The sequence below is a fragment of the Dasypus novemcinctus genome, chromosome 7, assembly GCF_030445035.2.
Source record: "Dasypus novemcinctus isolate mDasNov1 chromosome 7, mDasNov1.1.hap2, whole genome shotgun sequence".
Lineage (NCBI taxonomy): Eukaryota > Metazoa > Chordata > Mammalia > Cingulata > Dasypodidae > Dasypus > Dasypus novemcinctus.
The window spans coordinates 82,180,822-82,469,179 of NC_080679.1; the positions used below are offsets into that span (position 1 = coordinate 82,180,822).

Below are 288,358 nucleotides of genomic sequence, written 5' to 3' on the forward strand. Positions count from 1 at the left end.
GCTCAGTGGTTGAGCACCTGCTTCCTATGTACGAGGTCATGGGTTCAATCCCCGACATCTTCTAAAAAACAGAAAAAAGAAAAAGAAAGAAAGATTTAGCCATGCTGAGATCAGAAGACAAATCATTCTATGTGAAGGTAACATCAGTGTTAAAACTTCAGGTTGGGGGCTAGTTTGGTGGTTTCTAAGACTTGAAAGAAGGTACGTGGGGTTTGAATAATTAAGTGGATGATACAGATAGGAACGTGATCACTTAGGGCAATAAGGTTTGGCTTGGTTTTTAAAGTAAATAAAAAGAAAATTAAGCTAAAAGAAAATTAGGAAAGGGAAGGAAAGATATAGTGAAACCAGGAATAAATTTAAGGAAGCAAGTATCCATGTCATGGATACTTGTATTGTTAGAATTGTATTGTTAGAATTGTATTGTTAGAATTGGGCTAAGAAGTTTTCCCTGAGTTCTCTAACATCCTGTGCAAAGAAGGAAAATCAAGAATCAAAATGTCCATAAGATAAAAGCAAACTAGTTACCCATCAATGACAAGATTAAGACTAAGCTCCTTGGTATGTCATACAAGTTCCTCTATGATTTATTTCCTGATTATCTTTTTCACTTTATGTCCATCCACTCTCTGCCTCACACCCCAAAACCATCCAACCAGATTGTAATTCTTTTAATGCCCAGTTTTATTTTTCACGCACAGCTGTACATGCTATTTGCTGGAATATCCCACCACCAGCAGCCCACATACACTGGTCTAATTCTTCTTCTATATTTTTCCATTCATTCATTCATTTAACAATTGAGATTCCTTTCTTTGTCTTACATTCTTTAGCATTAGGGGTATAATGATAAACAAAGTAGTGTATTTCCTATTTTCATGGAGCTTTGGTTTACAGAGTTTGATGGTTAAGATCATGTATCAACTTGGCCAAGTTATGGTGTCCAGTTGTTTGGTCAAGCAAGCATTGGCTTGAATGTTACTATGAGGGTATTTCATGGATTTAAATCATCAATAAGTTGATTGCATCAATGATTGATTACATCTACGTTCAACTAAGGAGATTACCTTCAACAATGAGAGAAGTCTCATCCAATCAGTTGAAGACCTTAAAAGCAGAAGTGATTTCAGCAATTAGAAGGGAGAATTTCTACTTCAACCAGCCAGTTTCTCCTGGAGAATTCATCAAAAACCTTCATGGGAGTCCCTAGCTTGCAGAATTCCCTTGGAAGTTTCACTTGCCAACACCCACATTTATGAAGCCCATTCCTATTTTTAAAAACTTCATAAAATTTATATCATCTATATCCTGTCAGTTCTATTTCCTTAGAGAACTCTGACTAATACAGCAAGTGGACAGAAAAAATCTTACCCAATTAATTATTTACAACATGTCAAGTGTGATGAAGGAGGAGTTCAGAGTGCTATGACAGCATAAGAAAGGGAGACCTTGACCCAGTTTAGAAACTGAGAATTGCCTTCAAACAGAGATATAAAGGAGGAAAAGAGTTAGCTAACAAAGAATGGGGGTTTCCAGGCAGAGTTAAGTTCACAGGCACAGGCCTTCCAATGAAAAGAGGTATTTTGGGTACTAACAACCAAAAGGAAATTGCTTCTCTCTCTCTGTCTCTCACTTTCATTGTTGACTTTTTGTATCCACTCAAAGCAGTAGTACAGCATCATGCCCAAGTACGCAGTCTCGGAGTCATAATAAATGCCGGCTTCATTTGTTATTTGTGTAGCAAGTTGTTTATTCAATATACCACTCAGTATCTTCCTCTGTTAAATAGGAATAATAATTCATAACTCATGGATTTTAATTAGGATTAAATATGACAAGGGAACTAGGGCCTAGAACATTTAAATAACTTTCTCATGATCACACATTTAGCATGCTTCACCTGTTTCTGAAGCCTAGGCTTTGAAACACTACAACCTACTTCTTCCTTTCATAGAATTTTTTCTTCCATTTTCTTTTTAATACTGACGCTAAACATTTATTTAGTATCGTTTAGATACAAAAATGTTGAACTTAAACATAGGAAAGAAATATGATTGCAGTATCCTGCAGCTCATTACTATTGATATTACAAAGTGAAATCACTTGCAAAGAGGCTGGAAAGTAATTGAGGAAAAAATGTTGAAGAAAATAAGTAAATTAGCCAAAATAAAGCCATTATGTTTAATTACTGAGAACTACAATGTCCTTGCCAACCCACATTGATGATATAATTCATATGGGAAGACAAAGGACCCCAAATTGGAATACTTCCAAAAACCTGTAGGGTAGATCATTAAAAGCTCCAACTAGCCAGTGGCCATCATTTCAGCCTTCTGCCTCCCTCTTCTTTCTTTTCCATTTCCCATGAGGTTGATGCTTATGATAGCATTCCTTAAGATGGGCCAATGGCTGAAGAGGTCAATAAGAACAATTCTGTCAATTGGGTCTCAGATCTCAGTTCTCTGACAACTTACTTGGCTTCAGATATGTTTTGGAATGTATTTCAATGAGAAGAACATATACATGACTAATCCTTCCAACAATCTTCTCTTTCTTTCAACAAGACTTATTAAACACAGACACATTGAGCATATTTTGAACATCATTTAAGTTTTGGTTATACTCCAAATTTTCATCACAGGACAATGTCTATGGTAGAGAGCAACATAAAGGGTAATAGCATCTTTAGACATTGTCAATGCTGGCCCATGAAGAGTCCGTGAGGAATTGGCACCCGTCCTATACCTCTGGCTTCTCTGTAATAGGACACCAGTGCCTCTAGTCTACAACCCCATTATAAGCAGGGGAATCAGGGTTAGGCAGAAGGAGAAGTTGATCTACAGCACAGTTGCAACAGCAGTCACCTCATGGCAAGGTCTATGGGATAACCTGAATCCAGGCAAAAGCACTAGGCCTGTATATCATCATATCGACAGTCATTGGATGTGAGCTACCAGCCTTGGGTGAGGCTGTTTCTTTCAGCCAAGGACAATTTCCAGATAGGGTTGCAGCTGTGAGCCATGAGCAGCCCACACTCCCCAAAACGGATGTTTTGAGTGCATCATTCCTGAAGGGAGATGGGCAATACACTTCAACATCCACTATGTGCTACTAAATGGAATACAACAGATCTTGGTATACAATGGGTATTTGTGCATTTTTTATTTTCTCTATGTATTGCTATCAAATATAGATCCCTAAAGTGACAAGCCTAAGTCAAGAAAGTAATTACATACAAGGCAATATATTACAAAATAAAATTAAGTTGTAAATTTTTTATTTTGAAAACTAACATTTTTTGTCAATATTTTAATTGGCAAAAGTCATATCTTGTTAAAGACATTACTTTATTCTGGGATTTTGTTCAGTATACTCCTTTGGTGTTAAAATGCTCTTCTTAAATATATAATTTAGGTTTAAATATTAGATTTGGAAAAATTAATTTTTAAACAGTAACACTAAACTGATGTCCATGCATCCAACTTCTTCCCAAACACTTCTACTTGGATGTTACACAGCAAGTCAAATTAAATGTATTTCTTACAATACTCACTCTTTTTATTTTTTGGGTCATTAATGAAACCACAATTGCCTTCTGTTGTTACTCATGTCAAAAATTACTGATTTATCCTGGAGACATAAATCTGCTCCCCAGTCTGAATCCAAAAAGCACTTGTGTGTGTATTCTTTTTTAATAGGAATGATGCTTCTAAAATAAAACATGATAGTAATAATTCATATTTTTAAAACATTTATAAGGTCTCCCTACAGTATTTTAAGTCCAGGCAACTTAAAAGGGCATACATATTCAAGACTATTTATGACCACCACCTCATTCCCTCTAGGCTTATTTTCTCTCATTTTCCCAAGAATTTTTTAAACTTCATCCCAACAGAACCTGAAGTTACCTGCAGTACTACAAAGGCTCCTGTCTTTGCATATGATACTCTCTTGTCCTGGAATGTTCTTCCTCTTCTAGCCCTATCCACCTGACTCATTTTGAACAACCTCCCAGACCCAGCTCATTCTGGGAAGCTTTTGCTGGCACCCAATTATTATAAAGGGAACAATTATTATAAAGGGAAAGTTCAAGACATAATGGAAAAATGGAGAATGGAAATCTAACCTGTACTTACAGGATCCAGTAGAGTTTAGAGAATTTAACATCTGAGGGCCACAGGTTGAGCAGAGATCAACCAAACACAGGGGCTGGGGCAGTCTTCTACCAGTAGAGAAAAGCAGAAATGCAAAGGCCTTGAAGCTAGAGAGAACAATGAATATGTTAAAGAATTTGATGTTGGTGTGGATGCCACTAAGTAAAGAGGGGAGTATGGAGCATTGGTTAGAGTGGGTGATGCTGAAGACTGAGGAAAAGTCTGGTGACTGTGTGTAAAATTCACATAAAAGTTAATTCTACTCAAGCTAAGATAGTGGGAAGAGTGATGGAAATAACGTACATCTATTGGTATAAATTAAAAATAAACACTAAATCTCAGAGGAAAGATGTTTGCTCTAGGCTTCTTTCTTTCTCCTGTGCTTAGACAAAACAACAGCTCCCACTTCCCTAGGGACACTCAGATCTCCAGACTTTGCTACCTACCTCCTCTGCTTTTGCCAACATGTTTTGGAATTTATTTTGTGATGTATTTGTGAAAAAAAGAAATTCAGAATTGACATGGAAGCTGAGAAAGAAAGTGCTAAACCAGCACTCTGTATTTCATCAAAAATGTGATGATCATTGTCAGATGTCTGCCCCTCTCCCCCTTTACTTATCATTGCTGTTCTTAGTCTTTTCTCCTCGCCTTTGGGAACACTGAAAAAGTAAGAGGAGAATTTAAAGTTCAGGTCTGAAACCTGTTTAGAAATCAATTAGGGGTTATTAAAATCCTTGCCACATTCAAGGGCAATCTACTTTTTTAAACTTTTTACTTTGAAATAATTTCAAACATGCAAGACAGTTATAAAAATAATACAAACTCCATACAGAGAATTCCATCATACCCCTAGTTCCCCAGATACCCAAATCCACCAATTTTAACATTTTGCCACCTTTAACATATTCTATTTCTCTCTCTTTCTCCCCCATATCTTCTCAACATCTAAGAGCAGGTTGCGCACATCATACTCCTTAACACATAATACTTCATGTACATTTTCTATGAACAAGGATATTCATTTATCTAATTACCTTAAGTACAGTTATCAAGTTCAAGAAATTTAACATTGATATAAAGGTTACATTCTCTATACCATTTTCCCCCCCAGAAGTCCCAATAATGTCCCTTTGAAGCTTTTTTACTCCATTCTTAGATCCCATCCAGTATCATGTATTGGGTTTACTTGTCATCATCTCTAGTTTATCTTTCTTTTTCTAGTTATGAAAACATATGTACAGTGTAAGTCTTCACCCCCCAACTCTCCCAAGAATACATGGGATTAATCACATTCGCAGTGTTGCTGTGCCCTCATCTCAGTCCATTACAAGAGCTTTCCCTTCTTCCCAAACATAAAACCCTATTCTGTATTTGCAGTAACTCCCCATTGCTCCTGCCTCTTATTCTGGTAATGTGTACTCTACTTTCTGTCTTTATGTGTGTACATATTCTCTGGTGTTTTCTTTGTGGTTACCATGGGCTTTAAATTTAACATCCAAACTAAAACAATCTCCTTTGCTTTGATACTCTTTTAACTTCAACAGCATACATAAACTACCCCACTCCCCCCTCCTGTTTATATAGTTCTTATCACAAATTACATATTTATACACTATGAGTCCAAAGCCATTGGTCTTTCATTATATCTTATGCATTTGTCTTTTAAATCCTGTAGAAAATAAAAAGTGGAGTTACAAATCAAAAGTACAATAATACTGGTATTTATATTTTCTCATGGCATTATCTTTACTGGAGACCTTTATTTCTTCATGTGGCTTCAGTCACTTGTCTAGTGTCTTTTTCTTTCAAACTGCAGAACTCTGTTTCACATTTCTTGTAAGGTTGGTATAGTGGTGACAAAGTAAGTCCCTTAGCTTTTATTTATCTGGGAATGTCTTAAACTCTCTCAATTTTTTGAGAGACGTTTTGCCAGATATAGAATTCTTGGTTGGCATTTTGTTGTTGTTGCTCTCAGAACTTTAAATATGTCCTCTCACTGCCTTCTTGCATTTGTGGTTTCCAATTAGTAATAGGCACTCAATCTTTTTTGAGGTTCCCTTCTATGTGATATGTTGCTTCTCTTATGCAGCTTTCAGAATTCTCTGTCTTTGTAGTTTGATAGTGTGATTATAACATGGCATTGTGCGAGTCTGTTTGGATTTATTCTGTTTCCAATTCATAGAGTATCCTGGATGTATATATTCATGTCTTTTGTCAAATTTGGGAAGTTTCCAGCCATTATTTCCTTGAATATTCTCTCTGCTCCTTTCTCTCTTTCCTCTCCTTCTGGGACTCAGACAATGTATATAGTATATATATATATGGTGTGGGTTTTTTTTTTTAAGATTTATTTTATTTATCTCCCCATTCCTCCCATTGTCTGCGCTCTGTGTCAATTCGCTGTGTCCATTCACTGTGTGTTCTTCTGTGTCTGCTTGTGTTCTCGTTAGGCAGCTCCAGAAATCGATCCTGGGACCTTCTGGAGTGGGAGAGAGGGATTACTCTCTTGCACTACCTCAGCTCCCCTGTTCTGCTACGTCTTCTATTTTCTCTCCTCTGTGTCTCTTGTTCTGTCATCTTGCTGCACCAGCTCTCTGCATCAGCCAGCACTCTTGCATGGAACAGCTTTCCTGCAGCGAGGTGGCATTGCCATGCAGGGTGGCTCTCCTGCATGGTGTCACATTCCTGCATGAGCTGGTACTTTGTGTGAGCCAGCTTGCCACATGGGCCAGCTTGCCCTCACCAGGAGACCCTGGGCATCAAACCCTGGGCCTCCTATATGGCAGATGGGAGTCCAATTGGTTGAGCCACATCCATTTCCTTATTTTGTATTGGGACAACTGATAGTGTCCCACAGGTTCCTCAGGCTTGTTCACTTTTTTTCATTCTTTCTACCTTCTGCTTGTCAGACTGAATGATTTCATTTATCTTGTCTTCAAGTTTACTAATTCTTTCTTTTGCCAGCTCCAGTCTGCTCTTGAATCCCTCTAGGAAATTTTAAATTTCTATTATTGTGGTCTTCAGCTCTATTTGGTTCTTTTTCATAATTTTCATCTCTCTATTAATATTTTATTTGTGTTCATCAATTGTTTTCCTGATTTACTTAATTTTTGTCCATGTTTTCCTTTAGCACCTAGAATAGATTTAGGACCATTTTTTAATAAAAGATTTTGTCTGGAATGTCCCAAGTTTGATCCTCATTGATGGTTTCTAGAGCTTTAATCTCTCCTTGACTGAACCCTCAATTCTTGTTGCTTTGTATGTTTTGTAATCTTTTGTTGAAACCTGGACATTTTGTTATTTTAGTGTATTATCACTGAAATTTAGACTCTGAGGCATCTGTTCCTTAAGTTTGTATCCATGTAGTGTTATGACAGAACTTTTCTTGAATGCCAGGAGCTGACCAACAACAACAACAAAATGAAATGTGAAAAAAAGCAAACACCCTTCCTGATCTTTGCATTTTGAAGGTGCAAGAGCTCTCCTTCAGCACCTATACATACAAGAAGCTTGAGAATAGCTCCAGGCCAAGGTGGAGCAGCCTCCTTTGTTTTTTCTGTGTTTGCCTTTTATCTTACATGAATGCCTCCTCTTTTCCGAGGTATAGTTTCCTTATGGTCCTAGGCACTGTACTGAATATCCCACAGCCAGCAATCCCTTTCCCTATGGAGCTACTTGGCTGCTCTTTTATAGCATTCTGTAGGAGACTTCTGTGAGCTGCTTTCCATATGTAGTGCATATTCTGGGACAGTGAGTCCCTCAAACCACCACCGAACAGATTGGGCCAGACATACATGCTCTCAGGATTTGCATAAGGGCTACTCTGCTCCTTCTGGAAGTGGGACTAGGGAGACTCACTGGGAGCACAGGCCAGCTCAGTATCCAGCCAGTGAGGGGATTGGGGAGGGGCCAGTCAGGGCGCCATGAGAGTCTACCACTTTTAAGTGGACTTTCTCTTAATCCAGCACTCCCCCTTGTTACTGTAGTCATTTACCTCCTTTCTGGAACTTTGAGAAATGTGTTTCCACCAGTTCTTGCTTGTTGTTCAAAGCTTCTGGAGACGGACAGAGCTCCAAAGCTTCTCATTCCACTATTTGGATCAGGGCCCTTGAAGGGACAATCTTTTAACTGTTTCAGGCCATAGAAGACACCAAAGGCCCTGGAATTAAACAGACATTCCTAGAGAGCTGTATGTACACCTCTTATGAAGAGTATGACCTCTTAGGAGGACTATGGGTGCTCTCACCTACCTGCTTCCATTGTGTCTCTCAAACAGGGCTTTTTTCCTACAGATATCTATTCTGTCCATTCCTTGGTTCCTGTCTAGAGAGTGGTTCTATATGATATCCTTAAAAGCCCCAACTTGAATTTCCTCCTATTTTACAGTAAAAGAAGTGAAAATAACTTGACTGAACTTCACAGCAATTTTCACTTGAGATACTATATTTAAAATTTTATATTAAACTTCATAAAAGCGTAATCACATTTAAATTTCCAAATGATGTATAAAAATAATCCATGTCCTAATTTATATACCTGTAACTAATGCTTCTCTTTTTCTTTCAATTAATATTTATTTCTAATATGCCATCTTTTCCTTTATTTTCTTTTGTTTTAAATCATGAGAGGATATAACACAAGATTATGTGACTTATTGAAGGTTCTTCTATTTCAAGTGTGGCCAAAAAAAAGGAGTTAAATGAATAATTGTGGAGAATAATCACGAATAGATTTTTTTTCAAAAGCTCTGATGAATAATTAGAAACTGATTAAAATATGTATTAAAAAATACAAATCAGTCTCTCAAAGTCACTAGCTAAAAAGGCATTTTTGTAAATTACTCTTTTAAATTTGCAGAAGTGTTTCCATTCAGTTTGTTTCAAGATGAATCTTAAATTTGAACACTAGCAAACATACTGGTCCCCTTGCTTCTATTAATAATTAAATGAAAACTTACATAGGTTTTTAAATGACCACAAAATATTAGACTTCCATTGAACACTAGGTGGCAGTAGATGAAGTTTTTTATTTTATTTTATTTTATTTTATTTTACTTTATCTTATTTTATTTTTAAAGAATTTGATATCACAGAAAAGTTACATTGAAAATATAAGGGATTCCTATAAAACCCACTCCCTCCTCCTCTCACATTTTCCCGTGTTAATGACATCTTACATTAGTGTGGTATATTTGTCATAATTGATGAATAAATATTGAAGCATTGCTATTAACCATGGTCTATAGTTTACATTATAGTTCACACTTTTAATCATGCAGCAATTTTATAGGTTTTTACACAACTTATAAAGGTCTGTATCCATCACTGCAAAATCATACAGAGCAATTCCATATTTGAAAAAAATATGTTCAACCAATTCTTCCCTCCCCCTTCCCTCAGAACCTCTGGTAACCAACATCTTTATGTCAATGTTACAACTTCTTCCATTACTACAATAATAAGTCTACTTTGGTCTATAGTTGCATTCCCCCTTACGTTTGCTCATTCCTTAATCTTGAGAATTTGGGGATAGTGAATCTGTTCTGCCAGATGAAGCTTTTTAACATAAGAGCAACTATAAAGTAGTAGAAACTGATTTTTGAACTATATATATGCAAAATAATATTATATCCTGAGTGTCCCCTATGTATAGTGTGCTGAAATTTGTACTACGGTACATCTGAAAAAAACAGGCATAATCTAGTAAGTTATAATATTACTTTTTTTTCACTATTTGTAATTTTTTAATTAAAGAAGTAGTAGGTTTACAGAAAAATCATGCAGAAAGTACAGAGTTCCCATATACACCCCCTTACACGCATAGTTCACTATTTGTGCTGTACAGTTCCATTTTTAAATTTTAATTTCACATATAAAAACTAAAATTTCCCATTTTAAACTTTTTCAAATACAGAATTCAGTGGTGTTAACTACAGTCACAATGTTGTATTACCATTACCGCCACTCATTACCAAAATTTTCCATCATTTCAAATAAGAATTTTGTACCAATTAAGCATTATCTCTATTTTCCCTACCCCTACTTACAAGTAAAATAGATGGGGAGTCTACTAAATTCTCAATTAGTATAAGTAGAAGAGTTCTAGGCCAAGTGAACAAAAGTCTAACTTGAATTATGAAACAGAGTCGTGGTCCCTTAATAAATTCCCAAACTTGAGACAGTTTACAAACTCTGAGCCCCCCTAAATGAAGGGAAGACTGGGTCCTCTTGGGGAAGGGCCCTGTTACACTATCAAAAATTTTACTGTTAAACTTCCTCCCAGCTTTCATCAAAGAGACCTAGAAACTTTTACCAGGATAACTGTGTGTTGGGGAAAAGGAAAATGACCAGACATTTCTGGGATTATTAGACACTGGCTCAGGAATCATATTAATTCCAGGAGATCCAAAATGTCCCTGTGGTCCACTAGTCAGGGTAGGGGCTTACAGATATCATGGGATTGATGGAGTTTTATGCAGGTCCATCTCACAGTGAAACCAGTGGGCCCCTGAACCCATTCTGTTGTTATTTTCCCAGTTCCAGAATGTACAACTGGAAAAGATACCTAGCAACTGGCAGAATCCCTATCTTCGTTCTCAGAATTGTGGAATAAGGGCTATTATGGTAAGAAAGGCCGAGTGGAAGCCACTAGAATAGCCCCTACCTAGCAAAATGATAAATCAAAAGCGATACTGGATTCCTGAAGGGATTGCAGAGATCAGTGCCACCATCAAGGACTTGAAGGATGTATAGACGGTGATTCCCACCACACCCCCATTCAACTCTCCCATGAGACATGTGCAAAAAACACATGGATCTTGGAGGATGACAGTGGATTATCATAAAATTAACTAGGTGGTGATTCCATTGCAGCTGCTGTTCCAGAGCTTGAGGAAATCAAAACACCCCTTGATATCTGTAAGCAGCTATTGGTCTGGCAAATGCTTTTTTCTCAATTGTTCTTAGTAAGGACCACCAGAAACAGTTTGTTTTCATTTGGCAAGGGCAACAATATACCTTCACTGTCCTGTTTCAGGAGTATATCATTTCTCCAACCCTATGTCATAATCTTGTCAACAGGGACATTGATTGCCTTTCCCTCCCACTAGACATCACACTAATCCATTATATTGATGATATCATATTTATTGAACACAGTGAGCAAGAAGTAGCAACTACTCTAGTCTTATTAGTAAGGTATTTGTGTGGATGGGAGATAAATTCAACAAAAATATAGAGTTCCTTCACCTCAGTGAAATTTCTAGGTGTCCAGTGGTGTGGGGCATGACAAGATATCCCTTCTAAGGTGAAGGACAAGCTGTTGAATCTGGCCCTTCCTGTGATCAAAAAAGAAGCACAATGCTTAGGTGGCCTCTTTGGATTTTGTAGACAAGATATTCCTCATTTGAATGTCCTACTCCAGCCCATTTACTGAGTGACCAGAAAGGCCACTAGTTTTGAGTGAGAACTAGAACAAGAAGAGACTCTAAAACAGGTCTAGGCTGCAGTACAATCTGCTTTGCCACTTGGGCCATATGATCCAGCAGATCCAATGGTTCTGGAAGTGTCATTGGCAAACAGAAATTCTGTCTGGAGCCTTTGACAGTCCCCAATTAGAGAATCAAAATGCAGACCCATAGGATTTTGGAGCAAAGCTTTTCTATCCTCTGCAGATAACCAATCTTTTGAGAAAAAGCTTTTGGTCTGCAGTTGGTCCTTAATAGAAATTAAACACTTAACCATGGACCACCAAGTTACCATGAGACCTGAGTTGCCTGTCATGAACTGATTATTGTCTGATCTACCAAGCCATAAAATTGGGTATGCACAGCAGCACTTTATCATAAAATGGAAATGATATATATGAGATAGGCCTTGAACAGGTCCTGAAATCACAAGTCACATGAAGAAGTGGCCAAACGCTGATCGCCCTCACTTGTGCCACATAACCTTCTCTTTCCCAGTCCACAGCTACTGTCTCTTAGGGAGTTCCTTATAATCAGATGACTGGAAGAGAAAACTCCTGCAGTGCTGCAGCCCTTTTCTGGGATGTCCCTGAAGGACAGTGGCAAGGGGAAATCCTCCCAGTGGCCAGAACATTGAGCAGTACATTTGGTTGTTCATTTTGCTTGGAAGGAGAAATGACTGGAGGTGCATTTGTATACCAATTCATGAATTATAACCAAGGGTTGGTGGTCAGGGACTTGGAAGGAACATGATTGGAAAATTGGCGACAAAGTGGTCTGTGGAAAAGGTATGTGGATAGACCTTGCAAAGTGGGTAAAAACATGAAAATATTTGTGTCCCACTTGAATGCTCAACAGAAGGTGACTTTAGCAGAGGAAGAATTTAATAATCAAGTGGGTAAGATTATCCATTGTATGGGTACAAATCAGCCTCTTTTCCCAGTCACTCTTGTCATTACCCAATGGGCTTATGAACAAAGTGGCCATGGTGGTAGGAATGGAGGTTATGTATGGGCTCAGCAACATAGATTTCCACCCACCAAGGCCAACCTGGCTACTGCCACTGCTGAGCGCCCAATCTGCCAGCAGCAAAGACCCACACTAAGTCCACAATATGGCACTATTGCCTGAAGTGATCTGCCTGCTACCTCGTGGCAGGTTGATTACATGGGACTACTTCCACCACGGAAGGACCAGCAATGTGTCTAACTGAAATAGACACATACTCCAAATATGAATTTGCCTTCTCTGCATGCAATACTTCTGCCAAAACTATATCTGTGGGCTTACAGAATGTCTTATGCACCATAATGGTATTTCACACAGCATTGCTTTAGATCAAGGAGGCCACTTCACAGCAAATGATGTATGGGAATGGCACGTGCTCATGGAATTCACTGGTTTTACCATGTTTCCCATCATTCTGAAGCAGCTGGATTGATAGTACAGTGGAATTGCCTTTTAAAGACTCAGTTACAGTGCCAACCAGGTGGCAATACCTTGAAGGGCCTAGACAATGTTCTCCAGGATGTGGTGTTTTCTCTATGGTGCTGTTTCTCTTATGGGAAGGATTGACGGTGCCAGGAATCAAGGGTTCGAACTGGGAGTCCCACCACTTACTATTATCCCTAGTTATCCACTAGAAAAAATGTTTGCTCCTTGTCCCTGCAACCTTCAGAACCACTGGGCTACAGGTCTTATTCCCAAAAGGAGAAGTGTTTCCACTAGAAGACACAACAATGATTTCATTGAACAAGATGTTAAGCCTGCCACCTGGTCACTTGGGGCTCCTCATGCCTCTGAATCAATAGGCAAAGAAAGGAATTACTGTACTGATAGGTGATTGATTCTATCAAAGGGAAATAGGACTGCAAATACACAATGGAGGTAAAGAAGAGTTTTCCTGGAATACAGGAGATCCCCTAGGATGCCTCTTAGTTCTGCCAGGCCCTCTGATTAAAGTCAATGGAAAACTATAACAACCCAATGCAGACAGGACTACCAGTGGCTTAGAAACTTCAGGAATGGAGGTTTGGGTCACCCCTCCAGGAAAAGAACCATGGCCAACTGAGGTGTTTGCTGAGGGTAAAGGGAACATGGAATGGATTGTGGAAGAAGGTGGTGATAAATATGAACTTTGACCACATGACTGGTTAGAGAAATGAGGACTGGAAAGGTCTTGAATATTTCTTCCTTGCTTTGTTATGAATACATATGTACATAAAACAAATGTCTTTGCTTTCTTCCTTATATTATCCCCTTATAATATGACATAAGTTGCATTAGTTTCATGTCATAGTATTTTAAGTTATAGGACATCAAGTTTAAGAGTGAATATTACCCTAACTTGTACCAAATTCTGGAGAGATTTAGTGTGTTTCCAGTTGTATGCAAGACAGTTGAGTATTGTTAGGCAAAAAAAGTCTGTTATTGTTTTTTATTTAGACATTGATTATGTTTAAGGTGATGTGCATGGCTGCCAAGTTGACAGGGAGTGAACTGTGATGGTTGGGTTCATGTGTCAACTTGTCCAGGTAATGGTACCCAGTTATTTGGTCAGGCAAGCACTGGCTTTATTATTATTGTGAATACATTGTGTGGACTTAAATCATCAGAAAGCTGATTGAGTCCTTGGCTGATTACATCTACAATTACCTGAGGAGATTGCCTTCAGCAATGAGAGACATCTCATTCAATCAGGTGAAGGCTTTAAAAGGAGAAGTGATGATTTCAGCAATCAGAAAAGAGCATTTTCATTTCTACTTCAGGCAGCATCAAAAGCCTTCATTGGAGTTCTCAGTTTGCATTCGTCCCTAAGGAACTTGCATCTCCACAGTTGTGTGAGATGACAATTTTACAAAATCTGAAAATATTTACAGGTATCTCCTTTCGGCTCTTTTTCTCTAGAGAACCCTAAGTAATATACTAACCATATAGGTAATTAAAATGCTGGTACTACTGTATTGTATATTTGGTATTTACCTCCACTTTTTATTTCTTAAAGGTGCTAAAATGCAAATGCATAAAAAAGTAATGATTAATCTATGGTGGGGGTCATACAATGCATTAAAATATAATTCATAACAAGTACAACAAAAAGGTGGGGGAATGGAGCAGTCTAAGAATAATATTTGTGTTTACTATTGAAGTTAAGTTGCCATCAAAACAAACATGATTATAAATTTTAAAATGCTAAATATAAGAAAATATCTGAAAAACATTTAGAGAAGTAAGTGACAAGGGAATCAAAATAATACTATAAAAATCTAATAAATATGAAAGTAGGCATTAAGGGAAGAATTGAGTGACAAAAAATGGTATAAGATTTTAAAAACTGTATGGCAAAATGGCAGAAGAAAGTCCTGCAATATCAGTAGTTACTTTACATGTAAATAGAGTAAACTCTCCAGTCAACAGGCAGATATTAGCAGAATGGATAAAAAAGCATGACCCAACTACATGCAGTTTCCAAGAGACTCACCTTTAATTCAAAGACACAAGTAGGTTGAAAGTAAAATGATGGGAGAAATGGAATCCTGGAGCATCTTATGCCGCCATCTTGGTCAACAGTTGGTGATCATACCATCTTTAAACCAGTGTTGTAAAGATAAATTCATATTTGATTCTATGGTTTTTATTCAGTGAGGTCTCATTTGATCATTTCTCTTAATGCATTAAAAGACATTGGTCAACCATTTTGGCAAGATTTTCCAAGTAGTCTATGTAGACAAAACATGAATATATGTTGCTCACTACCATTCCTTCTCCAGTAGATTGTATGTTCCAATGAAAGTTTATTAGATGTAAATTTGATTTAGCAAATTGCATATATTCATATAAAGGAAATAAATTTAAAATGTTAGAGGAAATGACATTAAATATAATTTAGTAGGTATGGATATAGCTCAAGGGGTTGAGTGCCTGCTTCCCATGTACAAGGTCCTGGATTCAATCCTTGGTACCTCCTAAAAACAAACAAACAAACAAAAAAGAACAACTCTCATTGAGGAGCTGTTGTAGCTCAGTGGTTGAGTGCCTGCTTCCATGTATAAGGTCCTGCGTTCAATCCACAGTACTTCCTAAAATATAATAATAATAATAATAATTTAGTACAAACCTTTCTATTTACAGAGGAGAGTAATGAAATACACAGCAATTAAGAGATATTCCCAGAGTCATGATAATTTATATATCAGGATCTGGCTTCTGTACTCTTTCCACTATACTACAATACAAATTTTTTATTTTTAGCAAATTTTTTCGTTGTCTTTTTTCTAAAAGATACATAGATCACACAAAATGTTACACTAAAAAATATGAGGTTCCTATATACCCCACTCCCCCCAGCACTCCTCCCACATCAACAACCTCTTTCATCATAGTGGCCCATTCATTGCACTGGAGAATATATTTTGGAGCCCTGCTACACCGCATGGATTACAGTTTACATTGTAGTTTACACCCTCCCCCAGTTCATTCAATGGGTTATGGCAGGATATATAATGTCCTGCATCTGTCCCTGCAATATCATCCAGGACAACTCCAAATCCTGAAAATGCCTCCATATCACACCTTCTTCCCTCTTCCTGCCCTCAGCAACTCCAATGGCCACTGTCTCCACATCAATGATACAATTTCTTCCATTGCTAGAGTCATAATAGTTCTATAGTAGAAGGCCAGTAAGTCCACTCCAATTCATATTTTATTCATCCATCCTGTAGACCCTGGGATGGTGATATCCCCTCCACCTCTAAATTGAGAAGAGGCTTAGATCCCACATGGCTGATGGATGTGATTCTCCTGCTTGCAGTTGTAGACTGTCTTGGTTCCCTGGTATGGTGGTTGACCATCCTCCCTTTACTGTTAGCTGACCTGGGCAAGTCCAACAAAACGAGAGTAGGTATTGCAACTCTGCTGAGGCTCAGGGCCCAGCTGGCACATGGACAGTCCAGAAATTCAAGTCTACTGAGCATACAACAACACCCGCGCCAAACACAGATTCAGTAAAAGTTACAGAAGAGGGAAGTGTAGATAGGTCACATCTGAGTCCAACTCCATCACACTCAGGATCACAAATTCCAAAGTAGGGTCCACTGGCAAGGCACTGAACTCCAGAGCCATCTGCCATGACTGTAGAACCTGTTTGTCTCTGTAGGCCCCAGGAGCACCAGTACCTGGGGTTATACCTACTTTGGCTGTCTCTGAGATCCTGTTGAGATGTGCATAAGTGCGGCCCCTCTGATGACCTCTCAACTCATTTTGAAATCTCTTAGCCATACTAATTCATCTGTCTTTACAATTTCTCCCTTTATTCAAGGTCTGTTCCTACTAATTGAATTTGGCAATATATTAGGCTTCATTTTTGAAGAAGTTTTGGATCACAAAGGGGTTCAACTATGGCAGGGGAAGAGCACAGGTGTGTGTCATTGGTGGGGGATGCATGGGTGGGAGGGAGTTCTTCAGGGCATGTATATAGCATATATAAATATGTTCAGATATTCATTGGGTATTATCATAGTAGGTAGAATTATACATGACAACTGAGGGAGTGCTGAGTTCCTAGCTGGGGGAGCTCTGTCGCATTCACCAATGGAACAGCAACAATCCCCCAAGTGCAAGGGCAAAAACCAGTGTAAAGGATAGTTCAGTGATGGACCATTGATACTGATGACTATGCTTATGAGCCTGTGTGCTTGAAATGTGAACTAGGCCTAGAGCTGCAATGTGCCTAAGAGTTACCTCCTGAAAGGCTCCATGTTGTTCAAATGTGGTCAGTCTCTACCAAACTCATCATGTAAATGCATTACCTTCCCCACAGTGTGAGACATGACTATTCAGGGATGAGTATCGCTGGAGCGGGGGTATTACTACCAATCACCAACTGGTGATGCAACTATACTGCAATACAATTTAACATTCATGACATGTTTGATGTCAGTCAACAGATTTATTTGCAAATAAATGAGCTACTGAGAGGTTTATTTATTTTATGTTTATTTTCCTCTTTCTACATAGGACAAAATTAATATTTACATTTATAAATATAATGTAGTCTGGCTAAAATTTTTAAGTATGTATAATTGTATTTATTAAACATATGTAGATAGTCATTTCTCCCTATGGAGGTAATGTAATATGGTGTTTAAACACACTGTAGCCTAATTATGTAAACTGACATCTTGGCTCTACCACTTAATAGTTGTGTAGCCTTGCACAAGTTGTTTAACCTCTTACATTTGAATTTACTTATATGCAAAAATGGAGATGGTATTATTACCAACCTCACAGGGTTGTTCTGAAGATTAAAAGGATTAAACAAGCGAAGTTCTTAAAAGAATGCCTGATACATGTTAAACTTCCAAAAAATATTATCATTAATTTCATTGGCAATTTCATGAGGTTAAGCTAAATATTTTTCTGAAATTTTTATTTAAAAATATACCTACCATTTTAAAAAAATGGTATTAATTACCATTCAGTTTGTTTTCATCATATTTCATATAATGATACACTTAGAATATTGACATTTTTTTAAACAGCTAATTCAGACATTGCGAAAACAGGCCTTAAAAATACATTTTAATATATTTTATTCATTACTTTAAAAGCAATCCTGCTTTAAGGATTTCTTTACTTTTTTTTTAGATTCTCCCTCCCTGCCACAAATATTTGATTCTGTTTACTGAGTTGTTTATAATACAATAGGTAGAAAGAATAAAGAAAATTAGGGCAAAAAGAAAGAAACATAATAAAAGGATAAAATGATCTGATAATTTCTAAATCTAGGATTTCAAAGATGAAAATTTAACATTAGAAAAAGTTGCAGTGTGGTACTCTTTCAATAGCAAACTTAGTTCTTAGAATGTGGCATTTTAAGTAGTAAATAAGTGTTTGGGAATGCATCCAAGGCTTTTTGAACAGGAGGTCTATTGTAGACCTCCCCAGGTTCCCTTATATCTCTCTAAAATCTAAATCCTTCAGAACCCTTTCCTGTCCTCAAACTCAGAACATTTATCCATTCATGTTTTTCTTCTAAAGTATCCCATTTCCATCTTTGCTTTAACATCTACTACTTGGCAAGACTTAATTGTCACATCCTAAACTACACATTCAAATTTCTTATGATGCCACCTCTGATAACAGCCAAAGCAACCACAAAATACCTGTATCCCCCAACCATATTTCATATTGCATAATGGAATTTTGAATCTAATAAAGATAGTCGAAGTAATTCATCTAAATAGCTAGTGTTGCCTTTAGAGTTAGTAGCTTGGAAAGTTAAATTTTAATTTCAATAGTGTTAAAGTTGTTGAAATAGTTTAAAAGTTCTCTTCTGGAACAAAAATGATACAAAAATAATTGTGGTTTTGCATTGTTAAAATTTGTTGTTTGATATTGGCATACATAAATAAATGTGGTTATGTTATATATTATTTTAATGATCATTTTTTGCTTTATGTTTTTTTTGCTAATGACTTATTACTTGCTGTTTATTTTATATTTATTTTAGACTATGGAAATGATGTTAGACATAAAGGAAATTCAAGTGATTTTCTTGAGTTCAAACGGGTCATAAAGCAGCAGCAGACACAAATCACAACATCAACAATGCATTTGACCCAGGAACTGCTAATGAATGTACAGTGCAGTGGTGGTTTTGAAGTTTTGCAAAGGAGACGATGACCTTAAAGATGAGGAGCGTATTGGCCGGCCATCAGAAGTTGACAACAACTAATTAAGAGAAATCCCTGATCTTCTTAAAGTACACGAGAAGTGCTGAAGAACTCAACATCTACCGTTCTATGGTCATTCCACATTTGAAGCAAACTGGAAAGGTGAAAAAGCTCCATAAGTGGGTGCCTCATGAGCTGACCAAAAATCAAAAAAATCATCATTTTCAAGTGTTGTCTTCTCTTATTCTACACAACAATGAACCATTTCTCAATTGGATTGTGACGTGCAATGAAAAGTGGATTTTCTAGGGCAATTGGTGACGATCAGCTCAGTGGTGGACCAAGAAGCTCCAACTCACTTCCCAAAGCCTAATTCGCACCCAAAAAAAGTCATGGTCACTGCTTGATGGTCTGAGGTTGGCCTGATCCACTACAGCTTTCTGAATCCCGGCAAAACCATTACATCTGAGAAGTATGCTCAGCAAATTGATGAGATGTACAGAAAATTGCAACACCTGCAGCCAATATCGGTCAACAGAAAGGGTCCAATTCTTCCCCATGACAACGCCCAACAACATGTCGCACAACCAACGCTTCAAAAATTGAGTGAATTGGGCTCCAAAGTTTTGCCTCATCTTCCATATTCACCTGAACTCTCGACAACTGATTACCACTTCTTCAAGCATCTCGACAGCTTTTTTTGCAGGGAAAACGCTTCCACAACCAGCAGGAGGCAAAAAATGCTTTCCAAGAGTTTGTCAAATCCTGAAGCATGGTATTTTGTGCTACAGGAATAAACAAACTTATTTCTTGTTGGCAAAAAAGGAATTGATTGCAGTGGTTCCTATTCTGATTAATAAAGACGTGTTTGAAGCTAGTTATAGTGATCTAAAATTTGTGGTCGAAAACTGCGATACCTTTTGCACCAACCTAAAATAATTACAATGTTAGGTAGTTGTAGTATATTAAGAATTCTTATCACAGTGAAAAATTATCACAGTTCCCTGTGAATTATTGTAAGAAGATAAATTTTATATAAATATTTCACCATTTTAAATAATATTAATGATATATTTATTTTTACAAGTAAGCAAAAGTTTGTAAATATAGTAGTCAAGATATTAAACTAGGTTCCACTATGAAGTCTAGGATCACAGGGGTCATTAATTTTCTATTTTTCATATACATACATATTTCTTACTCTTCCAAGTGAGCTTTTTTTTATATACAGAATTTTTATTTTAGATATTGTATTTTTCATATTTAGAAATTCCATTTTGGTCTATATTTTATTTTCTATGTGTCTCCTCATCAAATTCAGATTTTTTTCTACCATCTTGAAACAACAGGAACATATTTATCAAACCAATTTTAAGATCCTAATCTGTTGATTCCATCATCTTTGTCATTTTTGGGTCTGTTCCTTTTGGTTGATGTTTCTACTCCTAATAGCAATTTTCCTTCTTCTTTGCATGCCTGGGTATTTTTTTTTTTATCAGATGCCAATCAGTGTGAATTCCATGTTGTTGGGTCCTGATGTTTGTTGTTTTTCTTTAAAAATTGTTGGATTTAATTCTAGCTGGCATTTAAGTAACTTGGAGTTTCCTGGATCCTTTTCAGACTTGCTATTAAGCTTTGGAAAGGTAAGTCCAGAGCAGTTTTAGTCTACAGCTAATTTAGCCCTCTTACTAAGGCAATAATACCCTTCTAAGGCCTCTACCCAATACTTCCTGTATTATGAGAGTGACCGTTCCCATCTTGACTCGGGGAACACAAATTATTCCTAGCCTTGTGTAAACCCCAGGAATCTTTTGGCCTAATGCTTTCCATTAGGTCTTTCCCTGGCCTCAGGAACATTTCTTTTTCATACATTTGCAGAGTAACACTCAGCCAAAAACTTGAGTATACTCTTCTGCAGATTTCTGGTGCACTCTTTCTATGCAGTTCCCCTCTCACTGGCACTCTGTCCCACAAATTCTAGCTGTCTCAGCCTCTCCAAACTCAAGTTTCTATCCTGTCAACTCAGAGAGATTTCTAGGCTTTCCTCAAGTTTCCCACTTCCTGTGCTGCAGTTGGGAAACTACCTACACGTAGTCAGCTGGGACAATCATTAGGCTCACCTTCTTTATTTCTTGTCTCTCAGGATCACTGTCTTGTGACTCATGCTGTCCAATGTCTGAAAACTAGCGTTTCTTATATTTTGTTCCCTTGTCCAGTTTTTAAGATTTCTGCAAGAAAGAGAAGCTGATAACAGCAATTTTGACACAAAAATTGGCCACAGAAAGCTATTGGCAGGAGCATTGTTCTGGTGAGAACAGTGGGTGGTCTGAGATGGTGGGAAGAATTTCCATTAACAATTAACTAATTGATATATTTACTGATCACCTACAACATACAACACAAAACACATTTATGTTTCTTTATATGAATTCACTAGCAAAAAGCCAAGACTATGCCAAATCAGACCAGTGAAGATGCTGATCCTATATATTTAGGATGCTTCTTTTCTTTGGTTATTTCATCATGCATAATTTGTCCATCTTTCTTATCATTCCAACCTTAAGTCTGATCATCTCCATTTTATATTGCACTGTTTTAATTAATTATAGTTATATTTTTAAATCCTTTTTTGAAATCCTAGTTTTGAACCCAACTTTGCAGCTATATACACACAAAAATATGTAGTTTTATCCTTCCATTTTCACAACACCATAATTGTTTGTGGTACATTAGAATATCCCATCAAGCACACAATGGAAGACTAAAAATTTTTTTCTAATCCTATTTTTGTTAGAAAATTTTTAAAGTAGAAAAATCTGATTTAATTAGAGAAAAAGCACAAACTTTGCCTGCACTCTGTTTAATTTTATGATTTTGCATATATATATTTCCTTTAGGAGGTACCAGGGTTTGAACCCCAGGACCTCACATATGGGAAGCAGATGCTCAACCAACCACTGAGTTACACCCACTCCCCCGTCTTAATGTTATTTGTTTACTTATTTCTACTTCTACAGTTTTGAAATTGGAGTGGAAAACAGATAAAATACAAGTGTGAATTTCCATGCTATCATCAAGTGAAATGAACTTCTTTATCTTGCTCTGACTTTTGATGTGTGATCTTAGTTAATTTATACACATAAACATCTCTCTACCTTTTCTATTGAAATTATGGAATATCAATTATGAATTATCTCAGGAACTCATTTTCATGACTGATGACTAGATCAACCAGGGAACCTCTCTGCCTCCTGTAATTCATGCCTAATATTTAACCCTCTTAAAGGCACTATCTACTTATTTCTATATGGGATGATGCCAGCACCTACTGTTTGGTGAACTCTGGGGGATGGTGGTGTTGGTGTAATATTCAATAAGATGTTCAGATTGTATTTTTCTGGATTTAAACAATGACAAAATCCCAGGACTAATGAAAGGGCAATAAAAACACAGAGAACACAGAATAAAGGCAACAGATTACAAAATATTTTGGAGACTAAGAATGGCATACACACACAAAATAGATAAAGGATAAATAATAGATGGAAAGAAGAAAACTGGGAATATAATGAAAGATGTACATCATCCTTTGCAATGTGTTCATAGGCAAATTCCTAGCAGGGATCTTTCCAATAGATTAAACACGTTTTATTTTTAAAGATCCCATAACAAGAATCTAGTTATAATACTGAGAATAGTATAGTATATATATATATTTCTTAGCATCAAGGAGAGAGGGACACAAAACACCAAATCTCTGTCCTCCTACACAGGTGAGGTGTACTTTTTCATCCACTATTAAAAATCATCGTACTTCATCAAACCAATGGGTCACACAGCTCATTATTCTGTCAGTGTCCTAAATGATGTTTTCTGGATAGGGCTATATGGCATTAACTACCAAAGGTGACCCTAACTTGTTATAATAATTCTATAGGTGCCATCATTTAGTAATTCATCTTGATTCTATTTTTGTCTTAATTTTTCATGCTATCTAGAAATAACAAATCTAATAACCTCACTCTATCTTCTATAATATAGTATTTTGATTTGTTCTAGATTTGCTTCTTTAAAGCTTTGAGTATTATGGAATTTATTGATCTAATCTGTGTATACCATACTCATATATTTTTTCATTTTAGAGGCATTGCTCTTTTTCTCTTTAGTTATCTTAAGGTAGAGTCTTAACATTTTAATCTATCCTCTTATGGGAAAAAATTAACAGAGATTTGAAATCCTGTGGGTTCTAATTATTCGAAATGTCATATGGATTATTTCCTGTTATAGAATGGACATGAGATGTCAGAGAGCTATAGGAAAAAGGGCTAGTGGAAATTGTTTTCCTTCTCAGTGACTGTGCATCACAAATTTAATGGCAGTGGAACCTCAGTAAGGTGGCATGAAAAGAAAAGTGGCATTGATTGCATCTAATCAAAAATGTCCTTACTCCTTGTGTTGGTTTGAGACTTTTGTGCACCCTAAAAAGTATTGTTCTTTAATTGGTTTGTTCCTGTAGGTGTGGGTCTTTTGACTGGATTTGATTGAGTTGGGAGACTTTGATCAGATTGCTTCAGTGAGGCATGACCCAGGGTGGGTCTTGGTCCTCTTGCTGGAGTCCTTTATAAACAGAGGACTGAAAGTAGATTCATACAGAGAAAAGCAGCAGAGAGAGAGAATCCCTAAGAGGCTGGAATCAGGGGAGCATGGAGGCACAGAGAGAGACTCCCCTTCCCCCAAAGGCTGAAAAAGGCTAGGCCTGGAGGAGAGAGGGGAAAAGAGCCATGTGCCTCAGCTCACCCACAGGTGAAAGTGAGCCTGGAGGGAAAGGCGGAGACCAGCAGCCATTGTGCCTTGCCATGTGGCAGGAGTCCAGAATCTCTTGAAGATGGTCTCTGGTGAGACAGCATCTATGATAATGCCTTGGTTTGGACATTTATTTTCACAACCTCCAAACTGTAAGCTTTTAATCTATTAAGTTTCCAATATAAAAGCCAACCCATTTCTGGTCATTTGCATTGGCAGTCTGTAGCCAACTAAGACATTCCTGTTACAGATGAGCTGTTCTTATGTTTGCTACTAATCAGGGAAGAGGATGCGGTTTGTCTATGATGTAGTCTTCAGTGGAGAGCCTCAGAAACTGAAAGATTCTTTCCTTCAACAGCACATGTTACATGTCAAGAATGCAAGTTCCAAGCCCCTGGACAAACCTCAGAAGCACAGTAAGTAGCAGGGAAAAGTGGACCCTGGGGCTTAAAATCCTGTGTTTATCATTGAGCACTATTGCCACATAAAACCTTTGTTAAAACCTTTCAGCTATAGTGAGTAACACTATAGCTGAAAACCCCATTATTCAGGTTTATTCTATGAAGTGATCTTCTCTCTTGTAAGACCTGAATCTGGAAATTTACTTTGCCCCACCGCCATCCTCTTGATTTCTCCCTTTGCTGGAAATTCCCTGTTTCTCTTTGGGAAAGATAATTCAGTCCTGTTTTCGTGGTTCTTTCTCCTAGGCTACTGTAGAAAACACACACACACACACACACACACACACACACACACAGCACAAAAGCATTATAGAGATTTACTTGCAGAGTCGCTCCTACCAAACTATGAAACACTGAGCCCGTAGGACCGATGGTGTACCATATGAGCTGGTCCCAGGTCTGGGAAAAACAACTTCTTCCACACGTCTTTCTCCCCATCTATGACAACCTCTTACTCATCATTCCATTTTTTAAAAGAAAATGCCTTTTTTTTTTTTTTTTTTTTTTTTGCGCACCTGGGAGGCTCTACAACTCGATCGAGGATAAAAAAGAAAAGAGACAAATCCGTAGCCTAGAGACAGGTCTTGAGAGCCACCGCCCCAGTCTCCACGGGCCAGGGTAAGTCCCAAGGAAGGACCAATTCCCAGTCTCGAATCCTCGGAGTCCTGCGCTGCCGAGACACAGGCCTAGCAGAGGTTGCCTGGCTCCCTCTCCCCTCCCCTCCCAGCCCCAGTCCTTTACCATCAGTCCCCACCACCGCCCGATTCCTCTTCTACTCTCCACCAAACCTTACTAAGTGGCTTCTCGGAAATGTCAGTAGATTCTGCTGAGCTACAAGAGAGGGAGAGGATGATAGGGACGGGGGTGAGGGAAGGGAAAGGCTCTTCTGACTACACACACGCCCCACCCGAAGGGTGGCGTGTGGGGGAGGTGGTGTGACCCGGGCCTCCGCCTTAAGCAGCGCACTGTGGCGAGGCTGCAGCACCGCCACCGCGCGCCGCTGGGCGGGGTCGCCGCCCTGCGCCTCCTGCAGGAGTGGAGGGAGGAGGGCGCGGGGAGGAGGGCGCGGAGCGAGCCGCGCGGCTGCGGGTGGAGGGGTGGGGCTCGGCTTCCCAGGGTGCGCCCTGGAAGGAGGAGCGCAGTATCCCGGCAGGCCCCTGCCTGTGCTCCAGGTGCGGGTGTCTGGTTTCCAATTCCATCGACCCGGCTGGTTGGGGCTGGGATAAGCCTGGGTGAGTGACTGCGACTGGTAGTGCTGACGGTCGCGGAGCAACAGGAGCCCAAGGAAAGACGGGGAGAAGCAGCAGGGAGAGAGCCGAGGGAAAGAGGACCCGGAGCAAGGAAGGGTTCCTGGGAGCCCGCGACCTCCCCAGGGGCCAGATTCTGCAGGTGGGCTTGATCAGCGGGCAAGCTTGCAAGTAAGTGTCGCGTTCTCCAGCTCATCCGGTGTGGTGGGTAGGCGACAGTGCTCTCCTCAACCGCCACACCCACCTGTGTCCATTTTCCTCTGTTCTGGCCATCTTTCTGTGTTACGCCACCTGGAAAGTAGAGAGGGGCGAAGCCTGGAGGCGGAGGGGAGGAGAAAGGGAGTGGGGGTGGGGCTCGCAGGGGGTGTCCCAGCAATGGGAGGTAGAGAAGCCAGAAAAGCCACTATTTTCAGTTGCAAGGCCAGTTGGTTGCCGGGTTTGTGTGGATTTGCTACCAAAGTCTGAAAAAGTGGAACGTAAAGGCAAGCGACACCTGAAGGTATACTGGCTTTTCTTTCAGTCTGCATTAGCAGAGTTGTCAGATGCATTTCGGTTTCAGGGGCAGGTCATATATTCTTTCCGAGGAAAAAGCATGTGTTATATTTCCCATCAGCAAAGCTGAGCGTGCAGAACCAACTGATACTACCTGTGGGGAGAGCGAAGCGCCGCACCCCTTAACAGCACACAAACAACTGATTTACAAAAGGCTGCTTAGCCCCAATTTCCCAAAGCAGTTAATTTTTTAAACGAATTTTATAGTGAAATGCAAATAATATCCAGAATCATTTTACCTTTTTATCGACTTATGCTAAAACTATTGTTTACTTTTAGGAGAAAACGGGTATTTTCATTATTTGTATTAGAGACAATCAAATCAAAGCGAGATTACCAAACTAAAACCTTTAGTCCCAGCTTTTGTTAGTGATAATAGCAAAAATTTTACTCATTATTTTAGTACTTTTAAAAAAAGTTGCCGCCTTCATAATAATTTATTTCCCATCTGAAGCTAAGAGCACTTTTCATATGATAGAAGCTTAGGGAATTAAAAAAAAACTCACTTCAATAAGATGAAGACCAAATCAACATAATCTTTCAAAAGAAAGATGGATTGTCAGTTGCTGAGTGTGAAGTCAGTGTTCCGAGGTTAGTTCTTTTCAGAAACAGGATTAATGTTCTTTATTTCTGTTCTCTGTGGCAGGAGAAATGTCTCTCTCTCCCTCTCTCTCTTGGTAAAATTTATTTTCATGATTTTTGTTTTAACATCTACATATAATATGCAAACCAAATCCAACAATTAAGCTGTCCATTTTATTGAACTCTTCAAATTCTATTTTCACTATTTAAAAAATTTACACTAGAATTCACTTTCTTAGAAAATACGGTGAGTAGAATTTTTAAAAGCTTTATTATTTGAAAGCTAGACTCATCTGATCCCTATGTATGGAATCATCATAGTTAAAATAACCTATTTACAACAAAATGCTAGGCAAAATATGACACCAGGTGTGCCCTCTATTTAAGCAATTGATAATAGCTTTGCTTAAGATAAATTCTTTTATTATGCACGTGTTTAAAAATACTTGTCTTTTGGTTCCCTTTTAGAAGTAATCATTTAGATCACTTAGGTCATTTAGATGATCTAGAAAATTAGAAATGGTCATTTAGATCATTTAAAAGTGCAATCATTGGGCACAGTGACCTGTTTTTCCAGAGCCTGTGTATACGATATGTCATGATTCCTATGGTGCAGAGACAGACTCCTGGGGTACCTGCTTCTACATAAAAGAGATGAGTCAGGTCTGGCTCTTTGCCAAAAGCATCCTAATGCCTGCCTCCTCTCCTCTCCTAGGACCAGAAGGTACCATGGGAGCCCTCTGTGGTACTCCTATTTTTTTTTTTTTTTTGCTACCTGTTGAAGAAGTGAGTTTTGTCAGCACAGAAAAAGTAAAAATTCAGAGCTGGATTCAGCAAGGCTCTATTCACCTTATTCTGTATGACCAATCTAATTTCTCTGAGGCAAGGAAAATACAGAACCTTGCATTTTGTATGAATTATAAAAAGAATATTTATCTAATTCCTATTATGTATGTGGAAGGTTGAAGATCTACATATTATTTTTCTAAGCCAAGAGCATGACCATGTATAAGAGCTTAAAATTATTGAATGTGAATGGATCATTGTAAATATCATGATATCTTATGATAGTGATAACTTACAATATTCCCTAAAATCCTGTCTCAGATCCTTTTCCCCAGTCTGCATAATCTGAGAAAATGGCTCGACCATTCACCAAATGTTCAAATCACCTTTGATTGCTCTCACCTTGACTCCATTTCATCTCCATGCAGACCATACTGAGCTCTGTAAATCTTATCTCCCAAACATATCTCTGTTCAGTCCTACTTCTCAGATGTACCCCTTCCATTCTTTTTTCTGTATCTTGCCACCAATTTAATTCAGGCCATCATCACAATTTACCTGGAATCCTGTTACAGCTTCCACATTGGTCTCTCCACCTTCAAACTCCCCTGTAATTCACTCTTCATATAAAGCAATACTATCAGCCTCCTTAAAAACTTTCATTTGCTCAGGATTGAACAGAGAAAATAATAACCACAGAATACAGAAACCATTGTCTCAGTTTTCCTGATCTGCTATGACAAATACCACACAATGGTTTTGCTTAAACAATGGAAATGTATTGGCTAATGGTTTCAAAGGCCAGAAATCCAAATCAAGGCATTGGCTAGAAGGCTTGCTTCCTCCCGGGACCAGTAGCTTCTAGCCAGTTGACAATCCTTGGGGTTCTTGTCTTGCCACCGAACATGGTGATGCCCCCTCCTTTTAATTCTGGTTTTCTGCTGACTTCCAGTTTCCTCCAACTCCCAGCTTTCTTGACTCTATCTGGATTTCTTTTGCTTATAAAGGATTCCAGGAACCCAGGTGGGCCACACCTTTACTAAAATCTCATCTTCAGTAGACCTTACTTACAATGGTTTCACATAGGAGTGTGGCTCAAGACCATCAACATGTCTAAATTGGAGAACGTAACTCAATCCACCACACTGATTAATAACAACAGACTCCTACCTATAACATACAGGTCTTGCTCTGTACCAGGCCAGCTGTTCAAACTCATCTGGACCCATCTTCTTTTTTATTTATGTTCCTGCTACTCTGGTCTTTCAGTACCTGGAGTACAAAGATCAATTCCCTCCTTGAGGTCTTTTCATATGCTCTTCCCAGGGTTTAGACTTTCCTTCCCATTCTTTGAATGGCTAGGTCCATATCAAACTTTCAATCTCAAAGTCTCTTCCTCAGAGAGATGGTTCTTGATCACCTTGTCAAAGTAAAACCTTCATGATCCAGTTTGGTGTATAATCCAGGCCCAAGGAGCAAATTATTTTACAAATCCAAAAGGTTCACCATGCAAGGGGGACTAATCTGTAAAGACCCAGCACTGTAATTTGGTGGTGGTGGTGACTTCAGAATTCATGCTGATTAATGCTGGCATCATATTTATACTGAAATCTATATGCATATGTACATGTATATACATATATGTATATATACACACACACACATATATATTCTTTGTATGGTAACATGTTCCCCTGTTATTTCTTGCAACTGTATTTAAAAGATACTGAACAAATAAATGTTTATGCTACTAACATTTATTTAGGAATGTAGCTTTCAGTTACCAGTTTGATTAATGGTGTTTATTTTTATCTAGCAAGTGGCCAGCCACAGTGATTTTTGGCAAAAATTTTTGAGAATCCTGTTTAGTCTTGAAGGACTAAATTGTTTCATGTATTGCCACCAGAGATTTTTGTTAAAAGTGCTATTAAGATGATGCATTGTGGTTGTTGTAATGTGTTGGAGTACATCTGTATGCTGACTGAGGATGGCCTCCTCTATTTTACTCATCACAAATTAGCTAATTTATTCTGACACAGACACACTGTGTCTTCTTCCTTCAGATCTCATGGTGTTAAATTACTACTTAAGACGGCAAGGTTATAATGAAATGATTATTAAATGACTGCATAAAAATAATTTTCAAATGATGATTTCTGGAAGATTAGTCAGAGAATATGGGTAGAATACATCTGTGGGCTAGAAGAGAACAGATTTGGTGTCTTGCCATCCTGCAAAAGAAAATTTCTTCATTGAAGGTTTTACTTACTCTCTGTATAGCTGGAAGGAAGTGGCTTTAGGCAACAGGGAAAGCCATCAGTTTTTGGCAGCTAAAGTAGAATGAAGTTTGAAGGAATGAAGCCTTTCTGGGTAGTCAGGAAAAATGCCAGATTATGACAGCGGAAGGAGGAGGGAATACCTTGAAGCATGCCAGGAAACTCAATCAATCTGCTAAGAAATATTCAAGTTGGCATTACATATAGAACTAAATTATTCTCTTTTTACCCCCTGTAAAGAAAATAGTTCTTTCCTCTACTCTTTTTTTTAAAAAAAAAGCAAAATTGAATTTTAAGTCAAAAACATGCTGTTTTTGTTTCTTTAATACAGGAAGTGTAATTAAAAAGATGTAACAGGGAGCTAACGATGCCATATATCATTGTTAAAGCTTACCATTACTAGAAGTGTAATTTCATTGCTATTCATTTTATGATTTACTTTTATTGCATGAAATATTGCATGAAATATGAAATTATTATTGATAAAAAAAATTTCTTTAAAATGTCTCCTTGGATGTTTTACCAAGCTTTTTGAATCCTTTATCAAAATACAACAAAACTCTAATTGCACCTATGATTGTTCACTTGGAAATTTAGTGGAAGTGAGTATGTTTACAATGTTATTAATTTAGCACCTCGGACTTGCAATGAATGCCATTTTCCTTTTTCTTCTCTCGTACATCTTGTCTTCTAAATGTGATATATATACACCAGTAATGCAAATTTCACTCCACCATTAGGTCAAACTATTAGAAACTAGAAAATTGGGTTCTGACCCTTTAAAGAAGGATTGGTAAGATGAAGCAGATACATTCAAATATTAACATAGGGACATTTTTATTGAGATTTATTATGCATTTTTCTTTGGGTTATATACCAGACTTGACCGACTATGTCATACGTTGTTTTTGGTTTTTTTAAATAGAGGTGATTTCACTGGATATATTTTCTGTGATTTTTTTAGTAGTTCCTCATAAACTGTATTTTAGAATCTAAGTATTTAAATATGTCATCTTCTTGAGGGTCAATAATTAGAAATTGATAAAAAAAAGAAATAAGGTGTTCAAATCCATACAGAACAATAAAACAGGGAAAAATATAGAAATGTTATAAGATAATGAAAAATCCTTTGTATATTGCTTTCAGCTCCTCTAAATGATTATTCTTTCAAATCTAAAGGACATTACTTCCTTTAGGGCTTGAGGTAAGAATAAATGTATTAACCATAAATAGATTTTGAATAAGAGAAATCAAATATTTTATTGGTAAATTATGCTTTCACTTTCTCTGGCTGATGATATATAGCTAACATTCCTTCTAGGTAAGTATTATGGGACTAATCTTTGTGAATGATCCCTACAAGGATCAAAACATTACAAAGTTGAATGATGAAATTTTTCCTTCTTAACACATTATGTATAATATAGTCTATATTGCATATTATATATTACACATATTATATCATATATTTTTTTCTTGTTTTACTATCCATACTTGGCTCAACTTAATTTAAGTAGGGAGAAGGGAAGTAGCATCCTCTGGGGTCAGTGGGAAACAAGGATTTTACAATCCCATGATATCATCCGTCAGATTCTTCAAGAATGTATGCTTGTAGAATGGCTATGCAGAGAAGCACCTTTGAAAGTTCGTATTTTATACTATATTTTGGAATATATTTAAAATATTTTTAGAAAGTATTAAAAACACAAGCAATCTGTGTTCAAATTAGTGAAAAAAATCTTTTATGCTAGATACTTCTCTTACTCAACATGTGGTCTTAAATACTTTAGCTTCTCAAAAGTAGTTTCACTGTAAAATTGCTAGTTTCTACTTCTAAGGATTGCTGTAAAAAATAGTTTAAAAAGTACATATTCAAAACAGCCACTTTATTGTCTCATACATGGTAAGTAGGTGTTGAATAATGGTAGCTGGACATTTGATAACTTAGTGCACTTTTATCAAAATGTACTTTAATTTTATTTTCAATATAAACAATACTGCATCTGAAGTTCAACTTTGTTCCTTTAACTTTTTAATCCTATTCCAATGAATACTCATGGTGCAGCTTCCCATAACTATTTTTAAAGATGCATATATAATTTAGGCCCATTCTGTTTGGAATTCTTTATATCTTAATGTATGTAAAGTTTTCTGTTATAGGCTATGTAAAAATAGTTTATATAAAGTATCTAAAAATTCAACAATAGGAAAACATGGGAAGAATATTCAAAAGTGAAGAAATTTTAAAATATCCAAGTTATATTTTCTTTGTATTTTTTAATTAGATAGATCAGAATTCCACATTAATGGAGAGCAGTTTAGTGGAAAAGTGACCTGTAAGATGTCCTAGTAGAGCATTTTACAAAATCTAGTATCTATTTTTATAGGGAACAATTAAAAATAATATATACTGAAATTCCTCACTTATGTATGAAAATCAAACTTACTCCAATAATTAAATATTCAGAAATACACTCTGAATTTGGAAATAGGCAAATGAGATATCTGAACATGGAGGGAAATATTTGCCAAAATATGCATTCACTTACTTTATTTCACTCCTGACACATTAACTTGCATAAAAATCAGAATCTTAAATCAAATAATCAAATTAGGGATACTAATTTAATAGTTTTATGTATTGTTTTCTTTAGCAATCCATAAGTCTTTCTCAATTAAAAAGACAATGTGTTGCCAGAAAGGGGCCTGGTTAAGATAGAAAATGAATATAACAGGTTTCCTACCACAAGGGAAAATTCATGACAACAAAATTTGTATTTTGTTAATATTACTGATATTACCATTAATTTAATAGCCTCATATATAGAGGTCTCATTTATGCTGAGCTGTATATTAAGTGATTTGCAAATGCTCATTTCCAATCCCCCCAGCTCTTCCAGGTGAGGACACTGAGACTCAGGAGTTACCTAACTTTTCGAAGACTCACAGTGATTACTAAAATTGAGTAGCACACATATTCCCTTTAAAGGAGAGAAAATCTTATATATCCCAAGAATATGCTTGCACATATCCCACGGAGATAAATCTGTGGTTATGTTAGCAAGTATCCCCACCCCGCCAAAAAAAAAGCCTTTAAACCCATAATGAATCTGAAATATCTACATTTACAATTAAACATAGGAAACCATGTAATTACAATACTAGAGAACCAGAAAAGAAAGATTGCATATTGTTTAAATATTCACCTTGAATACTGAATATTGGGGAGAGCATCATATTAAACAAAATGGAGATTTAGGTAGACATTTAAGGACATTATGAAATGAATCTCTACATACTTTAAGTGTTTTACAGCTTGAGCGACTTTCCCTTCCTGGTCTAATAGTGCTATTGTACTGTTCTTACTTGATTTGGCCAAGGACATTATGAAATGAATCTCTACATACTTTAAGTGTTTTACAGCTTGAGCGACTTTCCCTTCCTGGTCTAATAGTGCTATTGTACTGTTCTTACTTGATTTGGCCATGATTAGAATATTTGCTTGTTTGCTTTATTATGAAGGAATCAAAGCAGGCAAAGGACCTTTCCCAAATTAGGCAAGAGTTGAAAAAAGCATAGTGTCATTAAAAAGGGTTATGAGTATGAAATTGCCTAGGGTGAAGTTCATTCAGCAATGAGTGATGAAATAGGGAAGAAATAGTGAATGAAGTTACACACACGTGTTTTAAGTGTTAGGGGATGGAGAAGTGTAGAAAGCAGAATTATCTTGTGCAGAATAAGGAAAGAGGAAGGCAGTGTTCATCTGAAGGATTCTTATATCCAGGAAATTAAGATTTTGGGTATTCTTAATTAGGGGAGTGCAACTATTTATAGTATCACAGATTGATACACTCATTTAGTCTTGATTTCAAGATACATCTTGAAAATGTATCCTAAATTATAGTACTTATTGTCACAAAAATAAGAGTCAACGTTTTATGTCAAAGTATTTCTTAAACATTGATGTTTGAAGATATTTACTCTTATGGTTTTGAAATCATTTTTGGAAAATTAATCCATTTTACATTATACATATAGTAATTTTCTAGTGCAGATGGTTTGCTTTTAACATCTGTGCTTTGGGTGAAATATAAAAAGCTTAGAAAATTGGGCCCTTGAGTTCTTTGTTTTATCTGAATCTGCCATGGTGATTGTGGATTGATAGCTTTGCCACTAGACTGTTAGAATTTTAGGAGTAGGGACCATAGCTTGTTCACATTGGTATCTCTGTATAGTGCCGTACATGCAGTCGTTCTAATAAATATCTGCTGAATAAATGATGCATATGTATTGCACAACAATGTTCTCAACCTTCATTTTTTAAAAAAGACTCATTTTTACTGAAAGCTTACTTTCTAAAAATATAGAAGGGATAAATTAACAAGGATTTAGTACCCCACGTCTCTCAAGCCTAGCTTTTTATCAGTACTGGGTCCTGCTTAAACAGTCGGGGGTATATTTTACAACAGGAACATCTCTCTTAGTTATTTTCTGCAAAAAGTTTCAGTTCCTCTCTCTGCACAGAAGAGTCAGCGTATTTTAACGGGTAATCAAGTTGATGCATTAATAAGGCTAAAACCCAAATCTTTCATAAAAATGAGTTATCTCTTGGATTATTTGCTCAATATGTATACTTGAAGTGAGAAAGAATTAATTGAATTAAGGTTTCCACCTGATTTTTCTCTGAGCTGATGATCAAACATCAAGCCCTATCTGGCAGGCCTCCAAAATGTGTAAGCTGGCGTCCAATTTGGTCTTGTTGCCATTGAGGTTTCTGGGGAGGGAAGAGCTGGCAGAAGTGCCAAGGGCAGTGGCAAAGGGATGCTGAGGCCCTCCAGTCAGCTGCTAAACTTTTCAGCATTCTTCCTCTCAGCATTTTTAGGTTTCCTGGGAATTTAAGAGTAATGTCTTCTTTGTTTCCTTTGTCTTTTTATCTCTTTCTTCCTTTTTCAGGCTAATATTTATTGACTATTTTCTCAGCTGCTACTGTGGACTCTGTATATAGAGCAGTGATCAGAACATGGAGCTTTTGTGCTAGTTTGAGAGAGATAGATAAACTGTTATTCACTACTACCTGCCATTGTATTATAATATACACTGAAGAAATATCCTGAGCAGGAGAAGGGGACAGAGAGAATTGTAACTAATGTAAACTCTAAGATGTCAATCTAAGATGTCAATAATAGGAGAAAATATGTGTTTATGTGTTGGTCAGGGGTATTATATTGGAATTACATGTTTGGTATAATTTTTCTGTAAATATAAATCTAAACTTCTCTAAAAATAAAGTTAAAAAAAGCCCTCAGCATTGGATAAAAAAAAATTTTTTAAATAAAAAGACTCCAAAACTATGTTTGAGCAGAGATCTGAAAGAGGTGAGGAAAAATACATGTGCAACTGTAAAATCACTGCAGTCCCACGGAGCAGAAATTGCAAAAGCCCTCAACTGTGTTTTATGTGTTTATGGAACAGAATGGAAGCCGTAGGGCTGAAGTGCAGAAAGCTGAGTTGAAAGCAGAGAAGACAGGGGCCTTTTCTGCATTTGGAAAAGATTACTGACCTTGCCTAGGGGGTCTGTATGATAAGCCAATGTTACAGTGACCTGCCTGGGACAAACTTTGGGAAGAGATGATGTGTGTTCCCCTACTTTACAGGATCCCTTTCTTGATACAACACAATTAGAATAACTGTTTGGGAAATTCTAATTTCCATAAAAATTAATCTTGCTGTCTATTTTTTTTGGCTTACATATATATAAATATTGTATATTCTCTTCCCATCTGCAATTGATTAGATTCTTGGAAGCCCTTATTACCATTGGGGGAGGGAAGGTGCTAACGTGACTGAGGTTATAATTGAGAGTATCTCTAAATGTTTCAATTCTGTAAATTAAAACAGTGGTTAGAGTACATTAATATTTTATATATTTGATTCAGTTTTTATGACTATTGTACAATTATTTTTCATGAAATAGTGGTACTGCATAGATATCAATGAGTACTGCCCAGCAAAGTAGGTACTGGGAACACACACCTGCAACCTGCCAAGGCTGCCACACTGAAACTCCGTGACTTTGGTGTCCTACTGACTCTCTCTTCCTTCCATTTTTAAGGAAATGCTAATGATTTTTTTAAATTGCAAATACAGAGTCTAAGATTGCCTCCAGCTTCTTCTTACCCTCCTCACCTGTGTCTTGGTTTTAGTTCATACATTCCCTAATCTGAAAATTCACCTTTCCTTTCATTAACCCTCTATTCAGAGCTTATTTGTTTGTATACTAGAATTAAAATTCTTGAATTGCTGGAAGAGTATATTAGCAATTTAGGGGATTCCTGATTGGGAAAGACTTTGTAACTATATATATTTTTTCACTCTTTCATTTTCCCTGGGGATTCATTTATCCATTTGACAAGCCCTTCCAAAGTAAACTGTTTTCTTGATTACCTAGGTAATAGATTCAGGGACTGTATTTTCTGATCCTAGGCAGTAGACGATGTGCTTAGGTACAGCAAAAATTCTATTTTGCTACAGTTATAATCCCCACACACCCCAGGGCACAAAAATACTTGAGTGAATGAACAAATAAGCAGATAAATGAAGACAAAAGAATATCTCATTTCCATGTCTAGTAAGTCAGTGATATCTACTAGTTCAGAATCTTAGATTCATTTTAATAAGATATCTTCAGAAATCTTCTCTCATCTTTTCCTAACTTCTTAGTGAAGACAATAATTTTTTACTCAGTTTTTCAAGTGTTTTCGAAAGACTTCGAGGCAGAAAACTCAAGTTTGGAGGTTAGAGTTTATAACACAAATATTTCTTTTACCACTAGTCAGTCCTTGTGGAGGTCAAGTCCATAAGGCCGCACCTTTTCCCATTAGATATCTATCAGAAAATGAAAAATTTGAGTATTTAGGAAAATTCAAGGCCATTGAGTAAAGTTCTTACTGTCTTGAAAAAATGACGTGAACATCTTTGTGTTTATAAACAGTTCAACACATTACCTAAAACAATAGTTAAAAGAAGTGAAGCCCTGTATAAAACAAAAACAACGACAACAACAACAAAATATCTTTGCCACTGAATTATATACTCTCCTTGCTTTAACACTCACTGTATCTCAGAGTCCAAATCTCCTGATCAGACGTCTTCTGGTATAAGTTTGAGGAAGGTCAGGAATCACTTTCTTTCTTCTACTTATTACTCTGTAGCTTCTATCTAATCTTTTTTTTTAATACATTTTTATTTATTTATTTACCCACCCTCTAACCTGCACCCACCTTGTTGTTGTTTGCACTCTTCTGTGTCTGCTTGTCTTTTTTTCTTCTTGTCTTTCTCTTTAGGAGTCATCGGGAACCGATTCCAGGACCTCTGGTGTAGGAGAGAGGCACTCAACTGCCTGAGCCACCTCATCTCCCTGGCCTGCTGCATCTCTATCTCTCCTCTGTGTCTCCCTTTGTTGTGTCATCTTCCTGTACCAACTTTCCACTGTGGGCTAGCTTGCCTTCACCAGAAGGCCCCAGAAATTGAACCCCGGACCTCCCATATGGTAGACGGGAGCCCAATCGCTTAAGGCACATCCATTTCCCTGCTATCGAATCTTAATTTTTCTCCAGAGCATGTTTATATTGACTATGTGGTTTTTGAAAAATCCTTGTCTCAAATAGGCAGAAAGTAAGACATACTAACATACATTAAATTCATCCTTTGTTTTATAAAAAGAGCCATACTCTTCAGCTTTTGAATATTATATACCAAAACACTATATAAAATATATTTGAAACAATATTATGTAGGTTTCATCATATTACCATATTAAGGCCAGAGCTAGTAGATACTCTGCCACAGTGTTCCCCTAAACCAAAGCCGAATCCAAAGCAAGACCCTAACTCTCTTCAATTCTGTGAAGATGAAAGCGGTAAGGAAGCAGCAGAAGAAAAGTCTGAAGCTAGCAGAGGTTGGTTTATGCAGTTTAAGGAAAGAAGCTGACTCCATAACTTAAAAGTGCAAGATGAAGCAGCAAGTGCTGATATAGAAACTACAGCAAGCTATACGAAGATCTAGCTAAGATAATTGATGAAGATGGCTACACTAAATCACAAATTTTCATTGTAGATGAAATAGGCTTCTATTGGAAGAAGATACCTTCTAGGGCTTTAATAGGTGAAGTCAATGCCTGGTTTCAAAGCTTCAAAGGACAGGCTGATTCTCTTGTTAAGGTTAATGCAGATGGTAACTTTAAACTGAAGCAAATACTATTTCATCATTCTAAAAGAAATCCTAGGACCCTTAAGAATTATGGTAAATCTACTCTGCCTGTGCTTTATAAATAGAATGATAAAACCTGAATGGCAGCACATCTATTTACAACATGGTTTATTGAAGATTTTAAGCCCATTGTTGAGAACTACTGCTCAAGAGAAAAGATTCCTTTTAAAATATTACTCCTTAATGACAATGCACCTGGTCACACAAGAGTTCTGATGGAGATGTACAATGGGATGCATGTTGTTTTCATTCCTACTTATACAACATCCATTGGAGTAATTTTGACTTTCATGTCTTATTATTTAAGAAATACATTTTGTAAAGTTATAGCTACCATAGTGATTCCTCTGATGGCTCTGGGCAAAGTAAATTGAAAACCTTCTGGAAAGAATTCATCTTTCTAGATGCCATTAAGAACACTCATGGATTATGGGAGGAGGTAAAAATATCCATTTACAGGAATTTTGGAGAAGTTGATTCCAATTCTCATGGATAGCTGTGAGGAGTTTAAGACTTCAGCAGAGGAAGTAACTGCAGATATGATAGAAATAGCAAGAGAACAAGATTTAGAAGTGAAGCCTGAAGATGTGACTGAATTGCTGTAATCTCCTAATTAAACTTTAACAGATGAGTAGCTTCTTATGGATGAGCAAAGAAAGTAGTTTCTTGAGATGGAATTTACTGGTGAAGATGCTGTGAATACTGTTATAATGACAACAGGTCATTTAGAATATTACATCTTAGCTGATAAAGCAAAAGTAGGGTTTAAGAGGATTGACTGCTACAGAGAAAACTTTCATGAAAGAAAGAGTCAATCAATGTGGAAAACTTCATCATTGTCTTGTTTTAAGAAATTGTCACAGTTACCCCAATCTTCAGCAACCACCACCCTGATCAATCAGCAGCCATCAACATTGTGGCAAGACCCTCCACCAGCAAAAAGATTATGACTGGCTGATGGCTCAGATGATGGTTTGCATTTTTTAGCAATAAAATATTTTTAATTAAGTTATATACATTGCTTTGTTATGCATAATACTATTGTACACTGTCTGAGTTTGTCACAGAGCTGCCAATGCAAAGTACCAGAAATGGACTGACTTTTATAATGGGAATTTTATTTGAGGTAAAAGCTTATAGTTCCAAGGCCATGAAATGTACAAATCAAGGCACCATCAGAGATGCTTTCTCACCGAAGTTATTCTGGTGAGAAGATTTCTCACTGGCAATCCTGGTGGTCAGCCACATGGTAGAAGATGGCATCCAATCTCTGCTGAGGTCTGTACCTTTCCATCTAGAATTTACCATCTCCTGGAGCTCTCGGCATAGGGTATGTCTCTTTCTGGGTCTCTTCTCTCAATCTCTTGGGACTTTCCTGCCTTTCTGTAGCTGTGGGTGGACCTGAAGTCCTTTCTCTCACATGGCCAGATCAAGTATGGAAGAGCTCCCTTTTCCTGTGTGTGTATCTGCCTCTCTCTGTGTCTCTGATTATGTCAGACCCAGAAAGAAGTCAGAGGCTCAACCTGAGTCACTCCTCATGTAGTCCAATCAAAAGAGTCTCACACCCACAGGCACAGGTATGGATTAGTTTAAACATGTAATCTTTTTGTTTTTGAAATTCATAAAATAGTTTTAAACTGTCACACTCCTCCCTCTGAATTGCAAAAGATATGTTCTTTCCTTCCATATGCAAAATATATTCAATATGTCACACTATTTCAAAAAGCCTTAAATCATTGCAATAACAATGCTAAGTACAAAGTATCATAGAAATCAGTTATAGGCATGCAATTTGCCTTTGGGCAGAAAGTCCTCCCCCAGCTGTAGACCTGTGAAACTTAGAAAACAAGTTATCTGCTTCTAATATCCAAAGGAGGGTCAGACATAGAATAAACATTTACATTACCATAAGGAGAAATTGTGAGGGAAATAGGCGTTGCAGGTCCCAAACAGCTCTGAAAACATACAGGACATACTCCATTAGATTTCACAGTCTGACAGTCATCTCTAAAATGACATCTTCTCCTTGGGGCCTCATGGGGAGCAACCCTTTCCATGGGTTTGCCTGGTGGCCACCTTCTTGTTTCTACCCTCATAAAGCATCTGGGTGGCAGCTGAGTCTGGGCCTCATGCTTCAAGAACATTGGAATGATGGCCACACTTTCCCCAATCTCTGGGGGACAGTCTCAATTTCCTTAGTAGAGTGCAGTGGTAGCAACATTTTCCCTAAACTCTGGCATATAGGCCCAACGGGCTGCAATTCCCATCTTCAAATGCCTGGACAAACTCACACATTCTGCACATATGGGTGGAGTCCCTCTCCCGGTCCTAGAACATGTCCCAAGTCCAGACCTCACCTACGGTTTTCCTACTGAAGCTGTTTTTCCTTCAATCTTTTCTCCTCCATGTCACTTTTAATCCAGGCTGACAGTGGTTTCATTAATAAGGATGTTGTAAATAGCTTGTTGGTTTTGCATGCAATTCAGAGGGGTCCAGGCCATCAAACAGTAAGACCTTCCACAAGGCTTCCTGGATAACTGAATTTCCAGTCCTGCCTTACAAGTTCTAAGTTTAGTTAAGTCCTCAGATGGGGTACTGTTCTCTGGTGGCTTGTTTTCTAGAAGCTTAGAATTTTACAAATCATCAACCTCTGGTTTATTGATGCCCAGCAGTTTAATTCTCAGCTTATCCCTTTTCTCTTGCATCTTACTATAAGCTGCAAGGAGAAGTCAGGCTGCATTTTCCACATTTAATTTGGAAATCTCCTCAGCTAAGTGTCCAAGCTCATGATTTCCATATTCTGCCTTCCATCTAACATCAGGAGTCAATTTTGCTAAGTTCTCTGCTACGTTAAAGCAGGATCACTTTCTTTCCAGCCATCATTTCTCTCTAAGGCCTTACCAGAACTATCTTTAGCATCTGTATTTTTACCAACAGTCTCTTCAAAGCAATCTAGACCTTTTCTATCAAGCATCTCACAATTCCTTTAAAAATTACTCCTTACCCATTTATAAAGCTATTCTCACATTTTTGGTAATTGCAAGCAGCAATAACCCCACTCCTAGAGCCAATTTCTGTCTTAGTTTGTCACTGGTCTGCCAATGCAAAGTACCAGAAAGGTACAAATGCACTTAATAGACTACCATATAGTATAAACATAACTTTTTATATGCATTGGGAAAGTAGAAATTTCATGTGACTCGCTTTATTGATATTAACTTCATTGCAGTAGTCTGGAACCAAACCTGCACTATTTCTGAGATATGCCTATAGTAAGCAGTAGAGATGGGACATGAACCGAGTTCTTTCTCACTCTGGAATCACAAATTAAATTTTTACTGCAGATTTAAATTTTAGACCAAAGCCATAAACATGCTGGGGGGAAATGTTTTTATAAAATACAAGTTTAACAGATAACTACTACTTAAAATTTTAATGAGGTTTTACTTTTATTGACTGTGGTGGTTTGAAACTGTATGTACCCCAGAAAAACATGTTCTTGAAGTTAGTCCATTCCTTTGGGTATGAATCCATTTTAACTAGCACCTTTTGATGAGGATTCTTCAGTTAAGATGTAACCTACCTTAATCAGGATGGGTCTTAATCCTTTTATTAAAGTCTTTTATAAGAGAATGAAATTCAGGCAGACAAAAAGCCACAGGAAGCAAGATGCTGAAATGGAATCTTGAAGAGAAGGAGGAGAGCAGGGGACATTGCCCTGTGATTGGCCGTATGACAAGCTAAGGACCAAGGGTTGCCAGCAGCCAGCTGCAGAATGCCACAGTTTGGGTAGAAATCATTGTCATAATCTGGACATTTTCCTAGCCTCAAAACCATAAGCTAATAAATTCCTGTTGTTTAAGCCAACTTATTTCATGGTTTTTGCTTGAGCAACCTAGGAAACTAAAACAATGACCAACTCATAATTTATCATTTAAAAATTACATTTTGTATAGGGATAGCTGTTATGATAGGGACTTATTTTAGTTTGCTAGGCTGCCAGAATGCAATATACCAAGAAATGGGTTGTCTTTTACAATGGTGATTTATTAATTTACAAGCTCACAGTTCTGAGTCTGTGGAAAATGTCCTAATCAGGGATGCTTTTGTCCCCAAAGACTGATTGGGAGCTAGTGATCTTGGACTCAATGCTTACATGAGAAGGCACATGGTGGCATCTGCTGGGGCTCTCCCTCCTCCTCCAGGCTTCCTTGCATTCCACTTCCTGCTTTGTGGTTTTTTTCTCAGCTTCTGTGTTGCATTGATTTCTGAATTGGCTTCCAGGGTTTTCTCTCTCAGCTTCTGGACTTTTCTCTTGGTGTCTTTCTCTGTATTCATCCTGTTTATAAAGGAACAAAGTAAGAGGGTTATACCCACCCTGGATCATGCCTTACTGAAGGGATATAATCAAAAAGGCCCTTAATTGAAGTAATCTAATCAGAAGGTCCCACCCACAATAGGTTCACTCTCGTAGGAATGGATTAACTCTAAGGATGTGATTTTTCTGGGGTCCATAAAATCCTCAAACTTCCACAGCACTTTACATAAATTGTTTCAGTTCTACACAGATATTTTCTCCAGTTCATTTATTTGGTATTTGCATACTATCACACAGATAATTATGTAGACTAATCAGGGAATTCAAACTTAGTCTGCCTGGCACCAAGGTGATTATGCCCTCTTTCCTAAACTATGTTGATATTATTTGGAAGATAGACATGTATTTAATCAGAGAGTTGAAATGCCCCCTCAATCTGTGCTCTTTAAAAAAGGTGTGGAACCTCTTCTGTAGCCATACCTTAGTGACTCCAGATATCATCTAGGACTGTAATGATTTTGTGCTCTCAATACAAGGTTAACTCCAGCAAATAGAGACATAATATTTAACATGGGCAAAGGAATATTGCCCCTTTTTCCTTTGTGTATGATGAATAGATGGGACTTTATGGACTTTTTCATTAAAATTTTCAGATATTCCATCAATCATTGACAATATTTATCTTCATTTTCCCCCAAAGTATTACATGTCCTGAGATTATAAACTTTAATTTCTTGTACACTTGAGGACTACAATGGTTTGTAAACCCATACATAGAGACTAACTTCTATCTTAATGTATTATACAAATAATCATTTCAGGGTATTGAAGAAAGTATCACATAGCAATATTTAAATAATTTTTCTTATCAGCAAATGTAGAAATAAATTTCTAACTATCAATATTGTATTCTAATTATAACATTATAAAAAAGATACCTTAAATTTTCTTGTATACAAATTGTTCACATATTATAAAGTGCTGTAAAAACTCTTCAAGTACATTTAGGACACGGAAGCTTGAATACTATTTTTGAAGCTTCCAGATTAGTGTTCATCCTTCTAAATTATACATCTTTAGGAAATAATAATCACTTTAAGAAGGTATTAATATGAAAAAAGTTATAATGGTACGTTTCAGAAATCTATCAGGAAAATCTTTAATTACAATGACTAGCTATGCCCATGTTTATTATTATATTTAATTTATAGCTGTTATACTTCACAGTATGGTCTCTAAAGTGGGTAGCCGGCTGTGGTGGCTTGGAGCTATGTACCCCAGAAAACCTGTTATTAAACTTAATCCATTCCTGTGGGTATGAACCCATTATAAGTAGGACCTTTTAATGAGGTTACTTCAGTTAGGGTGATGGGAGTTAATCCTATTACTGAAGGCCTTAAAGGGAAAGAAGAGAGAAAGATAAAGGAAACAGCCAGAAGCTGAACTGTCAACAGAACCTGAAAGAGGAGAAACGAGTTGAGGCTGCCATATATATCGCCATGTGAAAGAGAAGCTGAGGACCAAATATTACCAGCAGCCAGCCCCAAAATGCCAGTCTTCTGCAGTCTTCTGGGAGAAAGCATCACCTTGATATCTTCTTGGGTTTGCACTTGTCCTAGCCCAAAACCTGGGAGCCAATAAATTCCTGTTGGTTAAGTCATCCCATTGCTTGATATTTGATTCAGCAACCAGGAAACTAAAACAGTTTTTGGTACCAGAAAATGTGGTGCTTTATTTCAAATACCTAAAATGTAGAAATGGCTTTGGAATTGGGTACTTGGTAGAGACTAGAATTGTGAGGGCTCAAAAATGAACGAGGGCTGTAGAGAAAGTTTGTATAGTCTTAGAGAACACATAATTCATCATGAACAGAATGTTGTAGAACTGTGAACATTTAGGACATTTCTGGTGAGGCCTTAGAAGGAAATGAAAATGTGGCCTTGGAAACCGGAAGAAAAGAGATCCTTTTTATACGGTGGCAGAGAGCTTGGCAAAATTGAGTTCTGATGTTGGATGTAAGGCAGAGCTTGAATGCAATGAATTTGGCTGAGGAAATTTCCAAGCTAAGTATGGAAGGTACAACCTGGTTTCTCCCTGTAGCTTATAGTAAAATGTAAGATGAAAGGGGTAAATTCGGAATTGAACTCCTACAGACAAAGAAACCAGAAATCAATGGTTTGGAAAATTCTGAACCTCTACAGAAACTGTGGGCTCTGAGACCAGGGTCAGAAGCAGCTTTATCAGCCTCCCTGAGCTGCTAGAAAGTGAGTACCTGGAGAACAGGGTTCTATGTGAAGGTTTAACTGAATATAGACCTAGGTGGCCATTTCAGTGGAAGTGAGGATTGAAAATACAGTTATGTAGGAAGTATCTGTGGAAGGTTCTGTTGTCTGATTGTCTGGGCCCCTGTGAACTGCATGCAAAGCAAAGGTTTTTGCAAGATGTGTATGAGCAGAACCTTGCCAGCCTGGATAGAAAGGGCCAGGGAAGGGATTAATTGAAAGAAGAATAACTTCAAGGACAGAACCATGGAAGGTGAGGTTGAGACCAAAGAGATCTCCTCAGGTTAAGAGAACTGGCACAACCATATGTGTGGAAAGGGTAGGTTCACCCCTGTATTTTGAGGGGGTATGCCTTCTGCCCAGACACTTGGAGGAGGTGGGCCTTGTGCCCCATAGTTCAGGGAAAGTGCTGCCGCCCCGATGCTTGAAGATGGTGGAACCTGTGTATTGGCTTAAAACCCAAGGGTTTCCAGCCAGCCAAAATGCTACTGACCTTGGTGGGGGGGGAGGGGCGGGGGGAAGAGTAAGCCTTCTAGCCACCACCATGATTTGGATTACTGGTCTCTAAAACTGGGGACCAATAAGTTCCTGTTGTTTTAGCTAATCTATTGTTCATTTGTTGTAGCAAGTAGGGAACTGAGACAATGACTAAGACAAATTTCCTATCTAAGGAGCTTAGAATCTAGTTGAAGGGTACAGGCATGGGAACTGATTACTGCACTGTGTCATTATAGGAAAAAGTCTGCAATAGGAATGCCTGGGAACCCAAAGGAACAGGATAATGGGGGAAAGGAAAGCTGATGAAGAGTTGAGTTTGTACTTGGAGGAAGGTAGAAGATGAGGTCAGACCGCCTCATACAAAAGCTGTTGAGATGAAATCAATAGATAACTACTCAGGTGATGAGAATACGAGAAATTGTTCAGACAGAGGAAATATCATGAGAAGGCAGGAATCATAAAAGCATTCTGGCTTCCATTTGTGGAACCATGATGTAGAGTGGTATAGTTGGAGCCCAGTCTGCTAATAGTGGAAGAGATAGGTTGTCAACACCAGGTATAGAAAAGCCTTCTATGCCAGATCAAAGATATGGCAGGTTACCCTGTAGTCAGCAGTTCAGAAGGTTTTTTTTTTTGGTTCTGTTTTTTTCCTATTATATTGTCAGAATCTCTTGTGTATTGAAAATATGACATAGAATGGGGAGATAGATGAAGTCCTTGAGAATTTTAAATCTTGGTTTAGAGAAAACAATTCAGGCTAAAGAATCCCTAATACACCTCATTTGAAAGCCAAAGATGTAGCCCATCTCATCTGCAAAGAAATTACCCCCAAATTTCAATTGATGGAGACAATAGAATAGAGCACTTCTGAGACCTGGAGACCTTTGTCAGGTGGAAATTATTTCAGATTCCTGTAATAGGTTCTGATTTGGAATTTCTTCACTTTATTTTTTTAGTTTGATTAATAGGAAGGTCTCAGTGTCTCTTTAGAATTATGTGGGAAGAAAATGTCATTTTTTATGATTATTACAGTTAAAAACAAAAATGATCACATTTTAAAGCAGAATAGTTTTTTAATCAATTCATTAAACTTCTAATGAAGATGCTCTTAAAAGCAGCACATACATTGCAATTTAGGGATGAATATTCTGTGATTGAGGATGGCTTTCCTAAATACTTCCTTATTTCAGTATATGATTTGAGGTCCTTACTAATGGATTATTTGATTTTGGTTTCAGTCTTTCTGCACCCTAGCTCTCATATAGGTTGGTTATTTATTTCCATCATTAATTTGTCATAGTGTTTTACCTTTTGAATTCTACTTAATATTTCGATCATATTTTATATGCTTCATTTTTTTTTTGTCTCATGGCTAATGAAAGCATACATCAACCAAGCAACTGTTTGTTGAATAACATACCCAACATTGTAAATGTAATTAATACTACTCAATTGTGCACTGAAAGATGGTTAAAATGGCAACTTTTGTTATGTATATGTTACCACTATAATTTTTTTTGAAAAAAGTACTTCAGATCAGTATCTATTTATCTATTTAAGTTTTCTATGAATCAATAAAAGAGCTGTATAGAGCCGATACCCTATTCACATATGTTAATAAAACTTACCAATATCCCAAGTTAGTACTTTTTCCCATCCGAGAAGTATAAGTTTATTTTTAAAGAAGTCAAGTATAGTTTCAGTATTCTGTATGCTTCTTAAGAATATGCCATGGAAGGAGGACAGGGCAGAATAGTGTTCATGATATGGTATAACCCTCTTGTATTTTTCTAAGGTATCTTACAACTGTAGACATTATAGCACACTAGACTGGAATGAAAAAGAACCTTTTCAAATTTCGTTGCATTATTTTGCATTTGAAGATGTTATCGTGTATGTTGATAATGTGCTTCACAGTACTTATTTAATACTCCAGAATAAGATTTGTTGCCATGCTTCTGATCAGGAAGAGTAAGGCATTTTGAAAAAAAGAAAATCTGTTGTCTGGTAATTAAAGTTAATTTTATGGGTCCCTGACTTGAAAGCTCTGGGCACCCTGAATCCATGTGGTTCTTTCTACCCAGCCCCTAAGCCTAATGATTAGGATGATCTTGATTTCGCTTGTCCATAGCAAAGGCAGATGGAACAGCCCTGGGATTCTCCAAAGGCTCTGGCTCTCTGAAACCACAAAGTCAGGAAATGTAATCAGAGTGCTCAGCTGAACCAGAGCATGAGCTTTCCTAATGGGTAACTGTGACTTGAGAAAACACATCCATTAGATAAAGTGATTAAATATACATCAGTCCTTTGGTGGGAAGCCATGAAGATATTTGCAATAGAACGTTATCACCTGACTCATGTCTCCCACTTGCTAAAGAAACATGTTTTTTTTTCCCTTGATATGTATCATTCCTAAATTCCTTAGCTTACTTTCAGGAAACCGTTCTTTCATAATAAGATTTAGCAGTTTCTGGTTTTTGTGAACTACAAAGTAATTGTGTGGTTGATAAAACATTAAAAAGGCAATATTTCCAACTTGTTTGTCCTCCTATCCTGCTATGTAGATTTTTGTTTTATATTTCCATTCTTCATATTTTAAGCATTTCATACTTCCAGATTTTTAAAAAATTTTGCACATGGAAGCCTTTTATGCCAAAATTAGATTTTTTCATGTCTTAAATATTTAATTAGGAAAAGACATATGTTGCATACAAATTACTCTTAGCTTTCCAAATATATTGTTTTGTGAAAATAATATTTTAAAATATTTAATCATAAACAAATATCATCAAAATAATATTAACCTAACTATATTTAAAGTTCTAGAAATTCCTTCCTTACTCATCATTATAACTTCTCAATTAATAATGTGCTAACTATCATATATTAATGTGCTTGTTATTAACTTGTATAGTGTATACATTTAGAATATTCTTGTTAAGCTATGAATAGACTTTCACTTTTTCCCTGGTGACCATCAGCCTAAAATGACAGTCAGATTGCTTTTAAAATCATGGAATCATAGTTGAATAAAGTTGAAAGTGCCTTCATAAAATATAATTCTACCTCTTCATTTTAAAGATGAATCTCTGAGAGTGCTGGTTGATATATCTAGGATAATCGGAAGCACAATTAAAGAAATGATAGGAAGTAATGGTCATCTAAAAAATTTCATTAGTGAATTCCTGAGGCATACCCCTATATATTTGGATTCTTTTACCCCAAATGAACATTTATCCTCATATTCTTAAATCTCTAAACTCTAAAGGCAGCAGAAATGAAAGGATAGACCAGAGAGCTCTGATTCTATTGAGTTTTGGCTACTGTGGCAAATACAGAGACTCCCAGCTCATGAGACAGAGGAGCGTATACAGCACTCAGAGAAAGGGGACAGAAATAGAAAGCCAGGACAGGAACAAAAATGAGGTGGCTTGAGCTGATGGAGGGCATGTTCCCCAATCCACTGATAATCTCTGTGGACATATAAAAGGCTCAAATTACCTGCAAATTACATAATCAGAAAAAATAGAATCTTAGAAATTTCATACTGGAAGGAATGTAAGCAAACACCACTCATTTTGTCAATGTGCTTGGCACAAAAATAGTTTAGTCAGGGCACACCAAGTTACAGACAAGTCCAAGAACTCAGAGTAGAAAGGTTTTCAACTGAAAAATAAAGCAGACTGAGCTTGTTAACTTGAAATGTTTTATATACACAGGGACTCTAGGCTCCTCTAGTATGCTGCCCTTCCTCCCCATTTTCTTCTTAATGTTCTTAGTAAAATTTTGCTCTAATACTGACAATCTTCTCTTTTGCAGAATTGACAATAATTAAATATTCTCTGACTATTGAGAATATTTACTTTAACATTCCTGAGTTTCAGGGTAAAGAGAAATTACTTTGTAGGTAAATAAAACCTCTGATTCAATGCAGAAATTGAAATAAATAAAATGAAATTGTATGGACCATCATATTAAATACAAGAGATAAATGGAGAACTTGTTATATAAGTTTGTGAGGTGTTTTCTTTTTCTTTTTTTTTCATTAGAATCTCAAGTTTTGAGCTTTTTCTCATTCTTTCTCCTTTCTCTCTTGAGTTAGAAATGGAGAAAAATATTATAGCCTTAGTATCACTATTTATTGACTATCTGTTATGTGCTAAGTATTGGTAGTAGAAGGATGAATAATAAGATAATCACAGACATTACAGTGAGAATAACCAGTTACTTTGGAGGTTTAAAGAACGTGGTCCCAGGTGAGAGAATTATCGCTTGGCTCTGGAAGGGTGACTAGGAGTGCTTCGTTTGGCTAGAGCATAGATAGGTACCTATCCAGAACCCTGGGTAGGTGGGTGGGGTTGAGCTGCAGGAAATAAGATTGGGGCCATTTCGGAATGGCAGTTGTGAGTGAACCCCTTAGGTGGTGAGGGAGTTGTCAATGTGTTTTTAAACAGAAAAATGATGATGATGTGTTTCAAAATACTGCTCTGATAGCTATACATTGCCTCTGGGTAAGAGGAAGAGAGAATAGGAACCTAGAGATTAGAAGACCACTGTGATGGCACGGATAAGAGGAAAAGTGATGGGAAACAATGCGGAGATTGTAAAAGGAAATGGGCTGAATTAGAAAGTATAGTCAAAAGGACTTGACCAGATGTCAGGAGTCTATTCTGAATTCCCAAGTAGTGAAAGACATTTGACAGGGATAGCACTGGCTTTTGAGTTATTTAAATGAGCAGGGTAGTTTTGAAAGCCCTTCTACTCTTCCTTTGTAGGAAACTATATTTGATAATCAACAAACAGCTCCATTTGTGCAAAGATTGTATATTAACTAATTTTAATTGTTTCGTGAGTGCTGCCTCATAGACTCTTGCCTCTTCCCTTCTGAGAGACATAGGTTTTCAACTGAAAAATGGACAGTATCATCTCAGTGTACTTTCACTGAATATGCACCTGATTTGGGTACCCACCGTCTTGCTATTGAGAAAGACTAGTTCTTCTGGAACATGTTTCTGAAAGGTTGCCAGTTCCTCATCTAGGTCCTGAGTTAGGGTTGCCAGATTTAGCAAGTAAAAATAAAGAACACCCAGTTAAATTTGAATTTCAAATAAACAATGAAATTTTTTAGTGTATGTCCCATGCACATTTTTGTACTTATACAAGTAAACAAGCAAACAAAACATTGTTCATCTGAAATTCCAATTTGACTGAATATTATGCATCTTATCTGGAAATTTTATCTTAGGTTTTTCTTAAATATTCATTCTTTTCTGTCTTCGCTGTCTCCTCATGGCCCCATTGTATAATCTCTAGATCAGGTTGTACTAAACCCTTAAATTCTGGGGCCATGAATTTTAATTGCATATAAAGGAGAAGGGGGATGGTCCAGCAGTCAGTTCCAAGTACTTTAGACACTGATTCCTTGATTTATTTTCAGTGTTGTCATTTATTGATTACTTCACAAAAAGCCTTAATGTGTTTATAACTCAGGAAGAATGATGGAATAGTACTAACAGTGCCACAGGTATGTTTTGAGCATTAATTAGTTAATTATAAAACATGACTTGAGAGGTCTTTCAAATAGCACAGAACTCAAAGCTTTTCACCTCAATTGGGGGTCCATTTAAAGAGCATTTGTTGACTAAGCCAGGAGAAACAAACATAGCGTGGTCCTTGAGGTACATCACCCACTAGGAAGGCTCATCTCCCAGTGTGACCGCCTGCCTGAAAAAATATCCCCTGGGTGTCAGAGGCTTTCTAAGAGCAATGACTCACCAAACCCCTGCCCTTAAGATGATCTTGTGAAATTATTTTCATTTGTGTTCTTAAACAGTTACTTGACATGATTAAAGTATTTTATGTTATAAGCCAGGAGTTGAAGGTATGCATGGAAACAACAGAGTACTTCAAAACCAAAAGATCGCAAAGGAGGAAAAGGAAGGGGGAGAAGTGAATGGGCTGAGAAGATGGAACAGAGTGAGGGGCAGCATCAGGGCCTAAAGATTTTAGACAAACTCTTAACATTAATACTACTTGCTCATCTCTCTAAAACCATTCTTATTAATTCAGTACCACCATAATATATAAATAAATCTTTTTAAGGATTTAAAAAAGTCCATGCAGATATAGGCAAATTGATGTGGAAAATATGGCAGACATCTGGGTGACTCAGTCTCAGGCCCAATTCCCCATTTTATTTTTTCATCTGAAATATCCAAATCTTCAAGGAAACTGAGTTCTGCTCATTGAAAGGCTTAAATGCTTTGAATAATTTCCTCAAAATTGTCGTATAGATGTCCCTTTTTCCCCTCTGTTTTAGTGTCTTTCTGAGTTTTTTCCACTCCTGGCTTTTTAACCGACTGTCAGATATTATGTACTTTTATACATTATATGCCTTTTCAGTGAATGGGATTCCCATCTAAATCCATGTTTTAGAGAGAACAATGATAGGTTTCCCTGCACCTGCTCCATGTTTAGTAAGTTTTCAAGTCCTTTTGGTATCGAACAATAGCAGGCACCTCTGCAGTCCCTTAGGTCACCAATGTGCTTGGTTTCGTTGTCAGGGTAGCAGCTGAATGGGTGAAAGATTTTTTTCCTCCAGCTTGAGCAGAGCACCTCACATTCATTAGGAAAAATGCCCGTAGAGGCTCATCTCTATGTCATTGGCATGCCTCAAGCATTATGTACTTTAAAATGTCAAATCAATTTTCCATTGTACAGTATTGAATTATGTTAAACATTAAAAATCTTAGTAAAGCTTTTACTTTGAGATGAATAAAAGTTGATCAGCTTTCTTGAGGTAAATCTGAAATGATCTATAAGAAACGCAAGTCACAGTAGATTCATTTTGGAAAAAGTCATTTCATTTTGGAAGCAAACAAAAAATCTTCATGGCAATTAATAAAGTTTGGAATTAAGGTTAGTCCTAATTCACTTTTTTTTTTAAAGATTTATTTTTATTTATTTCTCTCCCCTTCCCCCTCCCCCCACTCCCGCCCCAGTTGTGTCTTCTCTCAGTTCATTCGCTGCGTGTTCTTTTTGTCTGCTTCTGTTGTTGTCAGTGGCACAGGAATCTGTGTTTCTTTTTGTTGCGTCATCTTGTTGTGTCAACTCTGTGTGTGTGCGGTGCCATTCCTGGGCAGGCTGCACTTTCTTTCGCACTGGACGGCTCTCCTTACAGGGCACACTCCTTGCGCATGGGGCTCCCCTACGTGGGGGACACCTATGCGTGGCAGGGCACTCCTTGCATCAGCACTGCACATGGGCCAGCTCCACATGGGTCAAGGAGGCCCAGGATTTGAACCGCAGACCTCCCATGTGGTAGACGGGCTCCCTAACCACTGGGCCAAGTCCGTTTCCCCAGTCCTAATCAACCTTTAAATGCTTTGACCAATCCCATGTCCTTTTTTTTTTTTTAATACCCAATGATTTCTATTTTAGTCATCACAACACCATACACACACTTTTTTTTTAATTCCCCCCTTGCGGCTTCTTGCTGTCTGCTCTGTGTGTCCATTTGCTGTGCATTCTTCTATGTGTCTGTATTTATTTTTATTTATTTCCACCCCCGCCCCTTGTGGCTTGCTAGTTGTCTATTCTCTGTGCCCATTCACTGCACGCTCTTCTGTGTTTTTGTTTATTTGTCTCCCTTTTATTTGTTGCGTCACCTTGCTGAGTGGGCACTCTGTGGCACTTGCAGGCTGGCAGCTCTCTGCATCATGCTGGTGAGCCTGCCTTTACGAGGAGGCCCCGGGACGGGAACCCGGGGCCCCCCATGTGGTAGATGGGAGCCCAACTGATTGAGCCACAGCCACTTCCCCCATGTCCTTTTTATTAAAAAGAAATTAGCTGAGGCAGGAAGGGGGATTGTTAGGGCATCATTGACCCTTCTTTTTTTTCCTATTTGTTTACTTTCTTTACAAAAAGGTGAGACAAATTACCTTCCACAGTAGCACAGGTTAATCAAACGTCCCAGAGGAGCAGGGGGCTGAGAAACTCCTTATTGATATTTTAGCACAGCATTTTCCTTCATCTTGGTTGTCTCAAGGCAGATGGCAAAAATCTCTCGGCCTCTAAAAGAGGTGAGCAGGCCTAATCACGCAGAACCTCATGATGTTTTGCACAGTGGTTTGTTTTAAATGCAGAGTACTTCCAACATTCAGGAAGAGTGCCAGATCCAGTTGTTCTTTGGTAATACTCAAAAGTGTCAATTTATAATGCCGATACTTAAATGGCCTATATTTTTAAAACAGGATATAATTTCTATCATCAGAACATGTTCTCTTGAAGTGAGAGTAAAAAGTTATAGGAGAGACACAATTAGTTTTATTTTTGGAGAAGATAGTGGTGGTGAAGAAACAACTAAGGATATCTTCATTTTTCCTTACGGGAACATAGAACCAGGGGAGCTCAGAAAGAAGAAAAGCAGCACAGGCTTTCATCTTCCCAGGGCCTTCTGGGAAATAGACCTGACAGGGTTTTTATATTTTCATTCATCTCTCACTTTTGAACTACCTGTTCCTATTGTATTTTCCCGTACCTTACAGCTTTATTTCCGGCAATAATCCCCCTTTTCTTACGTTTGTTCTTTTTCAAGGGTCTACTGACCTCAACAACATGGCAAAGGATTTCAAGGAGATGGTACTGTGCTTAAAGTTTACCCTCTCCTCTCTCTAGTACTGCCACATGAACATCTCTGAGTACCAGCTAATTTAAATGAGGGTACTAGTACCTTCTTATGTTACTGAAGAATACATTTTTAACACAGAACATAACCATAATAGCTGCTTAACAAATACTAGTTTTCTTCCATAACACAACTCCTACACCCGGAAGTCATATTCTCTTACGATGACTGTTCAGTTTTACAAAAGCCCCCTTATCACTGGCTAATTTTCCAAGCACCGATTTGCTTGTTATCTCTCATAATGATGAGAGCTGACGTTTCTGTTTAGGCCAGTAGATGCCATCTTACATGGAGGCTGTGATATTTTAAATCCTGGAGTAATTGGGGGTGTATTCGCAATAAAATCAGCTCAAATCTAATTTATTAATTTTATGGGGTCTGAAACATGGTCAGAGCTCTCTTTCAGTGCCTTGAGAAAATGCTGCTTGCTAAGATAACAAAGGACATGACTCAAATGCTTTCCGATTTGCACTCCTGCTTCACATCAGCGGTAGAGAATTTTATGTCTAGTGACCTTCTCCACCCACGTATTTTGATTTTCTCATCTAAAGGTACAGCTGTGACATCAGTGACGGAAATTTCCATCTTTTAATTTATCTTCTTAATTATTTTATTTCCTGCTTACAAAAGGGATTTTAGGTGGCTTTCCATACAGCACACATAAAGGAAACATTTAAATCAGTTTAAAGTAAATCAGACATTATTTGCAGGGGAGAGAAAAATCATAGCAGCAGGTAATTTTCTTTTGTCTTTCATACAAGCTCTAACATACTAATGGATTTAGAATGGTGATTATCTCAGTTCAGATATGTCTTCTTACAGTTCATTCTATGGATCTTTTTGACCAAGCACCATACTCTTGTAAGGTTGAACCATTCTCACAAAAAGGTTTTACTTTGTGATTTCTCATATGTCACATTTGAGTTAACTCCTTCGTTATGGTTAATGGAATCTTTTTCAGCAGGGTAGTGTTGTCAGGTTTGAAAATGAAATAATAGATATGAAAAAGCTTTAAAAAATTAAAAATATACCAAAATATGTTACTAATGATGGTTTATTTATTCCAAGTAATGTGATATGGTTAATAGTTTTTCAATTAAGTACTTGTCTGTGCCAGTGAAGTTTAGTTGATTGGAATATGATGCTACTGAAGCTATCCCAGAAAATTTTCTCAGCATTTTGAGATTTTATATTTATTGTGTGGTTCTTGTGTTCAACACCACTTCATGCACATTACAATATTAAGTATCTTGATAAAGTAGATGGCTTTATATACCTTATCTGTTGTAATATACACAAAAACATTAAGAATATGGGTACAATTGTTCTCTCTACTTTTCAGATGAGGAAACTGAGGCTTAGAGAAGTAAAGACATTTGTCTATTGCACACAACTAGAAAATCATAGAGCTGGAATTCAAACCTATGCTGAATTCCTCTGACCAAAGGCTACCTCTTGCCTTGACTTTGAGAAGCAGAGAACAGTTCTTGAAAGGAAAAAAAAGCAAGATTTTATTTGTTTTTCCTTCTTCAGCAAAGGCTTCTGGCAACTATTTTATATCAATGAACTGCTATTTTGAATGCAAGCATTTCCAGTTCTATAAAATACTGATATGTATAAAATCTCCCCCAAAAGCTTAGAGTTTCCATATGTGAAGAAGGCATTACTTCTTGTTTTTCTTGTTTTCTTTACAAAAGGAAGTATTCCAGTTGAAATTCTAAATTGGTTATCCCAAAAATGTAAAACTAGCATAGCAGATGACAAATGTCCTTTATCCCCACCTACTGAAAAAAATCAGTCACATAATTACTTCATATGAATAAGACTTTTCAACTACACTAGATTATGTAGCTGATTGTGTTGGCCCTAGAAAGATATATAGAAGATATTCCAGTTAATACTTGATGTTGAAAGAATGCTAGATTTTAATCCAAGTGCACTCTCTATACTAAAAGCATTTTTTTGCAGTGTGACGGTAGATTGAATGAACAGGGGCATTATTGCCAAAGTTGTCGAGGGAAGACTTGGCTGTGAATGTGAGACCTGAACTGAGCCTGTCAAATAGGCTGTGATTTGGACACGTGAAAGGCATAGTCCAGATTCTCCAAAGTAGAATTTGTAAACCCGAAAAGGGTGCTAGAATATTATTTTTTATACCATAGAAATTTCAAAATGGTGTTTATTTTGTAACATACACAATGTTTTACATTTTTACATGTAGATACTTCATAATTCAGCAAATGTAAAAATTCATGTATTAGGAGATGTTCACTTTACCTTGAATTTGTTATTGTTTTGCTGGTAGGAATGAGTGATGAAAAAATTTTTTGAGACTCCAAGCATTAGGTTAGAGAATTTTCTCTGACTTTATTTAATGAAATATCTTAAAAAGAAAAAAGTGAAGAGCACTATGGTCCAAACTGTGATGTTTGGAACATTTCCTCAATGATAGGTATTGAAAACATGAATTTATGATTACCACCATTTTAAGGAAAGGCAGAAAAACTAAGGCCAGAAATTATGATGCCAGAACCTCTGAACATGATCCATTTCATGTGCCTGGAGTGCATAATGGAGTTGACCTTTGGCACATTGTAGGAGTCACGATCAATATCAGAAAGTCGCCAAACACTGACCTCTCTGTCATTCACCAAATAAATCTATCCTGCCATTAATTTAAAGTGCCTGTGTTTTTTTGTTCAAACTTGAAATAACCTGAAACATCTAAGTAGTTTTAAGGAAATACAATGTATTATTAGTATTATATAATCTATACCTATGAGTTCATGTCGGTTTGTGTAATTTTCTGTTCTCCATTTGTAAGAGACTAATAATTTCCCAATGTTAGGGTCAATATCATTATAAGACTTTGGAACAGCATAGTATATGTAATAATCAATCACTTATTATTTTGATCAATTGTTATGCCACATACACAAATGTAAGTCTGAAACATTTCCTATTGACCACATAATTTTGGAAGTATGTTTGTAAGGCAATATAAGAGAGAGAACAGAATCTCCTCATGTTCTCAGTATTAAAACCAAAACCTGGTTTACCACTGGTAAAAAGAGGAAAAGAATAATTGCATTTTATATGTCAGAGCATTGCTGTATGTGAAAGAACTGTGAAAATTATAAGCTGTTATAACTCAACATATCTTTTAAAAGATATGACTGTGTTATTCTTGAATGTGAAATGTGTGTTGCTTGATAAATGTCATTCCATTACAAGCATGTATGGTAAAAGTCATATTATTTTCACTGTTTCTAAACCTAGTTTTCTCCTAAAAATATACTAACAAAAAGTGTTTCCAATGAAAATTGTTTTTTTAGAAAATATGTTGGCACATTAATGCCTGTAAAATAACACAAAGTAATAATAGATATACAAATAAAATGCGGAGCAAATGCACAACTACCATATTCTTGGTGTACGTTTATGTGTCAAGAAATAAACTTCATGATGTAATTGGAGGACAAAGTCTGTAAGTCTAGAAACCTGATAAAATAAAAATTAGAAAACCAAGAATCGGTATTGTAGTTGAAAGAGAGAATGTAACAAATGGATGAAAAGTAGTGAGGGAAATGGATGTGGAAACTATTTGGTAAAAATGAACATGTATTTGGCCTTTAAATAAGATATATCAAAGTTAAAAATGTATATTTTGGAAGAAAAGCTATGTCAAATAGACTCAATAAAATGATAAATTACAGTGTTTCTAAAAGTATACTCTTTCCTGATTAGTATTATTTGAGGATCTTGTTTTCATTCTTTTCATTAGGGAGACTTGTTTCCCATTTTATTGTTTTATTTTTTACCCAGTAAAGATGTGGAATAAAACTGTCCAGGTCCTTCTAGGCCTTATGGCATACCCTCTTCTTCAACAGGCTAGTGAAATGAGTATGTATAGTTCCTGAGTATCTGGGAGGTTAAGTAACTTGCTCAAGGTCACACAACAGTGGTAAAGCCAGCGGTTGGTTTTATGATGGTTGAACTCATAATTTTCTTAACTTTCCAACTATAACATATTGCCTCCTTAAACAGTATACTTTAATTTCAAGGAGAAATATCACATAAGAAATGTTATATGTACTTATATTCTGTCCTAAAGATTCTCACTTATTTTTTTCCTACCACTTTATTATTATAGAGGTTATTTAGTAAAAAGAGCTGATTTATCTTGTTAGTTGTTTGTATGCACACATTAACTTTCTATCTTTGAAATGGTAATTTTATTATCAATTAAATACTAACTGAGCAGGCATTTGGTTAAATGCAAGGGACTCAGTTTTGCTGTTGATGTATTTGTTTATTGCAATAGAGAGGCTTAATAGCATGTGTTGGGATGAAAGGTAATAGATACAAGAAACTTCTCCCCTGCCTTCATAAATTCAGTATACTTTTAACAGGGGCAGGGGCATAAATACAACAACTTATAGATTCATCACACTCTAACAAAATACTATGAAAGTGTGTTTATTTCCCAATTTCCTAGGTATTTCTTTGTTTCTCCTCCTCCCCTCACCTATTTTTGCATGTTTAATTATTCTTTAATTATAGTGTGCTGCTACAAATTTAGAAATTCCCAAATTATGTTGCTGTTGTGCAAGATTCCTACCTGCAAAATGATTCTTTTACATGAAACTTTAGATATCAGAGGATTTGCATTAATTTTACCTTTAAGGAAGTTAGTAGACTTCCTTAAAGACCTGCCTGTCTTCTTAAATTTGATGTGCCAGAAATTTGTCTTTAACAGTCCAACAAAGTGTGGCTCCTAGGTGTTACTGATGGGTAGGCATTCTTCAATTAAGTTTCTAGGGATTGTTTGATTTAATTACAAGGGCGGTTTACTAGATAAACTACTCACTGATTGAATTTCTAAACTCCAGCCTACAGAATAAAGCCAAATGAGTCATCAATAAAAAACTTAGTGAGTCAGAAGCCAAGTCCTTTGAGATAGGTACACACTCTAAGCTATGCACTTCTAAATTTTGAACTTTTGAAAATACAGACACCTCTCTCCTTATGTTATCCTTTTCCCTACATTTGGCCTGGGGTCCACAGACCCCTTACTCCTGGCTCTGCTGCGTACAGCTCTATAATCTTCGACAAGGTATTTAACCCTCTAGATGACACTTCCGTTTCCTAACTTGCTAAATGAGAGGTTGTACTTAGATTTTCTCTAAACTGTAATCTTTTTAAAACTGTTTTTAAGTGGAATTGGTGGGTTGTGAGTTCAATTTAATCATATACATAAAAAGTTTGAATGGAATGGACGGGAACAAAGAATATCTGTGAACATTGTTTCAAGTAAGAACAAGCATTGTTTGAGGAATGTTTGTTTCAGATATATGTGAATATGTATACTCAGCTACAATGTAGACTATAGTCAAAAATTTTGAAAATGACTTCCCTGGAGTCTTAACCACCTCCCACCCCTCTTTATATAAGGGTCAGTTTTCAAATGAATGCTTAACAAATAACATCAGTTTCCAAGACAAATTTTTAATTGTCATAGCTTTGAAAATTAAATATCCCAAAACAATGAAACCCCCAAGTAAAGCCAATACAAACCAGGCTCATTCATGCCTGGAATATATATATGGTTCTTTGATCACCTACCTTAAATTTAGTTATGGAAAAGCAGGAATATGCTTAAAGCATTAAATAGCATTTTGCTGTGTTAGAATGAGGTGCATTGTGAATATTTGTTGCATCGTAAAAGTCAATTGATAGTTAAAATTTAATATTAGCTTTGTTGCATCCTGTACTTTCAGAAAGATGAGTCTGGTCATTGCCATCAGAGATTTGCATATTAAATCAATATGGTTAATAATTGTTGAACCTTAATACATAGATCATAATTAATGTAATATTCTTAAAAGTATTCAAATTTCTCTTTATGTATCTAGGTTAAAAAATAGATTTAGGGAAATTAGTCCTGGAAAACTTCTATCAGGAAGAATTATTTGTTTAATTGTATCCATTAGTATACAAACCATATGGACTAATGTTGTTATAGGGTATAACTATTGGAGTCATATTAAAATAATATCTGTGGACCTAAGGGTATGTTCTATGGCCTTCTCTTACAAATAAAACTAATATTTTTCTGTATTTGGCCCTCCCTCTTGATTAGCACCTAAGATATAGCTAATCTGATTTTTTTTTCTCTTTGGGAAAAAAATGTTAATTTTGTTACTGAAGTTGTTTGATCACAGAGTTCTTTTTATTTTTTTATTTTTTAATTTTTGGCAATGTTAGAACACTTACTTATTTTTTTCTTTTTTCTTTTCTTTTAAATGTTACATTAAAAAAATATGAGGTCCCCATATACCCCCCACCCCCCTACCCCACTCCTCCTACATCAACAACCTCTTCCATCATCGTGGCACATTCACTGCACTTGGTGAATACATTTTGGAGCACTGCTGCACCACATGGACAGTGGTCTACATTGTAGTCTACACTCTCCCCCATTCCACCCAGTGGGCCATGGCAGGACACAAAATGTCCAGCATCTGTCCTTGCTGCACCACCCAGGACAACTCCAAATCCTGAAAATGTGCTCACATCATATCTCTTCTTCCATTTCCCTACCATCACCAGCTACCATGGCCACTTTCTCCACATCAATATTACAGTTTCTTCCCTTACTAATCACAATAGCTCCCCAGCAGAATACCAGTAAGTCCACTCTAGTCTATACTCTATTTCTCCATCCTGTGGACCCTGGGATGGTTAAGCCCAGTCCCCCTCTACATCAAGAGGGGGCTTAGATTCCACATGGATGATGGATGCAATTCTCCTGCTTGCAGCTATAGGCACTCTTGGCTCCCTGGTGTGGTGGTTGATCTTCTTCACCTTCCTGTTAGCTGGCCAGTGTAAGTCCAATAAACCAGAGGATAGGAGTTGCAAGTCTGCTGAGGCTCAGGGCCTGGCTGTCACATGGACAGTCCAGAGATTCAGGTCTCCTGAGTATATACCAACCAAAACACCAACCACCGGTCTGGTAAAAGTAATAGAAGAGGCATGTGTAGAAGGGTCGTATCTGAGTCCAACTTCATCACACTCAAGAACACAAATTCCAAAGTAGAGCCTAACTGGCATGGCCTTGAACTCCAGAGCCATCTGCCATGGCCATAGAACCTGTGGGTCTCCGTAGCCCTCAGGAGAACCAGTACCTGGGTTTCTATCTAGTTAGGCTGCCTCTGGTACCCTGCTGAGGCATGCATAAGCATTACCCCTCTGATGACTGCCCAACTCTTTTTTGGAGACTCATAGCCATATAAATTCATTTGTCATTCCCATTTCCCCTTTTATCAAAGGTCAAAAGCAGTTTTTAACACCTGGTATTATATGTAGGCTGAGAGATTCTGCTGGTCTGAGTTGACCCTTTTATTCAAGGTCTTTTTCTAGTTACATCGTCAGCTGGTGCTTGGTAGTAATCCCTCGGCACCAGGGAGGCTCATACCCGGGAGTCATGTCCCATGCTGGGGGGAAGGTAATACATGTACATGCTGTATTTGGCTTAGAGAGTGGCCACATTTGAGCAACATGGAGGCTCTTAGGAGGTAGCTCTAAGGCACCCTGCACCTCTAGGGCTAGTTCATATTTCAGGCACACAGGCTCATAATCAGAGCCATCAGTATCAAGGGCTCATTGTTGGACCATCCATCTTTATTGGTCTTTGCCATTGCACTTGGAGGATTGTTGCTGTTCCATTGGGGAATGTGATAGAGCGCCTCTGGCTAGGAACTCAGCACTCTTTCAGTTGTTGTTTTTAACTGAAACCACTATGAAAATATCCAAACACTTTTATGTACCCTGTATAAATGCCCTGGAGAATTCCCTCCCAACCATGAGCCCCTATCAATAACACGCCACACCAGTGTTCCTCCCTGCCATAGTTGAACCTCTCTGTAGTCCAAAACTTCTTTAAAAAGGAAGCCAAATATAATGCCAGGTTCCATTAATAGTAAAATGGAATATAGTGATGGGTTTAAAGGTTAGATATAGAATACATAGTAATTTAGAAAAATTAAATACAGGAAAAATTAATTGGGTATCAAAAAGTGAAAACAATGAAGAAACTTTGTTTTTGACATTTTGCCTTTCATCACTGCTATAGGTGTTGCCCTGTACGTACAGTGGCAAGGCAGTTTCTTCCTTTTCTTCCTCAGTGTCTACATCCTTTCTTTTTTTTTTCCTAATTATTAAGTTTGTCTTCACATAAGTTTTAGATCACAGTAATTCACATATACAATATATGGTACTCCTTCATATTCAACATCAAGCCCTTTGTCCCTTCCCCAGCAATGATCTTTTTACATGTTCATATTATATTTGCTGCAGCTGATGTACAGATATTGAAACAATAGCTTTCAAACATGGTTCCATTTGAATTTACATTATGGTTTATAATTTCGACTATACAATTTTCTAAATTTTTAGTTATCTTATGTTTTACATTATGGTTTGCATTTTAACCTATAGACTTTTATACATTTTTGGTGTAATTTAACATGTGCTATATCCATCATGGCATCTTGAGTGTCACTTGGAATTATATCCAGCTGCTAATAATAGAGACCTGGCTATAGTAGCTTAAATCACCAGGTTTTATTCTTTCACTTAGCAGACTCCTAAAGGAGGCATCCTGGGCTGGTAGAGTGGCTCCAGAAACTCATTGAGAACCCACATCCTCTGTCTTCCTGCTCCACTGCTTCTGGCTTCCAGCATAAATGTCACCTTGTAGTCCATGGTGATTACTGGAATGTTAATATCCAAATTCATGCATTTGGTAAGAGGGAAGAATAGAAAAAGTATTCACCTCTCTTTTCAGATGTCTACCAAGAAGTTCCATACAACCCTCTCACATTTCAGCAGCCTGAGCCGTGAGGAAAACTGGTAATGTAGTTTTTCAGTTCGGCAGACTATCAGGATTCTCTAGTTTGTTGTTTGTTTATTTTTTAAAGGTTTGAATGAATATTAGAAGACTGCCTATGTTTCTTTTTTGTTGTATATAAAGGACCAATTTTAGTTTTTTTCCCCCAAAAGCACTATCATTATGAAGTGATATTAAAGGATTTATTTAAATAATCATTTACAGACACTCTGCTTTTTTGTAGAAAATAAGTTAAAGAAATTCTAGTAGTATGACAAATTCAGAAAAATTGCAATTATCTAAACAAACATTTTAGACCTGAAAAATGCTTTAAAGATCATTATCATCATTCTGCAATTTCTATGTGAGCTAGCTGGGCCTGGGGCAGGCTAGATAACCTACCTGCTGAGGGTCTGAATGATTGCCTGGACTTGAATGTAAATTGCCTAGTGTCATATCACTCTTGCTCCTGCTATATTACATTGATCTTCATTATCCAGGTGATACTTGTGTTTTACAATGTTCCTTAAACTGAATATTGGGATATAAGTAATCTAACATCCATGTAAATAAATCTGATAAGGCAGTTTACATAAGGACATTTTTTTCCTATTTTAAGCTATATTCTTAAAAGGAAAGGTATTGTTAGAAATGTGCTGTAGGATGGCATTACAGAAAATTCATTCACAAGATAGTCATTTGGAACTTAGAATATACTTTTCTTTAAAGAATAGATGGTGTTCCCATGACTGGACCACAGAAGCACATTAACCCGTGAAGTCCCTGGGGTAGCATTTAAATAATACGATGGAACATAACCATTCTGTTCCATTTATTTAATAAATATTTAATGTCTATCAACATTGTGTTCTAGGCATTGTGCTATATACTGGGGAAAAAATTTACTTGGTCACTATCTCACAGAGTTTACCATCTAGCTGAGAAGTAGACATTAAACAAATAATTCAGAATATGATGAATGCTTAAAAAAAAAAGGAACAGCGTTATAAGGAAACATTTTGGCTGGAGAGGGAAGGAGGAAAATATCATTTCTGAGGAGAGAGAAATTAAGTTTCTTGATGTCTTTTCTCCTTCTCCATGACAGTTTGATCTTCTGTCCACTTTCTATCTCTGTTTCTCTAGAACCAGATAAAGATGAAATGCTTCATTTATATTACTAGGACACGTTGCTTATGCTAAAATGACTCCTGAGATAAGGAGGATCCACAATAGACAACCACCACAGTGATACATGCTGCAGACCAGATCTACTGATGGATGCTAAGATTAGTAGGCAAATTTGAGAAGAAACCCCTGGTAGGGTTATCTTGCTTTGGACTTCCCTAGTGCAGTGACTCATTCACTTACTAACTGAACTCTATGCTGTAAATGAATCCTCTACACTTTGGGTAAAGTGAGATTTATAAAACATAGATTTGATCATTCCCTGTTTAAGTCTCTTCATAATCATGTTTCTACCTTCTTTTCCAATCTCCTCTCTCTTACTCTTTCTGAAGTAGATTTGTGTTAATGTCCACTGTCTCCATCCCTTCACAGACATACTTTATTAAGAGGACTGTACTATGTCCCACGGTGGGGGAAGCTAATGTGTTTACATGCTGAGTTTGGCTTAGAGAGTGGCCACACTTGAGCAACTTGGAGGCTCTGAGGAGGTAACTCTTAGGCACCCTGCAGCTCTAGGCCAAGTGCATATTTCAGGCACACAGGCTCATAAGCATAGTCATCAGTATCAAGGGCTCATCATTGGAGCACCCTTCTTCACTGGTCTTTGCCTTTGCACTTGGGGGATTGTTGCTGTTCCATTGGGGAATGTGACGGACCTCCCCTGGCTAGGAACTCAGCACTCCCTCAGTTGTCATTTGTAACTGGAACTACTATGAAAATACCCAACATATATCTGAACATTTTTTTTTAATTTTTTTATTTTTTATTGACTGTAATAATATTACATTAAAAATATATATGTGAGGTCCCATTCAACCCCACCCCCCCACCCCCCCTCTCCCCCCCCCAACAACACTCGTTCCCATCATCATGACATATCCATTGGATTTGGTAAGTACATCTTTGGGCACCTCTGTACCTCATATACATTTTTATGTACATGCCCTGGAGAACTCCCTCCCAACCATGTGTCTCCCATCCGTAACACTCACACCAGCATTCCTCCCCTGCCATAGTTGAACCACTCTGCGGTCCAAAAGGTCTTCAAAAATGAAGCCTAATATATTGCCAAATTCAATTATTAGGAAAATGAAATAGTAGTGATAGGTTTAAAGATTAGAAAGAGAATACATACTAATTTTTAAAAAAACTAAAATAAAATAAAAATAAATTGGGGTATTAAAAAAATGAAAAATATCATAAAACTTTGTTTTTGATGTTTTGCCTTTCATCACTGTCATAGTACCAAAGCTTCGTACTTAACTACGTAACAATAATGAAATGATTATAACTGAAAAGGGTTAGTTACTCACCAGCTTCTACAGATATATCCACAGCCTACAATACCCCTCAGGAGATAGGGAACTAAAATCTGATCAATCCCCTCAGGAAATTTGCAGTGTAAACAAAGCGGTTAGATAATGTGAACAAAGCAATTAGAGCTGAATTTGCAAGTAAGTTCTTAGGAGCCTCGGCAGTGTTAAATCCGAAAGGCTTTCAGATGAAGTGCTCTGGGCCAGGCTTTCTCCAGGTGTTTCAGTTTTTTGCTGTTCTGGGCTTCCATGAAGGGTGTTTAGCTACATGCCTGGCCTGAACCCACTAGATACCTCCATGGGGTTAGGATTATCAGGCACCTCATGTATAAGACATGTCCTGTATTTGATGATTTTGTCTCACATCCTATATTGACTAAGTCAAATTGCCCTAAATTGTCTATATTCAGCTTTTATTCCAATAAATTCTAAAAATTTATTGAAATTACCGCCACAGTAATTGACGCTTAAACACTTAAATGGCAACGAGAACTGAAAATCATAAGTCCACAAATGGAGATCCCGACAGTCATCACGGTCTCCTGCAGGTGTGGCCAAGGGAGACCAACAGAAGGGCTGCGAATTAAAAGTACTTAGCTTTTCTATTCAAGAAAGGAAGACTCTTCTTTAGCAATGCCATGTATAGTGGCTAAGTAACCACCATTAATTAGAGAGAAAATCGATCAGTACACATGCTTGGAAAATCAGCCAATCTGTGACAGCCCCACATTTCTAGTGTGAACAACTTCTGCTTCTGACTGAACCATGCTTCTGAAAGTCTTCTGGTGAGCAGTGGTCTTATTCCAGTCCACACGGAAGCAGTGGAAAGTCCATCATCTCTAAACACTCTCTCATCTGAAAGTCCACCATCTGTGAACCTCACACTTTCCAAAACCTTATATAACATCAGTTCTGACTATATTCTGGAAGATTGTGTCTCACAAGTACAGCCCTCCCTTGCAGGCAAATGGGAAGTTCACCTATTTTGCATTACATAATTAATTCAATTTATTGTTAGTTCACAATTTTGCAACTCTTTCAACATTTCAACTCCATTTTACATTTAGTTATGAATTTGACCAGTGAGTGGTGCAGCATCAATGCTGGGAGAGTATCAAATTCAGGTGTTTTTTTTTTTTCCTCAATTCTTGGCATGATTGCTCTCTCTCTGTAAATCCCCAAATGTCAACATGCAATCTAAATTTCATAATGAATTGCATGGACTATGGATATTTATTAAACAAAGAACAACTCTTTGTTTAGTATACAATTGTTCATTCAATATTAAAGTGGTGAAAAGTCAGATGGAAAGCAGTATTTACTAAAAGCTGTATGAATCTTCAACTAGTTTCAAAGAAAGTTATATAACATTTTCTATCAAGGGAAATTCAGAAGAAGAAAATAATTGCAACAGAAGTTGTAATTATCTCCCACACTGTATATCAACACCAGTGTTTAAGCTCAGATGCCTGCTTGAATGTACTGCTACCACAAGTACTTTCTGATTCCCAAACTGCAAGTAAATTTTCAAGTGCTTAGGGAAATTTATTTCAATAAAAAATGTAATAACTCCATTGACTACTACCAAAATTATGACTGATCTGAATGCCTCATAGATTTATAACATAGCCATGTGTACAAGTAATTACAATGCAGCCAAAAAATGCCCTTTATTTGTATATTATATTTTTTGTGTGAAAAAGGATACTTAAAATGTTTTTGTATGTAAAACCCCTTCCAGATGAGTCTTCAGAAATAATAGCAAAGTTTTGTAGATTCTCTTATTGACTTAGTTGTTAATTAGAAAACTTATATTCTCTTGGTGGCGATAATACAAACATAGATTTGTTGGATGTATTCCCAAAGGTGCAATATTTAGTCATTGTTGAAGCAAGCATGAATGGTTCTATGGTGTTCTGCCCATATTCTGCATGATGCTGCTCAAACATCATCTGATGTCCTTTCCTATTTATGATTAAGTAATTGTCGTGAAATTGTTCTCTTATTTCAGCATTTATACTCTTCTAATTGAACAATTAAAGGATTTTTGTGATTTTAGTTGCATTCAATATTCTTCAATATTCTTGCATTCAAAAAGTTGTTGGTTCTATTTTACAAATGTACTTGAGAATCCTCAGTTTATTCGAAGGAATGAAATCATACTTTAATTCTGAAGAAAGGGCCCCATAATTTTTTTTAAGGTAGGAGGCAGGCACCTCCCACCATTGAGCTATATTCACTCCTCAAGAATTATGATTTTTTGTTGTTATAGGAAATACCAGGGATCGAACCTGGGACCTCATACATGGGAACCAGGCACTCAAACCACTGAGTTACACCCATTCCCCTGATAAATTCTTGTTGATCTTTTAAATAACCCATTGAGGGGAGCCTACTTATTTCTTCATAGTTTTCCGTATTCCTTTACTAATAGGATTATGCAGTTTGAAAGAGAGAATGCTTTTGAAGTACTTCATTGCTTAAAAGAACTTGTTGAATGTAAGCAAAGAATGGATTGGTGATAATTTTATTGATAAAAGATGATGTCAAAATTGAATCATGTTCTCTATAAAGACATGTTCAAGTCCTAACCCCTGGTTCTATGCATGTGAACACATTTATAAATAGGACCTTTGAAAACATTGGTTTAGTTTCCTATGCTGTTCAAGCAAATACCATGCAGTGGGTTGGCTTAAACATTGGGAATTTATTTGCTTATGGTTTTGAGGCTAAAAGAAAGTCCAAATCAAGGCACAATCAAGGCAATGCTTTCTTCCATTAGATCAGCATGCTGGGCTATTGGTGATCCTTGGTTCCTCTGTTACATGGCAAGACAAATGGCGGCCTCTGCTGGCCTCTCCCTTCCCTTCCATTGGTTTTAGCTTCTGGCTGCTCCTTCTGTGGCTTTCTCTCTTTCTGAAATTCATTCCACTTATACAAAGAACTCCAGTATTTTAAGACCTATCCTGATTGACATGGGTCACACCTTAACTGAAGTAGCCTCATCAAAACATCCTACTTAATGGGTTCACACCACAGGAATGGATTAAATTTAAGAACATACTTTTCTGGGGTACATACTGCTTCAAACTGATAAAGATGTTATCATCAGTTAAGGTATAGACTCATTTGTAAATAGGAATGTTAAAGGTCCCTATTTTGATGAGGCTAAATTGAATCAGGGTGGGCCTTAATCCGTGCAACTGGAATCCTTAGAAGCAGAGGAAATTTGGACACTGTCAGGAGAAGCCAAAAACCAGGGGAAATCACAGGAGCAAACACAAGGAGAGAGAGATTGCCATGTGTAAAGGATTGCTGGAATGCTACAGACTCTGAGAGAAAGCAGGCCCTGCCAATACCTTTATGTTGGACTTCTAGCCTCGAAAACCAAGAGACAATAAATTCCCCCAGTTTAAGCCATCCAGTGTGTGGTATTTGTCATAGCAGCCCTGGAAAACTGAGACAGTTGAATATTGATGAAAGTAGATGACAAATGTTATAAAACAGCTGTTTTAAAAAAGGACAGGGGAGTGGGTGTAGCTCAGTGGTTGAGAACCTGCTTCCCATGTACGAGGTCCTGGGTTCAATCTCTGGTATCTCCTAAAAAAAAAAAAGAATAGGACAATATTACTTATGAACAGGAACAGGAAAAAAAATTCCAACTCGAAATGGGTTATTACAGCACTTGCCATGACTCTATTTTGAAATGGATTTCATCCCTTAAAGAATGTGACTATTTTACATAAAAGTTATTTAATACTCTTCCAGCATAGGAAAAAGTGGAATCATCATAGGTAGTCAGAGAAGAAGGGAATAAAAATTGACAGCAATGCTATTGTCAGTGGAAAACATTTTTAAAAGTCATAGATCAGAGATTTATCTAATCCTGAATAGAAAAGCAAGCTATATCATAAAATATTGTGCTTCCATAATTTAAATGTGAATGGCAAGTCTCAGCATTGTTAACTGTATGCCAATACATGTTATGTGTTCTGGCTTATTGCGGCGGCTTGCTCGGTCGGTAGAGGTGGGGTCTGGCTGCGGACGAGGGGTCGGTCCAGCTTTGGATGAGGGGTCGGTCCCACTTGGGACGAGGGGTCGGTCCGGCAGCAGACGATGGGTCGGTCTCACAGGGGTTGCGCGGTTCGGCTGACGGGGTCGCCCGGCGAAGCCGGCGACGAAGGGGTCGCCCGGAGAAGCAGGCAACGAACTGGGGACAAGGGAGGCCAGGCCCTTGTCGGGGCTCTCAGGACGGGAGGGCGCATGGCAGAAGAACTACCGTGGAGACAAGGTAAACAGGCAAGTCCATTTTATTGAGGGAGAGGCAACAGTTTTATAGGGGCTGGGGAAGGCTGATTGGTCGAAGCCACGCCCTGTTCGGATTGGTTGCCGGCGAAAGATCAGTGGGAGGTGCTGGACGGGGGAGGGGTGGTGGTTAGGGATTGGCTGTCACTGTTGCTGGGGGAAGGGGCAGGGTTTAGTGATTGGTGGCTGCTGTTGCTGGGGTGGAGGGCAGACTTGAGTTTCCCGCCCACGCCTGGCTGTTGCTGCTGTCGGGGGAGGGGAAAAGGGCAGACTGGAATTTTCCGCCCTGCGCCTGCGCAGGGAGAAAGAAGAAGAAGGGTGCCGCCCCACAGGCTTCGTGTGGCGCCATCCGGGAGGAGGGACGGCCGCGGAAGCATGGCTGCCGAGAAGGGGAGACCCGAGGGCACTCTGCGCCCATGCCGAGCTCCCTTCAGGGGTGGCGGTGAGTCCGACCAGCCACCCTATTATGGGGGCAGCGGCTTGGCCTGCCGCAGCTGCTCCCCCGCCAGGCCAGCAAACCACACTTCAGCCCGAGGGGTGACCGCAGCTTATGTTACTAATGTTGAACATATTTCTCATGAATTAATGTTCAGTGGACAAGTGTTGAAATATGTTGGATATGACTACTGTAGAAGATTTTTACAATGTAAGCAGAACACAGACTCTGACTACAGGGAATTTTATAAAGAAATTCTGCAAAACAGAGAGATGTTAAGGGAAGCTGAATCATCCAGGAAATATTATTTTGTCAAGAGGTATTAATTTTGATACTTATAATTTTTTTCCGATAAAGATCAAGTAGTACAACATACCTATGTAGTAATAGATTGTTATTGTAATCACTTTATTATTAATATTTAAATTTCTAATAATAATCATATTCTTATTGCTATATTTTCCTGAGAATAAAAAACTACAAATATTTTATTTGGAAATATAATAAAAATATAATTTTGTGAGAAAATTTAATTTTAAATTATTTTAGACTAGCAAAATCTTTTGTTTTATTGTAAATAATTGACATTCATCATTCCTCATGGAAGGCTTATGGTCCTGTCAGGTTAGAGGAAGAGACTGAATTTGTACATGTGCATGATTCCATGTTTAAAGGCAGAGAAAACTAACTTGGGAAGATTTAGGAGCCATATATTTAAAGTTAATTTTAAGATTGAATTTAGTCCATAATAAAAGTCTTAGGCTACTGATATTGCAGAAGTATTTAATAGGTGTTACAAGCAAAATGATCATAACTATATTATAAACTAAGAAGTAGTGAAGTAGGAGCAATACTGGAGTGGCATACACATTACGGACTATATTATTTTTCTTTTAAATCACTACTTCTGAAGTCAAATCATAATTTTTCAAAAAATTCAGAAGGAATGTTTTAATCACTTAGCAAAAAAGCAGTGTCTAAAATTAGTTTGTTCTTTTCCTCACATGGTTCTCAACCTGCGAGTTAAAAGTAATTTCCTGATATTAAACAAGATTATTGGTTGCAAGCAAGAGGAATAAATGCTGGTTGTCTCAAGCCAAATGGAGATTATTGGAAGGCTTTGGGTACTCACAGAGTCATTGGAAGGCTTTGCACAAGTTCATGAGCTGAATGTGGTACTGGGCAGGCCACAGGAAGGACTAGAGGTAGGGAAGACCCTGCTGGCTCGGACTGCTGGACATGGCTGCCACCATTGACTCAGCCATACTTGCACACCAGCTCCAGCACAAAGGAATCCCAGTTAGACCTTTCTTCATTTTGGCATGCTTCAGTCCACATTCAAAGAAAAGGGCAACAGAATCCATATGGGTGTGGCTTCACTACACTAAGGGGTGGAAAGGAGGGATATTTCACCTTAGATTTCCAGAGTATGAGACTGGGCTCTCAGTCCCATCAACAGTACTGACAATGGAAAATCTTCCCTCATCCCAGATAAGAAGGAAGACTTGATGGTGAATAGAAAAATATATATGTTCTCTGTGTGTTTATATGCATGCACACAATTTGCTTTTGGATTAAAAAAATGAAACAAAACTATCCAACTAGCCAAGATTAGTCAGGTACATACAATCAGATAGATAGCATGTGAATGGCTTAATGGATGTGTGTGTGTGTGTATGTATATATACACACACACACACGCATATTGTATACACTTGAAGTAAAGGAAGTCATTTTACTTCAACTAGTTTAATTTTCAAATAAAGTGTCACATTACATTTGAACTTAAGTGCCATCTAGTGGCAATGAATAGTCCCTGCCAAGGTAATAGATAATTTGCAGTGCTTTTCTACTTGTGAAGTTGTAATTCTGTACTTCAGAGAATTCCCAAGTGCTTTAGATTCATCACTGCCTTTTCTCTAGTTTTTTAAATAAAGTATTATAAAAAATAAGATGAAAGCAAAAGTTATAACACCAAACAGTAGACTATATTAAAAAGGAGCAGTTAAAATTGAGGGTGAGGCATTTTGTCTTATTCATCATTGGTATCCTGGATCTTACCTAGCACCTGACACAAAGTTGTTGCTTGGTCCTCTTTATTGGTGCTGCATGAAAAGGAAAAGAAGTAAAAGGGAAAAGTAAAATTGTCATTATTTTTCCAGAAGATATTATATGCTGAGAACATAGCCAACAAACAATTAGAAATAATGAATTAAACACTAGCAATTACCAAATGTATATATATATTTAAAAATACAGGCCACCATTCACAACAGCAACATAAAACTACAGGGTATCTAGAATTAATTTAACCAAGAATACATAGATTCTTTTAGAAAAAATAAACTCTATCCAAGGGCATGGAAGATTAACTAATTGAGAGTCATATCATGCTCTTGGACAGGAAAACACTACTATAAAAGTATAAATTCCTCCTCAATTAATACATAAATTCCTGATAGAAGTTTTGAAGATAACAAATGGAAGAATAAGTGATCATATACAGAGGTAGGTCATCCTTGAGGAGACGACTTGTTTTAACACTCACTAAGACATACTACCAGAAATCTTTGTAGTGGAAAGTTGAGCAAGAACTTACTTTAATAGCTTAAATAATAAGACAAATGAGAAATCTGCTCTGTGAAGGAAAGATACCATTGACAAGTTTAATAGTGCGATGACTGACAGGCGAGAATGTATTTGCAGTCCTGAATCCAGCAAGGTATTGAAATCCGATATATACAAGGAATTCCTGCTAGTCAACCAAAGAAGACAGCAATCACAACAGAAAAATGAGGAAAGGATATGTACAAGCAATTCACTTAAGAGGAAGTTCAGAAAGCTCACAGGCATACAAACAGATGCTCAAAATCATTAGTGAAGAGAGAAATACTAATTTAGCCAATAAATTGATAAATAATGTCAGTCTTAGTTTTGTACAAGTTAGAAAACTGAGTAATGCCACGTGTTGGTGGGGATGTAGAGATAATAGAACCAACATGCATTTCTGATGAGAGAATAGGAAAGTTCAGCCATTCTGGAGAACAAGCTGGCACTACTTAAACCAATTAAGTAAATATGCATCCTGGGCCCCAACAATTATGCTCTCAGGTTTAGGTGGCCAAGGAATTCTCACACCCTTCCATAAAGGGACACGTACAAGGTTGGTTTCACTACAGTGTTTTCTGTAGTGGTGGCAAAAATGCGTTTAGTGAGTAGGTACTGAAACTTAAGCTAGGAGGAGCCCTGTCTGTGTGCTCACAAGGTTATATGCTTTTAAACAAATTTAAATTAAGATGTTTTAACTGTAATCATTTGAGATTGTTATTTCTTTCCACTCCAACCTTCTCAGTACCTGAAATTGTGATTGTTTTGGTAATTTGCAATTAGTACGTTTATTTTCTTGGTTGCATTTTGTAGATAGAGCATTTAAACACATGCCAATTTGGAATTTTCTTTTAGATGGTGTACCTATTTTAAAGTTTTCCAAGCTTCACAACATGGGTGCAATTTGATTCTAACATATATATTTTTTTAATTTTGACAAGAAACCAAAATACAAATAAGGTAAAAAATATTTATCCATAAGCATGACAAAGCTTAAATATGACAGTTTAACAGCAACTCGGAAAGGTAGAGTGGAATGTTTTAAGTTAAAATTTGAAGATACTCACTTGTATGTGTAAGGCAATTTTCTGTCATTTCTAACTTTGTGTATTAAAATACTGAGAGAAAATTCAGAAAGAAGGTTGGTGGAATATAAAACAAAAGTGATAAAGATGACCATAAAATTAGTAGAAATTATGCTAACTTTGAGAAGTGAAATGTAAGAAAAATGCTTATCTTACCAGAAGCAAAAGTAAGAACCAGTATTTCACAAAGCTGAAAAAGCACATTTCTTATAGAAGTATTAAGTAGGTTCTTGGATTGTTTGATCACCTAATCAGTGAAGAGGAGTGAATCACAGGAACTTTTTAGGAAAAAAATTAAAATTTTGTTTGTTTGTGAAATATCCAAATACATCAAGATAACTTAAAACTTACATGTCACTACACGGAGGACGTTGATGACAAATTGGTTAATGAGAGTTGTCAATTCAGAGCATTTAAAATCAGCCTCTAGAAAAGGTCACTTGAAATGCCCTGATATCTTACAGCTCACATATGAAAGGAAGTTGATTGAGGTTTTCCCAGATTTGACAGTAATACCAGAAGTTTAAATGCTCTTGCCAATAACAAGTTATGAAGCTGAAATACATTTGCTCGAATATTGGTAATAAATTTAAAACACACACATTCTAATCAGTCATGGTGAAGGAAGGACTGAATTGTCTTTCTGTTCTCTACATAAAAAAAAAACATTACCAGATTGTTGCCATATGAAGAGCTTATGAAAAAAAAAGAGAAATAAAAAAACAGAGGAAAAATGTTAAAGAGGTATGTTAGGGAGTTAACAAATTTGTATTACAAATTTTGGAATTTGTGCTGTTTGTGGTATTGCTTAGCTTTTTTTAAATGGGCAAATTGAGTGATTTCTATTTGCACTCTATATTTGTATTTTTTCATCTCATTTTATATTTGTATTTTGCATTTTTAATTACATAGGTTTCTGAAATTGTGTAAGCTATAGGACCCCAAAACCTTGTCCTGCCTCTGAGTTGTAAGGGATTGGAAGTTTTCCTGGTATTCTCACTAAGAGAGCAAATAGGTAAAATATCTGGTAATATACATTGATATATTATGCAGCAGTTAGCCCAAGTTCAGAGTAGATATAACAACACAGTTGGATCTTAAGACCACAATTTCTTGGTGAGAACAAACAAACAGAATGAGGTATATAATTGAAATCATTTATGTAAATTAAAAATGTATACAACCAAAATATTATTGTTTGCAAGAAAACATACTAACAAGAAGATGCACAGTTAATATATTAGGATGGTTGACTATGGATCGCAATGGGAAGGGGGTGAGTGGCAAGGAATGGGATATGGGAGTAATGAAGAAAAAGATAATAAAGAGAAGCTTTGAATGGCCAATGATAACAATGGGCCATGAATTTGGAATTGTAACTCTCTGACCTAAGTTTAAATAAAAGCTGCTGAATGCAGGAACTTGGGCTGATACTATCAAGGGTACAGCTAAATTATTATTTAATCTTTACAAGGATATAAGATTTGAGCTAATTTTTAAAAATTAGTATAGTTGAGATTAGATAAATCCAGGAATAGAATCTAAAGTTTGCGAAGTCATTCAGTTCAAATGCCATGGATGGACCAAGACAAAGATGATTTTTCATTGTTTAGGAAAGCTGAGAGCAGTGAAAACAATCAACCTGGGGCCAAACCTGAACCTGATGAAGACAGCCTGGCGCATAGCAGACAATTAATAAGCAATTGTATGAATGGGGGTGTGTGGAGGATGAAAGTCCTAGTATAGACCAGCTAACTTCTAATCGTTTCTCTGTCTGCAGTCTTCCCTGACCAAAGTTTTCCTAAGTCCAGGTGAGGTGTCTTTCCTGTGTTTTCTCATAGCTCCCATAAGATAGGTGATAATGCAGTTGTTTACTTGCCCATATTCCCCAATGGACTTTAAGCTCCAGAGGACAAGGACCAAGACTGCCTAGTTTATATTTATGTCCTCAGCATCTGGCATTGTGCCTGGCACTTAGTAGTCATTTTAAAAATATTTATTGAAGAATAAATAAAATGAAATGAACACATTAAAGTTACATCAGCATCACATGATTTCACACTTGTAATAATCACTTTTTGTATAACCCGTTGGGGTGATCTTAAAAATCAGGATTCTCTTCCTTTTTTCTTAGCAATTTGAACAATAAGGAATTGATATTGTTTAAGACTTCTTGCTTTAGTATTTTTTGGTTTAATAAAGAAAAATCCAAAAAGTATATTTTTGTTAATTCTGCTGGCAGGCTATTGTCATGACGTTTAAATACAAATATTGATATAAATAATAACAATGGATATAAGCAGTTTAACTGATGGCTGGTCAGTAATTATTTACTTTCCAGTTACTTTTCTATATTGAAGGAACTTTCAAAGTAATTCAATATTTATAGTATATATTCTAAGGGAATTCATGGACAGTGTTTTCTATGCAACAGAGAATAATTCTATCTCTCTTTTTGAAACCTGAACATAATTACCTTATCAATAAAGCCATTCAGTAGTCTGAAATAATAGAAATGCAAGATGAACTGAAAGGAAATTTAGTTTGAATATAAAAATAAGTATTCAATAAAATACCCAAAACAAATTCTTTGTTAAGCCCTAACATTTATCTTCCATATGGACTTCATACCACAAATCCTCATCACACAATAGTCTGAATTTATTTATTTTTAAACATTTGATTGCAATTTAGCCTAGATTGCATTATGTACACAAATCATACGAGTATAGATAATGAGTTTTTATGAAGGGAACATACCCACCATCAGCAGATCAAAAAAGAAAATATTACCAGTATCTGGGAAAAACCATGTACTCTTTTTCAGTCACTAAAGGTAGCCATTATGTCTCCTGTTACCAAGATCAATTTTGCCACTTTTTAAACTTTATTAAAATGAGTTATAAAAATTATAAATATGGGTTCTTTTGTCTGGTTTCTTTTTTCAACGTCATGTTTGCATGATCCATACACATTATGATGTAACACTGATTTGCTACTTTTCATTGCCATGTGGTATTCAATCATATGAAAAAATCACAGTATGTGTACCCATTTTTCTGTTGATGGACATTTGGGTTACATCCAATTTTTGGTCAGTACAGATACTGCTGCTATCAACATTCTTTTATTGTGTCTTTTCTGTACATATTTGTATACAGTTTGGTTGGGCATACATCTAGTAGTATCTGATCAGTTTTAGTATTTACCATCAAACAGATTTCCAAAATACTGGATATGCTGTGTAACTGTTTTGGGGGGAACATATGATGTGGGGCTCAAAATTTATGATTTCTTATGTGGATATCTAAAAAAATCATTATTCATTTATTGAAAAAATATCCTTGAAATATTGTACTTTTTTATAAATAAAGTGACTGTATATGCATGGTTCTGATTCTGGACTCTTAATTCTGTCCAATGGTTTACTGTTCAGCCTTCTGCCTACATACTGTAAATCCTTCTTCTACTCCTTTCCCCCCCAAATGCTGGTGTTTCTAACTGAATTTTTGTTTCAATATTTTTTAATTTTTAAAGATTTAGATTACATGAATGTTATGTCAAAAATATTGGGGATTCCCGTATACCCCACCCCTGCTCAGGAAGGAGAGGGGAGAGTAGGTGCAACATGGGGCATTTTTGGGACATGGAAATTGTCCTGCATAACATTGCAATGATGGATATAAGCCATTATACATTTTTCCAATATCTATGTAATTGTGTGGGGCAAAGTGTTAAATTTTAATGTAAACTATAGTCCATGGTTAGTAGCAATGCTTCAATATGTGTTCATCAATTCTAATTCATTTTTAATTGTTTGTTGCCAGTATATAGAAATATCATTGATTTTCTATATTGATTTTGTTCCAGAAACTTTGAGAAATTCTAGTACATATATTTCTGCACACTTCAGTTGGGTATATTAATTCTAATAGATTTTTACATGATCTTTGTTTTCTATATATACCCTTATGCTATCTGCAAATAGTTTTTTTTCCCAGTCCTCATTGGTGATTTTTTCTTTGTTTTTGCTTTATTGTACTTCCTAGAGCCTCTGGTATATTGTTGAAGAGAAATGGTTTTAGCAGGTATTTTTGTCTATCAATCTTAGAAACTAAGTTTTAATTATTTCACCATTAAGTAAGCATTAGCTGTAGATTTTTTTTGTTGTTGTTACATGTTCTTTATCAAATCAATGGAATTCATGTCTCTTCCTGGTTTGCTAAGATTTAATTTTTGGCCAGGAATAGATGTTGAAATTTATCACATGATTTCCCATCTTTATTTTGTTAATGATATGAAAATACTTTAATTTTTGAATGTTAAAACAATCTTGCTTCTCTGGGGAAAAATACAACTTGGACTTGGTGTATTACACTGTTAAGTATCTCTGCATTTGATTAGTTAATGTTTTACTTCTGATTTCATCTTTGTTTAGCAGAAAGCTTTGTTTATAATTTTTCTTTTGTTGTAATGCTTTTTATTTTTGTTCCGATGTTATAGTGGCCTCAGAAAATAAATTGAGAAGTCCCTCTTTTCCTAATCTTTGGAGTATTTTGTTAGGATTGGACTTATTTCTTTCTTAAACATTTAGTGATTCAGGGAAGAAAATTCAGTGAAGTATTCAGTGGTAAAGTTATTGCAGCCCACGTGTGAAGGTTTTTAAAAATGGATTTAATTTACTTTAATAGTGATAGTACTACTCAAATTTTCTTTACTTTCTTGTGCTGCTTTGTAAGTTGTGTTCTTATAGGAATGGGCCCATGTCTACATGTTCAAAATTGTTGTCAAAAAATTGTTCATAAAATTTTTATCTTTTGAATATTTGTAGAATTTGTAGTGATGCACTTTCTTTTTCTTAATCCAGAAATATATAACTCCACTCTGTTTATTTCCCTTGATCAGCTTGTTTGCAGTTATTAATTTTATTGGTCATTTCAAAGAAAGAACTCTAAACTTTATAAATTATCTCTGTTGTACATTTATTTTATATTTTATTAATTTCTGCTGTTTGATATTTTTTTCTTTCTATTTTTGGTTTTATCTTGTATTCTGCTATCATCTTGAGAGAAATAATTAAAACATAGACTTGCCATGCTCTTTTCAAATATAGGGATTTGACCATAAACATTTGTCCCAGCATAGCTTTAGCTGCATCTTCTACATTTTAATATATTGCATTTTTACCATTTAAAGTGCTTTTAAACTTTGTATTATAATTTCTTCTATGGCACCTGGATTATTCAGAAATGTGTCAATTAATTGCAAATATTTGGAATTTTTCTATTTATCTTTTTGTAACTGGTTTCTAGTTTAATTTTACTGGAGTTAGAGAGCATACATTATGTGATTTTATTTCTTGTTTTATGGACAGACATATGGTTAATTCAGACATAAGTAATTTAATGTACTTGAAAATAATGTGTATTCTGCAGTTGTTGGGTACAATGCATACGTGTACTCTCTCTCCTCCATCTCCATTTCTACTCCTTCATTTACTTCTTTCTTCTCTCATCTACCCATCCATGTACCAACCATTTATATTTACATACATACACACATATTTGTAATCATTGTGTTCAAATATTCTATATCCATACTGATTTTTCTTCTTAGAGTAAAAGCAATATCAGTAAGAGAGGTGATAAAAATTTCCACAATCATTGGGTCAACTTCTCCTTTGAATCTATCAGCTTTTTCTTTATCTGTTTTGAGACTATGTTGTAGACCTGTACATTTACAATTGTTAAATTTTCCAGGTGGATTGCCAGTTATTGTTATAACATATTCTTATTTACTTCTAGTTGTACCTCTTACCTTTGTCTGATATGTGTGTAGTTTCACTAGTCTTCTTTAATTTAGTCTTGGTTTAGCATTTTTATTTTTTTACAATTAAGCCTTTCTTTGTCCACCTCAAGTCTCTTTTAAGCAGTCTATTGTTTGTCCCTTGGGGTTTTTTATTTTTCAATCTAGTTTGACAATATTTCTCTCTCAAATGACATATTTTTCCAATCAAATTTAACATATTGCTCATGTATCTGTTAAATCTAAACATGGGTTCTTCTGTTTATTTTAGTACCATTGTGGAGCCATGAAACATACCTTTCAGAAAGATACTGAGTGACTGTGGCGTACCTTGTTAAAGAATAATGATGAAGACAATTAGTCCCATATACTCTCATAAAAAGGTAAAAGTTTTATATGGCAGTGTCAGGATCGTAGGTCCTTTTGGGCAGTTTTTCCAAGGGCCTCTCAAAAGTGAGATGAGCATACATCTCATCTTGCCCAGAACAATCCCAGTTCGTGACTGTTGACCTGGCATCCTGTTTGTTGTAGCATTTATCCTTGGTAAGAGTCCTGGTTTGAAACTTAAATGCTTTGATTTTCCTTCCAAGGATGGAACCAAATTTATAAGTGTATCTCTTACATCTAGAATGCAGCTGATTGTTGCCTTCCTCCAACGATATTATCAGGTGTTTAGTATCAGTAAAATCAGAAATTATTGATAGGCCCTTTCATTATTACATTTAGGAGGCAGACTGAAATCAAACTTGCTTTAATTATTAAATTCTGCCCTGTGTTCTTCAGATTCAATCCTCTAGTACCTTGTACTTTCTTATCTAAATAATAGAGCTATCCAGTGATTAAATAACACTTCATTTTACCTTTGAATGTTTTACCTTTATCTTCCTTGTTGTTGGTGTATAGGATTTATATAACTTTGGTATTCTTCTTATCTACTGAGGCTGGGTATAGGATGGACCTGAATTATTCCTTAGGTGCCAAGATATAGAGCCGAGCTTTCAAGACCATCTAGAAGTTTTCAGTTCTTGTCGAAGACAAACAGCTTTAATATGTCATTAGATGACAAGTGTTCGTATTGGAAGTAAACGTCTCTACCATCTCTCAGGATGATCACTTTCCCTTTTTTCATGGGATTTGAGAGGTTTTGAAAGGAAAAGTTGTGGGTTACATTAACCCAACATTAAAGGGATGTTAATGAACATAGGAGAAAATTTTAAAATGCTTCATGGCAAAAGGAGCCGTTGTGACTTACATAAACTGTGGTTAAATAGATCCCCAGGATGGGGCTGTCCTGTTGCCTTGCTCCAATGATGTTATCAGGTATTCAGATGGCAGTAAAGTGAGAATTCCTGAACCAAATAGGTTTCTGGCATCTTTGTGTTACCTGCAGTTCCCAAAGTACCACAGAAATGTGAAGAGAGCTCCGTCTACTCTTAACGTGTCATTAAGTTGATATGTAATAAAACTTTAACGACTTGAAGTTATTTAGTATGCTTAACGCAGTCAATTAAGTTAAACTGTCCTTATTCTAAAAGAAAACCTACGAAGAATCCCTTATAGATGTATGTATTTTTTAGCCTACTGAGTCATAACGACTCTGAAGTCTAATTAGGACTCGGACATTGAGACTCCTGTCTGGTTCTGTGTTTAAAAGTTGTAAGCTCCTTCCTGACCAAGAGGGCACATTTATAGAGAGTGATCCTCTTGAACATAATGACTCAAAAAATTGATTAGCATATCTAACAGATCCCTTAATGATCAAAGCAATTTTCTTTCATACTGTGTTAAATATTTTTTATGTATTCATTATAATCTGTTCTAATTTACTGTGGTTTAAATACTTAAATCTGTTATCACTTAGGAAAATTATAGATAGTATAGACAATGGCAATGTATTCAGAAACAAATTATTGAGCCAGTCTTAAATTTAAATAATATTAGTATAATTCTGTGTCTGTGATTTCTCTTTTTAGTCAAATTATTTCAGAGTATTTTTAAATTTACAGAAACATTGTGATGATAGTACAGAGAGTTCCCATATACCCGGCCCCAGTTTCCCCTTTTATTATCGTCTTTCACTAATATGGCACATTTGTCATAATGAATGAAATCATATTGATACATTATTATTTATTAAAGTCCATACTTCATTACAGTTTCCTTAGTTTTTATATAATGTCCTATGCCTGGACCTGAGTCCTGTCATGTCTCCTTGGGCTCCTCTTGACTGCAGCAGGTTCTTATGACCTTGGCCATTTGAGAAGTACTGGTCAGGTACTTTATAGAATGTGCCTGAATTGGGACTTGTCTGATGTTTTTCTCATGATTACCTTAGACTGAGGTTATGGGTTTTGGGGAGGAAGAGTACACAAATAAACTACCATCATCACATCATATAAAGCTATATATTGTCCACATGGCATCGCTGTTGGTATTACCTGTGGTTTCTCTTCCTTTTTAAAATATGTACAGGTAAGGCTTCTCTGTTGCCTTGAGAATATGTTAAAAAAAGAAAGGCATCCCAGCCAAAATCTTTCCTGGGGGAAAAATATCACTGTCTGTTTTCAGAAAAATGACATTTACAAAGTGGGTTTTCCATTGACAACAATAAAACATTCTACTTTACTTATTTTTAAATTTGTACAGTGTCTTATTGATCTGACCTAATTACATTCAAATTTCGGCTGATCTTCAAAATGTTTTACTCGCTAATTTAAATTTCATATAAATAGAATTTAAGTTATCTATAGTTAAGAAACCCAGATTGAGATTATTGTATAGGTATGGGCAAATAACTTATTTTCCTGTTCCTTCAAATAGGGAAATACCATTTCTTGGGCCCTTTGATGACTATTAAAGAAAGTCAAGCATTACTTGATTTCTGAAAGAATGATGAAAGTTGTCAAATGGAACTTGCTCTTTAAAGGATTTCTTTGGGAGGTGCTTTTAAGAGAATAACAAATTTTATTTTTTAAATATAGATTTCCTATGTAAAACAATGTATGCTGAAATAATTGCTATGAAAATGTAATGTATATTAGGAAGTTATATGGACATAGTAAACACACGTGAACCACAATAGAGTTGGCACTCTGACAACAATACGTTGGAAACTACTATTGAGAATCCTAATATTAGACACCTGCAATGGGGCCAAGAAGGTAACAGAGGCCATTGAGACACTTTGCAGCTTAAGGTGATGGGCACAGCCCACAGCCCACTTTTTTCTCTTTCAGCCATTTAGGTAAGAATTGATGCTGGGCTTCACGTCCTTGATTTCTGGGAAATTCACAATTTGCACTGTAAACATCTTGAGGAACCCTCCCCACCTCTCATTTCAGGCATTTTCCCTAGGTAAGGGGCTTCACAGTTCCTTGGGACTAAAGGAAGTGCCCCAAACCACCTTCCTCATGGCTGCTCTTTCTCTCAAAAGCAATTTTATTGAGATATATTTCACCTACAACCCATCCAAAATGTACGTTTACTGACTTTTGGTATAATCACAGAGTTGTGCATTTATCACCACAATCAATATTACAGCATTTACATTACACCAAAAAGATAAATTCCCCCTCCCCTTAGTGCAGTCACCTTTCAGTCCTTCTATTCTTCCCTTGCTCATGGCTGCTGTTGTTTTTGACTCCAAGAATATAGTTTTCAAAACGGCATGTTCAGAGCCATAGCAGGTACCCAGCATCTATAAAACTCTGGAGAGACTATGATACTTCTTTCCTGGAAGGAGGGGATACTCAGAGACTCCATTAACAATCCTTAAATGCTTCTGAGAAAGTGAACCAAATGTTGGAATTGATTTTCTTTTGAATGGGTTTCAGAAATTCTGATTCAATAAAAAATGAAAAAATCTGAATAATAGTTCTCAAGTCACATAACCTTGTCTACATAAAAATATTTTGGCAAGTCTTCATATAAAATTAAAGAGACAAAGGTAAAATCATGGGAATTTAAGAAAGGAAACTCAGCAATCTAAGCACATAAGAAAACAACATTCATCCTAGGAATAATTGTAGCATCTAATATCCAGTTTAAGTTTTATAATAAAAATAGTACTGTTCTGAATGCTTCAACTCTTTTAAGCTCTGGGGGGTGCATAACTTATCAAAGCCACATAGCTAGTAAGTAGTGAATCCAGGGCTCAAACCCAGGCGTTCTAGCTCCATAGCTTGCTCTTTTTTTAAAAAAAATATTTACTTTATTTATTTCTCTCCCCTTACCTCCCCACCCCCCACTATCTGCTCTCTGTGTCCATTCACTGTGTGTTCTTCTGTGTCCTCTTGCATTCTCGGTGGCACTGGGAATCTGTGTCTCTTTTCATTGGGTCGTCTTGCTGCATCAGCTCTTTGTGTATGTGGCGCCACTCTGGGTGGCCTGTACTTTTTTGCAGGGGGCAGCTCAATGTGGGGCACTCTTCTTGCACATGGGGCTCCCCTATTGGGGGACACCCCTGCATGGCAGGGCACTCCTTGTGCGTGAAAGTGCTGTGTGTGGGCCAGCTTACCACACCAGCCAGGAGTCCCTGGGTTCGAACTCTGGACCTCCCAGGTGGTAGACAGATACTCTATCGGTTGAGCCATGTCTGCTTCTCTGTAACTTGCTCTTGAATCACCACTTCAAATTGAATCTCTGTTTATATTATATGAAATATATATATATATAATAATATATGTAAAATATGTTTCATATTTAAAAGGTTAATAACTTCCTGTAAACTGAAATTCCTTTAAGTTTAATGTAGGTAATAGAGTTTAATTATGGAGGTATGATGAAATTGACCTCACGAATTCAGTGAAAGGATGAGGGAAGCTGGGACTGTTAAGTGCACCATTTATATGTGTGCTTGCTGTGTGCAAAACCTTCCGCTAAGTACTTTACACACTTAATCATCCCCAAACTGACCATGTTTTGAGGCAGTGGTTATTAACACCATTTTTTAAATTAGAAAATTGAAACTCAGAGAATTAAATTTTACCTATGCATGTTACAGCTCTGAAAGGTGGAACAAGGATCGTAATGGGGAAAGTAAAGGTGATTACTAATCTGTGGATTTTTCTTAATTGAATACAACAAGTTCACTCCATGGTATATAAGTATTTTGTCTACTTTATGTTTTTGGAAATTGAGTTATATTTTAGATAACTTGTGGGAACTCTAAAAGAAACTGTAGAAACATAAAGTGAGAAGTTCTTACTTTAAAAAGCATATTCATTTCTGGTAGTATTTCACTAAGTGAACAGGCCTTTAGGTCTTTGACAGTTAAAATAAACGTTTCTTTTAATGTATTTTTCTTTGGTGGGGAATGTTGTCATTTATTCGTAGAAGTTGGAAGGGCAACATTTTAAAAATAAATGTTTGGAAAGACTAAGTGTAACTCTTGGTTATTTTACTGCAGCAATAGATCTTGTTTCTGCTGCTTTATTGCTTAGCAACAGATTATCTGAGGTTGCATTAGAGCTGACAGGTTTGAAGGATGAGGGTATGTCAGGGAGCCTCCCAGGAGGAACACTGCATGCCTCAATGCACATGGAGGGAATAGCATGCACAAAGGTGGGGTCTCTTGGCCCAATAGGGATGGAATAATGTGAGTAATATGAGTGATTCTTAAAATGCTGAGAATCAAAAATAAAAATTAATGTGGTGAAGAACTTGCTTTGCTTTTTTGTTGTCTTGGAATTTAGAGGTAGAAGTAAGCTAAGAGATCAAGGGTGCTGTTAATCTCTCATCCCTTTATGCCCTATCACTCTCTTCTTTCCTTTTTGTTTTTTATCATCTTCTTTTTCTCTCTTTTTAAAAATTATCTCATTCTTTCCCCTCATTCCAACCTTTCTCTCTTTGAGTTTTAGGCAGAGTTCAAAATATGTCTTATTTTTATTGAATGGAATTTTAGACTTTCTTTTTTCAATTTTATGTGGAGAACTTTAAACTTCTATAATTTATACTCCTAGTTCTTAAATAAAACAAAATCTAAAAAGTATTCTACTTCTTAAATTGAATTTACTTTCTCTGATTAAATAATAAAAACTGGCCATTGATTTATGGGTTATTCACCTGATGTTTTCAATTTAATTCTCTTGTTGCTTTAAAAAATGGTTTGATTTAATTTGTGTTGTTTTAAAAATGGTTTCCAACAGAAGGTTCAAATCAATAATTCATGCTTTTTTAAAGTAGACAAGCTTAGGTCTCCTCCAGAAGTTTTATTTCAGCATTACTTGGGTAAGCCCTGGCATCTGTATTATTTCCCATTGCACAGGTGATTCTTTGTTAGACCCGTATTGAAAATCACAACTGAACACCCTTCCTTTCTGACTTAGAAATTACTTGGCAGCTGTAGGGGCAAATGAGACTGAGCTGCTTTTTTCACTATTATGTAAATGAAAATTAGACCCTTTAATTCCCTAGAGTTTTATCCTGGTATTAGATATAGTGCAGTGCCCATATCTGATACCTAGTTATGGAAGAACTGATGTTGAACTCTATATAGTTTGACAACATTAAAAACTGTGTGTTCAGCAGGAGAGCAATAGGTGTCACTTGATGAAGTATTCAGTATTCATCTAGGCAGATGAAGTAGAAGACACACTCTTACCCTGTGGGACTTTGCAGCATGTCACAAAGGTCCCTTGAAAGAGATATACTAATAAATTTCAAATTCTCTCTGACTTATCTTAAAGAGATCAAAATGATGAGTCCAATATCCAGCAGCTGAGAGCTGTGGGGACAATCAAAACTTTGAAAACCTGATTAAGACAACAGCACTGCTTAACCAGCTGTTTGTTTGGTCTCTTTGACTCATTGTAGAGGTGGTGATATCTTCATTTAATTTTTAGCCTTTGTTTAATAAATTAATATAATTAACAAATACACATGGTAATAAATTCAAGCAGTTTTTTCCTCATCCCTCCAATCCATTCCCTGGGCATAAACTGCCTTCTCCCTTGACCCCCCTTTTTTTTGCTTTCCTGGTATTTTCCTTCATATCTATAATATGCTTAAGTCTCATTCATTTCAACTTCAAGTAATATTTTCTTTTTTTTTTTTTTTTTTTTAAGGCAAGGGAGTAAAGAGTTTATTAAGAAACAGGAAGAGAGATAGTACACACCCAGACACTGCTGTGGGCATGCTACAGGGTGAGATGCACGCATGGGGCCCAGGGAGGCCTTTTTAAGGCCTGTCCTCCTCTTCTTTCCCCTTATTAAGGAGGGAGCTCAGCTATCTGCTTTCCTGATTGGTTGCCTTTCTACCATCACCTATCAGATTTCAGGGAACCAATGGGGAGGTCTTTCTGTCTGGAGTTATGCAGGGCTTCTTTTGAGCCCTCAATTTCAAAAATGACCTCATGACCAGTGTCATGATTGGCTTTTTGGCTGTAATAGTTACAAGTGTGGTCTCAATCAGTGGCCTTCTGTCAGGGGGTTTCTAGGCAGGGTCTTGTGGCTATGTTCTAACCAGGGGGTCCCAGCTGTTGTGGCTTTATTCTGACCAGCCCCCTTTCCTCATTATACTAACTTGCCTCAACTGTCCCCTCAGAGAGTTTACACCCTTATTCTTAAGGAGGAGCTAAAGGGAAATGGTCATTCTTCTGAAGCTGCTTCCTGCTGGTTTGGGGCAGTAGTAGTCCCTTCTGGATGGGGTGTGAATCTCTCTGGCTGTTCTATTGAGGTTGAGGGAAGGCAGCTCTGGCACCATGGCTGGAACTGGATGAAATCCCTGTGTGACTGATATCTTGTTCTGGAAGGCATTGATTCTGTAAGAAATAAACTTAGTTAGAATTTTGAAGACACAGGGTCCTACTAAAAGGATAAAGAAGACGGTGGTAAGTGGCCCCAAAAAGGGGCCAGCCAAGATATACTGGACCATGGGAATGAGGAAGTCCAGGTGCCTCCAGAGTTTACATCATCTCAAAGTTGAGGTTTCAAATGCTGTCTAGGACTTTTCTGGAGTGGTTTACATGGGAACAGCATTCCTTCTTGAGGAACAGGCAGGTCCACCCTGTGCTGCTGTTAGCATGTTTAGGGCTCTGTGACTTTATAGCACCATGGAGGCAGAGGAGTCTATTTGTTGTCCAAGGGTTCCTAAGGTGTGGCTAGTTTCTTCTATGCTGTTGTTTAACAGGGAGAGATTGTGGTAGATCTTGGGAGTTTGGTAAAACTGCCAAGGAGTAATATTTTCTAACTCTGTAATATGACTGATGATGAATTTATCTTTTTTATGCAAACCCTGCCCTTTCTACTCCTTCTCGAATTCCCATAACTTTTATTTTTATTTTTAGTATTACTATTAGCTGTATTTATTCTTTAACTAGCATACTGGAACCTCTAATTCTTGTTGCTTCAACTTTAGCCAAGATGTATTGACTCCGTTTGATATCAGATAAGGAAATTAGCTCTCCTCTGCTCCCTCACCTCTTCTCCCCCTTTCCCTCTCAATTTATACCAACTAGTCAATTACTTTTACATTAACAATGTTTAATACATTTATGTACTGTTCTGAAACTATATTTACATTTTACCCATGTTTTGGCAATAGACGTATTTGTAAAATGCCAAACCAATACAATTTGTTAACAATACTATAATTATGGAAATATTTTTTCATTTTAAAACAAGAAGAGATTTGACCCAGGGAAGGAAATTAAACCTCGCATTTAACCTGTGCTACTTGAAGACTACTTCAAGCTCTAGTGGACCCTCTGTTCTTTAATTCCACCAATTGATCAGACTCATTCCCAACTTTAATTTGTTTCTGAATGAGTCTAATTTGTGTTGTTTCTTATATTCTGTGTCCTCTTTGTTTTAGATTTATATTCTTTCCACATCCAAAATAATTTTTTAAGGAAAAGATAAAAGGAAGGTGAAAATTGAGACTTTTTATGTCTGAAAATACTTCTAGCTTGCCATCACACTTAAAAATAGATGTCTGATCATAGAATTTAATCCAAAATATTTTCTCTCAGCACATGGACAGCATTGATTGTGTTCTCGCTTTAAATGTGTCTGGGAAAATTTTTAGTGGCAGTCTCAATCTCATTCCTTTGTAGTTCTCTTCTTCCTTCTTTCCAGAGCAGTTAAGATCTTGTAATTATTCACTAGAATAGGTCTTTTAAATTGATCATATTTGGTACTTTCAGCCTGAAGACTCTTGAATAATTTTCTTTTATTATTTGCTTTCTAACATTTGCCACTTCCTTCTTTGGGAATTCATATGTGACAGATGTTGGGTTCCTGGATTATTCTTCATTTTACAAATTTTCTTTTGGATTTTCCTTTGCTTTTTTGCTATACTTCTTGGGGAGAATATTGTTTTCTTTTTTTCAATTGAGTATACAAGTTTAAAGTATAGAGCTCAATGAATTTTTACATATGTGTGCACTAGTACTGTAACTATAACACAACTGAAGATATAGAGCATTTCCAGCATACCCTAATTCTTCCTCTTGCAACCTTTCCCAATAAAGGACCCTTAACAGGTCTGACTCCTTTTTTAGCAAACATTCTATTGAAAATTTTATTTTGGCAATCATTTATCAAATTATCAAGATCATTTTTTGTCATTTATTGATCATTCCTTTTTTATGGCAGCTTAGTCTTTTAATGGATTTTTTTTTAATCTCAAATTTTGTGGGAACACTAATTTTTTAACCTCTTAATGTTCCCCTTTGTTGAATAAATATCTTCATTTCTATTTTTAACTGGAGTAAATGCTAGATACAAGAATAACTTTACATTTTTATTATCAGTCTTGCCTCTAATATGAGATTAATGGTGGGTGAAAGAGTCATGAGAACACAAATGTATTGCATTCTTGTATAATATTTTGATCTCACTCCAAAGAAAATGTATTTATAGTAATATAAAGAAGGTGGAAATATGATAATAAATTTTTCAAAATTTCAAATTAAATGTGAAAAGAATAACTATTGATTTTCTTAAATATGATCAATTCAGGTGAAATGCCTTTTAGTGTGTCATTTCAAATTGCTTTTTTTGTCTGGATACAAAGCACCACATTTTCCTTGTAAAAAACTTGAAAAATAGAGAAAAGTATAAAAATTTATTAAAAATAACCTTTACTCTATCAGCTAGGTAAAATCATCATTAAATATATTGCATGTTTAATTTCAGACAGTCCTTCCATACACATTTTACAAATAGGGATTAATATACGTGTGTGTGTGTGTGTGTAACTTTCAGTCCTTAAATTATCCATTATAACATTTGACAACACTCTTTAAAGATTGCCTGTTTTCCATTATATGTTCATATTTCATTCAATGAAACCCTCACTGTTAGACTTCTGGATTGATGACAATTTCTCAATATTATAAAAACATGGCAGTAAACATCATTATAAATGTTTGAGAATGCTACAATTATTGTTTTGAAAAAATTCCTAGAGGGAAATTCCTTGGCAATATAAATGAATCAACATATCTAAACTTTCTGATACATATTGCAAAATTGCCCTAAAAAATTTTAGTACATATTTTTCTTTCCACTGTCAAGATGGGGTAGTGATTTCCCTATACCTTCTCTAATACTGGCATCACCTCTGTTACATCTTTGCTAATTTAATAGGCTAAAATAGCTCCCTATATTTATTTATGTTTTATTTCCTTAGCAAATTTTACATTAAGAAATATATTACTATTTAATATCTGTATACATTAAAGAAAAAGATCTTTGTCCTATATATTGTATATTTTCTTTGATTTTTTTAGTTACCTTTTCTAAAACTGTTATACTAAATATTTCGTTATGAGATAAAATCTATCATTCTTTTTCTTTATGAATTGTGACCTTGGTGTTATGCATTAAAAACTCTTTTTTACTTTCACATATTATGTGTGATCATTTTCAGGTTTCTTATAATTTTTTAAGTTTTTTTTTTCATTTATGTTAAACCATCAGAAATCTCTAGTAGGAAATGTATGCCTGGCTGACTAAAATTTCTGTGGCCTTTTTAGTTAACCAGCAAATAAAGTAGATGTAGAAAGAAGCTTTAACCATGGACAGATTCTGCCCCACCACTGGTATCTTCCCTGGGTGTGTTGGAAAGCCTGAGGCTTCATTTTTAGTTTTATTACCCACCAAGAACCTGCCACTCTGCCAACTTGCCTTCCTGCCAGTCTTGTGCTAGAACTTCCAAGCATTCTCAGGTGCCAACAAGAACTGCTCTAAGTTTTGAAAGCTATTAATCTCATAAAATGAAAGGAAGCCTTACCTCTCCAAACTAGAGGATGATGATGGAATATAAGCAGGATCTCTTCAATTTACTTCCCAAGGACCCTGATGTTATTTCTTTCTTCAGTTTAGCCTGATCAGGAAAATATCTTTCATTTATGTTTTCACTAAGAGAGATAATACCCCTCCCATCCTGCAGTTTGCATATACTTTAGTCATCCAAGAGCTGTGTTGAGGGTGTGCATGAGCAGAAGGGGGAGTGAGGGAAGAAAAGGAGGGAAGAGGAGGTACAAGAATAGGAAGAGCCCAAATGAAGATTGGACATCTGAAGTCCTCTTTTTACCTGGATTTTTGTCAAATAATTCTTGAAAAAAGATGACAGCATCCGATAGAATGTAGGATGTACAAAAGCACCAGTTCTACCATAATTGGTCTGCCGAAGTCTATTGAAGCAAGTAACTTCCTTGCCTCGCTTCGATGATTGTCAAAAATGTATAATCTCCTAAGCAGAAATGGCAACTGTACTCTCTGCTTTATTTCTCAGATTGATGTAGTGAAACTTACAAAAGGCCAGTGACTTCTGGGATCAGATCACCTCATTTGTGACCAGTATTTTATAAGCCACAACAAGCTTGGCCTTTAAGTGCTAGAACTAAACCATAGCTTCTCCAGAATTAATCTTAGACTAAAAGCAATACCATGTTATACTGAGCCTATAGTAACTAAAAAATAAAAAATGTGTATACATTGGTTTTCATTTTATTAAAATTATTCCCTCTTTTAAGGGCAATTGTCTCATATTGCATGATTCAATCTTTTTTTAGCACTCTTTTATGACAGTTTTATTGAGAAATAATTCATGTACCATCAAATTTATAGTTTTAAAATATACAAGTCCATGATTTTTAGTATTGTAGCATGTTGTGCAGCCATCACCTATCTAATTCCAGAACATTTTAATCATGCCAAAAAGAAACCCATTTAGCAGCCACTCCCTGTTTTCTCCATTGCCCAGCTGCTGGCGAACACTAATCTTCTGTCTCTGAATTTTCCTGTTTTGGACATTTTATATAAACCAAGTCATACAGTATATTGCTTTTTGTATCTGACTTCTTTCGTTTAGCATAATGGTTTCAAATTTCATCCATGTTGTAGCATATTTCAATATTTTATTCTTTTTTATTGACAAATAATATTCCTTTGTATGTATATACACATTTTGTTTATCCATTTATCCATTGATGGATACTTGGGTTGTTTCCAATTTTGAGCTATTATGAATAATGCTGCTGTGAACATTCATATATAAATTGTTGTGTGAACTTAATTCTCTTGAATATATACCTAGTAATAGAATTGCTGAGTCATGCTTCACTCATTAAGAATCATTCCATTTTTCGAATGGGTGCATGCAATGTTCCTTATTTTTCATTACACCCTTTGAAGAAAGAGAGAGACTTTAGTTTCCACCTACATAAATGCTTCTTACTGTTTGTTGAATTTTTAGAATGGATAATCTTAATAAAATACTTTAAAACCAAGAACAAAAGCATCCAACACATAGTCAATTAACTACCCAAATTCTGTTTATGATCAATAATGTCATCTAACTGTGGCTAACAGAATGCACTGGACTGGTTCTTTGTTCATAATTACAAAAGTTCATAGTTACAAATTACAAAATTACATAATTACAAAAGTTACAAGTCCCTAATAGAGATATGTTCTTGTTTCTTGCATGGCTTTTAACTTTGTTTCTTCTCTGAACCTCTATTTATGTAGGAAGCTTTTAATTCTTCGGTTTTACAAATGATTGGAGAGACTGATAAAAAGATCCAAGGATTTATATCAGAAATGCATGGAACCAGAGAAATTTACAATCTCCCATTGCCTCTGTTACTCTCTCTCCTGACAAATGCCTTTATTTCTTTCTCTTTTCCTGTACCAGTGTAGAAAAAGGATGCCAGTTATTTATGCAAATTGTATTCTCATTTACTACAGTGAAACTAGGTTTGTATTTCCTGTTTGATTTGGTATGAATGGTCTCCCTTTTTAGATAGTAAGTGCCTTAAAGACAAAGACTTGTTTTCTTCTTACTTTCACAGCTCTAAATATCAAACCTAGTATCATGCCCAGATTAAGTATTTGGTAAAAACATTTAAAATAAAGATGTGTTAGATTAAAAAATAAATATAATGATATATATCATGACAATAAGCAGACTCAATTATGTGATAAACCTTAAAAACAGAAAAGCTAAATTTTCTTTGTAAATATTGAAGGAGCATCATATTACACAATTATTACCTTTTTATTGTTTTAAAACTGATTTGCCACCTCTCTTGTGTAATATGGGGACATTTTCAGGACTTGGAGTTGTCCTGAATGATATAGCAGGGACAGATGAAGGACATTATATATCCTACCATAACCTACTGAATGGACTGGGAGAGAGCGTAAACAACGTTAACTATAATCCATGCTGTGTGGCAATAATCCAAAATGTATTCATCAAATGCAGTGAATGTACCACACTAATGAAAGAAGTTGTTGATGTGGGAAAATTAGGGGGTGGGGGAGTGGGGCATATGGGAATCTCTTGTATTTTTTTAACGTAACATCTTGTGTGATCTATGTATCTTTTAAAAATAAATAAAAGTATATTTAAAAAATTTTAAAGCAAAAAAACAAAACAAAACAAACAGATTTCTGGTATAGGTTATAATCATACTGTGACCCAGTAACTGAAGGAGAAAGTGAAACATTTTGTTTAGGACTGAAGTTTATTTTGGTCAATGTAGACATAAGAGAAACCTGGAAAAGAATAATTAGCTTCAGCTTTTTGGGGGGAAGAGAGCATCCATATTCCCATGTTGTCACTACTATGACTTCTTTTTATATTTAGCTTTGGAGAGTTAAAGGGCAGACTATGACTTCTCTTACAGCATCCTCCCTCATGTGTGATAATATCACTTAATATGCAAAATTTGAAGCTATTCAGTGTGTTGATATATTGGAAATCCAGAAGTTGGTGTATTCCAGCTCACAGGCAACCTAATGTTAAAAAAAAAAAAAGAACTCATTTTTTATTTTCTAATGGAGGTATTATGAAGTTACATTAATTAAGCTGTTTCCAAGAGTGTTTTTTAAATTGGTTAGCATAAATTCCAAGGAGTTTATTTCTCAGTAAATGGGTAGGCACATTTTGAAGTTAGATATAGACTTTGAATTGCTTTCCCAAATGATTGAATCATTTGCCTCCTCTCCAACTCTAATGACCCAGCCAGGCTCCTTAACCTTTGCCAATTCTGGGTATTAGCAACCACATTAAGCTTTGTCAATATACCACCTGAAAATACATTTCAAGTGTTTTAATTATATTTATTTTGATTACTAGTGAGGTTAAGATTTTTAAATTTTTTAATTTACTTACTTCTTTTAAAAAATTTGCCAGTTCAGGTTCTTCTTCCCTTTTAAAATTTCCCAATTTTTCTAAGAGTTGAAGTTATTTGTATAATTTGTAAATATTTTTTTCCACTATCTCATTTTCTCTTTTAAATTTTTAATCATATTTTTGTCACACCTAACTTTGAAATGTTTATTTCTTTAGGCATGCCAGTATTTTCCTTGATTGTTTTCAAATGTGGTTGTCTTATTGTTTTCTCTGTAGTGACTAAAACATTCTGTTATTCACTCCCCCCCCCACTATTAGAGCATATGCTGTTTTGAAATTATATAATTCCATTCTATTTGTCCAAAAATTAGAATTTTCCCTTTTCATATTATTTGTAAATTCAACCTTTTTGTTTATTTTTCTTATGTAAATTCATAGATTCTAAGAAAATTTCATTTTAATTTTTGAACATAAATCAAGGAATGAACAAAATTATAAAATTAAGTCTACCTCACTTGTAATGTGTCCATGGAAATTAGTGTTTCTTTTGGAATAAAAGATTATAGAGCTTAATTAATTTATCAGGAAAGATGATAATGTCTAAGCATAAAACTTTGCATTTGAAAGTGGTAAGAAAGTGGTTTGGGTTAAATTTAGAATTTAGGATGTTCAGGGTAAGAAATTTGAAATGAAGGCATAAAGGTGGGAAGGGACATTTTGTTTTTAGGCTGTAGCTGCCAGATTCTCTATAGTCAAAGGCATAAATTAGTTTTAGGATCAGTATGACACTTCAGCTTAACCCTTTTAGAAATTCTATGTTTATAACCATTTCATGTCTTATACTTATGTTAAACCAACCTGGAAAATTCTGTCACCTAACCATCGTTCATCTAGTGACTACTTTCAGTGTACCTTCAAGAACCACCTTCTACGATGTTGTCACCAATTGTTGAAACAGGTCATTTATTTCTTCTATCACAGTACCTTTCTCTTTGTATAATTGAAGGATAATTTTTAAGCAGCCTTTTCCCTAAATATAAAACAATAAATGTTAATTACAGAAAAATTGAAAACTATTGAGAGACCCTACAAGGACAATCTTTTTTGAGATAACCATTGTTAATTTTTTGGCATATTTCCTTCTTTAGTTTTAAATATAGGTATATAATTTATCCATGGTTTCAAGTTGTTGTTACCATCATTTCAAGATATCTGCAAATTAATCTTCTAGTCTGTCTAATTTAATAGATATATTTGTGGAAAGCATCCTTTACTCTTTGAGAACTTTTCCTCTTTTTTTTTTCTTATCTTTTAATCATCTACTTTAGCCTATTTTAGGCTCTTCTTTCTCAGTCATTTTTGTTTTTTTACTGAGTTGAAGCTGAAGAGAAAAAGGTGAAGGGACAAAAAAAGAGGGAAAGTTATTCTACATAGTATAGTGCCCACATGATTCTTATTGAAAGCATCCTATAATTATCATCTCACTTCTTGGTTACAGGTGTATGTTTTATAGCCTGGTACTTTTCTTTTTGAATTAAAGTGCATCCCTCTTCCAAGGTATGGATTTGCAAAAAAGACAGGCACAGAGAGAGTTAAGGTGAGTAGCTTGTCTGAAACCACTTAGCTGAGCACAGGTGATTATTTCCTGCAACACCTCTCTGCTCCCAATTTCCTTCCACTTTATGTAAAGATTCACCTTGCATTTGTGCCATCCATCCCTCTGATTCTGAGCTCTTTGTTAGAATGCAAACCTAGGAAGCAAGCTTTTGCTAGTGGATATTAGAGATTTTTCTTCTTAGATAATAATGGTTCCACTTTAGTAAATACTATTTGGCATTGTTATATACTACAATCCTTCGGGTTTATATTCTTAAAACCATGGTTGAATGGTCTTAATATGGACAAAGAAGTCACTATCCTACTTTACTTGCATTTTAGCTAGAACACTCTGGTTCAGCACTGGTAGAGGAATGATTGTAAAAGTTAAATTCCAGGAGAAAAGGAGACTAGAGGAGGTCCCTCCACCAGGTTGATTCAACACTTCAGTTGTCACTTACCAGTACATTAAGAACCTACTTTGTGTAGGGTTATTCACAGAGAATTCTGAGTTCTTAGTGGGGTGGATACTTAACCCTGTCTGCCAGTGTGAAACATAATTTCTAGGAGGAGGTGACCCAAATAATGGTTAAAGTTTGAAAAGAAAATCTAAAACATAAAAATGAATTATAAGCAGAGTGAACAGTAACAGTATTTCCAAAGTCACACATATGGAGAGAGCATGGAATATTGAGAAGCTGCCTATTTAGATTAGATATCTAGATAATGGAGTGCAGATGAGAGATTGGTAAGAGAATGTGGAAAAGGAATATGGGGAGTGGGTAGACAAAATTAAGTTCCTTATTCACATCTGGCTAAGGAGTTTGGACTTTTTCTTATAAGGAGAAAAAATATGTGTTTTAGCAATATCACCTGGGCTAGTAGGTTGGAACTGACAGAGACTGGAGTAAAAGGTGAAACCAGGTAAAAAGCAATTATACTAGTCCAAGAAAGAGATGGTTTTGAAACAACAAAGCAATGTAATGTAAAGTATTTATTGATGAAATTTGGGGGGTTTAAGGTAATAGTAGGGAAAACTGACAAAAACCTGTCAGACCCCATTGATTGCCAAAGCCAAGTGGGCTGATCATTCTGGCCAGTTGAGTGGCTTGTTTTCTTCTCCGTCATTTCTATACCATTTCTATATTTGAAGTGACAAATTTTGAAAAAGATGACTTTCCACAGTAAGAAGGACCTTAGATGACTAGAAGGCAATGCCTTTGACTATACAGGGAACACAGAAGGACCAGAATAGGAAGGGCAGGAAGGAATCCTTTTCAGTTTGGGGCCCATTAAGATTGCAGAACTTTTGGCACATTCACAGAGAGCTGTCCAGGGCACAGTCATAAAGATGCCTTACTCCCAAACATTTATTTGGAATTTATAATTATCCAGATACTGTGCTAGTAGCTAAAGATACAAAGGTGAATAAGAGTCTGTGAACTCAAAACTCCCTGTCCTGGGGAATCTGCTCTCCTGTAGTTCTTTATTTTGTTTCCTTTTTAAAAGAGATTTACTACTTTCTAAATGCTAGTAAAATAAAACAACTCTCTAAGGGTGTGGACACTGACAATGGTGAAAAATGACAGTTGACACAAGAGGAATAAGATAAATACCTATAAATGATTATTTGTCTCAAGCTATTTCCTATAATTAAATACCTGAAGAATCCTGTTTCTAACAAGCTTGGAGAAAAGAGCAAAGTATTTAAAGAAATATATGTATCCTCATTAGTATCTACTTGGAAATTGAAATATGCCATTAAATTTCTTAAACAAGTTGGAACATGATTTGGACATTTAAGGATAGGTAGGATTGAGTAGGAAAAGAACAAATGGATTGTTTGTGGCTACCTGAGGCAGATATTAGTGGTTAAGAATCACAGAAAAAATATTCATAGATAATAGAATGAGCCCATCCTATAAAAGTTTCTGGAATCCATGCAAGTATTTTAGATTTGACGTGAGAGATTAAAATGAGTGATTTGAGTTTTTTTTAGCTTGGATGGGGGCAATGAAAGGACAAAACTAGAAGGAAAGACCAAAGTACAGAATACATGAGAACAAGAGTGCAAGTCTGTAGCAATAATAATGAAAACAGTGGCAATAATAAAGCCACAAAAGGAGATGTAAGGCACAGTGACAGCAAGTTTGGTTTATAATGAACCAGTAGATAGGAGTTAATTTGAGGGAAAACCAATTCAAAATGGTGTGAATTAAAGAGTGTAGTAAATGAGTAAATGATTCAGAGAAAACTAATGAATAAATCATAGAATTGTTTTGTGATAAACATAGAAAAAGAATTAATAGAGGGGAGCAGATGTAGTTCAAGTGGTTGAGTGCCTGCTTCCCATGTACTAGGTCCCAGGTTTGATTCCTGGTACATCCTAAAAACAAAACAAATGAAAACAAAACAAACAACTCTCATTGGGGAGTGGATGTAGCTCAGTGATTGAGCACCTGCTTCCCAAATATGAGGTCCTTGGTTCAATCTTAGGTGCCGCCTAAAACAAAAAAGAAAAAAAGAATTAATGGAACTTGTTTTCTTTAAGGAAAGATATGCCAGTGAAAATAGAGTAGAAAAAATCTCTCTCTCCTCTGCTGGGGGAGAATGAGCTACCATTGGTTAAATGAGAAAAGTTGGCAGTAGGTTTTAATTTGGAGACAAAGGTAATTTTGTATGTTATCATTTAGTTTTGGATATTGTTGTTAAATCCAGGACAGGAAACAGGATCGTGGGGCACAGGAGTACCCATCTGCATTTAGGTGCAGCTGAAATTGTATGTGTAAGCTTGCCTATGGAAGACAGAGAACTGCAGAGGAGCAAAGGGTTTGAGCATGATTATGCAATATAAGGCAGAAGAAGATCAGGTGATCTGAGAGGCAAGGGGAGAGTCTGGAGAGTGGTGCAAACCAGAAGCAAAATGCATATAGACTTTTAAAAGAGGAAAGTTGAATTGAAGTACACCAAAATTGAATACAGTTGAAAAATAGAGGGAAAATTTTTTATTTCATTTCTTCAGGAAGCTGCTATTTTTTACTTTAAAGTCATGAAGCAATAAGTTCATAATTTTAAGTGAAGAAGGTTGCAGAGCATGGCTTAAGATGATCCTACACATTGCCTGAAACATAGCAGTCACTTCACAAATGCTAATTTAAGTTGAAATTAAACATATTTTTTCTTTTTTTTTTTTTAATGTGACATCCCTGGAAGGCAAACATGTAAGGCTTTGTCTCTTTATTTCCACACAGGCCTCCATGTAAGGAGCTGACGGGGAAATAAAATATACAGGATGAAAAGATGGCAATGTTGCCTCCCCCCGGGCCACAGAGCTTTGTCCACTTCACAAAACAGTCTCTCACCCTCATTGAACAACGTATTGCTGAAGGGAAAACTAAGGAACCCAAAGAAGAGAAGAAAGATGATGATGAAGAAGGCCCAAAGCCAAGCAGCGACTTGGAAGCTGGCAAACCACTGCCCTTCATCTATGGAGACATTCCTCCAGGCATGGTGTCAGAGCCCCTGGAGGACTTGGATCCATACTATGCAGACAAAAAAGTAAGTTTGTTGTAACAGCAGTGGTGAGATTTCTGTTTGTCCCTTTTTGTACAGAAAGACATTTTAAGTTGAGATTATATTGAATTTACTGAATGTTTTAGTGTCCTAGGCTGCTTAGAGCAATATCTGAAAACCAGCTGCCAATGATCCTTGGCTTTTTTTTTGCCACATGGCAAAGCATATGCCATCGTCTACTGGTCTCCCTTCCCTTCTAGGTTTCATTGCTTTCAATATCTCGCATCTGTAGGTTTCTCTTGTTCTCTCTGTTCATTTCATTTATAAAGGACTCCAGTAAGAAGAATAAGACCCATCTTGATGTGGGGGTCACACCTTAACTGAATGTATTAAAATTTAAGAACATGTTTTTCTGGGGGTACGTACAACTTCAGACCACCCCACTTCACACTCTGGACCCCAAAAAGACTTGTTCCTCTTTATGAAAATTATATTTATTCTATGAGAATATCCCAAAGTTTAAGTCATTTCAGAGATAATGCTTAATACAAATTCCCCTGTCTATGGACCTGTGTATAGGTGTGTGTATGTCCCTTTTAGTCCAGGCTGGCAGTGGTTCTGTTCATAAAGATCTCACAAAAAAACCTGTTGGTTTTGCATGTGGTACATAATGATCCAAACCATCAGACAAAAGAAGTCTCCACAGATCCTTCCTGGATAACTGCATTTCCAATCCTGACTTGCACTGAAATTGCTGACTAGATCCTCCCTTTGAACACTATTCTCTGAGGACTCATTTTCCATACCATCAATTTCTGGTTTCTTTGTGCCCAGGAGTTCAATTCTCAGCTTATCATTTCCTTTTACATTTTACTATAAACTGCAAGGAGAAACCAGGCTGTGCTTTCCACACTGAGCTCAGAAATCTCAGCTAAATATCACTTTCAAATGCTGCTTTCCATCCTATATCAGAATTCAATTTCACCAAGTTCTCTGCCACTTTAAAAAACAAGGATCACCTTTCCTCCAGTTTCCATAAAACATTAATCATTTTCTCCTAAGCCTTCATCAGAAGTACGTTTACCATCCATATTTCTACGGGCAACCTTTTCAAAGCAATTTAGCCTTTTCTAACAAATACCACATAATTCTCCCAGCCTCTACTCATTACCCAATTCCAAAGCCATTTCCACATTTGTGGTATTTGTAATAGTAGCACCCGACTATCCTGGTACCACAATCAGTTTTAGTTTCCTAGGCTGCTCAAAGCAATACCATGAAATGGGTTGGCTTTAAGCAATGAGGATTTATTTGCTTACAATTAGAGTCTTGGAAAGTGTCCAAATCAATGTATCATCAATATGATACTTTCTTTCTGAAGACCAGCTGCCAGCAATCCTTGATTCCTCTGCCACTTGGAAGGGCACTATGGCAGCATCTGCTCATCTCTGCTTTCTCTCCTGGGTTTTGTTGCTTTCAGCTTCTTGCTTCCATGGTCTTCTCTCTCTCTTTATGTATTCATTCCATTTACAAAGGACTCCAATAAGAGGATTTAAGACCCATCCTGAATGAGACGAGTCACACCTTAACTGAAGTAGCCTCATCAAAAGGTCCTACTTATTATAATGGGTCCACACCAACAGGAATGGATTAAATTTAAGAACATGTTTTTCTGAGGTAACAGTTTCAAACCATGATAATGAGTACCCACATGACAAAAATATTAGATTAAAGTAATATGTTGGATATTCAGAATATGTACACTTTCTAATTTTTCAGCAAGACTAGTTCTGATGCCAGCATGCTACTTCTGATTTATTTAATCTTTAAAAAGAATTAAATACAGTTTTCTGCCTTTTGGGATATGAGATAAATACATACCACTAAAAGCAAAAATATTATCAGTATGGGGATTCAGACTTGGGAATGTGTCTAGAATGCATGGAGTTGACAATGGGCCCTTGGGACTAATAAGGGAATGTGGAGAGGCACCTCATTTAGGTTGTTGGAGAGAAAGAGGATTTTTGATATGGTTGGGGAAATAGAACAAAAATCAGAAAAATTTCCATTGTTTTGAAAAGAAGGGAACAGAGTATCTTATAAAATTACCTAGAAAGTTGAACATTGATAAAAGCTGTTGGACAGAACAAGGACAAGTGACACTGGTAACTTTTCTACCAGAAAGATGGTCACATGAAAGGCCAAATAAATCAAAAACACTTTGAATGTAGGGTATACAATATTATGTTTGAAAGTAAAGACGATTTATTCACAGAGAAAGAAAAAATATTAAGAGACATGATATAGTAGCCAATTGCTGAAGTTCACAGGCATGGTACACAGTACAGGTGGTATTTGCATTAGCCAAGGAGAGTGTTGGACACTTGAGGGACAACGTGGTGGATTTCAGAATCTCGATATGCGGAAGTAAGTGTGGACACATGAGAGGTAATACAAATTAAATGGCATATTTTCCATAATGTAGGAGTTGTCCTTTGAGAGTTGATATTGAGAGTAGCAAAAGTGGAGAAAGCATTGGCTGATTTAAGGAAATGGGAGAAGGTTTGAAATAAGTGCTGTAAGGGTTATTCTCCTGAGAAAGTGAGAAGGGCATTATAATAATGTCTGAGTAGCAGACAGAACCAGGTTGATAATGACAATTAGAAGACAGTCAAGTGTTAGATCAGTAGGTTCTACAACTTTCTCCAACAATCTTTTGCCCTAAAGCTCCTGCAAACTTATGATGAGGTCATGAAGGGCTGGGGGAGGTCTATTTGTTTGTTTGTTTTTAACTTAATTTTTATTTAAGATTATTTGTAAGTAAAAGTGAATATTTCCTTTTTAATTTCTTTTTTATTTGAGAAGTTGTGAGTTAACAAAACAATTATTGCATACCATAGAGGATTCCCATACATCACCCCACCACCAACACCTTACCTTATTGTGATACATTTTTTACAGATCATGAAAGAACATCACCATAATATTACTACTATCTATAGTCCATAGCTTATATTTGGTGTATTTTTCCCACACACCATCCTATTACTAACACCATATATTAGTATTATTTATTTATTATAGTTCATGGAAAAACATTTCTCATATTTGTACTGTTAAACACAGTCCATCATTTACCATGGGTTCACTGTATTATACAGTCCTCTGCCTTGTACAATCCATCCAAAGTATACACTCAGAAAATGAATCTTTCTTGATAAGACATCTAGCAAAAAAAAAGTACATATTTGAAGTGCCTTGAGAAATATAAAGTAGGATGAAGTTGATTTTTATGAAAGAAATATATTTGACTCAGTGATAATTGCTATAAATAGCAATACCTAATAATTTTGCTTCAAATATTGTGCTGACAGCCTGACAATGGAGGGCAGAATGTTTGAGAAGTCCTCAGAAAATTATGACTAAAATTAAGTATTCTTGTTAGCCAATCAGTATTCAGAAACAAAAAAGAAGAATGCTAGTATTTATTGAGGATCTCTGTCAGGCATGAATTTTATAAAGTTAGCACATACATTTTTCATAACCTGGTGAAGTTAGAAATTTTTACCCTAATTTTAGATGAAACAAAAGGGCTTTAGGAAGTTAAATGACTTGCAAAATACTGCACAGCTAGTACATTTTGTTGTAGATTCATGAATTCAGGTTTAACTCCCTATTCAAGATTTTACAACATTCTGAAGTTTAATTTCTACTGTACTGTGGCCACTGTACTAATAACTTTACAAAAAGGTACGAAGGAAGGAAGGGAGGGAGAGAGGAAGAAAGGAAGGAAGATTGAAACAGGCAACCTCTCATTTCACTTATTTTACCAGCCTGACAAATTCCTAGCTCTTCATGGATCCCCTATTTCCAAAAGGAGTCTGGATGTTATGTAAGGAGCTACCCCTTGGAGATGAAAGTAATCCATCTGAAAGAATCCCCAGGCCAGAGATATAAACTGATTTTGGATTACAGTGATTTGGAAAGTAGGGAGAAATTATTTTCACTTTGATGGAATATATAAATATATGTATATAATATGATCTAAGACAAGTTTGGGGCAGGACACTCTTAGCTCCTTTTCAGTCATATAATCCCAATGCCTTCTTATCCAACCACATCCAAAGCCCACATTCCACCCACATCAGTATACTTGGGGAGACTAGGTCAAACAAAGTATTTTTAACATGTGAACAAATATCCAAATGGATAATTGAGTCTTTTTATTTTCTTTTGGATGGGAGCATAATCAACTTTTTCTATCTTTTCTTAGTTTTTCATACATTCTTAGTAAATGCGGTTGTGACTTCCACTTGCAACTTTAGCACTGACTTCTTTGATTGCTCAGTTTCATGTTTTTCACACTAATTGACAAAAACTTTAAGTTATAGTATTTCTTTTATTAAAAAATTCAGCTCCTAATTTGACTAGGTTTAGCCTTTAATGTGTTATTTAAGTTATTATTAGAGGAGTTATAGTTTATATACAAATCAGAGAAAATACAGTGTTCCATCCAATACACCCTACTCCCCACCCCCCCATAATTAACACCTGCAATAGTGTAGTACCTTTTTTACAATTAATGAAGTAATATAATTATAACTGTACTATTAACTATAGTCCATGGTTTACCTTAGGGTTCACTTGTTTATTACAATATAAACAGTCCTGTTTGTTTTTCAAATGTTTATCCTGGTAACATATCTACTGCTTAAAATATTTCCTTTCTAACAACATTCAAATATATAATTAAGTGGTGTTAATCATATTCATAATGTGCCACCATCACCATCATCCATTACTCAAACTTTCCCATCACCAATAACTCTATACCAATCAAGCCTTATCTCCTCATTCCTTACCCCCACACAGCCTATATTCTAGTTTCTGGCTGTATGAATTTGCTTATTCTAATTATTTGCTATCAGTGACTTCAAACAATATTTGTCCTTTTGGGTCTGGTTTATTTCCCTTAACATGATATACAACATTTTGTTTATACATTCATTGGTTGATGGACACTTGGGTTGCTCCCAACTTTTGGCAATTATGATTAAATCACTTATGAACTTCAGTGTGCAAATATCTGTTTGAGTTCCTGCTTTCAATTATTTTGGCTATATACTTTGATGTGGTAATCCCAGGTTATATGGTACTTCTGTACTTAACTTCCTGAGGGGCCACAAAACAGTCTTCCACAGTGTGTTACATTATCACCAACAATGAAGGAGTATTCCTATTTCTTCACATGTAATTTTCTGTGTTTTTTTTTAAATGGTAGCCATTCTATTAATAGTAGGCATGAAATTGTATCTCATTTTGGTTTTGCTTTTGAATTTCCCTAATGACTAATGATGCTGAACATTTTTTTCATGTGCTTTTTGCCATTTTTGTGTCTTTTTTAGTGAAATGTCTAATCAACTCTTTTGCTGATTTACAAATTGGGTTCTTTGTCTGTTTGTTGTTGTATTGTAGGATTTCTTTTCAGATTCTGGCTATTAAACCTTTACAGTTATGTGGTTTCCAAATATTTTCTTCCATTCTGTAGTTGTCTTTTTACTTTCATGATAAAGTCCTTTGATGAACTAAAGTCTTTAATTTTTATAAGATCCCTTTTATCTATTTAATTTTTTTGATGCTCATGCTTTGAGTGTAAAGTCTAAGAAACCATTGCCTAATAGAAGAGCCTTAAGTTTCCACATGTTTTCTTCTAGGAATTTGACAATTCTGATTCTTATATTTTGGTGTAAAAGACACAGGATGTCCTTTCAGTTATTTAGGTCTTCGATTTCTTTTAGTAATATTTTGTAGGTTTCTGCATTCTGGTCATGGACATCTTTGGTTAGATTTATACCTTGGTATTTGATACTTTAAGTTGCTATTGTAAATGTATCTTTTTCTTGATTTTATCCCCAGATCGCTCAATATGAGTGTATAAAAACACCACTTATTTTTGCACATTGATCTTGCACACCACCACTTTGCTGAATTATTAGCTCTAATAGCTTTGTTTTAGATTTTTTGGGACTTTATATATATAAGATCATGCTGTTTGCAAATAATGTAAGTTTTACTTCTTCCTTTCCAGTTTGGGTGCCTTCTATTTCTTTTTCTTGTCTATCTGCTCTTGCTAGAAATTCCAGTACAATATTGAATAACAGTGGGCATCCCTGCCTTAGTCCAGATTTTAGGGAGAAAGCTTTTGGACTTTTTGTCAAATGCCTTTTCTGTATCAATTGAGATGATCATGTTTTTTCCTGTTAATTTGGTGTATTTCATTAATTGATTTCTTATGTTGAACCACCTTTGATTAGTTGGGATAAAACCCACCTGATTATGGTGTATAATTCTTTTAATATGCTGCTGGATACAATTTACAAGTATGTTGCTGAGGATATTTGCATCAATGTTCATTAGAAAAATTGGTCTGTAATTTTCTTTTCTGGTAGTATCTTTACCTGGCTTTGATATTAAGGTGGTATTGACCTCATAGAATAAGTTAGGTAGTACTCCCTCCTGTTCAAGGTTGTAGAAAAATGTGAGCAGGATTGGTATTAATTCTTCTTGAAATGAAGTTAGAATTCACCTGTGAAGTTATCTGGTCCTGGGCTTTTCTTTGTTGAGAGGTTTTTGACGACTGATTTAATTTCTTGTTATTAGTTTGTTGAGTTCTTCTGTTTCTTTTCATATCAAGGTAACTAGTTCGTATGATTGTAGGAAGTTGTCCATTTCATCTAAGTTGTCTAATTTGTTGGCTTGAAGTTATGCATAGTTTTCTCTTATGATCCTTTTTATTTCTGTGAGGTCAGTAGCAATGTCCACCCTCCCACTTCTGGTTTTGTTTGTCTCTTCTCTATTTTTTCTTTGTCATTCTAGCTAAATTCTTCTTTGACCCAAGGATTGTTAAATAGTGTGTTATTTAACTTCCATTATTTACAAAATTTCTAGTTCTCCACCTATTATTGACTTACAACTTCATTCCATTATGGTCAGAAAGATGCTTTGTATAATTTCAGTCTTTTTAAATTTCTTGAGAATTTTTTTGTGACCCAACATGTGGTCTATCCTGGAGAATGATCTGTGTGCTCTTGAGAAGAATATATATTCTGCTGTTTGGATGTGTAATACTCTGTATATATCTGTTAGGTCTAGTTCATTTATCATATTATTCAAGGTCTCTGTTTCCTTGTTGATCTTCTATATAGATGTTCTATCTATTGATGAGAGTTGTATATTGAAGTCTTTAAAAAATGATGTACATACATCTCTTTCTCCAGTTTTGCCAGTGTTTACCTCATGTATTTTGGGGCACTGTGATTAGGTGCATAAATATTTATGATCGTCATTTCTCCTTGGTGGATTGCCCCTTTTATTAGTATATAGTGTCCTCCTTTGTCTCTGATAACTACTTCTGACTTAAAGTCTATTTTGTCTGATATAATATAGCTACCCAGCTCTTCTTTTGGTTACCATTTGCATGGAACCTTTTACCTTCAACCTATTGGTGTCTTTTGGCCTAAGGTGACTCTCTTACAAATACCATATAGTTGGAGCATGACTTTTTTTTTAAAAACCCTTCTGCCCATCTATGTCTTTTAATTGGGGGAGTTTAATCCATTAACTTTTTTTTTTAGGAGGTACTGGGAATTGAACTCGGAGCCTCATACATGGGAAGCAGGCATTTAACCACTGAGTTGCATCCATTCTCCATTGAGAGAGTTATTTTTTTCATTTGTTTCTTTGTTTTATTTTTAAGAGGTATCTGGAATTGAACCAGGGACCTCATACATGGAAAGCAGGCATTTAACTACTTACACCACACCCTCTCCCCTAATCCATTAACATTCTGTGTTATTACTCCAAAGGTAGAATTTCAGCCATTTTATCCTTTGGTTTTTATATGTCATTTCTTTTTTTGGGGGGGCGGGGGTTGTCTCTGTTTTTCTTATTGCAACCTCCTTTTCAGTCGAGTTTATCTTTTGTAATGTATCTGACTGATCCCTTCTCATTTCTGTTTCTCTATATATATATTTAATACTTTCTTGGGGTTTACCCTGGAATTTATATTTCACAACCTCTATTTGTAACCTACTCATTTGAAAAGATAGCAGCTTACCTTCAATAGTATACACATTCTCTATCATATCTCTTTTTTCCCCATTTTATGTTGTTTTTATCCCACATTCCCATTTTATTTTTTTGTTTTTCATGTACACTATCAGGAAATATGCTTTTTTTGTTCAGTTGTATTCTGACTCTTATGGGAATTAAAGCATAGAATTGCATATTAAAGATACAATACTATTGGGTTTTGCATTTACCCTTTAAGTTACTATCAGTTACTGATAATCTTCATTTCTTCTTACTGCTCCAAGTCACTCTCTCCTGTTTTCTTCCTTTCAGCCTGCAGAACTTCCTTTAATAATTCTTGTAGAGCAGGTCTTTTGTTGATGAACTCTCTCCGTTTCTATCTATCTATGAATATTTAAACTCCTCCTCATTTTTGAAAGACAGTTTTGCCAGATAAAGAATTTTTACTGGCAATTTTCTCTTTCAGCACCTTAAGTATATCATACCACTGCCTTCTCCTCTATGGTAGTCTTTTTAAGGACCCTTTTATGTGTAAAAGTGGAGCTGGAATTATGAATCAGATCTATCCAATGTCAAAATCTATGCTTTAAAGCATCACAATTCTTTAAGTTTATGTTCAATAAATTCTTAAATAAATTAATTAAATGAGCAGGATTCATTCAGTTTTCATGATTTATGCATTTTCTATTAGGATATCAAAATTTACTGAAGAGAGTCATATACAGATCCCAAAAATCCACCTATAATTTCCTACCTATAATTAATGCTTGTGGGTATATGATACTTAAAAAGTTTTTTAGTATAAATGAAAATTGTGAATTTAAGTTTTAAAATACTAAACCAAAAAAAAATTAAAGTGCAAGATAACTTAATCTTGTCAAGGTTAAGTAGTAATGTTATGGTTTTCATACTAACACAGATAGCATCTGGTTTATGAAGTCTCCCTGATAATCCTGACTGAGATTTGACCCTATCTTCTATAGTTTCATACTCCTCCATTTGTATTTTTCTCTACTTGTTTCATCCTGCCTTTTATTATAATTACTGTGTCTCAGTCTTATCACTTTTCTAGGAAGTTCCTTGAATGCAAATCCATACCTCATTTATATTCAAACCCCCTTCATTGCTTCTTTTGCTATAGTTTCTCTCTACATTATTATATAACTAATGGATGAATAAATTTAAAAAGCACAGTGTGCTAAAATTTAAGAAAAAGGTAGTTGTATTAAGAGACTAGGTATTTATTTTAAAACTGATTTTAAATATGGAAGTAAATTTTATAACAAATTACATTTAGCTATAAATGGTATAATAAGAGGGATGAGGAAAATAAAAGGGGATCTGAAAAGCATAGAATCTGGTTCATTTTACTTGAGACCATTGCCACTTACAACTGAAAAGCCTGATTCTCAAATTTATCTCCCCAATTTGGTGAAAAATGTTTACTGTTACTCATAAACATCCATAAAACTCATATTAAATAAACAAAAAAGACTAACTGGGATATGACTCTTCTGGATAAATCATGTAATTTGCCTGCCAAATTTAGAAAAATAGGACACGGTTTTGAACTTGGTATTTCCGACTTTGAAGCCAATGCCTTAGGTTGTTTTGCAGTTTTGTTATTGTTGTTGCTTGTTTGGTTTTTTTTTTTTTAACTTTTAACTAAATATGGAGGTCATGGAGAAGGTTTCCTGTTAGAAAACTATTATACTAACATGTATTAAGAATGTTTGCTTCTATTAATATTGCTTTGATTGTAGCAGGTAGGTTCCTTAATTTATGTCCTTTTATTTGAAATATTATTAGTATTACATCTAAAAAAGGGAAATTTAACAGGATAATTGTAAAGATTCTTTCAACTCTGATACTCCCTAAATTTTTTAAGATGTGTTTTTTCCAGAGAACTCATATTTTGAAATATTGACTATTAATCATAACAATTTCCAGCAAGTATTAAAATTCTAAAGCTTTTATGGTAAAATATCAGTAATAACAAGAGTCTATTAGTTTTGCTTAATAAGCAGTACAATGGAAGAGAAGGAAGTTGTATTTTTAATTAATTTCAGTGGTCATAGTTATTTTTTCTGATATGAGTTTTGAAGGAAGATGAAAAAAGAGAAGACATATTTTGAGAGCTCTAAGTAATAAATGTTCATAAATAACTTAGTTCTCATTTACTGAGAAGAAATGGAGTTCAATGACAAAGGTGAAATAGCTGTATCAGTAGTGTTTGAACAAAGTTGCTTGAGTTTTATGATGTATTTCTTTAATACAACACTATTACCTGGAGAGGGAATTGCTGATATTGATATGCTAGATTGGGATTCGAATTCTCAATTTCACACTGTTTTCTTTTTCCTCCTTCAGACTTTCATAGTATTGAACAAAGGGAAAGCAATCTTCCGTTTCAATGCCACACCTGCTTTGTACATTTTATCTCCTTTCAACCCTCTAAGAAGAATATCTATTAAAATTTTAGTACACTCATATCCTTTTTAAAATGCTTACTTGCAGTGATACTTTAATATGTAATTTTTACTTTTTTATTCAAATGTAGATTTTAGTCCATTTGGGCTCTGGTTTTCGTTTTTCAATTTCAATATACTTTTCTGAGAAGTTTGGGAGAATGGCAGTGTTAGCAAATACACTACTTGTATCTATTATGCCTTTATTCAGTGAGACAGAAAAAACTTTCTGTAAGCTCATTTAGAGTTATTTTCTAAGGAAAATTTGTTAGTTTTTCAGCAATTGTCATTATCAAATATTCCAAGTCCTTGCTGTGGTCTCTTATCATATTCCTTGATTCTAAGTCACCTTTTTCAGCATGCTTATCATGTGCACTATCCTGACGAACTGCATATTTATGACCTTGAGTAGCCCTCCAGATTGGACCAAGAATGTAGAGTAAGTGGGTAAAAGTACATTTTAATACAGTTTTAGTATTACCATTTTCATCTACTCCATTTCCTGCCAGGAAGCTACTGCATCTGTAAATGTCATGGTGTTTTATCTTCTCACATTATATAGTTGTTTATCTTTCCTTTCCTTTTTTTCCCCTCTCCTGTGTGGTATTAACCCATTAGCAGTAGACAAGAATAATTAGAGGTTACAGTATTTTTGAAGGAGACCTCACCAGATGCCCTGCCCTGTTCTTAGGCATGCCAAATATCTCTTATCCTTGAATGCATTTCTTATAGGAGCAATGTAGGAATTTTCTGGGCATATCTAAGACATACATTCTTAGTTATTTCACAGACCTTTACTCTCTGTGACTGTTTCTGATAGAGTAATTTTAAGACTTTCTAGGCAGAACTTTGTTGTAATTTATTCTAATAGAGTAGGTCCATAAACTAGTAGCTGCATTCCAACAGGTGCGCCTTCCTTTGGTTAATCAAAAAATGTATATATTATAAAGATTAAACTAGTGCTGTGTTCTTTTCACACCTAATATCCCAATGGATTCTTGTGTCTAGGTATACTTTTACTGGAATATATACTTTTGAATCACTTGTAAAAATTTTTGCAAGAGGCTTCTGTGTAGGAGACTTCACCTTTCTTCGAGACCCGTGGAACTGGCTCGATTTTGTCGTTATTGTTTTTGCGTAAGTACTTTCAGTCTTTTGAAATGTAAAATTCATGAAAATCTCAGCACAGTATTCTAGTAGGAACACACATCTTTGGAATCTGACCTGTCTTGCATGAAATGTTGCATTTTAAACATATTGCATGAATGCTAGTCATTGAGGGACAAATATTAAATTTCTCAGAAAGGGTATTTCCCCTAAAGGTCTTTCACGTGGTTAGGACTCATCTTCCTCCAGGCACAGCACTCATTTGGATAGTATATATGGTGCCAATTGGGTTCGCGCTTTTTCCAAACTTTTATTAAAAAAAAAAAAATTAAATCAATAAGAAGCTCAGAAAAACACCTCAACCTTTAATAAGTTTGATGCTCTTTTAAATTAATCTACACTACTCAAAAGCAAAAAAGTATATTAAACATAAAAGTAATTCTTTTTACAAGGGCTGTTTACCCCTCTTATTATTTTGAATAGTGAAAATAATGCATATCCTCTGGAGCAATGTAGATAATACAGAAGGTTCTTGAATAAAATCTTTGTCTCCAGTTTCCTCATCCGTACCTCACGTTGCTCCTTTCATGGTCATATATAACTCAGCTGACATGGCAACATTGTGCCAAAGAAGGCTCTCTCTTCTCATGGGTCTCTCTTTTTTTTAATTGAGAAATAATGCACATGAAATCCTCTCTTTTAAAGTGTACAATTCATTGGTTTTTAGTGTACTCACAGAGTTGTGCAACCATCACCATTGTCTAATTTGAGAATATTTTTTGTCTCCCCCAAAAGAAACTCTATGCCCATTAAGCAGTCACACCCCACCCCTCCTTACCCCAGGCCCTGGCGAGAGAACTAATCTATTTTCTGTCTCTATGGAATTGTCTATTCTGGACATTTCATGTTAATGAAATCATAGACTATGTGGCCATTTGTGTCTGGCTTCTTTCACTTAGCACAATGTTTACAGAATTTGCTGTTGATGTATTATAAGAAATTAAATATCTATTTTACCATAATGTCAAGGGTCTAATACTTGGAGTATTTAATTGTTTATTTAGGCATTTAGATATATGCAACTTCAAAAATGTAATATTAGTAGTTTTTTGTATTAAAAAAATCAAATTAAATCAAATTAGTGATAGAAAAAAAAGAAGACTTGCAGAAATAAATATTAAGAAAGGAGCTCCAAATGGAAAATACCTTGACTAAAGGCACAGGTAAGTATCACAGACTCTGTCTAAATTCTGAATAACTCTGATTTAATTCTACAGGTATTTAACAGAATTTGTAAACCTAGGCAATGTTTCAGCTCTTCGAACTTTCAGAGTATTGAGAGCTTTGAAAACTATTTCTGTAATCCCAGGTAAGAAGTAATTGGTGTGAAGCATTAGGCCACTTATAACTCCAACTATTTGGGAGTTGTTCTTTGTTGGTTTGTGTGTGTGTTGTCAATGTGTTTGTGTATAAACTCCCCTATTACAGATATGTGACAGAGTTTGTGGACCTGGGCAATGTCTCAGCGTTGAGAACATTCAGAGTTCTCCGAGCATTGAAAACAATTTCAGTCATTCCAGGTGAGAGTGGGGTTAAACACTGAGGCTGACTTTGATCTTTTGGAGGAAAGACAAGAAAAACTCTTACACAATTTTAATTAAATTTTATTTCTTTTGTTTTTAAACAATGGTTATTAAAAGTCAGCCTTTGAGTTTAATTGATTGCATGGGTCTTAGAGGATGAAGATGGCTACTTGGCTCACATCTCCATTTGAAATTTTCCCTCCTGTGTAAGGTTGCATTTTCCATTTTACTTATCCAGGAATGAAAATTTCAATTAGTTTTAAGCATTGCGTTTAATGTAGTTAAGGAAAGAGATAATACATATCAGCATGCAGGCATTGCATGATATATTGTTGTCTATCTTTCCTCAACAAACCATTTCTTCATCGAAACTAATTTATTATAATTTGTCATTTGTCACCATGTGCTGCAATTCAGCCTCTTATTTGTTTTGGTGCTATTATAAAGATATGGTTTGCTTGACAAGCATTTAATGTATTGTTTTTAATTATCTTTAAAAGTTAATGTGTATATGGCTTTGCAACTAAATTATTCAACCTGAGTCCTCTTTTTTGGACTAATTTCTATTTTTAAAAATTTGCCTTAATATTCAGAAACAACCTGTATATAAAAATAGCAAATCTACCCTTTTGAGCTAGCAGGCTTTTTTCAAATTAGGTTACTGCAGGTCATTGATTTGATTAAATGCATGCACTTCTCCAATTTTTTGTTTTTTGTTTCTCCATCAAACATTATTTCACTATAAACCTTGTCATTTCTCCCATTTCCAGGCCTGAAGACCATCGTGGGGGCCCTGATCCAGTCGGTGAAGAAGCTCTCCGACGTCATGATCCTGACTGTCTTCTGCCTGAGCGTCTTTGCCCTAATTGGGCTGCAGCTCTTCATGGGCAACCTGAGGAATAAGTGTGTGCAAAATTCACTAGAAATTAATGAAACATTTCAAAATATCTTGGATACGTTGGAAGAGGAAGACTACAAAAGTAAGAATGTCCCTCCTGTTATCAATAGGATGAAACAGCATTTAAGCCGCGCCCTTTTTTTTAACAAGGACATGTTGGTTTCACTTTATTTCAAAACTATTCAAATACAGAAAGTTGCTACAATGTGTATTTGAATCATGCTATTTGATTTTTTAAAAATTTTTCTTAAAATTTATTGAAGTATATCACTCACACATTAACATACATAAACAATAAGCGTCTAGTAATAGTTGTGAACTTACAAAACAAACATACATAGCAGCATACAGGACTCTCATAACTCACCAATACCTTGCATTGTTGTTAAACATTTTAAACTAATGATTAAAGTGCATTGTCAATATATTACTACTAACCAAAGTATTTGATTTTTATGAAGCTCCCTGCTTCTAAACTTTCTAGCAGTTCTGGTAATGGGGACAGGGGATAGTTACATATTCTCAATTTCTATAAGATAAAAAAAGAATCTATTTGCTCTAGAGAAATAAATCTAGCAACAAATTAATAATATTAAGCATTTCATTTAATCATATAATAAACTATTTTATATACTATAGTTATATAATGCTTACTTATATAAATATTTATATTTATTAAACATAAATTTTAAACCAATGATGAGTTTCACAGCTGCTGCTAATAAAATTCTTTAATATAGACTGATGGTATCACATCAAAGTTTAATTCAGTAGAACTAGTTCTATAGGTACCATATAAAATGATATAATACACACATAGTCTCAGATATCTGCTTAATTCAGAAGTAAACTTGAGTATCTGATATTAAGCATGAACTACATTATTCTTTAAACAGTTATCCCCTAACATGTGCCATTGGAGCTGTCAATGAATATTGGGTGGAAATGAGATCAAGATCCCACTTTCCCTCTATTACCTAGAATATGTCTATATGCTATTGCCCGTATGCCCCATATAATAGATCATTTGAGTCAGAGACAGGGTGAAAATCAAGAAACCTTATAACTATACATCCCTTTGACAAAAAAGATCAGGGAGTAAAGGTCAGGGTTCTCCTTAGATATAAAGAGAAGTAATACAGAGAATGTTTTTATTTTACTAAATATATACTTTCCCACTCACTGGAGAAGATGAAAGCAAACAAAACATACAACATAGTAAAAGATTATAAATAAAGGGAAACAGAAAAAATAAAAGAAAACAGGAAAACTGAAGGTTTTCAAGTAAAATACTCAATGTTTATTTATTTACTACCACTATTTGATGAGGAATTTAGATATTTTTCTTCCTTTCTTTCATTACCTACTTTTCCCCCAGAAATAATCATTTTTATTAACGTGATCTTGAATTTTATTTCCAACTAGTTCTTAATTTATATGCTGTAAAATAAATACATGTTATATATAATTGTTGATCTTTATGTTTAACTTTAAGAATCAACTCACAGCACTTATTAGACTTAATTTTTACATTGGTATCACTGCTAATCCTTTTGTACTGAGCCTTGGTCCCATAACTGAATTCATAATTTGAGTGGTTTTCTTAATATTCTGTTGCATCAAGTACTTTTTTCCCAGAAAATTAGAAAGATGCCCTGAGTTTTGGAAAATATCCTTAATTGCATTTGCTCATGAGGTGATGATAGATTGGCTAACCATGAAATTTTATACCACAGCCCTCTCCCTAAAGTCTATACATTGTTCATTTTCTTCTGAATTATAGTTTTAGAGAAGAGATTTTTTAGTTATCTGAATTTTACTTTTCTATCTATTTTCTGTGTCAGAGAAGCCATGTCTTACTGCACCATTCATTTCAGCATTCATATATCAGCAAGTGCGCTAGGCATTGTCAGAGTTTCTAGAGCTCTAGCAATGAATATGATACCCACAGTGCCTACTTTTACTGAGCCTATCTTCTAGTGATAAGGAAAGCTTTAAAAAGGGGAACAGGCAAATAATTTTTTAGGTTATTGCAAGGTAATAATAAATACCTTAAATATAGGCTATGAAAAGAAAGAAATCTTAGGGGCTACCAAGTAAATGAGAAACCTCTTTGAGGAGGAGGCATTTAAGCTGAGATAATAAGTCTTATTAAAGGATAATAAGCCATGAAAAGGTATAAGCATGTGTGTCAGTGTGTGTGAGGAATGCTGCTTCAGTTAGAGAAAACACCATGTGCCCAGGCCCTGAAACAAGAAAGAGTATTATGTGTTTAAAGAATGGAAAAAGAGCATTGCAGTTAAACTTTAGCAAGAGAGGCAGATGGTAAGAAAGTAAGCAGAAGAAAACAGCAGGGCTTAAACCACGTTGGATGTTTTAGCCCATGAGGAGGAGTTTGGGTATTATTTTAAATGCAGTGGTTAAAAATTGTGTCTGCCACATGGAAAACTAATTGGGCAAGAGTGGAGGGTAGATTGGAATAAGGGAGACCAGTTGGGAGGTTGTTACTCTCATCCAGGCAAGAGAAAATGGTGGCTTACTCTAGAGTGATGTCGGGTGAGTGAAGAGAAAAGGGTGACTAGAGATAAAATCTAGAGAACTTGCTGATGGATTAGAGAAGAGGAGAGGACTTGATGATTCCTAGGTTTCTGAATGTAGTAACTGGATGGGTGGTGATGGGACATGAGGGAACAATAGACAGTTTTGCAGGGAAAAGTCACTATTAATCAGTTGAAATTGAGATTCTTTGAGATTTAAGTGAAGATATAAGGTAGACGAATGGAAATTTAGAGCATAGAACTCAGAGGAGCTGCCTAATTTGGAGACAAACATAAAAGCGATAAGCAAAAAGAGGCTAAACGCACAACACAAACCCTTTAAAAAATTATTTAAGTATATCATTCATACATGAACATATATAAACAGTAAGTATATAATAAAAGGTGTGAATTACAAACCAAACATGCTTAACTATCATAAAGGGGTCCCATATATCACCCCATCACCAACACCTTGCTTTGTTGTGAAACATTTGTTACAAATTATGAAAGAATATAGTCTAAATATTACTACTAACTATAGTCCATATCCTATTTTGGTGTATTTTTCTATACGTAACCCACCCTATAATTATTATTTAACATATTTTTATTTCAGAGGTTGTGAACTTACAAAACAATCATGTACATGTATAGAATTCCCATACAACATCCATTCACCAACGTTCACACCATGGTAGAATATTTGTTAGTTTATGAGATAATATCATCAGACTATTACCACCAACCATGGTCCATAGCATACATTTGGCACAATTTTTCCATACCCCCCCTCCATTATCAACACAGTATATTTTTTGCATAAATGCATGAATATTACATTATTGCTGTTAACCATGATCCAGAGGTCACACCAGTTGTATTTTTCCCATGCTTCTCTACATTCCCACCACCCTGCAATAGTGATGTACTTCTGATCTAGCTCACAGAAGGACACTCTTGCATCTGTATCATCAACCACAATTTTCATCCACCTCTGGGTTCACTGTGTTATTCAGTCCCTAGATTATTCTCTAGCTTTCTTTCAACTGACATTTACATCCTGTATTAGTCAGCCAAAGAAGTGCTGATGCAAAATACCAGAAGTCTGTTGGCTTTTATAAATGGTATTTATTTGGGGTAGAAGCTTACAGTTGCCAGGCCATTAGCATAAGTTACTTCCTTCACCAAAGTCTGTTGCCACATTGGAGCAAGATGGCTGCCAACGTTTGCAAGGGTTCAGGTTTCCTGCATTCCTCTCTTCCCAGGGCTCGTTTCTATCTGGGCTCAGCTGCTCTGCTCTCTCCACGAGGTCAGCTGTAGACTATCAGGCTCTCTCTCTTCTGGGGCCTCTGTGGTGTCTATGGAGCTGTTTCTCCTCCTCTGTGTTACTCTCCTGTTTGCGTGCTGCTATGAACATCCAGCATTAAAAACTCAACCTCCCTGCTCTGCAGTGCAGTTTCTCTTTGAGTTCCTGCCTACCAAGGGGGTGGGTACTCAACATCCTACTGACATGGTCTAATCAAAGCCTTAGCCATTATTTAACACATAAAAGTGAATCCTCTGAATCCAATATAATCTAATATGCCCAGAGGAACAAACCAATTTATAAACAAAATCCATTATCTAATTTTGGAATTCATAAACAATATCAAACTGCTACACACATCCCCAGACTTCCATCTTTTAGCAATTGTGAATAATGCTGCTATGAACATCAGTGTGCAGATGTCTGTTCATGTCACAGTTTTCAGTTCTTCCAAATATATTCCCAGTGGAAAATTTCTGGATCATATGGCAATTCGATATTTAACTTCCTGAGGAACTGCCAAACTGTCTTCCACAGAGGCTACACCATTTTTACAATCCCACCAACAGTAAAGGAGTGTTCTTATTTCTCCACATCCTCTCCAGCATTAACTGTTTTCTGGTTTTTAAAATAATGGCCATTCTATGCGATGTGAGATGATATCTTTCTTATTGTCATTTTGATTTGTATTTCCCTAATAGCTAGTGATATGGAACAATTTTTCATGTGCTTTTTGGCCATTTGTATTTCCTCTTTGGAGAAATGTCTATTTAAATCTTTTACCCAATTCTAAATTGGATTGCTTGTTCTTTAATGGTTGAATTGTATGATCTCTATATAGAATGGAATCAAACCCTTATTTAATATGTGATTTCCAAGTATTTTCTCCCATTTAGTGGGTTGCCTTTTCATCTTCTTGACAAAGTCCTTTTAATCACAAAAGTGTTTAGATTTGAGGAGGTTGCATTTATCCATGTTTTCTTTCACTGCTCATGCTTTCGGTATAAGGTTAAGAATGCACCACCCATCACCAGGTCTTGAAGATGTTTCTTCTAGGAGCTTTATGGTTCTTGTTTTTATATTTAGGTTTTTGACCCATTTTGAGTTAATTTTTGTATAAGGTGTGAGATAGGGGTCCTCTTTCTTTCTTTTGGTATGCATATTCAGTTCTCCCAGCACCATTTGTTGAATACACCCTTTTGAGCAACCTTGATGTTTAAAAGTTATGTAGAGAGAAGTGGCCATGGCTCAATTGATTAGGCTCCCATCTACCATATGGGAGGCCCTGAATTCATGTCCCAGGGCCTCCTTGTGAAGGCAAGCTGGCCTGCACCCGCAGAGAGCTGACAGCCCACACCTGCAGAGAGCTGGTGCAGCAAGATGATGCAACAAAGGGAGACAAGCAGATAAGCAGAAGAATGCGCAGTGAGTGGACACAGAGAGCAGAGAACAAGCAAGCTGCAAGGGGCAGGGGGATAAATAAAAATAAAAATAAATCTTAAAAAAAAAAGAGTTAGGTAGAGAATGAGCAATCTGGTGTTTAAAGCAAACTGTTTTTATACATTCGTAAGTTGATGGAAATTTGAGTTTTTGCCATTTTTTGGCTATTATGATAATGCTGTTACAAACACTCATGTACAAGTTTTTGTGTGTGTGGACATGTTTTCTTTTATCTTGACATTACCTTCTTTGCCTTTTCTTTACCTGTGAACCTTACATTCTCTTGAGGCCAATTATTCTAATACTTTAATGTCTGCCTTGTTTAGGAATTATTGTGACATGTTCTACAAAACTAGAGCGAACTCCTCTCCTTGCTTTACCTTTCATCACTCGTGTACTGAATTAAATGCATTAGCCTTGCAGCATGACCATTTTTGTAGTTCTTGAACCCATTCTTATAAAGCAACCTCTCAATGATTAGTAAACATGACCTAGTGTTACTTTAAAGGATGACTGTAAAGTAACCCTTCTATAGTAAAATATTTTAGAGGTTTATGTTGAAAAATTGCAGCTTAGATTCTCCCATCCCCACTCTGCCTTGGCCACCCACTGTGAGGCACAGGGTTGTTTTCAAAAAAGGCTGTTGTTCATGTACATTATCTTGTAAACTTTCACCTCAAACTGAGAGGACCTTATTTTATTTGTGCCTTCTAAGTAAGATAAAATGGTGATATGTGAGTTAGTCAATGAGTCATCTGAAACTGGAAGAGTTTAATAATAGCTGTTGCGCTTTTAGCAGCTAGTATAGGATGTACAGTGAATCATTGTATTTACTGCTCTACATTCAATATACTATTTATACCATTCGAAACCCCTGAAAAGTGATATTCTTATCCCCATTCTACTGATAAGGTAGGTAAGGATTAAAGTGGCTAGATAATTCACCTGCATAGGAAGGGGTAGAAGCAAGATTCAAGTCCCAGTATATCTGACTTCAAAGTCTTCCTTCCACTACTGCTCCAAAAGCTTCTTAATACTTGTATCTTCATTATTTTGACTTGAACCAAATTAGATATTGAGCCCTTATATTTTTAAAAATGTGTATGTGGGAGGGGTATCAAAAACTTCTGTAGTCCTTAATACCTTTACACTGTCTTGAGAGCAAGCTTTGATAGTGAATGGAGGCAGGTATCATAAGACCTTTTATACCTGAAGATGGACATAAAGGGGGGAGGGGGTACCATGAAAGGTGAAAAAGGGAAAACATGTATTTATTTCAGTGCTTCTCACAAATCAGAACATAGTAGGTTCTAAATATTATTCAGTTGTGAAAGAACAATGAGGCAATTTCACAAAGCAAATTCCATTATATAGTATTGCATTGGCTGACTGTCATGTCTTTGGAACTGCTAAATACCGGAGGACATCAGGCTTTGCTTCCCTTTCTTTCCATTCACTTCCTTTCCCTTCCTTAATGATATTTTCTCTCTGGGTGAACTCGAGTCCAGTGACTTTGTAAACCATCTATCTTCATCCCCGACCTCTCTATAAACCTCAGACTCTCAGAGTCATCTACCTCCTACTTAAGAAATTTGGCTTAATAGTGAATCATGATCTCAAACTAAGCATGGCTACAACAAAGTTATTGGTTTTTCTTCAGATTTCTTCTTGCCCTCTTCTTTCTCGTGTCAGTAACTGGCACCACCAGCTTTCCAGCTGATACAGCCTTGGGACCTCTCTTTCCCACACCCACATGCACTACATTGGAAAATCCTGTCAATTCTATTCCATCCTCTACTCTCCTTATCCATAGTGACATTTTCAAATATAAATGAGGCCTCATATCTCACCTTTCTACTCCTTTTGTTTCCAATCATATGTAAAATAGAAAATCCAAACCCCTTTCCATGATATGCAAAGCCCTACATGATTTGGCACCTGCCTACCTCTGACACCGCAATCTTCTTCATTGACTACACTCTAGCCATGTTAACCATCTCGCTGTTTCCCGAATATACCAACCTTATTTCTGCCAGAGCAACTTTGTTCTTCTCTTTTCCCAGATATCTCTTCATCAAGCTCTTTGCACAGCTGGTTTCTTTGTCACATTTAGGTTTCAGTTTCCTGAATACAGTTAATCACATTGTTCTCATTAATTTTCTTCAACACATTGATCTCTGAAAACATTTGTGTATTTGTTGATTTACTTGTTGAGTGTCTTTCTACACCTCCCAACCTCCTCCCTGACCTAGGCAAAAAGGAAGCTCCATAAAATTAGCTACCTTGTATATAATGTTCATCATCTGAACATGGCCCCCCAAAGAGGTAATCAGTAATTATTTGAGGGAAATAAATAAGTGGATGCATATTCAGGCCTGAGTGTGTGTATATATGTCTAATTAATAAGCTTACTTGCTGTGTCACTCTTAAAACTTATGCTCAGTAAAGTTATATTTATATATCTATATATAAATTATATATTTATAATATATTCATATTCTTCCTAAACAGAATATTTTTATTTTGTGGAAGGATCCAAAGATGCTCTCCTTTGTGGTTTCAGCACAGATTCAGGGTAGGTAATATTTGTTTTGTTTTTAGTCTTCAGTCTTCAAAAGAAGGAGAAGCATGCTCAATCAGTCTGCCAACCAGAAACTTTGAGTCTATATTGTTTCCATATATTTCAGGGCATTATTAGACTCCTTCTACCCTATAGTGAGTCAAAACTTTAAAATGTTCATATTCAAGGCATACTCTTGAAAGGAAGACTTTCAGGTAGTGCTTGCATTGAAACAAGATAAAAGTCACATAAAACTTAAGAAAGTGGAGGAAATTACTTCGAGGAAAAAAAAACATACCAAAAGTTGGTTGGATAGATTAAGGCCTTAGAAAGAAGGGTGATGAAATCCATTTTTGTTTCCATCCATAAATTGTATTAATTCTCCAATTAAGTGTGACCTGTATATGACTGAGTGATGTGACATTTTGGTCATTTGAATCAAAAGAATCCCATGGATTTAAGTAAAGATATTTTAAGTGCTAATCTCTATTCAAATACCTTCTGTGTACATGGGGAACATAAAACAAACAGGTAAGGTTTTTCTCCCAAAGGAACTTTCAAACCCTGACTTGGTATAATGCAGTCATGGATAATGGCCCATCATTTTGGGGAAAGAAGAAAGTCTAAAAGCTTGACAAATTAGTTTAAAGCTACAGGTCTTTATGAACATAAATGATTACTATATTTTGACTACTCTTGATGTACTTCATTCCAAGTATAATTTGGGGGGCTGTAGTTGTAGTAGAGACTTACCTACCTGGTCACTGTGGATCTAAGAACTATTAAATGATATCACGGAGAGTTTCCAAATGTTGATGATGACGATAGCATTTAGTATCTGCCATTTACTAAATGCTTTCTATATGCAGGACTTAAATTAACTAAATTTGCATACATTATATTATTTAAACCTAATATCAACCTTAAACTTTTGAGAAAGGTTTTATTATCCTGTTGTCACAGAGAGAGGAAACTATACCTTGGAATAATTTGACAAAGTCAGCAACTAGTAAGTAGGGGGGGCGGAATTCAAACCCATTTCTTCCTGACTCCAATTCATGTGTCTTAATTGTTATTCAATATTGATTCTCTTTAAAAGGAACTTTGTTTTTTTAACTTTTCTGTGGTACTCTTTAGCTTCTATTCTTAACTTACTCTAACCTGTAATCTGTAATGTCCTTTTTTGTGTGTAGTCGGTGTCCAGAAGGGTACAAATGTATAAAATTTGGAAGAAACCCCGATTATGGCTACACAAGCTTTGACACTTTCAGCTGGGCTTTCTTAGCCTTGTTTAGGTTAATGACTCAGGATTACTGGGAAAACCTTTACCAACAGGTGAGTGCCAGGGGGAACATGCATTGCATTTTTGAATAGCATAACAATCTAATGTATACCCCTACCCAGTATCAGACTATGGATGTGTTTTATTTGATTTAGAATAGAGAAAACTCTCCATTTAGTCTTTTACTAAACTCTTCATTTAGTCTTTTACTAAAATTGGGCCTGTTTAACTTCTAGTACAATTAGAATAAATAGTTCTCAAGTCCATAAAAGTATTTCTTTATCCTCCTTGTGTTTATTGGATATCTAGCTCTCTGTCTTCTTTCCTTAATATAGCATCCCATGGGGTTGTTGGTAAATAAATAGCCCAGAACATACTGTGATGTTCTCTTGTGCTCCCCTGCCCACATACTGTTTTCTACAAATCCCTCATGACTTGGTGTGCCCTAAATACACCAGTTCTCCTATGCTCACATGCTCACCATGCTTTATTTCTTTCCAAGATTTGAAAGCGAGTAAAGCAGCTAGTTTTATGAATAATTTTCAGACTATGGGAAAAATGCAGAATTTTTATCATGTCTAATAATAGTCAAGAATCATACCTAACTTGAGTATGATAAATTGTTATATAATTTATACTGAAGATGTGTTGTTTTAATAATGCTTGTTTTCATGGAGCCGAAATTTTACTCCTTTTCTTTTTGATAACATAGATGTATAAAACTGCTCAATTTACTCATGCTTAAAATACAAGTAATTTACTTGAATTTTTTAAAATTTTGTGTTATTAAGATAATTATTTTCCTTTTTCCCCTAGACACTGCGTGCTGCTGGGAAAACCTACATGATCTTCTTTGTTGTGGTGATTTTCTTGGGCTCCTTTTATCTAATAAACTTGATCCTTGCTGTGGTTGCCATGGCCTATGAAGAACAAAATCAGGCAAACATTGAAGAAGCTAGGCAGAAAGAGTTAGAATTTCAACAAATGTTAGACCGACTTAAAAAAGAGCAAGAAGAAGCTGAGGTATTGTTATTAGCTTTAAAATTCTTCCTAAAAGAAGAAGCGTAAAAACTAACAGAGAGGTCAAGGTTTCCTTGACTTTCCTAAGGTCAATTTTCCAAAATGGACTTGTGTATTATAAATGGAATCATCATTTCTAGTATGGGCAAAAGAATCAATTCTGGGTTAGCTAGAATTGACAATTGGCCCTTTTGACCTTCCCATAATCATCTCATTGTTAAACGAAAAACGTTCTAAGGCTATTCTTCCTAGATCTGTTACCCATGAAGTCGGAGTGTGCTTGGGATTATGCAAAGTCCTGGAATATACATGAGTCACTTCCCCAGAGGAACAATTGTACTCAAAAATTTAGAAAAAATTATTGAAATATTAAAGATATACTCTATGGGGTAGAAAGCAAAATATTTGTTAATGTCGCAGGGATTTTTAAAATAAAACATGAGATTTTAAGAAAGTCATACTTATGGTTGTGGCTGCGTTAGACTGACTCACACCCTTGACGTGGAATACTTCAGTGGAAATGCTTGAAAAAGGTTTTTACTAAGAGAGCAGTAATTTAAAATACACTGCATGAGACTTAAAATTTGTCCAATGATTTGACCTAGTCAGATCTCTTCTAGGAATCTAGCCTATTGGAGGAGAATAATAATATGAAAGAGGAACTTTAATGGACAAAAATATTCAGTGAGGCATCTTGATTATATTAAACATCAGAGAGCATTTAATTCTCCAAAAATTAGAAAATGAGAGGAATATGGATTGTGATATTTTGAATCTTGGGGTATTATTCAGCCATAAAATTATGTGTTTTAAGGAAATTATACTGCTCTGAAGAAAAAGCTGTTAATATACTGATATATTAAGTAGAAGGATACAAAAACAAGAATAAGATGTAACAATTAAAAAATAATGTGTATACTTTTTAAAAGACTGAGAGAACTGTTAACACCAATTATTTCTTTATAAGAAATACTTTTTAAAAAGAGAAATAATTTATTATTCTTTTATAAAACAGTGGCATGCTTGTCATCCCAGTAACTTCCTATGGAAGCCCTAGAAATCCCTGTCAGGATAGTAATATTTGCCTTTACTGTTTTCTTGAGATATTATTGTTATTTTGTATTTATTAATTCATTTTAGTTGTCAGATAACACAATCTTTATTAAATTATAGAGTGCCTGGCACTATTGAAAATATCAGTAATATTGATTTAATTACCTGAACAAGATATAGGGATTATCTTATTAAATGGTTTATGTGAGTTTTATGTTACCGAATTACCGTGTAAAATTTTCACTTGTAATATTTAAATATGTTGTACTTTGAAGTCGTTAATGATGTAATAATTTAGGTCCCAAGTGTCATGAAACTTGATTACAATGCAGGAGAAGCAAAAGTAGACTTTTAAGCTTAAGAAAGAAAACTACATTACTTCATGTACAAGGGACATGATTATATGCACACTATAATTAAGTTCTTGGTAAAGAGGAGCCTGTAATAGGTTTCCCAGAATTTGGGAATGACTCACTGTATTTATCTCTTGGCCCAAATAGGCCATAGCAGCCGCAGCAGCTGAATATACAAGTATTGGGAGAAGCAGAATCATGGGCCTCTCAGAGAGTTCTTCTGAAACATCTAAACTGAGCTCTAAAAGTGCTAAGGAAAGAAGAAACAGAAGGAAGAAAAAGAATCAAAAGAAGCTTTCCGGTGGGGAAGAAAAAGGAGATGATGAAAAATTGTCCAAATCTGAATCAGAGGAGAGTATCAGGAGAAAAAGTTTCCACCTTGGTGTTGAAGGGCCTAGGCGAGCACGTGAAAAGAGACTGTCTACCCCTAATCAGGTACCACCTGCACTGACAAATGTACTTCACCAGAGGCAGGGTTATAGAACAAAATGTTTTATTCTGGGGTGAAGGGCCTCAGGAGAGTAGAGTGAGTGAATTCACTGGTGTGTTCTTATGTAAAAAACGATCTGTTGCTGGACATTTATGGGAAGAAGACAGACATAGGCAGTCTTCTACTTAAGTTTGATTGCTTTTTAAGGAGCTGATAGTTTCAGACTCGCCCTATCTTCTCTAATAACATTTTCAGAATAAACAAGTTTTCAGGACTAAAATATTCTTAAGGGCCATTGTGGAAATGAAGAAATTGTTTATTCTATAGATTAACATTTTTATTTAGAAGCTATGTTGTAATGCCTTACTGGTTGAAAATCATTTTGTACTAGTTTCTCCTCTTTTCTTCACCATGGTGAATCACATTATTGTCCGCTGTTCCATTACTTGAGCTGGAAACTTTGGAGAGGCCTTTGATGACCTTCATCCCCAGCCATATCAGCTACTAACATTGAAGCCCATTGTCTGTTCATTCTGCTTATGTGGGATTTCTTTTTGCCTTTCTTTCTTTTTCTATAACAACCTGGACATCTCAGACTTCTCAGCCTAGGGTACTATTCAGCCCCTGAAGAGGAGCCTTTTTGTTTCTCCTTAAAACTTCCCTATCTTCTGTCATACAAACCCCAAATCATTTCTCTAAAATGAAGATTTAGTTTTCCTTCCACTCAGCTTTTTAAAAAATTCTGATGAACAAACACTGTCTGCAGAACAAAGTCCACATCTTACCCATGCCATGAACTGACTTCGGCCTCATTTTCCCACCCTTTTCCACCTCCATGTCCCCCATCAACAAAAATGGAGTGCTCACTCTTACCTACATGCCCTATACTTTTGTGTTTTTATGACTTGGTACATGTGATTTACTCTAGCCAGGATGATTCTGTCCCTTGCTTTCCTCCTGTCACAACACCACCAATTCTTCAAGATTTGGCATAGTGCCACCCACCCTACACATTTTCCTCTGTCCTCTCTAGTTTAACCAAGCTGCTTTTCAGTGCCCTAGTCACAATTACTATCCTTATCATCTTTGTCTTCATTTAAAAAAATCTACCTTCTACTAAAGTCTGTAAGACCCTACCAGAGATACACAGAAATCAAAGATAGAGTCCTTGCCTTCAAAGATTTCATGATCTAGTTGGAGAGACAGAACTTGAATACATCAAACCTCTTTAAGATATCAATCAAGACAAGAGCAATACAGGCTATTTTTAAGGCAAGTATCTTGCCATATTTATTTCTCCATTGTTCACAATGCCTATCACTTTGTCCTTCACATCATAAGAGCTAATATTTATTGAATTTAGATACTTGTAAATAATTGGCACTCCATTTGGCTTATGGGAATAGTTTATCATGGACATGAGTCATAAAAACATAACATTTTTCCCTCTTTGGTATTGGACAACTTCTTTTCCAAGTTCTAATGATTTATGACTTTGTGAACTCACTAATGTCAAAAGTCTTTCTTAGTATACTTTACCTTAATATACTTACTGAGTTCTGAATATGGGAGGTGGCGTTGCAGGCTTGGAATACAAAGAAGCATAAGGCATGGTCTTTATCCTTAAGGAAGGTCAACTATTTGTGGAACTTAGGTGTTGTTAATATAATATATGGAATGTTAATTTACAGGTATCAATGCTAAAAACTTTTTAAAGGAAATACTTATAGCAAATTGAAAGATATAAACAGAATGGAGAGGTTCCTTTAGACCAGAAGTAGAAAGCTATACAGCAATGACTAATTAAACTTGTCCCAAAAAGATGAATTCTTTAAAAGTTTTTATCCCTTATTTGGAAGAATTCTTCTTGCTGGATTGCTTTGTTTTTAAGTATGTTTCTTTTAAAACAGTTCAGAGACACCTGTCCCTATCATCAGTAGCTCAGTGGTAGTTATGTGATGTCTATTTTTAGGAGCTTCAGCATATATGTTAGCTTTTTCCTTTTTTTTCCTTCTTTCCCAGTCACCACTCAGCATTCGAGGCTCCTTGTTTTCTGCAAGGCGCAGCAGCAGAACAAGTCTTTTTAGTTTCAAAGGTCGAGGAAAAGATATTGGATCTGAGACGGAATTTGCCGATGACGAACACAGCATCTTCGGAGACAATGAGAGCAGAAGGGGCTCACTGTTCGTGCCTCACAGACCCAGGGAGCGGCGCAGCAGTAACATCAGTCAAGCCAGTAGGTCCCCCCCAATGCTGCCGGTGAACGGGAAGATGCACAGTGCCGTGGACTGCAATGGTGTGGTCTCCCTGGTTGATGGACCCTCAGCCCTCATGCTCCCCAATGGACAGCTTCTGCCAGAGGTGATAATAGATAAGGCAACTTCTGATGAGAGTGTAAGGACGTTTTAAATAGCTCAGGCATGGCTGGGTCCTTATTCCTGCATCGGTCTCATCTCTCTGCTGAGAGGCACCTTCTCTCTGGTCTTGAATGGCTCTGCATTTTGCAATACCGTTTCTGTTTAGAAGCACCCCTTTAATTCATTAACTCTAAATACCATTCTTTGTGTTGTGGGCATCTAATTCGAAGATATTTAGAAACACTATTTAAAAACAAGGTATTTATCTTTTGCTTTTATAGTTGAAGATTATAAATCATCCCTTTAGAAAAAAAATTTAAAAGATACATATCAGCGTAGAAAATGCATTGATAATGCTAGTCACATTAGCTGATAAAAGGTCCCATTTCTGTAAAGCAATTTGGATGATTTTCCATCTAGTGCTATCTTTTTCTAGTTACTACTTAATATATGTCTTATTACTATTACAAGGGATATTATTTAACTAAATTAATAATAATAATAGCAGACACTAATTTAGTACTTATTATAGCCCTGTTATATGATATTGTATTATTTTCCTTGTTTTATATATGGGCAAACCAAGACTCAGAGAAATAAAACAGTTTGCCCAAGGTCAATCAGCTAATGAGTAGTAGCCCTGAGGTTCAAATGGAAGCTCTCTGATTCACATCTTGTGACTGTAACCACCACCCACTATTGCTTCTCCAGTGTGTCACTTCTTACCTTGGGAATAATTTAGAGTGGTTATGTTTCAGAATTCTCCTACATAAATGAAATTTGTCATTTTCATTTTAAAAGTTTCTTTATCTCTTTTTCTGGAGTAAATTCATAAAATTATAACAACCAAAATATATATATGTTGCAAATATATATACAGAGAAATAAAAATCTAAACAAAAATTCCAAGAGTTTAGCAAATCATTATGTTGTTAGAGGCCTGACTAGGCTTGATAGTGAGATCTTTCGGGTCCCTGATATTTCCCTGGGTCCCTGAGTTAGCTGCCAAGAATACCTCTTTAGGCCATTTAGTATGCAATACCTCTTTACTAAATATTAGCTAGGGCTTTGACTAACCCAGTAAGCTCAGGCTTTCAACTTCTTTGCAGTCATGAAATATATTTATATGTGCATATTTACAGATGATTTAATATTCCAAGTAAGAATAAAGTCCCATCAAACCCTGGCCACTCATATATCTCTGTTTGAATAAATGCATGTGCTTTTAGGTAATGCGTGACCTCTATGCTTGCATGATAGAGCTTCAGCCCTTCTGTCAAACATTTTTCCTTATCAACAGAGCATGTTAAATAGCTATGGAAACAGATCTTTGTGTTGTTTTTGCTTTTCAATGATGTGTGTAATTTGTAAAATATTGCTGAATTTATATCAGACTTGGAGATTATATTTTTTAAGTGATGTGTTTTTATTTATGGCCTTATTTTTATCACAGGAAAATCAATACCTCTATAAATCCCAAAATTAAATTGACAAAACTAGAGGAATTAGTGGATCCTTTAAGATTTAATAGAAATATAGTCAATAAACATATTAATATAGCATAACATAAAATTCAGATGGAAAAATTGCATGACAAATAATATAACATCTGCACCTCAAACATGTCTGCATAGAAAGCAATTTGATTATTCAAATTATTTGACTTGGGGAAAAGTAAATTAAAGTAGCAGAGAAAGCATGTTTAAAGAGAGATTTCTTTAAATAGCCACCTGCAGATAAGTATGTGTATCTGTGCACATGTACATACATACATATATACACATTTGTGTGCGTGTATGTCAATATATTTTATCTACATACATATATAACCATATATACAACTATACAACTCTAGATTATGTGTTACATATGTATGTTGTAAAAATATGCATATATGTTTACATAAAGGCATGTATATATACATACCTACACACTACACACAAAAGATAATAGAGATAGAGAGAAACACAGAGTTGTCTAATTGTATGTATATGTATATGTGTGTGTGCGTGTGTATATCATTGGCCTGCATTGAACCAGTGATGGTGTTTTAAATTTGAATTAGTTGCCAAGATTTAAAAATAAGTAAACGAGTGTATCTGGTAAAATTGAGCTCATATTTCTGCATGACAACAATCTTTTAGACAATCATCTCCTTTAGATGGAGCTTGTATTTTGCAGTTTGCTACTGTTCCCATTAGTCTTAACTGGCTTTTCCAAATGGAGTCATTTATCATCTTATACTCAGATCGTTCATGAGGTCTTCTTCAGCATTAAGAAACAATGATTACAGTATCTCCCAATATGTTATTTCAATAAAGAATAGTTAAAGAAACTTATCAGGAAACACTGAGACTCTACTCCTTTACACACCACTTTGCACACCACTACCTCAACAATTTGTTTAGCTCTTTTCATGTAGCACTCTTACATTTAAAATTATGTAAATAAACTTGGGACTCAAAAAGGTGGAGATTATTTATATGTAATATATTAAACAATAAAAGTGGCTAGTAGTTTTTTTTAAGTTCCTAAGTATTAATCCTTTTAATCTTCATAACAAGATCATGAGACAGATGCTGTTATTATCCCCATTTTATCAATGATGAGGCTGAGACAGAGAGGTTACTAGGTCTCCTGGGATATCAGCTAGTAAGTAGCAGAGCCATGATTTGAACCAAGTGATCTAGCTTTTACTTTTAATTACTCATTACAGCTACCTAAGAAAGAATTTATTTTATACCTTTAATTTATTTGAATTCTATTTTTTAAGACTTTAATCATCTTTTCTTTTTCAGGGCACAACCAATCGAATACACAAGAAAAGACGCTCCAGTTCTTATCTCCTTTCCGAGGATATGTTGAATGATCCCACTCTTAGACAAAGAGCAATGAGTAGAGCAAGCATATTAACAAACACTGTGGAAGGCATGTAATGTTCTCTTTACTGTATAGATTTTAAAAACAAAATTATTAAAATTCATATATGTCATGGTCACCCTTAAATAGGTCCATGAAATTCTTAAGAATAATTCATAGAATAAAAAATGGTTTTAAATAACAGTAGTGATAGTCAGTGGATAATAATGGAGTTGTCTCTGTGTGCTTAAAAAATGGATACAATTGTTTGTAATTAAAGAGAGACACTAGACAATATAATATTCCAAAAATATAATAGTTCAATGGCATTCAATGCAGAAAACTGGTTAACTTGGGCCTGTTCAATACTTTCACTGTATAATCTTGGAAACTTTACCTAGTCCCTTTGAATTTGTTTCCTTTTCTAATATGCAAAGGAAATAGTACATATTTCCAGATGTTTAGAAATTCCTGCCTCTGAGTACATTGTATAAAAGTGCTTTTATCAAATGGTAACATGGGGCATGATATCTGTTAATATGATGAAAATGCAGTAGAGAAAGCAGTTTGAAGAATAGAATGAGCACAGCAGTGGTTAGATCCTAAGATACATTGAGAAGAGAGTCAAAGAATTACACTTCTCCACAATGTCCTGGGACCCATCTTGACCACAGGTTAATCATCACCACCACTATCACCATCCCAGGATGGACCCAAGCAGAGTTTTCATTCTCCTCCTGTTTACAGTGATAAGTAAATGTGCTAATGCTGTGTAATGTGCCTAGTGCATGCATTATCTATAAGTTAAAAGACTTCCCACCGTTCACTTTTGAATCTCTTCATTCTGGGATTTTTCCACCAGCAAATTAGAGATTTTCTTGAGTAGAATAGAACTGCCTTATTGTTTTCATGGTCTTGAACACACAGCAGGAAAGTATGTTATATTGGTGGAAAACATGGCAATTCTTCTTTAAGGAAATATCACATCTGTTTATCATCACATGTCAGGTACACACTTATCTGAGAGATGACCATTTATCTGCTTTCTGTCACTAATTTTATTGCCTTCTCCTCATGCTCAATCTAGTCAATAAGCATAGGATACAAGATTTTTACATAATTTACCATGCATTTATAGATACAGCACTGTCAAATTCACAAAGTCTAAACCAGAAGCTTGTTGCAATGTTACAGTGTATAGAAATGGTTGACCTTATGGTTTCTGTTTTCTCTCTCTCCCAGAACTTGAAGAGTCCAGACAAAAATGTCCACCTTGGTGGTACAGATTTGCACATACTTTCTTGATCTGGAATTGCTCTCCATATTGGATAAAATTCAAAAAGTTGATCTATTTGATTGTAATGGATCCTTTTGTAGATCTTGCTATTACCATCTGCATAGTTTTAAACACATTATTTATGGCTATGGAGCATCACCCAATGACCGAAGAATTCAAAAACATGCTCTATGTGGGAAATTTGGTGAGTCTGTTATGGTGTGTTATATAGCTTCTCTCTTTGGTTGTCATCATTGTCATTTCAGTTTTTGTTTCTAGTTGGATGGCTCTGCACCTAGGTAACTGTGCATATCAAGAATTCACAATGTGAATTTGTGCAGAGTCAAGTTTCTGACTATATATACTATTTTCAAATAATTTGCAGTGGTATTGGACTTTATAAATAACAATCCTATTTCTGTAAGGTTGGCCATCTTGAGAGTTCAGTGTTTTTTCCTGACAGCTATCTCTTGGAAATTGTACTTTCAAACTTTGATATTTTCTTATACATTTTGTAGTTACATTGGTACTTCCTTCTGATACAGACCTCACATATTTTCAGAAAAACTGTGGAAGTATTTTTTTGACATAATGATGCTAAAGTGTCTGGGCCTTTGGAGTTTCACAGACCTGGGTTTGAATCCTGATTATGCCTCTTACTAATTATATAACCTTGGACAAATATTTTAATCTCTATGATCTTTACTTTTCTCTTTTATAAAATGAGAATAATTGTTTAATAGTGATAATACTTCATTTACTATGTTTTGAGAGGATTAAACACTTTCTACTTATTAGCCTGACATACAGTGAGTACTGCACAAATTAAAGCTATTATTTTTATTATTATCATCATTATCACCATTTATATGATCAGTAGAAACAAACCTGAAGAACAAGAATATTAAGAAGTCAAGAAACTTTTACCAGGCACAGAAAACACACAGGCAAGCAAGAGGTTGATCTGTTGGCTTCAGGAAGATAGAGGGTATGATTAGAAAACTGGATGCCAGAGTGATCTCTTAAATTTATGCAGTGCTGATCACACTCTACCTTAATGGCCTTATGAGTCTCCATAAATCATGGATAACTCGGGTGTCCTTGTGAATATCTAGATAAGATAATCATACTTTTGCCATGGTCCCAAACCACTTGATCTTTGAGGCCAAGAGCTTATTTCTGGGTCTTCTCTCACAAATTGTTTCCGAATATTCCCAGTCAGGGTGTCCTCACCCCATATGCTCTTCCTACCTTTTAGTCCTCTTTGCAAAAGAGCAGGACCATCTTGTCTCTAAGTGTTGGTGAACATCCACACCATGGGAATCAGTACCCTCTTGCTGAGTTCGCTGCATCACTGTGAATTCAAAAAGGATTTTGCATGTCTCTTATCTCTTATTATAGCCCAAGTCTGCGTTCTCCCTGCTGTAGTCTTCTTGAAGCTGCAGTTTTAAAATTGACTCACACAATTGTAGGCCTAAGCCCTTCCCTTTGAACGTTCATTGGTCAATTTCTTTGAGTCAAAGAGCATCCACATGATTCATAAGTAAGGCTTTACACTGTTGCTTTTCAAGTGAGTGCTTTGATAACCAGTATCATGAATTAGTGATGTTTTGCAATGCACCTTTGTGTCAGAACTTTAGGAGTCTTACTCTAGCTGCCACTATGTCAATTAAATATTTTTTCCTTTTCTCATAAATCTTTAAAAAGTGAGTCAACATGTTCTTTATCTAGGAGTAGTCAGACCAGATAAAAGAAAAAAGACTGGCTCAAAGGTCAGTTAACAATTTATGTTCCCCTTTTTATATCTTCTTCCAGAATAACTTGTTGATTGTGCATGTGTGTGTATAGTGAAGAATGACTGTGTTAATTGCCAAGGATGTTTATTTATATGGAATTTAATGGGCCTTTCTAAGATGATATGAGCTCACAGGATTGTTAGAGCTTTTTAGACATTTCAAAGCTCATATGAGAGCTATAGGAATAGTGATATGTAGTTTGTAGCATTAAATGAAATAATAATATACATTTGTAAATTGTCTAGCACATTATTGAATCATAAAACCATGGTAAATGCTAAGCAAATAGCCATTATCATCATGATGATGATCCCATGCCTTCTAATAATACCAGAACATTTTATTTCTTCACTTAGGTCTTTACTGGGATCTTTGCAGCTGAAATGGTTTTAAAACTAATTGCCATGGATCCATATGAGTATTTCCAAGTAGGCTGGAATATTTTTGACAGCCTTATTGTGACTTTAAGCTTAGTAGAGCTTTTTCTAGCAAATGTGGAAGGATTGTCTGTTCTGCGATCATTCAGACTGGTAAATATAAACCAATCATACCATTACAGTGTCTATATAAGGAGGTGCTTCTTCAGCTTTGCATTCTTATTATTTAAAGTTTTGGGGGTTTTGAGTTAAAAGGTAAGGGAGGTACTTATGTCTGGAAAAATAAAGTTCACTCATTAACAAATGCACTTAAAGAGCTCAAAATAGCGTGCATATTTTAGATTTAGGATCGTGAAGACATGTTCAGTTCTAAATAGAAGTATATGTTAGTATGATAGAAATCGGTAAAAAAAATATTTCTTTTCCAAGTGAGGTAGCAGTTTATTTCACAGTAAGAAGCTTATGGCTTATAGAATATAATATAATAATTTTATGGATTTGATAACTAAAGATCAAATCATTGTACCCTAAATAATTGTTGTCTGACATCAAAAACATTTTTAAAAGAATTTCAAAAACTTTTTAAAGACATTTTTCTCTAACATATTGAACTTCATCTATGATCAAAATGGAAACTTTTATAAAAGTATCATCATGTAGAATTAAGGTTAAATTGTTAGTTCTAAGAGTTAATATTTAAAGCCATAAGAGCTTCTATAGAAATCCTGAACTAAAATTATGCATTCCCTTCCAAAAATGTCTGGTAATTATGTTGCAGCAAGTATAACAAAGTGATAGGAATATTGAAAAGAGATGAAAGCGAAAAATAGGAATAATTGAATTTAGATAGATAATAAAAGTATAGAACCTAAAGTCTGCTTTAAATTTTAGAACAAAACTCAAGAAGATTGGAAACACTGAAAACTTCTTCCTAATAATTACTACTGTTTTACATCTATTTTAGCTCCGAGTTTTCAAGTTAGCAAAATCCTGGCCAACACTGAATATGCTGATAAAGATCATTGGTAACTCAGTGGGGGCTCTGGGTAACCTCACCTTGGTGTTGGCCATCATCGTCTTCATTTTTGCTGTGGTTGGCATGCAACTCTTTGGAAAGAGCTACAAGGAATGTGTCTGCAAGATCAATGATGACTGTACACTCCCTCGCTGGCACATGAATGACTTCTTCCACTCCTTCCTGATTGTGTTCCGCGTGCTGTGTGGAGAGTGGATAGAGACCATGTGGGACTGTATGGAGGTCGCTGGTCAAGCCATGTGCCTCATTGTTTTCATGATGGTCATGGTCATCGGAAACCTAGTGGTATGTAACAGAATGTTCAAACATTTGAACTTCTTTAATGGAATTGTTATATGATGATATGAACAGTTATTTTTATAATTTTAAGTTTATTGGGACCTAGAATTATTAATTATAATAGAATATTGATAATTTTAATGAAGGGAAGAACAGAGAAGAAAATTTTCCTCCAGATAACCCATGCTTCCACTTTTCAAAATAACCCCCTATACATTTTGAGGTAAAACTTCCTACTTTATTTTCTTATTTTGATCATGATATCATGTAAATTAAATCTCTGGTTTTCATATCTCTTAAATGTCTATTCAAATATGAAGCTATAACTGTATAAATGATTAAGCTGACAATAATAAAAATGAAATTATAATGAAACAGGCAAAACTAGGGCTAGTCCCACTGCCTTACACACGTGCATAAGATTAGCATGTTAAGCAAGGACCAGCAAACTAGGCTCACGGGTCAAATACAGCCCACTTCCTGTTTTTGTGTGGGCCTACAACCTAAGAATGGCTTTTACATATTTAACTGGTTTTAAAAAATGGAATTATATTTTTAATCACATAAAATTTAAATGAAATTCAAATTTTAGTGTTCATAAATAAAGTTTAATTGGAATACAGACATGCTCATTCTTTTACCTGCTATCTATGGTAGCTTTCACACTGTATTGGCAGAGTTGAGTAATTGCAGTAGAAACCCTATGGCCTCTGAAATCTAAAATATTTATTATATCACCCTTTACAGAGTTTGCCAATCACTGGTCTTAGCATTTCCTTCATATAGCAATCTCCCTGCTTCTTTCCTTAGTGTTTTCTTGGCTTGTATTCCTTCTCTGTTTCTTTCTTCCTTATCTGTGTTAATGAAAATGTCCAAGCTTATAAGCAAGAGAAAATTGGGATAGGATGCTCTTCCATGAGCCACTCACCTCAATTTTCAAAGCTGCTATGTTGGATTGGCTCTTTTGGTCAACTTGGCATCAGCCCCTTCAACAGATATTTGGATATGGTAACAGCCATATGGAAAGCACCTTCATTTCCACTGACTTGGAAATAAGTTTTTCAAATTTCTTTGGTCCTTGCAGTCCCCACATAAAAGTGATTCAGGGGTGGTGGACTTGGCCCAGTGGTTAGGGCGTCTGTCTACCACATGGGAGGTCCGTGGTTCAAACCACGGTCCTCCTTGACCCGTGTGGAGCTGGCCCATGCGCAGTGCTGAGGTGCGCAAGGAGTTCCGTGCCACGCAGGGGTTTCCCCTGCGTAGGGGAGCCCCACACGCAAGGAATGTGCCCCGGTAAGGAGAGCCGCCCAGCGTGAAAGAAAATGCAGCCTGCCCAGGAATGGTGCCGCACACACAGAGTGCTGACACAACAAGATGACGCAACAAAAAGAAACACAGATTCCTGTGCCGCTGACAACAGAAGCGGACAAAGATGCAGCAAATAGACACAGAGAAAGACAACCGGGGTGGGGGGGAAAGGAGAGAGAAATAAATAAGTAAATAAATAAATAAATCTTTAAAAAAAAAAGTGATTTAGTACCTTGGGTACATAGAAACCCAAGTTCATCAAATCACATAGTAAGCAGCACCATGCCAGAAGTATATCGAGTAAATTAAGCAATGTAAATACTAGATCTTTACTGCACAAAAACATGCACATCATAAGTTACCATGCCATAATTCTTTATTACATCAGGTTTATCAAGTTGTAGCAATAAATAAATTTCCTTTTTATATGTAGGCTTATAAATCCCTTCAAGTATGGAATGATATATACATTCTTTTTTTTAAGCATTTTTTTCCTTTTTCTTTTTAAAGAAGCTTTAGATTACATAAATGTTACGTTTTAAAATACAGGGGATTCAGAGAGCAGATGTAGTGCAGTGGTTGAGCACCTGCTTCCCATATACAAGTTCCCATATACCCTGCCACAGTTTCCCCCATTAACAACATCTATCATAGTGTGGTACATTTGTTACAATTTTTTTTTTTAATTTTTTTATTTTTTATTGACTTTGTAATAATATTACATTAAAAATATATATGTGAGGTCCCATTCAACCCCACCCCCCCATCCCCCCTCTCCCCCCCCCCAACAACACTCATTCCCATCATCATGACACATCCATTGGATTTGGTAAGTACATCTTTGGGCACCTCTGCACCTCATATACATTGGTTCACATCATGGCCCATACTCTCCTCTATTCCATCCAGTGGGCCCTGTGAGGATTTACAATGTCCGGTGATTACCTCTGAAGCACCATCCAGGGCAGCTCCATGTCCCAAAGACGCCTCCACCTCTCATCTCTTCCTGCCTTTCCCCATACCCTTTGTCCATTATGTCCACTTTTCCCAATCCAATGCCACCTCTTCTATGTGGACATTGGATTGGTTGTGTCCATTGCACCTCTATGTCAAGAGGAGGGTCAGATTCCACCTGGATGCTGGATGCAATCCTCCCATTTTCAGTTGTAATCACTCTAGGCTCCATGGTGTGGTGGTTGTCCTTCTTCAACTCCATCTTAGCTGAGTGTGGTAAGTTCAATAAATCAGATTGTAGGTGCTGGAGTCTGTTGAGGCTCAGGATCTGGCTATCACATTGTCAGTCCAGAGATTCAAATCCCCTAAATATATCTTAAACCCCAACATTAACTGCACCTCCAGCACATTAGCATGAAAGTCTTATGAAGGGAGATCCCATCTGAGTCCAGATTCATCACACATAAACACCATTTCCAAAGAGGGGCCATCTGCCCTGGTAGTTAACCCCATCGGCCATGACCATAACTCCCATGGGTCTCTTTAGCCCTCAAAGGAACCAATATCTGGGGGTTGTATCTGATTTATCTGTCTCTCTGACTCTGCTCAGTTGTGCATGAGGGCAAACCTTCTGCCAGCCTCCAGACTCTTTTTTAGAAACTCGTAGCCATATAAACTCATTTCTCCTTTCCATTTCCCCCTTACTTTAGGTCAAACAGCATTTTAAAGTCATAGTATTTTATGTAGACATGGATATTCTGCTGATCCACATTGAACCTTCCATATAAGGTCATTTTCCAGTTGCATCATCAGTTGGTAGTTGATAGTGGTCCCTCGTTGCCAGGGAGGCTCATCCCCGGGTGTCATGTCCCGCGCTGGGGGGAAGGCATTGCATTTACATGCTGAGTTTGGCTTCGAGACTGGCCACATTTGAGTAACATGAAGGCTGACAGAAGGAAATTCCCAGGCACAAAGTTGCTCTAGGCCTTGATCTTATTTTGGGTTTATCAGCTCACAAGCATAGTCATTAGCATCTGGGGCTCACTGTTGAACCCTCACTCCCTCCCGGTCCCCACCACTGTACCTGGGAGACTGTCGCTGCTCCCCTAGGGACCACGACAGAGCACCACTGGCCAGGAACCCAGTACCCCCCCTACTGTGGTTTTTAATTGTTGCCACTATGAGTATATCCAAACATTACCATGCACCCTGGACATATGTTCTGTACAGCTCCCTGTCAGTCATATATCACCTGTCATTGGTATCCCATACCAGTATCCCTCCATTGCCATTGTTGAAACACTCTGTGATCCAGAACTCCCCGAAATTTGAAGCCCAATATAATGTCATGGTCCCTTACTAGGGAATGGCATATAGCGATGAGTTTAAAGGATAGATAAAGAACTTGGATAAAGTTAGATAAAGAACTTAGATAAAGAATGTTGACTTGAAAAAATTCCACATCCTATTTCCCCCCCCCCCCCTAATTATTCAGCTTTTCTTCACAGGAGTCCTAGACCACAGCAATGTATATATATAATATACAGCACTCCCACACATCCACCAGAAAACCTTTTCCCTTCCACAGTGATACTCTTACGCCCTATTCATATCATATTTACTTAAAGTGATGTACAGAGTCTGAGACATTAGCTTTCTAACAAGGTGACATCTGTGCTTACATTATGGTGCATACTTTAGGATACACAGTTCTTTACATTTTTAGTTATCCTATGTTTTACATTATGGTTTACATTATCAGTCTGTCATCTCCTATATGTTATGGTGTAATATTACATGTTTTATATCCATCTTTGTGTACTCTCAAGAAACTCCTCTCTTACCCCCCATTTACTTTGGTTCCACACATTTAACGTCCATTTTCCCTTCCACCTTGGTGCCCTCAGTGATAGCCAACCTCCGTTTCCTGAGGAGCCACTTCCAGAGATAGATGGAATAGTGTTCAGGGCCTAACTTGCTCAACTGCCCCAATGCCCTGGGAGCCACCCTTTCTCTCGAGGGATACAGTTCCCTCTATTGGATGGCATTAGTCCTCCCCAGGATGTGGGTCCACCCCCACTCTCACTACTTGGGTTTCTACCCCATGGTGTAACCCACTCTGGCAGAATGAGCATTTAGACATTCCCCAGGAGCCCGTCCTGCATCAGACCCTCCCCTCCGAGCATTCTAAACAGGTAACCCTCTTTATTATATTTTGATATGATTTTCTCGGCATTTTACTCTCCACCAACACCTGATCCTCTCCTGGTTCGTATGCTACCCCTCCCTCCCCCCACTTTTGGGCAACGTTACCCATCCGTCCCTCCCCAGCCACCCTCAAACCCGCAAAGCCCCAAGCAAAGGCAACCCCTTACCCCCCTTTTATCTCTTCTTTGTGTTCATACTTACCACCATCTCGTCTTAAATTCCACCCCTGCAGACATCGGCTCATATCCTTCCTCCACCCTCTGATTTCCTGCAAGCCTATCGTTCAGTCTCTTGCTATCTAGGGCAGCTTGTTTATTTCATATCATTGAGGTCATGTAGTATTTGTCCTTCAATGTCTGGGTTGCTTCACTCAACATAAGGTTCTCAAGATTCATCCATGTTATCACATGTGTTTGTAGTGCGTTTGTTCTTACAGCCGAGTAGTATTCCATTGTGTGTATATACCACATTTTATTGATCCACTCGTCTGTTGATGGGCATTTGGGTTGATTCCAACTTTTGGCAATAGTGAACAATGCTGCTATGAACATTGGTGTACATATATTGGTTTGTGTTCTTGTTTTCAGTTCTGCTGGGTATATTCCCAGCAGTGGTATTGCTGGGTCATATGGCAAATCTATGGCTAGTTTTTTGAGAAACCGCCATACTGTTCTCCAGAATGGTTGGATCCTTCTGCATTCCCACCAGCAGTGGATGAGTGTTCCCCTTCCTTCACATCCTCTCCAGCACTTGAATTCTTCTGTTTTTTTCATAGCTGCCAATCTTATGGGTGTAAGATGGTATCTCATTGTGGTTTTGATTTGCATTTCCCTGATAGCTAGAGATTTGGAACATTTTTTCATGTGCTTTCTTGCCATTTGTATTTCTTCTTCGGAGAAGTGTCTGTTTAAGTCTTTTTCCCATTTTTTAAATGGGTTGTTTATCTTTTTATTTTCAAGATATAGGAGTTCTTTATATATGCAAGTTATAAGTTTCTTATCAGTTATATGATTGCCAAATATTTTCTCCCATTGTGTGGGCTCCCTTTTTATTTTCTTGACAAACTCCTTTGAGGTGCAGAAGGCTTTAATTTTGAGGAAGTCCCATTTATCTATTAGTTCTTTTGCTGCTCGTGCTTTTGGTGAGATAGTCATAAATCCATTACCTATTACAAGGTCCTGTAGATGTTTCCCTACACTGCTTTCTAAGGTTTTTATGGTCTTGGCTCTTATATTTAGGTCTTTGATCCATCTTGAGTTAATCTTTGTATAAGGTGTGAGATGGTAATCCTCTTTCATTCTTCTACATATGGCTATCCAGTTCTCCAGACACCATTTGTTGAATAGGCCACTCTCTCCCAGTTGAGAGGGTTTGGTGGCTTTATCGAATATTATGTGGTTGTATATGTGAGGTTCTATATCAGAGCTTTCAATTCGATTCCATTGGTCTATATGTCTCTCCTTATGCCAATACCATGCTGTTTTCACCACCGTAGCTTTATAGTATGTTTTGAAGTCAGGTAGTGTGATTCCTCCAATTTCGTTTTTCTTTTTCAGTATGTCTTTGGCTATTCGGGGTCTCTTTCCTTTCCAAATAAATTTCATAGTTAGTTTTTCTAGTTCCTTAAAGAAGGCTGCATTGATTTTTATTGGGATTGCATTGAATGTGTAGATCAATTTTGGTAGGATAGACATCTTAATAATGTTCAGTCTTCCTATCCATGAACAAGGAATAGTCTTCCATTTATTTAGGTCTTCTTTGATTTCCTTGAACAATCTTGTATAGTTCTCAGTGTATAAGTTCTTTACCTCTTTAGTTAAATTTATTCCTAAGTATTTGATTTTTTTATTTACTATTGTGAATGGTATTTGTTTCTTGATTTCCTCCTGATCTTGCTCATTATTGGTGTACAGAAATGCTACTGATTTTTGCGCATTGATCTTATAACCTGCGACTTTACTAAACTCATTTATGAGTTCTAGAATCTTCGTTGTAGATCTCTCAGGGTTTTCTATGTATAGGATCATGTCATCTGCAAATAATGAAATTTTGACTTCTTCCTTTCCAATTTGAATGCCTTTTATTTCTGGTTCTTGCCTCAGTGCTCGAGCAAGTACTTCTAAGACAATGTTAAATAGGAGCGGCGACAGTGGGCATCCTTGTCTTGTTCCTGAGTTTAGAGGGAAGGAGTCTAGGATTTCTCCATTGTAAACAATATTGGCTTTAGGTTTTTCATATATACTCTTTATCATGTTCAAAAAATTTCCTTGTATTCCAATCATTTGGAGTGTTTTTATCAAGAAAGGGTGCTGTATTTTGTCAAATGCTTTTTCTGCATCAATAGATATAATCATGTGATTTTTTTCCTTCAATCTGTTTATATGGTGTATTACGTTGATTGATTTTCTTATGTTGAACCATCCTTGCATACCTGGGATGAATCCCACTTGGTCGTGGTGTATAATTCGTTTAATGTGTTGTTGAATACGATTAGCAAGTATTTTGTTAAGTATTTTTGCGTCTAGGTTCATTAGAGAAATTGGTCTGTAATTTTCCTTTCTTGTGATGTCTTTGTTTGGCTTTGGTACTAGGGTAATGTTGGCATCATAGAAGGAGTTGGGTAATGTTCTTTCTGTTTCGATGGTTTGGAATAGTTTCAGCAGGATTGGTGTCAGTTCTTTCCGGAATGTTTTGTAGAATTCACCTGTGAAGCCATCTGGCCCTGGGCTCTTCTTAGTTGGGAGATTTTTAATAACTGATTCTATCTCTCTGCTTGTGATTGGTTTGTTAAGATCATCAATTTCTTCTTTTGTCAATATGGGCTGTTTATGTGTTTCTAGGAATTTGTCCATTTCCTCTAGATTGTCATTTTTGTTGGAATATAGTTTTTCAAAATATCCTCTTATGATAGTCTTTATTTCTGTGGGGTCAGTGGTGATATCGCCTTTCTCATTTCTTATTTTGTGTATTTGCATCTTCTCTCTTTTTTTCTTTGTTAGTGTTGCTAAAGGTTTGTCAATTTTGTTAATCTTCTCAAAAAACCAGCTCTTGGTCTTGTTTATCTGTTCAAGTGCTTTCTTATTTTCTATTTCGTTTAGTTCTGCTCTTATCTTTGTTATTTCCTTCCTTCTTCTTCCTGTTGGGTTACTTTGTTGTTGTTTTTCTAATTCCTTCAAATGTGCAGTTAGTTCTTCAATTTTTGCTCTTTCTTCTTTTTTGATATATGAATTTATGGCTATAAACTTCCCTCTCAGTACTGCTTTTGCTGCATCCCATAAATTTTGGTATGTTGTGTTATCATTATCATTTGTTTCAAGGTAGTCATTGATTTCTTTTGAGATTTCCTCTTTGACCCACTGTTTTTCTAAGAGTGTGTTGTTTAATTTCCAAATCGTGGTGTGAAATCTGGGCTTCTTTCCCTTGCAAATCTCCAGCTTGACTCCACTGTGGTCAGAGATAATGTTTTGTATGATTTCAATCTTTCTGAATTCGTTCAGCCTTTCTTTGTGGCCTAGCATATGATCTATCTTGGAGAATGATCCATGTGCGCTTGAGAAAAATGTATATCCTGCTGTGTTTGGGTGTAGCGATCTATATATGTCTATTAGATCGAGCTCCTCTAATATACTATTCAGATGTTTTGTTTCTTTGGTGATTCTCTTTTGAGATGTTCTGTCCAGAGTTGATAGTGGTGTATTAAAATCCCCCACTATAATTGTAGATGTATCTATTCTTTCACTTAGTTTTTCCAGCGTTTGCCTGACGTATTTAGAGGCACCCTTGTTAGGGGCATAGATATTTATGATTGTTCGATCTTCTTGACAGATTTTCCCTTGGACTAAAATGTAGTATCCTTCTTTGTCTCTCACAATTGTTTCACATTTAAAGTCTATTTTGTCTGATATTAATATAGCTACTCCTGCCTTTTTTTGGTTATTGTTAGCTTGTATGATTGTTTTCCAGCCTTTCACTTTCAATCTCCATGCGTCTCTGGGTCTAAGATGTGTCTCTTGTAGACAGCATATGGATGGGTCATATTTCCTTATCCAATGTCCCAGTCTGAATCTTTTGATAGGTGAGTTTAATCCATTGACATTCAGTGTTATTACTATCAAGGAATTATTTGTGTTAGCCATACTTTGATTGGATTTGTGTTTGTCATATTTTGTTTGTATTTTTTTTTGTCTTTTTTGTTGTTGTTGTTGGTCTTATACTCTCCTCCAACTTTGCCTTTCCTGTTTTTTCCTTTCTTCCTGCAGCACTCCCTTTAGAATTTCTTGAAGGGGAGGTTTCTTGTTGGTATACTCTTTCAGTTTCTGTTTGTCTGCAAATATTTTGAACTCTCCATCATATTTGAATGCTAGTTTAGCTGGATAAAGTATTCTTGGTTGGAAATTTCTTTCCCTTAGTACCTTGACTATATCATACCACTGTTTTCTTGCCTCCATGGTTTCAGAAGAGAAATCAGCACTTAATCTAATTGAGCTTCCCTTGTATGTGATGGTTTTCTTTTCTCTTGCTGCTTTTAGGATTTTCTCTTTGTCTTGAGCATTGGATAATTTGACAAGTATATGTCTTGGGGTGGGCCTGTTGGGGTTTATGACTTGTGGAGTGCGCTGTGCTTCTTGGATATGTACATCTGTCTCTTTCAGTAGATTTGGGAAGTTTTCAGCCATTATTTCCTGCAACACTCTTTCTGACCCCTTTCACTTCTCTTCACCTTCTGGAATGCCTATAATACGTATGTTTGAGCGTTTTGCATTGTCATTCAGGTCCCTAAATCCTAATTGGATTTTTTCTATCTTCTTATTGACCCCTTCTACTATCTGTTTGATTTCTGATGTACTGTCTTCCACATCACTAATTCTCTGCTCTGTCTCTTCTAGTCTGCTGATATTTGCTGCAAGTGTATTTTTGATTTCTTGAACGGTGGTGTTCATTCCCATCATATCTGTTATGTTTTTGCGTATGTCTGCAATTTCCCCTCCAAGTGATGTCTTCATGTTGTTAACCTCTTTCATTACTGCATCAAATTTGTCGGTGATAAATGTTCTGAGATCTTTCATTGCTTGTGCCAAGTTTTGCTCCCCTTCGTGATTATTGGTTTGTTGATTGGATTCAGCCATGTTTTCCTGATTATTGGTTTGGTTCGTAGATTTTTGTTGCTTCCTGGTCATCTCTTTATTTTGACGAATTTAATCAGTTCCTTAGCTTCTTTGTCTGCTCTTGGAGGTTAATTAGTTGTTATTTTTGCACAGGTGTTATATCTTCTCTTTGTCACTTTTTTCTTCTTATTCTAGTTACTTGTTGTTGGTTAAGTTCACTTTAGAGGAAAGTATTAGTGTTGGGGAAAGGCAATTGTGTAAGCAAGGGAAAAGTGTAAAGTTGTATTGGTGATGTATGTTAATAAAGCAAGAATATGAGATCTGGAAGGATGGAGGTTAGATTCATGTAGATTGTATAGAGTTATAGCTGTAGGTAGAGTACCTTTTATGAAGTAGATGACTGAATTTGGGAGGAATATGGTATGAACTACACAGCTATTGTTTTCATGAGAGAGGGAAAAAGAAAAGAAAGGTAATAGTTTCAAGAGTGGATAATAGACAGAAAACAGAACAAAGGTATTAGAAATTAAGAGTTAGACACTTTGTGGATCAAAGAACGGGAGGTGGGGGGTGGAATATAGGAGAGACAGTAGATGATAGTGGATATCAAGATGCAGGGGAAGGGGGATAGTGTAGGTAGCCTAAATCAGTTCACACAGAAATGAGGCAGTGGAGGATGGGAAAACCCAGCAAATGTGAGGTGTTCCCTGTAGCACCTATTGTATACTTGAATTAAAGTAAAAATAAGTGGAAGATGAGGGACAAGAGGGAAAGAGAAAACCGAAAAAAAAAAAAACACTAATTATAATAAAGAAAAAAGAAAGGCAAGAAGAAAGGAAGAAAGAAAAAGAGGATGGGCAAACGGTGGGGAACGGATAGGGAGAAGAGAGATACAGGTACACACGTGTCACAATTGCAACACTATCTAAAACAACAACTTCCCCCCGCTTTGCCCTAAAAACCCCGTCTGTCTGCCCAAATGGGTCTGTAAGCACCTCCCTTCCCACAAACCCCCAATAGGCCGCCCAGGGCCCACGAACTCCCCAGTACTGCAGATGCTAAAAAAAAAAAAAAAATTAAGTAAAATAAATTAAAAAAACAAAAACAAAAACAAAAACAAAAACAAAAAAAACAGAAACCCCTCCGCAGGCCCGGCTCCGCCCGCCGCGGAGGCTTGGACCGGCTCTGCCCGGCTCCTCACGCTGCCTTGGCCTGGCCTGGCTCCGCCCAGCTCCGCTCGCTACAGCGGCCCAGCCGGCTCCGGCGTCCACCTCCCGCCACCGGGGCCTGGACCGGCCCTGCCCGGCTCCGTACCCGCCGCGGCCTGACCCGGCCCCGCCCGGCTCCAAACGCTACCGCGGCCCGCAGCCGGGGCCTGAACCGGCCCCGCCCGGCTCCAAACGCTACCGCGGCCCGCAGCCGGGGCCTGACCCGGCCCCGCCCGGCTCCAAACGCTACCGAGGCCCGCAGCCGGGGCCTGAATCGGCCCCGCCCGGCTCCAAACGCTACCGCGGCCCGGCTCGGCCTGACTCGGCCCCGCCCGACCCCGCTCGCCGCCGGCGCAGCCCGGCCCGGCTCCGGCGTCCGCTGCTGCGGCCCGGCCTGGCTCAGCCCCACCGAGCGGGGCTAGATGCCTCGTCTCCGCCTACCCAAGGAGGGAATCCTCTACAGGTAGCTGGGATCTCCGTGTATATTTCACAGACGAATCCTCTCTGTTACCTTCCCTCCAAATCGATGTCCAGACACCTCCGGACCAGCAAAAATCCTGAAACAATACGGTCCCAAAGAGTCTCCAACGCCGCCCAGCCGATTCCCTGCAGAAGACCCTAACAGGGATGTTCACTCAGCCGCCATCTTGCCCCCTCTCCCATTTGTTACAATTGATGAACACATATTGAAGCATTGCTAACTAACCATAGTCTATAGTTTACATTATAGTTTACACTTTGAACCGCACAATTTTATAGGCTTTGACAAAACATATAATGGCCTGTGTCTGTCATTGCACTGTCATGCAGGACAACTCTAATGTCCCAAAAATGCCCCACGTTACACCTATTCTTCCCTCTCTCTCCCCTCAGAACTTCTGGTGGCCACTGCTTTTATATCAGTGAAACAAGTTCTTCCATTGCTAGAATAATCTTAAGTCTACTTCAGTCCATAGCTGCTTTTCCCCCTTATATTTGTTCATTCCCCAGTCTTGAGGATTTGGGGATGATGATGCCCACCCTGTCTCCAAATAAGAGATGGCTTGGATACCATGGAGGCGGATGGACTGAACTGTCTTGCTTGCAGTTATAGACATTCTCTGCTTCCTGGAATGGTCATTGTCCATCATCATCCTTCTATTAGTTGTCCTGGGTGAGTCCAGTGAAGTGGAGAGTAGCTGATCCAACTCTGCTGAGATTCAGGGCTCAACCAGTATATGAACAGACTAAAGATTTAAGTGTCTGGGACATATATTTAATGAATATAGTGCTAATTATAGTTCAAATGAAAGTTGCAGAAGAGCCATGTGTAGGGAAATTATAAATGCGTTTAACTCTGTTACACTGGTGAGCCTTTATTCCAAAGTAAGGCCCACTGACAGGCTGCCGAATTCCTAAGATTGTCTGCCCGGCCTACAGTGTCTAGATGTCTCTAGAGCCTCGGGAGCCTGCTGTTTGAGGCACTGTTTACTGAGGCAGTCAGTGAGATCCTGCTGGAAAATGCATAAGCCTCATCTCTGGAATGACCTCCCAACTCGCTTTGAAATCTCTTAGCCATAAAAACTCATTTGTATTTAATAGTTCCCCCTTTTGGTCCAGGTTTTTCCAAATGCATTGCTAGTAGGTGCCTGGTAATAATCTATCGGGGCCAGGGAGACTCATCCCTGGGAGTCATGTCCCATTCCTGGGAATAGACAGTGCATTTATATGCCAAGCTGGGCTTAGAGAGAGGCCACATTTGAGCAACAAGGAAGCTTTCAGAAGGTAACTCTTAGGCAATATGTAATACTACGAAAAGTTCCAATTTCACAAGAACAAGGTCTATAAGTATAAGCATCGATATCAAGTGCCTGGCACATTGGTCTGTCCTCCTTCTGTAGGCACTGCCCATGTACTTGGAGAGTTCTTGCCACTAATTAGAGAATGTAACAGGACTTTGAGTGAATAGGGGAATTCAACATTCATTAGGTTATTGTGTGGGTCTTTTTTATTTTTTAGATTTATTTATTTATTTAATTCCCCCCCTTCCCCCCGGTTGTCTGTTCTCTGTGTCTATTTTGCTGCACCTTGTTTCTTTGTCTGCTCCTGTTGTTGTCAGCAGCACGGGAAGTGTGGGTGGCGCCATTCCTGGGCAGGCTGCACTCTCTTTCGAGCTGGGCGGCTCTCCTCACGGGCGCACTCCTTGCGCATGGGGCTCCCCTACACGGGGGACACCCCTGCGAGGCAGGGCACTCCTTGCGCACATCAGCACTGCGCATGGGCCAGCTCCACACGGGTCAAGGAGGTCCGGGGTTTGAACCGTGGACCTCCCATGTGGTAGACAGACGCCCTAACCACTGGGCCAAGTCCGCCGCCAATTGTGTGGGTCTTTACCCACCATGCACATTCTCCATTTGAGTCTTTGAGTTTCAGTATTATATTCATGAGCCCCTATTGTGGTATTTGTTTATATATTTCTTCACACAAAATTTTTAACATAAAATATTGAAATGTAGCTCTTTATAAGGTACAAGATGTCAAAACACACTGCACCAAAACCAGTGGTATAAAGAAATTTAAATTTTTATTGCTCTCAACCATATCAAAAACAAAGGTGAGTCTCTAGGCTCTCATCAAATAATTCATTCAATATTTTTACTACCTTCTTTATTCAAAGAAATGTATTTAGGTATTATGGAGTGATTAAAAAATAGTTATGATATAATCCCGTCTTCAACATATTTACAGTCTATTAGAGAAAAGTACTACTAAAAATTATTAGACAAGAAAGAAATAGAAAGTGCCTGCTGTGAGATAAAAATAAAATGCTCGATATTCAGAAGAGAAAAATTCTAGATTGTGACTCAAAGGAGGCTTTTGACATGGGTCTTCAAAAAGTACATAATAAAATATTTGAACATGAACACTAGTGTGAGAGTAATGTTTTCTTTGAAAGACAGTATAGATTTATGAGTGAAAATAGATGGGCTATACTTCTGAGTATTTCATCCATATAGAATTAGTCATTACTGACTAATTAATTACTTGTTTGTGATAATGAAAGATGTATACTTTACACAGTTGATAACCAACTCTGTAATAATGAAGGCACTACCAATAATACAGAATTAGAATCTTAAAAGAAACATAAAATTTTGTTTCTGAGATAGCCCTCTGCATATTAGAATTATATGCTAAACAGACTTCTTATTTTTTTTTTTATCTCATTAATTCTTTAGGTCATTTCCCTACAGATTTATTTAAATGATTAATACCACAAGTTTTAGAGAATAATTTAGGAAAATAGAAAATTCTAGTCTGGTCAAGTCTTCGCCAGGAACCCCAGAGTGGAAAATTAGAAATGATTTTGTTCACAGCCAGGGTTTTGCTTCCAGAATCAGAAGTGTCCTCAACTCTTTAGTGACCTCTTCCAGGGCCAAAATGATTGACAACAAAGCCACCCAATCATAATGCCATTACCTCATTTGAATCAGGTTCAATGGGCAAGTCCTTTTCTGTGATTTAAAAAGCCACATTAAGTAGCAAGTTGCCACAATTCTTGGACAAAACATTTCATTACAGGAACTCTGCAGTGTTCCATTTGTTGCAACAAGTGACATTTACATTCTGTGAAAAGTGAGCAAAGATCTTTTTCTGCGTGGCCTCAACATGATGGATAAGAGTTAGAATTTTCTTGTTCTACTTGTTTCTCACAGATAATGAATAGTAATTGTAGAAAAGTCTAGGAGGGCTTTTTAGGCTTGGCGAAGGTATTTTGACCAAGGTACTCCTACTACATGAAAAAATGATAATGGTGAGGGACCCATTTCTCTGCTCCCCAAGAAATCCATCGTGGATCTGGCTGGCCCTCTTCTCCCCACAGTTCACAGGAGTTAATTTATAGGGAGAGTGTTGGGAGTTCACCATCTGGCCTAGCCCTCTCACACATTCTTATCTATGTTTGAAGAAGTGCATACTTTTATTGCTGGTTTGGATTTTGGCTTATATATATATTTGAAAATGTGCTTCTTTTCTTTTTTTTTTTCTGTCTCTTTCTCACACCCCATCCTCACCCTGATACAGGTCCTGAACCTATTTCTGGCTTTATTATTGAGCTCATTTAGTTCAGACAATCTCACAGCCATTGAAGAGGACACTGACGCAAACAACCTCCAGATTGCAGTTGCCAGAATTAAGAAGGGAATAAATTATGTAAAACAGACCTTATGTGAATTAATTCTAAAAGCATTTTCCAATAAGCCAAAGATTACCAAGGAAATAAGACGAGCAGAAGATCTAAATAATAAGGAAAATTTCATCTCTGATCGTACACTTGCTGAAATGAAAAAAGATCACAGTTTCCACAAGGAAAAAGATAAAATTAGTGGTTTTGGAAGCAGCATGGACAAATACACGATGGACGAAAGTGATTGTCAATCATTTATTCATAATCCCAGCCTTACAGTGACAGTGCCAATTGCACCTGGGGAATCTGATTTGGAAAATATTAATACTGAGGACCTCAGCAGTGACTCAGATAGTGAATACAGCAAAGAGGTAAGATTGTTTCATATACATTGTGCTTCATATTATTAATTAGTATGAAATGAAAATTTAAGATTTTCTTTTGTCATAAGTTCTTTCTAATATTGCATACTTATGAGTAGTTTACTTTGTTTTTTATTTTTTGAGTTTATACAACATATCCCTGAATGTTTGGGTAGGCAAAGTTTTACTTACTGGTTCTTAATAATTGATTTAATCTTCTTATTTACCATATTCAAAAGCACTGGGTTCTCTTTGTGTCTTTCTTTCCTCCATCCCATATTCGTTATCAGTTGCAAAGTTATATACAGATGTATCCACAGTGTCTGTTGAATCTTCCTGTTGTCTTCATCATCTTTACATGGGCATTCTGTGCTTTTTCTCTAAACCATTTCAAATGGACTCCCAATCTGCCCCTCTGCTTCCATTTTCTATCTACTAATCCACTCTTTGTTTAATTACCCACATATTCAATCCTAATCCTGTCATTCCCCTGCTGTAATGTATCTGTTGTCCCTAGAGTTTCCTGAATTACAGACTGTACATAAAGCAATCACACTATGGCCCATCTAACTTGGACCAGCTTTGTCTCCCTTGTACATCCTACTTCTGTATCCAACTGATTTCCTTTTGTGATATAAACACTCTCTACCTGCATGATTTTGCTTGGGATTTCCTTCTCCAGTCAAAATTCTATAAATGTCCTTTAAGACATAGCATTCAGCTTCCTCATCTATAAAATTAATAGTATATAAATCATAGGGTTGGGTGAGGATTGAATGAATTAACATATGTAAAATGCTTCAAACAGTACTCAAAGTGCTCAAAAGTGTTCGCTATTACATCCTTCCAAATTTCTCCCCAAATTTTGAACCTCACATAATTTTTTCTCTTCAATTTTGAACCCTCCATAATTTTATGCCTTTCTTGATTTATTATTTAGCCTTGTATTTTAATTTTTTGTGAAATTGTTGTATTCATCAAATGATACTGTAAACTCATGGAAAACAGGAATTTTTTTTTTAAATATATCTTTCCTCCCTCCATTACCTGTTGGCATATATTCTAAGTGACTCAAACTATTTTTATCTATATGAGATATAATAACCATAAGTGAGTTTTATGACAAATTTATATTTATGCAGCTCTTTAAAATTTCAAGATAACATTTTAAAATAATTTTCCATTCTTGAGGCCACATGTTTGAAAGTATTTGATGGGGGTCTATCAAACACCTCCTATTCACTAACCTCTATATTAAGACTTGCCCTCCATGAATTTATAGTGGATTTTGGAATAATTATTAGTACAAACAGAATAATCAGGGCCAACATACACTCATATACATAAAAAAATATTGTAGACCACTGCAATGATTCATTCAATTGGAACAGAAGGGAATGAAAGTATGGGTGGCTGGGATTTGAATACATGGAAGTAGCATAAAGCCATTATAGACAAAAGCCTCATTATTCAACATAAAAAGAACATTAATCTCTTCATAGCATAATTTTAAAAATTATGATCTTAAATTAACATGTTTGGTCTCTCCCAGGTTCCAACACCTAAATCTTTTCATTCTTGAAGCATCCACATGGTGTCTAGCCCTCTTCCTCTTGTTGTTAATTTACTCTTTCATAGTAAAATTTTCTGCTGCTGTTTCTTTGTTAGAAATGTTTTCAGTGAACTCTATGCCAATGAATAACTCAGCCATTTGCATTAAATTTTGATTCTGTATTATTATTATTTTTACTATAGTTACTTGTGTAATCTCAACATTCCCTTTCTAAGGTAATTTACCAATTTAAATCCCAAACAACACAAGTTAGTATTGTTGAGTGAAATGGAAATATTTTACTCTGAAATGGAAATATTTTATGCTGACACCTCTTTGACATGCCTAACTCTCTCCAGGAAAAATTGACAATCCTCCTTCCTTTTAAACTCTTTCTGTACCTTGTAAACATTCTTTTCAGAGACTCTGCAATACTTTACTGCATTTAGTAGCTAACACATTTAATACCATGTTACATGTGGTAGCTACTAAATCTCCCCCAACTAGACTGTAAGCTCCCTAGGACAGGAGAAGCATTTATATATCTTCATATGACCAGTGCCTAACAGAGTACCAGGTACATAGGAAAACCTTATACTTACTTATTGAGTGAATAAATGATTAAGTGCATTATGCATATATGTCTCAAAGTAGCCAAAGAAATTCTTTCCAGGATTGCAAAGAAATAAAATACTTTGTGTATTTTTTTAAACTTTTGTAGAAGATATAAAGCTCCCTGAAATTAAAAAAGTATGGTTGTTTCAGCTCAAAGGTAGAAAATTAGATTCTACGTACCCCTTGAGAAAAGCAGAAATCTGGCTTCCGTTTCTTGTGGAAAGGGAAATTATGCATTACCCACTTTTATGCTAATGAATTTAGAGCTATAAATTTCCCATTGCCTAGTAAATGGAATAAACCTGGGATTCTAGTGTTAAGGCACTTCAGTGACTGGAAAAAGTCTCCCAAAGATTTTTGAAGTTATTTCTTGACCTTTCTAGGAACAGTTGGAGGACCTGTTTCTTACCTGGTTGTTCCCCTTTGTTAGGTGGTTCAGAGCTTATGGCTGACCTTGCGTGGTTCTCTTTAGCTATTGACAAAAGCCTCATTCTTAGTGTGTTGAATTATAAAATTTGAAAGGAAACACTGCACATCTTTCCTTTTATTACTTCGTTTTTTGAGAAAGCAGGTTCAGAAAGAAGAAGTGGCTGTTCACAGTTTTAAAGCTAGGTCAATGCACTCATGACAAGACTCCCAGGCTCAGTCCTCTCTCTGTCACTTTCCTTGCTGTTGTCCATTTGAGGGACAAAACACACATTCCTATTGGGCTTATTACCCAATTTGTCTCTCCTGGGGTAGAGAGCCATGCTTCTGACAAGCTTACATACTCTGTGGCATCCAGAAGAGGTAGTGATGTCATGGTGGCCAGCTGTCTTTTATAATTACTTAGTGACTTTGTCTGTAAGGATTTGATAACTGAGTTAGATTCTTTGAGCCATCCATAAACCCTGACACCTACCCATGAACCTTTCCTAAAAAGCACACAATTTAGTAATTAACTGTTTGATGTTAACATTCTAATATTCTTGATTATAATTAGTTTCTTTCTCATGATGTTATGGTCACATCTGCATGAGAAAAGTGTACATTATTTTTCTGTTCCATTTGTGAGATCTACCAGTATAATATACATGATCTTGGGACATCCTCATAGGTTGTTACAAGAAATACACAAATTAATCTCCCTCACTCATTTAGCATAGTGTTTGAGTTGGTAAGCACTCAAAAATATTAGCCACTATTTTTATTATTGAATTCATCATCGTTAATATCATCTATGTGTTCGGGTTCTTACTTTTTGCCACTGACATAAAATTATGGACTTTGCTCTTCTATTAAGAAATTCCCCATGATATGTCTCAAAGTCTAATATTTAGACAAGTGCTTATTTAAAAATAAGTGCTCAATTCATTATTATTATGGGTATGAAATTGAGTATCAGGGACACTCCATAATAGCTGTTTGTTATAGGTTAAATTTATAAGAGGTAGCAGGATGTAAATCAGTGGTTCACAAGTTTGGTGTGTGAAAGACACACTTAGGGAGCTCATTACAGATACCTGTTGGAGGCCGTATCCTCTGACCCTTTGGGCCTAAGTCTGGATACAAACCCAGAACCCCTGCTGAAAGTGTGCTCTGGGGTCCCTGTGATGGGTGAAGATGGCATTGAAGATGAATCTAACTTCATCCCTGGCTTGGTTTGATCCAAGTTTCTGACAGGCCATTTTCCTTATCCAGCAAATGAGGTTGTATGTTCCCTGTTGCCTGGATAGTAACCCACATTTTAAATAGAAGGAAGGAGCACCCCTGACCTTTGACACCTCTTCCCCTCCACCCACCCTACTCCTGAAAAACTCTATTTTATGGCCTAGCGTCCTATTTTCCCAATATATTTCATTGAGACTTTGCAGTCCTCTTCTAGTTATCAGTTGTCAGGCAGGCAGGTCTCCTTTTCCTGGTAGACAGTTTATATATATATAAAGATAAAATATTTCATAATAAGATAATTTTACCTGAAAATGACCAAAGAGGTGAATTCAAATAAAATATTTAGTAAAATATCTTAAATGGTTCTAAGGAAACAATTGGCATTTAAAATAACAGCATTTCTCTGGAGGTACAGTCTGTGTCTCAGAATTAAGATAGAGATGCTGTCATTTCAAGTGTAAGCTTGCGAATAACTCCTGCCACTGCTTTGCAGAATGCAGGGACTGCTCCGCTGGCTCTTCTCAGACCTCCCTCCTCCTGAGGCACAGACAGTCCCCTAAGCACACAGCAAACATTAACAGCCTGCCACCCGGGTTAGTAATGAAGCACTTTCTCACTATGTGCTTCAAATGAAGCAGGAAATATACCCATTCATTCAGTAAATGTTTTTGAGACCTCTAGGCTCTGTGCTAAGAATCACTGAGAAAAAAATATCCTGGTTTTATCCAACTGCAGTAATTTAATATGACTGTCATATAGCTCAAATAAATTCTTAGAAGTGAAATTATTTTTTTAAATGTGGCATGTCTTAAAATTGAAAGCACTATTTGTAAAAGTAAATTTAAAATGAATTTTAAAATGTAGAGAGCTGTTATAGAGGGTTAAAGAGACATTCCTTTTGATTTTGGTCATTACAGATTGCTCCTCTACTAAAAGTGAAAAAAATAGTCATTTTAAAGAATATTAACAATGATTTTGGAAGTATATGTAAAGTTTAGAAGAAAACATTAAATTCATTTATTTTATTTCTCAAAATAATATAACAGTCTTATATGATTTTTTTTTTTTTGAGGTACAGGGCTGGGGATTGAACCTGGAACCTTGTGTATGGGAAGCTGGCGCTCATCCACTGAGCCACCTCAGCTTCCCTGAGTTGGTTTTCTCATTTGTTCTGCTTGCTGTTTTGCTTTTGTTTTTTTTTTCAGGAGGCACCATGATCCAAACTCAGGACCTCCCACGTGGGAGGTGGGTGCTCAACTGCTTGAGCCACATCCTCTCCCCCTTAAAATAGCATATAGTCTTAAAGTTTACAGAGTAGCTTCTAATCTAATCCCTTAATTCTTCATTACTGCACTCTTTGAAAAATGCACCTTTTTATCAAGGTAGGCTAAAGCAAATATGCTTATATCGTATACTCAGCAGAGAGGGAAACTAGCCATATAGTGAATAGCTTGGTGTATCAACCTATAAGATTAAAATATGTTTCTTTTTAATTAACAGCTAGAAGAAATGTCACAGCAAACAAAATGTTTTGTTACTCTTTTTTTTTTTTTTAGCTAAATTGTGCTTTGAAAGAAAATTTTGTTCACAGAGTAATGCAGCCAGGAGGAGAGAAAACAGAGAGGATGAGAAGCTATTACAAGTACCCAAGAGACAGCAACAAGGACTTACGCTGAGAGAGTGGCGGGAGGGATATTAAACTCTTAGACACTTGCAAGTTAAAAAATAAGGCTTCAGGGTATAGAACATGAGCTGTTTCATCGGGTTTTGGCTTAGAAGGCTGACTGGGTCATGATGTTTTTATTAATAAAATGTACAGGGGGGAGGAAATAATTTAAGGTAGAGGCAATACAAAGTTTAATTTGGGGGCATCTTAATTGTGAGTGACTTGCAAGATAGCCAAGTGAAGCTGTACAGTAGTAGAAATTTGGAAACATGGTTGAAAGGAAAGAAGAAAAATCAGGGTTGTAAACAGGTTGTAATTTTGTATGCTAATTTAGATTGATCATAGGATTACACAGGATTTCATGCTGATGTCAGGTGTCCTGGGAAACCACCTCTGATACAGAAATCTGTGTGAAGAGGATTTACTGGGGAGTACTGTCAGCCATAACACCTAACACATAAAAAGTGAGGGAAGCAACATGATTGGATAGAGGGAGATGCTGAACTGCTAGCAATTATAACAGAGGCCTCAGCTGATCCTACAGTCATCTCTGGTACATGGATAACCCTTTAGTGTAACAGTAATTTGAAACAGTGTCTGGGCCATTGTACTCTGCACCAGTCAGTCATTGGATCCAGAATGTCCCTTCACCCTTCCAGAGGAGGAGTTGTGTGTGAATTGGGGTGAGGAAGCTCTCTTTTGCATGACAATTCCCAGAGAGGGATCAGCTTTGAGACTTCAGCAGCCAGTACTCATGGTGCATGGCTTATCTGAAGGTAGGAACTGGACAGCTTGCTATAGCATCTACTACCATAGAAAGTAAGAGGACAGTTGACCAATATTTGAGAGGTGGGCAGAAAAGAAAGCACCAAAGAGACCAAGGAAAAAATGTATATACTTTAACCACCTTCACACACATCATACATTTTCCTCTTTAAAATTACCCTGGAGGGAAACGGACTTTGGCCCAGTGGTTAGGACGTCCGTCTACCATATGAGAGGTCCGCGGTTCAAACCCCGGGCCTCCTTGACCCGTGTGGAGCTGGCCATGCGCAGTGCTGATGCGCGCAAGGAGTGCCGTGCCACGCAGGGGGCACAAGGAGTGCGCCCGTGAGGAAAGCCGCCCAGCATGAAAAGAAAGTGCAGCCTGCCCAGGAATGGCGCCGCCCACACTTCCCGTGCCACTGACGACAACAGAAGCGGACAAAGAAACAAGACGCAGCAAATAGACACCAAGAACAGACAACCAGGGGAGGGGGGGAATTAAATAAATAAATAAATCTTTTAAAAAAAATAAAAATAAAAAAAAATAAAATTACCCTGGAAAGTAAATATTATTAATCTATATTTACATATTTCTATGTAAATGCATAGGAAAAATTGCTGGTTAGTGACTAATGTAGTTGGGTGTCTTTTTAAATTTGAACTCCAAGCTCTAACCACCGTACAACTTGCCATAGAAAGGTGAGAAAGTGGGGAGGACTATAATCATTTTATGTTATACTCCTGTCATGTTGTGATTCAGGGTTAAAATTTCTATAATAGTATTGTGCATTTGCTGATTCAGGTTCAGCTCTTAATCCTCCTTAATGCTGATTTATTAGGTTAATTCTTAATGTTTATATTTTTTTGTTTAAATTTGTTCCCCAAATCATCCTATTCCTTTCTTTGTTGAATTTTTTTATTCTAGAATTATAATTCTTTCTCAAAATGAAAGAACCTTGCTTTTAAATTCATTCAGTATTATCTGTTTATTTTATATATTTTAGGGTATTTATATACATGTGTGCATGTATATATATATATGTGAATGAAATTTAATAAAGTATGATAATAATGTGCCTCTTTTCTTTCTTGAAAATTATTATTAATACATGGTAAACCCCTCTGGACCAAATCCAGGCCTTCCACTTCCTCCCTGGTGCATGCTTCCTTCTGGTAACAACCTTGCTGAGGTAACTCTTGGGTTCTTGGTAATTCTCAGGCCTGTCCAGCTCTCTCTGACTTGCCAGTGAGACTAATTTTTGACTCAGAAACATAGGAACATCCAGATTTATGACTTTAAAGCTTCTGGTTTGTCTACCTGACCTATCATGTTGTCATAGAAAAACATTAGATTAATTGGGCATCATTTCTTTACACAATATCATTTTGTTTTCCTTCAAGCCTTGTGTTCTCTCAGGGAAGTTTGCTAATTAGCTTCAATGTGTTATATTATCTTTAACATTAAAGCTGTGCATGTGAAGAATTTCCATATAGGCAACTGTTTTGTATTATTTTGATGCTTTTGCCCACATTTAGGTTAGGACTCTATTAAGCACATGCAGTAAAAATCCAAACACACTGACATAACTAGATAGAGTGTTCTATTTTTCATATTAAAAGATGTCCAGAGATAGAGAGTCAACAATGGCATCCCTGTTCTAGGCTCTATCTGTTTTACCACCCTGCCAGGCTTAGCATGTGTTTCTTCTTGTTTCTTAGTATTTATGATCAGAGATGGCCAGCTGAGGACTCCAATATACACTTATCCCCACGGTAATTCAGATCCATCCACCAGTTTTAACATTTTGTTGCTTTTGCCATATCATTCTATCTATACATCTATCAGTCAGTCCATCTTGCTAGCTATCCATCTGGCTGACAATCAAATTTCTGTGCACTTGAATGTATATTATACAAATCATGCTTGTTGACCACTTCATACTGCCATGTACATTTCCTAAGAGTGAAGATACTTATTTAAGCACCTTAAGTGCGGTTATCAAATTCAAGATATTTAATAGTGATAAAAAATTACAGTAATATTACAATTTTTTCAAGTGTCCCAATAATGCCCCTTGGGGCTTTTCCTTCTCTCTTATTAGATCCTGTTCAGGATCACATATTCCATATGTATGTCATTATCTCATCTCTGCCCTTATTCTTTCTTTCTTTTCATTTTTTTTATTGTAGTAATCATATATACAGCATGAACTTTCTCATGTCAACCATTCCTAAGAATACCACTCAGTGTGATTAATCACATTCATAATGTTGTGGTTTCCACACCACCTTCCATTATTAAAACTTTCCCATCTCTCCAAATGGAAACCCTACACCCATTGTGCATTATCTTCCCATTCCCCCTGCTTCTGGCATCATGTACTCTACTTTCTGTCTCAATGAGCTTGCATATTCTCTGATGTCTTCTTTTTACTTACTGTGGGCTTAAATTTACCATCCTAAATCCATAATCATCCTATTTTGCTTTCATAGCAATTTAATTTCAATAATGCATACAAACTATGTTCCTAAATCCCTCCATCCCTACATCTTTATTTAGTTCTTGTCTCAAATTATATGTTTAGACATTGAGTCCAAAACTGATTTACCATTAGATTTTGCCTTTTAGATCCTATAGGTAGTAAAAAGTAAAGTTACAAACCAAAAATACAATAGTTCTAACATTTATATTTACCCATGCCATAACCCTTAGCAAAGATCTTTATTTCTTCATGTGGCTACAATCTTTTGTCTGCTGCCTTTCCTTTCAATATGCAGAACTCCCTTTAATATCTCTTATAGGACTGTTCTAATGGTCATAAACTTCCTCAGCTGTCTTTTATCTGGGAATGTCTTAATATCTCTCTCATTTTTGAAAGACAGTTCTGCTAGACATAGAATTTTTGCTTGGCAATTTTTTTTTTCCTTTTAGCAATTCAAATATCCTACTGCCTTCTTGCCTCCATGGTTTCCAGTTAGAAATAGGCACTTAATCTTATTGACTATCCCTTGTATATGATATTTTGCTTCTCCTTTGTGGCTTTCAGAATACTCTTCATCTCTGGCATTAGGCAGTTTAATTATGACATAGTGTGGTGTGTGTGTGTTTGGCTTTATGCTGTTTTGCATTTATTGAGTGACTTGAATGTGTATATTCATTTTTTGTTGTTAAATATGGGATGTTTTCATTCATTATTTCTTTGTATATTCCCTTTTCCCCTTTCTTCCTTCTTCGACTGAGCTCACAAAATCTTTTTTTTTAAAGGTTCTATTTATTTATTTATTTCTCTCCTCTTCTCCCCCACCCCGGTTGTCTGTTCTCTGTGTCTATTTGCTGTATCTTCTTTGTCTGCTTCTGTTGTTGTCAGTGGCACTGGGAATCTGTGTCTATTCTTGTTGCCTCATCTTGTTGTGTTAGCTCTCTGTGTGGGCGGCACCATTCCTGGGCAGGCTGCACATTCTTTTGCACTGGGCAGCTCTTCTTATGGGGCGCACTCCTTGCGCATGGGGCTCCCCTATGCAGGGAACACCCCTGCGTGGCAGGGCACACCCCTGCGTGGCAGGGCACTCCTCGTGCGCATCAGCACTGCGCGTGGGCCAGCTGCACAAAGATCAAGGAGGCCCGGGGTTTGAACCATAGACCTCCCATGTGGTAGGCAGACACCCTAACCACTGGGCCAAGTCCGCTTCCCACATAATGCTTATATTGGTGTCCCATAGGTTCCTGAGGCTCTGTTCACTTTTTTTCATTCTTTCTTTCTGCTTCTTAGACTGGATGATTTCAGTTTTCTCAACATCAAGTTCACTAAGTCTTTCTTATTCCAATTTGCTGTGGAACCTCTCTAGGGAATTTTCAATTTCTGTTACTGTGGTCTTTAGCTTTGTTTGGTTACTTTTCATAATTTTTAGCTCTCTATTGGGTATCTTTGGGTATCATTTTTCTGATTTCCTTTAGTTCTTTGTCCATGTTTTCCTTTAACACTTTGAGCATATTTAGTATCATGATTTTTAATTCTTGCCTAGTATGAACTAGGTCTAATGCTCCTCACTGAGGGTTTTTTAAGCTTTAATTCTCTCTTTTGCCTGGACCGTTACTTCTGTTTCTTTGTATATTGTATTAGTTTCCTGTCGCTAAAACAAATACCATATGGTGGGTTGACCGAAACAACAGGAATTTATTTTATCATGGTGTGGGGGCTAGGAGATATCCACAAATCAAGGCATTATCAAGGTGATACTTTCTTCCAGTAGGTTATGGCCTTCTGGACTTGGCTCCTGGCAATCTTTGATCCTTGGCTTTTCTGTCACATGGCAATGCAAATGGTAACCTCTCCTGGCTTTTCCTTTCTCAGCAGGTTCCTTTGACTTCCAACTACTGACTGTTCCCTCTGGCTTTCTCTCTGAGGCCTTCTCTATAAGTGTTAGGATTAAGACCCATCTTTATTCAGCTAGGCTATACTTTAACTGAAATAACCTCATCAGTGGATTCTATTTACAATGGGTTCACAGCCATAGGAATGGATTAAGAACATGTTTTTCTGCAATACCTAGCTCCAAGTCACCACATATGTTTTGTAATATTTTGTTGAATACTGAATATTTTTATATTTTAGTGCTCCATTACTAATCATTGGAATTTTAACTCTGAAGCATCAGTTCATGAAGCTTGAATTTAGCTAATATTATTACAGAGCTTTACTTGAATGACAGGAGCTCACAAAAAGAAAGAAAAATGGGAAAAAAAAAATACCTTTCACAATCTTTGCAGATTGACCTGTATAAATATTCTCCTTCAAAGTTGACCTATACAATGAGTTTAGAGAGAAGCTTTAGGCCAAAGCATAGGGGCCTCCCTGGTCCTTTCTGCTGATGTCTTATCTTGGGATGTGCATGACTATAAAAATTCCCCATTTACATGGATTAAAATGTCTCTGCTTCCCTAGGAAATATTGTTCCCAAGTTCCCACACAATGCACTGTATGCCCCATAGCTAGAAATCTCTTGCCCCAGGCAGCCACTAATTGACTGCTCTCCCTCAGCTTTCTGTAGCAGAGCTCTGTGAACTGACTTCTGCATGCAGGGCAAGTTCTTTCATGGTAAACCTATGACAGGTATCCTGGTTCAGTCCTTCAGGCCACCATGAGGCAGATTGGGCCAAACATACATTTTCCCAGTATGTGCACAGGGTTACTCTGCCCCCTCCAGAACCAGAACCTGGAACTGGGAGCACAGGCCACCTCCATGTCAAGCCAGCGCGGGAATGAGGGAGATCCCAGCAAGTGCACCAGGAGAGCTACTGTTTTTAAGATGCCTTTTTCTTGATTTGGTCCTTGCAATGTTTCTGCAATCCTTTAACTGTTTTCTGGAGCTTTGAAAAAGATATTTCTCAGGAAGTCAGTTCTTTTGGTTCTTCAAAGCTTCTTTGGGGGTCAGAGCCCTGCAGCTTCTCACGCTGCCATCTTGATTGGGGCCTAATTTCATGTTGTAATTTTTTTTTCAGATAGTCATAATTCTTTATAAATTATTCCAGGGCATTGAATAAATGGAAAACTTCCAAATTCTTTTCAGGAAATAGATGTGCATTGATACCAAAACTAAATACAAATAGCACTAAAGAAAGAAAAGGACAAATCTATATCATTGATGAATATCAATGCAAAATTTCTAAACAAAATGTTAGCAAATACACTCTAACATTACATTAAGAAAATAACATATCATGGTCAATTTTTTTTTTCCCAGAAAAGCAAGGTTAATTCAATATTAGGAAATTCATTAATATCGATCCTATATTATTAAATCAAAGGGGAAAAAACACAATTAACTCCATCAGTGCTGATAAGAACTTTAACAAAATACAAACACTTAAGAATTCAGGAATTCAGATGTATGTTCATAAAATGGTATATATGCTGCATCCTTTAGCCAGTATCTGATTTACTGTGGAAACTCTAGTGCTGTCCCCACTAAGATCTGGAACAAAGTCAGGATGCCCTGTATCCCCATGAGTATTCAATATTTTACTAGGAGTATTAGCTTATGGAGTTATACAAGCGAAATCCGTTAGAGGTAGTCATCAACATAATCCAACCCAACTCTAAGCCATGGTCTAAGGATCTTATCTGGCTAGACGGTAATTCATAATGCCATTAATGTAACTATACTGTCCACACAATTTGGTATCCTGTGACTTGATTCCTATTCAGATTCCTCAGTGTAAAAATCCTCATTGTCCTTCCTAGGGATTCTGCATTGTGGTATATATGTCAAGGGGTAGGGAAAGAGGGGATTGGCTGGTCTTTTTTTTTTTAAGACTCATGGCTGAACAGGCCATCCCTTTTATTTTTTTTCTCTCTCTTTTTTTTAAATGTTACATTCAAAAAATATAAGAGGTCCTCATATACCCCACCCCCCTCACCCTACTCCTCCCACATCAACAACCTCTTTCATCATCGTGGAACACTCACTGCATTTGGTGAATACGTTTTGGAGCACTGCTGCACCACATGGATAATGGTTTACATTGTACTTTACACTCTCCCACAGTCCACCCAGTGGACCATGGCAGGACATACAATGTCCAGCATCTGCCCCTGCAGTACCACCCAGGACAACTCCAAGTCCTGAAAAAGCCCCCACATCATATCTCTTCTTCCCTCTTCCTATCCTCAACAGCTACCGTGGCCACTTTCTCCACATCAATGCTACAATTTCTTCCATTACTAATCACAATAGTTCCATATTAGAATATCAGTAAGTCCACTCTAATCCATACTTTATTTCTCCTTCCTGTGGACCCTGGGATGGTTATGTCCACTCTACCTCTATATTAAGAGGGGGCTTAGATTCCACACGGATGATGGATGCAATTCTCCTACTTGCAGTTGTAGGCACTCTTGGCTCCCTGGTGTGGTGGTTGACCTTCTTCACCTCTCAGTTAGCTGGCCAGGGTAAGAAAATATATGTGTGCTTAATGTTATACTTCTAAATTATATGATATAAAATTACCAAGAATGAAAGTTATTTTTTATTTATTGGATTAGAATAGTAGAATAATACGTAAAAGTAGTTATTTATGTGGTTCAACATAATATAAAGGCAAGAAGAAAATATAAACCATTAACTTTATTTTACCTTCATGATCATTATTAATTGATTGCATAAATCCTAGATTACCAAATGCAGTTATTTCTTAGATTTTGGCCAAAGCATGTGTATGATAGAGAAAACATAAAAATTTTCTATTATATCATTTTGCTAGGCATTGCATTTTTCTGTCCTTAACTATATTCAACAAGTATTTTTGGAACTTGAAAATATTGGGCTCTACAAATATTGAGACCCCAAAAAGCCACACTAGGCCCCAGTCTAGTCAAGAAGGTGAATGAGACACATCAGTACTCTGGCTCCCTGCAGAAACTTTGAATAACCATCAAGAACTGCCAGAAAAATCTTTCTCAAAGCTCCATAAAACAGTTAAAGGATTGCAATAACAGAGCAAACGCCAAGTCAAGAAAAAGGCTACCTAAAAGCAGTAAGAAGCGACCCAAGTGACCATCAACCAATGAAGAGATAAATAAAATGTGGTATATATACATACAATGAAATATTATTCAGCTGTAAAATAGAATAAAGTCCTGATGCATGCCACAACATGGCTGAACTTTGAGGACATTATGTTGAGTGAAATTAGCCAGACACAAAAAGGTCAAATATTGTATGATCTCACTGATTTGAAATAATTCATTTAAGCAAATTCATAGAGTCAGAATCTAAAATATCGGGGAATAGGGTCAGGATAGGGAATGGGAAGTTAAGGCTTAAAGTGTACAGCGTTCCTATTCAGAATGATGGAAATATTTTAGTAATGGATACTGGTAGTGATAAGACAACATCGTGAATGCAATTAACAGCACTGTAATATGTATCTGAATGTGATTAAAAGGGGAAATGCTAGGTTATATATATGGTAACTGAAAAAAAATTTTAAAAATACATCCATGGAACTACACTACACAGTGAACCCTAAGTTAAACCAAGGACTTTAATTAATAGAACAATTATAAAAATGTGCTAATCATTAACTGTAACAAATGTTCCACATCAATGCAAGGTGTTAATAATAGGGTGGTATATGGAAGTCCTGTATTTTCTGTATGATTTTTCTGTAAATCCACAACTTCCTTAATAAAGAAAAAGTTAAAAAGCAGAATGGATCTCATGGTGCCCTAGCTGACCATTCTCTAGCCCCTTAGCAACTCAGAGCAGAGCCAGCCTGTACTCCCAGTATGGAGTCCTCTGGTTCCAGAGGCAGCAGAGTAACCCTCATACATATAATATGAGAATGTGTTTCTGGCCCAAAATACCTTATGGTGGACTGATGAACTTGTCCCAGAACTTGCCTTGTATGTAGAAGGTGGCTCACTGAACTCTCTATGGGAGATAGTCAAGGAATTGCTGACTACAGAACATACAATGCAGTGCCTGGGAACATAAGAAAATTGTTTCCTAGGAAAGAAGTACCTTTATATCTTGTAAGTCTGTGGCTTACTTTGGCCACAGGCCATGGCAGAGACAAAAAGCATGTCGTGAAAGGATCAGGGAAGGCCTTTGATTTTGGCTTGAAGCTATTTTCTAAATTCATTGTATGGATAAGCCCTGAAGGAGAGCACTCCCACAGGTCAACTTTCAAAGGTTGGGAAAGGTGTTTTCTTTTATTCTTTGTGGTTTGTTTGTTAGTTCCTGATATTCATGGAAAGCTCTGTCATAACACTAGTTGTTCATAGTTTAAGGAACAGACATCTCAGAGTCCAAATTCCAGCTATAACACACTGAAATATCAAAATGTTTTTCAAAAAAATATTGTAAAACATATAAAGAAATAGGAGGTCATGGCTTAAGCATAGGAGAAGATTAAAGCATTAGATATCATCAGTGAGGAAATCAAACCTGGGCCATAAGAGGCAAAGACTTTTTAAAAATGTTCCTAAATATGCTGAAAATGCTAAAGGGAAACATGGACAAAGAACTAAAGGAAATCAGAAAAATGATAGACGAACACAATGAGAATATCAATAGAGAGCTGTAAATTATGAAAAGGCACCAAATAGAGTTGAAGACTACAGTGACAGAAATTGAAAATTCCCTAGAGGGATACAACAGCAGACTGGAGTTGGCAGAAGAAAGAATGAGTGAACTCGAAGGTGAGAAAATTGAAATCATCCAGTCTGAGGAGCAGAAAGAAGATAGAATGAAAAAAAATGCACAGAGCCTCAGGAACCTGTGGAACACCATTAAGTGCACCAATATAAGCCGTGTGTAAGTCCCAAGAGGAGAGAAAAGAGGGAAAGGGAATATTCAAAGAAATAATGGCTGAAAACTTCCCAAATTTAATGAAAGACATGAATACACACATCTGAGTCATTCAACAAGTGCCAAGAGGATAAACCCAAATAGACCAACACTACACCATGTTATAATAAGATTGTCAATGCCAAAGATAATGGAAGAATTCTGAAAGCCACAAAGAAGCAATGTGTCACATATACAGAGTCTTGATAAGATTGAGTGCCAGTTTCTCATCAGAAACCATAGAGGCAAGAAGGCAGTGGGAAGACATATTTAACGTGCTAACATAAAAAAATTGCCAACCATGAATTCTGTATCCAGAAAAACAGCCTTTCAAATGTGAAGGAGCGATTAAGACATTCCCAGATAAACAAAAGCTGATGAAATTCATCACTGCTAGACTGATCCTACAAGAAATGCTAAAGGGAGCCTGGAGATTGAAAGGAAGGGGTGCTAGACAATTAACTGAAGTCAAATGAAGAAATAAAGATCTCTAGTAAAGATAATCACATGGGTAAATATCAATAGCAGTACTATTATATTTTTTATTTGTAACTCCACTTTTTGCTTCCTACATGATCTAAAAGGAAAATGCATTAAATATAATAATAAATCAATAGTTTTGGACTCATAATGTATAAATATGTAACATGTAATCAAAACTACGTAATGGTGGGGGGATAGAGAGGTATTGGAATATAGTTCATGTATGCTATTGAAGTTAAGTTGGTGTCAATGCAAACGAGATTGTTATAAAGTTGGGATGTTAAATTTAAGTCCATCATAATGACAAACAAAATATCAGAGAATATGAAAACTCATAGAGATGGAAAGTAGAATACAGGTAACCAGGGGTGGAAGGCAGGGGCAACAAGGAGATAGTGCAAAATGTGTGTAGGGTTTCTCTTTGGGGTGAATGGAAACTGGTAGTAATGGGTGGTATTGAGGGTACAGCAATGTCATGAATGTGAATAATTCCACTGAGTGATATGCTAAGGAAGGCTTGAGATGGAAGATTTATATATATATATTTTTTTTTTCACATTTTTTTAAAAAAGGAATGAATGAGAAACCAAAGAGTTAATGACAATCAAGTGCAATACGTGAACCTGGATGGGATTGAAGAAGGTAGAGAAAAGTCTCAAAAGAACATTATTGGGACATAAGAAAAAATTTGAATATAGAATGTAAACTTTATATCAACAGTCAATTTCTTGAATCTGGCAACTACACTCAAGGTTATTACATAAGTGAATATCCTTGTTCATAGGAAATATGTACGGGAATATTATGTATTCTACAAGTATGATATATGTAACCTGTTCTCAAATATTCAGGAGGGGGAAAGGGGAGGGAAGGGGGAGGAGGGAGAGAGAGAATGATTAGGTAAAGGTAGTAAAATGTTACTATTGGTGGATCCGAATATCTGGGTGGGGGTGGAGAGATTTGTTGGAGTTCTTTGTATGGGATTTGTAACTCACCTGCAAGTTTGAATTTATTTCAAAATGAAAAGTTTAAAAAGAAAGCCACACTAAAACTTGATTCACTTTGAAATTAGGTAATAATTAATCATTAATTGCCATTGAGAAGTTTACAATCCAATAATTTGCACCAAAGAAAAATATGCAATTAAGACAAAAACAGACCAGGATGCAAAATTCATATCAGAATAATATACCAGTCCACTGGGGATGCATAGGATGAAGGGACATGAGAAGAAGTGGCAGTTGAGTCAGACCATAAGGGATGGAGGTAATTTCATTGAGTGATATAGTGGAGAAGGAAACTCCAGGGAAAGGAACAGTCGTTCACATTGTTCATCTGTTTCACTCTTTCATTTATCCATCCACCCATTAGTCCAGTCAACATTCAGTTTTTGCTTAAACGTGTTTGCTTGTTAGGAAATGCATTTCATTTTTTGTTTTTGTTATTTTGGTAAAAAGTTGTTTAAGTATTTTATCCTTCTACTCTAAGGTAGTTTTCAATACATTATTAGGTCTATCTCTTTTTAGATTTTTGTACCAAAGGTTTTTCTTTAAAGTATTTACTGCCTTCAACAAGAGGGCAGGTTAGATTTGTGCCTGTCATTGATTTTAGAAAAATACAATAAGAACTTCCAGGGGTGTGTTTGACTTGGCAAGACTAGGAATGAGTTGCAAATATGCCTTTGGGAAAAGCTGGGATTTGATCCTACTTTTATGAATAGAAACATGTAAAGAATGCACTGTTTATTATTTTATTTAGACTATTTCTTGAAGGTTGGTTCAAACTATTTAATTTTTTTTCATATTTATTGAATGTTTTACTCATATGCCATAGAAACAATGAAATATTGGTGTGACATAAATATAAATATATTTATTTATTTATACATATTATATATATTTATAAATATTAGTGTTTCCTGTTCTTTTTAAACATTTTGATAAATTTGAAAATGTCACCTTCCTGTAGTGCTATTTGAAATGTCAAAATTAATTAAATATGACTAAAAATAAAGAAATAGTAATTTTAGATTATGCATTTTCACACTACACATTACCCTCACCCCACCCCAATATTGAGACTCACTTGTTTGAAACCATTATTATATAAATAGAATCCATAAGATTGCTCTAGCACATTGTAGCATTTAAATTCTCCAAAAAAATGGAATCATGTAACTGTTTAGTTGACTATTTTTAAATCTATGTTGAATGATATTTACTTTTATTGCAGTGTTTCAAATATAATGCTTAATGTTTAGAAATTATATAGTGACCATATAGCCTGTTTTTTCTAACATATAACTAATTTCAACTTACAGGTATGTGATTTTAGACAGTTTAAATCACAGTTGATTACACTGTTTCATCATGCTGCATTTCTAAACTTCAGTACCTAACCTTCTTACTTCTCACAGGGGTAAAATCACACTGGATCAGTCAAGGATGCAGCTCTGTGCTTTAAACCAGGCAGAGACATGTGTGACCACTGTACACAGGTTACCTAAAAAAATCATACATATATGATCTTTTTTCAGTGTCTTGCATGCTGTTCAGCTACAAAATATTTCTGCCTGACCCATTGCAAGAAAGTAGAAAGTATATGGTTGTTCCATAGATGAACTGACATCACAGCATGTCACTGGAGCAATTCCATCATTTTTTTGTGATTCTCTTAATTACTTCTATATTATCTTTTATATTTAGGTGATTTCAAGTGCATGCTTATAGATTTTTTTATTTGTATGGGTTTAAAAAGTAAGATATAGAGTGTAACAAAAGCCATTGAAGCAATATTTAATTTGGAAATATCTACCAACTTTCGCCTCAGTTTATCTCTATATGTGTAGATGCCACATTAAATTGTCACATTGAAATTCAGTAAATTACAACTCTATTTAAAAACAATATTTGTGGGGGAAATCTTTCAGGCATAAAATCTCAGAGAAGGAAAAGACCATTCTAGTCCTAGCCCTGTAATTACAGATAAAGAAAAAGACTCATGCAATTAAGCTGCTTTCTACAAATCTAGGGAATTGTGGGCAGAGACAAGGCACCTAGTTTATAGTCTAAACTTTTAGTACATTTTGAAAAGACTTTAAGCACAGTGATAATTACGACCTTATTTTTTTAAATCAATTCAAAAATTAAAATTTGATTTTAATGTGATCATATAAAATGCATTAATTAAAGCTAATAACCCAACCTAAGAATGAATGGTCAATATTATAAGTGTGTTAAATGTCCACTTTGATTCTAGAAGCAATTTTTCTCACTGATGATAATGCATTTTCAATTATGTATCACTGTGAAGAGATATACAGAGTGGCATTAAAAAACTGTAAGTTTTCAGTGGAACATATGATATGACACTAAATCTACTTGTCAATAAAATTAAATCCTTTCCCTAAAATTAGAAAGAGATTAATATGTTTTGCCTTATCTAATTCTTCTAACAAGTATAAAAGAAATATATATTATACAGTCATAATATTTTGTTTTAAATTAAGTATGCATTGCTGAATGACTGAGCTCTAATAGTTCCTTGGGGAAAATATCCATGTAAGAACTTTGCCCTTTTTTTTAAGAATCCTGTTCATATTTTGAATTCTCTGCCATTTTTGGAATGTTTGTATTATTGTTATTCATTGTGGAATTATGAAAGTAAAACTTTATCCTGAAATTGACACACTCAGGGATAATACTGCTAATAGTTTCAAAATGAATTTAAAAAAGTGATAGTATTCCAGTTTACCTGCAGTTGATTTTAAAGTTGTGCCTAAGTAAAAGTTATACTATTCTCTTTCAAATTATGCTGATCTCAAGGCAATATTCTCTTAAAAACAATTTTATTCCAGAATGTAGTAAATTTTTTCCAACTGGAATCTAAAGATGCACATATATATACAAAGGTATCTAAATATGTATAAATAAAACATACAATTTTTGAGAAAGCTAAGTTTTTCCAGATATATATATGTGTGTATGTATATATTTGTGTGTGCAAGTGTGTGTGTATATGTATATCATGTGTTTTATTAAATCAAACTACACTTAGAAAGTATAAGATACATGTTGAGGAATGGTGATTCTGATAAACTTAAAAACTGAATATCTCAGTTGTTAAGAGCTTGAAATAGGGCATTTTTCTCTACACATTAAGAGCAAACTTGTCTTTTACAGATTTTTAGTTTTATGGCTATTTAGCAGAAGCTCCCTACATAAAGGTTAGGAAAGATATATTTTATTCATGCCAATACTTACTTTACATTGACTTTACAATATTTGAAATCCACATTTTTTAAAAACTGGTAATAATCCATTCATTGGAAGTTGTGTTTCCTCATCCTTCCTCTTCATGGATAGTTTTAGAGGACAGCAGAAATCATTTAAATATATGGGTAGTTTGGGTTTTTGTCATTCTGTTTTAATTTTTAAATTATAAGTAATATTTAATGAGTTTGTCTCTTAGGGTCTACAGTTTTACTTTATGTTTGCTAGCCAGTTTTTGTTTACCCACTTGTTGCAGTTTTCTAACAGACTTCAATATTAAACTGTTTAAATTTTTGTTTCTAAAGTTTTAAAGGCATTTCTTTTTATTTTAGCCACTATCCAATCACTTACATATCTATTCTCTGCAAATAGCATAGCTGTTCTCTGTTAGTGCCCAGAACCCTTGCATACTAATGGTAGCTATACATTATAAGAGCTTTTGGGGGAACTGTTCCTTGCCCTGTTTTTAGAAAGAAGCTCTGAGTATCATGATACTGTAGAATATGTCTGAGAAATCTACAGGCAGTCCATCAATCTTCTGTGAACACTCATACCTAACTTTTTCGGCTTTGTTTGTTTGTTCTTATACTCAAGATCTTTTCTTTTACTTACCTAAATTATCTTGCATATTATTATTAGTGTCTTAGACAGAACATTCTGGAGAAACTAAGAACTCTCCATTGAAATTATTGGCTTTATTTCAAATCTCCCTGATGGTGGTTGGGATTTGACCTCATTATTTCTCCATCATATAATACACTTTACCATACTGACTCTGAGATGGACCAGTTAAGTGGATTTTCTGCTGAATGAGCAGCCATTCTTGAATAGTCTACACAATGTTTTTTTCATAGCAAGAAACAAAGAACCCTAGGAAAGGAAAAACTCAGTTTTCTTGTTCTTTATTTGAGGAGCTGGAGTTTTGAGTTGTCCACAAATATAATGTGAGCTAAAAGTGTATTGTAATTAGTAAAAAAACTGACAAGTTTCTGATAAATTAGTGGAAGTGACTGAAAATCCAGATAACAGGTAACATTTTTCCAATGACCAAAGATATCTGGAGTATTCTTTAATTTAGGGCATTACCTTTTTTTTTTCCCTTAAACAAACTTGGCCAGTTTTATGAAAGAAAATTTTTTACATGATATACTTTTCACCTGTCTGTCCTGACATGCTTCTAATGACACAGAATCACCTGGATGATAGGGATTGTGCATACTCCATAGTGTTTTTCCATATGCGGAGGCCAATTCAGTATTATTGCCAGCAAAGTGATGGACCTCCATTTTGGCTCACATGGCATGTAATTGATTCTATTTTGGATTTCTTCAAGGCTGGTCAGTGGTTGGTGAAGAGAGCCAGTTTTACTCTCTGCCTTGCCTGATAATCCTCATAGTCTGCTTATACCCCAGCACATGCTTTCCCCTTTTCTTGAGCTGGAACCAAGAGTTGATTGACTCCAACAACTTTTTCATTTGTTCTTTGCAGCCACTGCCTTCCTTGCTTAGGTGCAGGAGGGCCCACCACTAAGAGCAGCCTCCAAGATGGTGGGGGAAGGTGGAGGAAAAAAGCAGTTTGTGACATTAACCTTTTGAAAAGGAGTCTTTAGGAAAGGATATAGGAAAGACCCAGAGAGGTCAGAAATGAAATCATTTAAGGAATTAAATATGATTACACTCAAGATGAAAAACACAGATGGAAAGGTGATCTCCTATAAAAGAACTATTTATCTTTTTTCAAAAAGCAAAAATAAGACTCTAACAATTGCAAGGGAGAAGAAAGCATATTTTGGTTCTATGCCATAAAAGAACATTTGAAAATTCAAGTTTATTCCATAATGGAATGGTAAACTTGAGAAAACACTGGACTCTTGTACATTAAAAAGTACTCACACATTTATTCCAATCTTCACTATTTTACTCCTTAATGAATCAGCATCAGCATTATGGACATCGATTATAAATTATGCTGTAAATCTTTTAAATGAGTGGTATTGACTTGAAGTTAATAAAAATGCCTTTCTTGCTTACTGACATAAAATGGACTTCATTTATTACAAATTTCCCCTATGTTTTTTCTCCCCTTTTATGCCCATACCATCCCTTTTATATACTTTTCTCAAACTTCTTGCTGTCTAACTAACTTCTTGGGGGTGCTTCAACACCAGACATCCTCTTAGAGTGGATTTTTGTTAAGTCTGTGCTTTCTTCATTGCTGTTTAATGGTGTTCTTCTTTTAGTAATTAGTAGACAATTCTACTTCATTCCTCTTGGAATAGTAAATGACCAACTAGCACTAACTACTACTCATACTGTCATGACTTAGCATTACAATGTTAATGCCTTAACAAGATATATTGGTAACTAATTCATAAGTGACTAATTTAGGGCAATATCTAATGTGACATCTATTTTTAACATAGAGCACAGAACCTCTAATCATATACAACACCTTCAAGGCAAATCTAAAAAGTGAACCATGAAGCACACCAAAACTTTCGATTTGATCATATTTTCAGTAACTGAAAGGGGTTTCTTAGATAACTACATATGTTTACAATCAAAATAAGGAATAGTTAAGAAATAGTGTTTTTTGAGTACACAATGAAGAATCTGGAAATATACACCAAAAAATTTTTGCAGAAGCCTAGGAGTAGAAGATCAGGAATATAGTAGAGGGGACTTCACTAAACATAGTATTATACATTTAAAATTTTTGAATTGGGTATATCACTTTTATCTGAAGGAAAGAAAGAAATACCGAATTTTAGAAGATGCTTCAACCCTTATCATATTATACAATAAAAAGGCAGGGAGGCCAACAATGGCACACTTCCTATTCCTAATACTGGTAACTAAGTCTACCTCTTTGATCCTATACTACATTTATTTTTGGTTATTTTTAGTTACTTTTATTTTACCTTTATATGAACTCCAATATAAAACAAATTAACTTTGTTAATAGGTAAATAAGGGACAGAGTAAAAGTATGTAGTTCATTTTTTTAAATTAAAAAATCATGTCCATGTGAAAATTACAGAATATATATATCAAAAAGAAAAATTTTCACACAAGGATATTTGTATCATTACTCAGTATAGTATAGTCATTCTTCCATTTCCTAAACTTTAAGAAAGTAAAACTAAATAAGAAGCTATTGAGTTTCTAGAAATGGAAATAATCATAAAATCAATTCTGCAGAATGATAAAATGATCATCCTGATCTTTTCTGTGTAGTAAAAGAGAATAAAGGAGATCCAAAGTTACATCAAGCAATGCTGCTATGAGAATTTTTTAAATGACTTTCAACTCAAAGGTTTTAGCCTTTCTATTTAAAGACAACCTTTTAGAATCCTGTTAAAGAAACTTCTGAGCTAACAAGTAGAGAATTCAAAGAAGGAAGGAATTAGACATCAACTTTCAATATAGACAGGGCATAGACATAAATATTTAATTATATATATAGTATTGAAATAGTTACTGTGTAAATACTATAATGCATTGCCAGGAAAAAATTGAATTTCTAAAAATCTATCATTCACAAAAATTTGAATACAGATTAATACAGATTAATTTAGAACTCAAATATTTTGATAATTTCTGTATGAATAAGCAATAATATCAAATAACTGTAAATGGATGATGCAAAATATGAGCCAGACTCTGAATTTAATTCACAAAATATGTGCCCACAAAAGCTGGCAATGGGGGGGGGAGGTTTTCTGTAGCAATAAATAAACAAAACAATAAAGTCACCTGAATTTTTATTTGCTCATAAATTAACTTGGCATAAATCCTCTTTGGTAATGCTTCTTTTAAACAGTAAGAAAACAAAATAATATTAAAGAGGCTTTAATTAATTTAGCCTGTCTGAATTCTGCAGATAAGTGTCATTTTGTTTATAACTTATTACCAGCCAGGATATAAGCATTATTTATTTCCTAGTTGTTAATATCCTGGCTAATTGTACGGAGGTGCTGTATATTTTGTTTTATCAGCAATTCCTTAGAATTCTATTTTTATTGCCTCAAAATCCAGGCCCATTTTTTCAGAGTTGAAGGGTTGATCTCTCCTATTAAATGAGATAATAGCTTTATTTTTTTAGAATAGTTCAAACCAATGCAAGTGCTAAAAGTGAGGAAAACACTCATTTCAGTTAAATGGATTTTAAATGTTATTATATTTGCACCAATATCATAGGTCTAATCTAATATAGGTGAGGCATGTGCTGTAGTAATTAGCAGTTTTTTTATATTGTTATGTCATTTAGCAAATGAGAATGAAAAATGAGCCTTCATTGATGTGCTACTCTTCCTTTTTTATAAAACAATGTTAGGAAAACTTGACAGAGTTTTGCTGCAATTGCTGTATGTATTTTTTTTTCCTAAAAAATCTCTCTGTATGTTTGTGTAAATATGTTTGATCATAAAATTCTGGGTGGGAAAAACTTGTCTGTTATGATCAGTTTTATGATCATAATGACAGTGAATTCATTACTCCCATGTGTAAGTCTGCCATGTTTATTTCACTGAATCTTTGTTCAGAGTTTGCATGTGATGCTCACTTTAGTGGCCACTCTCTCTTGATGTTATAAATAACACTTTATGATCTTTTCTACTCTATCCTGAAATTTTATGACTAGAGTGGGTAATTTGGATAAGATCATTCCTATGGTCTTTGGCATTTTAATTCCAGTACAGTACTTTTTTGTCTTGAGGAAAGGCCTTCTATCTATATCATCCTACTAAATATTCTTAAATCCAAGAGCTAATTAAAAAAAAAGTTTGGATTTTATTTTACACTAATTTCTTCTTTTTAAAAAAATCTTAAGGATCAACAAGCTTTTTCTGCCAACTGTTACATCCGGCCTTTCAACTAGCAGGTGTTGGCAATTTGGCACTTATATATTATTGCTCTTAGTATTGAATGTCCTAAAATGATAATTGTTGTCATAATAAATTTGTAAAACATAAAACATAACAATAAAAATGTGACCACTACTTCGTGATAGTAAACATCAAAATATTATCTTATGCTACTATTTTCAAATACTTATATATTAAAGATAATACAATTTATTTTTCAGAGGATGTGTAGATAGAAAGATAAAGTATATTTGCATTGGAAGGTTACTTGACCTCAGTGTGTGTTTCTATGTTTCTATGGCCATCATACTGTTGATCTTTTTCATAACACTCTGCATGACTCTGACGACTAAATATGGCTTTTATGTAGGATTTGAATGAAACCTAAATAAACTCTCTGGTGGGGTGGTGCATTTCCTTTCAGAGACTGAACCGATCAAGTTCTTCCGAGTGCAGCACTGTTGATAATCCTCTTCCAGGAGAAGGAGAAGAAGCAGAGTCTGAACCCGTAAATTCTGATGAGCCAGAGGCCTGTTTTACAGATGGTAAGAGAAAACTCAAGATGTTCATTAGCACCATTTATTATCCTCAGTTCCAGATCTGCCTTCAGCTCCAAATTGGTCATCTCTACCTGATGGCCTACACACCTCAAGCATAGTAAGTTTAAAGCACACTTTAGTGGGTCTGCCCCACTAAATCCACTGCTTTCTCCAGTCTTTATTTTATTCAGCAATGTCATGAACTATCCTGTCTCTCAAGCTAAAGACTTTGGGGAAACCTGAACCTTTCCTTTCTAGCTACACTTTGATCACAGAAACCACACATTGATCAGAAACTCTGGAAAGAGGGACCAAGCCCTCCAGGTGATTCTGATGCATGCCAAAATTGAGAGCCCCTGCTCTATAGGATAGAATCTGAATTCCTTAACTTGGAATCTGAAGCCTTGTACTTCTGGCCTCAGTCTATTATTTTTTAGCAATATCTTCTTCCTCTCCTTTCAGAGCACCTGCTTTCTGCCATACTAAACTTTTCACTACCTCTGGAATATGTCAGGGATTTCCTCAGTGGTGTATCTTCAAACATGTTATTCCTTTTGGGTGGATGACTGGAATGCCATATCTTGCTTCCTTTTTTACCTGACAATTCCTATTTCTCATTTGTGAACACAGCCATATACCACCTCTTCAGTAAATCTTTTTCTATATCCTCCAGGAAGAGAGGTTCCATCCTTTGCATTTCATTTTGTTGCTGTCATTGGAAGGGATTTGCTCTTGTTTATCTGCTTCTGCCTAATTTATGCGTTTTTAATTTGGTCTTCTCCAGTGTCTGGTAAGGCTCTCAAGAGCAGGAAATGTGAGTTTATTCAACTTTGCATCCCCAGTGGACACATGAACAAGGCAATTTGCTGGATTCTAGGGATTCCAGGCACACATCAGATACTTAACAAATGTTGTAGCTTAAAGACATTTACTCATCTTTTCCTTAGTAATTATGGATTTGTGCAGATGGATTCAATTATGGAATTGTATAAATTGTGTGGTTCAGTTTTCCAGAGATTATGTAGTGAACACATTTACTAATTGATAGAGTTAATCTGCTACTGATATTGTTATCACATCTATTATAATCAAGTTATTTTGGCATATATTTCAAATTTCAAATTTTAGTCAAAGAAGTAACTTTGAACCTATCTAGGCAAGTCTGGAGTGTTGTCTGAGTGTTTTAGTTTCTTTGGCTACTTAAGCAAATACCATGCAATGGGGTGGCATAAACCATGGGAATTTATTAGCTCACAGTTTTGAGGCTAATAGAAATCCAAATCAAGGCATCCTCAAGGCACTTATTTCTTTCCAAAGACTGTGGCATTCTGGGGTTGGCTGCCAGCTATCCTTGGTCCTTAGCTCCTTTGTCACATAGCAGTGCTCATGGCAGCCTCTTCCAGCCTCTCACTTTTCTTCCAGGTTCCATTGATTTCAGCTCCTGGCCTGCTCCTTTTGTGGCTTTCTTCTTCTCTTTTAGGTTCTCTTGATTTCAGCTTCTGACTCTTCCCTCTGTGGCTTTCTCTTTATCTGTCTGAATTATATTCTGCTTATAAAGATTCCAGTAATAGAATTAAGACCCATCCTGAATGAGGTGGGCCACACCTTAACTGAAGTTGCCTCATCAAAAGGTCCTACTTACCATGTGTTCATACCCACAGGCATGGATTATATATAAGAACTTGGTTTTCTGGGGTACATCTCCAAACTATCACACTAAGCAAACTTTGTCTGAGCAGGTATTATATAACTAAATAAAAGTATATAATACAGTAATATGGAGCACAAGCTTTAGGGCCTGATAAACTTAGATCCTACGTGGTCTAATGCCAGCTGGCTGTGAGACTGTGAGCATATTTTAAAGTCTTGTTCCTTCACATGCCTCATCTGTAAAATGAAGATAATAATATGAGGATCAGAGACAAATTGAGACAATTATGAGATAGTGCTTATAAAGTAACACAATGCCTATCTTCCTTCTCTTTCTACTTTTCTTATTGCTTTTAAGGTATTTTGTTAACTTTCCTATATAGAAACTATGCTATCATTGAGGCTAATGACCCATGACCTACTTATGGTCTGGCCCTCAGCATCAGTATTTTCATAGGAATCATTGACTTGTTTCTGTTCTCCAAGATTTTTTCAACCAGTCTTCTGAACACTTAAGCAAACACTGACAAATAAATATGTCTGCAGAGTTTAATGGTAGAATAAATTTTCCTTAAATACAAACCACACTCATTTCATAAGAGAAGCCAAGGAATATGACACCCAGTAAACATAACTTTCTTGCTTTCTGAAAGCAGTGCCATAAAACAGGCACATGGCATTTCCTTTAGAACTATTCGCATTATAGGCATTTAACAATTTCATCAACATTTCTGGCCTGTACAGTAAATTGATAATCACCATGGAAAGTTAAATTGTTCCACATGCCACCAAGATTTCCCCTATCCATTTAAGAATGGACCTGCTTTATAATTTTAGGATAATTGAAAGAAATAGGACTTATTATAATAACTTATGACTTTAAACGAGAAAAGGGCTTTGAAAAATTTTATATAGACACTATTTATGCTATGCTATTTCCAACTGTAGGTGCCCTGGTACTGAGATAAGACTTTGCAAAAGCTATTTTATTCCTTCAGAACATCAATGAAAATATTTTTGCAATTATTTTGATATTACTCATAATTTATGCTTTGAGACCAATCTATAGAGGTATTATGGATACACGTTTTCAAATGAACCTCATCCTGGACCTTTGAGAGTGGCTAAGAGAACGTGTGTCTCTGAATCAGATTAGTTAAAACAGCTTTTCTCTACTGGAGATTTTACACAGTTACTGGGCCTGATGGGCAGCCAATTTGTTCAGCCTCTCAACCATTTATTTAAGTAATCATTACTTCATTAATTCAACTAATAATTATTAAATCCCTTCTGCATTCCTAGCACAATTCTGGGCACTAGAGATAGATCAGTGAACAAAACAACGTCCCTACCAAAATAAACAATATATGGTAGGTCGGGTAAGTGCCATTATGTGCAATTGGAAGAGAAAGTGAAAAGGGGAATACCAAGGATAGGGTTGGGGATCTACCAGCATATGGAATGCTCAGTGAAAGCTTTTCTAAAAAGATGACATTTGATCAGAGACCTGAAGAAAATTGCAGTATTTTAGGCATCCTAGGAAAAGAAAATGCCCTAAGGTGAGGAAATATATAACATTTGAAGAAAATTAGGGGGCCAGTAGGGCTGGAGCGAGAGTGAGAAATGGAAAAAGTGGTAAAAGCTGTGATCAGAGATGTTGTAGAGACCATTTCAAAAGAGCTTGGAAGGATATTATCAGGATATGATTTAAATGTATAACAGAATGCAGTCTTGGGTGTGGATGGATAAATAGCAAAGGCAGATGCAGGGAGAGTCCTTGGGGGCTCCTGCAGAGAGCCTTGTGAGAACTGATGTCAGATTAGTCTAGTAAGGGAGGGTTGGGGAGTGAGATTGTAGGTATATTTTGAAATTACTGCTGAATGATTTGCTGATGCATTAGATTATGGGATGTGAAAGAAAGAGTAGGATCAAAGGTGACTCCAACTTTGAGGGCTCAGAAACTGGAACTATATAATTGCTATAATGAAAACCTTGAGAAGAATGGGCTTCTGATGATAGGAAATCAAAAACTCTTTCACTTGTGTTATAAATGACCCTGACCAGTTCATTGATTATTCTACAAAAGCTGAGCTAGAATGGTTGCCAATTCAGAGCAGCATTTGGCCTCCAGAGATTTCTATTACCTGGAAAGCAGCAGAAAGATCAAAGGAAATATGGGACTGTTAAAATGAAGTTAAATTGTCACTTTTTATTGAGAATAATGCTAAAATGATTTTATTGTTCACCACCTCACGTCCATTGATCCTTTTCAACTTCATAAATATCACTGTACTAATGTTTCTCATTTGTCTCTTGTTTCTCTTGTTCACTGTTTTCTCTTCCCCATTATGCCATGTCTTCTCTTAGTTAAGTTCCAATAGCTTTATAATTCAAGACTCCATGTTCCTTCTTTAACCTAGATCTTTGACTATTCTCCACTATCCTTAATTTCACAGATCTTGGCAACCAAAACAATCTGAGAATAACTTGACTCTGATTTGACATGGTTTTATATTGTACTCCTTTTGGATTTTACAGTCAGTAAATTACATTATCTGAATTCGAGTGTGAGAGAGATGCCCTCTTTCCCTTAAAATAATGTATTTTTGGTTTATTGGTAGGAAAAGCCAGCTCGCCTTCCCCAAAACTGTTCTTAGCTCATCAACTATTTCCTATAAAATAACCAATTCTAACTTTAACACAATATGAACCCAGCATTTGTTTTAGAGGATTTAGAAATTGTTATGTAGTGAAAAAAGATTTGCTTTCCAAATCAGATTTTACATTAATTACCTGATCATGCTATTATATTTTTATTAATAGGTAGACTGTCTTGGAAGAGGCCAATAGTTTTTCATTTGAGAGCATTAGTTTCACATGATGAAACCCAGCATAGACTTTATGTAATGCTTCATCAGAGCAAATTAATGAAACCACCCAAAAGAAATAGCATTTACCCACTGGGGCCCATTAAAATGTTTGAGAGGTTCTCTGTTATATGTACATTTAATTAATAGTCCTTTTAAAAAGAAGGTGTGATAATGTTGCTAACCATCTAGGTTGGAATTCTCTTGGGATCTGCTTTTTGCATAAAAGCCAGACAGGCTGTTGAGCACTCCTGCCTCAAAATAAGAGAAAGAAACTCTCTGAGGTGTGACAAACCCTCAGGGTTTTATCTTAGATAAAAAGTTTACTTACTTTTCTAATTAGGATGCACAGTGTTTTTTCTTGCCTCAATCATAAGAATGATGTTTCTCTTCAATTTTAAGACTGACAAAAATAAATCCCAGATAGTTAAACCTTCTTTCAAAACAGGAAAATTTTTCTTCCAGTCCTTATACTTGAGGTATACAGATTTTGTTCTGCATGTGATCTTTGTTTTTAAGTTGAAAAATTCTAAAACTATCAAGAATTAAGTTTTATTCAAAAAATTCCACCTCAAAGTTTTTCCACTCTTCTTGTGATTTCTTTTGCCCTGGGAGAGATTACCTGGGGATCAATTTTTGAACCTTTCTTTTACTATTTTTCCATCTCGTATAAAATGTTCTATCTTAAATAAATGGATTTTAGATAAGGTAATTATTTAAGTACAATGAAGATACATAATTAACCTTGGATAAATGTATTTCCCATTCACACTGTTTTCGTTTATTTTCTTTTTCTTCCAATCTTTGTATAAATTCTAGAATTCACAGAGATGTGACCTTTCAGATTATGACAAAATGCTTAGAAGATTTTAGAACTCACCTGATGTCACATCTTTTTTAAGTTAACCAGACACAACATATTGAGTGTGTAGAAAACTATAAGTACTGTGAACAGAAACACAGAATGACAGATAACAGTCTCAACCTTCTGGGAACTTAGAAACCACTGGACAGAAAGGACAGGAACACAAAATATACATGATAATAAAACATCAGAAACTTGGGGAAAATGTATAGTTTGCCATATATCTAAGCTGGAAATTAAAGTGCTGGGAAATACCTAGTACTAAGAATCTGTGGACTGATTTCACTATAGAAACAAAAATATAAACAAAAGACCAGATAGACGTAAAACAATGTCTAGTAAGTGTAGTTCATCTAGATAATTCTACTTTTGTTATTTTAAGACATACAACTTATTATTAGCTGAAATTATTAAACATTGACTCAAATGTTTTTAATGAAATATATTATTTCTAAAAAAGGAAATTAATATTTTAAAATGCCTAACATACAAACTTCTGAAACAAGTATCAAAAAACTGTTGCCCTTCTTGCTTTCTCACTTCCTATTTTTTTCTCAAACGAGATTACTTACAAACCTAAATTCTTTTTTTTTTAAATAATTCTGGTTCTTTTTATTTTTAAAACAACTTTTATGCTGCTGATTTTAAATTTTTCAGTCATTACCTTCCTGGATCTCTCTAGTGCATAGCTGTATTCGTCACCCTTTTGTGAAACTTTTTACTTCCTAACTTTTTTTTACCTGTAGCCTCTTGGTCGTTGGCATACATCTCTCACCACACCTACTCTCTCTCTTTAAAGGTTTCCTCTAATCTGTTCCAGAAGTGTGCTGGCAAAGTTTAAAAACTGCCTCTGAGAAAAAGTATAAATGTTGACATCAGTTTATTATAAATTTTACTGATGCAGAAGTGTGGCACAAAATTTACAAGTAATGATAGTAATTTATACAACACTCTTTATTGTACATTCCATATAGCTAATTGATTCTCACAGAATGATTTCACTGATTTTTACCATACTTTTGTATTTGTGGACAAGCTGTGATTGCAATTGATGAATATATATAATTTCAACAGAGATGTTGATTGGTATGTTCATTTATGTTAATTAACTGATTTGGATAATAGTTTCAAATACATTTTCCATTATTCATGCTATTCACAATGTCATGTCTACAAACATGACATAATTTTGTGCTAAATCTGTTTTGTTAATATTTCTTCCATCGCTTTCTTAAGTCTACTTTAGAAAAACAACAAGCCATAATTTCTTGCAGTTGATGATTTTTGTGGCATAAAATTTCCACCATGTTCAGTTTCAAACTTTGATGTGACTTCACTAAAAGAGGAAATTTGAGCCCAACAGTATAAAGTATTTCCACCATCCAGACAAAAGAGACATATCTTCATGAGCATGAATAATAGTAAAAAGTACCAAAAAAATTAGAAACTGGAAGTTTTGATTATTTATTACCTTTTAAAAAATAATTTATTTAATTCTGTTTATATAATTTAACCTTTTAATAATGGATGCATTTAATAACTGACTAGCAAAAATTCCTGATACTTTAAAAATGAGTTTTCATGAGCCAGTTTGAGTTGGCTTCAGAACACTAATGAATTTCATCTCTTAATATTGCTGTTCCAGAATGTTCCAGACTTGGCCTTTTTCTCTTGTCATTCTATATACTTTTCCTGCATAAGCTCAAAAACTCTCCTGATCTCAAATGACACATATTTGCTAATGATTCCCACATATTCTTTTATAGCCCAGACTTTTCCTTTTATTTTCAGATTCATACCACCAAAAGTCTACAGGATATCTGTATTTAAAAGTTTTACAGGCATCTCAAGCTCATTGCCTCCCAAATCAGCTTATGCTGGGATTTTCATTCCATTGCTGATATCCACCCAGGTGCCCTGGTTCCTCCCTTTCTTTGACATCCCATCTCCAGTCAGTCACCAAACCCTGCTGATTTTATCTGCCAAATATGTTCAGAATCTATTATTGCTCTAGTTCCTAATGTTGCCCTTATCTAGCCCTTCTCCTCTGTCTTGTCAGGGATACTGAAACAGAATTCTGAATGGTATTCAGACACTATGTCTTTCTTCACCTCATCTCGACCCCTGTCTCTTCCCAGAACTGTTGTAGACATTTATTTAAGTTGCCATCTGCCTATGCTATCCCCATCTTACAGCCCTTCATTTACTCCTCAGCGTCTACGGGATATAGACCTAAATTGTTAAGGTGGGGAAAAGGTTCTCCAGAATCTGACCAATTCTGTTAGCCTCATCTCTCACCCCTGCTCCCTGCTTTTTTTTTTTTTTTTTTTTCAGTCTTACAACTTTTTTATTATTATGTATGTCTTCAAAAATTTTTAGGTCACAGTAAAGTCACATATAGAATAAAGGAGACTCCCATATATGAAACATCCTTCCGCTTTTCCCATTTCCCTAGCAATGAATCTTTTTATATGTGGATGTTATATTTGCTACAACTGATGTATCGATATTGAAACAGTGGACCCCTGCTTCTTGTGTTCATTTTTGCTGTCCTCTTAGCCTGGAATTCTAGTCAGCTCTTTTGACTATGTTGGTTCAACTCACTTTTCCAGGAAGCTTCCTCTGACCTCTCCTTCCCAACAAATAACCAAGTTAAAAGGGCCTCTTCCATATTACCAAAATGACCTCTGCAACTTTATCATTTTAGTTTCCTTAGTCAGTGATCATCATTTATTTTTGTATACTTCTACCCCACCAAAACAAAGCAAAACAAAACAAAAAAAGTTCCCTGTGGAGCAAGAACTATAAATTCACCTGAGTTCATGGAAGATACTCAAGAAATGCTTGATGGACATATGAATAAATTAATGAATCAATAAACTTGATGATTTAATAAAATTTTAAATTTTTCATAGCAAGTATGTTATAGATCTAGAATTCCAAAGTCAGAGTTGCATTTAACTTATAATACTTGAAACTGTATCATCTACATCTTCTAATCAAGATCTATTTCTTTTGAACTTGGTTTTAGGAAATTCTAGTAATTTTTCTTAATATTGCTTAGAATAGTGTTTCTCAAAGCCTATTTTATGGAATAGTGGAAGCATCAGAAAATTGTAGATTAGGTCCATATCAAAGAAAATTTCTCTGCCAACAGAGAGGGCTCTGAAATGCATTTTTCCTCAGACTTGAATTATTCATTCATAAGCCAAGTGATTATTTAATCACTGAGTTTGTTTATCATCATGTTTTAGGCACTGTATTAGGGTTATCATAAATTTTTTTTAAAGTGACTTAAACACTGTGGAGGAGACCAACAAGAAACCAGAGAATTACAAAAAAAAAAACAAAAATACTCTCTAAGTTAGCAATAACTGAGAAGTGTTAAGAAAATATGTGGAGGGTTATGAGAAGAAAAAGGCATGTCCAAGCTGAATCTGAAGCCCATATAGAAAGTAATCATGCAGAGGAATTATTGAGCGAGAGTCTGAGTCAGGAAGGGGAGAAAATTGTTTTTCTCAAACTAGCATTATCTGAAACTACAGGTATAAGTGTAAGAAATTACTTGGTTGAGGCATTATCACAGGGAAAGTTCTACATTAAATAAAGTATTTTAAGCATTTTATTTATTTTAAATATGAAGAATTTATATCCATGTCTTTTTGCCAGGTTGTGTACGGAGGTTCCCATGCTGCCAAGTTAACATAGAGTCGGGGAAAGGAAAAATATGGTGGAATATAAGGAAAACCTGCTATCGGATAGTTGAACACAGTTGGTTTGAAAGCTTCATTGTTCTCATGATCCTGCTCAGCAGTGGTGCTCTGGTAAGTGAGCTGACACCTAAAATAATATATTGATTAAGTACTTTAAAAATGAGCTAGAAGATAAAAAATATCATAGTGAGTTCTTTTACCAAAGAATTCATCTCTATGATTAGTATCAAGGACAAAATTTTAATTCAACTCAGTAAATATTTACTGAATACCTATTACAAGCCAGGTATATTCTTGCTGCTTTGAACACAAAGGTGAGTAAGAACCAGGCACTACCATCAAGGAGATCAAGGAGCAATAGGGAAGAAAGATATATAAACGAGTGGTTACAGAACTGGCTTTGAATCAAGTAGAGCATTTGTCTAATGGAAGTTCAGAAAAGGTTTACCAAGTTTGGTGATACTAACTTGCAGGTCTGGAAAGATGAATAGGAATTTTCTGTTCAGGTAAGATGTACTAAGAAGAACAAGTGTACCACTGAGACATGAGACAGCATGAGGTATTCAGGAAATTAAAAGTTGCTGAACTGTAAAGAGTGTTGGGGGAGGGAAAGGAAGTATTGGAAGGAAGATGAAGGCCAGAGACACATAGCGTGTGAGAGGTAGACAGTGTCAGCATGTTCTTATAAGGAAAATAGACTGTATTTGGGGGATGAACAGTACATGAGTTTGTCATTCTCACAGATATATTGAACATCTTCTCTGAGGGTAGAAAGGGATCTAGGAGAGCTAAGAACTCCCTGAACACTTTCTTGTTTTCTATCCTGCTGACACTGCCAGAGGTGGACCATTAGAAGCCATTAGAAGCATAGTTCCACCTAGAGATACCACTGAAAGTTCCACTATACTAAAACCTGAATATTCAAGAACTTTATAAATTGCCTAATAGACAGTTTTGGGTCTGGAATTTGATATTGCTCTTTTTGCAAGCTATTAAGTTAAGCCCTTATTGTTTCATGGATGCTGACAGAAGATAGGAGATTTTAGGGTTACTCATGGCACAGGAAGCAGTGTGAACTTCAGCATGTTGTTTGCCCTTGCCCCAAGTCCCAAGGAGGCACAATATGGATACAGATGAATGTTTCACACACATTCAATATGGGTGGGCATCTCAGCTGAGGAACACCAAGCATGGGAAACCCATCTGTTTATAGCACATAATAAGCAATGCTGCCCTTAGTCCCAGAGGAAGTCACTTTTTATCTCTCAAGGTCATTTGCTGCAAACACAACCCTGAGAAATGGCCCAGGTAAAGAAAAATCAGGGCCTTGTGTTCTTGACATACTCAGCGAGAACATAGAGTGAATGCTGCGGGCCTACAGTGGACTGCCTGGCCTAAGAAATTCATGTCTCCAAAGAATAAAATATAATCAGTAAAGGATACTTAAGACTGGTGGAATGCAAGTAGGAATCTTAACAGACTGTATCCACGTTATCTTGTGTTCCTAATAAGTAAGGAAGTTTATTCTGTGCTGAGTCAAAATTGTGACTGAAACTTTCAGAAGAAATTTCAAGAAGGTCAAAGAAAAGTACAAGGTAACCCCTTGGCCAAAGCAATTAAAAAGGAAAACGAAATTTTGGAGAATGGGATACTCTCAAAATTGAAATTCAAACAGTCCATTCAATGAAGAAAGGAAGCACGCGCCATCCAGAAGAAAATTGATCTAGGGAAGACAACGTAGTCATCCCCTTCCCCTTCTGTTGAAGGGCCCTTCAAGAAGCTCAGATTTTTATTCATAGAGTTTGTCAAGTAAACCAAACTTTAAAAAATGCCTGCATATAAAAGAAATCTAAAACATAATGTCTATCATTTATTTATTTCAGGCTCTTTAAATGATATTTCATTATTGTGTTTCAAGCTCTTTAAATGTTATCTCATTTAATTTTCAAACAACTCTATGAGATTATAGTAATTTGCTCTTTTTATCACTGAGGAAGATGGGTACAGGGTTTATTTAGCAAGTTGCTTTGCTTAAGGTCTAAAAGCTAGTAAATGGGAGAGCTGTAACTTAATTAATGTCTAAAGTCAAAGCCATGATATATCTTTTACTGTGTTAAGACTCAACCCAAATAGAAACAAATGAATGGTAACTGTGAAATGAGTTAACAGTAAAGCCGTAGCCCTGAGTCAGGTAGAGCTCATATAGTAACCTTGTCTCTGTGCTCCCCCACCCAAGCATTAGTCCTGGAAGATAGAGGCCCTGTTGGTGGAGTTCTGTTCATGACTCAGGGACCAGTTAGAGAAAGGCACACTCAACTGGGGTGGTTGCTTCTCAGAATTAACACTCGCTGCTGGTCCTCTTCTGAACTTTCCTCCCAGTTCTGGGAACAAGACTCTTCTTGTGACCAAGTCCCTTCACTCCCTTTTCTTTGCATTTAAAAAACTGAATCATTGCCATGATTCCTCTTTAGGTGCTTACCTGATTCCTCCAGAAATTGGAGGAAAAGGGCAAGAAAATCTTGAGGGCCAAAATTCTGCCTCTGCACCTCAGTTCCACTGACCTTCAGAACCTTTAGCAAGTTTTAGAACCTTTTTTTTGCATCTCAGTTGGTCTGTCCATTCTTTGTGGTCCAAATTCTGTTTCCTTCCATTTTTTTTTTACATTCATTAAATTTGTATTACTATTTTTTTATTTTACTTTAAAATATTTACTGAAGTATATCACTCGTACATAAACATACATAAACAATAAGTGTATAGTAATAGTTGTGAACTTAAAATACAAACATACATAACATCATATAGGGCTCTCATACCTCACCCTACCATTAATACCTTGCATTGTTGTGGAACATTTTTAACTAATGATAAAAGAGCATCCTCAAAGTATTACTACTAACCAAAGTATTTCCCCCAACCCACCCTATTATTATTTTTAATATCATTTTTACATGCGTATACATAAACAATAAGTGTGTAGTAAAAGTTGTGAACTTACAAAGGTAAACATGCAAAACATCATTCAGGGATCCCATACATCAATCCACCACCAGCACCTTGCATTGCTGTGAGACATTTGATACAAACTGTGAAAGAGTATTGTCAAAATCTTACTATTAACTATAATCTTTTCCTTCATTTGGTGTATTTTTCCCCAACCCACCCTATTATTAATTTTTTAATAAATTTTTTATGACAGAAATTGTCAACTTACAAAACAATTATGCATATGTACAGAATTTCCAAACAATACCCCTCTATCAACACAATACACCGTGGAACAGATTATGAGATAATATTAATATCAAATTATTACCAGGTCCGTAGCATACATTTCGCACATTTTTTCATACTTCCCCAATATCAACACAGTACATCTTTGGCATAGATGTGAGAATATTACATTATTACTGTTAACCATAGCCCATAGGTCACTCCAGTTGTATTTTTCCCATTTTTCTCCACATTCCCACCACCCTGCAATAGTGATGTACATTGCTCTAGCTCACAAAGGACACTCTTGCATCTATACCATCAACTACAGTTCTTACCACCTCTGGGTTTAATGTGCTATTCAGTACCTAGATTATTCTCTAGTTTTCTGTTGATTGGTATTTATATCCCTAGACTACCATTTTCAGCCACAACCCCATTTATAAACCAGCTGGCACTCACTATAATGTGTTACCATCAACTCTGTACATGTCCACACTTTTACTAAAGTTAATTAAAACTTCTACATACATTAAACATCAAGTGTTCATCTCAGTCCTCCTCTTATCTCCTTTAAGAATCCACCACCTACCACCAGGTCTTGAGGATATTTTCCTACATTTTCTGCTATAAGCTTTATGGTTTTTGCTTTTATATTTAGCTTTTTATCCATTTTGAGTTAATTTTTGTATAAGGTGTGAGATAGGAGTCCTCTTTCTTTCTTTTGGCTATGGGTATCCAGTTCCCTCAGAACCATTTGCTGAAAGGACTGTTCTGCCCAAGCAGGGTGGGCTTGACAGGCTAATCAAAAATCACTTGGCCATAGATGTGAGGATATGTTTCTGAATCATCAATTCAGTTCCATTGGTCAATATGTCTGTCTTTATTGCAGTACCATGCTATTTTTACCACTGTATCTAGGTAATATGATTTAAAGTCCAGAAGTGAGAGTCCTCCAATTTTGCTTTTCCTTTTTAAGGTGGCTCTGGCTATTCCAAACCCCTTACCCTTCCAAATAGATATGATAATCATGTGTTCCATTTATTTTTTAAATGCTGGTGGAATTTTTATTGGAATTGCATTGAATCTGTATATCAGTTTGAGTAGAATTGACATCTTAATTCTATTTAGTCTTCCAATCCATGAACATGGAATATTCTTCCAATTTTCTAGGTCTTTTTTGATTTCTTTTAATGAGTTGTAGTTTTCTGAATACAAGTGCTTTATATTATTGGTTAAGTTTATTCCTGAATATTTTGGTTTTATCTGTCATATTTTATTTTAACCACTCTTTTGACATTTCAGTTACTTTTATTGATCTAATCTTCATTTTAGACTCTCTTTCAGGCCTCTCCTGTCTTTTCTTTTCAGGCTGTAGCACACCTTTTAGTATTCCCTGCAAAGCTGGTCTCTTGGTTACAAATTCTCTCAGTTTCTGCTTGTCTGTGAATATTCTAAACCCAACCCTCATTTTTGAAAGGCAATCTTGCTGGATATAAGATTCTTGGAGTTTTTCTTTTGCAATATCTTAAATATATCATACCACTGTCTTCTTGCCACTATGGTTTCTGATGAAAAAATGTGCACTTAATCTTATCCCTTATATGTTATGCATTGCTTTTCTCTTGCTGCTCTCAGAATTCTCTTTGTCTTTGACATTCTGATTAGTATGTGTCTTGGATCTATTTGGATTTTTTTGGATGGGAGTATGTTGTGCTTCCTGGACATGGATATCTATGTCCTTCAATAGGGTTGGGAAATTTCCTACCATTATTTCTTCAGATATTCCTTCTGCCCCGTTTCCCTTCTCTTCCCCCTCTGGGACAACCATGACATGTACGTTTGCATGCCTTTTGCTGTCATTTAATTTCTTAAGACCTTGTTCATTTTTTTCCATTCTTTTCTTCATCTGTTCTTTTTTATGTTCACTTTCAGAGACCATTTCTACAGGCTTACCAATCCTTTCTTCTGTCTCCTCAAATCTGCTATTACATGATTCCAGTGTATTTTTAACTTCATTTATTGCACCTTTCATTCCCATAAAATCTGCTATTTTTCTGTGTATGCTTTTATCTTTTTTTTTTTAAGATTTATTTATTTATTTATTTCTCTGCCCTTTTCCCCCAACCCCTGCCCCAGTTGTCTGTTCTCTGTGTCTATTTGCTGCATCTTCTTTGTCCACTTCTGTTATTGTCAGCAGCACGGGAATCTGTGTTTCTTTTTGTTGTGTCATCTTGTTGTGTCAGCTCTCCGTGTGTGTGGCACCATTCCTGGGCAGGCTGCACTTTCTTTCACACTGGGCAGCTCTCCTTACGGGGCGCACTCCTTGCACATGGGGCTCCCCTGCACGGGGACACCCCTGTGTGGCATGGCACTCCTTGCGTGCATAAGCACTACGCATGGGCCAGCTCCACACGGGTCAAGGAGGCCCGGGGTTTGAACCTTGGACCTCCCATGTGGTAGGCAGACACCCTAACCTCTGGGCCAAGTCTGCTCCCCTGTGTATGCTTTTAAATTCTTCTTTGTGCTCATCCAATATCTTCTCAATATCCTAAATCTCTTTAGCCATTTCATTGAATTTATTAAGGAGATTTGTTCGAACATCTATGATTAGTTCTCTAAACTCCTTTATGTCATTGGAAGACTTATCTTGTTCCTTTAACTAGGCCATATCTTCCTCTTTCTTGGTGTGGATTGTAATTCTCTGTTGGGGTTAGCATCAGCTTACTAGAGGATTTATTCTGGGTGCAGTTTCTCTCTTTAGTTTAGAGTTTTCTTGCCCTTTCTCCCTTACTGGTTGTGTAGTAGGAGCCAAAGACGTAGTTGGTACTGTAAGCAGTGGAGTCTCAAGTTGCCCTCAGTGCCCTAGGAACCAATGAAGTTTCTTCCAACTTTCTCCTTTGCCAGTGGTAGGAACAGAGCCACAGCTATGTGTAATAATCCAAGTTGTGCAGGCCTAGACTGTAACTGCCCAGAGAGAGTGATGAAGCCTCATTCCCCTTCCTTCCCTGCCTGGGGCAGGGATGGATTTGCAGGTGTAGGCAGCAATCTATGTTGTGTGGGTCCAAAATGACCGCAGTAGTCCCAGTAGACTTCTGACTATTCAGTCTGTGCCAGCCAAATGTACTTGCAGTAACCTGGATAGGTTTGTGCAGGGCCCTCCAGCTTCCTCCCTGCTAGAGGTAGGGCTGAAGCCTAGGCTAGAGCTGCAGGCCAAGCTGGGTAAAAGAAACCAATCTCTCCTGTCACTGTGATTTTTAGTCAGCCTGGCTTCCCCTCATGCTGGGGTCAAAGTTAAAATGGCAGCTTCAGGCCTCTTTCAGACTTTGGCTGTTCTTAAGATTATACTTTAGCCCACTAAATTTACTAATCAGTAGCTGAAGCTGGTGCCCAACCATCTCTTCCTTCCCTATTTTTGGCAAGCGGAGTTTCCAATTCCATCTGTGGAATAGGTGCCGCCAGTGGAGGATGGGCACAGGCCTCCTTTGCGTGCAGTGCTCTACTTAGGAATCTTCTCTGCACATGGGCAGCCTCCTATTATTTTGAGGACATTGCAGGATGCTTTTCTGGCCTCCTGGAGCCCCCAAACAGGTGCTTTAGATAGCTCTGGGTGGTTACTAACTGCCCTGTAGCACAAGCTGACTCTAGGAGTTCCTACTGTGCCATCATCTTGCTGGCTGTCTGTTTCCTTCAATTTTGATACTAACAGTTTGGAAAAAGTGGTAAGGATAATTTTTAAAGTATAGCAGAATTTCAACTAAGAATAAGAAAGACGCAACCCATGGTAGTGGATAGATAATGTAAGGTTAACCACTAAGGACACAGGTTCTTTTACTTTCATTTTCTCCAATAAGGTGAATGATGTTGAAACCTTAAAGAGAACATCCTAATACTTTAGACTTGTATAGGTCAGCTGTCACTTTCTTTGCCTTGAGTGAGCTCACGTCTTTAAGTCCATTCAAATTATTTCCCAAGGAACTTGTAGCTATGACCACAGATTTACTGTCAGTCACTTACAATCTTAGAGCATGTGAGACATGCAACATTCATGGAATAATTACAATAGTGGTTTGTAGAACTGAAACTTGAAGATTAATAAAATATGGGTGTAGAATTCAAAGGAAGAAATCACTGGAATTGTGCTTGAAGAAACTCTTAGGGTTTATCCAAATTGAAGTGGAAAGGAAGGGGAGTCAGATGACAGTGGAGATTCTTGAAGGTGACCGAGATCATAGCTCTTTTAGAGGATTATAAGTAATTTCTTTTATCCTCTCTCAACCTGTGGTAACCAGCAGCATGCAGTGGTGAAAAGGCTAGAACTAAGTGTTATGCATAGCTATAAACTAAGAAGAAAGTCAGCTGGCCCATTACAGTATTGTATTTCAGTGATTATAATTTTTATTTCTTGTTTTCACTATAAATCATAAGTTCTCAGTTGTACATGAATTGAAATTTAAATGTTATTTCTATAGGCTTTTGAAGATATATATATTGAAAAGAAAAAGACCATTAAGATTATCCTGGAGTATGCTGATAAGATATTTACTTACATCTTCATTCTGGAAATGCTTCTAAAATGGGTAGCATATGGTTACAAAACATATTTCACCAATGCCTGGTGTTGGCTGGATTTCTTAATTGTTGATGTAAGTATTTTGAGAATTTTTTTTAAAGAATTGATTATTTTAAGAGTCCTGAAAAAACTTCATTGATGTACATTATTATAATTTTGTTAGCTCATATTTTCAGGCTGTAGGTTTCTGTTTTTAGAAATATTTAGTTCAACAAGAGGAAATATAACTGTGAGGAATATCATAGTCACATCCAACCATCAGTTTTTAAAGATTTATTTTCCATCTGACACTTAGAATAATTAGAATACAGCATGCACGTGTTTATAGTTTTAACAAGTGCTTTAACATTTAACCAAGGGTTTACATCAGACTTTGCAGAAAGGTCATTAATACATCATTCATAGACACCACAATTATGAATTAGCATGGCCATAAATAGCAAAATCTGATTGCCAGATTAAACCAAAACTAATCATATTTACCCAAAAGTTCAATTATTTAGTTGTTTAAAGCTCAGAAAGCTGTTTAACAGCCTCATAAATAAGATTTTTAAAGCAGTAACATTTTATTTTCTATATAAACAAAGTGCAAATTTTTCCCAATGTACAACTATACCTCATATTTTCTCTCTGGCATCCTCTGAGACAGGGAAGTCCATACTATATTGAGTGTTATTTAATAAATATATCACACCTGTACCAACACATCCCCACAAGAATGTTTTTTTTGAATTTCAATTCAGTCTTATGAACCCCTTGTTAAAAACCCCTGCTCTAGGAAAACTCTAATTTTTGATACCTTATGTTAATAATTTCATATTCTTTGAGTTTTTATTTGATTACCCTTTATATATCAGGTTATCTAGTCACTGCCTGGAAAAAAATGGATAAGATGCATGCTTTTGTAATATAATAGATTTAGGGGAAAGTTAACCAAAATAAGAAAAAATAATAGAAGAATATAGGTTATTTCTTTTCTTTTCTCTTAACTTTTAAATACAATTGGGTCTTTTAAAAATTATTATAATTATAAAATATTTGATATTCAAAAACTTTTAAAAATATTATCACAAATATACTTCTTTTCATCACCTGCTTAAGAAAGAAAAATTTATAAGTAGAGTTCAATTTATTTTAAATTAAGAAAGAGATGTGACTGCTTAATAAGGGAAATTATTTTGTCTTACATTTAGAAATCTGAACTGGTGGTTCTCATTCAATGTATCTCCTTGTTTAGGAGCATAAAATTTAATTTAGGCAGTATGTAACTTTAAATATTAAATGTGAAATATCTACTATTTTGAAAACAAAAGGGCTAAAAATGTTTTAACTGGGGGTTAAGATTTGAACATGTCTTTCTGAGGGGCACAAATCAATCCAAAAAGGATTGCTAGATAAAAAAGCAATCCAAGTCTGCCACTTCCTTAGGTGCTATTCAAATTTCAAAACTTTATTAAGTGGAAAATAATGGAACAGAACAACTGGATAAAATTTGAGATTGATCTGAGGGACAATCCATTCTGCCTGGTAGATTGTTTGAGGAATTAAAAAAAAGGAAAGTAATTTTACATTAATTGAGACATTCAGAACTACAGGAGAACAAACATTTCAACAAACCCTGCTCTCTAAATTAGGTTACTTGTTTCTGATAACAGCAAGAGTGAGCTTGTGGGCAAGCTTGAATTTTCAACTCTTTAAATAGTTAAAATTACAGACATTAATTCTCAGATGTTCCCTGCTTTGCCTAGGCAACTTAAATCTCTGTCACTACCTTAATTCAGAGTGAACATGTGTATTGCTGACATTGTTCTTAGACATTGTTTACAGCTGACACAGTTTGAAACAAATGACTATTTTAAATGGAATGGAGGCTGAATGCATTTACAGATCTTAGGTCATGGAGAAGCTCCTTGCAGTGTTACTAAAGTGTGTATTGATTTTATTTCTGTTCATGATTTTTTTCTAAAATAACGTGATTAGAATATAAGTTTCCATTGAACGCTGGTTAAAATTATTGTGGCTAGGGTATTTTCTTATTTATCTGTGTTGATTCTGAAGGCAGCAAGATGACCTACACTCATGCTATCTTCAATAACTGAGATTTTCAACTAATTGCTGGTAGATCTGATCATGGGTCTTCAGAATGCTTTTATTTTTTAAATTTTTAATTGTATTTTTTAAAGATATTTAGATTACATAAATGTTACATAAAAAAGATAGAAGATTCCCATAAGCCCTGTTTCCCACACCACCCACATTTGCCCCCACTAACAACATCCTTCATTAGTGGGATACATTCATTGCAATTGATGAACACATTTTGGAGCATTGCCACTAAGCATGGATTACTGTTTACATTGTGGTTTACACTCTCTCCCACTCCATTCTGTAAGTTATGGCAAGTGATGGTCTGTATCTGTCATTGCAATGTCATTCAAGTCCTGGAAATGCCCTCGTATTACACTTGTTTTCTCTTTCCCTGATCTCAGAACCTCCAGTGGCCACTGCTTCCACGTCAATGATATAAGTTCTTCCATTGCTAGAATTACAGTAAGTCTATAGTAGAATACCAGTAAGTCCACTCTAGTCCATAGTCCATGCCCCAGTCCTGAGGATTCTGGGATGGTGAATGCTTTTAAATAAGGTTTTACTAGGACTAAGTTGTCTTCATTGAGTGGGTGCCATACTTTTATGATAGCGTCAGAATCACATACTTTGTCATGCCCAGGGTTTTCTTTCATTTGAAATTTTGATAATTACTCTAATTAGTTTTTTACATTTAATAAGCAACTACATAATCATTGATTATAAATATATGAAAAGTACTTATGTGATTTCTATTAAGATATAAGAGAGAGCCTGTTTTCCTTCTACAACTTACTCTTATTTTGGTTAACATTCTTTTAAAGCTAGTTCCTTGCAAAAGCACTTACCTACTCATTATTTTCAGGCAATGACTTAGATAACTTGATATATAAAATTACATTGTTCTTGTTGAGTTGCTTTTAGTGAGCTTAGAAAATGTCTTTTTCTCTTTATGTATTATCATTTCAATGAAACAATTAATGAAAATTCCTTTTTTTTTTTTTTTGTAGGTTTCTTTGGTTACTTTAGTAGCAAACACTCTTGGCTACTCAGAACTTGGTCCCATTAAATCACTCCGGACACTTAGAGCTTTAAGACCTCTAAGAGCCTTATCTAGATTTGAAGGAATGAGGGTAAGAAAATACCAAACTTCCCAATAATATGCCTGTTTTGTAACTGTGATATAAAATATGAATAAAAGGGCATGTCAGAATTATGGACTATTTATATTTATGCACACACATATGCATACATATATACATAGTCTATATATGTATGAACTGTGTACATAAGTGTGTATACATGTGTATATAAACATGTACCCATACATAATTTCTGTACATATTGTTTAGCAAAGGAATTGATGAAATGCAATAATGCTTCCTTTAACATTGCTGGGGATAGAAAGATCTAAATAAGCAAATTTTCACTTTTTAAGTGGAAATTTTCTCTGTGCTAAGAAAATTCAAGTGAGGGGATACTATTAGTCCTGACACCATGTCTCATATACAAGTCATCAAGGCCCTGCCTGTATCAGGGACTCAAATAATACTTGTTAAAGGAGCTACCCTGGGTAAGGCATGTAAGAAAATATAGGAAAGTGAAGTAGCATCACCCATCCCATTTTATTTCCTTCTTAAAATATTGTTACAAATAAGTGGAAATATTCTCAAATTACACTTGATAAAATCAAGAGTTGGAGAATTTACTTCATTTGTGCAAGGTTGTGTAGTACCAGAAGAGAGATATTTAGAAGAGACAACCAAGGTAAGATGACCAAAAACTCCCAGCTGCCTGACTGTAAGGACCATATTAAACTAATAACTCCTTCGTAAAACACCTGTAGGGCAATGACCTTATCTTCTCTATACTCCATATCCTCCTGTGTTACTCTCCTCACATTTCTTGTTCTCCAGATTTATACCTGCTCTCTCATGCCTCAGTTGTTCCCTCAAACTAGAATGCTTCCCCCTACCCTGCCTCAACTCTAACCCATCAATATCACTGAAAAACACTTTTTAAATTTCCTTTTCAGTTTACCATCAGGTATAATTAGACATTCTTTGTCTACATTCAGACACCCAAAAACCTTATTAATTGTATTTGACTTATTGATCTGATTACATCTCTACCCGTAGTCTCTAAGCAATTTAAAATTAAGATTAGTTTAACTCCGTGGTTCTCAAAGAGTGATCCGCTGTCCAGCATCATCAGGAAACTTACTAGAAATGCAAAGTCTCAAGCCCCAATCTATATGTACTGCATCAGAAACTGGGATGGGGCTCAGCCCATCACAAGCCCTCAAGGTGAACTTTTGAGATCTTTCAGGCGAGCAGAGCTTCATTGTTTCTTAATTATGACTGTAACCTCTACTACTTAATGTCTCCATTATATATGGTGCTCAAGTATGCAAGAGACATCATTACTTACAGGAATCTTTTCGTATATAATTACTCAGTATCAAACAAGAATTGAAATTTACAAGTTCATTTTATGCGAGAAGGTAGTATTGGAATTCATTGACATAAACTTCATTTTTTGAGAATAGAATATTGCAACTGATCCAGAACTTTTGATTGGCCCCTGGATTCTAGCATATACTACATTGCATTTTCATGCTTTCCCCTAAGAAACCACTTTCCTGAGTAATTAATTCAGTCCCTTATTTTTATACTGCCTGCACTTCACTTTATCCCTAATACAGGTGAATTGGATGCAGGTGAATGTTTTACTACATTTGGAGGGGCAAATATGTCTATTTAGTTACAATTATTAGCCATGCAAAGAGGAGGTAACATTTCTTCAATGCCGCAGGGTCATTTTGAAGAATAAATGAAATAATGTATTTGAGTTGTTTTGTCTGAAATTCTACTTCAAAATCAAGAACAGGCTTTCTGGATTAAATACAAAAACAACTGTTTTGGTTTTTGTTTAAAAAAACAACAGAATTGGTCCTTATGAATTGACAAATATTTCTTATTTTGTACTTGCTCTCATATTTCGGGGGCAGTGGTTAGATGAACAATAGCAGTGGCAATGCTAAAATGCAGAAATAAAGCAAGTATTTAAGATAAATTAACCTTATTTTTGTTTTACCTGAGGCCAGCATGATCTATATTTGGCAAAGGACTTATATATAAAGTATTTTTAGAGTTAGAATAATAAATTTGAAAAGCTTGCTCTTATTCTGCAGATGAAGAAACAGACCCAAAGATTTTACTGAATTCACATATGGAAGAATCAGCCAAATCTCAGAGAAAAATGACCCCCAATCATAATTCCAGAGCCACAAACCTTTAACATTTATTTTTTATCATTTATATTTATAAATTTCTCTTTTCTAGAATGTGTAGATTTTGACTTCAGCTTACCAATATCAGGCTTTTGGTGTTCATTTAATCTGTTTTAGTAATTTTGTTCAACATTATATTGTATTTTTGCTAATAGTTTTAACTGTTTGTTAATCATGTATTCTTTTTTTGTTTATTTTCTGTTTTTTTATTTTTATTTTTATTTTATTTTTTTCTTCTTTATTTTCTTTTAAATGTTACATTAAAAAAATATGAGGTCCTCCTATACTCCCCACCCCTCCTACCCCACTCTTCCCACATCAACAACCTCTTTTATCATCATGGCACATTCACTGCACCTGGTGAATACATTTTGGAGCACTGCTGCACCACATGGACAGTGGTCTACATTGTAGTCTATACTCTCCCCCATAAATGATTGTAAACTCATTGATGGCAGGGCTCATGTCTAATTTTGACTTGCTTGGCACGCTGCTGGGCATATAGTAGGCATTCAGTAAACACGTTAGTTGGTTGATTTGGTGTCATATACATTTAAGGGTGAATTTTCTCATTTCTGTAGTACTGCCTTGTATTTCATTTAATGTTGTCCTTTTAACATTTTTATTGGTTCTAATCACTTGTTTCTTTCTTTTGAATACTAGGTGGTTGTGAATGCACTCATAGGAGCAATTCCTTCCATTATGAATGTTCTACTTGTGTGTCTTATATTCTGGCTAATATTTAGCATCATGGGAGTAAATTTGTTTGCTGGCAAGTTCTATGAGTGTATCAACACCACTGATGGGTCACGGTTTCCTTCGAGTCAAGTTCAGAATCGTTCTGATTGTTTTACCCTTATCAATGTTAGTCAGAATGTGCGATGGAAAAACCTGAAAGTGAACTTTGATAATGTTGGACTTGGCTACCTGTCTCTGCTCCAAGTTGTAAGTGACCCCGTTCATAAATGTTTGGTATTTTAATGGAAATTGTGTGAAGACGTAGGACATTCAAATAATCTGTTAACTATAAATGATAATGTACTTCATAACTAAAACCAGAGTGCATATAAACATGACCTAAGAAATACAGATTCTTTTACAACTTCAGTTTTTAATTCACAATTGACTTTTTCGTGTCCTTTGGATGCCCACCGTTTCACCCTCTGAATATTGCTCCTAAAATGAATACTCACTTTTTGGGACATTACATGGGATGGAGAGAGGACTTCCACTAGCACAGAGAATCCTTAAGAAATGGAGGAAAATGTTTCCTGCCTTATTCATAAACTTCCCTTCCACCTCTGAGGAAAAGAGCACATGTGGAAAATTCAAAGACAGTTTAGTAGTTTGGAAATAATTGTATAGAACCAAGATTTAGAATGTGATATGAAATGCATTTTTAATAATGTTAAGTGAAGCAGGCTAATGTACATTTATGGCTATTTACAGTATGAGCTTCATATTCATATTTTATAAATTTTTATATGTACAGGCAACATTTAAGGGATGGATGGATATTATGTATGCAGCAGTTGATTCAGTTAATGTAAGTATTGACCAACATACACTACAATCAACATACACTGATCTTAGCTTAGTTCAGTGGTTTTCAGACAGTGGCACCACAGAGTGCTTGGTGTGTACCAGCAGTGAAAGAGTTCCATCTGATAGTAGCCTAGGGTTAAGAGTGCAGCATTTGGAAGTAAAAAGAGAGAGCCTGTCTCAAATTCTAGCTCTACCACATATAAGACAAATTACTTTACCTCTCCCAGCCTTAGTTTATTCTCCTGTAAAAGGAAAATAACTCAAATGCTTACTGCATAGAAGATCCAATAAGAAAATGCCAAGTACAGTCCTTTGCCTAGCCTGGCAATAATGAGTACTCAGTAAATATTAGTTTAACAAATAGTTATTTCATTTTTCTTTTGGTAAACTAATATTTACCACAAGACAGTTTTTATTGTTTTTATATTTATTTTGAAGTTCCATGGGAGAGTTTATATAAAATAAATTCCACTCGAAGTTTGAAGACAACTAACTCATATCATCACAAAATCTGTGATGACATTTCTGTAACCTAAGAAAACATGAGCAAAATTTATGTAAATATATATCTTCTTTTACAGTTCTTCTGGATATAAATAACATATTTTAGGTCATATATTTACTAAATTGTCCTACAAAGCTGAAAACAAGTATAACATACAAATTGTACTAATTTGAAGATTATATTTTTGTACATAGTATGTATACAATAAATAGCTATTGAATGTTGAATAAATTTTTAAGAATGATTATATTGACCCTCAACAATGCTATAGCTTCTGAAATACCAGATTTACCAAGGATAGCACTATTTGGATTATTTTGTCAAAACGTGTAGAAAATTTATAACAAATGTTATTGTGAACATGCTGCTAATGTTTGCTAATTTTATAGGTAGATCAGCAGCCCAAGTATGAATTCAGCCTTTACATGTATATTTATTTTGTCATCTTTATCATCTTCGGGTCATTCTTCACTTTGAACCTATTTATTGGTGTCATCATAGATAATTTCAACCAACAAAAAAAGAAGATAAGTATTTCAAATCTTTCTTCATTGTACTGAAAAGAAATGAAGAATTTTTTTTCAAAAACTGTGAAATTTAATTTGAGATCAAATAGTACTTAGTTTCATTAGAGTGTCATTTATTTTTCAAATAATTTACCAGTATATCATTACATGCTTAATCTCATTCATCTTTGAACAGAAAAGAAATATTTCAAAATTCATAATTTTTATAAAGCATTATCAATTATTCAGCTTTTCTCCAGTATTCCCCATAAAGGCTTAAGTAATTAAGGAAAATGAATGCATTAGTTATTTTATTAAAAACATATTTCATAAATGGTCATTCTATTCTGTTAGAGACACTGTTCTTGTAGCATGTGTTGGGGCAGGTGGGGGTAACAACATAAGATATAGTTCCTGAGTGCAAAGAGTTTATATTATAGAAGAAATGATACATGCAATGCAATTAAGACTTGTAGATTCTTTGTTTGAGTCAGACACTTCTCTCTAATGAGATTTTTATCTCACAAACTTTTATATCAAACATGTAATTGATGGAGTCAGCATTTGATCCCATGCATCCTGTACCTGTTGTCTGTATGCTGCAACAGACTATGCAGTATCCCCAAATACTATAAGATAGTGATAAATACAGTAGGAAGGGATAACAACAAAATGTATATGGGCAGGAAGAGGTTAGACCTTGTTGATGATGCTCTAGAGAGTTTTATGAAATCTATGAAAATTGAATAGGCTTCAGAAGATGGACAGGATGACATGTAACAAAAGGACGGATAATCCAGTTGCAGGGGAACAGAATGTGTCAGCAAATGCTTGGCACCAACAAAATAGGCAGATATTTAAGAACTAGAAACCCATGCAGTTTGTTTGGAGTTTAAGATTTGAGGAGAGAAATGATAAGTGAGGTCTTCACTTGTTGAGAGCAGATATGAGAAGCCATGTTAGACATGTTTCCATAGGACCTAGTGAGTCATTCAAGTATTTTGAGCAAGGAAGAACATTATACACAGGATTTTTTTTTTTTTTTTAGACCCTGATGTGTCTGATCCTGTGTAAAGTACTTCACATCCATAATGTTAGTCAGGTTTTACAACAAATCTAGAAGATATAAGTATGGTATTCCTACTTAACCTCTCAGAAAGGTTACATTACTTGCATACATTCTGACAGTTAGGAAGTACCATTTTAATAAGTCACCCTTTCCAGAGACTGTGAAACCGAGCTTTCATTAAAAAACTGATCTAGCAATGATGTACGGAATGATTAGGAGAGTGGAAGAACCAAAGACTAGTTCAAATCCTGCTTTACCTGCCACCTGGACCAGTTACAGTCTCCAAATTAGTTCTCTGTGGCAGTGGAGAATGGGAATATATTCAATTAAGAGATTTTGGGGGGTGGAGTCTATAGCATTGTTTGTGATTTGCAAGGCAGAAATCACTGTCTCAGGTTTCTGTCAATTGACTGAGTTACTATGGCTGTGCTGCCACCCACAGGAAAAGAGATCTTCAGAGGATGAAGGGTAGAAATATGAGAGAATGATTTCAAGTACCGTCATAACTTCTAAGAGAAGGCAGATGTCCACGCACTGAAATTTTATTAATGCACAGTATTGACAAATCATAACAAGAGAAGATTTTAGTAAATATTAAAATTTTGTTTATGCTTATGTTTCCAAATATAAATGTTTATTTTACAAAGATTTTTTAAAATTTCATGTTCCATTCTTACATTTTATATCTGAAGGTAAAATTTAGTTAACATTCTCATGTATTTATGCCTTTAAGCAGAGGATGTTGAATAACTAATTTTAATCTTTAAAGTAATATTGCAAAGTGTGCCCTAATTTTTTAATTTTTTTTTCAACTTTAGTCATTATATATTTGTATATGTGATATGTAAGTGTACACATATGATTCCACAGCATTTCCTGTGCAGGTTAAATTAAACACATGTCTAGAAAAAGCAGTTTGACCATGGATAGAACAGACACAGTCTTAGTTACTTTAACCCCGTTTTTTTTGTTTTTGTCTTTTCAAGTTTCACAATGTTTATTGATAGACACAAGTATATAAAATCAGGGCATGAAAATGAATTGATAAATTAAATAGACAATTTCAAAACTATAATAAGAGGGGCCAATTCAAATTCTCACCATTTGTTTCACATCTACTAAAACCACTTCAAAGGCATTAACAATCTCTCAAAACTGATCAGTTTTGTGCAAGTAAACCATGTTTCTTTTAAAAAGACTTGTGCACTTGCCCAGGCTCAAGGATATTAAAATCTAGCACATAAAGCCCATTACTATACAAGCAATATACTATTACAACAGTGGCCATCAATAACACTTAATTTTTCTGTAAGAACCAAATGGATAATCAAATATCACAGCAACTCAAGTATTACTGAGCAAAAGGCATTTCTACAGTATTCACTGTTGCTATTCAGTTTTCTAACTTGGAACAGCCTGTGATAACGGACAGCAAAGAAGGTCCTTGCAATAGACTGCCTTTGCTCAAGAACTTATGATGTAATTATTTCATGCTGCTAAATACTATCTAAACATTAATGAACTCAGAAAATTCATTTGGCTATGATAATTTTCACAACATTTAAAGCAGAAGGATTTCCTTCTTGCATAAGATCCCTTTGCTTTTAAACACTGAACTTACAATAAGAATTGCTGCTGCAAGAAGATGGGCTGGGCTGTCCTTATCGCCATTGCCATCAGGCAAAAGTTACTGATTGACTATCACTGATAAGTACCCCTTACCATCTGTCTAGTATTTCATTTTGTAATCTAAGCATACCTTTTATTTTCTGCCCTTTCCTGAATGACTTTGGATTTCTTCCCACCCTACTAGGGGAAGGAAAGAGGAAGGGACCAACACTTTGGGTAGTTAGCACCTACTACCTACTATGCAGGAGGCTTTCTGGTAGATTCTGGCAGATGGCTTTGCTGGTAGATGTGGAACTCAGCTGTTCCACAAAACTTATGAAAAGTGGTATCTTTACACGAATATGTAAACCGAGGGAGGCCTGGAGAGGATGAGAAACTTTTCAAATCAAGTAACTGGTCACTCCCATAGTCAGGATTCAAAGGTCTCTTCTACTTTAAAGCCCAGATTTTTATCACAATACTGTGTTGCCTCTCAATGCTTTTATTTATTTATTTTTTTTAAAGATTTATTTATTTATTTAATTCCCCCCCCTCCCCTGGTTGTCTGTTCTTGGTGTCTATTTGCTGCGTCTTGTTTCTTTGTCCGCTTCTGTTGTCGTCAGCGGCACGGGAAGTGTGGGTGGCGCCATTCCTGGGCAGGCTGCTCTTTCATTTCACGCTGGGCGGCTTTTCCTCACGGGCGCACTCCTTGCGCGTGGGGGCTCCCCCACGCGGGGGACACCCTTGCGTGGCACTGCACTCCTTGCGCGCATCAGCACTGCACATGGCCAGTTCCACACGGGTCAAGGAGGCCCGGGGTTTGAACCGCGGACCTCCCATATGGTAGACGGACGCCCTAACCACTGGGCCAAAGTCCGTTTCCCTCTCAATGCTTTTAAACTTCACCACTTCACTCTCACCATATGCTTCTACCAACTGTTTCCACCTCTTTGAACTGTAGTTACAATTGTAAAGATAAAGTAAATTATACTTAAAGAGATTAAGCAACTTATCCAAGGACAAGAGAGGGATTTGAACAAAGATGATCTGACACCAGAACTGAACTCTTAATCACTACGTAAAACAACCTTAACATAGGGGGTAAGTAGAAAAAGAACAGCCTGACTTCCAGAAATTCTCCACCGAGAAGTGCATTTTACAGAAGGCCCATATAAACTATAGTAAAACAAAACAAAACAAAACGATGGCAAAACTTTCTCTGTTAGAGCACCTTTTAATTTCTTAGTTTCACCCCACCCTCATCATGTTGACAGCCATCAACATGGTTGTCACGGAAAGACAAAGCCTGCTACTTTCCTTTTCAGCTCTAACACAGTTTGTTCCCAGTGTTTTCCTACCTTTTCCTGGTAAGTTCTTAGCATGCTGTAATATTTGGCTCCCACAGATTGTGCAGCAAAGAATCTGGACTTCTCTTGGCATTATCACAAGGCTCTCTCCCATGCCCAGCATCGACAGATCAGATTAATACCAAAATTACATAAAGTTTACCTATCAACTAGAAGAAAGATGAATTAGAGCATTCTAAGAGAGAAAGGGAAGTCTAGTTGTCATTATGCATTTGACAAATAAGAAAATGAAGTATGACAGGAGCTGAATATTACCTATTCCAGGAACTAAAGGGAAACCATAATCAGATTATCTTCTACTCCAGAACCCACAAGTAAAGATTTTGGAACAGTATAGCCTTCACAATAAGCCCCTTATTACATGGGTTATCCTAATTTTTGCCTTGACTGAAATATGACATTGCAGTCCTTCACAGAATATGTGTGACTCTGTAAAGATAATTACAGATAATTTTAAGAAATGAGCAGAGTCTGAAAGAACAACCCATACTTCTGATATCACCTCACCCCTTTGTGATATTTAGACTTTTCCAGTGCTTGGCTATAGACCATATATTTTATTACTGTGGAATAAATTTTACTTTTAATTTCCATGAGTTAAAACTGTTATAACACTTTAAACTATTAACAAGACTTATACATAATTAACCTCATACAACATTAATGGTTTTTCTTTTCTTGAAAATACTCAAGTACATTTGAAATTTATCCTTTAGAAAACTGACTAAAGGATATGCTGCAGGTAGCAAGTTCTATGAAGAACAATTTCTACCACATACATATTTTTCCTCATAGTTGAATTATGTCAATATAACTTATCTCTTAGAGGAGAAAAAAAAGACCACCATTTAAAAACTGGTTTACTAATATAAACTGTCTCTTAGAGGAGAAAAAAGACTACCACTTAAAAACTGGTTTTCTAATCTTTATTGTTTCCCCAAACAAAACCCTATCACTTTTCACAACGAGGAAGCAGAAAATATAGACAGTCAAAAGGAACTAACCTGGTATCATTTATCCCATTTGTCAGAAGGTAACAGATTAAGTGTAGGAGATCAACATAAGAAGAATAGTTACTCAATTTTTTACCTTGTAATTCTGGCTCACAAGGTAATATTAACATACACTCCATTAGCCTATATGATTTCTGAGTCACAATCCCCCCTATTTTATAATGAAAGAAAATAGGATTAATGTTTGAGAGGAGAGTTAGTGCGATCCAGTTGCTACAAGGAAAGTATGAAACCTCATTCAGATGTGGGCATTTTACTGTTGATCCTTAAAGCTTGTTTTCGTTCATATATTCAACTGAAAAGTCTTTCATTTGAGTGACCCTGGAATATTGTTAATTTCCTCAACACCTAGAACTCTATCATGTCTCATGTCGACATCCAACAAAGTGCTTAATATGAAATTTCTTTACTTGGAATTAAAGAAGTAGCAAAGAGTTTCTTGAGCTATCTGTATATTTACTGCATGTTCATTACTTCTCAGCTAAAGGAAAGATGGCACATTAAAATGAACACAAATAATTTTTAAACTAATATTATTTCAGCTACTGTTTTTGGCCCTTACGTCTTACAAGCCTCTTAAATGTTTGCCAAATCATCATATAAGATATTCACTACTTTCATTTCTTATAAACCCGTATGTTGTTTGGATCATGTATAAGACAGATTGTATTTATAGCTAATTTTCCCATAATAAAATACTTTTAATATTAAAACATTTTTTAACCAACCTTAATTATATAAAAGTTCTGGACATCTAGACAATGATTATGGTTTTAAATAGTTTTTATGTTTTTTTTTTTATTTCTTTACCTTGGAGGTCAAGATATCTTTATGACAGAAGAACAGAAAAAATATTATAATGCAATGAAAAAGCTTGGGTCCAAGAAGCCACAAAAGCCAATTCCTCGTCCAGGGGTAAAAATAATTATCTATAGCATGAAAATATTTGAATTATTTTTAATTCACTTTCCATGAATTTTTAATTCATCTTTCATGAATAACTATTTCTTAACCATGAATGTATTTGTTTTAAAAATTTAAATGAAAGTCCTTAGTGAAGCTTAATATGTGTAGTTTGAACATTATCACAATTCTTAATTTTCCATCTTTCCTATATTTTATAAAGTGAAAATAGCTATATAGGCTTTTATTTTTATTTCAGCTTCACTACTTACTATGAGTAAAATGACCTATAGAGAATCAAAACAAAATATGCCTTTGATTGACGACTGCTCCAAATGACAGTTTTATGATGTACTGACTGGTATTTATCAGCAGTGTAAAACTAACATATAGAGGTGTGCTAGTATTACAACAAATAGCAAGAGAAACAGCTGGACTGGTCATGAATCCTAATGTGGATTCAGACAAAATAGACTCAGAGGGGAAGAAATAGCCTTAGCTGTCAAATAGTTTGTATTTCTCTAACTAATGAATAAAAGTGTAAACTCATTACATGCATTTCGACTTACACTCATTGTAACATACCTTCCCAAAGGATCATGGCTTAAGACAGAGCATCCTAAAGACGGGTATACAATTAGGGCCCTGCTGGCTCAGAATGATCACCTGGTACTTTATAAATGAACACATTGAAAGGTCCCACCCAGACCTATGGAATCATAATCTGTGGGTTTGAGACTCTGGGATTCAAATTTTAAAGTGCCTTACTTGATCTTGATACATTGCCCTCAAACTCTGCCTATGCAACTCTTAAAGGGATTTTGAAAAATCTTGTGTTTTCTGGAAAGCATAGTAGTAGGGATGAGATTGACAAGAAAAGTAATATATAAGTATGGGCATATGTAGAAATACATGGAAAATATAGGAAAATATAGGTCTCTAATACAACAGTAATATCAGTACAATACAACACAATACATTGGTTAAAGTAGTAGGCCAAAGCAGAAATTTAGAGACTTATTTTATTGCCTGCACATAACGGAGGTAGTGGAGCTGAAGTTATCTCAGTAAAAAGCCACCTTGTGATCATGGCAATTCATATATGACATACAAGGATAAATAAGCTTAAAAATAAATGCTAGAATAAAAGGTTAACTGAAGACTGGTCTGTTAAACTGAAAGTCAATGGAATAAAAAGTTTTTATTTACTCTGACTTAGCTTTAACTCATTAATACTATTTCTTGTGCAAAGCAAGAATCCATGACCAGAAAAGTTTTATGCATGATGATAGATACTTTTTTCTTTACAGATATAATGATTTGTGGATACCACTTGCAAAACTTATTCAACATTCCGTATTATTCCTGTTTCCTTGCAGAACAAACTCCAAGGATGTATATTTGACTTAGTAACAAACCAAGCTTTTGATATCACCATCATGGTTCTTATCTGTCTTAACATGGTAACCATGATGGTAGAAAAAGAGGGACAGAGTCAATATATGACTGATGTTTTATATTGGATAAATTTGGTTTTCATTATCCTTTTCACTGGAGAATGTGTGCTGAAACTGATCTCCCTCAGACACTACTACTTCACGATAGGATGGAACATTTTTGATTTTGTGGTTGTGATTCTCTCCATTGTAGGTAAGAACATTTAATTAATCAGGTTTTAATTTAAAATATAACTAAGAACCATGGGAGCTCAGAAAAATTTTTGAATTCTTGAGTATATATTTACTTTTGAATAAACTTAGTATAATGAAAGAATGAAAAAAACCTTAAAAGCAACAACAAAACCTCTATGTCAGAAGCCCTGGGTTCTCATTACAGCCTCAAGACCAAATATTTTCTACTCTTTGGAAGCACATATTATCATAATTGATATTTGTTTTCTGAGATAAGTCCTCTCAAAGGTAGCCAACATGTTTATATGATGTATCTTGGAAGACCAGTGCAGGACCTGAAATCACTTCTGTTTTAACACATATGAGATCTGTCCTTTGATTAATGATAACCTCAAAATAACCAGAATATCTATAAATACTGTGAAAATGTTTCCTGAATTCAACATGAAGTTAAGGTCTCAAATGGACCATCTTATTTCTTATGAATAACTAACTGGCAAGTCTATAAAATACAATCTTTCCCATCCAACCACAGTCTTGTCTCTGAATCCCAGCACATGAGTGCATATTTCCTCCCCTTTCTTTTTCATAGTTGTTTTTCTATTCTCTTGTCTTTTCATTACCTGTAAATGCCTTGTCTAGTATATTAAGATTGCATTTTTTTAGAATTATAAGTTTTAAAAGGGAGGATATTTTACATAAAGGTTTTTAAATACAAACTTAACTTACAGATGATCAAATAGGCCCAGAAAAGTTAAAGGTCACATAACTTAGAACCAAAACAGTGAGTGTCATAAAACTTAAAATGGGAATATTTTTTTAAAAGAATCTTAAAGCCAGAGATGACACTAAGGTTAAGATATAAGGAAATAAATTAAAATTTAGATAGGAATCAAACTAACAACAAGCATAATACTAAAAGCATTCTCATTAACTCAAGAACAAAAAAAGGGTGAGCCTCTAGTGCCTCTATTTTTAGCAGTGTTGGCCAATTCAATTATATGAGAAAACAAAGCAGTACACATATTGAAACAAAGAAAGCATATTATCATTATCTTCAGATTATATTATGGAATTATTTTAAAGGGAAAGAGAATCAACTGGAAAAAAAGATTCAATTATCATTCAGAAGGTACAAATTTTTAAAAGACATGCCAGCATTAAGAATTGACTAATATATGAACAAAAACAAAAGTTTGAAAGAAAATAAAAAACTGAACATTTTTTATGTAAAATATAAGGCTGCAAAAACAATAGTGCTTTTAATAGAATATTTTTTTAATAAGTCAAAAACAAAAACGTAAGTATATCAACAGAAAAACAGGCAAAAACCTGAAAAGGCTAAAAAAATAAAGTTGAAAATAGCCAATTAGCATTCAAGATGTCTAATAAATAAGAACAATTGTGGAGTATTTATTTTCCAAAAAAATACAAGTAAAAATGAAATTTTTTCAAACATCATAAAGATTTTCTGGTAAAAAAATCTTAAGAAGCATGGTAGTAATCAGTACTGCTGAACATGTGGAATGTGAGCACTTTGATAAACTGCTATTAAAAGTGTTAGTTTGCACAAACTTTCTGGAGACGTTTGGCAATATATGACAAAATTTTAAATATACTATTAGAACCAACTTCTATCCAAAATTATCAAAATACACTCATGGAACTAGGGGAAAATATACCTATTCAGGTCTCTCTCTCAGCAGAAATTGAAGAAAAATATAAATGCTATTTATTCTTCAGTGTATGGCTATTTTGACAGAATATTGTACAACTATGAAAAATTATTTAGTAATTTTTATGGCAATATCTCCATAACATATAATAAAGTACTAAAACAGGCTACAAAAAAACTTGCATAACATGATTATAGTTGTGTATGTTTGCTTATGTGAAAAATGTCTGATGTTCAACAGATAAAAATTAGTTATGTTTGGTGATATTTCAGGTGATTTTAATTGTACTTTACTATATTGCCTGAATTTTCTATATGCTAGGTATTATCTCAATAGAAAAAAGCATTACTGTGGAGAAAAACATAAGAGCTATGAACTTAGGAAAGGGTAGAAAATGTCACAGTGGTAATTATAATCATTTTCCTTTGATATTGTTCAATCCTTTATTATAAAATTGCTATCAATAGAAAATGAGTCCCAAGTTCAGGCAAGATAGAATATATGGAAGATAAATTAGGATCATCATTTACCACAACATGGATATTTAAATATTTCCTTTTTATTCCTTACCTCCTCACACAGGCATGTTTTTGGCCGAAATGATAGAAAAATATTTTGTGTCCCCTACCCTGTTCCGAGTGATCCGTCTTGCCAGGATTGGCCGAATCTTACGTCTGATCAAAGGGGCAAAGGGAATCCGCACGCTGCTCTTTGCTTTGATGATGTCCCTTCCTGCGTTGTTTAACATTGGCCTTCTTCTCTTCCTGGTCATGTTCATCTACGCCATCTTTGGAATGTCCAATTTTGCCTACGTTAAGAGGGAAGCTGGGATTAATGACATGTTCAACTTTGAAACCTTTGGCAACAGCATGATCTGCCTGTTCCAGATCACCACCTCTGCTGGCTGGGATGGATTGCTAGCACCTATTCTTAATAGTGGACCTCCAGACTGTGACCCTGAAAAAGATCACCCTGGGAGCTCAGTTAAGGGGGACTGTGGTAGCCCATCTGTTGGAATATTCTATTTTGTCAGTTACATCATCATATCATTTCTGGTTGTGGTGAACATGTACATTGCTGTCATCCTGGAGAACTTCAGTGTTGCTACTGAAGAAAGTACTGAGCCCCTGAGTGAAGATGACTTCGAGATGTTCTATGAGGTTTGGGAGAAGTTTGATCCTGATGCTACCCAATTTATAGAATATAGCAAACTCTCTGATTTTGCAGCTGCTCTGGATCCTCCCCTTCTCATAGCAAAACCAAACAAAGTCCAGCTCATTGCCATGGATCTGCCCATGGTCAGTGGCGACCGGATCCATTGTCTTGACATCTTATTTGCTTTTACAAAGCGTGTTTTGGGTGAAGGTGGAGAGATGGACTCTCTTCGTTCACAGATGGAAGAAAGGTTCATGTCTGCAAATCCTTCTAAAGTGTCCTATGAACCCATCACAACTACGCTAAAGCGAAAACAAGAGGATGTGTCAGCTACCATCATTCAGCGTGCATATAGACGTTACCGCTTACGGAAAAATGTCAAAAATATATCAAGTATATATTTAAAAGATGGAGACAGAGATGATTTGCCCAATAAAGAAGATATGGTTTTTAATATCGTTATTGAGAACTCAAGTCCTGAAAAAACAGATGCAACCCCATCCACCACCTCTCCACCTTCATATGATAGTGTAACAAAACCAGACAAAGAGAAATATGAAAAAGACAAAACAGAAAAGGAAGACAAAGGGAAAGATGGCAAGGAAAGCAAAAAATAATGTTTCATTTTTGAGATATTGTTTACAGCCTGCAAAGGTGATATATTTGTGTTAAGACTCTTAAGGAGGTCTATGCCAAAACTCTTCTTGCTAAAATATTCACAAAGTCAGAGCAGTTATTAGCTCTGATTCCTTAAGAGAGGTGGGAAACGTTGGCAGATGGATATTTTTGCATTGGTAAAAGACTCTGTGAGAAATCTAAGAGTTACTCAGAAGGGATAATTGATGACAGCAAACAAAATTGATGTAAATTTTTTTTTTGCTTTTAATAAATCAGAACGTCATGTAGAAAATTTCACATCTGCCTTGTCAACTTTTCACAGAATTGTAATCCTTCATTGTTTCCAATTTAAATAGATATCCCCCCCATACAAACTTATATATACATATATACCTAACCACCGTTTGGAAATCAAAAGTATTTTGCCTTGGATTTTGCAATGAAATGCCCTGATACAAGTGATGCACATTAATAATGTTTAGTTTTAACACATCTTATTAGGAAGAGTCTTTTATCCATGTAGAGAAATCTTTCTCTATTTTGAGGTGCTTAAGTTTATTTTACATTGCATCAGAACCAGTTTATCTGTGCCTATGAACTGCTATGGATTAAAAACATGTGGGCTATTCATTTAATAAATACTTTTCATTAATCTTGACTCATATGTCATCCAGGATAAGATTTACCCTTAGCGTATTGTGCTTAATATCCTGTCCTTTTTTGCATCCCCCTTTGTTCAGAATGTGAAAAATTATTCTAATTATACCACATTCCCTAAAATAAAAAAGTGAAGACACCTAAGAAAAAAGTAACTGAAGAAAGCTTTTACTAGTCTTTATGCAATCCAGCGCTGGACTGTGCTGTCCCAAATGACCAGTAATTGTCCAACTCAATCTCTTGTCACACTTTCTGCTTTCTCCTGCAATCCTGTTTAGTCATCCTGTAGTTCTAAACAAAGCTGATGTTTCCCTTCAATGAAGTGCTTCTTGATATACAAATAGATATTGGATACCACTGTAAAGTCTGAGCAGATAACGACTTAGGGAGAGTATTTACTCTAACATATCCTAAGTGTGTTTGGCAAGCTTTCAAGCCATAACAATGGGAGGCTTTCAACACAGACTTGTATGTAATATGGCTGAGCGAGCATTCAGGTGAGATCCTTGCCAATTTGCTTTCTTGCCACTTCTCTTTTTTCATTGAAATGCTGTGGTTCTAAGGAATATTTTGTGTCAATCTACAATGTTCTCCAAGTTTATAGTATCCTAAGCATATATTCATTTACATTAGCTATTGTCGTCCTCCCAAGGAGTAGAAATCTAGTTTTAAAAAATTGTTAATAGTTACTTGAAAAGAAATAGCCATGATGCAATTTTTTCATGGATTTATTCCAGAAATATGAGATCTTTTTTATCGAGTTATTTATGTACTGGCAAAAATTGAGTCACAGAAGTAGAGAGTAATTTTATGTGGAGTCTTTTTTTTTGTATGTGGGAATTTTGAAGAAAATATATAGAACATGTGTTATCCATTTGCTTTTTAAATTAACAAAGAACATACATTCTATTTCTGTAATAAGTGCTTAAACACATTATTCGTTGTTCTGGCTGGTTAATAAGAAAGGGTATTTAAACTTATCTACAGCGATGAGGAGGTATAGGTAGAAAATGAGCCAGAAAGAGGGAGACACTAAGAAATACAGGCATGAAAAAGACCAAAACAGAAAGAAACTCTTCCACAAAATTTATGAAGGAAACGTTTAAACTGTTGTATTTTACAATAATACCTATCAAGAAGATTACCATTTCTGATGATTTGTCCTAAAGTAGATATGAAATTAAATCTAGGACCAAAGATTCTTTACATGTATGTTCAAAAATTAGTCTGGGGTTATTTGAGGAACTTAAAATTCAGTACAAAAGATACTATGCAGTGTTTTCCTCAACTGTGTGAAGCGCATTGCATTATATACCTACTAAGCCTGTTGAAAACAGGTTTTGGCAATTCAATTAGAGAACTATACAAAAAATATTACAATCATTAGAATTTTTGTACATTCAAATGAGAAATTAACATCACCTTAAATTTGAATTCAGTCCATCCTCATTATTTTAATCCCATATAAATATAGCTACATTGTGAATATTTATATAAAACGATGAGAAAAGATTTATGGTAGGCAGATTTGTGTGTGAATTTACTATTGATGTTTCCACATTGCCTAACTTTTATTTAAAAACCAAAAAATATTGGGAACCGAGTCCTCTATTTCTTCTTAGCATTTCAACAAAAAGAATGAAAAATGCACTCTTTTTCCTATTATATGCAGAATGTATTTCATGCTGAACTATAATTTTTAAAAAGAATTAAACATGGTTAGGTTTTTGTATATATATTTTTATCCCAGGAATGTCTACTCATGTCTTTTTATCAATTAAAAACAATATTTGGAACTAGGAGCTCATTAAGTACAATGTAAGCCTACAGTAGAAAGAGACTTTACTTTTCATGTAGTACTTTGTGCTGATTATGATACCAACCTCCAGAAGGCACTGTCACACTAATATTTAAATTCTTAATCACTGAATTTATTTCACGTAATGATGCAGAATGGCAGTTACACTGCAATTTTTCAGTTGAAATAAAATGGAAGGAAAGAGATTTGAACAGAAATTCATGCATACAATTTGGGTGAAAGTAGGAGAATCTTATTTTACCTTTTTGACGGCTACTTAACTTACAAAGGATGTAAGTGACTTGTGGGCTCTTTATAAATGCTAATTATTAAACCTCAACCCAAAACGTTCAGCATGATTTTATAGAATTTTGATAGCTTTATTAAAATGAGTTAAGATAAAATGTATATGTAAATAAAGCAGTTCTAAATAGTGATTTTGGTAAAATATTAATGGGAGAATTGAATGAAGCCAGCTAAATTAGAATGGCCAAGAAAATGCCTGGTTTTAGGACCTGTGTATAGAGTTACATCTTTCTTTTATATCTGTGGTTTATTACATTACTTACTCTTGAGAAAAACAGTCAAGAATTGCTTCATGAAAATAAGTGAATAGCCATGAATATAGAAATGCTGTTTACATAAAATTCTTTAAAATTTCATAGATCTACGAATGCTCCAAATATTTGAATTTGTTATAAATTATATTGTAGTTATACTTGAGACTTACACATTGCAATAGAAGCTAAAAATAAAGGTCATAAAAATAAAATTATGTTTGTATGTATTTTCTGTTTAATTTATCCCTTTTTGTAGGCAAATTTAGTGCATCCCTAAATAAGTTGTAGCTACCAATAGCTTACTTTTATTTTTAATTGAAAAATGGGTAACTTTTAAATGTCCTCCAAAAGAAGTCTTCCTGGATGAGAAAGATGGGGATAAAGATTATAAAATCCTAAAGCAATTCATTGAAATTCACAATGGGAGTACTGCAGGAAGAGAAAATTGAGACAGGAAGTGAAAATATACAACCATTGTCAGTATGCATCTTGTGTGTAATGGAGAGAGAGCAATGTATACATACTGGCTAGGGGCACGGATTTTAGAGTCAGAACCATATTTGGATCTCAGCTCAGGTATGAGCCTTGAGTTGTCTGAATATTTTAGTTAGCCTATCTGTGCCTCAACCTTCTCATCTGTAAAATGAAATTGAGTCTTACTTCATTCACAGTATGGCTGTAAGGATTTCATGAGGCAGTCCACATGAAGCAATCAGAACAATGCCTAACTATACAATTTATATTACTCATAGCAATAATTAGTGTCACAGCCATTTTGCCACTATCTCTGTATCATACAGGACTACCTCAGTAGCCCAGGCTACTACTGCATCATACAGGAATGTAAGTGTATTCTCCACAAATAGTAAATGAGGCAGTACCTCCTCTATTTTATATGGCTAAATATAAATATAGTAACCAAGAGAAGCTTGTGCATTCTACTGGTAGGCAGTGAATATTTAGTGATGTGGAATATGTATCAAAATATTTCAAAATCCAGCTGCCATTGCTATTTATGAACTCAAGCAACATGCTAAAATCAGGAAACAAGCACATTTACAAACTTCTAGCTTGCTTCAAGAGAAATTTGGAGGTGATAGTTTCCTAATATCGCTAAATAGTTCATCCAAACCTCTATTTTATTATAGCTGCAAGCATCCAGTTCTACATATTAACTCTAAGTAAGGTACACTAAAAACAATTGTGGCTGTGCTGGGCCATTATTTAAACCTCATATGTTGCTACAATGGTCGTGCAAAATGGACCTCTGTACTGGCAAGTTGCCATATTCACATGAAAAATGAAATCACAGTCACTGAACAGTACATAATCCATCTCAACATAACTGATAGGCATTAATATGAAGTTCGTATAGTAAAAAAGCTAAATTTTCCCACACTATAGAACACACTAATACTATAGCGCAAGCAAAATGAACTGTGGTGTACATGGCTGTCTCAAGGGAGAGAGAATTGCATACTAGCTAGAACAAAGGAGATCCTTGCTGCGACAGCATCTGATGCACTTAGGAAGGGCAACATGAATAATTGATAACTCTAAACAAGCAATCAGGCAAACATGCTACACTTAATTCTACTCCCTACTACTCTGAGAGCTTTGTAACTGGATACCTGCATTAACAATTGATTCGCCTGAGAAGAAAACTAATTTTAAGAGATTTATGAGGAATCGGTAATGTCTGCATCATGTACCTTAACTTGAATCTCATTTAATGTATTTTTCTATAAACTGTTGAAACAACAAAGCATTAGATAAAACAATGGGCAATAAGTATATAGAAATGATTCAGAGCTTGTTAATGATTTTGAAAATCTAGTAGAATGGGGCAAAAATTATTTCAGATGTGATGTATGCCGGCATGTTCTAATTTCAGTTGTCTTCCTACAAGACAAAATGTAGTCAATTTGGTTAACTTCCACTGGATGAATAGGCAAAAGCTTGGATGTCTTTATGAACCAATCAGCACAATGCAAAGTAAAGACAAATCATAAAAGCCATTCAGTCATAGTATTTTTACAAAAAAAAGTAATTCTTTTCTAAAACAGCATTACAATTCAACTCTATTTTCAGAGATATATAATATGTAGAATTTCTGAAAAATGCCATATAAATATCTAATAAATATTAAGAACCCTCCCAAGTAAATTACATCTGTTAACAAATGTCATTTAACTTATCCTGGGCTTCCCAACACTGCTTTAAAGAAAAACGTTTTTTCACGTATGGCTGGCTCTCCATCTCTCAGAGAAGCTCAAGCTTTATTCTCTTGCTATTTGTAAATACCTTATCTGTTGTATTCTGTCCATTAGGAATATTTTAATATGAGGTCTCTTCTGCTCTTAGTATGCTCTTGATAACTGGCAATCTTTGTACAAGAAAGAATTTTATCCCGCTCATCTCAGGAAAGGCCATAAACCAATTTGGATACCATAATCCCTTATAAGAGAACTAAACAGCAGGAAATTAGACATGTGTCTCTATACAGAAGACCCAGCTAAATTGTAGCCAGACTCCCTACTCACAGAAACTGTGAGATAATAAATTTGTGTTGTTTTAAACTGCTAAGCTTGTGGTAATGTGTTAAAAAGCTATAGATAATTAATTAATCCCTTCTCTACTCCAATGCATCATATTAAGGCATGGGTTAAGAAAATAAATGGCACCTAGGAAATGTTATTTTATCAAATCCCAATGTCTTGCAGAGGCTGCTGAAGTGAAAAAGAGAGGGATGCCAGAGAGGGAGTTTTGTACCCTAACCTCACTTACAAAAGACTGATATTTAAAGCAAAATGTCAACCTCGGTGTTATGGAAAGTTTAAAAGGGGGATTTTTTTTTTCTGGTTACTGTACTTCATGTTCACCACCCACTATATCCTATTCCTGGCATCAAGACACTTTCTCTTATCAAATTAATAATCAGAAGCCAAGGTAAATGGGTAAACTGAGTGACATTTTCTCCACGTGATTGAGAATCTTAAGTATACTTGACCTACTAATGCTAAAGGAATCTGCAGCAAATGTATTCTAAAATGTTGTATGTGGCACATATATTTTTCTACATAAAATACATTTAAGGAAAGACCCTATATTTCATTCTTAGAGGATGTTTTATATTGTGTTATGTATCCCATAAAAAAAACCACGTGCTTAATATTAATCCACATTGTTTGGGATGTGAATCCATTTATAAATAGGACTTTTTGAAAATGTTAATTTTAATTCAGGTGTGGCCAGCTGAAGCAGGGTGGGCCTTATAAAGATAAGAAACCATAGGCCAGAGTCAGAGAAGATCACACAGAAGAATCAGGAATCCAGCAGAAACTGGAAGAGAAGAGACAAGGAGAGAGAGAGAGATCGCCATGTACAGGAGGCAGAAATACAAGCCAAGGCACTCCAAGGACTGCCAGTGGAGGTGCCCCTGCCCTCCCTGTGAGAAAACCTGCCAATTCCTTTGTAAAGATGGGTCTTGCATAGGAAGTGGTGCCAGATCCTACCCACCTGCACTGCATCCTGCCCCTTTACTCCCTGGCCTCCACAAGCTTCATAAAGCTCTTTCCCTTGATTGATCAACCTTGGTGCCAACTTCTATTCTCTGCACTAGGCAAAAAAAAAACACAGCTTCTGTAAGGGTCCCCTTCAATTTGGCAACCATGAAGGGACCCTGCGGTCCCTGAGGAGACCACTGCCTGGTGCTCACATCAGCCCCCTGGGGTGAGCAGTTCCTGTGTTCAGCCCTGTGGTTGCTGGAGCCCCTTTGTCTCCAAGAGCCAGGACTGAGTCCCCAGATACCTGAGCACCTCTGGTCCTGAAAGCAACAGATGAACAAGGGAAAGAGCAAGACCATCTCCACAATTCTGGTTAGTGACCTCTAACTAAATTGTTTTAGAAAAGTATTGTGGGTGTGGGTTTAAAACTTCCAGAGTTGTAAGTGGTCCGGCCTCAGCTGGTTGAAAGGTTTGCTGAGTCTCGGGGCACTTAGGTGCCCACGGGGATGGCCTCTTGGTAGAGGAGACCCCATCTAGCCCAGGTTTAAACTTACTTGTAACAGGAACTTGAGAAGAGAGGATGCCTGAAAAATACAAATGAGTCCCTGGAGTTTGATAATGAACAGAGTTCTGATAGGAAAGAGCAACATTATCTTTTGGATTGTATATTTAAATACTGGGAACAGTTTCTGTATGAACCAATGACTAAGAAGAAAATGTTTTTTGTATTTGTAAGACTGAAAGGTCACAGTACAAATTAGAAGATGGGCAACAATGGCCTTCAAAAGGATCTCTTGAATATAATGCCATTTGGAATTGTATTATGAGAGACTTTGTAAATAGGATGAGAACCCTTATGTGCAGTGTTTTATGTCTTTGGCCAATAATGCTAAACTCCAACATAAGTGTTTTGGCCATGGGATATGTTGGCCAATCTGGGGTGAACATCACACCAAAAGGAGGAGGAAAAAGGTAAGGTAAAGAAACCTTTCCCTGAATCCATCTCTTCTGATGAAATACTCATACCCATGGATTCTCCACCTCTTTATGATAGTGAAACCAGGGGGCAGATGTAGGAGAGGAAGCTGAACTACCTTTAGATTACCCCAGAATTGGTCTCCCCACCTTATACCCAGAGTGAAATGGAATTGGTCAGGGCAATTTCCATTAAGGCAAGTACAAGCTAGTGTCAATGACCAAGGCCGACTGAGGGGCTGCTTGTACTTCCATACCCCACTCTCCACCTCAGACCTATACAATTATAAGGATTATGTCCCAAGTAATTAAAATCATAAGAAAATGGAGAATTTGTTCTATTCTATCTCTGCAACCCATAATCCTATTTGAGCAGACATTCAGGACCTGCTAAATGTGATGTTAACCTCTGAGAAGAGGCAGATGGTATTAGAAAAAGCCCATGATGGCGCTAACTTGTTAAGCAACAATAATCCAGACAATTTATTGCATATTCCAGGAGATCAGGCAGTTCCTAGAAGTGATCCAAATTGGGACCCAAACAATCCAGGAGACAGAGCTAAATTGGATTATTATAAAGTCTGCATTATTTAAGGTCTCAGGAAAGGAGTACCCAGGCAGAATAATCTAAAGAAAACCTAACACATCATCCAGAATTGCAGAGAAGGCCCATCAGTCTTTTTGGAAGGGTTACTTGAGACATATAGACAATACACTGATCTGGACCTAGAAGACCCCACCAACTTATATACCTTTAATATGACTTTCATTAAAGCACTGTTATTTTCAGGGAGAAGCTCCAAAAGTTGGAGGGATGATTGGCAAACCAATGTCAGAAATTGTAGAAATTGCATAGGGAAATGGATGTGGATTAGGCAGTTGGGCTCCCATTCACCATATGGGAGGTCCAGGGCTCAATGCCCAGGGCCTCCTGGTGAGGGAAAGCTAGTCCATGTGACAAGCTGGCCCATGTGGAGCGCCAGCTCACACAGTAATGCTGCCCCGCACAGGAGTGCCGGCCAACGCGGAGAGCTGGCACAGCAAGATGATGCAACAAGAGACACAGAGGAGAGAAAATAAGAAGATGGAGCACCATAGGGAGCTGAGGTAGTGCAAGAGAGTGATTGCCTCTCTTCCACTCTGGAAGGTCTCAGGATCAGTTCTCAGAACCACCTAAAGAGAATACAAGCAGACACAGAAGAACAGACAGCAAATGGACACAGAAAACAGACCACAGGGGGTGGGAGGAATAAATTTAAAAATAAAATAAAATAAAAAATTTTTAAATCTTAAAAAAAAACACTTTTACCAGCCATGAATTGGTCTGTGAAAAACAATGAAAACATGCTGCCTACAAAGCCCAGCTAATAGGGGCAGCTCTCAGCAGAACCATCAACAACATGCAAACCCTGAGGTAAGAAAGTACAGTGATACTTGAGCAAGGGTAAAACCCCCAGGGACCCCTGGAAAACCACTGGGCACCCAACAGTGTGCCTACTACAAGGAGGAAGGACACTGGAAGCAGGACTGCCTGAGTCTTACCAGGAAGGGGGTGAGGGGCCATTAGGACATCCCAAGGTCCCAACTCTGTAACTGGCAGAGGACAAAGACAGTTACTTAGAGTGACTGGACCAAGGGGCATCTTCCAAAGTGGGAAAATCATCCCAGTCACTCACACTGAACCTTAGGTCTCATTACAAATGTAAGAAGTTAGTTGACTCCATGGTGGACACTGGAGTCACCTACTCAGTTTGAATCAAAATCTAAGTAAGGAAACTAAGGAATCAGTCCCAGTTACTGGAGTTCAGGTGACAAAGAATTTGAAACCATTTTTAAAACCCCTACAATGTAAAGTTAGAGAAACTCTTAACTCACAAGTTCCTCTATGTGGCTGAACTCCCAATCCCCCTCCTAATTTGATAGTTACTCTCTAAATTGCAAACTTCACTTTTTTAAAAATTTTATTTATTTTAAAGAAACTTTAGATTACATAAATGTTACATTAAAAAAAATAGGGGATTCCCATGTGCCCCACTCTCTCCCCCTCTCACACTTTCCTAAATTTACAACACCCTTCATTAGTGTGGTACAGTTTTCACAATTGATGAACATATACTGAAGCTTTGCTACTAACCGTGGATTATAGTTTACATTATAGTTTGCACTCTGTCCCATGCAATTTTGTAAATTATGACAAAATATATAATGGCCTGTATCCTTCATTGCAACATCATGCAGGACAGTTGCAATGTCCCCAAAATGCATCCATATTACACCTATTTTTCCCTCCCTCTCCTCAGAACCACTGGTAGACACTGCCTTCACATAAATGATAAAAGTTCTTTCATTGCTAGAATTACAATAAGTCTATAGTAGAATAATAGTGAGTCTACTTTAGTCCATTGCTCATTCCCCAATTTTGAGGGTACGGGGTTGGAGACGACCACTCTGCCTCTAATTGGGAGGGGGCTTAGATCTCATGAGGCAGATGGATGGAACTCTCTTGCTTGCAGTTGCAGACTTTCTCTGTTCGTTGGGATGGCCACTGTCCATCAGCATCATCTTGTAAGTTGTCTAGGGCGAGTCCAATGAATGGAGAGTCAGTGTTGCAACTCTGTTGAGATTCAAGGCCTAACTGGCACATGGATGGACCAAAGATTTAAGTCTCTTGGACATACACGTATCAAGTATAGTACTAACTACAGGTTCAAATAGAAGGGGCAGAAGAGCCATGTGTAGGGAAATCACAACTGAGTCCAACTCTGTCACACTGGGGAGTATAAGTTCTCAGGTAAGGCCCACTGGTAGGGTGCCAAACTCCTGAGTTGTCTACCCTGCCTATAGTTTCTGGATATCTCTAAAGCCTTCAGGAGCCCCATTATTTGAAGCAATATTTACTATGGCAGTCAAAGAGATCTTGCTGAGACATGTATAAGTGTAACCTCTGGGATGACCTCCTGACTCACTTTGAAATCTCTTAGCCATAAAATACCCATTTATATTTACCATTTCCCCCTTATGGTCAAGATCTTTTTCCAGGTGCATTGCTAGGTGGCACTTGGTAGTAATCCCTCAATGCCAGGGAGGCACATCCTGGAGTCATGTCCCATGCCAGGGGGAAGCTAGTGTATTTATGTGGTGAGTTTGGCTTAAAGAGAGGCCACATCTGAGCAACCAGGAGGTCCTCTTAGACAATATATAATACTAGGCTAAATTTCAATTTCAAAAGAAAAGTACAATCATCAATATCAAGGTTTTGGTGCAATGGTCTGTCCTCCTTCACTAGATACTGCCTCTGGACTCAGGGGATTCCTGCTGTTCCATTAGAGAATGTAACAGAACTCTTCAGGATGGGGATTCAATATTCTTTCAGTGGGAATATTCCACTGAATATCCATGATATTCCCACCATGGTGATGCCTCATGAATATGTAAACACATTCATATGCCTTAGAGGGCAAGGCTCACTTTTATTCTCACCTAATGATGTAAACATACAGGTCTCAGTTGTCCATTCCTGTGCCCTCTAAGCAGCCATCCCAGGATTGGCCAAGAACACCAAGGGGCTTGGAGGACCCACAGAAATTAAAGAGTAAGTACCAGCTACTGGAGGTCCCCTGGAACAGGTAGTTGAGGCCCAGGAAATCAAGGTGGGACTATGACTGACACCAGTCCACCAAATCTAAAACAGTAACCACTCAGATGGGAGGCTAGGTCTGGCATTTCAATTCTAATAAAAGAATTTATTGTGTGGGAACTAATTAGACTCTGTCAAATAGATTTCCACACCCTTCTCTTGCTGATGCTTAAGCCTGGCACTCAAGAGTACAGATTTGTACAAGATTTGGGAACAATTAATCAAGTGGTAGAAGATATTCCCCTAGTGGTACCAATCCTTACATGCTCCTAGTTAATACTAGTGATACCTACACCTGGTTTACAGTCCTGGACTTAAAGGATGCCATTTATTGCATCCCATTTGAGGAAGAATCACAAAATTCTTTACTTTTGAATGGGAATATCCTGGCACAGGAATGAAACAACAATACTGTTGGACTGTGCTTTCACAAGGATGTAAACATTCCCTGACCCTCTTTGGGAAGGTCCTATCCAAAGACTTTTGAAGATTATAGCTTAGAGATGGACCCTTCATTCAATATAGAGATGATATATTAATTACTAGCAAAATTTGAGATGCCTCAAATAAAAATACTATACTAATGCTGAGACAACTGGCTGAAGAGGGGTATAAAATACCAGAAAGAAAGCCCAAGTTACCCAACCCGCGTCAAATATCTTTGATTTGAACTATCTGAGGGGCAATGGGCTCTTCTAACTGGTCAAAAGGAAGCCTTATGCTGGGTGTCAGACTATAGAACAAAAAGAAACTCAGGGGAGTTTCAACATAGCTGGTTACTGCCAACTCATAGCCAAACCACTATATGTAGTCTGGACACTGGAGTATAAATGAGCTTTTCAGGACCTTAAACAAAAACTGTTTTCTGCTCCAGCCTTGGGACAGCCTGATACTATGAAAGAATTCCATTTGTTTGTGCACGAGTGCCAAGGATTAGCACTGGGAGTCCTAATCCAACTCTTTGGAGGCTACAACAGACTAGTGTCATATTTTTCTAAACTAGTAGCCAGAGGGCAGCCACTTGTGATCTGTTACAAGAAGCAAGAAATTTACTCTGGAGCATCCTACAGTTATCTTCACTCCCCACTATGTCTTAGCACTGTTAGATGGAAAAAATAGGCTCACCATGGGCAGATTAAGCAAATATCAGGCTGCATTGTTGAATAACCCCATTGTTAAAACAAAAGTAACCAAAAAACTCAACCCAGTCACTCACACCAAGTCCCAACTATGAAACTGAGACTCCTCCTTAAGCATGGTTATATTTGATTAATTAATGATAATTAATTAATTTATTTATTTATTCCAGCTGACTGGGACTCACAGATGTACCATTCCTTAACCCAGACCTGGAGCTTTTCACAGATGGTAGCAGTTTCATGGACCATAGGAAACAACATGCCAGCACATAATTGTCACCCTTAGTGAAACCTTGGAAGTTGAGGCCCTGCCTGCTGGAACATCAGCACAGAGAACAGAGCCAATAGCTCTAATCCAAGCCTTGTAACTGGGCACAGGAAAGAAAGTTATCATCTATATGAGCTCCAGATATGTCTTTGCATTGTTACATGGACTATATGGGAAGAACAGGGGTTTTTTCTATCTGCCAAGAAGGACATAAAATCCATTGACTTAATCTTAAACTGTTAGAAGTAGTTCTGCTTACCAAGAAGTTGGCCATGGTCTACTGTAATGGACATCAAAACAATCACACCAATGAAACAATAGGCAACCACCTGGCTAACCAAGCCACCAAAGTGGTAGCCAGACAACTTCTCAGACATGAATGATTATGGTCCCTCAAATTACGTACCCTTCAGTGGAACCCAACCCTCAGCTATTTGGACAGCCCAGGTACACTGAAAAAGACTTAGCAAGAGCCACAGAATAGGGCTATGCTCAAGCATTTTGGAGTGGCTGGCTAACAAGTAAAACTCCAGAAAATAGCAAAATCCTCCTCCCTGAGATCTTAGTCAAACCTATTATCTCACACTTTCATGAGCAGACACATTGTGAAAAAGAAACTCTGTTTCAATGTAATATGGCCTGTGCATGAATTCAAATTTATCTAATTCTTTTTTTTTTATTTTATTCATTTTGTAAAAATATTACATTCAAAAAATATGAGGTCCCATTCAACCCCACCACCCCCACCCCACCACTCCCCTCCCAGCAACACTCACTCCCATCATCATGACACATCCATTGCATTTGGTAAGTACATCTCTGGGCATCTCTGCACCTCATGGTCAATGGTCCACATCATAGCCCATACTCTCCCACATTCCATCCAGTAGGCCCTGGGAGGGTTTACAATGTCCAGTGATTGCCCCTGAAGCACCATCCAGGGCAACTCCAAGTCCCAAAAACGCCTCCACATCTCATCTCTTCCTCCCATTCCCCATATCCATCAGCCACCATGGCCTCTTTTCCCACACCAATGCCACCTTTTCTCTGTGGACCTTGGATTGGTTGTGTCCGTTGCACCTCTATGTCAAGAGGAGGCTCAGATTTCATATGGATACTGGATGCAATCCTTCTACTTTCAGTTGTAGGCACTCTACTTATCTAATTCTATATCCAAGTTTGCCTAGTTTCGGGAGAGCCAATTAAGTAATATAAGCTCTATAGGCTTTGAATATTCAGGAAGGATGCAGACTGAATATGGGTGATATGTTAATTCAAGCTTACCTGGTATGTGGGTGATATGTTAATTCAAACCTACCTGGTATCCAAACAAACTCCTAAAACTCTAAGAAACTAACAAAGACAGTCCTTTTTGTATAAAAGCACCGCTTGACCCCTGCTCCTACATCCTCTGTATAAAAGTGACCTAGAAATCCTATTCAGGGCTCAGTCTTTGGACAAAATTCTGCCGGGCCAGCTGACTGTTAATAAACCTTCCTTCTCAGAAGACTCTTGCGTCCTGGCCCTCAATACCATGATCATTCAACTTCTCTCTGCTACAACAAATGGTTATCTGAGGTTTTGATTTGATCAAATTTATGAAGAATCATTCAAACTTTCAATATCAATGTGTTACTTGTGCTAAAGTCAATCCTCTGACTTGCCATCTAGCCTTAAAAAAAAGGGGTACAATATTGAGTCCAGGGAGTGGGGGAAGATTAGCAGGTTGATTTCACTGTGTTACCTAGGGCACAAGGAAATTTTGAAGATTTATTGGTTCTTATAGATAACTTTCCTTGCCCATCAGAAAAATCTCCGAAAGTAGTAAAAATTTATTTAAGGAAAGTACTCCAAGCTTGGGACTTCCTATTCCAATACAGTGGGATAATAGGGCAGCCTTTATCTCTAAAATAACAAAAAATGTTCCTGAATTACTAGGCATTGATTGGTGCCTACATTCTCCATGGAGACCTTAATCCACTGGAAAGCCTGAAGGAATAAATCACATGTTAAAAGAAGTCTTCATTAAAATCTGCAGAAACCCACCTCAAGAGGGACAAAGCCCTACCCATTGCTCTTCTAAGAGTAAAGACAGCTCCCTGAAGAGGGCTTAGTTTAAGCCCCTATGAAGTGACCAATGGGAGACCATTTCTTAAAAATGAATACATGGAACATTTATGTAATCTAAGTATCTTTTTTAAAAATTTTTAAATATTTTTAAAAAATGAATACATGGATAATATGCATATTAACTCTAAATTAACCTCTGTTCATGATGTTAAATCTTTAGGAGCAACCCTGAATGAAATAAAAAACATCTCCTCTAACCCGCCTTAAATTACTACAGATACACCTCTATGTAGCACTGAATCTGGAAACTGGGTGTGGTTTCATGTCTGGAAAACCACTCTTCCAGGCTACCAGCTCCAGCTCAAGTAAACTGCACCCTACCTAGTCTTACTTCTCACTCATTCCTCTCTTAAGTTACAGGAAATTGCTTTGTGGATCCACCATTCCCAGAGTGGATGTACTCTACCTCCACATGGAAAGTCTGTCACGCAGCCAAATCCCAATGGTCTATCTGAGAATAGCAAGTATACCTGTGAACTTCTAGACAGGCTCAAATTATCTTTTTCTTTTTTTTCAAGTACTGGCCGGGAATGAACCTGGGACCTCCCAGGTGCTCAGCAACTTGAGCCACATCAACTCCCTCAAACTACTTTTTAAGAAGCACTCTTATACCCCAAGAAATCCAATTTAGATATTCAGCCTTCAGGTTCTTACCAACTTATCTGACTTGGCACCCTTATTGGCCCTGCTTCCTCTTCTTTTTTTTTTGCTTTCTCTTTTTCATCCCCCTCTTGATAATGGGAATATTTGGCTTTCAAAAAACCTAAACTTCTCTATCAAGAATGTAATGATTCCTTTCATTCTGTTCTTGGTAGTCCTGTCCCTGCACCATTCCCCTTGCCACATGAATCGTGGAAAGAGAAAGAGAATCACATCATTAAATCTTCACAAGCCCTATCCTGGGGAACAGAGCTAACAAACTGTTGGATATGCCACCCTAACCCTACACTAAACCTTTGTCTTTTCTTGCTATATCATTGCAGAACCTCAGCCAGGTACAGAATCTGTTTTCACTAACAAAGATCATGTAAAATTTGAACCTCCAACAGAAGGGGAACTGCTCGCCTATAACCCATTTCCCTGCTTTGATGTAACCGTCTTTGACAAATGGTCCCTAGTTGAGGAAGAAAGAACAGGGCCCCCATATTTGTGATCCCATATCACAGACCAGCCGTGTCCTGGAAGTGGCTGTACACTGGCCAATAGACACAATGAAACCACTTGTAACCATACTGTAAACAGAGTCCTTCCTAGACAGGAAAGCAATATGCTGGGACTTCCAAAGAGGCACTTAATTAGCTGGGGGCCCTAGGGACATGTTATTTGTACCCAGTACCTTCCTAAACCCTACAAGGGAACTAGGTTTCCAAAAGCTCGGAAAAGTAATGCTTGGAAACAATCTTGCTCATGGCCTCCTTGTGAGCACTCTCTTCAGGGACCTTACAAACTGGGGTCACTCTCCAGTCTTTGTCACTACCTAGACAGGGCAACAGATTGTCACTGAACCTTTGGAAAGGTCCAGACCCTACAAGGAATGAGTTGGGCCATTCTGTGCACATCAGAGAGGTACACCATTATTTGTGGTAGCACTCGTAGTCAACTGCCCTTCCAAGGTGCTGAAGAAGTATCTTCATATCACAGGTCAGAATGTTTCAATGTGTAAATTATGTCTGAATGCAGGGCCAGCGTACCCTAGGATATTTAAAACCCAGTATGACAATCTTCTGACCTACTCAAGCTGGACAAAAGCAGGCCCTAGGCTTAATCTTAGCAGAGGCCAGCCTCAAATTGGATTATTAGCACCTTGGGGTGTATTTGGCTATCATGAGTAACATTATTCAATTTAAAAGCAGCAGTGAAAGAACTTGCTACTTCCACCCCAGCGGCACTTAGAGACATCAGATTTCCATTGACATCTTAGTTAATGTTGTCATGGCCAGTAGAATTGCCTTAGATTACCTCTCAGACAAACAAGGAGGAATATATGCCACAGCAAATACCTCTTGCTGTACATGGTTAAATACCTCATGTCAAACTGAGCTCAATATACAAAAATTTACAAATTGGCATCTTGGCTACAGTCTTTTAACAATTCTCCTGCATAGACAGTCTGGAAGTCTATAAAAGAGTTCTTCCCATGGAACTCTAACTGGTTAGCTAGTTGGCTCTATTTTAACTGTCATTCTGATCTTACTCTTTGCTCCAATAATTTTAAAATTAATCACCACCTTTGTTTCTAAGTAAATACAGACTGCTGGACTCTTTGTGACATACTGATCTCTCCATTTTGATGCAAGGCAACAGTTCCTCAATTAAATGGATGGAGAGTTTCACCAACACCCTGGTTAACACAGGAAGAAGTCAGAGCAGTTGTCACTCCTTTCCCCAGGATTGGCGAAATGATCCTAAAAAGAGGGAAAGTGAAGGGGCCTCCCCTCCCTGTGAGAAAGCCCTGCCAATTCCTTTGTAAAGATGGGTTTTGCAATAGACACAGAACCAGACCCTACCCACCTGCATCCTGTCCCCTGCCCACAGCTCACCTATATCCTGTTTTCCCATTTAGGAAACAGCCAATCAAGGTAGAATATGGCTTGTAGCTGTTGTCAATAGCTGACCATAAAACTTAGTCAACAACCAACTGGGACTTTCTAGGTTTTAGCACAAATTCAGTCAATATATGGCCAAGTATGTTAAAGCATGTTAGAGCATGTGCAGTGAAGAACCCACTTGCAAAAAACTCCTACCTGACAATCTTTCCTCCCAAACCACAAACTCCTCCCTAACACAGGCCAATATAATGCTGTTACTCCCATTGTTCAGGGAGGCCAGTGCAAGACTTACTTCCTGACCTCCACCAGCTTAATAAAGTTCTTTCCCTTGATTGATCAAACTTGGTGTGGACTTCTACACTCTGTGCCAGGCCAAGGACCTGGGAATCTGTAAGCATCCCTTTCACCAGAGCCAGCATCAACATGTTACAGACTCCGGGAGAAAGCAAGCTTTGCCAATATTCTGATTTTAGACTTCTAGCCTCAAAACTGTCAGCCAAAAAATTCCTGTTGTTAAGCCAAAACCAGGTTGTGGCATTTGTGGTAGAGGCTCTTGGTAGAAAGTAAAGCTGCACCTATAAGAAAACAAAAGCTCACCCAATTGCGGAGGAGAAAAGAATTTTGTTAACGATCTTGCAAGAACAGGCATGACCTGAATAAGATGGCCAGAGTGCCGAACAAGAAGAAGCAATGATATTTATAACCTAAACCTAACATGCAGGGCCCTCCCCTGTTCCCCACTGATTGGGTACTTCAGGGGTTACAGCCAATCTGAGAGATCTAACTAAGTTACACAGTTACTGCTCTCGGTTGCTGCTCAGGCACTCTCTACACCTCTCTACACTCCTGCAGGCTGGGCCTGCTGGGAGCCACTTTCACTCCTGGCGAGCTTTTCAAATTTGGTGCTGCTTTCACTATTGGCCCTGCCCCCACTTCTCAGCATTGGCCCTACTCTCACTTCGTACCATAGCCCCCCCTCCTGCCTTCGTTTTGGCACCACTTTTCAAATTCCTGGCACACTGAACCTCTAGAACCCCTTTCCCTCCCTTCTCCAACAGCAGAGCCAGCTCTGGCTTCCCCTCTGTGAAAATTAAACTTAATACTTTCCCATACTCTGAAAAACTAAGTCAAAGGAACATACTCACTTTAGTATATTACATGCACTGAACAATACAGAAAGGAGCCATACCATCATAGAAAATGTTAGAACTATACATTAATACAATTGTCCCAAATGTTAGCTGGTTTAGGATATGATAGTGAAAAGAAATGAGTAGTGCTTTCAGAACAACCTTATTCAGTTCAAACATTCTCAAGGAAAAACAATGTATCAGATTAAAGGAATAAAATTAGTCACAACACTATTTAGTGTTACTGTAGATTATTTCAGGGGTTTTAAATTTGTCCTTCAAACTGTCTAGAAAAATGGAAGTTACATAAATAAGCTCCCAGAACCAGTAGGAGATAAATAGATATATAGGTTGGTCAATGAACTAGATAAATATTAGAGATTCAATACAAGGATGCTCTGTAAGGCATTGGTTTTTGCAATTATAGGGACTGACTAAGCAAATCTGAAATCTGTAGGACAGACAATTTGAAGTGGAAGATGTGGAGCCGGCCAAAACCCCACAGGCACAGGCCAAAGCTTGTTGTTCATAGGCAGGGATCAGTCCTGTCTTTCAATGTGCTTCCAACTCTCCCTCCCCTTCTCCTGTGGGAAAGCATAAGACTTCTTTCAAGGCCTTCCAAATGATTAAGTCAAGCCCAACCAGGAAAATCTCTTTAATTTAAAGTCCGTTGATTAGGGATTTTAATTAACATCTACAAAGTCTCTTCACATCAGAGACTAGATTCCCCTTGAATGAATAACTGATTACTTTAATTTAGCCTAGCCAAGTTGAGGCATCAACTATCACAGGCAGAAAAGCCTTTTTATCAATGACAATGTTTGTGAGACAGCAGATTTTCCTGGTGAAGAGCCTAGGTTCTGAAGACTGGCTGTTTCTGTTCAAAGCCGTCATTGCCACTAATAGCGATAAGGCAAATGAACCTTGAGAAACTTACTTAATCTTACTCTTCCTCAGTTTCTTCATTTATAAAAGTAAAGATACAGGCATACCTTGAAGATGTTGCAGATCATTGTGATAAAGCAAGTATCACAGTAAAGCTTGTCACATGATTTTTTGATTTCCCAGTGCATATAAGTTATGTTTATACTATACTGCAGTCTATTAAATGTGCAGTAGCATTTTTTCTAAAAAAATGTACACACCTTCATTAATATGTGACAGAGACATGATGTGAGCACATGCTGCTGGAAAAGTGCATTGATAGATTTGCTAAGTGCAGGGATTCCACAAACCTTCAATTTGAAAAAAAAAATGCAATTTCTGCAAAGCACAATAAAGCAAAGAGCAATAAAATGAGGTGTGCCAGTAATAATAGTTTATAATTATATTATGGTAAAGCACCAACTATTGAAAGGATTATATACAAATTAACTCATTCAGCTTTTATACCAGCTCTATAAGAACATGAGGACAGACTTTTATTATCCTCATTCTATAGATGAGGAAATTTAGGCCAAAAAAAAAAGTTACATAATTTGCCTAAGGTCATGGGCCCAGATTTAATCCCTGGCAGTCTTCAATCTATTCTTGACCTCAATGACCTTCTTGAAATACTGTTTGTCAGGTTGATCCTCTATAAATTTACTCTTTTCTACTTTCTATACTGAACTCCTTGACAGGAAATCACAATGTGCAGCCCATAACTATAGAGTGGGGAGCTATGACCCGCCACCTTGAGTGGAATATACACATAAATTTGCAATTCATCAGCATGGGAAATTTGTCTCTTCTCCCTTATTTATTTATTGAATAATTTATTATATCAGTATGGACTCATGGATATTTATATTATACTTTGGGTTATAGTACAACAAAACGTCTTTTTTTTTTTGGCTTAAATTGTTTCAGCTTTGACCATCGGGACCTCTTGCAGTTGGCTCCTCTATCACTTCGATATGTTCCCATCAATGTGTTTTTGTTGTTGCTGCTGCTGGTTTTGGTTTTTTGTTGTTGTGTGCTTTTTTAGCCCTTCCTTATGTTTTGGAGCTACCAGATGCTTCAGGGTTATCTTGTATATTTCCTCTCTCACATTTAAATAGGAGGAACTTGTCCTATTTATTTATTTATTTTTTGCTGCTTTAGGATCTAATTTTGTTGATTCTATGGTAAGAAGACATGAGTACTACTTTTGAAACACCCTTAATCATTTTGAACACTCTCTGAAGGAAAAAAGTCATGGAAGAATTCAATTCTCTGAGAAGGTCTGATTACTTTTATTGGAGAACTGTATCAGAAACCAAGACCTGGGCACTGGATGTATTCATTGCTACAGGTGTATTGTTGCTTCTAGGCTCTCTTGACTGACAAAGCAAGAAAATAAATATTTCTCAAAAAACCATCTCTATCTATATTAAGCTAAACAGAGTTTCTACTGATGTGTCCAAGCCTAATTCAATTATCACATGATTGATCCTAGCCTCCTCCTCTTGTTTATGTGTAAACCTCCACTCCAAATTGAGTTCTGACCACTTGCCATTCGTTTATTTAATTGCTTAGTTCTAGTGTGTATGCATAATGGTCTTAGAATCGTTCCCCCATGGGAAACAGAATCAATTTCAGTAAAGTTTTATGTACAGCTTCTTTTCTCTTAGATTCCACTCATATCTAAAATTACTTAGGGCAGCAAATTTTTCCCCATTCTTTGCAGTGAGATTGTTTTATTCATCTGTAAAACAGATTATTTTGCCACTTTCTGCATTCCATCCCAAGGCCCCTTCATGTCCGAAATGTGTTTTTTAATTTGCATGCAAATTAGATTTACCCTTTGTGCTGTAAAGTACTATTTGTTTTGATAAATGCATAGTGTCATGAAACAGCCAATACTGCATTTATACAAAATAATTTCAATGCCCTAAAAAAAATCCCCTATGCTTCAGCTATTCAACCCTCTCACCATTTCCCTAAACCCCTGACAACGCCTGATACTTTAGCATTGCTATAGTTCTTTACCTTTTCCTGAATGTCACAAAATTGGAAATATACAATATGTAGCCTTTTGGAGGCTGGCTTCTTACACTTAGCAATACACAGTTAAGACTTATCCCATCATTATGTAGCTTGATAACATTTCTTTTTAAAACTGGATAATATCCCACTATGTAGACATACAACAATTTATCCTTTCTCCAAGAACATCTTAGCTACTTACAGTTTTTGATGATTATGAATAAAGCTGCTTTAAAAATTGCAGACAGGTTTTTGTGTGGTCATATGTTTTCACATTTGTTGGATAAATAACTAGAAGCATGATTCCTGGGTGGTATAGTAAGACTATATTCAGCTTCATAAGAAACTGCCAACTGTTTTCTAAAGTGCCTGTTCCCTTTTACATTCCTACCAGCAATGATTGAGAGGTTCTATTGCTCAGCATCTTCACCAGCAATTCATATATTGGGGCTCTAGATATTAGCCACTTTAAAAGGTACAAAGTGGTATCTTATTTTTACTTTAATGATGTTAAGCATCATTTCACAGGCTTAATTTCCATCTGTATAGTTTCTTTTGTGAGATGTTTGTTCAGATCTCTTGCATATTTGTTAACAGGATAGTTTGTTTACTTATTGTTATATTTTAAGAATTCTTCACATATTTTGGAAACAAGTCCTTTATAAAATGTGTTCAAGTATTTTATCCCAGACCGTGGCTTATCTTTCTGTTCTCTTAACAGTGTCTTTCCCAGGGTGATATTTTCAGTTTTAAGAAAATCTAACTTACTGGTTATTTCTTTCATGGATCTTACTTTTAGACTTTTAGCTAAAACCCATTGTCAAAAAACAAAAACCAAAAAAAAGAGTTCACCTAGATTTTTTATATGTCTTCTTCTAGAAATCTTATAGTTTTGTGTTTTACATTTAGATCTATAATGCATTTTTAGTTGATTTTTGGTGAAAGGTATAAAGCCTTTGCCTAGGCCTATTTATTTACTTATTTAGCATATGGATGTCCAATTGTTCAAGCACTATTTATTGAAAAGATTATCCTTTCTCCATTGAATTGCCTTTGCTTCAGTCAAAAATCAGTTGATTACATATTGGTCTGTTTTTCAGCTCTATTCTGTTCCACTGTTCTGTCTTTTCTTTTGTTAATACTATACTGTTTTGATTATTGTAATTTTATAGTAAGTCTTAAATCTGGGAAGTATATGTCTTCCAACCTTGTTCTTGTTCTTCTTCATTGGCGTGTTGGGTGACCTGGGATTTTTATCTTCCTATATAAACTTTAGAATTGTTTTGTCAATAACTACAAAATAGTCTGCTGGAATTTTGACTGGGAGTGCCTTGAATCTTAACATCAAGTCAGATATAATTGACATCTTAATAATGATGAGTATTCCAATTCAGGAACATGAAATATCGATTTATTTAGATTTTTTTTGTTTTCTTTCAGCAGAGCTTGAGAGTTTTCTGCAGGCATATAATGTATATTTGTTTCTGATTTATACTTACCACTTTGTTTTTGTGGTGCTATTGTAAATCATGATGTCATTTTATTTCAAATCTAATTGGACATTTTTAGTACATAGAAAAGCAATCAACTGTTGTATATTAAAATTGTACATGACAACCTTGTTATATTCACAAAATAGTTTCAGGAATTTTGTTGTTGCTATTGCTATTGTTTTTGTTGCCGTTGTTTGAAGGTTTTTATTGTCAATTATTTGGGATTTTCTCACATAGATGATCATGTCATGTGAGACGAAAGTTTTATTTCTCCCTTCCCAATCTGAATAACTTCTTTTCCTTTCCTTGTCTTATTCACTACCTAGGATTTCTAGAAAGATGTCGAGTTGAAGTGGGAAAAAGAAAATCCTTGCCCTGTGTATTAGTCAGCCAAAGGGGTGCTGATGCAAAATACCAGAAGACTGTTGGCTTTTATAAACAGTATTTATTTGTGGTAGGAGCTTACAGATACCAGGTCACAAAGCATAGGTTACTTCCCTCACCAAAGTCGATTTCCATGTATTGGAGCAAGATGGCTTCTGACATCTGCCAGAGCTCATGCTTCCTGGGTTCCACTCTTCCCAGGTCCTGCTTCTGTCTAGGTTCAGGATTCCTCTCTTCCCAGGACTTGTTTCTTTCTGGGCTCAGTGTTCTCCTTTTCCCAGGGCTTGCTTCTCTTTCCTTTGGGCTCCAGCTTAAAACTTCAGTATCAAACCCCAATATCAAAAACCCTCCAACTCTGTCCTTTGCCATGTCTTTTATCTGTGAGTCCCTACCTACCAAGGGGCAGAGACTCAATGCCCTACTGAATCCAATATAATCTAATATGCCCAGAGGAAAAGACCAGTTTACAAACCTAAACCAATATTTCTTTTTGGATATTTCAATAATATCAAACTGCTACACCTTGTTCCTGATCTTAGGGGCAAAGTGTCCAGTTTCTAGACATAAAATTTGATGTTAGCTCTAGTTTTTTTTTTGTATATATTCTTTATCAAGTTGAAGTAGACCTTGACCATTTCTAGTTTGTTGGCAATTTTTACAATGAATGGATGTTGGATTTTGTTATGGATTACACAGACTGATTTTCAAATGGTGAGCCAGTCTTGCATCTCTGGAATAAACTTCACTTGGTTATGATGTATTATTTTTTCATACATTATTTGATTGAAAGTGTTAATATATTCTTAAGTATTTTTGTGTCATAAGACATCAGTCTGTACTTTTCCTTGCTTGTACTGCCTTTTTTTTTTTTGGTACTGGAGCTAGACACTGAACCCCAAACCTCATAGTGAAGTCAGCATTCAACCACTGAGCCACCTCAGCTCTCCTGAGTTGTTTTTTCATTTGTTTGCTTGTTGTTTGTCTTTTTTGTTTTTAGGAGTAAGCAGGGACCAAACCCAGGACCTCCCATGTGGGAAGCAAGTGCTCAACTGCTTGAGGCAAATCTGTTGGAAACTGAGACACAGTGGCCTCACAAGGAGAGACGTGCTATCTCCATGGCTATGCTTACAACCTAAGGAATGCAGTAATTAAGAGTTCCCAGCAAATGGGATGAAGCTGTTAAAGGCTGAAAGAAAAGATGAGCACATACCTTTTGTAGTGAATAGAACACTTAGACTTTGTACTTTGAGACAAGATTTTTTGAGTTCCTTAGAGTTCCTTAGTAATGCTAATAGTTAACTACATGTTGCTGCTTGCTGTCAGGTAGGCTGCATGTTGCTGCTTATCATGTAGACTGGGGTATATAGAGAGCCCCCTTGTAAACAATAAAGTTTTCTGATGAGTCTCTACTCGCAGACCCCCTGATCCCAGCTCTCTCATTCTTTTTCTCTCACTCTTTCTTTCTCTTTGTTTCCTTTTTCTCCCTTTTCTCTTTCTTTCATTCCCAATACCCTTCAGGTCCAAATCTCCAATCCCTTTATTGTCTTTTCAGACATTTGGTATTAGGGTGATGTTGGCCACATTCCATTTTGTCTCTATAAGACTTTCCTCTGTCTTCAAGTTCACTGATTCTTTCTTCTGCTAGGTCCAAACTGCTCTTAAAATCCTCTGGGCATTTTTCATTACAGTTGTTGTTGTTGTTAGTGTTGTTTTTAGGTGTTTTGTGTTGGTTTTTTTTGGTCATCTCCAATAGTTCTGTTTGGGTTCTTTTAAAAAATTCTCTCTTTACTATGATTCTCACATTGCTCATTTATTTATTTTTTCTAATATCCTTTAGTTCCTTCTCTGCCTTTTCCTTCATCTCCATGAGAATCATTGATATAATGCCTTTATTTAAAATGTCTTTGTTTGGTATGTCCACATTATGGTTTTTTCCCTTGGTCTTTTCTGGATTTTTATCCTCTTCCTGTGGATACATCATCATTTCCTGTTTTTATGTTTGTGTTGTAATCTTTTGTCACACACTGGACATTTTAATATTTTAAAATGTTAATCCATGATTTATTTACTCTGTTGTCTGCTACTTGATTTTGTAAACAGATGGAGATAAGACAGAGATTTCCTTGAGCTCCAGTCCTCCTATCAGGAAGATCTGCCCAACATAAATGCATTGTACAGGGTTTTCCCTATTTTTCTGGGCCTCTGTCTTGTCCTAAGCTCTTGTTTTTTAATTGCTTTGGAGTTCCCCTGCTTATAGGATTTTGATTGTCCTGCCTGTTTTCCAGGAGACAGACATCCCTCTTCTGAGCGTTTGATGCCAGCTGTCTTAGTTTGCCAATGCAAAGAACCAGAAATGTGCTGGCTTTTATAACCGGACATGTATTATGATAAAAGTTTACAGGCCCACAGTTGTGAAATGTCCAAATCGCAGATGCTTTCTCATGAAAGCTGAGTCCAAGGAGAAAGTAGAGAGAAACCACAGACCCACAGATCACCATGTGGCAGGAAGCTATAATTACCAGTAACTGACTTTGGATAGCAGTGGTCATTGCTTCATTTGATATGATGGCACACTTTAGTGCTTTGTGCCTGCAAATTTCAAGACAACTTCATATATCTTTAAGACTTCATATTATCAAGCACCTGAACAGGTTCAAGTTCTTGCTTCAAGGAATCATCAGGATAACTTGGATTGAAGAGACTTTCAAACACTTGCTATTTCTTGTTGCTGCTGCTAAACTTTTGTTTAATATTTAGATAAATGTTATACATATTTCAGCAAATAAAGTATTTTAATGCTTACACTAAAAAAGAAAGAGAAATTGATCAACAGAGAAAAATCAGCAACACAATCAGATGCCTAAAGATCAATAAAAAATAACAATCCATACTAAGAAAGAGGAAGATATGTTCCAGCCAAAGGAATGAACCAAAAATCTAGATGAGACACAGGATTTAAGTCAACTAATCATATTCACACAAAACTTAACTCAATTTAAGGAGTTGAAGGAAAACATGACTAAAGAGATAAAGCATATGAAGATGACACTGTGTGAGCATAATGAATAATTTGAAAACCCGCAATGAAAAGATATAGAATTTATGGGAATGAAAGACACAATGGATGAGATATATATAAAATATATTAATATAAAATATATATTGATGTAAAATATATTAGAAGAATATAATAGCAGATTTGAATTAGCTGAGGACAGAACAGTGAATTGGAAGACAGAGAATCTGTACTTGAAAAGAAAAAAGAAAAGAAAGAGAAAAGAATGGAATTAATTGGGAATTAAATGATAGCATGAAACATACAAACATACACATTATCAGTATCCCAGAAAGAGAAGTGAATGGAAAAGAGTCAGAAAGAATAACTGAGGAATTAATGACTGGAAATTGTTGAACCCTTATGAAATACATGAATATTAATATTCAATAAGGATAATGTACCCCAAACAGAATAAGTCTGAATAGAACTACTCTGAGTCATCTACTATTCAGAATTTCAACTTCCCAAGATAAAGAGAGGATTCTGAGAGCAGTGAGAGAAAATCAATGTATTACTTATAAGGGAGCCTCAACAATAAGACTGAATGATGATGTCTTAACAGAAACCATGGAGGCAAGAAAAAAATGGTCTTATGTATTTAAGGGACTGAAAGAGAAAAACTACTACCCAAGAATTCTTTATGTGGCAAAACCATCCATCAGAAATGAAGATAAATTTAAAGTCTTTACAGACAAACAAAGAAAATACTAAGAGAGTGTGCTACCAAGAGACCAAATCTACAAGAGATACTAAAAAGTTTGTGATAGACTGAAAGGAAAAGGCAAGATTGAGAGACTTGGAGAACAGTATAGAAATGAAAATTATAAGGAAGAGTAAATGAAAGGGTTAAAAGACAGGCAATATTAAAATGTGAAAACAGAAAGTCAAGGGATTAAATGGAAAGAGAAAGTAATGCTTTTACATTAGCAACATTGAATGTTAATGGATTAAATGTCCTTATCAAAAGACATAGACTGACAGAATGGATAAAAAATATGACCATCTATTTGTTGCCTAAAAGAGACTCACCTCAAATGTAAGGACATAATCAATAGGAAAGGGAAAGTTTAGAAAAAGATATCCCACACAAATACTAATTTAAAAAGATCTGGAGTAGTGATATTAATATCTGACAAAACAGTTTTTAAATGCAAAGCTGTCATAAGAGATGAAAGTCACTATATATTAAGAAAAGTGACAATTCACCAAGAAGAAATAATAAATATTTATGCACCTAACTTAGGTGCTCCAAAACACATGAGACAACCTGGAAAACAAAGGGAGAAATAGACATCTCTACAATAAAAGTTGGAGACTTCAACTCGCCACACTCAGTATTGATAGAATATCTGGACAGAGGATACATTAGGAAACAGAAAGCTTGAATAATATGATAAATGAAATAGATTTAACAAACACTTATAGAACATTATACCCCAAAACAGCAGGATATATGTTCTTCTCAAGTGCTATGCCAATGGATTGTTTTCTAGGATAGACCATATTTTGGGTCACAAATCAGATCAAAATTAATTTAAAAGGGGGAAACAGACTTTGGCCCAGTGGTTAGGGCATCCGTCTACCATATGGGAGGTCCACGGTTCAAACCCCGGGCCTCCTTGACCCGTGTGGAGCTGGCCATGCACAGCGCTGATGCGCGCAAGGAGTGCCGTGCCACGCAAGGGTGTCCCCCGCGTGGGGGAGCCCCACGTGCAAGGAGTGCGCCCGTGAGGAAAGCCGCCCAGTGTGAAAAGAAAGTGCAGCCTGCCCAGGAATGGTGCCGCCCACACTTCCCGTGCCACTGACGACAACAGAAGCTGACAAAGAAACAAAAAAGCAGACAAAGAAACAAGACGCAGCAAATAGACACCAAGAACAGACAACCAGGGGAGGGAGGAATTTAAATAAATAAATAAATCTTTAAAAAAAAAATTTAAAAGGATTGTAATTATACAAAGCACTTTCTCCAATCATAATGGCATAAAGTTGGAAGTTAATAACAGGTGGAAAAAAGGAAAATTCACAAATATATGGAGATTAACCAATACAGTCTTAAGTAATCAGTGGGTCAAACAAGAAATTGCAAGAGAAATCATTAAATATCCCAAGACAAATGAAAATGAAAACACAGCATTCCAAAACCTATGGGATACAGTAAAGGCAATGCTGAGAGGGAAATTTAGAGCCATAAATACTAATATTAAAAAAAGTAGAAAGAGCTAAATCAAAAACCTAACTATACATCTAGAGGAACTAGAAAAAGAACAGCAAATCAATCCCAAAGCAAGCAGGAAAGGAAAAGGATTATAGCTGAAGTAAGTGAATTAAGGGGAAAAAATAGAATTGAGATTGTGGGAAGATGACAATAGACTAATAGGCAGAGCTGAATTCTCTCACAAAAACAATGGAGAAAGAGCCAAAATCTGTCTGAGGGACTTGCTTTGGGGTCAGCAAACCAGGACAGTGCTACACAACTCTCAGGAGGGTGACAGAAGAGAAATGAAGAAGTCAAAATGACAAATGTAAGTTACTAAGACACTGTGGTGGCCAGGAAGGGTTCCCCTTCTCCATCCCCAAGATAATAAGCTGGAGTAAAACACCTGCGACACAGGGAAACGGACTTGGCCCAGTGGTTAGGGCATCCATCTACCACATCGGAGGTCCGCGGTTCAAACCCCGGGCCTCCTTGACCCATGTGGAGCTGGCCCATGTGCAGTGCTGATGCACGCAAGGAGTGCCCTGCCACGCGGGAGTGTTCCCGCGTAGGGGAGCCCCACGCACAAGGAGTGTACCCCATAAGGAGAGCCGCCCAGTGCGAAAGAAAGTGCAGTCTCCCCAGGAATGGCGCCGCCCACACTTCCCATGCCACTGACGACAGCAGAAGTGAACAAAGAAACAAGATGCAGCAAATAGACACAGAGAACAGACAACCAGGGGAGGGGGGGAATTAAAGAAATAATAAATAAATCTTTAAAAAACAAACAAACAAACAAAAAAACACCTGACACAGTACACCCAACTTAGAGGGGAAGAGACATCTTCCTCTGTCAACTGTTCCTAGGGAAAAGGGAGGGGAGGTTGGTGTGCTTTTCTTCAGTGAATTAGGCAAGCAGAGCCTGCTTTGAACTCTATTCTGGAGATTCAACACCGGAAAACAGAAAGTTGAGACTGAAAAACTTCCATGGAAAGGTACATTAACTAGTGCCATCTGCTGGTCTGTCTAGAAATTGCAAGGACAAAAACTAGTCACACTCTCTGTATCCAACCTCAGGGAGAAAATCTGTACCCCACTATTGAGTCCCTAGCCTGATTCTGAAAACTTAAGCTGGGCACTTTTAAGGATGAGAATAAGTTGAACTGAATACCAAAGAAGAGCTGTGGAAAAAAAAAAAAAAAAAACAATAGGCAAGAGAGAGGAACTAGCCATCAGAATAAGTTCACCAACATATTCAGATGCCTAGACATCAACAAACATTACAAACCATAAGAGGAAACAGGAAGAGATGGCCCAGCCAAAAGAACAAACCAAACATCCTGAGGACATACAGGATTTAATACAATTAATCAGTGATAATCACACAACTCTCCTAAATCACGTCAAAGAATTTAAATAAAATATCACTAAAGAAAGAAAGAATATTAAGAAGACACTAGGAGAACATAAAGAACAATTTGAAAACCTACAAAGAAAAGTAACATACCTTATAGGAATGGAAGGCAAGATGGATGAGAATAAAATACATTATGAGGCACATATGAGCAGATTTGAATTGCTTGAAGACAGAATTAGTGCAGAGACAGAACATCAGAACTGAAAAAGACAGGAGAACAGAAAGAGAAAAGAATGGGAAAAAATGGAACAGAGTCTCAGGGAATTGAATGACAATATGAAACACAAAAATGTTTGCATTACTGGTGTCCCAGAAGCAAAAGAGAATGGAAAAGGGGCAGAAAGAATATTTGAGGAAATAATGACTGAAAACTTCCCAACCCCTATGAAGGACATAAATATTGATATCCTAGAAGGACAGCACACTCCAACAGAATAAATCCGAATAGACCTGCCTCAAGACACCAGCTATTCAGAATAACAAATATCAGAGATAAAGAGAGGATTCTGAAAGCAGCAAGAGAAAATCAAAACATCACGTACACAGGAAACTTGATAAGATTAAGTGCAGACCTCTCATCGGGAGCCATGGAGGAGAGAAGAAGATGGTATGATGTATTTAAGGTACTAGGAGAGAAAAACTGCCAGCCAAGAATTTTGTACCTGGCAAAGCTGTCATTCAGAAATGAGGGTGAGTTCAAAGTCTTTACTGAAAAACAAAAACTAATAGAATATGTTACCAAAAGACCAGATTTGCAAGAGATACTAAAGGTTGTACTGCAGCCTGAGAGGAAAAACATGAGCAAGAGATTTGGAGATGACTTTAGAAAAGAAGATTATTAGGAAGGGTAAACAGAGCATAGAATGATATGATAACAGAGAGTTGAAGGATGAAGTGGATGAAGTAAGTAATACCTTTACAGTAATAACATGGAATGTTAATGTATTGAACTCTCCAATCAAAAGACATAGATTGATAGAATAGATAAAGAAATATGAGTTGTCTATATGTTGTCTACAAGAGACCCACCTTAGAAGTAAGGCCACAATCGGGTTAAAAGAGAAAGGTTGGAAAAGATGTTCCATGCAAATAGTAACCAAAAAAGCACTGGAGTAGACCAGATAAATGTAAAATAACACTATAGTATATGAATAAGAATTACTCAGTGTAACTGGAAATTTATTCCTGTGATCAGTATTCTGTAATTTTTTCCAGAAAAAATAAACACTTGCTTTATTTGAAATCTAGGGAAGAGGCATATTTTTGGATACTTCATTTTCTTTAACCCTTTCCCATTCATACTCTTTAATTACAATAATCTATCTGATCAATAATGATTTAGCATAACTACCGTTAACAAGATTTTGCATTTTTCTGCCTCATAAAACTTTGAGTTGGCAAATTGCTATCTGCTGTAATTCATTCCAATAACATGAAGAATTCCAAATAGGAATTTGATTATCAGAAAGAATGATATGGAAATTAAATAACTAAACTGATCATTTATTTCATTCTTAGAGATTATAATATCCAATGGCTAGAGATGTAATATAAAAATTAGATTTATATTATAACTAATTTATATTATATTTGAATCATTTGCATTTATAAAGATTTGCTGCTATGCTATTTTTTATAATTGATTATATTAAATCTAACCTGGCCTTGCAATCTCTTTTAAAATTTATAATTTCTTTTCATCTATTTTCCTACTTATTTTACAATTTTACAATAGAACACTTTTTATGCACTTTGGATAGATAATATGGTATGTGATTATATCTTAATAAAACTGCTTAATAAACAAACAAATAATTGTGCAAGAATAGCCACAAATAGCAGTTATATACAGCAAGGGAAACAGAGATTGTGAGGTTAGGAATTTTCTCGTCTGTTTTTTGTTTATTATTATTATTGAAAGAAAATGTTTTAATAATTTAAATGATGAATGTATAACTATGTGATTATACCAAATACCATTAATTGTACACTTTGTATAAATTATGTTTTATTAATATGTATCAATAAAATTAATTTGTTTAAAAAAATACAATCAACAAAACCAAAAGTTAGTTCTTTGAGAAGATCAACAAGGTTGGGAGGAGGAAGCAAGATGGTGGCTGAGTGAACTTGCCTTGCGATCTCTCCTGGGAAGAGGCAGATGGGCGCTGCTGGAGGTTCTCTGAGGATGGGCTTTTTTGGGATTTTTGCAGAGCAGGAAGTGTCTGGGCATCGATTTGGTGGAAAGGTAATGGAGACGATTGGTCTATAAGATATAATTTGGGATCTATTTCCTGGAGGTGAGATCTGCACATGGGTTGCTCCCTCTTTGGGGGTGGGTAGAGCCATGGTACCAGTGTGGGGGCTCCGCTTTTTGGTGGCTCTGCAGTGCTGGGGAGTTTGCGAGTCCTGGGTGGGCTGTTGGGGGGTTAATAGGACCGGACACCTGTGCGGATTGATTTGGGGAGACAGACGGTGTTTTGTTGTGAAGCGGAGGAATGTTTGATTGCGGACACAAATAATAGTGCTTCCGCCTGGAGCCCCGCCCCCACAAGCCCGACTGCCGATCTGCAATGGAATTAGATTGTTGGCAATAAAGGGACGTAATTGGGAGGGTGTTACAGGGTGCGGCGAGGGAGGGGGACACATCTGGAAGCCGAGTGGGGAATATTTTGCGAAGCCTGGGAATTCCGGTTTTGGAATCTGTTTTTGGCGTTTCCAACTGAAGGCCAGCCCACGGGCCCAGCTTCGGATCTGCGTCATTAAATTGGCTGCGCTGTAGTGGCGCCCTCACGTGGCCGTCTTGTGGGAACACGGGGGGGGGGGGGGAGCTGTCCAAATGCTGAATTGATGATATACCCACATAAACCCTAGTGAGTAAGTGAATTACAGGGTTCAGACATAATATAGAGTTTGCGGATCTGACCTCCCCCTTAGGGCTGGCACCCAGCTGTGGGGATCCCTGAGGGCTGTGTTGCACTGTGGGGCTCCTAGGCTTCCTGTTGACCAGATTTCAGGTTGCCAGGTCTGAATCCCCTAAACTCTGGTGGTCCACACCCCAGAGTCCCACACCTCTTGAGCCTTCAATATCTCAGACTTTCCACCCCTGAATCCATCATGCCCTGAGGTCCATCTGAGGTACTTGAATGCTCTAGCCTACATTTGCGTTTTTTCTTTATCGTTTCATTTTGTTTTGTTTTTATTTTCATTTTATCTTTTTTTTTTACTTTTTTTAATGTCCTGATTGCTAATATTGCATTATCCCCTAGTCTTTTCTCCCAGCGTATCCCCGAAAGTCTTTTTTTTTAAATTCAGTTATTTAGGGTTTTTTTTTCTTGTTGTTGCTGTAGTTGGTTTTGCAATTGTGGTCCGTGTATATCTGTTTTTTTCTTTTTTTCTTTTTCTTTTTTCCCTACCTGTTCCCCACCCTTTGCCCACCCCCTTTTTTCTTTCTTCATTTCTTCTCTTCTTTCTTTTTTTTCTTTTCTTTTTCTGTTTTCTCTCTCCCTCTTGTCCTTCATTTTCTACTTATTTTATTTTAACTCAATTATACAATAGGTACGGCAGGGAACATCCCACATTTGCTGGGTTTTCTCATCCTCCACTGCCTCATTTCTCTGTGAACTGATTTAGGCTACCTACACTATCCCCTTTCCCCTACATCTTGATATCCACCATCATCTACTGTCTCTCCTATATTCCACCTCCCACCTCCCTTTCTTTGATCCACAAAGTGTCTAATTCTTAATTTCTAATACCTTTGTTTTATTTTCTGTCTTTTATCCACTCCTGAAACTATTACCTTTCTTTCCTCTTTCCCTCTCTCATGAAAACAATAGCTTTTTAGCTCATACCATATTCCTCCCATATTCAGTCATCTACCTCATAATAGGTACTCTACCTACTGCTATAACTCTACACAATTTACATGAATCTAACCTCCATCCTCCCAGATCTCATATTCTTGCTTTGTTAACATATATCACCAATACTACTTTACACTTTTTCCTTGCTTACACAATTGCCTTTCCCTGGCACTAATACTTTCCTTTAAAGTGAACTTAACCAGCAACAAGAAATTAGAATAAGAAGAACAAAGTGACGAAGAGAAGATATAAAACTTACACAAAAACAACAGCTAATTAATCTCCAAGACTAGACAAAGAAGCTAAGGAACTGATTAAACCCATCAAGATAATATGATGACCAGACAGCAACAAAAATCTACAAACCAAACCAGTAATCAGGAAAACATGGCTGAATCCAATCAACAAACCAAAAATCAGGAAGGGGAGCAGAACTTGACATAAGCAATGAAAGATCTCAGAACATTTATCACCAACAAATTTGATGAAGTAATGAAAGAGGTTAACAACATGAAGACAACACTTGGAGGGGAAATTGCAGACATACGCAAAAAAAATAACAGATATGATGGGAATGAACACTACAGTTCAAGAAATCAAAAATACACTTGCAGCAAATATCAGCAGACTAGAAGAGGCAGAGCAGAGAATTAGTGATGTGGAAGACAGTACATCAGAAATCAAACGGATAGTAGAAGGGGTTGATAAAAAGATAGAAAAAATCCAGCTAGGACTTAGGGACCTGAATGATAATGCAAAATGCTCAAACATACATATTATAGGCATTCCAGAAGGAGAAGAGAAGGGAAAGGGGTCAGAAGGAGTGTTGCAGGAAATAATGGCTGAAAACTTCCCAAATCTACTGAAAGAGACAGAAGTACATATCCAAGAAGCACAGCACACTCCACTAGTCATAAACCCCACAGGCCCATCCCAAGACATATACTTGTCAAATTATCCAATGCTCAAGACAAAGAGAAAATCCTAAAAGCAGCAAGAGAAAAGAAAACCATCACATACAAGGGAAGCTCCATAAGATTAAGTGCTGATTTCTCATCTGAAACCATGGAGGCAAGAAGGCAGTGGTATGATATAGTCAAGGTACTAAAGGAAAAAAATGTCCAACCAAGAATACTCTATCCAGCTAAACTAGCATTCAAACATGATGGAGAGTTCAAAATATTCACAGATAAACAGAAACTGAAAGAGTATACCAACAAGAAACCTCCCCTTCAAGAAGTTCTAAAGGGAGTTCTGCAGGAAGAAAGGAAAAAACAGGACAGGCAGAGTTGGAGGAGAGTGTAAGAGCAACAAAAAAAGACAAACAAGAAGGGAAAAAAAATACAAACAAAATATGACAAACACAAATACAATCAAAATATGGCTAACACAAATAATTCCTTGAAAGTAATAACACCGAATGTCAATGGATTAAACTCACCTATCAAAAGATTCAGACTGGGACATTGGATAAGGAAATATGACCCATCCGTATGCTGTCTACAAAACACACATCTTAGACCCAGAGATGCATGGCGATTGAAAGTGAATGGCTGGAAAACAATCATACAAGCAAACAATAACCAAAAAAAGGCAGGAGTAGCTATATTAATATCGGACAAAATAGACTTTAAATGTGAAACAATTGTGAGAGACAAAGAAGGATACTACATTTTAGTGAAAGGGAAAATCTGTCAAGAAGATCGAACAATCATAAATATTTATGCTCCTAACAAGGGTGCCTCTAAATACATGAGGCAAATGCTGGAAAAACTAAGTGAAACAATAGATGCATCTACAATTATAGTGGGGGATTTTAATACACCACTATCTACCTTGGACAGAACATCTCAAAAGAGAATCACTAAAGAAACAAAACATTTGAACAGTATATTAGAAGAGCTGGATCTAATAGACATATATAGATCATTACACCCAAACACAGCAGGATATACATTTTTCTCAAGCACACATGGATCATTCTCCAAGATAGACCATATGCTAGGCCACAAAGAAAGGCTCAATGAATTCAGAAAGATTGAAATCATACAAAACAATATCTCTGACCACTGTGGAGTCAAGCTGGAAATTTGCAAGGGACAGAGGCCCAGGTTTCACACCACGATTTGGAAATTAAACAGCACACTCTTAGAAAAACAGTGGGTCAAAGAGGAAATCTCAAAAGAAATCAATGACTACCTTGAAACAAATGATAATGATAACACAACATACCAAAATTTATGGGATGCAGCAAAAGCAGTACTGAGAGGGAAATTTATAGCCATAAATTCATATATCAAAAAAGAAGAAAGAGCAAAAATTGAAGAACTAACTGCACATTTGAAGGAATTAGAAAAACAGAAACAAAGTAACCCAACAGGAAGAAGAAGGAAGGAAATAACAAAGATAAGAGCAGAACTAAATGAAATAGAAAATAAGAAAGCACTTGAAAAGATAAACAAGACCAAGAGCTGGTTTTTTGAGAAGATCAACAAAATTGACAAACCTTTATAGAGACTAACAAAGAAAAAAAGAGAGAAGATGCAAATACACAAAGTAAGAAATGAGAAAGGCGATATCACCACTGACCCCACAGAAATAAAGACTATCATAAGAGGATACTTTGAAAAACTATATTCCACAAAAATGACAATTTAGAGGAAATGGACAAATTCCTAGAAACACATAAGCAACCCATATTGACGAAAGAAGAAATTGATGATCTTAACAAACCAATCACAAGCAGAGAGATAGAATCAGTCATTAAAAATCTCCCAACTAAGAAGAGCCTAGGGCCAGATGGCTTCACAGGTGAATTCTACAAAACATTCCGGAAAGAACTAACACCAATCTTGCTGAAACTATTCCAAAAAAATTGAAACAGAAGGAACATTGTCGAACTCCTTCTATGATGCCAACATTACCCTAGTACCAAAGCCAAACAAAGACAAAACAAGAAAGGAAAATTACAGAACAATTTCTCTAATGAACCTAGACGCAACAATACTTAAGAAAATACTTGCGAATCGTATTCAACAACACATTAAAAAAATTATACACCACGACCAAGTGGGATTTATTCCAGGTATGCAAGGATGGTTCAACATAAGAAAATCAATCAACGTAATACACCATATAAACAGATTGAAGGAAAAAAATCACATGATTATATCTATAAATGCAGAAAAAGCATTTGACAAAATACAGCACCCTTTCTTGATAAAAACTCTCCAAAAGATTGGAATACAAGGAAATTTTTTGAACATGATAAAGAGTATATACAAAAAACCTAAAGCCAACATTGTTTACAATGGAGAAATCCTAAAATCCTTCCCTCTAAACTCAGGAACAAGAAAAGGATGCCCATTGTCTCTGCTCCTATTTAACATAGTCTTAGAAGTACTTGCTCGAGCACTGAGGCAAGAACCAGATATAAAAGGCATTCAAATTGGAAAGGAAGAAGTCAAAATTTCATTATTTGCAGATGACATGATCCTATACGTAGAAAACCCTGAGAGATCTACAACAAAGCTTCTAGAACTCATAAATGAGTTTAGTAAAGTCGCAGGTTATAAGATCAATGCGCAAAAATCAGTAGCATTTCTGTACACCAATAATGAGCAAGATCAGGAGGAAATCAAGAAACAAATACCATTCACAATAGTAAATAAAAAAATCAGATACTTAGTAATAAATTTAACTAAAGAGGTAAAAAACTTATACACCGAGAACTATACAAGACTGTTTAAGGAAATCAAAGAAGACCTAAATAAATGGAAGAATATTCCTTGTTCATGGATAGGAAAACTGAATATTATTAAGATGTCTATCCTACCAAAACTGATCTACACATTCAATGCAATCCCAATAAAAATTAACACAGCCTTCTTTAAGGAACTAGAAAAACTAACTATGAAATTTATTTGGGAAGGAAAGAGACCCCGAATAGCCAAAGACATATTGAAAAAGAAAAACAAAATTGGAGGAATCACACTACCTGACTTCAAAACATACTACAAAGCTACAGTAGTGAAAACAGCATGTTATTGGCATAAGGAGAGACACACAGACCAATGGAATTGAATTGAAAGCTCTGATATAGAACCTCACATATATAGCCATATAATATTCGATAAAGCACCAAACCCTCTCAACTGGGAGAGAGTGGCCTATTCAACAAATGGTGCCTGGAGAACTGGATAGCCATATGTAGAAGAATGAAAGAGGATTACCATCTCACACCTTATACAAAGATCAACTCAAGATGGATCAAAGGCCTAAATATAAGAGCCAAGACCATAAAAACCTTGGAAAGCAGTGTAGGGAAACATCTACAGGACCTTGTAATAGGAAATGGATTCATGAATATCACACCAAAAGCACGAGCAGCAAAAGAACTAATAGATAAATGGGACTTCCTCAGAATTAAAGCCTTCTGCACCTCAAAGGAGTTTGTCAAGAAAGTAAAAAGGGAGCCCACACACTGGGAGAAAATATTTGGCAACCATATATCTGATAAGAAACTTATAACTTGCATATATAAAGAACTCATAAATCTTGAAAATGAAAAGATAAACAACCCATTTTTAAAATGGGAGAAAGATTTAAACAGACACTTCTCCAAAGAAGAAATACAAATGGCTAAAAAGCACATGAAAAAATGCTCCAAATCTCTAGCTATCAGGGAAATGCAAATCAAAACTACAATGCGATACCATCTTACTCCCATAAGATTGGCAGCTATGAAAAAAACAGAAGAATACAAATGCTGGAGAGGATGTGAAGAAAGGGGAACACTCATCCACTGCTGGTGGGAATGCAGAAGGATCCAACCATTCTGGAGGACAGTTTGGCAGTTTCTCAAAAAACTAACCATAGATTTGCCATATGATCCAGCAATACCACTGCTGGGTATATACCCAGCAGAACTGAAAACAAGGACACAAACCGATATATGTACACCAATGTTCATAGCAGCATTGTTCACTATCGCCAAAAGTTGGAATCAACCCAAATGCCCATCAACAGATGAGTGGATCAATAAAATGTGGTATATACACACAATGGAATACTACTCGGCTGTAAGAACAAATATACTACAAACACACGTGATAACATGGATGAATCTTGAGAACCTTATGTTGAGTGAAGCAACCCAGGCATTGAAGGACAAATACTACATGACCTCAATGATATGAAATAAGCAAGCTGCCTCAGAGAGCTAGAGACTGAACGATAGGCTTACAGTAAATCGGGGGGTGGAGGAAGGATGTGAGCCGACGTCTGCAGGGGTGGAATTTATGATGAGCTGGTGGTAAGTATAAACACAAAGAAGAGATAAAATGGGGGCAAGGGGTTGCCTTTGGGTGGGGCTTTGCAGGTTGGAGGGGGGCTGGGGATGGGCGGATGGGTAATCTTGCCCAAAAAGGTGGGGGGAGGGAGGGGTAGCATACGAACATAGGAGAGCATCAGGTGTTGGTTGAGAGTAAAATGCTGAGAAAATTGTATCAAAATATAATTAAGAGGGTTACCTGTTTAGAATTCTCGGAGGGGATGGTCTGATGCAGGACGGGCTCCTGGGGAATGTCTGAATGCTCATTTTGCCAGAGTGGGTGGTACCATTGGGTAGAGACCCAAGTAGTGAGAGTGCGGGTGGACCCACATCCTGGGGAGGACGAATGCCATCAAATAGAGGGAACTGTATCTCTCGAGAGAAAGGGTGGCTCCCAGGGCATTGGGGCAGTTGAGCAAGTTAGGCCCTGAACCCTGTTGCAAGTATCTCTGGACGTGGCTCCTCTGGAAATGGAGGCTGGCTGTCACTGTGGGCACCAAGGGGGTGGGGAAATGGATGTTAAATGTGTGGAACCAAGGTAAAAGTGGGGTAAGAGAGGAGTTTCGCGAGAGTACACAAGGATGGATATAAAACATGTAATATTACACCATAAACATATAGGGGACAACAGACTGATAATGTAAACCATAATGTAAAACATAGGTTAACTAACAATTTAGAAAACTATATATCCTAAAGTATACACCACAATGTAAGCACAGATGTCACCTTGTTTGAAAGCTATTGTCTCAGACTCTGTACATCACTTTAAGTAAATATGATGTGAATAGGTTGTAAGAGTATCGCTGTGGAAGGGAAAAGGTCTTGTGGTGGATGTGTGGGAGTGCTGTATATTGTATGTATGAATTGCTGTGGTCTAGGGCTCTTGTGAAGAGAAGTTCAATAATTAGGGGAAGAAAAGAAAAAAGAAAAAGATAAGATGTAGAATTTTTCCAAGCCAACACATATTCTATATCTAACCTTTAAACCCATCGCTATATGCCATTTTGCTAGTAAGGGATCCTGACATTATATTGGGCTTCAATTTTCAGGAAGTTCTGGATCACAGAGTGGTTCAACAATGGCAGCGGAGGAATACTGGTATAGGATACTATTGACAAGAGATATATGGCTGACAGGGAGCTATACAGGGCATATTTCCAGGGTGCATGGTAATGTTTGGATATACTCATAGTGGCAACAATTAAAAACTACAGCTGGGAGGGTACTGGGTTCCTGGCCGGGCGTGCTCTGTCGTGGTTCCTAGGAGAGCAGCAGCATTCCCCTAGGTGCAGTGGCAAGGACTGGGAAGGAATGAGGGTCCAACAGGGAGCCCCTGTACTAATGACTATGCTTGTGATCCTATATGCCTGAAATAAGAACAAGGCCTAGAGCAGCACTGTGCCTGGGAATTTCCTCCTGACAGCCTTCATGTTACTCAAATGTGGCCAGTCTCGAAGCCAAAGTCAGCATGTAAATGCACTGCCTTCCCCCCAGCGTGGGACATGACACCCGGGGATGAGCCTCCCTGGCACTGAGGGATCACTATCAACTACCAACTGATGATGCAACTGGAAAATGACCTTGAATTGAAGGTTCGATGCAGATCAGCAGAATATCCCTGTCTACATATAATAACATGACTTTAAAATGCTGTTTGACCTAATGTAAGGGGGAAAAGGAAAGGAGAAATGAGTTTATATGGCTACAAGTCACTAAAAAAGAGTCTGGAGGCTGTCAGAAGGATTGCCCTTATGCACAACTGAGCAGAGTCTAAGAGACAGATAAAGTAGATACAATCCCCAGGTATTGGTTCCTTGGAGGGCTAAAGAGACCCATGGGTTCTATGGTCATGGCAGAAGGGGGTTCACTGCCATGTCAGATGGCCCTTCTTTGGAGCTGGTGTTTCTGTGTGATGAAACTGGACTCAGATGGGATCTCTTTTCATAAGACTTTCATGCTACTTTACTGGAATTGTAGTTGGTGTTGGGGTTTAAGATATAATTAGGGGATTTGAATCTCTGGACTAACAAAATGATAGCCAGGCCCTGAGCCTCAACAGACTCCAGCTCCTACAATTGGGCTTATTGGACTCAGCTAAGATGGAGTTGAAGAAGGACAACCACCACACCATGGAGCCTAGAGAGCCTACAAATGAAAGCAGGAGGATTGCATCCAGTATCCATGTGAAATCTGAGCCTCCTCTTGACATAGAGGTGCAATGGACACAACCAATCCAAGGTCCACAGAGAAAAGGTGGCATTGGAGGGGGAAAAGTGGACATGGTGGCTGATGGGTATGGGGAATGGCAGGAAGAGATGAGATGTGGAGGTGCCTTTGGGACTTGGAGTTGCCCTGGACGGTGCTTCAGGGGCAATCACCAGACATTGTAAATCCACCCAGGGCCCACTGGATGGAATGGGGGAGAGTATGGGCCATGATGTGGACCATTGACCATGAGGTGCAGAGATGCCCAGAGATGTACTTACCAAATGCAATGGATGTGTCATGATGATGGGAGTGAATGTTGCTGGGGGGGGGGGAGTGGTGGGGTGGGGGTGGTGGGGTTGAATGGAACCTCATATTTTTTTTTAATGTAATATTTTTACAAAATCAATTTTAAAAAATTTTAAAAAAAGATCAACAAAATTGACAAATCTTTATGTAGATTGACAAAGAAAAAAGAGAGAAGACACAAATAATTAAAACCAGAAATGAGAAGAGGGACATTACTACTGACCCTGTAGAAATAAAAGAGCTCATAAGAGGATACTATAAAAAACTGTGTGCCAACAAACTAGACAAAACAGATGAATTGGAAAAATTCTTCAAAACATATAAACTACTCTGACCCTCAAAGAAAAAAAGACCTCAATAAACCAGTCACAAGTAAAGAGATTGAAAAGGTCATCAAAAAACTTCCTCAAAATGAAGAGGCCAGTACCAGATGGCTTAACAGGTAAATTCTACCAATTATTCAAAGAATTAATATCAATCTTGCTCAAACTCTTCAAAATATAAAATAAGAGGGAATGCTACCAAAATCATTCTATAACACCAACATCACCCTAGTACCAAAGCTAGATAAAGATATCATGAAGAAAGAAAATTATAGATAATTTTCTCTAATAAATACAAATGCAAAAATCCTCAAAAAAAAATTTGCTAATTGAATCCAAAAGCACATTAAAGGAATTACACATCAGGATCAAGTGGAGTTTATCCCTGGTGTGCCAGGGTGGTTCAACACAAGGAATCAATCAATGTAATATACCACACTAATAAATCAAGGAAGAAAATTCACATGATCCTCTTGATTAATATGGAAAAGGCACTTGACAAAATCCAGCATTCTTTCTTGGTAAAAGACTCCAAAAGACAGGAATAGAAGAAAACTTTCTCAACATAGTAAAGTGTATATATGACAAACCCAAAGATAGCATTGTACTCAACAGTGAAGGACTGAATATTTCCTGCTGAGAATGGGAACAAGATGAGGATGCCCACTATCTTCACTGTTACTCAATATTGTGCTACACATTCTAGTAGAGCAATTAGGCCATAAAATAAAATAAAATGCATCCAAATAGGAAAGAAAGAAATAAAACTTTCATTATTTACGATGACATGATCCTATACCTAGAAAATTCTGAAAATCTGCAACAAAGTTACTAGAGCTAATGAAAGAGTTCAACAAAGTGGAAGGATACAAGATTAACATGCAAAGATTAACAGTGTGTCTATACACTACTAATAAGCAATACAATGGGAAAATCAGGGGAAAAATCCCATTTACAATAGTGACTAAATGAATCAAATATTTAGAAATAACCTTAACCAAAGCCATAAAAGACTTGTATTCAGAAAGCTACAAAGCATTGCTAAAAGAAATCAAAGATCTAAATAAGTGGAAGAACACTGCATATTCATGCATTGAAGGATTGAATATTATTAAAATGTCCATTTTACCCAAATTTATCAATGCTAGCCCAATAAAACTTTCAACACTGGTTTTTGTTTGGTTTGGTTTCTTTTTTTTTTTTTTTTTAACTGGAAAGGCCAATTATCAAGTATATTTGGAAGTGTAAAAGTTCCCAAATAGCCAACAATATCTTTAAAAAGAAGAATGAAGTTGGAGGACTCTCACTTCCTGACTTTAAAGCCTATTATTTAGCTACTGAGGTAAAACAAACAAACAAAAAACAAAATGGTTCTGGCACAAAGATAGACATGTTGATCAATGGAATTCAACTGGGAGTTCAGAAATAGATCCTCAAATTAATGCAAAGTGATTTTTGACAAGCTCACCGAGTTGGGCCAGAACAATTTATTCATCAAATGGTGCTGAGAGAACTAGATACCATACCCAAAGGAAGAAAGAGGACCCCCATCTTACACCTTATACAAAAATGAACTCAAAGTGTATCAAAGACCTAAATATAAAAGACACATCCATAAAACTCTTGGAAGAAAATGTAGGGAAATGTCTTCAAGATCTTGTGGCAGGTGGTGGTTTCTTAACCCTTATACCCAAAACACAAGCAATGAGAGAAAAAAATAGATAAATGGGACCTCTTCAAAATTAAACACTTTTTTTTAGGAGTTACCAGAGATCAAACCCAAGACCTCATACATGGGAAGCAGGTACTCAACCACTGAGCTACATCCACTCCCCTATTAAACACTTTTTTCTACAAAAGACTTCATCAAGACAATCAAAAGGCAGCCTTCTCCAATATTCTTGGCTTCATTTTTGAAGATTTGGATCTCAGAAGGGTTACAACTATGGCAGGAGAGGGTATTTGGTGTGGGGTGTCAGCGATGGGGAATACATAGGAGGAAGTTGACCTGGGCATACATATAAGGTATGTAAATATGTTCAAATATTTATAGGGCATTGCCACAGTGGGTAGAGTGTCACACAACGACTGAAAGAATACTGAATTCTCATCCTGGGGAGCTCTGCCACATTCTCCAATGGAACGGCAACAATCCGCCAAGTACAGGGCCAATGACTAGTGAAGAAGGATGGTCTGTTGATAGCCCTTGATACTGACAACAATGCTTATAAGGCTTTGCCCTTGAATTTGCAATTTAGCTTAGTATTGTAGGGTGCCTAGGAGGTACCTCCTGATAGCCTACTGGTTGCTCAAATGTGGCCCCTCTTTAAGCCAAACTAAGCATATAAATGCATTACCTTCCCCCAAGTATAGGACATGATTCCTGGGCATGACCCTCCCTGGCACCAAGGGATTAATACCAAGCACCAACTGGTGATGCCACTGGAAAAAGATCTTAAATAAAAGGAGGTAAAGGTAAAGACAAATGAGTTTATATGACTAAGAGACTTCACAGTGAGTCAGGAGGTCATCAGAGAAGTAATACTTTTGCATATCTCAGCAGAATCTCATAGACAGTCAAAGTAGATACTACCCCAAATAGTGGGACTCCTGAAGACTCTGGAAATACTCAGGTCCTATGGCCATGGCAGATAGTTCCAGAATTTGGTGCCTTGCCAGTGGGCCTTACTTTGGAGTTTGTGCACCTGAGCATGACAGAATTGGACTCAGGTGTGACTTCTCTACACATGCCTCTTCTGTCCCTTTTTTTTTTTAAACTACAGTTGATGCTGCAGTTGGTAGGTATACATCCAAGAGTCTTGAAACTGGGCTGTCCATGTGCCAGCTGGGCCCCAAATATCAACAGAGTTGCAACACCTACTCTCCAGTTCACTGGACTCACCCAGGACAACCAACAAGGTGAGGATGGACAACCACCACACCAAGGAACCAAGAGAGTCTACAACTGCGAGCAAGAAAGTCCCATCCATCAGACATATGGGATCAAAGTTCCCTCTCAATTAGAGGTGGAGTAGACATCACCATCCCAGAATCCTCGGAATTGGGAAAGAATATATGGATTAGAGGGGACTTACTGGTATTCCACTATAGACTTATTGTGAATCTAGCAATGGAAGAAATTATATCATTGATGTGAAGACAGTGGCCACTGAAGATGCTGAAGAGGGAAAAAGAGGTATAATGCAGGGGCATTTTCAGGACTTGGAATTGACCTGTATGACATTGCAATGACAGATACAGGCCATTGTGCATCCTGCCATAACCTACAGAATTGAATGGGAGAGAGTGTAAACTACAATGTAAACTATAATCCATGCTTAGTGGCAATGCTCCAAAATGTGTTCATCAATTACAATGAATGTACCACACTAATAAAAGAAGTTACTAATGTGGGGAAAAGGTGGGAGGTGTGGGGGAGTGGTGCACATGGGAATCCCTTATTTTTTAATGTAATCTAAGTATCTTTTAAAAATAAATAAAAAACGTATTTTAAAAAAGGCAGCCTTCTCAAAGGGAGACAATATTTGGAAATCTCATATCAGATAAGGCTTTTATATCCTTGTTATAGAAAAATATCATACAACTCAGCAATAAAAAGGCAAGCAAACTCAATTTAAAAATGGGCAAAACACTTGAATAGACATTTTTCCAAAGTGGAAATACAAATGACCAAAAAGCAAATGAGAAAATGTCTGAAATAACTAGCTTTTAGGGAAATGAAGATCAAAACTACATTGAGATATAATTTCACACCTTACAGAATGGCCATATTTAAAAAGCAGAAAACTTGTTTATTTCATATCATTGAGGTCATGTAGTATTTGTCCTTCAATGTCTGGGTTGCTTCACTCAACATAAGGTTCTCAAGATTCATCCATGTTATCACATGTGTTTGTAGTGTGTTTGTTCTTACAGCCGAGGACTTACCACACTCAGCTAAGATGGAGTTGAAGAAGGACAACCACCACACCATGGAGCCTAGAGTGATTACAACTGAAAATGGGAGGATTGCATCCAGCATCCATGTGGAATCTGAGCCTCCTCTTGACATAGAGGTGAAATGGACACAACCAATCCAATGTCCACATAGAAGAGGTGGCATTGGATTGGGAAAAGTGGACATGGTGGACGATGGGTATGGGGAAAGGCAGGAAGAGATGAGAGGTGGAGGCGTCTTTGGGACATGGAGCTGCCCTGGATGGTGCTTCAGAGGTAATCACCGGACATTGTAAATCCTCACAGGGCCCACTGGATGGAATGGAGGAGAGTATGGGCCATGATGTGAACCATTGTCTATGAGGTGCAGAGGTGCCCAAAGATGTACTTACCAAATCCAATGGATGTGTCATGATGATGGGAACGAGTGTTGTTGGGGGGGGAGAGGGGGGTGGGGGGTGGGGTTGAATGGGACCTCACATATATATTTTTAATGTAATATTATTACAAAGTCAATAAAAAAAAAAAGAAGAAAAAAAATTAAAAAAAATAAAAATAAATTAAAAAAAATAAAAAGCAGAAAACAATAAATGCTGGAGAAGATGTGGTAAAATAGAAACATATCTTCACTGTTGGTGGAAATGTAGAATGGTACAGCCTCTGTGGAAGATAGCTTGACATTCCTCAAGAAACTAAATATATAAAACTGCCATATGAGCCAGCAATCCTGTTACTAGGAATATATTCACAAGAACTGAAAGCAAGGTTGTAAAGTGACATTTGCACACTGACATGCATAGCAATTCACAAGTGCTAAAATATAGAGACAACTGAAGTGCCTATCAACTAATGAATGGATAAACAAAATGTATATACATATGATGGAATACTATTCAGCTATAAGAAGAAATGAACTGGGGAAGCACATGACAATATTGATAAATGTTGAGTGAAATAAGCCAGACACAAGAGGATGAATATTGTATGGTCATACCGATATGAACTAAATGCGATGAGTAAACTTAGAGAGTTGGACTATAGTATATAGGATAGCAGGAGATAGAATGTGGGTCAAAAAGGGGGAGCTGATGTTAAATATATTTAGAATGTTTAATAAGGACAATTGTAAATATGTACTAATAGATGGAATTGGTGGTAGCACATTATAATGAATTTAACAAATACTGCTGATTTATAAACATGATTGCAGCTGAAAGGGTAGTCTAGGGAAGTTAATGCTAATTTAAGACAGCTAGAGGATAACCTAGGTTCTGTATAACTGTGATTTTGGTGGTAAATGAGAATTGTGGTTAATAATATAAACACAAGAATGTTCTACTACAAGGTGTTAACAATATGGGTATACATGGGAAAAATGCAACTAATGTAACTTATAGGCTACAATTAACAGTAAAATTATAGTATTTTTTGTAGCAAATGCCAAGAAGGTAATACATCAATGCCAAAGGATAAAAAATGAATATGGGTTTAGTTTTATGAGATATGAATATTATTAAGCATTTTTTCTTCACTTTCTTCTTTAACAAGGAAACCTTGGTCATGTCATTTATCCAATCTGTGTTCATTTATGTATCTTTCTGAACATGGAGAAACAATTGAGTTTGTTTTTAGAATTAAATGAGATAAATGTGCCTGGGCACATTTTTTGGAGTAAAGCTTCCATAATTTAAGCTGCCTTTTGTCTGTTATTTGAATTTTTGAAGTTGAAACAAAGTTTGCTTTTAAAAAATGAAGGAGAGATTAAGACATTCTTAGGTAAACAACAGCTGAGGGAGTTCATCACAATTAGACCAGCTCTACAAACAATGCTAAAGGGAGTTCTTCATGATGATAGGAAAGGACACTAAACATGGTTCAAAACAGCATAAAGAAATAAAGACCTCTGGTAAAAGTAAACATTTGGGTTAATTATGAATGCCATTATTATTGTAGTGTGTTCTTCAGTATGTAATTCCACATCTTACTTCCTACTGATGCTAAAATTCAAATGCATAAAAAGTAACAATCTATGTTTTTGGATGCAAAATATACAATATAAGAGGTAATCAGTACAAAAATATGATTGTTATATATTTAGGAGATGAGTTTTTTTTTATTATTAAAGATTTATTTATTTTTATTTATTTCTCTCCCCTTCCCCCCCACCCTGGTTGTCTGTTCTCTGTGTCTATTTGCTGTGTTTTATTTGTCTGCTTCTGTTGTTGTCAGCAGCACCAGGAATCTGTGTTTCTTTATGTTGCATCATCTTGTTGTGTCAGTTCTCCATGTGTGCGGCACCATTCCTGGGCAGGCTGCACTTTCTTTCGCCCTGGGCGGCTCTCCTTACGGGGCACACTCCTGTGCGTGGGGCTCTCCTAGGCGGGGGACACCCCTGCAAGGCAGGGCACTTCTTGCATGCATCAGCACTGCACATGGGCCAGCTTCACACAGGTCAAGAGACCCGGGGTTTGAACGGCGGACTTCCCATGTGGTAGGCGGATGATCTAACCACTGGGCCAAGTCCGCCGCCAGGAGATGAGTTTTAACCCCATGGTAACCACAAGGAAAGTGGGTGAAAAGTATACCTAGATAGAAATGAGAAACCACTCAATATGGTGCAACAAAAAATCAAATAAATATAAAAGTAGGTATTAATGGAAATGAAGGACAAAATATATTTAAGAAACACAAAAGCTAAATAGGAAAATGGCAAAAGGAAATCTTGCATCACTGGTAATGGCTTTAAAGGTAAATTGATTAATTCTCCATCAAATGGCAGAGATTGGCAGAATGGAATTTTTTTTTTAAGTATGACTACAAGAGACTCACTTTAAATTTAAAGGTCCCAGTAGGTTGAACATGAAGGGATTGAAAAAATATGCAAGTAGGAACCAAAAGAGAACTGGGGTAGCTATTCCAATATCAGATAAGAAAGACTTTAAGATAAAAACAGTAATGAAGAAAAAGGTGGTCATTATATATTGAAAAAGGGAAGAATTCAACAAGAAGATGTAACAATTTTAAATATATACTCATGTAACAACAGAGACCCCAAATAAATGCAGCAAAAACTGATAGATTTGAAGCAAGAAATTGGTGGACCTATATTAATAGTAGGAAATTTTAGTATACCACTCTCAATAATGGGTAGAACATCTCATCAGAAGATCAGTAAAAAAATTCAAGGCTTGAGTAATACTCTAAACCAACTAGTCCTAACAGACATATATAGAACACTTTACCAATGAGAGAATATACATTATTCTAGAGTAGACATGGATCATTCTCTAAGAGAAACCATATGTTAGGTCCCAAAACAAGGCTCCAGGAAATTAAAAATATTGAAATCACACAACGTGTATTTTGCAATCACAACAGAGTGAAGCAATAAATTGATAACAGAGGGAGAAATGGAAAATTCACAAATATGTGGAAAATAAGCAACATAATCATAAATCACCAATGGGTTAAAGAGAAAATCAGAAGCAAAATTAGGAAATATCTTTAGGCAAATGGAAATGAAAACATAACATACCAAAACCTATGGGATGCATAGCAATACTGGGAGGGAAATTTATAGTTCTAAATGCTTACATTAAAATACAAAAAAGACTAGAAGAAATAGAAAAAGGAAGACCAAACTATACCAAAGCAAGAAGGTAAGAAATAAAGTTTAGAGTGGGGATAAATGAAATAGGAAAAAAAGAGAGAATGAACAAAAACAAATCAAACTTGGTTCTTTGAAAAGATTGATAAAATTTACAAAGCTTTAGCCAGACTGAAAGGAAAAAGGAGGATACAAATCACTAAAATCAGAAATGAAAAAAGGAAGAAGTAAAAGTCCACTATTTTCAGATAATATGATCTTATATATAAAAATCTTGAAAAATCTACCACAAAGCACCTGCAACTAATAAATGAATTCAGCAAAGTGGCAGGATCCAAGATCCACACCCCAAAATGATTAGTGCTTCTATATGCAAGCAAGGAACAATCAGAAGAAGCAATCAAGAAAAAAATTTCCATTCACAATAGCAATTAAAAGAATAAAATATCTAGGCATATATCTAACCAAGGATGTAAAGGACTTCTACATAGAAAACTACAAAAAATTACTAAAAGAAATCAAAGAAGACCTAAATAAGTGGAAGGACATTCTGTGTTAATGGATCACAAGACTAAATCTCATTAAGATATTGATTGTATCCAAAGCAATTTATAGATTCAATGCAATCCCAGTCAAAATTCCAATAACCTTCTTTGCAGAAATGGAAATTTATATAGAAGGGCAAGGAGCCCCAAACAGCTGAAGCCATCTCAAAAAAGAAGAATGAAGCTGGAGGAGTCATACTTCCCTATCTTAAGCCTTATTACAAAGCCACAGTAATCAAAACAGCATGGTACTGGCACAAGGACAGACATATAGATCAATGGAATCAAATTAAGAACTCAGAAATCACCTCTTAATTATGGCCAAATGATTTTTGACAAGGGCAAAGATCACTCAATTGGGAAGGTATAGTCTCATTAACAAATGGTGCTGGGAAAGCAGGATCATCATTTGAAAAAAAAAAGGAGCCCTACCTCACACCATGGATAAAAATCAACTCAAAATGTCACAAACACCTAAATATATGTGCTAGAACAAGCAAACTCCTAGGAAAAAAATGTAGGGAAGCATCTTCAGGACCTTATGGTGTGCAATGTTTTTTAGACTTTACACTCAAAGCACAAACAACAAAAGAAAAAAATTGATAAATGGGACCTCATCAAATTTTAAAACTTTTATTCCCCAAAGGGACAACTTAACAACAAAAAGACAAACACCAGTTTTAAAATGGACAAAAGACTTGTATAGACATCTCTCCAAAGAAGATATACAAATGGTCAGAAAGCATACGAAAAGATGCTCAACATCATTAGCCATCAAGGAAATGCAAATAAAAACTACAATGAGATATTATTTCATACCATTAGAATGACTGCTACTAATGAAAATCAGAAAATAGCAAGTGTTGGAAAGGATGAAGAGAAATAGGAACATTCATTTATTGCTGGTGGCAATGAAAAATTGTGCAGCCACTGTGGAAGACAATTTGGCAGTTTCTCAGAAAGCTAAACATAGAACTACCATATGATTCTGCAATTCCACTATTTGGTATATACCCAAAACAATTGAAAGCAGGGACTCAAAACAGAAATCTGCAAACTGATGTTCATAGTAGCATTATTCATAATTGCCAAAAGATGGAAATAGTCCGAATGCCCACAAACTGATGAATGGATAAATAAAATATGGTATATACATAGAATAGAAAATTATTCAACCATAAAAAAGGACTGAAGTTCTGATACATGCAACAACATGCATGAATTGTGAAGACCTCAGGTTGAGTGAAATAAGCCAGACACAAGAAGACAGATATTGTATGAGCTCACTGATTTGAAACAATTAAAATATGCAAACTCAGAGTCAGAATCTAGAATATAGGTTTGTAGGAGAAAGAGGGGAGGACAGGGAATGGGAATTAAGGCTTAATATATATGGGGTTCCTCTTTGGAATGATGGGAATGTTTTGATAATAGGTGGTGGTAATGGTAGGACAATATTGTAAATGTAATTAACAGCACTTAAACACATATCTGAATGTGATTAAAAAGTGAAATATTGGATTAAATATAAGGTAGTAGAATAATTTTTTAAAATCCATGGCACTATAATATACAGTAAATCCTAAGTCAAACCATAGGCTACAGTTAATAGTACAGGTATTAGAGTTCTCTGGGGAAACAGAATCAACAGAAGATATCTGTAAATAATGTGAGATTTTATAAAATTCTCTCATGCGACCATGGGGATGCACAAGTCCACATTCCATAGGCAGGCAGCAAACCTAGGGGTTCTGATGCATGTCTAATGAAGGCCCTTGATGGGTTTCCCAGGAGGCCTTGGTTGTCCAAAGACAAGCTTGGAAAGTCTCTCTGAATACTGAAATTACTTCCCCTTTTAAGGCATTGAACTGATTGGATAAAATGTCACTCATTGCTGACAGCAGTCTCTCTGGTTGATTGTAGATGTAATCAACCATCTATGCAGTAAATTCACTGATGATCAAAGTCCATAAATGTCTTTGTATTACAATTAGCTCAGTGCTTGCTTGACCAAACAACTGGGCACAATTACCTCGCTGAGTTGACATATTAGCCTAACCATTACATTACAATGATAAAACTGTGTTTTCATCATTTGTAGCAAATATTCCACACAAATGTAAGGTGTTAGAAGTGAGGTGTTATATGGTAATTGAATCCCGTATATTATGCCTTGTTGTTACATAAACATAAAATTAATAAAATAAATAAATAAAAGGTGGCAATCTGGTATCAGACCACACATCCTCAAGTCTGGAGAGCTAGTTCTTTGTGTCCCACCCTTGCACCAGCAACATGAGCCAGAAAGTGGTGTCCCAGTCCCTATTGCTGCCTGACAGGCTTGGGGGAGTGGTTTGGTAGCCACAATGTTCCCCTAGAACAAATGGTTGATTCAGGTAGTTCCTAACAGTTCAATAGTTGTTTTGGTGGAGTGACTGATTCTTGGCACTTCCTATTCTGCCATCTTCCCACAATCCTCTCTGCTCTAAGTTTTACTATTTATTTTCTTCTGCTTGCTTTAGGCTTCAATTGTTCTCCTTTAATTTCTTAAGGTGGAAGCTTAGGTTCATAATTTTAGATCTTTTTGTTGTTGTTGTTAATTCATGCATTTAATGCTATAAATTTCCCTCTAATCATTGATTTAGATATACAGAGATATCTCATCCTATTGCACTTTGTTTTATTGTCTTTCATAAATACTGCATTTTTTAAAGTTTGTGAAAACCCTGCATTGAGCAATCTATCCATGCCATTTTCCGAAAGTATGTGCTAACTTCAGGTCTTTGAGTCACATTTTAATTAAGGTAAGTACATTTTTTAGACATAATACACTTCCACACATTAATACACTACATTATTGTTAAACAATTTTTATATGCACTGGGAAACCAAAAAATTTATGTTACTTGTTTAATTGTGATATTCATTTTATAGTAGTGGATTGGAACTAAACCTGCAATATCTCTGCGATATGCCTATATCCCACAAAATTTGATAAATTATATTTTCGGTTGTTTAAAAATGTTTTTTAAAATTTTTCTAGAGGTGACTTCTTTGACCCATATGTTACTTAGAAAAGTGTTATTTAATCTCTAAATATTTGGAGGTTTCCATGTATTTTTCTGTTATTGATTTCTTGCTTAATTTCCCTGTGGACTGAAAGAACAGTTTGTATTATTTTATTTTAAATGTGGTCTTGAATGTGGTTTATCTTTGTAAATTTTCCATGTGAGCTCAAAAAGAATGTGTTTTCTGCTGTTGTTGGATGGAGTATTCTAAAACGTTGATTGATAGGGTCATTCATATTAACTATATCCATACTGATTTTCTGCCTGTTAAATCTATCACAATTTTAGAAAGAGGGATATTGAGCTCTCCAAACATATAGTGGATTTGTCTATTTGTCCTTTAAGTTTACCAGTATTTTTCTCAAGTATTTTGATGCCATTATGTGTATATACATTGAAGATTTTGTTATTTTCAAGTGCCCCTTTTATCATTATGTACATTCCCTCTTTATTCCCAATTATTTTCCTTGTTTCAAAGTCTGCTTTGTCTGATTTTTTTTTTTTTTTTTTTTTTTTGAGGTACTGGGGGCCAGGGATTGAACCTGGGACTTCATATGTGGGAAGCCAACACTCAACCACTGAGCCATACTGGCTCCCCTGAGTAGTTTTTTCCATTTGCTTTGCTTGTTGTTTGTTGTGTGTTTTTTAGGAGGCACCAGGAACTCAACCCAGGACCTCCCATTGGGAAGCAGGTACTCAATGGCTTGAGCCATATCCACTCCCTGTCTGACATTGATATAGATACTCCAGATTTCCTGTGATTAGTGTAAACATGGTATATCTTTCTCCATCACTTTACTTTTAATCTATCATTGTGTATTTTTTTGCTCACTCAGATGAAAATAACTTTTTTATTATGAAAGTAATCAATGCTCTATTTTATAAGAAAGTAATTCAGATAATATAAAGAACCAAGTAAGAATCACCATTCTTGGAGGGTTTTTGATAATTGTTATGCCAGCATCTGCTTCCACTCTTTTTCTAGGGATCACTTTTCTAGGAACATTGAGGGGAGAGTCAATCATTGTCTTTATAATTAGACAACATATAGTAGACAACATATAATTGAGTCTTGTTTTTGTTTGTTTGTTTTGGGGTTTTTTGCTTTATTTTTTGTCTTTATTTATTTATTTTTAATGTTACATTAAAAAATATGAGGTCTCCACATAACCCCCACCCCCTTACCCCACTCCTCCCATAACAACAACCTCCTCCATCATCATGGGACATTCAGTGCACTCGGTGAATACATCTCTGAGCACTGCTGCACCACATGGTCAATGGTCCACATGATAGTTTACACTCTCCCCCAGCCCACCCAGTGAGCCATGGGAGTACATACAATGTCCAGTAACTGTCCCTGCAGTACTAACCAGGACAACTTCAAGTCCTGAAAATGCCCTATATCACTTCTTTTCTTCTCACTCCCCACCCTCAGCAGCTACAGTGGTCACTTTCTCCACACCAATGCCACATTTTCTTCAATTACTAATCACAATAGTTCATGAATAGAACATCAGTAAGTCCACTCTAATCCATACTCTATTCCTCCATCCTGTGGACCCAAGAATGGTTATGCCACTCCACGTCTATATCAAGAGGAGGCTTAGATTCCACATGGATGCTGGATGCAATTCTCCTGCTTTCAGTTGTAGGCACTCTTGGCTCCCTGGTGTGGTGGTTGACCTTCTTCACCTCCATGTTAGCTGAGTAGGGTAAGTCCAATAAACCAGAGCATAGGAATTGCAAGTCTGTTGAGGCTCAGGGCCTGGCTATTGCATGGACAGTCCAGAGATTCAGGTCCTCTGAGTATACACTAAACCCCAGCGCCAACCATAGGTCCAGTAAAAGTAACAGGAGAGGCTTGCGAACAAAGATCACATCTGAGTCCAGCTCCATCACACAGAAACACAAGCTCCAAAATAGAGCCAACTGACATGGCACTGAACTCCATCTGCCATGACCATAGAACTTGCGGGTCTCTGCAGCCCTCAGAAGAGCCAATACCTGGGGTTGTATCTACTTTATCTGTCTCTGGGACTCTACTGAGGTTTGCATAAGGGCAGTACCTCTGACAACCTCCCGGCTCTTTTCTGGAGACTCATAGCCATATAAACTCATTTGTCCTTTCCATTTTTATTCAAGGTCAAAAAGCATTTTTAACTCCTGATATTACATGTAGGCTGAGATATTCTGCTGGTCTGAGTTGACCCTTTTATTCGAGGTCATTTTCTAGTTACATCAACTGGTACTTGGTAGTAATCCCTTGGCACCAGGGAGACTCATCCTGGGGAGTCATGTCCCATGCTGTGGGCAAGGCAATGCATTTACATGCTGAGTTTGACTTTGAGACTGGCCACATTTGAGCAACACGGAGGCTCTCAGGAGGGAACTCTTAGGCACCCTGCAGCTCTAGGCCTAGTTCTTATTTCAGGTGCACAGGCTCACAAACAGTCATTAGTATCAAGGGCTCATTGTTGGACCTTCCTTCTTTTTTTGGTCTTTGCCATTGCACTTGAGGGATTGTTGCTGTTCCATTAGGGAATGTGATAGAGCTCCCCTGGCTAGAAACCCAACACTCCCTCAGTTGTCAATTTTAACTGTAACCACTATGAAAATATCCAAACATTTTTATGTACCCTGGATATATGCCCTGGAGAACTCCCTGCCACATGTGTCCCCTGTCAATAACATCCCATACCAGTATTCTCCCCTGCCATTGTTGAACCACTCTGTGATCCAAAACTTCTTCAAAAATGAAGCCTAATATATTGCCAGGTTCCATTAATAGTAAAATGGAATATAATGATGTGTTTAAAGGTTAAATATAGAATACATACTAATTTAGAAAAATTAAGGTAAAATAAATTGGGGTATCAAAAAATTAAAAAATTAAAAAGCTTTGTTTTTGATGTTTTGCCTTCCATCACTGCAATAAGTGTTGCCCTGTATGCACAATGGCAAGGCAACTTCTTCCATCTCTTCCTCAGTGTCTATGTCCTTTCTTTTTCTTTTTTTTTTTCTTTTTCTTTTTTTCTAATTATTAAGCTTGTCTTGACAAAAGTTTTAGATCACAGTAATTCATATATACAATATACGGTACTTCCACATATCCTACATAAAACACTTTGTCCCTTCTCCAGCACTAATCTTTTTACATGTTCATACTATATTTACTACAACTGATGTACAGATATTGAGATAATAGCTTTCAAACAAGGTTGCACTTGGGTTTACATTGTGGCTTATATTTTAGACTATACAATTTTCTAAATTTTTAGTTATCTTATGTTTTACATTATGATTTACATTTTAGCCTATAGGCCCCTATGTATCTTTGGTGTAATTTAACATGTCCTATATCCATCCATGCATAATCCGGGTTTTGTTTTTATCCACTCCATCAGTCTCTGTCTTCTAGTTGGTGTATTTAGAACATTCATATTTAAAGTAATATTGGTATAGTCTGATTAATATCTGACTATGTTTCCCATTCCTTGCATTTGTCTCTTGTTTTGTTTTCCCCTTTTTTTCTCCAAACTGGTTTTAATTGAGCTCTTAGCACATCAATTATACATCTTTAAAATTTTTTAGTGTTTGCCCTAGTTTTTTAATATGCATTTTTAATAAAGAGAAGTCCACCTTCATATAATATGCCATTTCACAGGTTTTGTGCATACCTGTTAGGGATTGAATCATACCCCCAACAAAAGGTATGTTCGGATCCTAATCCCTGATCCTATAGGTTTGAATGCATTTGTAAACAGACCTTTGAAGATGTTTTATTTATGGTGTAGCCAATTGAATCAGGATGGGTCTTAATCCTTTTACTAGAGACTTTATAGAGAAGGACATAGAGAGAAGCCATGGGAACAGCCAGAAGCTGGAAGTCAACAGAACCCAGGAGAGAAAGGAGATAATGTGCCATGGGCATTGCCATGTAACAGAAAAGCTGAGGAGCAAACATCACCAGCAGCAAGCCTGGAATGCTGCAGTATTTGGGAAGAAAGCATTTCCTTGCTGATGCCTTAATTTTGGTCTTCTGGCTCAAAACCATGAGCAAATAAATTCTTGTTGTTAAAACCAACCAACTGTATGGTATTAGTTTTAGTAGCCAGGAAAGTAACAGTACCTTATAAGAATATTCCCTTCTTATAAGGAGTATAAGAATACTCCTTCTATCCATTACAACACTGCTGTCATTTATTCCATTTATCCATACACTATACATTCTTACTATTACTACTTTAAACAGTTTTTTTAATATCTGCTAGCAAGATGTATATAATTGCAAGTAACTCATGTAGAATTATCTCCCAGTACAAACCTTGCCCAAAAATAAATAAATCAAAATCTCTGTAAGTAGGTCCAGATATAGGTATTAAAAAACAAAAACAAAAATTCTTCAAGTAATTCTGTGTTTTCCCCTTTTTTCTCCAAACTCTGGCTTTAATTGAGCAGTTTTTATTATTTCATTTTCTTTGCTCTTAGCATATCAATTATACATCTTTTAAAAATTTTAGTGTTTGCCCTAGTTTTTAATATGCATGTTTAATAAAGATGAGATAAAATTCACCTATATTTTCTTAGCTATTTTATCATCCTATTCTACATTGACAAAGTATAAAAATACAAATACCTGATGTATTTAATTACCCTAGAATTATGGGGTTGTATATTTATAGAGAGATCTTGCAAAATCTGTGCATACAGTTATTCAAGTCATCATCCCTTTGGTACCTGTGAACCCCACGTAAAGTATCTAACACTTCCAGTATTCCAGCAAATTAAGATTATCATTGACTTTTATGTTATTAAATACAGCAGACCACTAGTCATGGCTGTTGATTAGTGACATCAGATCACTGGGAGCCAATTTTGAAGGTGGCCATTGTTTCAAACTGCTCCATACAAAGGTGTCAGAGGAGCCTTAGATGCTATGTTTCCTCAGGGCACAGGGGAGAGTGGAAGGTCTGAAAGTGCAGCACTGGGGCACCATGGAAGAGGCTTGTGATCCTCTTCCTGAATCTTTGCCAGGACAGTTTGGAGCCAATCTGCCTCCCCTTCCTGGGTCCCTGAACTTCTTCAGCCGAGGAAAGACTGGCTTGGCAAACTCCTCTCTACTATGCCCCCCTCCCAGAATTTGCCCTCCAGAGCAAACAAAAGCAATGTAAGAAATTATTGAGCCAGAGAACCTGGGACAAAGGCTTTCCTGCTTTAAACATATGGAAGAGGGGGGCCTATCTCCAGTGAAATAGATGGGGCATTCAAACTCCTCTAAACTGAGTGTGTTAGTTTCCTAGGCTGTTCAAAACAGATACCATAAGAAGGGTTGGATTAAATCATGGGAATGTATTTCCTTACAATTTTAAGGGCATGAAAATGTCCAAATCAAAGTGGTGCCTTCTTCCCGAAGACTGGCTGTCATTGACCCCTGGCCACATGATAAGGAACATGACAGTATCTGCTGGTCTCTCCCTCCTCTTCTGGGTTTCATTGATTTCAGCTTGTTTCCATGGCTTTCTCTCTCTCTGAATTAGATTCTTTTATAAAGAACTCCAGTAATTGGATTAAAATCCATCCTGAATGAGGTGGGGTCACACCTTAACTGAAGTAGCTTCAATCAAAAGGTCCTTAAAATTAGTTCACACCCACAGGAATGGATTAGATATAAGAACATGTTTTTCTGGAGTACATACAGCTCCAAACAACCATATTCCACCCACTGAACCCAGAAAGACCTGTTCTTTCTAATATGCAGAATACATTAACTCCATTACAATATCCCCAAAGCCTTAAATCACTTTAATAACAATACTAAGTACAAAGTCTCATCAAAACTGGTTATAGATTTAGTCTGTCCTGGGCATAATCCCTCCCTGTGAAACATAGAGAACAAATTATCTGCTTCCAATATACAATGGAGATACAAGCATAGGATAAATATTCCAATTCCCACAAGGAGAAACTGGCAGAAAAACAGAGGTCATGGGTCCCAAGCAATTCTGAAACCCTGCTGAGCATACTCCATTAGATTTCAAAGCTTGAGAGTCATCTATGGAACAATGTTTTGTCCTGTGGCCCTGTTGTAACAGCAGCCACAATGCTTCCAAATACTTGTACGGCAGCCATGCTCTACTCAAACACTGTGGTCATGGTTCCACCTTCTTCAACATTGGGGTGGTAGCCTGGCTCTCCTGGAACACTGGGCAAAGGTTCTACCTTGTAAAGCATTGGGGTGGTGGCCAGACTCTCTGCAATCCCTGAGTAATAAGTTAAACCTTCTGAGAAAAATGAGATGGCACTCTTCCTTAACAACAGAGTGTAAGGCCCGCCCTCTCCAAATGACAGGGTAGACTCAACCTTTCCACACATATGGGTAGGTCTGCTCTTTTGGCCCAAGAAGGTGTTTTCATTTCAGTCCTCAGTGTTGGAAACTGAGGCACAGTGGTCTCACAAGGAGAAACATGCTGTCTCCATGGCTATGCTTACAACCTAAGGAATGTGGTAATTAAGAGTTCCCAGCAAATGGGATGAAGCTGTTAAAGGCTGAAAGAAAAGATGAGCACATACCTTTTGTAGTGAATAGAACACTTAGACTTTGTACCTTGAGATAAGATCTTTTTAAATTCCTTAGACTTTGGGTAATGCTGCTTGTTGTCACGTAGGCTACCTGTTCCTGCTTATTGTCATGTAGACTGGGGTATACAGAGAGCCCCTTGTAAACAATAAAGTTGTCTGAGGAGTTATTACTCGCAGACCCCCTGATCCCAGCTCTCTCACTCATTCCTTCCCCCTTTTCTCTTTCTTTCATTCCCAATACCCTTCAGGTCCCAATCTCCAACATTTGGCACCCAACGTGGGGCCCGAAGAAGTGAGTGAGTCTTCCAAATCAGTATCAGGAACCGCAGAAAAGACCTCATCGAGGGTCGTGTGACGTCCAAAGCAGTGTAATTGGAGTCTTCTTTTAGGTAAGTAACCTTTTCCACGAAGTCATCAGGGTAATGGGTAATCAAATGGGACATGTGGAAGCATATTCGCGAGTGTTAAAAACTTTACTGAAAGTTAATGGGGTGCCTATAAAAAGCTATGAATTACTAAAATTGTTTGCTTTAATACAAAAGCATTGTTGTTGGCTTCAGCCTCAGGGGCAAAATGTTTTAAATTTGAAATGTGGAGATGTGTAATGAAAGCTTTACAAAGAGCATATCAAAAAAGGGAATTCATTCCATTATCAGTATGGGTCTTATGCCACCAGATAGGGGCAGCTTTAGATCCTATACAGTCTGAAGAAGGAGAGAAAGATAAAATTACTATATTTCCTAAGCCCATAAGTAAATTTGAAATGAAAGAAAGTAAATTAGAACAAGAACAGGAGCCTGAGGTGCTCAGTATAGTCTTGCAGAGTAGTAATCCAAAAATGTGTGTTAGCGGTCTGTCTAAACTGCTAAATAAGAACTTAACTACATTTATGCTGCTCAAGTTATCTTAACTGATTACTGATAACTAATAAAAATGTTTCCAAGCACAAGCTTGCATGTTACAGGCAATATGGATTCCAGAAGAAATCTTAAAAAGTACAATCTAAGATGTGATATAATGGAGAACTTAAAAGCAGCTATACCAAGAAAGTAAGAATTATGAGTCAATTGTAAACTGTATGTTTCTATTAATGTGTTGTAATTGTTTTGTGTTTGTCTGTTTGTTCAACATCAGTGTATATTTTGATACCTCCAGATGGTAACATAAATTAATAAGTAAAAATTTTTAAAAGAGCTCAATTAAAATGGCCAAAAATTAAATAAGTGCTTACATTAATACATAAGTTTACATGTTAATAAGATCTCTACAATGATAAAAATTTTAAGTCTTGATTAACAAAATTACTATAAGTCTTCATAAAAAGTTGTTCCTGCCTAGATTAAAATGAATAGTTTATTTTTCTTCACAGGATAAAATGAAGGATATAAAAGTTAAATGAATATTAAAGAAAGTTAAAAGTTTGTAGGAATGCTGACTGAAATTTAGATAAGTTTTTTCTAAAAAGTGTGTTTTGTCCTAAAGTAGGATGGCTAATTTTCATGAACTCTTGGAACTTAAATGCATGTGGCAAGTTGTAGAAGGTATGGTAACTTTAAGCGAGGGAATGTTTTCTCTGGAGGTAAAATTTGTCTTAAAATTATAAATAATGATAAAAAGTTTAATGAAGCATTGTTTAAATTAAGGTATTTAAGTGGCTAATTCAAAAAAATCATTATTAAACAAAATCTGAATTGATAATACTAATAATAAAAGGTAATTTTATAACAGGAAAACTTGTTGGTGGCCAGTCTCCCCTGCCAACTTGTTTCTAGGGGACTGTTTCTGGTATTGCATGCTATTAAGTATTTAAAGTGAAGAAAAGTTCATTATTTTAACAAGTTTGTTTAGTGTTGATGGCAATTATATGTTGTAAGAAGTTTGCCTGGTAACTTAGTATGTGGGATATATGGAATGTGTTTTCATTGTTAAGGAAACAGGAGATGATTTTGTCCTAACATAAAATGATTGATTATTAGGAAGGAGTAGAGTGTGGGACAAAACCTGAATGAATACTGAAAGTGTAGAAGGTTCATGGAAAAAATTTTTTATGATTAAAGTGGAGTAAGATTTGATGGGCCTGTCTATAAAGTTTTAAAAGGTTTAGTATCAAATAGTATATTAATGCAAAGTTAAAAATGTTGTCCTTTTTCAAAGTCTCTCAAGTCATTAGTCTGTTTTGGAAAAAGTTTCCTGAATAATCAGTATACAAAGAAAGTGGTTTTTAAAATAGCTTCTTGTGCTTTAACCTCATCATCTCCTCAGTGTTCAAAGAAGAAAAGGTCTTATCTCTTTTAAAGGAAAAATCTTCAAACCTGCTTTCTCAAAATCAAATCCTGAAAAGTAGCTTTTTATTTCAAACTAATTACAAGAGATTTGTTCTTTTACCATGAAAGAAAATTTAAAGTAATAGTTGAGTTCATCTAAGTAGAAGGTGTTTAAAAGTGTTATAAAATTAGCAAGATTTTTTAAACCCCTGTTAACTGAAGTTGTGTGAGTAAAAGTTTCAAATGAGTACTTAAGAGTATATAAATTTACCAATATTTCAGCATAATATTAAACAGAAGTATAATGTGGTTAATTATGGTTTTAATTATTATAAAAAGGTGTGTGTCACAGAAACAACCTCTTATCATAAATTAAAATTACAACACTGTAGTATGCAGCAGTCCCAAATATTGCTAGTTTTTGAAAAAAAATAAATATCTAACTATGTCACTATCACTTTGTTTTAAAACATGTTTTTTTTTTTTTTTTTTAAAGATTTATTTTCATTTATTTAATTCCCCTCCCCTCCCCCGGTTGTCTGTTTTCTGTGTCTTTTTGCTGCATCTTGTTTCTTTGTCCGCTTCTGTTGTCGTCAGCGGCACGGGAAGTGTGGGCGGCGCCATTCCTCGGCAGGCTGCTCCCTCCTTTGCGCTGGGCGGCTCTCCTTATGGGTGCACTCCTTGCGCGTGGGGCTCCCCTACGCGGGGACACCCCTGTGTAGCAGGGCACTCCTTGCGCGCATCAGCACTGCGCATGGGCCAGCTCCACACGGGTCAAGGAGGCCCGGGCCAGCTCCACACGGGTCAAGGAGGCCCGGGGCTTGAACCGCGGACCTCCCATGTGGTAGACCGACGCCCTAACCACTGGGCCAAAGTCGGTTTCCCTAAAACATGTTAAGACTTTCTTTAGTATTTCCTTCAGCAAGTCAAACCAGCCTACATTCTCCTACCTGTAGAAAAGTCAACAATGGACTTTTGCAGTGCTTCCCTAAGACTGTGTGCATAGCCCAACCATCTGTCCTGGCCTGGTGATTATAATCTAGCTGCATTAAAAAAAAAAAATTGGTGGCTGAAACTCTACTGATGACATTATGTTAACCAGTAATCCTTTCTTCAGAATGAAAAGAAACATCAGAGACAATAGTATGTTATCTTAAGAGCCTGAACTAGGCAAACAATTTGGATGGACTGCAAAGTCCCTGCTCTCTATCAAATTATTCAATGATGTTTAGTTCAGTAAAACAAAACTATAACCTGATGTAATTGATAAAGTACAATGTTTTCTCATGATAATGTAGTTTGTAATATTGTTGGAATACTGAAAATCTTTCATCTCCCACTTAGCTCAAATATTAAAACCATTGTGTGTATTAATTGGGAAAAGTCCTTCATGGAATTAGGAAAACTTCCAGCAAGCTGCTTTTAATAATAATAAAAGGAAGGTAAATTGTGGACATTAACTTAGCCTATGAATTGGATGTAGCAAGCAACCATATTGACTTTGGGTGGAGTTTGTGGCAAAAGCAAAATTTTAAACAAGTACCCCTTGGGTTTTAATCACAATTCTGGAAGGAGGCCAAAAGTACAATATAAAAAGGCAATTGTTTGCAGCATAGGAGGTCCTGCTAAAAGTGAAAGACTTAACCCAATAGTGCTTAGTCACTTTAAAGACTGCCATCCTGTAAGAAACAAAGAATAGTTTAGTTTTCACATAAAAGAAGAAAATATTGATTAATGTAACCTGGCACCCTACTGCCTCAGTCTCCCACTCCCGGGTTAAACAGTAACAAAGTAAATAAAGCCAGTCCTATAGGCAGTAAAAAAGATGCCCAAGAAAGAGCTAAGTCAATACCAATTCAGAACTAAATTCCATTCCTTATTTGGTAAAGGGGAGCAGGTAAAAACTAAAATGGTTGGAATGTGATGGGGGCAGCGGTTAATCACAAACTTTTGCACAGGAAAGTTAGATCTTCTTGGATAGGCTGTAACTTCTGAAGTATCCAATCTATGGAGAAACAGAGGAAGGGCTTGTGTGCTCAGCTTAGGGGTATAAATTGTGTCATTTTTCTTTGTTCAGCATGCCAGCCATGTTTTCTGTTGTGCACCCCTTCTTGCAAGATTGAGAATAAGTTCTTTTCTTATCCACAATCAGGTGAGCCTTATTTTCTTCCAGAAGAAGACTTCTTTCTAACAATCCCTATCCAGGGGTAGATTGCAAATACTGAAAGCAAGACAGAAATGATGGACTGTTGTAAATCACCCTTAGATTATGAAAAAAAACATCCGGGATACCAGCTAGTAGTAACAGGTGACTGTCATGTCCCTGCTCACTCCATTAACATCCCTTTTAGAACTGTTGACACAGATGCCTTTGTGCAGATCCAGGGTCCTACCACTGAAACCTGAGAAAAGGCAAAAGTGGCCCCACTGAAAAGGTGAACATCAACGAGCCATGGCCAGAAGAAGAAAAGGCATCTGGATACTGGTGAGAATGATGCAGATTTGGCAGTTGTCTTCTAAAAGTCAATTATTGCAACATAAAAATTCTTGAAATGGACTAAATGCTTTATTGGACTCCTTATTATAAGCATTTTGGGACTAATTGGAATCATTACAGCTGCTTCTACTGCTGTGGTAGCTTTACATGAAAGTACAAACACAACATGTGCATGATTGGCATAAAAATGCTAGTGATTTGTGGCATAGTCAAGAGCACATTGATGAACAGTTAAATATTGGGTTTATGAGTTAGAATCTGCTGTTTTGCATATTGGAGATCAATCATATAATTTAAACTTGTTAAGGGGATTGAAATGTGATTGGAATGAAAGCAATTTTTGTATTACTGCTCTTGCCTATAATACATCTGATATAGAATGAAAAAAAATTTAGAATCATTTGTTAGGCCATAAAAGTAATATCTCTCTGGAAATAATTGAATTACAAAGAAAAATATTAGAAATGTCTCAAAATCAAATTCATGGAGCCAATGATAAGGATATTTTCTCAGATATGATTTCACATAGTACAAAATTTAACCCAGTTAATTGGTGGAAATCACAGCATTTCCCGTCAGCTTTAGGAATAGGGCTAATCATATTTGTTCTGTTGCTCAACAGTGCTTTCAAAGAAAATTGCGAAGCATAACAGCCATGGGACATTCGAATAATCTGGTGCTAGCAAAAGCACTTCAATGATTTCCCCAAGTCGAAGAGCTTAGCCAGTAGTCAATGATGGGTAAGACTCTCAGAGGAGGGCAACCTAAGACAGGCATTGTCACCTCGACAAAAACAAAAAGGGGGAGATGTTGGAAACTGAGGCACAGTGACCTCACAAGGAGAAACATGCTGTCTCCATGGCTATGCTTACAACCTAAGGAATGTGGTAATTAAGAGTTCCCAGCAAATGGGATGAAGCTGTTAAAGGCTGAAAGAAAAGATGAGCACATACCTTTTGTAGTGAATAGAACACTTAGACTTTGTACCTTGAGATAAGATTTTTTTAAATTCCTTAGACTTTGGGTAATGCTGCTTGTTGTCATGTAGGCTACCTGTTCCTGCTTGTTGTCATGTAGACTGGGGTATATAGAGAGCCCCTTGTAAACAATAAAGTTGTCTGAGGAGTTATTACTCGCAGACCCCTGATCCCAGCTCTCTCACTCATTCCTTCCCCCTTTTCTCTTTCTTTCATTCCTGATACCCTTCAGGTCCCAATCTCCAACACTCAGCTTCCATGGTTTTGCCCTAGGAGTGGTTTTCCTTCAATTTGTCCATTTTCTGTCCCTTTTAGTACAGGCTGGCAATGGTCTATTCATACAGATCTCCTTGCCACCCCCCAAAGTGCTGATTTTACATGTACTATACAGGGTTCCAAACCATCCAACTGTATGACTTTCCATAGATCCTTCCTGGATAACCGCATCTCCAATCCTGACTTGCATTGAAATGGCTGGCTGGATCTATGTTCAATTGTGCCCTCACATGGAGCACTGTTTTCTAGGAACTTGCTTTCCAGAGGCTCAGAATTTTCCAACTATCAGTTTCTGGTTCCTTCATGCCCAGGAGTTCAGTTCTCAGCTTATCTATTTCTCTCACATTTTACTCTAAGCTGCAAGGAGAAACCAGGCTGCGCTTTCAACATTTATCTTGGAAATCTCCTCAGATTTCCTACTTATATTTTCTCTTACTAAAGAAACAAAATATCTCAACAAACCAATAACTAGTAAAGAGATTCAATCGTATCAAAAAACTTCCCAATAAAGAAAAGTCCAGGACCAGATGGTTTCACAGGTGAAATTTTACCAAACAGTCCAAGAAGAATTAATACTTATCTTTCTCAAACTCTTTCAAAAATTTGTAGAGGATGGAACACTCTCTAATGCATTCTATGAAGCCAACATCACCCTCATATCAAAGTCAGATAAAAATACCACAAGAAAAAATTATTTACCAATATCCCTTATGAATACTGATGCAAAAATCCTCAACTAACAAACTGAATTCATCAGCCCATCACATAATTATACATCATGATCAAGTGGGATTTATCTCAGCTATGCAAGGATGGTTCAACAGAAGAAAATCAATAAATTTAATACAATACATTAAAAAAAACTAAGGGGAAAAGTTGCATGATCATTTCAATTGATGCAGAAAAGGCATTTAAGAAAATCTAGCACTCCTTCTTGATAAAAATGCACTGAAAATTAGGAATAGATTGAAATGTCCTCAACATGAAAAAGATCATATATGAAAAACTCACAGCTAACAGCCTACTTAATGGTGAAAGTATGAACGTTTTCCCTCTAAAATCAGGAACAAGACAAGGATGACCACTATTGTCACTGTTACTCAACATTGTACCATAAATTCAAGATAAAGCAATTAGGCAAGAGGAAGAAATAAAAGACATCCAGATTGGAAAGGAAGAAGTAAAACTTACCCTATTTTCAGAAGACATGATCATATATACAGCAAAATCTGAAAAGCCCACCGCAAAGCTACTGGGACTAATAAATGAATTCAGCAAAGTGGCAGAGTACAAGATCAACCCACAAATATCAGTTGTGTTTCTTTATACTGGTAATGAACAATTTAAAGAAGAAATCAAGAAAAATTCCATTCATAATAGTAACCAAAAATTTTAATATATTAGCAATAAATCTAACAAAAAATGTAAAGACGTGCACAGAAAACTATTGGATGTTGCTAAATGAAAGTAATAGAGACCAAATAATTGGAAGGACATTTCATATTCATGGATTGAAAGACAATCAGTTCTACAAAAGTGATTTACATATTCAAAACAATTTCACCAAAATTCTAACAGTTTTCTCTATAGAAATGGAAAAGCCAATCATCAAATTTATATGGAAAGGTAAAGGGCTTGAATATCCAAAATCATCTTGAAAAACAATGAAGTTGGAGTAGCAGCACTGCCCAATATTAAAGTTTATTACAAAATTAAGTTAATCAAAACAGCATGGTAGTGGCACATGAATAGACATATAGACTAAAGAACTGAAAATTTCAGAAATAAACCATCACATCTATAGCCAGCTGAGTTTTAGAAGGGTGTCAAGTCCACACAATGGGGAAAGAACAGCCTCTTCAAAACGTGGTACTGGGAAAACTGGACATCCATATGCAAAAGAAAGAAGGCAAACTCCTACCTCACCCCTTACACAAAGAAGGCAGACTCACCCCTTACACAAAAATCAAGTGAAAGTAGATCAAAGACCTGTCTATAAGATCCAAAAGCATAAGACACCTAGAAGAAAAATAGGAAAGCATCTTCAGGACATTGTGCTACACAGTAGTTTCTTAGACTTCAGAACCAAAGCAGAAACAATAACAAAATAGATAAATGAGACTTTGTCAAAATTAAAAACCTTGTGCACCATAGAAATTCATCATGAAAGTAAAAAAGCTACCTACAGAACAGGAGAAAATATTTGGAAACCTTGTATCTGATAAGGGTTTACTACCCAGAATATATAAAGTAATCCTACAACTCAGAAACAAAAAGACAAACAACCCATTTTAAAAATGGGCAAAAAACTTGACTAGACTTTTCTTCAAAGAAGATATATAAAAAGCCAATAAGCACATGACAAGATGCTTAACATGATTACCAATTAGGGAAATGAAAATTAAAACCACAATAAAATACCATACTCAATGCATTTCATTTACTCCCCCCCCCCAAAAAAAAAAAGAACAAGTGTTGGAGATGTGGAAAATGGGTACATTTACTCATTTCTGGTGGAGATATAAACAAGTTTGGCAGTATTAGAAAGTTATGTATATAATTACCAACATACTCAGCAATCCCACTTTCAGTTATATAAACAAGAGAACTAAAAGTAGGGATGCAAATAGGTATTTGTACACTGATGTTCATAGTGACATTATTCACAATTGCCAAAAGATGGAAGCAACCCAAGTGTAAATAAACCAGTGAATGGATAATAAAATGTCATATACACAGACACAGGAATATTATTCAGCTGTATAAAGTAATGAAGTTTTGATACATGTGACAAAATGGATGAACCTTGAAGACATCATTTTAGTAAAATAAGTCAGACACAAAAGGATAATATTTGTATGTTCTCACCAATAGGAAGTAATTAGAATAAGCAAATTTATAGGATAAGAAACAAAACTATAAGTTACCAGGTAGGTGAGGGTAGAGAATGGGGATTTAATGATTAATTGATACAGAATTTCTATTTAGGATGATGGAAAAGCTTTTGTAATGGATTGTGGTAATGATAACACAATATTGTGAATATAATACCATTGGATTCCATCTTTGAATGTGGTTACAATAAATTTTAGATTGTACATATGTTGTTACAATAAAAGTTTTTTATTTTTAAATTATAGGACTATACACCACAAAGAGTAAGCCTAATGTGAACTATGGACTATACTTAATTGTATAAGTATAATAACATTTTTTTCATCAATTGTAGCAAAGGTGTCACACTAATATAAATTGTTAATAACAGGGAGAGTACATGGGAACTCTATTATCTGCATGATTTTTATAACTTTTGTAATAAAAACTTTAAAAAGTTAATAAGAAAGTATCTCTGAAGGGTAGCCTTATAAAATAATTTATTTTCTTGCCTTAAAAATAAAAAAAGTTATCCAGAATATGTACAGCATCTCTCAGGCTCAGAAATTGCACAACATCCTATTATCTTCATTCTATGTGAGGCAGGCTAGTTTAGGGAATACGAAGATGAATCTAAAACCTGGCAGAAAAATGGCTATAAAACAAGTAGCCATGGAACCCCTTTAGGTAAGACCCTTACCAGAAGGCTGCCAGAAGAACCACATAAGAATCTACCAATTGGAATGAGATTTCATCCGGAATCAAGGAAAGCGAAGGATATTCTCAAGGGGCTATCATTGGCCCCCGCCCCTCCAGGAGGAATTGATGGGTGGGATAATTAATCAAAACAGCAAAAGCTGCGACCCCTCCTCCCTCCAATATTAACAAGAGGAATAATAATTAATGGTTTATAAAGTAACCACATGAGCTAGATTGCTCTCTCTCTTCCTGGAGCAGCTGGCAAGTATACCTGGAGACCTGTAATCTTTTATTTTTTCCCATTTCTATTCTTTTCTCTCATTTCCTTAATAAATGACTGGCCTAATTAAACCAGTATGTTCTTCAATTCTTTCATGTAACATAGCCAAGAACCTAGAGGAAATCTGGCAACGTATGAAATAAAGCAATTCACAAGGCCAGCCCAATTTTCTTTGGAACTTTTCTTGATGAAAGAACCTGCAAAAGATTTTGATCTAAAGTGTCAACGCGTTGTTATCACTTGCATTTTAACACTTTTTTTTCAAGAAAAATTGATCCTTGTATTCAAACTTATGATATTTTGAGTCAGCCTCTTATATACTTAATGAATAATAAATAGAGATTTATTTCATTACACATGGAAATGCATGTTTATGTTTTCTGTTGCTTTGATGAAAAAAAAAAGGAACTTCCTTTCCCCAGCTTGAGTCCATCAACCAGAAATCTCAAAAGAAGTTAACTTTCCAGGACCTTAGAGCAAGTGTGCCTTTTCCAAATCAAGTCGGAGGAAATCCACTTCACTTTCATAACTTTTGGAAACAGAGGCAGACACAGGTTTCCTGGAACCTGAAGTAATTTGAGAGCCAACTTTGAGGAAAGTAATTTTTCAAAAAACAATATGAAATTAGGTGTTCACAATAATTATTTAGAATGAGAATATAATTCATTATTAATTACAAATTTTTGAAAGTTGACATACCACAAAGTTACAAAATTTGTAAAAAATACCATAGTATTTTATTAAGTGCTTGATAGACCCTAATAATACTTTTTTCCTTTATATTTTTTTGGCTGTATTCTTTTTGATCACCTCTTCATATGACAACAATTTTGTGACAATTTTCTGAGACAATAGAAAGTTAATTGTCTTCACATTTTATTGATTGCAATTCGACTTGAGTTTGAGAATTTAGAACAGTTTTCTTCAGCCTCACAATTTGCCAGTAATGTTTTATATAATTTTGGGCTTAATATCAAATTTGTAAAAACCTCTAACAAGTTTATTTCATACAGAGCTTCAACTGAGACTATTCCTCAACATAAGAGGTAATAAGAAAAGAGAATGGATGTGTCAAAAACAAAAATGCATCAACAGGAAGCAGCTGTTAACCTTCATACATACCCTGTTCTCCCATAAATAGTATTCTTTTTTACAAATTCTTTCAACTCCTTTGTGCTTTTTGGTTTCCTACTTGGAAGTGATCTGATTTTTCAAGTTCCAGTCATCACTTTATTGCATTTTCAGTTTCAGAATTTTCTTGGCTATTGTGATAGTTTTCTTTATTATCATGGTTTTGACTCTCTTAATTATTAATATCTGTTGTGATATAATAAGAGGTTGATATTTTAAAGTTTCTATCAACATGTTATTTTTCTTCCAGGCATATCTTTTGGCTTCCAAAAGAATACATCCCTTCCCCCCTACCCAGGATACTTGAATTTTGGTATAATTGATAATTCTGAAAAGACTACATGCAATTAATCTAAAACTAAGCAATTAAAATGTTTTAAATTTGCCACATGTTTTACCTTCATAATTGTCACTCTTTAGATAAATCACTTTTATACATTAGCTTGCTAATGAATTGTGTTAGAGTTTGGCAATTTGTTTCTCTAGGCTAAGCTGCATTTGCGGCAATTTTGCATGCTGTTTTTCCTGGTGGACTATAGCCACCAGGGCAAAAACAATGGCTCTTCCATGCATATTAGAGAGGATCCAAACTGGCATGGGGCTCCATTGGGAATATTTCAACTTGGTCAGAACACACAGACTTCATAACCTTAGGGAAGTTTAAGCTACATTGATTTTAACTGTATTAAGTTCCTCTGTATTAGTCAGCCAAAAGGGTGCTGATGGAAAGTACCAGAAATCGGTTGGGTTTTATTAAGGGTATTTTATTGGGGTAGAAGCTTACAGTTACCAGGCCATAACATTTAAGTTACTTCCCTCACCACAGTCTGTTGCCACGTGTTGGAGCAAGATGGCTGTCGATGGCTGCAAGGGTTCAGGCTTCCTGGGTTCCTCTCTTCCCCGGGCTTGTTTCTCTCTGGGCTCAGCTGGTCTGCTCTCTTCACAAGGCCAGCCATAGACTATCAGGCAAATGGTTCATCTCTCTTCTTGAAGCCTCTGCCGTGTCTAATGGAACCTTCTTTCCTTCCTCACATAGCTGCTTCTATACGTGTTTACTTCCCAGGCTCCAGGATTAAAACTCTTAACTCCCTTCTCTGCGGTGCAGTTTCCCTGTGAGTCCCCACCCACCAAGGGGGCAACAACTCACCGTCCTATTGACATGGCCCAATTAAAGCTTTAATCATTATTTAATCAAGTAAAACTGAAACCTCAATTTGAATATAATCTAATATGCCCAGAAGAAAAGATCAGTTTACAAATAAAGCCTCTTCAATGTGTTGAGGTAAAAGGAAGCTATTCAAAGGCAAGTCTAAGAAAGACTTCTGATAAAATGAGACTAAAGGAACTGGGGGTTTCCCATCTTTGCTAAAAGGCCAACCAAAGTCCTTCTTTTTTTGAGTCTTTCTGCACAGTTCTTAGAGCTGCTCGTTACTTCCCTTCCATTCTAACCTAAGAAAACAAATATGGAAATTCAAAACTTTGCTGATCCCTGTTTAAACTGTAGAAAGCCAAATTAGTTAATGTTCAAAGAGAATTTACTCCATATATCAATTAGTCATCAATTCATTCATTCAACCAATACATTCTGAGCACCTTCAATCTGCCAGGCCCTGTTCCAGGCACTGCAGGCAGAGACTGATATATCCCTTCCATAGTGGAATGTAGAATGGGAGGTAAAAAATGATGATACATGAATGAGTTTCAAAATCAGAGTACTATTTTATTGATTTTATCTACTATAAACCATGTACATATTATATATACTAGATTCTATATTTTATTATATGGCCCATGTGGACCAAGTTGCTATATGGTGTATCACAGGAACACAGGACAGGCATAAAAGAAACTTTCAGCAAATGACTGCTTTACTTGTTTACACAGTCCAAAGGGTCCAAAAGAACAGGGGAAGAGTTCCCATTGTGGCTGGTTTCCAGGGGTGGGCAACTACTCAAGTTAAGTCTGTGGATTACAGCCTCACTCACCCTACTTTACAAAAGGAGAGACAAATCTGTACTGCCTGAGGATGGAGAATTTCTACAACCCAGAAGGGAGGTGGCCCTGCCGCTGAGAGTTACCAACATAAGCAGCAGGGCTGTTTGTTCCAGACTTCAGATTTAAGGTATGGTCTGGCCACTCCATTCGACCTATTATCTCCCCAGGGCTGTGAAATGGCTTCACACGATATAAAAGGAGGGTGAGTAAGCAAGGGCTGGGTGATGGCTGTCACATGTGTCCATGGTTTCCTCAACTGTTTATTAACTATGTTATATACTATTTAAGAACTAATTTTATCATCTTTTTTCTTAAAAAGTCCTATGAAGTTCAGAGTTATCTTGTTTCTAAATATCAAAATCTAATTTTGACTCTCTTTAAGAAAACAGTAAAAATGGAATTCTCTTGTAACCTTCCTAAAGAACTTGGCTAGTCCCAATACTTTGATTCAGATTGATGCCTACAATAGAATGGGCTCTGATAAAGCTCTGACAAGAAAGATTTGGGAGAAAATACAAATGGGAAAAAAATTTCCCTGTCTAATTCATTTAATTTTATCTATCCATTTTACCCTAGCTACTTCATTTTAACCCTTAATCCAGAGCAAAGATATAACCTGTTCTTGGCATTTGCAACTAAAAGAAAAGATAAGCTTATCTCTTTTAAAAAAAGTCACACATTTGTGGATTTATTTTAAAGACAAATGAGTCTACCTCTCACAAGCCTCAGTCAGATTACCTCTTAGAGTAGGGCTATGGGGAAAAAGGGTCTGATAGAGAGCCAGGGAGAACAGGAGGAGCAATCTATTTTGACTCCATGACATTAAATCACAGCTTATATTAAAATCTGAAGAAAGATACAGGTAAAAAGTAAATGTTTGCAAGCAAGCATATCTTTAAAATTTCTCCTATGAAATAAAGTTTAAAAATCATTTAACTATCATGTCTATAACTGGAAGGCATATCATTAGCGTGGCCCAAAGAAGCCATGCTGGTGCAGAAAAATGAAGCCTTTGATCTTCACAAGGGTAGAGGAACTATACTGGCAGCTTAAAATGGCAGCCTTTGGCATTTTTTTCCTCTGTTGACATTTCTTTCTGTCTATATATTTCCTCCCAAAGTAAGAGAACTCTTTTTTTACCCCTTCCTCTGACATCTTGGGAGCTAAAATCAACAAAACTAATCTGTAACTCTTTATGAGATCAATAAAGCAAATTAGACATGACATTGGAAGCACTTAAAGAAATCTAAGCTCTGTTTTTTTTCAGACTGAAATACCATCATATGCCTTTAGGAACTGTCAAAAAAAAATGTAAGTATACAAACTTGCACATAGTAATAGCATATTATACAATATTACAGGCTTAAATCTTTCTGCCACTTACTGACAACATGACTGAATTTCAACGATATACTTACATTTTCTGATTTTCAGTTTCTTCTTAAAGATTGATACTCAGTACTTCCAAATTACATGATAGAAACTTTAAAAGGCAAAAATTTATTATGCATTTTCTGAAGTACATCTCAATCTAGAGTTCAGTCATTTATTCAGAAAAATGATATTGAGCACCTACAGTATCCTGGGAGAGTCAGTTAATGATAATGGTCCTGTGCTATATTTGTATATTGCATCATGAGAACATGATGATGGAGGGATAGCTCATCTAGTCAAAGTAGGCTATAGCTGAATTTTGAAAGCCGAGTAGGATTTAGTTTTGAACATGTTGAGCTAAAGGAACTCTAGGCCAACGTGAGGAAGATGTGAAAGTAAATGGATATATTAAGGTCTGAAGTTCAATGGACACATTAGGGTTGGAGACAGGAGTCACTGCATTCCTAGGGGGTGATTGAATCCAAAGAGGCAGACTAAGTGAACCAGGAAGAATACATGCAAAGCGAAGCATGGAACCCAGAGTTTTATGGATAGTAAGCAGAATGTATTGAAGAGAAAGATCAGTGTTAAAAAATGCTGCAAATTTGTTAATCAAACAAACATTGAAAGCATCATTTACCGGGAAAGTTTGGGAGGGATGACACAGACAAAAGCTATATTTCATGAGTAAATGAGATTTTGTTAAGGGTTAATATGACCATTATCTACCTCTCACAAAATCCACTATTGTAGCACATAACAAGATAGATAAAAGAATGGAAACTTAAAGCATTAAATTCAGTATTTTTTTGTGTAAAGTATCTATTTACATAATTGCTCATTTTAAAATTGGTTTCTCAGGACATCAGCAGGGAAGTTGGAAAAGAGTAAGGACTTTTAAAAAATCCACTACTCCACAAAATAATTGGAACACTGGCAAATATTGTCAAAACAACTTTTCAGAACTCTGGAAATTAGTCAAAGAGAATTTATTTTGTTAAAAGCACAGGTGAATATCATTAAGCAGAGCAAGCTTTGTGACATTTTGACTTGTCATAATCTTATACCCTTCTTCCTAGTGCCACAGAAACCTTGGAAGTGAATAACCCCATAATCAAAGCCTAGCAGCAGGTGAAAACCTATAGTTTAGCAGCCACTGGAGGGGAAAGAATGGACTTAGAGTACCCCAAAAGCCCCATTACCACAAAACTGTCTGGAATTTCCAGATGTGTCTGGAATTTCTCTGGTAAACTCCACTCACAAGGAATATAATTTTACTTAACCCGACTCTAGTTGGACTAGTACAAACACCTTTTTTCCCCAGCAGAGTTTGCAATTAATATTGCAGCTGCCTGAGCAATGACAGGTGGGACAAACAAGATGGGGGCAGAGGAGAAAATTAAAAGAGAAATCTGGGGACTAAGATGTCCATAGAGGACTTTGAAAAACTCCAACATTCCTGAGAATCTAAAAGACTCCATGTGTGCACATTTCATAGCTATGCACCTGTCTAGGAAAGACCTTGGAAAGTCCTAAGCTTTCACCTCTGGCTGACCTTGAAGACCTGTGGAATTGGGGATTGAAGATTAAGGCAGAGTTCTTAACTGCTTATCTGAGTCTTAAAGGTATATTCCCAAAAGCAAACAGTTTCTAAGCAAAGCCGGGGAGATTTATAAGTCCAAGGCATTAAAGGCAATTTCTGTCATATCATTAGGTTAACATTAAGTTACTCAGACAAGACTTCAGTGTTCACACAAGACAAAGAATATAGAATTTATAGATTTAGTCCAAGCAAGTCACTAAACAAACAAACAGCAGCAACAAAAACAACATAAAGCAACAATGACAAACCCAAGAGAGAGGGTAATCTGATTTCCAGAGTTACTGCATTATATTATTTAATATGTCTACTTTTCAACCAAAAATTATGAGACTTGTGAAGAA

The 288,358-nt window shown here is 36.4% G+C and overlaps 1 protein-coding gene across 3 annotated transcripts; it reads left to right on the forward strand.

Moving 5' to 3' along the window:
• Positions 1–25,680: 25,680 nt before the first annotated feature.
• Positions 25,681–215,633, forward strand: SCN9A (sodium voltage-gated channel alpha subunit 9). 3 transcript variants are annotated; one of them, XM_058300702.2, is made up of 27 exons: positions 25,681–25,974; positions 99,114–99,420; positions 109,837–109,955; positions 110,284–110,373; positions 110,943–111,071; positions 112,319–112,410; positions 113,395–113,604; positions 121,320–121,383; positions 122,562–122,703; positions 123,467–123,673; positions 125,224–125,511; positions 127,529–127,900; positions 130,662–130,791; positions 131,965–132,203; positions 134,151–134,324; positions 135,136–135,492; positions 150,332–150,805; positions 176,438–176,558; positions 185,604–185,758; positions 193,333–193,506; positions 196,529–196,651; positions 199,474–199,755; positions 200,303–200,356; positions 201,250–201,387; positions 207,234–207,338; positions 208,706–208,976; positions 211,216–215,633. In XM_058300702.2, exons 2-27 carry the CDS (start codon positions 99,163–99,165, stop codon positions 212,403–212,405), a joined length of 5,958 nt encoding a protein of 1,985 aa, XP_058156685.1. In that variant the 5' UTR covers positions 25,681–25,974; positions 99,114–99,162; the 3' UTR covers positions 212,406–215,633. The 3 variants fall into 3 exon arrangements, with proteins under 3 accessions (XP_058156685.1, XP_071072431.1, XP_071072432.1); XM_071216330.1 differs by lacking the exon at positions 112,319–112,410 and adding an exon at positions 112,530–112,621 and having other exon boundaries at positions 25,867–25,974; positions 127,529–127,867; XM_071216331.1 differs by lacking the exon at positions 25,681–25,974 and having other exon boundaries at positions 99,163–99,420; positions 127,529–127,867.
• Positions 215,634–288,358: the final 72,725 nt, after the last annotated feature.

Excerpts from the sequence above, each read along its gene's own strand:
- SCN9A (XM_058300702.2), top strand. The coding sequence starts at position 99,163 with ATGGCAATGTTGCCTCCCCCCGGGCCACAGAGCTTTGTCCACTTCACA. Across the intron at positions 134,325-135,135 it reads TTCTGCGATCATTCAGACTG|CTCCGAGTTTTCAAGTTAGC; the intron begins GTAAATATAAAC and ends CATCTATTTTAG. Across the intron at positions 196,652-199,473 it reads CTAGATTTGAAGGAATGAGG|GTGGTTGTGAATGCACTCAT; the intron begins GTAAGAAAATAC and ends TTTGAATACTAG.